Source organism: Ovis canadensis, chromosome X (assembly GCF_042477335.2).
Source record: "Ovis canadensis isolate MfBH-ARS-UI-01 breed Bighorn chromosome X, ARS-UI_OviCan_v2, whole genome shotgun sequence".
Classification (NCBI taxonomy): Eukaryota; Metazoa; Chordata; class Mammalia; order Artiodactyla; family Bovidae; genus Ovis; species Ovis canadensis.
Genome location: NC_091727.1, coordinates 68455236 through 68743593, shown reverse-complemented (window position 1 = coordinate 68743593; position 288358 = coordinate 68455236). Strand labels below are relative to the sequence as shown.

The 288358-nt window shown below is 38.3% G+C and overlaps 2 protein-coding genes, 1 non-coding gene and 3 pseudogenes across 3 annotated transcripts in view; 2 read left to right on the top strand and 4 right to left on the bottom strand.

Annotated features, from left to right (window-relative positions):
- Positions 1-19715, bottom strand: part of UPRT (uracil phosphoribosyltransferase homolog) — a 21616-nt gene extending 1901 nt beyond the window's left edge. Inside the window, exons 1-6 of the mRNA XM_070291848.1 lie at positions 18606-19715; positions 10317-10359; positions 6443-6512; positions 5334-5396; positions 3196-3357; positions 2418-2516 (exon numbers count right to left, since the gene is read on the bottom strand). Coding sequence (XP_070147949.1) covers positions 2418-2516; positions 3196-3357; positions 5334-5396; positions 6443-6512; positions 10317-10359; positions 18606-18982 — 814 coding nt within the window. The 5' untranslated portion in view covers positions 18983-19715. The remainder of the gene's footprint in view (positions 1-2417; positions 2517-3195; positions 3358-5333; positions 5397-6442; positions 6513-10316; positions 10360-18605) is intronic.
- Positions 19716-38848: 19133 nt separating this feature from the next.
- LOC138930741 (importin subunit alpha-1 pseudogene) lies at positions 38849-56640 on the bottom strand (annotated as a pseudogene).
- Positions 56641-62225: 5585 nt separating this feature from the next.
- LOC138929948 (craniofacial development protein 2-like) lies at positions 62226-63016 on the top strand (annotated as a pseudogene).
- A 66129-nt stretch (positions 63017-129145) lies between these two features.
- ABCB7 (ATP binding cassette subfamily B member 7) lies at positions 129146-286164 on the top strand. The gene is made up of 16 exons (XM_070291847.1): positions 129146-130136; positions 227301-227378; positions 229409-229495; positions 242307-242426; positions 259281-259413; positions 260485-260753; positions 261314-261402; positions 261495-261582; positions 262337-262511; positions 263428-263585; positions 264147-264310; positions 264469-264598; positions 267190-267361; positions 269508-269611; positions 278305-278412; positions 285784-286164. Exons 1-16 carry the CDS (start codon positions 129969-129971, stop codon positions 285997-285999), a joined length of 2259 nt encoding a protein of 752 aa, XP_070147948.1. The 5' UTR covers positions 129146-129968; the 3' UTR covers positions 286000-286164.
- Positions 188093-188197, bottom strand: LOC138931283 (small nucleolar RNA U13). The gene has a single exon (XR_011446529.1). It is a non-coding gene; the product is annotated as a small nucleolar RNA U13 (small nucleolar RNA).
- Positions 279100-279524, bottom strand: LOC138930089 (guanine nucleotide-binding protein G(s) subunit alpha pseudogene; annotated as a pseudogene).
- Positions 286165-288358: the final 2194 nt, after the last annotated feature.

Sequence of the window (288358 nt, the reverse complement as noted above, 5' to 3'; positions counted from 1 at the left end):
TAACAATAACCCTGTATGCGAGACAGCAAAAGAGACACAGATGTATAGAACAGTCTTTTGGACTCTGTGGGAGAGGGCGAGGGCGGGATGATTTGGGAGAGTGGCATTGAAACATATAAATTATCATATGTGAAACGAATCGCCAGTCCAGGTTCGTTGCATGATACAGGGTGCTCGGGGCTGGTGTACTGGGATGACTCAGAGGGATGGGACGGAGAGGGAGGTGGGAGGGGGTTCAGGATGAGGAACACATGTACACCCATGGTGGATTCATGTCAATGGATTCATGTCAATGTAGGGCAAAACCAATACAATATTGTAAAGTAAAAAATAAAAATAAAAAATAAAAGAACTAACACAGTTACTTTTCTACTCCCAAAGACAGAAAACCCAATAATTATTTGGTGATCTCAAAATTTACAATGCTACCTCTGTTATATAGACAGATGACCAAGCAAAACAGCCTTTGTAACCATCAACATTTGAACTACAGGTAAGTTTTCATTATGAAACAGCAAAATAATCAATGGCCTACTAAGTGTGACTCTCTCAAGTGGTTTCTCTGTAGCCTCTTCATGGTTGACTGAGATACGGAACCTTTGGAAATGATGAAATGCTCTAACTAGAAGCAACACATTTCTCTTTCTTATGAAACAAATACAAATTCATTGTAGAACATTTGGAAAATACAAAAAAAAAGGTTAAAAACTAACATAAGTCACTTAGAATTCCATCACCCTAAGATAACCACTATTAATTTAAAATAAAAATTGAATTAGTATTGTGCATCTGTCTAGCCTGTCATGTTGAGGAAAGACTTACTAGGTTTCATGTTAAACCCAAGTCTGATTTTGGTAGTCGTAATAATTTGTATTCAGTTCAGTTCAGTCGCTCAGTCGTGTCCGACTCTTTGTGACCCCATGAATCAGACCACGCCAGGCCTCCGTGTCCGTCACCATCTCCCAGAGTTCACTCAGACTCACATCCATCGAGTCAGTGATGCCATCCAGCCATCTCATCCTCTGTCGTCCCATTCCCCTCCTGCCCCCAGTCCCTCCCAGCATCAGAGTCTTTTCCAATGAGTCAACTTTTCACATGAGGTGGCCAAAGTACTGGATTAGTCATCTCTAAAATTGGTGATGACATTTTATCCTATTCTAATGCTGTTGTGTTTCTGTTATTTTGATAGACCAAAATTTTTATTGTTGCAATGATGTCAAAACATATCAAATTTTACATTTTAAATATGTGATATATTATATGCCTATTATATCTCAATAAAGTTGCTAAAAATAGATTGATCAAACGTGACAAAAACTGTAAGCAGGTCCTGGATATGATCTTCCTATATGTAAAGCTAAAGTCAGTCTTTTTCTGACTCTTAAAAAATTTCTGCAGCCTAACTCATAGTTCTGAAAGTCAATAGAAAACTGTGGTGATGCCTGAGTGGTCAGTCTCACTAAAGCTATTGTTCATTCTGCTCTTACATTTAGATTTTCTGACATCATTAAATATTTTTTTCAAAAACATGACTTAACAGTTTTTAATATTACATACAGTTGATCCTTGAACAACATTGGAGGCTAATCCACATATAACTTATAGTCAGCCTTCTGTATCTGTAGTTCCTCTACATACATGAATTCAACCAACCATGGATTGTGTTGTACTATAGTATTTACTACTGAAAAATATCCACATATAAGTTGATCCACACAGTTCAAACTCACATTGTTCAAGGGTCAACTGTATATTTAACTATTTCCAAGTAAGTCACTTATATACTTTCAAATTTTTTCTTACATGAAAATGATAGTCTCTCCAATGACTATCCTAAACACTGAATTTCTACATGCCTTTATGATTATTTTTTTAGGATACTTTCATAATTGTCTTAGCTTATATGGCAAAGAAACCCAGTGTCTTAAATTAGGCTTACCTCTCTCAGGAAATGGAGAACACAAATTCTTTCATCATGCCCTTTGAGCAAAAGTCTAAGTTTAAAAACTTCTGCTCTTTGCTTCATACTACAAAGCTTACTTCAGAAAGACCACAGGGTTAGCTAGAACCTTGATTTTCTTGTTGTTTGAGAGCATTTCTCAGGCTCAGGTGGGGAGCCAGGAGAAATAGGGACCTTTCAGCCACCGGCAAGCTCTGCTCAAACAGGGTAACTATGAAAACAATTGCAAATCCCTTCAGTGTGGTTAATTTATACTTTTCCATTTGAATTTGAACATTAGAATGGTTGAATGGTGTAAAGTATCATAACTAAGCTTAGAGATGACAAACACAAAATTCAGTTAGGAATTAATGTGAAAGCAAATGAACTTTTCTTCAGGATGAATGGTTGGAGAGATGAACACTTAACCACTCCATGACTATCCAGAGCCCCAGTTGCTGCCTCTTGTTAAACTCACCATGAGGAGTGGAGAACAGACTGAGTAGGATAATAACACTAGGTTGAACTCCATGTTCTATGAGAACTTTTACAGCTTCAATTACAGTATTTCCAGTACCTGAAATCAAATGAAAATCAAATGCATTGGCAACTTTAACAATCATCTCAAAATATCTTTGAAGTTGTTTCAAAGGAAAAGCAGTTTAATAATCTAACATAAGATACTCCTAGATAAAGCTTCATTTGAAGATGCCCGTTTTTTATAAATGATGTTATTTTCAACAACAGACATAACCCATGTACTTTTCAGCTTTCAAATGCACAAGCCCTAAATTCATTCAGTATTTGAGATATCAAATGTAATACCCACCTGCTACCCCCAACTCTAGGATCTGAGCAAGCATAGGAAAAGACTAGAATAGGAGAAAAAAATATTACCTCCAAAGAGAATAAATCCTTGAGAAAATCATTGCTATACTCTGAGCTAGAAAAGGGACATATTTCAATATATATTCTGTGTTCTATATATTTTGCCTCATTAAATCTTTTGCTTCAATCTGTTATCTTAAAATAGAAGCTTTTTGGAGCTAATAAAGTTTGACTAATGCATATTTTCTTATTACACAATAAAAATTCCCCAGAGAACTGCCCAGGGCAACTCCAAATCCAACTGAGAAAAACAAAAAAAGAACACATTTAGAAACAGTTTCATTTTTAAAGAAGGGTACCTAGCAGGTAGGCACTAAACTGAATTTTAACCCTAATCAAAGGTTACAAATTAAATGCAAGCAACTCACTGAGAATTGGATACATCAGAAGGACTTTTCTTCTGTAAATGTCTGGGGGGAACTTGGCATAATATACTTTGGCTCTTTGTGTCTCCTCATCACTCTGAATCAGGATCTTTCCAATTCGTATGGATCGACAGCAGTCTCGTAAACCTTGTTCCATCGCCTCACCTTGAAGTAGGAAATAAAAAAGAAAGAGTGATTAAGAGTAGATAGAGTGAAAGTCTGAGAATAAGCCAAAGTAGAGCTTGTGATTATTATTAACACAATAAAGACACTATCAAAATGGAAGCGATTCTTCTTAAGCTAACAGCTTTCACTTCTGATAAAATATGATTTTATACTTAGTTCAGGTCAATGAAACTAGATTAAGGGCTGGTCAATGAAACTAGGATAAGCTAATTTTACTTCTGGCTTACAAGTTTTAGAGTTGTCATGCTTCCATGATTACAGGTAATAAAGCATTTAAGCTGTTCTCTGAACTTTTCTATATCAGGAACATTTTAATTATATTATTTTAAGGACACTGTATTACTTTCATCAGACAAAAATATAAAATATTATGGAAGAATGAGGGCTGTAGATCAAAGGCTCTACATTTAGATCAAGCTGACATCAAGAGATATCATGTAGCCCCAGCAATGACTTCAGTGGCAGAGGCTTGGCTGGCAAACAGTGAAAAAGTAATATGCTGTTCCCTCCTCCCCAGAAATCCAGACCAAAACCACCATCATCCCCTTGGTTTCTGAAGGTAAAGGTATTTTTGAGTCTGAATTCATTTAAGGAAGTGTTTGCTAAAAGTCAATCATTCTCACATCATCTTCAAGATTTTAGGCCACATCAAAATTCTTCTTGTACAGTTATTTACTTAATATTTTTCTTTAAATAAATTATTTTCGTTTATATTTAAGAGGAAACTGTACATCACTAGTGAAAATATAGAAAGTTTCTTTCTAATAGATATGGAAATAAACCAAGAGCTACTAAAGTTAAAAACATCCTCTCTATGCATCACTCCGAGGTCATCAGGTATACACTAGGGGTGCGAGGACCATGCTGTTGCCTTTAGGGCAGAAGCTGGACTAAAACAGAAGAAATTGTGCCTTAAAAGTCCATCTCCATTGTCTTTACCAGTTTTAAAAGGTTGAACAGCATTGTTCTGAAAATCCTATCATTACTTAAGAGCTACTTTCTATTTAAAAAAAAAAAAGGAGCATAAAGCTCCTATTTTATTTGAAATACCCAGTTGTTCACAAACAGAACTTCATAGCCAGAGGAGCAATAGAAATGTTTATATGTGAAAAAAAAAGTCCAGGGACTTTCTTGGTGGTCCAGAGATTAAGACTCCACACTCCCAGTGCAGGGGGCATGGGTTCAGTCCCTGGCAGGGCAACTAAGATCCCACATGCACAAGGTTCAGCCAAAGGGAAAAAAATCCATCTGTTTCCAATGCAAGCAAGTGGGGATTCTACCATACCCTGGATCTTGTACAAAGAATAATTAATGAATTAAGTTGCTGAATGGAAATAATCATCCCCACGTAACAGGTAGTTACAGACATGTTATTTTGCTGCACAAAGGTTAATTTACAAGGGCAATTGGTTGGACTCAAACACAAACACATTAGACTAGCAATTGGAAATACCTAGAGTTAATCACAGTTCAGTTCTTTTGCCTACATAATCACATACTCATCAAACATAAAACTAAAAATATTAAACAAGCCATTCAGTCCAGCTCCTGACAGGGTACGACTGTTCCTCACAAAAGAAATTTAAAAATCAGAACAAAGATTTTCTCTAGTTGAGTGCTCAAAGTTCTACAGGTCTGAATTTGTGCTATTACATACTCCATCCATCTTCAAGCTTCCCTATTCTCTCCAAGATAGTATCATTATATCCTCCTATTCTTCCACTCTCCTCTGAATTTTTCAAAGCTGGCTTGCCCATGGGGACACACCACTAGGGAAGATGCGCTGCAGTTAAAATTAGCCAAACTCGGCAACACATGGGCCATAATTCAAAGGCACTATGAGGATAGACAACACAGGTGGTGAGATGTAAGCTCAGGAGACAAGCCTACCTCTCAGAAAACAGCAACTGTATCTAAGAATGCAAAGAGACAAAGTCACACATATACAAACCTACCGCTTCTCATTATGCTGACCCCACAATTTCCCTTTTCAAATTTCACTCCTTCATACTTGTACCCTGTTGGGGAATAAAACCAAATAATTTATCTTTCATCATTGGAGCAACTATTTATTTAATAAAGTATCTATGGTTTAAAGTAGATGGGCACAGAACAACTCTTATCCAAACATACTGTATAACATCTTAGGTTCCCTGTGAAAGCAATAAGAAGAGTCATGATTTTTCAGTTACTTCTTCATAAGAAGCCTGTGGGAATAATTGGGTGAGGTAGACTTCATCGAGCAGGAATAAGCCTTATGATAGCATGATATTCACATACACGTTTCTTAAATTGAATTCAGAGGAGAATTGTTGCATTCCAAGAATGCTAGAAACCCCATAAATTCAAACTAAGAGCCCACTGCGAGCCACAGCAGAGAGCCTCCTTATTCCTGTCCACTTTTATTAACCTGCATTCTGTGTTTAAAAGCAGAAGAGAAAGACTGAAGTAATTATCAAGACACATTCATGCCTTGGTCTCAGACCAAATTTGTATCAATTTTGATGCAGCAAGATTAGTCCCTAATTTTCACAAAATCAACCTTTGGATATAACAGTTTCCATTATTTAATAAAGAACCATATCAGAATTTTAAATCCCTAAAATAGGGATCCTTGACTGCTCTCTGTTAGAGCAGAACAAATTTAAATCCTCTTCTCCAATCCTCATCGTTTCTCTTTTTTACTTTTCTTTCTTTTACCTGGAGTTTCTATTGCTAAACCACCCCAATCATTTGTTAACACATGTATCTTCCTCACAAAGGTGAAGTTAAGTTGACAGCAATTCTTAGCTCTGGTCCCAATGTGCCATCATCAAAGGTAACATCCGAATGCTGAAGAATATTTATTAACCTTTAACTTAAACTGACAAGCAAACTATTAACAAAAGTCATTCACATTAATTTCTTTACTAAATGTCCCCAAACTTAATAAGTTGTTTAGAAGAACAGCTCCATGCAGATGCCTCATTTTGCACACTGATTTACTCCGACTGCTTTCTTCTCATTTTCCCCCAATTCCACCCGAGAATTTTTATGAGAATATGTGAGTAACAGCCCTGATTACCTGTTGGAGTGGTCACCATGCATTCTTTATACGGCAACTGATTCAATCCCTCTTCCACAACAAGTCTGATCTAGAGAGTCAAAGGAAGAATAATTTGAAAACTTGTTAAGAATCTCCTGTTATCTGTTAGCCTCAGGAGTTTAACACCAGGCAAAAAGTCAGCAACATACTAGGCAAGGATTTAACTTATAGTAGTAGGAAGGGAGACCCTATCATGTGTTAGATTCAGTTCAGTTCAGTTCAGTCTCTCAGTCGTGTCCTACTCTTCGTGACCCCATGGACTGCAGCACACCAGTCCTCTCTATCACCAGCTCCCGGAGTTTACTCAAACTCACGTCCATTGAGTTGATGATGCCATCCAACCATCTCATCCTCTGTTCTCTTCTTCAATCTTTCCCAGCATCAAGGTCTTTTCAAATGAGTCAGCTCTTCGCATCAGGTGGCCAAAGTATTAGAATTTTTGCCTTAGCATCAGTCCTTCCAATGAATATTCAGGACTGATTTCCTTTAGGATGGACTGGTTAGATCTCCTTGCCGTCCAGGGGACTCTCAAGAGTCTTCTCCAACACCACAGTTCAAAAGCATCAATTCTTCAGCACTCAGCCTTCTTTATAGTCCAACTCTTACATCCACACATGACTACTAGAAAAACCGTAGCTTTGACTAGACGGAGCTTTGTTGGCAAAGTAATGTCTCTGCTTTCTAATATGCTGTCTAGGTTGGTCATAACTTTCCTTCCAAGGAGTAAGCGTCTCTTAATTTCATGGCTGCAGTCACCATCTGCAGTGATTTTGGAGCCCAAAAAATTAAAGTCTGTCACTGTTTCCAGTTTCCCTATCTATTTGCCATGAAGTGATGGGACCGGATGCCATGATCTTAGCTTTCTGAATGTTGAGTTTTAAGTCAACTTTTTCACTCTCCTCTTTCACTTTCATCAAGAGGCTCTTTAGTTTCTCTTTGCTTTCTACCATAACGGCGGTGTCATCTGCATATCTGAGGTTATTGATATTTCTCCCAGCAATCTTGATTCCCACTTATGCTTCATCCAGCACAGAATTTTGCATGATGTACTCCGCATATAAGTTAAATAAGCAGGGTGACAATATACAGCCCTGACATAGTCCTTTCTCAATTTGGAACCAGTCTGGTGTTCCATGTCCAGTTCTAATTGTTGCTTCTTGATTTGGATACAGATTTCTTAGGAGGCAGGTCAAGTGGTCTGGTATTCCCATCTCTTGAAGAATTTTTCACATTTTTTTGTGATCCACACAGTCAAAGGCTTTGGCATAGTCAATAAAGCAGAAGTAGATGTTTTTCTGGAACCGTTAGATTTTCTGTTAGATTCAGAGATAGAACCAAATGTCAAGCTGCTTGCTGCTAGGTATCCAACCTTGGTGAGGCATGTGATTGTCACTAAAAGGCTCAAGTATGCCTTTTGATTCTCATTCAGTTAGTCCAGTCTATATTATGAGAAATGCAAAACCACAGCAAGTGCAAGAATCATGGCAGGAACACTTGGACATAATACACTTCTGGTAACTCTGGAAATAGTGCCAACCGGGAACTGCTTTGCCTTGTTTAGTACTTTGAAATTATTAAGTTGGATGCTTTTTAACAAAGGCCCACCATGATGCAGAATAAATCCTGAATTTCTTAGGAGGAAATAAATGAGTGGATGGAACTGAACCAATTTACTGAGCTTGAAGTAGGATACAGTTGAATGTATTAGGACTTCCCAGCTTAAAAAAAAAAAGGCTCCTAATGATCTTAATGTGCACAGAGCAAAGAATCCATCAGAACTACAAGGAATATCCTCCAAAACCCATCAGATATTCCTATGAACATCCAGAGGCCACTACAAAAAGGCAGTGCTGAGTCTGTAGAGCACATTTTCTCCAATCAGTATTACATTACTGATTAAGAACAGCAGGGAGAAATGTCATGCCCTATGCTCTGTTTTCACAACAAAACACCCTGCTGCCGTTAAAATGATAAATGTTAAATGGGCTGCATTGTGTCAACCTGGAGTACCAGAGGGTCCAGGAACCTCATGAATACTGTGTGTGTGTGTGTGTGCATACTCACCTCTAGCCACCATCATCTGTGGAGATTAATGTTTCTTATGAGCAAAGTACAAAGAAAGAAGATCATTTTCTTTGAAGAGCCTTGTTTTCCTTCTAGCAATACTCCTCTAAAGAGTCTTACCACCTGCCCATCGCCTCCAACTTTGGGACAAGAATTAGTGTGTCCAAGCTTTACAGGAGAACATAAACCAGAAGAAGGGTATAACCTCTTATCAAGAGTTAAAATTCAAAACCTGAGTGCCAGGAAGCCAATCCTGACAAATTCAGGACAGAATTAATGTCAACTTATAACAGGACCCTTGCGCTAGAAGAAACAGTATACTAGAAATTCCCATCATCAGAAACCTCAACAGCTCCAGTCCCTACCACAACCACAACTGACCTTCCACACTTTGCACCCCCAATATCAGGACCTTCAAACCAACTGCAGAGAACAGAGAGGTCCAAAATTACCATCCACTCAGGTGAATTTTGCCCTGGGTCCTTATTATCTCATTAGACTAAGACATAATGCCTGCCCTTTCAAGCAAGCATTTTATAATAACCATGATCTTAATTCCTATGTTCTATAGGAAAATAGCACATGGAGAGCAAAAGAAAGAAAGAGAGAGAAATCATTTTCTACAGTGAACACTAAGGTCTCTGTTTTCCCCCACAGCAGCCACTGGCAAAACTGTCTTGAACCCTTTGGTTTGATAAAAGCAAAAAGAATAACCTATCACTCCAAGAATGTCAATTACATTTATCTTGATGCAATCCAAGGATTTTTACTGCCCCTGGAAGCTCAAATAGAAGTGGCCTTTGAACCAAGAATACATAAAAGTCAAAAGTGGAATATGTGCTGTCTACACTCTTTTGGAATAAAGATTTCCCTAGGAAAAATGCAAATGAAGAGTTTTATACCTCCCCCCACCCAACATCATCACATTTCCTTTAATAATCTATCTTCTACTATCTGGTTATAACTATAAGCTTAATAAGTCACTTTTCTTTCTTTCCCAGACTAAACAACGAGAACAGTATTTATACTGTAAACCACACAAGATCAGGGACCATGTCTTTTTGCTTTACCACTGAATCTCCTCCTACCTACAACACAGTCTGGCACAGTGTCTGACTCATATGAGTTCAATGTATATTTCACAAAGTGATGAATATTAGGAACCACAGTAGAACATGTGTCAACCTCATTCCAGGCACTAAACAAACATAGATACACACACAAGAAATAAACAGGGCTTACCTAAGACAGCCCAATTTGGCCTGAGATCCTCTCAGATGACACTAGCTAAACAGAATTGGGCTTGGTCAATTCTTAACAGGAATTCCCTAAGTGTAGACAGTATACACAGGTGAAGATACTACAGAAAATAAGAGGCAAAATAGATATCCATCCCCATGTAAACTATAAGATAGCTATTAGCTTTTGTGCATTTTATGGACACTACTAGCTCTCTTTACATCTTTGGTTTCCTTTTAATTTACATCACTTCACTGACCTAAGAAGAGGTATTTAAGACTCAGGATCAAGTTACCAAGATCCACTTGAAAAGCAGTGGTACATCAGAACTATAGACAGCGAGTTTGTAGACAATGATTTGAGGTGAATGGGATTGAGGCAGAGTTTTAATGCAAAAGTAGAAACAACACTTGCAAAGTCTAGCAAGATGTTACTTGGTACCATCTCTCTCAACCCCAGAATGTTCTCAAACAAAAAGCCCCTTGGGCTACTATGATTATAACACTAGGAACAACAATGAAATGAAGATTGAAAGCCTCCATCCACCTACCAAACGATCCGCAGAAAACATGAAGTCCCCTCTACTGGCTGTCCTAAAAAAAAAAAAGGACAAGTTTTAGTCTAGATTAGAGCTTTAAAGTGAAATATTACTTAACATATATACAGTAACATGGATATTAAAATCTATTACATGATAAAAGCTTACCTATAACAGACTATTATTGAGACATGATATTTTTTACTAGGATACAGGAACTTAAATGGAATGACTTCATAAATATTATTGAAAATGCTCATATGATATCATTAGAGACAGAAATTGAAAAGATCATGTAGTCTCCCACTGAACTGCTCAAGTATATACTTTTCAACCAGGAGATGAACAAGTTTCTCCTGGAAAATGGCAGCATATCCAGAGCTCAAGTTAAGAAAAAAAAAATTACAGTAAGAAAACCAGGTTCTCCCCATTCTCATGCACCACTCACCCCAATTTAAAATCCTTATTACCAACATAAGTAACGGTCTACTTTGCCTCCAATTCTTTTTGAAATGAGAACTGTACAAACAAGTTAATCCTCTATTTTTGTTATTGCTTCCAAGAACACATAACCTAATTAACAAGATCTCTTTCTCAAACTATTGATAAATTGTTCCATTTTTCAATCAAATAGCTTATTCCATAGATCTTTCTACCAATTTCCTGTACAATTCCTTCTGGTCAGTATTTTCAGATCCTGAGGTACCCAAGTAATAATAATCCAGGGTTGCACCTACCCACAAACTGTTAAACAGCTTAAAGGGAAATGTTATAAGGCTGACATTTTTTTCTTTTGTAAAAAGCTGTTATTGTTCCTCCTCCTTGTCTCATGTAACTTAAATGATCTGACTGATTTACAGTTTCTATACTTAAAAATCCCCATCTGCCTGCCCATTGCATACCTAAAATATTCCCCAACATAGCATCAAAATGGCATATGTGAGCATATATTATCTCAGTATACCATTAATCACAGCTCTTTTTCAAGCTGTATTTACTTTCTCTGACAGGAGAAAGCAATGAAATATCCCTTACACAAATGGAGTTAGGTTTCTTATAGTAACCACAGTTCTTTCATTAATACAGATACTAACTCTCTAAAATAATTGCAAGAATATAGGTCTAGGTCTGTATTCTTTATATATAAATACTCCCTAAACTCAGAAAACTCTATCCACATGACTACACACAGAGAGCTCATTTAAAACAGGCTTTATTGGCTCCCCTGGTGGCCCAGTGGTAAAGAACTGCCTGCCAGTGCAGGAAACACCAGTTCAATCCCTGATCCGGGAAGATCCCACATGCAGCGGAGCAACTAAGCCCATGTGCCACAACTATTGAGCCTGTGCTCCCAGGCCTAGCAGCCACTACTGAGCCAGTGTGACACAACTACTGAAGCCCATACACCCTAAAGCTCATGCTCTCATGCTCCACAACAAGAGAAGCCACTGTAATGAGAAACCCCCGCACAGCAGCTACAGAGTGGCCTCCACTCACTGCAACTAGAAAAAAGCCTACACAGCAATGAAGACCCAGCACAACCAAAATAAATAAATAAATAAAACAGGCTTTATTTTATGTATTGTGGTTTTCAAATGAAAATATACTATTATATCAGCACCTTTCATTTCTATAAGTCTTCACAACATGCTTGTCAAAGAAGTAAAAGTCAGTGAACTACAAAAAAAAATGCTGAAGACTACTACCCTGTTTGGTAGACCTACACAAACTTGTCTAAGCAGCCAGAACACAGTTTTTCAATAGGGTAGAAAAGTCTGGATTCTTTAAGAAAAGTCTTAAAAAAATATCCAGTAATATATTTTGAGAACACACCTGAAATACTTGTCTTTAATTTCTGATCAGTTACACATAAATATATTACAAAGAAAAGTTATATTAGGTTAAGTGATTGGAGTTACTCAAATTCACTATTTTACTTTAGAATGAAACATTTTAACATCTTCACACTCTCCTTAAAAATATCAGCTTCAGTTGACAACTTCTGCATGATAAACATTTCTCTACATTCCAAAAAAAGTACACAATGTGAGAACCTAATAAGAACTATCATCTCCTGATAGTTATTTAACTTCCAGTAAAACTCAAAGTCATGCCACTATAAACAGTAATTACTAACCTAGACACTGCTGTTTTTGACAGACGTCAGACTCATTCCATTTACTTTGAATCAATTTAGAAGTTAAAGTGAAGCTAGAATACAGTAAGTTGGTTGCATTTTGAACAAAACCCAGTGATCTTCAATATCCACATCTAAATCCTTTACATTCTTAACACCAGAGTTTCATTAAGCAGATATTTCCTGTTAGATCAATCAAGTTGCATATAATCTCTAGGCCCCTATTTTAGACCCAACACTGGACTAAAACATGTGTTAATAAAGATGTTTTAATGTAAACCAGATCCCAGGTCTTATTCACTCCATATACTTGGTTTCAAATCACAACTCTATTGACCTCTGTCTCAAAACCATTCTTTAAAAAAAAATCTATCATACTGTAAACAAAGTTTTGAGAGACATTTTAATCATTTTGTATCTGATAACTTTCCCAAATAAAATCTAACACAAGATCATCACAAAACAACAAACACACTGACACACACCCCTGGATTATTGTATAATATATTCAAATATTTAAACAGTGCTATCCAGGTGCTCATAATTCAAAGCACAGAAATCTAATTAATATTGAGAACCTTTTAAGTTCTGTGAACTCCAAATAGGATTAATAATGCAGACCTAACCATATCTGAGAAAAGTGTCAGCTTATCTTGACACTTTGCCAACAAATGTGCCACACACCTGTAGTAACAAAATGAAAGCCAAAGATACCATTAAAAAAAAAAATAGTTCACAGTGAAACAACAAAAGAATGAGGATCACACCAGAAACCATATCCTCACTTCAATGTGGATTTAGTAAATTGGACTCTTCCCTACTTAAGACAGTGTATAAAGCACTTTAAAGTTTCCAGAGAAGCTACAGCAATTGTACATAGTTTAAAAATGGACATCTCAAAGCAGACCCAAACCAAGATGAAATCAGGAGAAATCTCTGACCTTTCTTTCAAAATGGGCCAATAGGTATTTACTTATCATACACAACATATGGAACTATGAGACGAATGTTTTATAATATGAAAAAATTAAGACTTCAAGTAGAGATCTCCTCTCTTCTTACTAGACCTCACTACTACTACTAACTACTTTGCTGTTGCTGCTACTACTACTACTACCACCACTAGAGGAATTCTCTAGTATTTTGAAGACATCCTTTCCTGGGGCAATTACTTCAATTTCTACAGCAGAAACTGCCATTTGATCATTATCTGCTACATTTTTTCTTTTTTTAAATTTATTTATTTTAATTGGAGGTTACTTTACAATATTGTATTGGTTTTGCCATACATCAACCTGCTACTTATCTATTCAAAATAAACGTGAAAACCTTGCCTCTTTATAAGAAAAATCATTTTAATAACTGTACACACACACACAAGCATTCAGAGTTATTTAGAAGGATTTACTTAAATGGTCCAAAAGTAACAACAGCTAACAGTTCAAAAGCATCAATTCTTCCGCACTCAACTTTCTTTATAGTCCAACTCTCACATCCCTACATGACTAATGGGAAAACCATAGCCTTAACTAGACGGACTTTTGTTGGCAAAGTAATGTCTCTGCTTTTGAATATGCTGTCTAGGTTGGTCAGAACTTTTCTTCCAAGGAGCAAGCGTCTTTTAATTTCATAGCTGCAATCACCATCTGCAGTAATACTGGAACTCAAAAAAATAGTCTGCCACAGTTTCCACTGTTTCTCCATCTATTGGCCATGAAGTGATGGGACCAGATGCCATGATCTTTGTTTTCAGAAAGTTGAGCTTTAACCCAACTTTTTCACTCTCCTCTTTCACTTTCATCAAGAGGCTTTTTAGTTCTTACTTTCTGCCATAAGGGTGGTGTCATCTGAATATCTGAGGTTATTGATATTTCTCCCGGAAATCTTGATTTCAGCTTGTGCTTCATCCAGCCCAGTATTTCGTGTGATATACTCTGTATGTAAGTTAAATAAGCACAGTGACAATATACAGCTTTGACGTACTCTTTTATTTGGAACCAGTCTGTTGTTCCATGTTCAGTTCTAACTGTTGCTTCCTGACCTGCACACAGGTTCCTCAAGAGGCAGGTCAGATGGTCTGGTATTCCAATCTCTTCCAGAATTTTCCACAGTTTATTGTGATCCACACAGTCAAAGGCTTTGGCATAGTCAATAAAGCAGAAATAGATGTTTTTTCTGGAACTCTCTTGCTTTTTCCATGATCCAGCGGATGTTGGCAATTTGATCTCTGGTTCCTCTGCCTTTTTTAAAACCAGCTTGAACATCAGGAAGTTCACGGTTCATGCACTGTTCAAGCCTGGCTTGGAGAATTTTGAGCATTACTTTACTAGCGTGTGAGATGAGTGCAATTGTGCAGTAGTGTGAGCATTCTTTGGCATTGCCTTTCTTAGGGAATGGAGTGAAAACTGACCTTTTCCAGTCCTGTGGCCACTGCTGAGTTTTCCAAATTTGCTGGCATATTGAGTGCAGCACTTTCACAGCATCATCTTTAGGATTTGAAATAACTCAATTGAGATTCCATCACTTCCACTAGCTTTGTTCGTAGTGATGCTTTCTAAGGCCCACTTGACTTTGCATCCCAGGATGTCTGGCTCTAGGTGAGTGATCACACCATCGTGATTATCTGGGCCATGAAGACCTTTTTTGTACAGTTCTTCTGTGTATTCTTGCCACCTCTTCTTAATATCTTCTGCTTCTGTTAGGTCCATACCATTTCTGTCCTTTATTGAGCCCATATAACCCATCAACCCACTCCTAGGCATATACTCTGAGGAAACCAAAATTGAAAAAGACACATGTACCTCAATGTTCACTGCAGCACTATTTACAATACCTAGAACATAGAAGCAACTTAGATGTCCATTGACAGATGAATGGATAAAGAAGCTGTGGTACATATATACAATGGAATATTACTCAGCCATAAAAAGGTATGCATTTGAGTCAGTTCTAATGAGGTAGATGAACCTATAGCCTATTATACAGAGTGAAGTAAGTCAGAAGGAAAAAGATAAATATCATATTAATGCATATATATGGAATGTAGAAAGATGATACTAATGAAAGTATTTGCAGGGCAGCAGTATAAACACAGACATAGTGGGTTTTTTTTAAATTCTTTTAACTGAAGGAAAATTGCTTTACAGACGTGCAAAGCTTTCAAATTCAATTAAGTCTCATTTGTTTATTTTTGTTTTTATTTTCATTACTTGAGATGGGTCAAAAAAGATCTTGCTACGTAACTTAGAGTGTTCTGCCTATAGTTTCCTATAACAGTTTCACGGCGTCCAGCCTTACATTTAGGTCTTTATTCTATTTATTTTTGTGCATGGTGTTATGGAGTATTCTAATTTCATTCTTTTACATGGAGCAGTAGAGTTTTCCTAGCACCACTTACTGAAAAAACTGTCTTTTCTCCACTGTATAATCTTGCCTCCTTTGTCATAGGTTATTTGACCATTGGTGCATGAGTTTATCTCTGTACTTTCTATTCTGTTCCATTGATCTATATTTCTGTTTTTGTACCAGTACCATAGTGCCTTGATTACTGCAGCTTTGATTATGCAAAGCAGAAATAGAAACACAGATGTCGAGAACAAACTTATCAATACCAAGTGGGGAAGGGAGGGTGGGAGAAAGTGGGAGACTGGGATTGACATTTATACACTACTATGTACAAAATAGATAATTAATGAGAACCTACTATATAGCACAGGGAACTCTACTCAGTGCTCTGTGGTAACCTAAATAGGAAGAAAAACTAAAAAAGGGGGATATAAGTATATGTATAACTGACTCATTTTGTGGTACAGTAGAAACTAGCACAACATTATAAGGCAATTATACTCCAACAAAACGTTTTTAAAAAGAATGTGAATTCTACATACAGTTAAATTCCCTTTACTGTCTCCCAATAGCTGAAAAAACCAGCACTCATGCAATCTGAACCATGCATAAATCTAAACATGAAGGCTTAAAATGCCTCAAATGCACATAGCTCTTCAGAATTTATAGCAAATGTTCACAGACAGTATCTTGCTCTAGCCTCCTTGGAGTTTCATGAGATATTATGAACTTACTCATTTTACAAATAATAAAGCTGTAGCACAGAGATGCTAAGCATCTTTCCCTAAGATCACTCTGGATCCTGCTGTCTCCTTCCAAATTTCAGAAGAAGAAAAAAAGATTTTGCTTAGGCCCAGGTTTACTATACCACCCAGGCTTTTCTGAGTAATGAAGTAAAATCAGGTATTGATACTGTCATATAGTCATATATGAATACTGAATGCCATTCCCTCTCCAAGTTTTATAAAAATTGTGAAATGTGATGAGAGCAAAGGAATCCTCATCCCATAAAAAGACATGTGAAAATGTTCATAGTAGCATTATTGATATTAGCCAAAAAATGGAAACCAAACCACCCAAATGTCCATCACCTGATGAATGGATAAACAAAATGTGGTATATCCATAACAGTGAAATATTACTTAGCCAAAAAAGAAATAGTGTACTGATAGAAGATGGGTAAAGCTTGAAAACACCAGGCTAAATAAAATAAAAGAAACTAGTCACAAAAGGCCACATGTTGTATGATTCCATTTACATGAAATGTCCAGAATAGGCACACCAATAGAGACAGAAAGTAGTTTAGTGATTGTCTAGGGCTCTTGGTAGGTTGGAAGGAAATGGGGAGTGACTGCTCATGGGTATGGGCTTTCTTACTGAGGTGATAAAAACAATCTAAAATTTAATGTGGTGATGGTTACAAAGTAATGAACATATTTTAAACCCATTGGATTGTACACTTTAAAAGGTGTACTGTAAGTACATAAATATAGCTCAATAAAGATGTTATTTTAAAAAAATTACAAACAGACATACAAATAACATTTGCCAGACAATTTCTGAAGGTTTGCTAAAGCCCTGAGGCTCATCTACAGGTGCAACACAAGGTCCAAGACAGCACAGGTCCAAAACACAAGGTCAGTAACTCTTGCTGTATAGAAACAAGAATCATCCTATTTTCTTTTTTACAGATAAGTTTTATTTCAGTTCCCACTACCACAACTGCCAAATCTATGCCTCCTACTTTTTAAGATCACTGCTTTATTAGTTCACAAGACCACAGTTTTCAACACTGATTAATTAAAAACCCTTAAACAGTACTTTCACAAATATAATTTTAAGAGCTACAAAGAACTTTTAGTAATTGAGTGACAATTGCTTGAAGACATAGCTGGAATTCAAACATGTAAAAGATAAAATTTCTACCCTCAAGGAGCTTAAAATTGAATAAGTGAGATAAAAGTAAAACAACAACATACAAAACAGATGGTGAATCTTGCATTAAAAAGGCCAGGAAAGATTAGCAAGGAAGAATGATTGAAGGAAAGCTTCTTGGCAGAGGTAGACATTTAATGTTGAAGAATAGGTAGGATATGAACACACAGAGGAATAGTAAAGAGAATTCCAGGTGCGAGCAGAAGTTGGGATGTTTCAGAACTGTTCCTAGGAACCATGAAGAAGGGCCTTAATGTCCATCTAAGTATCCTGACTTTATTTGGTAGGCTCAGAGAAACCAAAGAAGGCTGCTGAGTAGGGCAGTTAGCTAATCAAAGCAGTATATTAAGAAGATTAATTGTTCAGTAATTCGGGGGAACGTGTAGAAGAAAGAAAAACTGGAGACAAGGAAACAATTTGGGAGTCTGTTAATCGTCATGAAGTGAAAGAGCTACGCTATCTGCCCTGTATCTGTTCAACGTGGTTAAACCCATAACCCAGAAATTAGTTGCTGCCCACGTGAAGAGGCACAGAGCAGATAGCACGTTTACCTGATTCGAATGACTGAGGAATTAGTCATTCAGTCATTCGAACGAATGAATGAGGAATCAGTCATTCGAATGACTGAGGAATGACTCGAGATAAAGAGGAAACCGGAGGTTACCTAAAATGCTTCCTCCCTACACAAAGCGACGTTAAGCACCGGTACTGGGAAAGAGAGTAGAAGGCCTGTGTCATGTGACACCGCCCCTCAAAGAAAAGGCCCTGCCCACATCCCAACAGACTCGCTTCCCAACGCCAAGAACCTTAGCCAATTTCACTTCCAATCCCTGCCCACCCCCGCGAGACCCTCCACCTCCCCTACCCCTTCCGCTCTGGCTTACTTGTCCCTGATGATAGTCTGCAGCTCCCGGATCTGATCATTCATTGGCAGGAGCTTAAGCTGTGCCCCGATCTGCCGGGAGACTTCGCAGTCCCCTAGGAGGGAATCGCTGGGTGGAGCGTCATAGTTGCCAGCGCCACCGATGTTTTCTGAGTTGAAGGTGGCGCCACCGGAGGCCTGAGGGTCCCGCTCAGCCGGTACGCTAGAATGCGCGTGCCCGCTGAGAAGAGTCAGCTTGGCCGCGGAATCGCTGTTTCCCCCAGCGTGGGCCGGGATCAGGTCTCCAGCTTGCTGCGGCTCAGGGTTTTGGGTCGAGGCAGAGTTTACTTGCTGATTGTGACAGGGCATGGAGTCCGGACACCGTAACTCCGTGGCCATACACCAGGCCCCGGGCTGTCCCCGCAGCTACCGATCCCTACGGATAAAGAGCAGGGAGAAACGGCCAAAGCTCCTGTGCTCTCCCAGTCGTCCCGCCTCCTCGCAACCTCTAACCCCCTCTGCCCTCTCACCGCCTGGCTTCCACCTCTTCCCTTCTGCACTCTACGTGCAGGCCCCGCCACACCAGACGTACGGGCCCGCTTAAACACATGATTGGCTTTGCTCCCTGCCGCTCTGCAGCTCACCGCTCGTTAACCCTTTTCGTCACTGTGGCTGCTTAACCGAACCTGACAGACGGGTGAGGCTAGGGATGTCTGGTTCTCGCGTCTTCCGGGAGCCCATAGGGATTCCATGCAGAATTTGAGTGAGTGATAGAACCAGGAAAAAACTAGGAGTGGAGGATTATAAAATGGTGATACACAGAGGCCCACGTTTTCAGAATTTGTGTCCTGCCAGAAAAGTTAAACTTAAGGAACTACTGTAATCTACTGGGCTTCCCTGGTGGCTCAGACCGTAAAGCGTCTGCCCGCAATGCGGGAGACCAGGGTTCGATTCATGGGTCGGGAAGATTCCCCTGGAGAAGGAAATGGCAATCCACTCCAGCACTCTTGCCTGGAAAATCCCGTAGACGGAGGAGCCTGATAGGCTACAGTCCATGGGGTCCCAAAGAGTCGGACACGACTGAGCGACTTCACTTTCACTTTCAATCTACTGTAAGCTTGCCTGTGTAACACAAAAAGGACATTAGAAGCCTAGCAGCCAGCTGGCAAGCGTGCTTGGCTGCTGGAGCTTTCCTTATCTCTATTGGTTGAGCCCTACACTGTACAGTTACTATGGGAATTCTAACAGCATTTCAGGTCCACTACCGCTTTGTTTCTTTTAAATATCTGGAAAGACTTTTTTTAGTGTGCAGTCTCAGTATAAAGGCTTGAGGTAACGTCTAGGGCAGTACTTTTCAACACCTTTGTGTATTAGAGCAATTGTAAAGTTTGTTCAAATGCAGGTTGTTATGACTTACCTTTAAAATTCTGATTCAGTAGATCTGAGGTGGGACCCAAGAATCTTTATTTTTCACAGGTAACCCAGAAATTCTGATTTTTTTTAAAGCAGTACTTTTTGAGAGCAAGTGACTTACTGGCTCCCTTTTTGAGGAGCTACAACCTGAAAGTCAGTAACCTACTAATTCTACTAAAAAATTACTGAGCAGTATTTAACAAGTTCCCTTCGGTCTCTGGAGTTGACTTTGCCCATCTATAAGTGAGACGCATTAACTATTTGATCCCTAAATGTTCTTCCAATTTTGACATTCTATAGTTCTATTTTGCCCACCAAAAACCAATTCTTAAAATTCATTGTTCCACACAGTAGCCTAACCAACATGTACAGAGATTCAAACAAATATGATTAATGGTTAACAGGAATATCGAGGCCTTTGATAAGACTTGAGTCTTGATCTGGCTCTCTTTTCCATTTTTTCTTTGTTTGGTTGTTCTTTCCCTATTGGTATTAATGGTATTTTTCACCTTTTTTGTCTCCCATATTCTCTGCTTTGTGTCTGACCCTCTAAGTCAGTACACTATTGGTTGTAATTATAGACAGCTTAAGTTTGATTGGATGAAAAAACTCGCAGCCCTGTACTATAATCCCATTCCTTTTTGAAAGTCTGTGCATCTTTTTTCCTAGCACAGAGTATGACTCAAAGGATCTCTGGGTTTAAAAACTGAATCTGCTAACTTGAAGTGGGTAGGAGCAATTAAATGGCTACCTTGCCAGTGAGTACTCTAAAGGGAAACATGGAAATATACTGTTTTTTATTACTGATAATTTAAACAGAGTACAGTGAGACATCGACCAAAACTGTATTGAAGTCATTTTGTTTAGTGTCGCATTAGGCAAATGACTTCATTCTCAGTGCCACAGAATATGAATTAGAGCAATACAACCACCAGTGTTCTTGTGTTTTCACTCTTAAGAGATAGCCATTCGTATACTTAACTGTACTAAGCAATAATCATTAGCAAATTTATTTACCTAGTCAGTTTAATTATTCAAGATGCTATTGAAGTAAAATTCACTAATGATTTATGAGAACACCTTAAATTTGGTGGTTTATAATCAATAAAGAGCTTCTATACATTCTTTTTTTTTTTAATTTTAAAATCTTTAATTCTTACATGCGTTCCCAAACATGAACCCCCCTCCCACCTCCCTCCCCATAACATCTCTCTGGGTCATAGAGACAAACAGAGATCATTCTGTCATTTTTGAGGTTGCATCCAAGTACTGCATTTCGGACTCTTTTGTTGACCGTGATGGCTACTCCATTCAAGGCAAGAATAGTGAAGTGCCTTGCCATTCCCTTCTCCAGTGGACCACATTCTGTCAGGCTTCTCCACCATGACCCGCCGATCTTGGGTTTCCCCGAAGGCATGGCTTGGTTTCATTGAGTTAGACAAGTCTGTGGTCCTAGTGTGATTAGATTGACTAGTTTTCTGTGAGTATGGTTTCAGTGTGTCTGCCCTCTGATGCCCTCTTGCAACACCTACCATCTTACTAGGGTTTCTCTTACCTTGGGCATGGGGTATCTCTTCACGGCTGCTCCAGCAAAGCACAGCCACTGCTCCTTACCTTGGACGAGGGGTATCTCCTTACCACCGCCGTTCCTGCCCTTCAACTTGAGATAGCTCCTCTAGGACCTCCTGTGCCTGCTCAGCCGTTGCTCCTCGGGTTACTCCTCCCAGCTGCTGGCCCTGGCCTCGGGCTCTGGGTGGCTCCTCAAGGTCACCGCCCCTGGCCTTGGGCACGAGGTGGCTTCTCCTGACTGCCCCTGACCTCGGACATGGGGTTTTAGAAAGGCAGAGGAACCAGAGATCAAATTGCCAACATCCGCTGGATCATGGAAAAAGCAAGAGAGTTCCAGAAAAAACATCTATTTCTCTTTTATTGACTATGCCAACGCCTTTGACTGTGTGGATCACAATAAACTGGAAAATTCTGAAAGAGATGGGAATACCAGACCACCTAACCTGCCTCTTGAAAAATCTGTATGCAGGTCAGGAAGCAACAGTTAGAACTGTACATGGAACAACAGAATGGTTCCAAATAGGAAAAGGCTGTATATTGTCACCCTGCTTATTTAACTTATATGCAGAGTACATCATGAGAAACGCTGGGCTGGAAGAAACACAAGCTGGAATCAAGATTGCCGGGAGAAATATCAATAACCTCAGATATTCAGATGACACCAACCTTATGGCAGAAAGTGAAGAGGAGCTAAAAAGCCTCTTGATGATAGTGAAAGAGGAAAGTGAAAAAGTTGACTTAAAGCTCAACATTCAGAAAATGAAGATCATGGCATCTAGTCCCATCACTTCATGGGAAATAAATGGGGAAACAATGGAAACAGTGTCAGACTTTATTTTGGGGGGCTCCAAAATCACTGCAGATGGTGATTGCAGCCATGAAATTAAAAGACGCTTGCTCCTTGAAAGAAAAGTTATGACCAACCTAGATAGCATATTCAAAAGCAGAGACATTACTTTGCTGACTAAGGTCCATCTAGTCAAGGCTATGGTTTTTCCTGTGGTCATGTATGGATGTGAGAGTTGGACTGTGAAGAAGGCTGAGCGCTGAAGAATTGATGCGTTTGAACTGTGGTGTTGGAGAAGACTCTTGAGAGTCCCTTGGACTGCAAGGAGATCCAACCAGTCCATTCTGAAGGAGATCAACCCTGGGATTTCTTTGGAATGAATGATGCTAAAGCTGAAGCTCCAGTACTTTGGACACCTCATGCGAAGAATTGACTCATTGGAAAAGACTCTGATGCTGGGAGAGATTGGGGGCAGGAGGAGACGGGGATGACCCAGGATGAGATGGCTGGATGGCATCATGGACTCGATGGACATGAGTCTGAGTGAACTCCGGGAGATGGTGATGGACAGGGAGGCCTGGCATGCTGCGATTCATGGGGTCGCAAAGAGTAGGACACCACTGAGCGACTGAACTGAACTGAACTGATACATTCTCTTTTAATTCTCAAAAAAAGGTTTGAGGATTATCAAGCCTCATTTATAGATGATGTCTATGTAATTCTCTTTCCTAAAGTGATTTCTCCAAAGTCACACAAAATAGAGTAGAGCCAAGACAGGAACCCCAGTCTTTTCAACTTAAATCCAGTCTTTTTTTAACACACACCTACAGATTCATGAAATCATTCTGTTAACAAATAGTGGTTGAGTCCTTACTATTTTCCAGGAATCTTTCTAGGTGCTGGAACAGATACAAAGAAAAATGGATGAAGATCTTACAATTCTCTGTGGTTGTAGAGGTCATAGATGTAGTGGGTAGTATGGATCTTTGAAAACCAAAGGATAATAATAAGCAGCAAAGAAGCCACACCAAAGATACTAACAGCAAAATTGACAGATGTGAACACAGTGCTTTTGTTTCCCACTTTTTGATGGAAATACAAAGCCAGATAAAGAAAAAGTGGGGAAAGTCTCCTGTAATAATTGAGATGACTGTAAACTTCATTTTAGGTTTTGAGTTATAAATTTGAGATGAGCCCTAAAAAGTTGCTTATTGGGAAGCAATAAACCAACTGCATGTATCAGTAGACATCCTTCACATGCATATACATAGTGTTGTTCAGTCACCCAGTTATGTCCGACTCTTTGAAACTGCATGGACTGCAGCATACCAGGCCTCCCTGTTCCTCACCATCTCCTGAACTTTGCCCAAGGTCATGTCCAATGCATCAGTGATGCCATCCAACCATCTCATCCTCTGATGCCCTCTTCTCCTTCTGCCCTCAATCCTTCCCAGCATCAGGGATTTTTCCAACGTGTCTGCTGTTCACATCAGATGACCAAAACACTGGAGTTTCAGCTTCAGCATCAGTCCTTCCAACAAGTATTCAGGGTTGATTTCCCTTAAGATTGACTCATTTGATCTCCCTGCTGTCCAAGGGACTTTCAGGAGTCTTCTCCAGCACCACAGTTCAAAGGCATCAATTCTTCTGGCACTCCACTTAACGGTCCAGCTCTCACAACCATACATGACCACTGGGAAGACCATAGCCTTGACTATATGCACCTTTGTCAGCACAGTAATGTCTCTGTTCTGTCTAGGTTTGTCATAGCTTTCCTGCCAAGAAACAAACATCTTCTGATTTCACAGCTGCAGTCACCATCTGCAGTGATTTTAGAGCCCAAGAAGAGGAAATCTGTCACTATTTCACCTTGTTCCCCCTCTATTTGCCATGAAGTAATGGAGCAGGATGCCATGATCTCAGTTTTTTTTTAATATTTAATTTTAAGCCAGCTTTTTCACTCTCCTCCTTCACCCTCATCAAGAAGTTCTTTAGTTCCTTCTGCCATTAGAGTGGTATCATCCACATATCTGTGACTGTTGATGTTTCTACCACCTATCTTGATCCCAGCTTGTAGCATCCAGCCCAGCATTTCTCATGATGTTCTCAGCATATAGATTAAACACAGTGACAGCAGACAGCCCAGTCACACTCCTTTCTCAATCTTGAACCAATCAGTTGTTCCATACAGGGTTCTTACTGTTCCTTCTTGACTGGTTTCTCAGGGGACAGGTAAGATGGTTTGATATTCCCATCTCTTTAAGAGCTTTCCACAGTTTATTATGATCCACAGTCAAAGGCTTTGGCATAGTCAATGAAACAGAGGTAGATATTTTTTTCTAGAATTCCCTAACTTTCTCTATAATCCAGCAAATGTTGGCAATTTGATCTCTGGTTCTTCTTCCTTTTCTAAACTCACCTTAGACATCTGGATGTTCTTGGTTCACATAATGCTGAAGCCTAGCATGCAAGTTTTTAAACATGACCTCACTAACATGGGAGATGAATGCAATTGGTCCAATGGTTAGCACATTCTTTAGTACTACCTTTCTTGGCAATTGGGATGAGGATTGACCTTTTCCAGTCCTGTGGCTACTGCTGGGTCTTCCGTATTTGCTGACATATTGAATGCAACACCTTGATGGCATTATCCTTTAGGATTTTGAATAGTTCTACTGGAATCCCATTGCATCCACTAGCTTTATTAACAGCAGTGCTTCCTAATGCCTAGTTGACTTCTCTCTCCAGAATGTCCGGCTCTGGGTGGCTGACCACACCATTGTAGTAATCTAGTTCATTTAGATCTTTTTTGTACAGTTCTTTCGTGTATTCTTTCCATCTCTTCTTGATCTCTTCAGCGTTGACTAGTCTCTACCATATTTGTCCTTTATTGTGCCCATCTTTAAGCAAAATATTCCCTTGATATTTCCAATTTTCCTGAAGAGATCTCTAGTCTTTCCCCTTCTGTTGTTTTCTTCTAGTTTTATACACTGTTCTTTGTAGAAGTCCTTCTTGTCTCTCTATGCTGTTCTTTGGCAATCTGCATTTAGTTGAGCATACCTTTTCCTTTCTCCCTTGCTTTTTGCTTCTCTTCTTTTTTAGCTATTTGTAAGGCTTCTTCAGGTAACCACTTTGTCTTCTTTTCTTCATTTTCTTTGGGATGGTTTTGTTCGCAGCCTCCTGTACAAAATTATGAACCTCAGTTCATAGTTCTTTGGGCACACTGTTTACAACTTCTAGTCCTGTGAATCTATTCATTACCTCTACTACATATTCATAGGGGATTTGATTAAAGTCATACCTAGCTGGCCTAGTGGTTTCCATGTTTTCTTTTGTTTAAGCGTGAATTTTGCAATGAGAAGCTGATGATCTGAGCCACAGTCAACTCCAGGTCTTGTTTTTTTTGCTTACTGTATACAACTTCTCCATCTTCAGCTACAAAGAATGTAATCAATTTGATTTTGGTATTGACTGTTTGGTGATGTCCATGTATAAAAGTCATCTCTTGTGTTGCTGGAAAAGGGTATTTGATATGACCAGTGCATTCTCTTGGCGGAATTCAGTTAGCCATTGCCCTGCTTCATTTTGTTCTCCAAGGCCAAACTTGCCTGTTATTCCAAGTATCTCTTGACTTCCTATTTTTGCAGTCCAATTCCCAATGATAAATAGAACATCTCTTTTTGATGTTAGTTCTAGGAGGTCTTCTAGGTCTTTATAAAACTGATCAACTTCTGCTTCTTTGGCATTGATGGTAGGATCATAGGCTTGGATTCCTATGATGTTGAATGGCTTTCCTTGGAAATGAACCGAGATCATTCTGACATTTTTGAGGTTGCACCCAAGTACTGCATTTCAGACTCTTGCTGATTATGAGGGCTACTCCATTTCTTCTATGGGATTCTTGCCCACAGTAGTAGATATAATGGTCATCCAGATTAAATTCGCCCATTCCCGTCCATTTTAGTTCACTGATTCCTAAGATATTGATGTTTATTCTTTTGAATTATAAATTTGAGATGAGCCCTAAGTGTGCTTCTCCTGTGGCTCAGCTGGTAAAGAATCTGCCTGCAATGTGGGAGAACTGGGTTCAATCCCTGGGTTGGGACGATCCCCTGGAGAAGGGAAAGGCCACCCACTCCAGTATTCTGGCCTGGAGAATTCCATGGACGGCATAGTCCATGGGGTTGCAAAGAGTCAGACATGTCTGAGCGACTTTCACTTTAACTAAAAAGTACAGGAAGCAGTTAACCAATTGCATGTGTCAGTGAATATCCTTCACATGCATATACATAATACCTGTTCAGAACACTTTTATATAGGTTATCTCATTCAGCATTGTGAAGCAGTTAGACTCCGTATTATAATTCCTGTTTTATAGGTGAGAAAATTGAAACTTAGGAACCTAATTTATAGCCACATGAAAGTAGTAGAGTTGAGAGAAGGCAGAAGAGTTAATTTATTATTAAATTATTAACTCTACTTTCCATGCAATATGCTTCAGTTATCTCATTTAAGCCTTTCAACAACCTTAGGAAGCAGACTCTATTTTGTTAACCCTGCTTTATAGATAGAAAAACAGATGTAATGAAATTAACTTGATAATGTCACACAGGTGATGGATAAAGTGCAGGAGCCAAGATTGGAACCTAAGTGAGATCAAGTCAATTTTTTCTATAGCCCAGGTCCTTAGATTAATCCAGATTGTAGTCATCTCTTATAGTAGAGACTCATCCAGATTATATTCCTCTGTCTCACCTGCAATACCAGATTTAACCTGTGGACCAAAAATCATACTTTATGACTGAGCTGGGTAACTCTGATACAATTTTCTATTAATGCTTAATACTCTGATGAACTCTTTGACAATCCTTTTGTGCCATGAACTCAACAGTTCTCTAATTCAAGTTGAATTGATTATGCTTATTAACATTGCATTGTAATTTTAAATTTCTTGTGAAAAAAAATCTATTAATTAAAAGGATAACCAGTGTTCTAAACAAATAGTGTGATTCACTTTTCTTTCCAACTGAATAACTGTATCACCTTTCAGATGTACACCTTGACTTCATTCTGTTGTTTCTAATGATCTCAAAATGTCTACTTGGATATTTTTCAGATCTATATCTTATCATATTTACTATTTACTCCCCATTCTTCCAATATTTTTGAATGACTTTTCAAATACATATTGCCAGCCTTATGAAGTTAGTTTACTTCTGAGTATAAAACCTCTCCTGTAAATCTTAAACAATTCCTGGTAGATGTATGGGTCAGGAAAGGCAGGTCTTGCATTAAAAAATTATACCATCTTGTATAAAAAAGTATACCTTGTATAGAAAGTGTAAAAGAGAACCTATAAAAATGATATATTAAGAACTGTGATGTCTCCTTTAGTGTTTTGCTAATTTTTTTTATTGGCATGCTTTGATTCAATTCTATTTTTCTTTCATGTAAATTCTAGAGATATTTATGTTTTGTGGTTACCTTGGGAGTTACATAAGATATACCAGCCTAACTTATTAATAACTTAAGTTCAATCATAGACAAAAACCATTTGCTTTAACTTCTCTCCCACTGTATTGTTGTCACAATTTACATTCGTTCCTATGTGTATCTTTAAACATATTTTATAGCTATTTTAAATAATTTTTTAGATTCCACTTTTAACTGACAACATACAGTATTTGTTTTTCTCTGTCTGACTTACTTCACTAAGCATAATACCCTCCAGGTCCATCCATGTTGTTACAAATGGCAAAATTTCATCCTCTTTTATGGCTGAGTAACATTCCATTGTATGTATACCACATCTTTACACATTCCTCTCTTTTGATGGATACTTAGGTTGGTTCTATATCTTGTCAATAGCATTTTTTTATAAGGTAGGTTGAGTGGTGATGAATTTCCTCAGCTTAGGTTTGGGAAAATATCTCTCCTTTATTTTGAGGAACAGTTTTACTGGGAATAGTATTCTTGGCTTTTTTTTTTTTTTTCTTTCAGTACTTAGAACGGGTCATCCTTCTCCATTCTTGTCTTCCTGGTTTCTGCGGAAAAAATCCACTGATTGTTTCATGGAGATTCCATTGTATGTTGCCAGTGACTTTGCTCTTGATACTTCCAAAAAATTCTCTTTTTTTCCTTCTTTTTTAAATATAAATTTATTTATTTTAATTGGAGGCTAATTACTTTACATTATTCTAATGGTTTTGCCATACATTGACATGAATCTGCCACAAGTGTACATGTGTTCTTCATGCTGAACACCCTCCCCACCTTTCTCCCCATCCTATCCTTCTGGGTCAACCCAGTGCACCAGCCCGAAGCACCCTGTCTCATGAATTGAACCTGGACTGGCAATCCGTTTCACATATGATAATATACATGTTTCAATGCCATTCTCTCAAATCATCCCACACTAGCCCTCTCCCACAGAGTTCAAAAGATTGTTCTGTACATCTGTGACTCTTTTGCTGTCTCTCATATAGGGTTATCGTTACCATCTTTCTAAATTCCATATATATGTGTTAGTATACTGTATTGGTATTTTTCTTTCTGGCTGACTTCACTCTGTATAATAGGCTCCAGTTTCATCCACCTCATTAGAACTGATTCAAATGTATTCTTTTTAATACCTGAGTAATATTCCATTGTGTATCTTTACCACAGCTTTCTTATCCATTCATCTGCCGATGGTCATCTAGGTTGCTTCCATGTCCTGGCTATTATAAACAGTGCTGCGATGAACATTGGGGTACACGTGTCTCTTTCAATTCTGGTTTCCTCAGTGTGTATGTCCAGCAGTGGGATTGCTGGATCATATGAAAGTTCTATTTCCACTTTTTTAAGGAATCTCCACACTGTTCTCCATAGTGGCTATACTAGTTTGCATTCCCACCAACAGTGTAAGAGGGTTCCTTTTTCTCCACATCCTCTAGCAGCCATTCTGACTGGCATGAAATGGTACCTCATTGTGGTTTTGATTTCCATTTCTCTGATAATGAGTGATGTTGAGCATCCTTTCATGTGTTTGTGAGCCATCTGTATGTCTTCTTTGGAGAAATGTCTGTTTAAGTCTTTGGCCCATTTTTTGATTGGGTCTTTTATTTTCCTGGAATTGAGCTGCAGGAGTTGCTTGTATATTTTTGAGATTAATTCTTTGTCAGTTGCTTCATTTGCTATTATTTTCTCCCATTCTGAAGGCTGTCTTTTCACTTTGCTTATAGTTTCCTTCGTTGTGCAAAAGCTTTTAAGTTTAATTAGATCCCATTTGTTTATTTTTGCTTTTATTTCCAGTATTCTGGGAGGTGGGTCATAGAGGATCCTGCTGTGATTTAGGTCGGAGAGTGTTTGCCTATGTTTTCCTCTAGGAGTTTTATAGTTTCTGGTGTTATGTTTAGATCTTCAACCCATTTTGAGTTTATTTTTGTGTATGGTGTTAGAAAGTGATCTAGTTTCATTCTTTTACAAGTGGTTGACCAGTTTTCCCAGCACCACTTGTTAAAGAGATGGTCTTTTCTCCATTGTATATTCTTGCCTCCTTTGTTGAAGATAAGGTGTCCATAGGTGCGTGGATTTATCTCTGGGCTTTTTATTTTGTTCCATTGATCTATATTTCTGTCTTTGTGCCAGTACCATACTATCTTGATGACTATTGCTCTGTAATAGAGCCTGAAGTCAGGCAGGTTCATTCCTTTAGTTCCATTCTTCTTCCTCAAGATTGCTTGGGCTATTCGAGGTTTTTTGTATGTCCATAAAAATTGTGAAATTATTTGTTCTAGTTCTGTGAAAAATCCTGCGTGTAGCTTGATAGGGATTGCATTGAATCTATAGATTGCTTTGGGTAGTATACTCTTTTTCACTATATTTATTCTTCCAATCCATGAACATGGTATATTTCTCCATATATTGGTGTCCTCTTTGATTTCTTTCACCAGTGTTTTATAGTTTTCTATATATAAGTCTTTTGTTTCTTTAGGTAGTTATATTCCAAAATATTTTATTCTTTTCATTGCAATGGTGAATGGAATTGTTTCATTAATTTCTCTTTCTGTTTTCTCATTGTTAGTTTATAGGAATGCAAGGGATTTCTGTGTGTTGATTTTATATACTGCAACCTTACCATATTCAATGATTGGCTCTAGTATTTTTCTGGTGGCATCTTTAGGGTTTTCTATGTAGAGGATCATGTCATCTGCAAACAGTGAGAGTTTTACTTCTTCTTTTCCAATATGGATTCCTTTTATTTCTTTTTCTGCTCTGATTGCTGTGGCCAAAACTTCCAAAACTATGTTGAATAGTAGTGTTGAGAGTGGGCACCCTTGTCTTGTTCCTGTTAGGGGAAATGCTTTCAATTTTTCACCATTGAGGATAATGTTTCCTCTTGGTTTGTCATATATAGCTTTTATTATGTTAAGGTGTGTTCCTTATTTTCCTGCTTTCTGGAGGACTTTTTATCATAAATAAATGTTGAGTTTTGTCAAAGGCTTTCTCTGCATCTATTGAGATAATCATATGGTTTTTATCTTTCAATGTGTTCATGCTGATTGACTTGCAGATATTGAAGAATCCTGCATGTTGTTGGATTCTGATTGCTAGAATTTTGTTGAGGATTTTTGCATCTATGTTCATCAGTGATATTGGCCTGTAGTTTTCTTTTTTGTGCCATTTTTGTCTGTTTTGGGTATTAGGGTGATGGTGGCCGCTTAGAATGAGTTTGGAAGTTTACCTTCCTCTGCCATTTTCTGGAAGAGTTTGAGTAGGATAGGTGTTAGCTCTTCTCTAAATTTTTGGTAGAATTCAGCTGTGAAGCCGTCTGGTCCTGGGTTTTGTTTGTTGGAAGATTTCTGATTACTGTTTCAATTTCCTTTCTTGTGATGGGTCTTTTAAGATTTTCTATTTCTTCCTGATTCAGTTTTGGAAACTTGTACTTTTCTAAGAATTGGTCCATTTCTTCCATGTTGTCCATTTTATTGGCATATAGTTGCTCAGAGTAGTCTCTTATGATTCTTTGTATTTCTGTGTTGTCTGTTATGATCTCTCCATTTTCATTTCTAATTTTGTTGATTTTGTTCTTCTCCCTTTGTTTCTTCATGAGGCTGGCTAATGGTTTGTCAATTTTATTTATCTTCTCAAAGAACCAGCTTTTAGCTTTGTTGATTTTTGCTATGGTCTGTTTTGTTTCTTTTGCATTTATTTCTGCCCGAATTTTTATTTCTTTCCTTCTACTAACCCTGGGGTTCTTTATTTCTTCCTTTTCTAGTTGCTCTAGGTGTAGAGTTAGGTTATTTATTTGACTTCTTACTTGTTTTGTGAGGTAAGTCTGTATTGCTATGAACCTTCCCCTTAGCACTGCTTTTACAGTGTGCCATAGGTTTTGGGTTGTTGTGTTTTCATTTTCGTTCGTTTTTATGCATATTTTGATTTCTTCTTTTATTTCTTCTGTGGTTTGTTGGTTATTCAGCAGTGTGTTTTTCAGCCCCCATACGTTGGCATTTTTAATAGTTTTTCTCCTGTAATTGAGATCTAATCTTACTGCCTTGTGGTCAGAAAAAATGCTTGGAATGATTTCAGGTTTTTTGAATTTACCAAGGCTAGATTTATGGCCCAGGATGTGATCTATCCTGGAGAAGGTTCCGTGTGCATTTGAGAAAAAGGAAAATTCATTGTTTTGGGGTGAAATGTCCTATAAATATCAATTAAGTCTAACTGGTACATTGTATCATTTAAAGTGTGTGTCTCCTTGCTAATTTTCTGTTTGGTTGATTTATCCATAGGCATGAGTGGGGTATTAAAGTCTCCCACTATTACTGTGCTACTGTTATTTCCCCTTTAATACATGTTAGCATTTGCCTTACATATTGTGGTGCTCCTATGTTGGGTGCATATATATTTATAATTGTTATATATTCTTGGATTGATCCTTTGATCATTATGTAGTGTCCTTCTTTGTCTCTTTTCACAGCCTTTATTTCAAAGTCTATATTATCTGATATGAGTATTGCTACTCCTGCTTTCTTTTGGTCTCCATTTGCATGAAATGTCTTTTCCAACTCTTCAATTTCAGTTTATATGTGTCCCTTGTTTTGAGGTGGGTCTCCTATAGACAACATATGTAGGGGTCTTGTTTTTTTATCCATTCACCCAGTTTTTGTCTTTTGGTTGGGGCATTCAACCCATTTATGTTTAAGGTAATTATTGATAAGTATGATCCCATTGTCATTTACATTATTGTTTTGGGTTCGAGTTTATACACCCTTTCTGTGTTTCCTGTCTAGAGAAGATCCTTTAGCATTTGTTGGAGAGCTGGTTTGGTGGTGCTGAATTCTCTCAGCTTTTGCTTGTCTATAAAGCTTTTGAATTCTCCTTCATATTTGAATGAGATCCTTGCTGGGTACAGTACTCTGGGTTGTAGGTTTTTCCCTTTCATCACTTTAAGTATGTCCTGCCATTCCCTTCCGGCCTGAAGAGTTTCTATTGAAAGATCAGCTGTTATCCTTATGGGAATCCCCTTGTGTATTATTTGTTGTTTTTCCCTTGCTGCTTTTAATATTTGTTCTTTGTGTTTGATCTTTGTTAATTTGATTAATATGTGTCTTGGGGTGTTTCACCTTGGGTTTATCCTGATTGGGACTCTCTGGGTTTCTTGGACTTGGGTGACTATTTCCTTCCCCATTTTAGGGAAGTTTTCAACTATTATCTCCTCAAGTATTTTCTCATGGTCTTTCTTTTTGTCTTCTGAGAGTCCTATGATTCAAATGTTGGGGCTATTAACATTGGCCCAGATGTCTCTGAGGTTGTCCTCATGTCTTTTAATTCTTTTTTTTTTTCTTTTTTCCTCTCTGCTTCATTTGTTTCTACCATTCTATCTTCTACCTCATTTATCCTATCTTATGCCTCCATTATTCTACTGTTGGTTCCCTCCTGAGTGTTTTTGATCTCATTTATTGCATTACTCATTAGATATTGCCTTTTTTTATTTCTTCTAGGTTCTTGTTAAACCTTTCTTGCATCTTCTCAATCCTTGTCTCCAGGATATTTATCTGTAACTCCATTTTGTTTTCAAGATTTTGGATCATTTTCACTATCATTATTCTGAATTCTTTATCAGGTTGATTCCCTAACTCTTCCTCATTTATTTGGTTTGGTGGGCATTTGTTCTGTTCACTTACCTGCTGAGTATTTCTCTGCCTTTTCATCTTGTTTATATTGCTGTGTTTGGGGGTGGCCTTTCGGTATTCTGGCATTTTGTGGTTCCTTTTTATTTTGGAGGTTCCTCACTGTGGGTGGGTTTGGATGGGTGACTCTTCAAGGTTTCCTGGTTAGGGAAGCTTGTGTTGGTGTTTTGAGGGGTGAAGCTGGATTTCTTCTCTCTGGGTGCAATGAAGTGTCCAGTAGTGAGTTTTGAGATGTCAGTGGGTTTGGTGTGACTTTGAGCAGCCTGTATATTAAAGCTCAGGGCTATGTTCCTGTGTTGATGGAGAATTTGCATGGTATGTCTTGCTCTGGAACTTTTTGGCTCTTGGGTGGTGCTTGGTTTCAGTGTAGATATAGAGGCTTTTGATGAGCTCTTATCGATTAATATTCCCTGGAGTCAGGAGTACTCTGGTGTTCTCAGGTTTGGGACTTAAGCCTCCTGCCTCTGGTTTTCAGTCTTATTCTTACAGTAGCCTCAAGACTTCTCCATCTATACAGCACCGATGATAAAATACCTTGGTTAATGATGAAAAGTTTCTCCACAGTGAGGGACACCCAGAGAGGTTCACAGTGTTACATGGAGAAGAGAAGAGGGAGGACAGAGATAGAAGTGACCAGGAGGAGAAGAGGGGGTATCAAACAGGGAGAAAGCCAGCTAGCCAGTAATCACTTCCCTATGTGCTCTCCACAGTCTGGATCCCTCAGAGATGTTCAGAGTTACACAGAGAAGAGAAGAGGGAGAAAGGAGACAGAGGTGGCAAGAAGGGGAAAAAGGGGAATCAAAAGGAGCAAGAGAGATCCAGTCAGTAATCAGTTCCCTAAGCATTCTCCACAGCCCAGAACACACAAAGAGATTCACAGAGTTGGGTAGAGAACAGAAGGGGGAGGGAGGAGATAGAGGTGACCTGGTGGAGAAAAAGGAGAGTCCAAAGGGGGAAGAACAATCAAGCCAGTAATCTCACTCTCAAATAAAAATGGGTACTGAAGATTGGGTTCTTAAAGGTACAAAATTGATAACAAATACCAAAAATCAAAGATTAAAAATCTAGAGTAGAGGTTGCTGCTGCTGCTAAGTCACTTCAGTCATGTCCAACTCTGTGCGACCCCATAGATGGCAGCCCACCAGGCTCTGCCATCCCTGGAATTCTCCAGGCAAGAGTACTGGACTGGGTTGCCATTGTCTTCTCCAAGAGTGCAGGTTAGAGTCTCAAAAATACAATATTAAAAAAAAAAGTCACAAAAATTATAATATATATATGTAGTTTGCTTTAAAAATAAGGTTTTTTGTGGGGAAGGTAATTGTAGGTTATAAAAATGAAAATTAAAAGAGTAATAGAGGACTTAAAATTTAAAAAAAATTAATTTAAAAATGATAATAGTAAAAATACATCTAGGACTTTCTCTGGAGCTGTTGTGGACAGTATGGGTTCAGTTCATTTTCAGATAATTCCTTGATCCAGCTTATACTTCTCAAGATCTATAGGCCCCTTCCTATGTAGTCAGTGCTAACTACAGGGTTTTAATGTGTTGCACCTGTCACTTCCAATGTGGTTCCCTCTGTTTATTTTAGCTTCTGTTTGCTGGTCTCTTCAGTGTCTAATTTCCGCCCTGACACAAGGGGGCGATGGTGGTCACTTTTTTAGGCTCACTTGTTCAGTCGTGCTGTGAGGAAGAACACCGCAAACAAGTATCACTGGCATGTGTGGGGAGTGCTCGCAGTGTTTCAGCTGCGCTGGGTTTGCCCCCGCTTGCTCATGGTGTGTGTGCTTTCAAGGTCTACACTTCTCAAGCTCTAGGTTGCTCTGCTGGGAACTGTCTGAGGTGGGCCCTGGGTTTCGTGCACTTCCCAGGTCTAAGCTGCTGAGGTTGAGGTTTTTGGGTACTCTACAAAGGCATATACTCGGTTGGGCCTGCGTTTTGTGCCCTTCCCAAGTCTGAGCAGCTCAGGTGCCTAGGTGTTTGGTGAACACAGTCACCTCAGGTGGGGGAGGCATCTTATTGCCTCCCCCATCCTAGCCACTTGGTTTTCTGGGTGTACAACTGGTGCACCTTCTCAGGTGTGCCATGTGTCTCTTCTGGGGAGCTGATCTCTGGCTGTGACCTGCCCAGAGAATGTCAACCGTCCAGAATTCCAAAAAGTCTTTGCAATGAAGCCTGCTTGCAGTTTGGTAGAGGTTACCTCTCTGGGACCACAATTGCTGCCTTCTGGCTCTGTCTGCCCTTGCCTGCCTGTCTCCAGTGGGGGATGGGCCAGTCTGCAGCTAGCTAGCTCTGCTGAGTCCTTTGTTCTGTGAGTGGGCCTGGCATTGTCTTAGGGCTTTTCTCAGGATTGTTCTCTCTCTCTCTCTCTTTTTTTTTTTCTCTCTCTCTGGCTATCCCACAGTTTGGGTTGCTGTCTCAAGTTAGTTCCCTCAGATTGCCCTCAGGGCATTCAGGCCCAGTCCTTACCCTAAGCAATGCAGCCCGCGCCTCCCTGTCCAGCCTCCGCTTGCAAGTGGTGGATGTGAGCATCTGGGCTGCTTCTCCCCTGGGAGTTGCCAGTAGGTGCATAATGTGTGGGGGGGTTATTATTTATTTATTTATTTTTCCTCCCAGTTATGTTGCCCTTTGAGATTCCAAGACTCACCACAGACCCACTAGTGAGCGTTTTCTGGTGTTTGGAAACTTCTCTTTTTTAACACTCCCTTCCCGGGATGGATCTCCGTTCCTACCTCTTTTGTCTCTCTTTTTATCTTTTACATTTTGTCCTACCTCTGTTTGAAGACAATGGGCTGCCTTTCTGGGTGCCTGATGTCTTCTGCCAGCAATCAGGAGTTATTTTGTGGAATTGCTCAGCATTTAAATGTTCTTTTGATGAATTTGTGGGGGAGAAAGTGGTCTCCCCGTCCTATTCCTCTGCCATCTTAGGACCGCCCCTTTCTCTTTGTTTTGACTTTTGACAACTTGATTATTAAGTGTCTCGTTGTGGATTTTAGGGGATTTATCTTATTTGATGATTTGGCTACTTTTACATCTGGATATCTGTTTCCTTCTCAAGATATGGGGCTTTTTTCACTCATTATTTCTTTGAGTAAGGTTTCTGGTCCTTTCTCTTTTCTCCTTTTGGAACTTCCATAGTGTTTATATTGGATGTCTTAATGGTTTTCCATAAGTCCCTTTACTTTTTTTGTTTTTATTCTTGTTACTCTGATTGGGTTATTTCTAATGAATTGTCTTGAAGTTTACTGATCCTTTTTTTGTTTGGTCTAGTTTGTTGTTGAAACCCTATAATGATTTTTTTCACCTAATTATTACAATCCTTAGCTCCTTAATTTGTATTTGGCTTTAAAAAAATATTTTCTATCTCTTTGTTGCAATTCTCACTTACAATTCTCTTGACCTCAGTGAGCATTTTAATGACACCTATTTTGAATTTTCTGTCAGGTAAGTCATATCATGTCCTTTCATTTGGGTTGATTTTTATTGATTGATCTTGTTCCTTTGCTTGGAACGTCTTTGATTGAGTTTTCATTTTTATTGTCTCTCTCTGCATGTTCATATCTTTGCATTGGACAAAGTAGACACCTCTCCTGGTCTTCACACTAACTTGTACAGGAGACAACTCCTACCAATCAACCCAGCCAGATTCTGGGATTCTCTATCAACCCTATGACTCCCCAAGGAGAAGGTGGCACCTGTGGTTTTGTCAGGTCAATTTGTGGTGAGTCAGCAGAGTGACCTACGGTGTCTGCCAGCCCAAGCTTCCATTTCCATTCTCCCCCAGGCTGCTTACTGTGGTGGACCCAGCTGAGACTGTCAGGACAGAGGTAAGTACTCTGGATGGGGGTCTTGGGGAAGTTGGGGGCATTGTACATACAGCTTGACTGTTTCCCTATCCAGGGGGAAACAGAGAGTTTGGCTTTTTTGTCCACATGTTCTATAGTGGATAGGAGTGGGAGCTATGATGTCTGCAATCTAAAAGGTTCATATACCATGACCAAGTGGGATTTATCCCTGGAATATGAGGGTGGTTCCATGTAATAAACTCAAATAATACATCAATATCCAAAGAACAGAAGATAACACCACAAGACCGTATCAATAGATGGAGAAAAAGCAGTTGTCAAAATTCAACAGTTTCATCTTAAAAACTTCCAGCAAACTAGGAGCAAATGGAAGATACCTCTACATAATAAAGATTACATATGAAAAACGTACAGATAACATCATACACAATGGTAAAAAGCTGAACGTTTTTCCTTTAAAAGCAGGATTAAGACAAGGATGCTCACCTCTCACTACCTCCATTTAACACAGTATTGGAAGTCCTAGCCACAGTAATTAGGCAAAAAAGAAATACAAGTTATCCAAATTGGAAAGTAAGAAGCAAAACTAACTCTTTTTGCAAAATGGCATGATCTTATGTATATATATATATATATATATATATATATAACCCCCAAAACATCATTTAAAAAAACTATTAGAACTAAAAATGAATTAACTAAAGTTATAGGATGCAAAGGGGCTTCCCCAGTGATTCTTTGGTAAAGAATCTGCCTGCAATGTAGGAGATGTGGGTTCAATCCCTGGGTAAGGAAGATGCCCTTAAGGAGGGCGTGGCAGCCCATTCCAGTATTTTTGCCTGGAGAATCCAATGGATAGAGGAGCCTGGTGGGCTGTAGTCCATAGGGTCGCAAAGAGTCAGACATGACTGAACCAACTGAGCATCCACACAAGCACAGAGTACAAAATCAACAAACAAAAGTCATTTGTATTTATATACATTAGTGAAAAACTATCTGAAAAGGAAATTAGGAAAATAATCATTTTGTGTCATAGTACCACTAAGAAAAAAATTTTTAGAAATAAATTTAACCAAAGAGGTGAAAGACTCATATACTGAAAACAACAAAATATTGCTGAAAGTGATTAAACAGGACTCAAGCAAATGGAAAGATGAATTGTGTTCATGGATTGCAAGTTAATATTGTTAAAATGTTTCTCCCCAAAGAAATCTGCAGACTTGATGCAATATCAAAAATCCAAAGACATTTTATTTATTTATTTTTTGAAAAGGGTGGAATTTAATTTTTATTTACAGGACACTGCAAAATATGAAATTCCACATAGAAATAAGAAACCCATTGAGAGGAGAAGCTTCATACAGTATGTACAGTTTGGAACTGTTCAAGTATAGTTTTGTTGTAAAAAGTGCTACAATAACAAACCACATTTAAAAAGAGTCCTTAGTAGAGAAACAGTAAGACAAACTTACACCAAACATAGTACACAACGAACAACTTTAAGCCTCAGATGTACATCTAAAAGTTGAACGTCCCAGCAGAGCCATCCTGCACTTGGAATGTATAGCCTTCAGAGGTAGTTTCTGACACAACATTTTGATCTTCCTCTTCCTCTACAGAGAAATACTTCTTGATCAAGTTTAATGAAGCTTTGTACACAGACTCATTTTCATGGTTTTGTAGAGCTCCAATTTTGTCCAAACCTCCACATTCTTCAATCATTATACTAAGTTTCTCAGTTTCACCTAGTTTCTCAGCAGCCCAAAATATATTTGAAATGGCATCCAGAATAACCAGAACAATTTTGGTATCTTTTGCAGTTAGGAGGTTCATCAATGGTCCTATTATGCCACAATGAACAAGGTACACGATCTGCTCGACAGTTCTACCACTTGTATAGTTGTTCACAGCCCATGCGGCTTCTTTTTTTAAAGTATTTTTTTAAAGTCTGCCTTTGAGAGAAGGCCAACAAGGAAAGGGACTAATCCATGATTCATAACTTGTTGTATCTGGTCCTGGCGGCCAGCTGTGATGTTTGACATTGTCCATGTAGCTTCCTTCTGAATATTAGTTTTGGAGTTTGTCAGCAGGCTTGGAAACACGGCAAATACTCCTGCATCTATTACAACCTGTGTTTGTTCATCTGTCCCAGTGACAATATTTCCTATGGCTCTGAGCGCAGGAGTCACAGTTGGCAATTCAGTAGCCCAGAAAAGCTTCACAAGTTGGGGTACAACGCCAGTTTTCACAACCATTTCAATCCACTCATTTGGACCATCAGCAAGGTAGGAAATAGCCTAGCAGGTATCAGCTAATATTTCTGGATCATCGTGATGCAAGAGATGAACTAAAGTAGGAAGAATCTGCTCAATAGCCTTTAAGGGGGGTGCAGGATTCTTATTGCGACACAGATTTGAAAGCATCCAAGTAAGATTACGTAAGTAACCACATGCTAGAGATGATATATCAGGGACAGCTAGAAGTGCCAATAGCGGATCTACTGCACCATACTTGATAACCAAGTCTCAGAAAACTGAACCATCACCTGCAATGTTTCTTAGAGCCCATACAGCTTGTTCACTGATGTGAGCATGGGGAGATGCCAACAGAGAAATGAATGATGGGATAGCACCTCCATCTACCACAGCCTTGGTCTGATCTGATGTCCCAGAAGCTATGTTAGTGAGGGCCCAAGCAGATTCGAACTGAATGGGACTACAATCAGTTCTTCCCAAGAAGGACACAAATTTTGGAATCAAAGCAGCCCAGATTATGTTGTCAATAGGGGGCTGTTTTTCCCCCAGAAAGCAGTTTCATAGCAGCTTGAGTAGCTTGGAGCTGGCTTTTCAAATTGTTGCTGTTTATGCCTTTGACAATATCATCAACAGACCAATTTACAGTGCCCTGGTTGTTGCAGTTTTCCTGCAGTGGAGAAGTAGCATCATCAGGAAAGGAGCTGACATTTCTCCTTTTCAGCATCTGGTCATCCTTCTTAGCTTTCCTTAGCTCCACATTAACTTCTATTCGGTGACACCTCATTTCTGTACTGTCTTTTGCTTTGTTCTTGAATCTGTTGAGGCGGGGAGCCAGTGAGTTAGCATTCTCATTGTGGACATGATTATGAGACAAAGGGAGAAAGCTACACAGCAGGCTCAAGCATCCACTGGAGGTGGCGCACAAGCTGCAGGGTCTGCTGCCTCTAAAAGTCCACCACCCAAAGACATTTTTAGAGAAATAGAAAAAACAATTTTACAATTCATATGGAGCCAAAAAGGAACATAAATAGCCAAGCCAATGCTAGAAAGAAAAAAGCTCTGAAGGCATCACTCTTCTTGATTTCAAAATTCATTATGAAGGTACAAAAAAAAAAAAGTATGGTACTGTCATAAAGACAGAAATATAGATGAGTGGAACAGAAGAGTGGAGAAATAAACCCAAACTTACATGGAGAACAACTCATTGAGAAAGATGCCAAGGATATATAATGGAGAAAGGATTGTCTCTTCAGCAGATAGTGTTGGGAAGTCTAGATATTCACATGGAACAGAATTAAAGTGTCGGGAAGTCTAGATATTCCCATGGAACAGAATTAAATGGGAGCATTATCTTACACCACACACAAAAGTCAACTCAAAATGGGATTAAAAACTTAAATATTTTCATTAAAAAAATACAAGGATATATTGTGCAACACGGGGAATATCAGTTCAGTTCAGTTCAGTTCAGTCACTCAGTCGTGTTTGACTCCTTGCGACCCGATGAATCGCAGCATGCCAGGTCTCCTTGTGCATCACCAGCTCCTGGAGTTCACTCAAACACGTCCATTGAATCAGGTATGTCATCAAGTCATCTCATCCTCTGTGGTCCCCTTCTCCTCCTGACCTCAATCCCTCCCAGCATCAGAGTCTTTTCCAATGAGTCAACTCTTCGCATGAGGTGGCCAAAGTACTGGAGTTTCAGCTTTAGCATCATTCCTTCCAAAGAACACCCAGGATCAATCTCTTTTAGAATGGACTGGTTGGATCTCCTTGCAGTCCAAGGGACTCTCAAGAGTCTTCTCCAACACCACAGTTCAAAAGCATCAATTCTTCGGCGCTCAGCTTTCTTCACAGTCCAACTCTCACATCCATACATGACTACTGGAAAAACCATAGCCTTGAGTAGACGGACCTTTGTTGGCAAAGTAATGTCTCTGTTTTTCAATATACTATCTAGGTTGGTCATAACTTTCCTTCCAAGGAGTAAGCATCTTTTACTTTCATGGCTGCAGTCGCCATCTGCAGTGATTTTGGAGCCCCCCAAAATAAAGTGGGACACTATTTCCACTGTTTCTCCATCTATTTCCCATGAAGTCATGGGGCCAGATGCCATGACCTTAGTTTTCTGAATGTTGAGCTTTAAGCCAACTTTTTCACTCTCCTCTTTCACTTTCATCAAGAGACTATTTAGGTCCTCTTCACTTTCTGCTGTAAGGGTGGTGTCATCTGCATATCTGAGGTTATTGATATTTCTCGCAGAAATCTTGATTCCAGCTTGTGCTACTTCCAGCCCAGCCTTTTTCATGATGTACTCTGCATAGAAGTTAAATAAGCAAGGTGATAATATACAGCCTTGACGTACTCCTTTTCCTATTTGGAACCAGTCTGTTGTTCCATGTCCAATTCTAACTGTTGCTTCCTGGCCTGCATACAAATATCTCAAGAGGCAGATCAGGTGGTCTGGTATTCCCATCTCTTTCAGAATTTTCCACAATTTGTTGTGATCCACACAGTCAAAGTCTTTGGCATAGTCAATAAAGCAGAAATAGATGTTTATCTAGAACTCTCTTGCTCTTTTGATGATCCAGCAGATGTTGGCAATTTGATCTCTGGTTCCTCTGCCTTTTCTAAATCCAGCTTGAACATTTGAAAGTTCACAGTTCATGTATTGCTGAAGCCTGGCTTGGAGAATTTTGAGCATTACTTTACTAGCGTGTGAGATGAGTGCAGTTGTGCGGTAGTTTGAGCATTCTTTGGCATTGCCTTTCTTGGGATTGGAATGAAAACTGAATCTTTCCAGTCCTGTGGCCACTGCTGAGTTTCCCAAATTTGCTGGCATATTGAGTGCAGCACTTTCACAGAGTCATTTTTCAGGATTTGAAATATTTCAACTGGAATTCCATCACTTCCACTAGCTTTGTTCATAGTGATGCTTCCTATACTGCATACCTGTAACATATAAGGCAAACCAAGCAATATCACAGTAATCCAAGCCTATGTCCCAATCACTAATGTGAAAAAAGCTGAAGTTGAACAGTTCTATGAGGCTCTACAAGACCTTCTAGAACTAACACCAAAAAAAAAGATGTCCTTTTCATTATAGGTGACTGGAATGCAAAAGCAGTAAGTCAAGAGATACCTGGAGTAACAGGAAAGTTTGGCCTTGGAGTACAAAGTGAAGCAGAGCAAAGGCTAACAGAGTTTTTCCAAGAGAACGCGCGGGTCACAGAAAACACCCCCTTCCAACAACACAAGACTCTACACATGGACATCACTAGATGGTCAACACCAAAAACAGATTGATTATATTCTTTGCAGCCAAAGATGGAGAAGCTCTACACAGTCAGCAAAAACAAGACCAGGAGCTGACTGTGGCTCAGATCATGAACTGCTTATTGCCAAATTCAGACTTAAATTGAAGAAAGTAGGGAAAACCACTTTACCCTTGTACAGGAGGAAGTGATCAAGATCATCCCCCAAAAAAACAAATGGAAAAGTTCAACATGGTTGTCTGAGGGTCTTACAAATAGCTGAGAAAAGAAGAGAAGTGAAAGGCAAAGTAGAAAAGGAAAGATATAAGCATCTGAATGCAGAGTTCCAAAGAATAGCAAGGAGAGAAAGAAAGCCTTCCTTAGCAATCAATGCAAAGAAATTGAGGGAAAAAACAGAATGGGAAAGACTAGAGATCTCTTCAAGAAAATTAGAGATAATAAGGGAACATTTAATGCAAAGATGGGCTCGGTAAAGGACATAAATGGTATGGACCTAACAGAAGCAGAAGATATTAAGAAGAGGTGGCAAGAATACACAGAAGAACTATACAAAAAAGATCTTATTTACCCAGATAACCACGATGGTATGATCATTCACCTAGAGCTAGATATCTTGGAGGGTGAAATCAAGTAGGCCTCAGGAAGCATCACTAGGAACAAAGCTAGTGGAGGTGATGGAATTCCAGCTAAGCTAATTCAAACCCTAAAAGATGCTGCTGCTAAAGTGCAGTACTCAATATGCCAGCAAATTTGGGAAACTCAGCAGTAGCCACAGGACTGGAAAAGGTCAGTTTTCATTCCAATCTCTAACAAAAGCAATACCAAAGAATGTTCAAACTACCTCACAATTGCCCTCATCTCACACGCTAGGAAAGTAATGCTCAAATTCTCCATGCTAAGCTTCAACAGTCATGAACCGAGAACTTCTAGATGTTCATGCTGCATTTAGAAAAGGCAGAGGAATCAGACACCAAATTGCCAACATCCGTTGCATCATAGAAAAAGCAAGATAATTCCAGAAAAACATCTATTTCTGCTTCATTGACTATGCTAAAACTTTGACTAGTGGATCACAACAAACTGTGGAACATTCTTAAAGAGATGGAAGTACCAGAGCACCTTACCTGCCTCCTGAAAAATCTGTATGCAGGTCAAGAATCAACAGTTAGAACCAGACATGGAAAAATAAACTGGTCCAAAATTGGGAAAGGAGTATATCAAGGCTGTATATTGTTACCCTTCCTATATAACTTCTATACAGAGTACATTATGTGAAATGCCAGGCTGAATGAAGCCCAAGCTGGAAGCAAGATTGTTGGGAGAAATATCAGTAACCTCAGATATACAGATGACACCACCCTTATGATAGATAGGCAAATGAAGAGGAACTCAAGAGCCTCTTGATGAAAGTGAAAGAGAATAATGAAAAAGTTGGCTTAAAGCTCAACATTCAGAAAACTAAGATCGTGGCATCCAGTCCCATCACCTCATAGCAAATATATGGGGAAACAATAGAAACAGTGGCATACTTTATTTTCTTGGGCTCCAAAATCACTGTGGACAGTGACTGCATCCATGAAATTAAAAGACACCTGCTCCTTGGAAGGAAAGCTATGACGAACCTAGACAGTATATTGAAAAGCAAAGACATGAATTTGATTACAAAGATCTGTATAGTCAAAGCTATGATTTTTCCAGTAGTCATGGATGGATTTGAGAGTTGGACCATGAATAAGGCTGAGTGCCAAAGAACTGATGCTTTTGAACTGTGCTGCTGGAGAAGACTCTTGAGGGTCCCTTGGACTGCAAGAAGATCAAACCAGTCAATCCTGAAGTAAATCAGTCCTTAATATTCACTGGAAGGACTGATGCTGAAGCTGAAGCTCTATTACTTGGCCCTCCTCATGCAAAGAACGGACTCATTTGAAAAGATCCTGATGATGGGAAAGATTAACACAGGAGGAGAAGGGGACAACAGAGGATGAGATGGTTGGATGGCATCACCGACTTAGTGGACATGAGTTCGAGCAAGCCCTGGGAGATGTGAAGGACAGGGAACCCTGGCGTGCTAGTCTTCGGGTTAGCAAAGAGTCAGACACGACTGAGCAACTGAACAACAGTTTACTGGGGATATTCCCAGTCTCTTGGTAGTGATGACATCTCCTGGGTTTTGGTATTAGGGTGATGGTGGCCTCATAGAATGAGTTTGGAAGTTTACCTACCTCTGCCATTTTCTGGAAGAGTTTGAGTAGGATAGGTGTTAGCGCTTCTTGAAATTTTTGAATTCAGCTGTGAAGCCATCTGGACCTGGGCTTTTGTTTGCTGGAAGATTTCTGATTACAGTTTAAATGTCTGTGCTTATGATGGGTCTGTTAAGATTTTGTATTTCTTCCTGGTTCAGTATTAGAAACATGCTTTTCTAAGAATTTGTCAATTTCTGCTGGAAGATTTCTGATTACAGTTTAAATTTCTGTTCTTGTGATGGGTCTGTTAAGATTTTGTATTTCTTCCTGGTTCAGTATTGGAAACTTATGCTTTTCTAAGAATTTGTCAATTTCTTCCACGTTGTCCATTTTATTGGCATATAATTGCTGATAGTAGTCTCTTATGATCCTTTGTATTTGTGTTGTCTGTTGTGATCTCTCCATTTTCGTTTCTAATTTTATTGATTTGATTTTTCTCCCTTTGTTTCTTGATGAGTCTGGCTAATGGTTTGTCAATTTTATTTATCCTTTCAAAGAACCAGCTTTTGGCTTTGTTGATTTTTGCTATGGTCTCTTTTTTTCCTTTTGCATTTATTTCTTCCCTAATTTTTAAGATTTCTTTCCTTCTATTAACACTGGGGTTCTCCATTTCTTCCTTTCCTAGTTGCTTTAGGTGTAGAGTAGGTTATTTATTTGACCTTTGTCTTGTTTCTTGAGGTATGCCTGTATTGCTATGAACTTTCCCCTTAGCATTGCTTTTACAGTATCCCACAGGTTTTGGGTTGTTGAGTTTTCATTTTCGTTCATTTCTATGCATATGTCTATTATCTTTAAAAGCATGAGTTCATACTGACATCTCTGATTCCAGTCCCTCATATTTTGTTCATTCTTACCTCCCCTCTATCTATGTTTGTCGGCAAAGTAATGTCTCTGCTTTTGAATATGCTATCTAGGTTGGTCATAAATGGTTTTTCCAGTAGTCATGTATGGATGTGAGAGTTGGACTGTGAAGAAGGCTGAGTGCCAAAGAATTGATGCTTTTGAACTGTGGTGTTGGAGAAGACTCTTGAGAGTCCCTTGGACTGCAAGGAGATCCAACCAGTCCATTCTGAGGGAGATCAGCCCTGGGATTTCTTTGGAAGGACTGATGCTAAAGCTGAAACTCCAGTACTCTGGCCACCTCATGCGAAGAGTTGACTCATTGGAAAAGACTCTGATGCTGGGAGGGATTGGGGGCAGGAGGAGAAGGGGACGACAGAGGATGAGATGGCTGGATGGCATCACTGACTCGATGGATGCGAATCTGAGTCAACTCCGGGAGTTGGTGATGGACAGGGAGGCCTGGCATGCTGCGACTCATGGGGTTGCAAAGAGTCGGACACGACTGAGTGACTAAACTGAACTGAATTGAACTGAATCTATGTTTGTAACTCCTTCTAGCTGTAAGAATTCTAACTATAATTATCTCTTTCTTCTCTGTAAGAAACAAAGTTGCAAAGTAGATTACAGTATTTTCATATAACTTTTTTTGTATTTAGTCTTACAGTGTCTAATTTCCAAAGTTACTTGCTGTATTAGTTTCCTAGGGCTTCTGTAACAATGTACAAAAACTGGCTTAAAATTGAAATGTATTATTTTATAGTTCTACAGTCTAGAGGTCCAAAATAACAGTGTCAACAAAGCTGGTTCCTTCTTAGAGTTGTGAAGTATAATCTTTTCCATAGCTTTCTCCTAGCTTCTGACACTTTCCTAGCAATCTTTGACTTTTAGATGCATTACTCCAATCTCTGCCTTTATCTTCACATAGTACTCTTCCTTTGTCTTTATCTCTTCATATTGTCTTCCTTCTGTGTGTATTTGTCTCTATGTCCAAATTTCCCCTTTTTATAAGGGCATCAGTCATATTGCATTAGAGTTCAAATGAATGACCTCATTTTAATTTGATTATCTGTTTAAAGAAACTGTTTCCAAATAAAGTTATGTTCTAAGATACTGGGGGTTAGTCCTTCAACATAGCTTTTTGGAGAGACATAATTCAATCCATAATACTTATGTTAGTTCTTTTCTTTCCCACCTGTTTCAGTTATATTGTGATTTTATAATGCATTTTAATATAGTCATGTACACTTATTGTTTTTATTCAACTTACTTATTTTTTAGGTATGTGAAACATTACTATACAAAAAGGCATACTCAGATAAGAATCACTCCTCCCTCAGTCTTACTATTTGATTCCAACTTTCCCATTCTGTCCCCTTTTCACAACCACCCCATGTTGATAACTCTGTTTAGTTTCTGGTTTATTCTCCCTGCATTTCTTTTTTACAGATGAGCAAATACACATGGATTTTCTTCCATTTCCTTTTTTTCACATAGGGTAATATAGATACTCTTTTATACATTGCTTTATTCACTTGAATCATGCCAAGTCAGTTCATAGATTGGAAATCATGCCAAATCAGTTCATAAATTTCTCATACTTTCTTTTTTTCTCTTTCTTTTTCATTTTTTAAATTATGAAAGTATGATAACACATTTACAGGAGACTTGAAAAATACAGAACAAGGTTACATATAGTTCCACTATAATAGTAGTAGTGCTCAGTCATGTCCAGCTCTTTGTAACCTCAGTGACTGTAGCCCACCAAGCTCTTCAGCCCATGGAATTTTCCAGGCAAGAATACTGGAGTTGGGGCCAATTTCCTACTCTAGGGGATCTACCCAACCCAGCTATTGAAGACATGTCATGTATCTCCTGCATTGGCAGATAAATTCTTTACTACTAGCTCCACCTGGTAAGCCCCATAGTTCCACTATATATTCCAATTATATTTTTAAGTAGGTAAATTAAGATTTTCAGTTCGAGTTTCAATACCAAACTCTCAATAATTAATAGAATGATTACAGAGAAGTAGAAGGATATAGTAGACTGAAAAAGCAAAACGCTGGGCTGGATGAAGCACAAGCTGGAATCAAGATTGCCGGGAGAAATATCAATAACCTCAAATATGCAGATGACACCACCCTTATGGCAGAAAGTGAAGAACTAAAAAGCCTCTTGATGAAAGTGAAAGAGGAGAGTGAAAAAGTTGGCTTAAAACTCAACATTCAGAAAACGAAGATCATGGCATCTGGTCCCATCACTGCATGGCAAATAGATGGAGAAACAATGGAAACAGTGACAGACTTTATTTTGGGGGGCTCCAAAATCACTGGTGACTGCAGATGGTGCCTGCAGCCATGAAATTAGAAGACGCTTACTCCTTGGAAGAAAACTTATGATGAATCTAGACAGCACATTTAAAAGCAGAGACATTACTTTGCCAATAAAGGACTCTCTAGTCAAGGCTATGGTTTTTCCAGTAGTCGTGTATGGATGTGAGAGTGGACTATAAAGAAAGCTAAGCGCTGAAGAATTGATGCTTTTGAACTGTGATGTTGGAGAAGACTCTTGAGAGTCCCTTGGACTACAAGGAGATCCAACCAGTCCATCCTAAAGGAAATCAGTCCTGAATATTCATTGGAAGGACTGATGCTAAAGCTGAAGCTCGATATGTTGGCCATCTGATGTCACGAGCCAACTCATTGGAAAAGATCATGATACTAGGAAAGATTGAAGGCAAAAGGAGAAGGGGGTGGCAGAGAATGAGATTTTTGTATAGCATCACTGACTCAATGACGTAAATTTCAGGAAAATCTGGGAGACAGTAAAGGACAGAGGAGCCTGGCATGCTGCAGTCCATTGGGCTGCAAAAGAGTCAGACATGATTTAGCCACTGAACAACAGTTGCAAGCCATAATGGAGACATGATTAACCTAACAATATAAAATAATTACATACAGTTTGGAGGGTTAAGTAGAGTGATGTGGTAAGTGGAAGCGCATACACGCACCTTTCCATCCAGCCAGCCAGTCTATGTCTTTTGGTTGGTGCGTTTCACCCATTTACATATAAGGTAATTACCGATATGTATGATCCTATTACCATATTCTTAATTGTTTGGGGTTTATTTTGTGTAGGTCTTTTCCTTCTATTGTGTTTCCTGCCCAGAGAAATTCCTTTAGCGTTTGTCGTTAAACTAGTTTGGTAGATTCTCTCCACATTTACTTGTCTGGAAAGTATTTTATTTTTCTGTCAAATCTGAAGGGGAGTCTTGCTGGGTAGAGTATTCTTGGTTGTAGTTTCTTCTGTTTCAGCACTTTAACCATATCATGTCATTCCCTTCTCTCTTGTAGAGTTTCTGTTGAGAAATCAGCTGATAACCTTATGGGAGTTCCCTTGAATGTTATTTGTCCTTTTCTCCTTATTTCTTTAAATATTTTATCTTTGTCTTTTATTTTCATCATTTTGATTACTATGTGTCTCCGTGTGTTCCTCCTTGGGTTTATCCTGCCTGGGACTCTGTGCTTCCTGGACTTGGTTGATTATTTCTTTTCCCATGTTTGGGAAGTTTTCAGCTATTATCTCTTCAAGTATTTTCTCAGGTCCTTTCTCTTTCTTTTCCTTCTAGGATCCCTATAATGCAAATGTTGGTGTGTTTAATGTTGTCCCAGAAGTTTCTGAGGCTGTCTTCTGTTATTTTTTTTCTTTTTCTTTTTCTCTATTCTGTTCTGCAGCAGTGATTTCCATCATTCTGTCCTCCAGGTCACTTCCATTCTTTGGCCTCAGTTATTCTGCTATTGATTCCTTCTAGTGTATTATTCATCTCTGTTTGTTCTTTACTTCTTAGTCTTTGGTAGACATTTCTTGCATCTTCTCCATTCTGTTTCTGAAATCCTGGATAATCCTCACAATCATTATTCTGAATTCTTTTCCTGGATGGTTGCCTATCTCCACTTCATTTAGTTGTTTTTCTACAGTTTTATCTTATCCCTTTATCTGGGACATAACCCTCTGTTGTTTCATTCTGATTAATGTTCTGTAATGTGGTTTTCATTCTAGCCACTGCGAGTTGTTGTTCTTTTTGCTGCTTCTGTCTCCCCTCTGATGGAGGAGGCTAAGAGGCTTGTCTAAGCTTCCTAATGGGAGGGACAGGCAGTGGGAAAAATTGGGTCTTTCTCTGGTGGGCAGGGCCATGCTCAATAAAACTTTAATCCAAGTATCTGCTGATGGGGGAGTTGCACTCCCTCCCTGTTAGTTGTTTTACCTGAGACCAACCAGCCCTGGGGTCTTTGAACTCTAAGATAGGGTTAACATCAACCTCCAAGAGAACTTATGCCAAGGGGCCCCTTCCAGAACTGCTTATTGTTAGTGCCAATGGTCCCTGCAGTGAGTCACTGATTACTCACACCTCCACAGGAGATTCTCCAACACTAGCAGGTAGATCTGGTTCAGTCTTCCATGAGGTCACTGCTCCTTTCTCCTGGGCCTTGGTGTGCACAAGAGTTTTTTGTGTCCTCCAAGAATGGAGTCTCTGTTTTCCCCCAGTCCTGTAAAAATCCTGTAATCAAATCCTATTGGCCTTCAACGTCAGATTCGCTGGTGAGTCCCAGTCTCTTTGCCAGATCTCAAAGCTGAGAAGCCTGATGTGAGGCTCAGGATTTTCACAACAGTGGGAGATCTTCTTTGGTATTCTTGTTCTCCAGTTTGTGGGTCACCCACCTGGGTGGTATAGGATTAGATTTTATTGTGTTTGCATGCCTCTTACTGTCTCACTGCAGCTTAATCTTTGTCTTTGGATGTGGGATATCTATTTTCGGTAGGTTCCAGAATCCTTCTGTTGATGGTTGTTCAATAGCTAGTTGTAATTTTGGTGCTCTCACAAGAGATGTGTGCACGTCCTTCTACTCTGCCATCTTGAACAAGAAGTGCTCTCATACTTTTTTTTACAACTACATAGTACTTCTAACAAGATAGACTCCGAAGGTACTCCATGATCTCTGTCTCCTAATGCTCATGCCCTTGCATAATTCCCTTCTCTCGAATGTGGACATTATTTATGACTTGCCTCTAACCAATGGAATATGGCAAAAGTGATAGGATGTTACATCTATGATTATGTTGAATAAGATTGTAATGACTATCTTTCAGAAGACTACATTGAGTCTCTACCTTGTTGGCTTTAATGAAGGAAGCCACTGTATGGAGAGGCCCACATAGCAAAAATCTATGGTAACCCTATAGTTGCTAAGGACAAATTCCAGTTGACAATTAGCGAAAAGCTGAATCCAGAAGGGTCTGAGTCCTTCCAACAATCATATAAGCTTAGAGGTGGATCTTTCCCCAGTTTAGCTTCAAATAAGTCCCAGTCCTGGCCAACACCTTGATTGCATCTTATGAGAATCTCTAAAGCAGAAGACTCAGCTAAAACATGCCAAGATTGCTGGCTCAGAGAAAACTTGAAGCAATAAACATGTGGTTTTAAAGCCACAAAAATTGTGGTTATTTATTTCACTGAAATGTATAACTAATGCAGTTCTTCATTGTTTAGGTATACCACAGTTTATTTGACCACTCTCCTATGTGTGAATATTTAGGTTGTTTCCCAGTATTTTGCCATTGCAAAAGGATGTTGGAATAAACAACCTGGCACATACATATTTTTATGTTGTTGGAAGTTTATCTTCAGATTACATTCTTAGGAGTAAGGTTGATCAGTCAAATTAAAAGTCGTGTATGGTTTTCTAAGATATTGTCAGATTTCATTCCAGAAAAGTTGTACCAATTGGAATTCCCATCAGTGATATATCAGAGTACTTATTTTCCTACAACCTAAGAAACAGAATCTGTTGTCATACCTTAAAATTTTTGTCAGTCTGAGAGTTGAGAAATAGTATCTCAGTGTGGTTTTAATTTGATTTTATCAAATTATGAGTGATTTTATGTTCCCTCTAGGTTTGAGAGCCATTTGAATTCTCTCTCTCTCTCTGTTTTTTTTTTTTTTGACTGCACTGCATGGCTTGTGGGATTTTAGTTCCCCAGCCAGGAATCAAACCTGGGCCCCTGCAGTGGAAGCATGGAGTCCTAACCACCAGACCACCAGGGAATTCTCCATTTTAATTTTTCTTTTGTGATGTATAAATAATATTGGGAGAACTTGGAGAATGAATCTGTTCTGTATAAAAGGATCTTCAGAGCTCAAGATGAGGTTCAGGTAGTACACTGAAGGTACCAAAGGTTTTGAATACAGCTTATTGAACAAAAGTTCTATGTGAATGAGTCCCTAAACTCTAAAATCTTATCTGAGAATTCTTCTTGTTATTCACATTGAAATAATGTGAGAAGACTGTCTTCAGAAAGCATGCTAACTCGAAGTGGCATAGTAGTGGAAGGAGTAAGGGTTTTGGAGTTAATAAGATCTAGGTTTTATTTCTGGATCTGTTTTTATACTACGAAAATGAACTCTGGGAATTTACCAGACCTCTCTGTGGCTTTTTTTTTTAATATGTTAAAAATAGGAATAATAATACTGACTTACACACTTCTGGTGATTGTTGTGAAGGTTAAATATGATAGTATATATGTGCTTCTTACCATATGGAAGGCTCTTCATAAATGTAAGTTATATTTCTTCCTTTCCCTTTCCCTTATCTCTCTTACCAATCAAGTATAAAAATATCAAGAATAAAAAAATCACAAAAATAAGTAATACAATTAATGACCCTTCTTTAAGGGCTTTGGGAACCATCTCAAAAATTTATCCCAAAACTCAAAGTTGAACACAGAAATTATATTCTTAGTATTCCAACCCTTTACTTTCTGTTTCTGCAAACCTTCTATCTGAATTTCTTCAGCATTTACAGCCTATGCCACAAACTCAAACACTTAATAAATTTTACCTAATGTGTATAAGAGTTTGTTGAGCATCTACTACTTTGATGGGTGCATTACCATTGTCATATCCTACACAATGTCAAAGCATGAAAGGATTTTACACATGACCTGGTCAAACTTCATCTTTTTAGAGATTTTGCATGTTGGCTCCTCTAATCCTGAATGATGCACATGCTAATTTTCCTCAGCTCTAATTCATTTAAAAGGCATGCTTAACTACTGTGGGAGAAAATAAATTTAAAATCTTTAATTAAATCATATTTATCAAAAGTTTTTTCTTGCACTTTAATTTATGCTTTTGGTGTTGTTGATCTTTAAAAATTAAATGGTCTTTCCCTGAATAGCCAAAGGAATCTTGAGGAAAAACCAAAAGCTAGCAGCATCATGTTCTGTGATGGGTTTTTTTCTGGGCAACTATTCTGCTCTATTTCAAACTGATACTTTGAAATTTCAAATTGACACACAGATCAGTTGAATAGATTAGGTAGCCCAGAAATAAACCCAGGCATATATGGTCAATTAATTTACAACATAGGAGCCAATAATATACAATGGAGGAGGGACAGTCTCTTAAATAAATGATGTTGCAAAAACTGGACAACCACATGCAAAATAATGAAACTGGACCATTATTTTACACATACACAAAAGTTAACTCAAAATAGATTAAAGACTTGAATGTGAGACCTGAAACCATAAACTCCTAGAAGAAAACAGAGGTAGTAAGGTCCTTGACATAGGTCTTGGTGATGAGTTTTTGGATTTGTCACCAAAAACTTCAGTGACAAAAACTTCAGCAATAGTTTTGTTTTTGTTTTGTTTTGTTTTCTTTATCTGTGTCCTCAGACAAAGCAACAAAAGCAAAGTAAACAAATGGGACTACATCAAACTAAAAAGCTTCTGCACATCAAAGGAAACCACCAACAAAATGAAAAGCCAGTCTACTGAATGGGAGATATTGCAAATGATATATCTGAAAAATAATTTATATACCTTAATAACAAAACCCCACAAACAATCTGATTAAACAATGGACAGAAGCTCTGAATAGACATTTTCTACAGAAGACATACAAATGGCCAAGGGGTACATAAAAAGATGCTCAATATCACTAATAATCAGGGAAATGCAAACAAAACCAACAATAATATCACTTCACACATTTGAGAATGACTATTATGAAAAATACAAAAAATAACAAGTGTTAGCAAGGATGTGGAGAAAAGGGAACTCTTGTGCCTGTTGATGAAAATGTAAACTGGTTTAGCCACTATGGAGATTCCTCAAAAAATTAAAAATAAAAGTACCATATAATCCAGTAATTCTACTTCTAGGTATTTATCCAAAGGAAATGAAAACACCAACTCAAAATGGATATATGCACCCCTCGGTTCATTGCAGAATTATTTATAATAACCAAAATATAGGAAAAAAAACCTAAGTGTTCATCAGCAGATGAATGGATAAAGGAAATACATCTCCAGCATTTATTGCTTGCAGACTTTTTGATGGCAGCCATTCTGACCAGCGTGAGATGGTACTTCATTGTGGTTTTTATTTGCACTGAAACATGTATATTACCATATGTAAAATAGATGACCAGTGCAAGTTTGATGCATGAAAAAGGACACTCAAAGCCGGTGCTCTGGGACAGCCCAGAGCAATAGGGTGGAGAGGGAGGTGGGAGGGGGGTTCAGGATGGGGGGGACACATGTACACCCGTGGCTGATTCGTGTCAATGTATGGGGAAAACAACCATAATATTGTAAAGTACTTAGCCTAAAATAAATGAATTAATTTTTTAAAAAAAGAAAATACATCTCACATAATGTAATGTTATTCAGTCATAAACAGACTACAAGCATACAGTGGAAGGTTATTTAGCCATAAAAAGAATGAAATCTTGCCATTCATGACAACATGGATGGAACTTAAGAGCATTATGCTAAGTGTAGTAAATCAGACAGGGAAAGACAAATACTTAAGAACTATGTTACTTAACGGAGAAGGCAATGGCACCCCACTCCAGTACTCTTGCCTGGAAAGTCCCATGGATGGAGGAGCCTGGTAGGCTGCAGTCCATGGGGTCGCTAAGAGTCGGCATGACTAAGCGACTTCACTTTCGCTTTTCACTTTCATACATTGGAGAAGGAAATGGCAACCCACTCAAGTGTTCTTGCCTGGAGAATTCCAGGGACGGGGGAACCTAGTGGGCTGCTGTCTATGGGATCGCACAGAGTCGGACATGACTGAAGCGACTTAGCAGTAGCATCTTACTTAAACATGGAATCTTAAAAAGATCAAACAAGCTCATAGATACAGAGAACAGATTTGTAGTTGCCAGAGTCAGGGTGTGGAGGTGGGCAAAATGGGTGAAAGCAGTCAAAAGGTACAAACTTCCAGTTATCATGGGACATTATGGACATCATGGTAGCTATGGTAAATAATACTGTTGCATATTTGAAAGTTGTTGAGAGTAAATCTTAAAAGTTTTCATCTCAAGCAAAGAATTATGTTACTATGTATGGTGACAGATGTTAACTAGACTTACTGAGTTGATTATTTCACAACATATACAAATACTGAATCATTGTGTTGTACTGCTGCTGCTGCTGCTAAGTCACTTCAGTCGTGTCTGACTCTGTGCTACCACATAGATGGCAGCCCATCAGGGTCCCCCATCCCTGGGATTCTCCAGGCAAGAACACTGGAGTGGGTTGCCATTTCCTTCTCCAATGCATGAAAGTGAAAAGTGAAAGTGAAGTCCCTCAGTCATGTCCAACTCTTAGCGACCCCATGGACTGAAGCCTACCAGGCTTCTCCGTCCATGGGATTTTCCAGGCAAGAGTACTGGAGTGGGTTGCCATTGCCTTCTCCTTATGTTGTACATATGAAGCCAAATTAATGTTGTATCATACCTCAATTAAATGATCTTTGATAATGGATCGATTTTGTACTGCTTTATGAAGACAAAATACTTCTTGTCATCCCATTATTTTTTTTTAATTTTATTTTATATTGGTTTGTAGCTGATTAACAATGTTACGATAGTTTCAGGTGAACAGAGAAGGGATTCAGCCATACATATACATGTATCCATACTCCCCCAAACCCCCTTTCATCCAAGCTGCCACACATCGACCAGAGTTCCATGTGCTATACAGTAGGTCTTTATAGGGTTATCCATTTTAAACATAGCAGTGTGTACCTTACCTTCCCAAAGTCCCTAGCTATCCCTTCCCCCAGCAACCATAAGTTCATTCTCTTAGTCTGTGAGTCTCCTTCTGATTTGTAAGTTTATTTGTATTTATTCCTTTTTAGATTCCACATATAAGGAATAGCTTATGATATTTCTCCTCTGTCTGACTTAGTTCATGCAGTATGACAATCCCTAGGTCCATCCATGTTGCTGCAAACAGTGTTATTTCATTATTAATGGCTGTGTAATATTCCAGTATATATACATATATACTGGAATATTACAATCTTGTTTATCCACTCCTCTGTCGATGGACATTTAGGTTGCTTCCATATCTTGGCTATTTTAAACAGTGCTACAGTGAATATTGGGGTGCATGTATACTTTCAGATCATGTTTTTCTCTGGATTTAAGTGGGATTGTAGGGTTGTATGTTAGCTGTATTTTTAGTTTTTTAAGGAACCTCCATACTGTTCTCCATAGTGATTAGATCAACTTACATTTCTCCAACAGTGTAGGAGGATTCCTGTCCCTCCACACCCTCTCCAGCATTTACTGTTTGTGGATTTTTTTGATGATGGCAGTTCTGGCTGGTGTAAGTCATCTCATTCTTTATCCTCTCCTTTTATGGAGTTGCTATCTTTACTTAAAACTGTTTTACACATTTTAAAAGGTTGAAAATTAGATTACAGGTTAAAAAGAAAAAGACTTTTTAATGATTGCAGATTAGAGAAACTCAGAGAAAGGAAGTCAGTTACCCAATATTTGATAGCAAGTTAGTAGCAGAATCATGATTAAGATCCAGGTTTTCTGACACAAGTCAATGTTAATCCCACAATTTGTGGTGGTTTTTCTGATTCTTTTTATATAGTCAATAAATTAACCCAAGAACCTTTCAGAGAAAAGGAAAATGAGTTAAAATTAGTAAGTAGCTAACAGCAGGCTGGCTGCCCAGGACAACGTACTGCTGATGAATGGTGAGATTTCAGCAGATGGATCTCTCAATTCCTTCCCAAACTCCAGCTAGTTGATAAATGAATCATGTATTTCTCACTACTCTGACAAGATTGTTTCTGCTGGCCTTTGTGTGCTAAGGCTAGGCTTATTAGTGGAAAGAAGGAACAGTTAGAGATTTGGGCCTAGGACATGGCTATTTAACTTGTTTCCAGGTCAGAGGAAAACAGAATACATTCTGGTTAAGAACAGCTCTCTGATATACAAGTTTCTGTATAACCAAACTGTATCCTGAGTCCTGTAGTTGTTGCGAGAAGAGGCAAGGAGGGACAAATCTTCATCAGTCTCAGGTCACAGATTCAGTTTAATTCAATTCAAAACAGTATCTTCAATGTTCTAGGCACTGTGATATCTTCAGGGATAAGCAATCAGTGCAATACTATTTCTGTCTTCAAGCAACTTGCAGTCTAGTAAAGTTCACTGTCATGACACAAATCATTATGATGCAAGGAAGTTTGAAATAGGTGCTATAAAAGAAGCTCAGGTAGTGTTCAGTGAGAATAAAAAGGGAAAAATAGCTGCTTTCCAGTGAGGCACATAACATTGACTTCATGAAAAGGGTGATATTTGAGTTAGGCTCTGAAATTTAGGATTTTAGCGACTAGAAAACAAGTGCAAGGGCAGGGGACAAAGACCAGGAAGTGTTCCAAAAAGGAGCTACAGGAGTTTAGGATGAGTGGAGAGATTTACTATACAAGTTGACTGTCAGGGCCAGATCTTGAAATACTTGAAAAGCCATGTTAAGTGCTTAGATTTTTTAAAGTTAGGCAAATATTTGAGAAAAATTATGTGAGTCAAACTCTGTTCCAAAGGAATAATTCTGACATAAATGTGGAGCTTACAGTAAAGGGGTAACAATACTAGAAGCAGGGAGAAGCTATTAATATAGGTCAAGTGAGAGATGATGATGGTCTGGGATAGGACAATTGCAGAGGAGAGAGAAGAAGTAAACTAGATCAAAAAGATACTCTAAAAGTGGAATGGATGAAATAGGCAAATTAATTTAGTGTTGCTGGTGAGGGAAAGGAAGGAGCCAAGGAATTTCATCTGTAAAACTATTTGAACCATGATTATTTAAAGTAGGGAATAAAGAAGAGAAGCAAGTTTGGAAGGTGCAGAGATGATAGAATTTTAGAATATGAGAGGCCTATGATATGTTGGTGGTTTAGTCGCTAAGTCATGTCCAACTTTACAACTCCATGGACTGTACCCCACCAGGCTCCTCCATCTATGGGACTCTCCAGGCAGGAATATTGGAGTGGGTTGACATTTCCTTCTCCTTCTTGTGGTATATCCAGGTGGAAATTGTGTGATTAGTTGATGGCTATAGAAGTCTGAAGTTCAGGAAAGAAAGCTAGGCTAGAAGTCAAGATTTGAATTGAAACATGTATAATATCATATATGAAACAAGTCGCCAGTCCAGGTTCAATGCGTGATACTGGGAGCTTGGGGCTAGTGCACTGAGACGAGCCAGAGGGATGGTATGGGGAGGGAGGAGGGAGGGGGTTCAGGATGGGAAATACATGTATACTGTGGTGGATACCTGTTGATGTATGGCAAAACCAATACAATATTGTAAAGTAATTAACCTCCAATTAAAATAAATTTTTAAAAGATACAAAGGGAATATTTCATGCAAAAATGGGCTCGATAAAGGACAGAAATAGTATAGACCTAACAGAAGCAGAAGATATTAATAAGAGGTGGCAAGAATACACAGAAGAACTGTACAAAAAGGATCTTCACGACCAAGATAATCACGATGATGTGATCACTCACCTAGAGCCAGACATCCTGGAATGTGAAGTCAAGTGGGCCTTAGAAAGCATCACTATGAACAAAGCTAGTGGAGGTGATGGCATTCCAGTTGAGATATTTCAAATCCTGAAAGATGATGCGGTGAAAGTGCTGCACTCAATATGCCAGCAAATTTGGAAAACTCAGCAGTGGCCACAGGACTGGAAAAGGTCAGTTTTCATTCCAATCCCAAAGAAAGGCAATGCCAAAGAATGCTCAAACTACCACACAATGGCACTCATCTTACATGTTAGTAAAGTAATGCTCAAAATTCTGCAAGCAAGGCTTCAGCAATGCGTGAACCGGGAACTTCCTGATGTTCAAGCTGGTCTTAGAAAAGGCAGAGGAACCAGAGATCAAATTGCCAACATCCGTTGGATCATGGAAAAAGCAAGAGAGTTCCAGAAAAACATCTATTTCTGCTTTATTGACTATGCCAAAGCCTTCGACTGTGTGGATCACAATAAACTGTGGAAAATTCTGAAAGAGATGGGAATACCAGACCACCTGACCTGCCTCTTGAGAAACCTATATGCAGGTCAGGAAGCAACAGTTAGAACTGGACATGGAACAACACACTGGTTCCAAATAGGAAAAGGAGTACATCAAGGCTGTACATTGTCACCCTGCTTATTTAACTTATATGCAGAGTACATCATGAGAAAGGCTGGGCTTGAAGAAGCACAAGCTGGAATCAAGATTTCTGGGAGAAATATCAATAACCTCAGATATGCAGATGACACCACCGTTATGGCAGAAAGTGAAGAGGAATTAAAAAACCTCTTCAGGAAAGTGAAAGTGGAGAGTGAAAAAGTTGGCTTAAAGCTCAACATTCAGAAAACGAAGATCGTGGCCTCTGGTCCCATCACTTCATGGCAAATATATGGAGAAACAGTGGAAACAGTGTCAGACTTTATTTGTTTGGGCTCCAAAATCACTGCAGATGGTGACTTCAGCCATGAAATTAAAAGACGCTTACTCCTTGGAAGAGAAGTTATGACCAACCTAGATAGCATATTCAAAAGCAGAGACATTACTTTGCCAACAAAGGTCCATCTAGTCAAGGCTATGGTTTTTCCAGTGGTCTTGTATGGATGTGACAGTTGGACTGTGAAGAAAGCTGAGCACCGAAGAATAGATGCTTTTGAACTGTGGTGTTGGAGAAGACTCTTGAGAGTCCCTTGGACTGCAAGGAGATCCAACCAGTCCATTCTGAAGGAGATCAACCCTGGGATTTCTTTGGAAGGAATGATGCTAAAGCTGAAACTCCAGTACTTTGGCCACCTCATGCGAAGAGTTGACTCATTGGAAAAGACCTGATGCTGGGAGGGATTGGGGGCAGGAGGAGAAGGGGACGACAGAGGATGAGATGGCTGGATGGCATCACTGACTCGATGGACGTGAGTCTGAGTGGACTCCGGGAGCTGGTGAAGGACAGGAAGGCCTGGCGTGCTGTGATTCATGGGGTCGCAAAGAGACAGACAGACACGACTGAGCGACTGAACTGAACTGAACTGAAAACGTGGTAGTTGAAGTCATTGAATGACATCATCCAGAAAGGAAGAATGGAATAAGAAAGGAAACAATATTGGAACCTTCAGTGATCCCCTAATTGTCTTAAACTGGGATCTGGGTTCATCTTACTATTACATGGAGAAATATATGTACATTCATGTGACTGAAAACTGAATTTGAGAACTTTTCATTTTTCCTATCCATAATTATTTACTCCCTTAACTTTTTTGTCACAAGCATTAATTACTCTTGAAGAGCAAAAACAAAAAGAGAAAAGCATCATATTAAAGGAATATATCATAAAATTTGAAAGAGAAAAGATTCTATCTCTATGAATATAACAAAGTTATTTTTATTTCTCTGTGTTTCATTCCAGTTTCTACTCCTATATTTTATTTTTTTAAAAATGTGCTCACATAGATATAATTGGAGATCATACAAGATTTTTGGCCCTTTATTACAATTTGCTTTTCATTTAAATTTGGTTTCCATGTATATCCATTTTCATGTTGTATGGAATTCCATAAGATTAATGTACCATAATTTACTTAGTTCCTTATTGTACCAAATATAAATTCAAAAATCATCAATAAGAACTTGACTGATGCTTCCCTTCATTCCCTCCTAAGGACAGTGATGAGAATGATGTAGAATTCAGTTCTGCATAATATAGGCCTCAGTTCAGTTCAGTTCAGTCCCTCAGTCGTGTCCGACTCTTTGCGACCTCATGAATCGCAGCACGCCAGGCCTCACTGTCCATCACCAACTCCCAGAGTTCACTCAGATTCACATCCATCGACTCAGTGATGCCATGCAGCCATCTCATCCTCTGTCGTCCCCTTCTCCTCCTGCCCCCAATCCCTCCCAGCATCAGAGTCTTTTCCAATGAGTCAACTCTTCGCATGAGCTGGCCAAAGTATTGGAGTTTCAGCTTTAGCATCATTTCTTCCAAAGAAATCCCAGGGTTGATCTCCTTCAGAATGGACTGGTTGGATCTCCTTGCAGTCCAAGGGACTCTCAAGAGTCTTCTCCAACACCACAGTTCAAAAGCATCTATTCTTTGTCACTCAGCTTTCTTTACAGTTCAACTCTCAAATGCATACATGACCACTGGAAAAACCATAGCCTTGACTAGATGGACCTTTGTTGGCAAAGTAATTTCTCAGTTTTTTAACATGCTGTCTAGTTTGGTCATAACTTTCCTTCCAAGGAGTACGCGTCTTTTAATTTCATGGCTGCAATCACCATCTGCAGTGATTTTGGAGCCCCCCAAAATAAAGTCTGACGCTGTTTCCACTGTTTCCCCATCTATTTCCCATGAAGTTATGGGACCGGATGCCCTACTAGTGTATAAATATAGGCCTGCTAGTGTATAAATCCGGAGAAGGCAACGGCAACCCACTCCAGTACTCTTGCCTGGAAAATCCCATGGATGAAGGAGCCTGGTAGGCTGCAGTCCATGGGGTCGCTAAGAGTCGGGCACGACTGAGCGGCTTTACTTTCACTTTTCACTTTAATGCATTGGAGAAGGAAATGGCAACCCACTCCAGTGTTCTTGCTTGGAGAATCCCAGGGATGGGGGAGCCTGGTGGGCTGCCATCTATGGGGCCACACAGAGTCAGACACGACTGAAATGACTTAGCAGCAGCAGCAGCAGCAGTGTATAAATAGTGTTCGAGAACAGCATGAAATAGTGTATAAATACTGTTCATGAACAGTATGAAAAGACAAAATGATAAGATACTTTAAGAGGAACTCCCGGGGTCAGTAGGTGACGAATATGCTACTGGAGATCAGTGGAGAAATAACTCCAGAAATAATGAAGGGATGGAGCCAAGGCAGAAACAATACCCAGTTGTGGATGTAACTGGTGATAGAAGCAAGGTCCAATGCTGTAAAGAGCAATATACTGCATAGGAACCTGGAATGTCAGGCCCATGAATCAAGACAAATTGGAAGTGGTCAAACAGGAGATGGCAAGAGTGAATGTTGACATTCTAGGAATCAGTGAAATAAAATGGACTGGAATGGGTGAATTTAACTAAGATGACCATTATATCTACTACTGTGGGCAGGAATCCCTTAGAAAAAATGGAGTAGCCATCATGGTCAACAATGCAGTACTTGGATGCAATCTCGAAAATGACAGAATGATCTCTGTTCATTTCCAAGGCAAACCATTCAATATCAGAGTAATCTAAGCCTATGCCCTGAGTAACACTGAAGAAGCTGAAGTTGAATGGTTCTATGAAGACCTACAATACCTTTTAGAACCAACACCCCAAAAAGATGTCCTTTTCATTATAGGGAACTGGAATGCAAAAGTAGGAAGTCAAGAAACACCTGGAGTAACAGGCAAATTTGGCCATGGAATGCGGAATGAAGCAGGGCAAAGACTAATAGAGTTTTGCCAAGAAAATGCACTGGTCATAGCAAACACCCTCTTCCAACAACACAAGAGAAGACTCTACACATGGACATCACCAGATGGTCAACACCGAAATCAGATTGATTATATTCTTTGCAGCCAAAGATGGAGAAGCTCTATACAGTCAACAAAAACAAGACTGGGAGCTGACTGTGGCTCAGATCATGAACTCCTTATTGCCAAATTCAGACTTAAATTGAAGAAAGTAGGGAAAACCACTAGATCATTCAGGTATGACCTAAATCAAATCGCTTATGATTATACAGTGGAAGTGCGAAATAGATTTAAGAGACTAGATCTGATAGACAGAGTGCCTGACTGGTTCCAAATATGAAAAGGAGTACATCAAGGCTGTATATTGTCACCTTGCTTATTTTACTTATATGCAGAGTACGTCATGAGAAACGCTGGGCTGGAAGAAGCACAAGCTGGAACCAAGATTGCTGGGAGAAATATCAATAACCTCAGATATGCAGATTATACCACTCTTATGGCAGAAAGTGAAGAGGACCTAAAAAGCCTCTTGGTGAAAGTGAAAGAGGAGAGTGAAAAAGTTGGCTTAAAGCTCAACATTCAGAAAACTAAGATCATGGTGTCCAGTCCCATCACTTCATGGCAAATAGATGGGGAAACAGTGGAAACAGTGTCAGGCTTTATTTTGGGGGGTTCCAAAATCACTGCAGATGGTGATTGCAGCCATGAAATTAAAAGACGCGTACTCCTTGGAAGGAAAGTTATGACCAAACTAGACAGCATATTAAAAAACTGAGAAATTACTTTGCCAACAAAGGTCCGTCTAGTCAAGGCTATGGTTTTTCCAGTGGTCATGTATGCATTTGAGAGTTGAACTGTAAAGAAAGCTGAGTGACAAAGAATTGATGCTTTTGAACTGTGGTGCTGGAGAAGACTCTTGAGAGTCCCTTGGACTGCAAGGAAATCCAACCAGTCCATTCTAAAGGAGATCAGTCCTGGGTGTTCATGGAAGGACTGGTGCTAAAGCTGAAACTCCAATACTTTGGCCAGCTCATGCAAAGAGTTGACTCATTGGAAAAGACCCTGATGCTGGGAGGGATTGGGGAAGGAGGAGAAGGGAACGACAGAGGGTGAGATGGCTGGGTGGTTCACTGACTCGATGGACATGAGTTTGAGTGAACTCCAGGAGCTGGTGATGGACAGGGAGGCCTGGCATGCTGCCATTCATGGGGTCGCAAGGAGTTGGACACGACTGAGCAACTGAACTGAACTGAACAGCGTATAAATAATTTCATGGCATAAAAAAGTAATTGTTCTCAAAGGAAACAGTTTCCATTTGATAATTGCCTATGAACTAAAATTCTTCCTTCTATAAGTTTCACAGTTCAAGTTTGATGCCATGACTTTAATTTCTATCATTTCACGGTTTATTCAGGGCTCATAAACAGCCTCCCACTCACCTTCTTCAATATGTTCTGAGACAGGACTTCAGATAAGCCCTTGGTTCATAGCATCCTAATCCAAACTCACGTTGCCTAACTCTCCCCTTTAGCTTCTGGGGACTCTGCTGTGAAAATCTTAGCTATTTACCTATTTACTACTCTGACTTTCAACACACTACTTCATCCTTCTGTTTATCGTTCATTTCTTCCCTCCTCTCTCCACTTCCTCTTCTCTCCTGGCTTAGTGTTTCTCAGAATCACCAGTTTGGGACCTCTCTACTTTGACCAAAAAACCATTCCAAGAACGACCCTGAAATCTTCTCTGGCATTTGAGGCCCAACATTCCTGTGCCCTGAGGATCAAGTGAATGCATGCTAAGTTGTTTCAGTCATGTCTGACTCTGTGTGAAACCATGGACTGTAGCCTGCCAGGATCCGTTGTCCATGGGATTCTCCAGGCAAGAATATTGGAGTGGTTTTCCATGCCCTCCTCTAGAGGATCTTCCCATCCCAGGCATCAAACCCAAGTCTCCTACATCTCCTGCATTGGCAGCTGTGTTTTTTTGTTTTTTTGTTTGTTTGTTTAGTTTTTTATTTTTTAAATTTTAAAATCTTTAATTCTTACATGCGTTCCCAAACATGAACCCCCCTCCCACCTCCCTCCCCATAACATCTCTCTGGGTCATCCCCATGCACCAGCCCCAAGCATGCTGCATCCTGCGTCAGACATAGACTGGCGATTCAATTCTTACATGATAGTATACATGTTAGACTGTCATTCTCCCAAATCATCCCACCCTCTCCCTCTCCCTCTGAGTCCAAAAGTCCATTATACACATCTGTGTCTCTTTCCCTGTCTTGCATACAGGGTCGTCATTGCCATCTTCCTAAATTCCATATATATGTGTTAGTATACTGTATTGGTGTTTTTCTTTCTGGCTTACTTCACTCTGTATAATCGGCTCCACGAGTGCCACTTGGGAATGAGCGGCAAATTCATAGCTTTCTTTTAAGAAATCATCTTTCCCTCCAAGCACTACATTTATTTCAGAAGGAAATGGCAGCCCACTCCAGTATTCTTGCCTGGAGAATCCCATGGACAGACAAGCCTGGCAGGCTACAGTCCATGGGGTCGCAAAGAGTTGGACACGACTTAGCAACGAAACCACCACCACTACATTTATTTTCCTTTTATTCCTCTGCATTGTCTAATTCTGGGGAACAATTTAGAATTTTAGAGTAACAGGGCAAATTATTCTATAATTGTAGATTCACAATCAGGTCTAATAGGACTTTTAAGTTTCAATAAAAGTATAAAACTGAAATGCAAATTATTACTATACTAGTAATTATATAACAATGATCATAAGCAAAGACTACAATGAGACAAATAGATCGAAGGGATTAGATCTGACAGTGTGCCTGAAGAACTATGGATGGAGGTTTGTGACATTGTACAGGAGGCAGTGATCAAGACCATCCCCAAGAAAAAGAAATGAAAAAAGGCAAAATGGTTGTCTGAGGAGGGCTTACAAATAGCTGAGAAAAGAAGAGAAGCTAAAGGCACAGGAGAAAAGGAAAGATACACCCATTTGAATGCAGAATTCCAAAGAATAGCAAGGAGAGATAAAGCCTTCTTCAGTGATCAATGCAAAGAAATAGAGGAAAACAATAGAATGGCAAAGACTAGAGATCTCTTCAAGAAAATTAGTGATACCAAGGGAACATTTCATGCAAAGATGGACACAGTAAAGGAGAGAAATGGTATGAACCTAACAGAAGCAAAAGATACTAAGAAGAGGTGGCAAGAATACACAGAAGAACTATACAAAAAAGATCTTCATGACCCCAGATAACCACGATGATGTGATCACTCACTGAGAGCCAGAAATCCTGGAATGTGAAGTCAAATGGGCCTTAGGAAACATTATGAACAAAGCTAGTGGTGGTGATTAAATTCCAGCTAAGCTATTTCAAACCCTAAAAGACGATGCTGTGGAAGTGCTGCACTCAATATGCCAGCAAATTTGGAAAACTCAGCAGTAGCCACAGGACTGGAAAAGGTCAGTTTTCATTCCAATCCCAAGGAAAGGTAATGCCAAAGAATGTTCAAACTACCACACAATTGCACTCATCTCACACGCTAGCAAAGTAATGCTCAAAATTCTCCAAGCCAGGCTTCAGCAATATGTGAACTGTGAACTTCCAGATGTTCAAGCTGGATTTAGAAAAGGCAGAGGAACCAGAGATCAAATTGCCAACATCTATTGGATCATTGGAACAGCAAGAGAGTTCCAGAAAAACGTCTACTTCTGCTTTTTTGACTATGCCAAAGCTTTTGAATGTCTAGATTGCAACAAACTGTGGAAAATTCTTCAAGAGATGGGAATACCAGACCACCTTACCTGCCTCCTGAAAAATCTGTATGCAGGTCAATAAGCAACAGTTAGAACCGGACGTGGAACAACAGACTGGTTCTAAATTGGGAACAGAGTACTTCAAGGCTATGTATTGTCACACTGCTTATTTAAATTATATGCAGAGTACATCATGAGAAATGCCAGACTGAATGAAGCACAAGCTGGAATCAAGATTGCCAGGAGAAATATCAATAACCTCAGATATGCAGATGACACCACCTTTATGGCAGAAAGTAAAGAAGAACTAAACAGCCTCTTGATGAAAGTGAAAGAGGAGAGTGAAAAAGTTGGCTTAAAACTCAACATTCAGAAAACTAAGATCATGGCATCCAGTCCCACCATTTCATGGCAAATAGATGGAAAAACAATGGAAACAGTGACAGACTTTATTTTGGGGGGCGTCAAAATCACTGCAGATGGTGACTGCAGCCATGAAATTAAAAGATGCTTCCTCCTTGGAAGGAAAGCTATGACCAACCTAGACAGCATATTAGAAAGCAGAGACATTACTTCAGCAACAAAAGTCTGTCTATTAAAAAAGGTATGGTTTTTCCAGTAGTCATGTATGTATGTGAGAGTTGGACTATAGAGAAAGCTGAGTACCAAAAAATTGATGCTTTTGAATTGTTATGTTGGAGAAGACTCTTGAGAGTCCCTTGGACTGCAAGGAGATCCGACCAGTCCATCCTAAAGGAAATCAGTCCTGAATATTCATTGGAAGGACTGATGCTGAAGCAGAAATTCCAATACTTTGGCCACCTGATGCAATGAACTGACTCATTGGAAAAGACCCTCATGCTGGGAAAGATAGACAGTGGGAGGAGAAGGGGCCAACAGAGGATGAGATGGTTGGAAGCCATCATCGATCTGATGGACATGAGTTTGAACAAGCTCTGGGAGTTGGTGATGGACAGGGCAACCTGGCATGCTGCAATCCATGGGGTCGCAAAGAGTCGGACACCACTGAACAACTGAACTGAACTGACAATGAGTTTGGACAGACATGATAATGCTCACAGTTGTGGCTTCAGTCTGTCAATGAATTGATTTAGTTTTCCATTTAAAAACCGACACATCTTTCTGAGACTATATTTGATGGTATTTGGACTTACCTGATCATAAGCCTTCCGTGCCTCCCCAGTGACTATAAAATAAATCCGAACTCTTTAGCATGACATTCTCGGCCTTCCTATGACCCATAGTGAATTTTTTCTAGTCTTATTTGTTGTTATTCGTCCTTGTATACCTAATGTACTATGCTGTGCTGTGCTTAGTTGCTCAGTCATGTCGGACTCTTTATGACCCCATGGACTGTAGCCTGCCAGGCTCCTCTGTCCATTGGATTCTTCAGGCAAGAATACTGGAATGGGTTGCCATGCCCTTCTCCAGGGTAGCTTCCCAACCCAGGGATCAAACCCAGGTCTCCCACATTGCAGGCAGATTCTTTACCATCTGAGCCACCAGGGAAGCCCTGTATACCTAATACCAGACCCCTATTTGTTTTATTCTTCTACCTGGAATGTCACTTGCTAATAATGACCTTTGGGGTGTTTACCAGGTGTGAGACACTGGGTTGAACAATCCTCTCAACAGTTTGATGTGACAGAAACTACTAATATTATTACCTGCCCCTACCCTCCATAATTATAGATGAGGAAACTGTTTCACAAAAACATGAAACAATTTAGCAAAGGATATAGAGGTACTTAGTGATGGCACTGGAATTGTAATCTAATTTAGTCCTAAACTGGAACTCATATACTTAGATACGTTATTTTACTGGCCAGCATCTTACAATGCCCAAATTAAATGAGAATCTATGCTTTAGAGATGACCCAGTTTTCCTCCATAAATCTCATAATTAGTGACCCAGTAGGTTAGGTTCAGCCTCCTGCTTGAATAGTGAGCTTGTGGGAAATAGACTGTGGTATTTGCCTTTTCCTTCCTTCCTTCTTTATCCTATAATTTTGTGTGTTCAAGTTTGAAAAAGCAAGCACTTGGTGTGGCTGCTAATTTCTTCTTATATACTTAGCCTCTAATTGGTTATATATTGTCACCAGGTAAGGGGCTTCTCAGGTGGTGCTAGTGGTAAAGAACCTGCCTGCCAGTGGGAGACATAAGAGACAGGGTTTGACCTCTGGGTTGGGAAGATCCCCTGGAGGAGGGCATGGCAACCCACTTCAGCATTCTTGCCTGGAGAATTCCATGGACAGAGAAGCCTGGTTGTCTACAGCCCATAGGGTTCCAAAGAGTCAGACTTAGCATGCATGCACATCATCAAGTAAATTGTGATAATTTCTTTGTAGTCATGTGGTCTCAACAACTAGGCATGATTAAGTGAGGGAAAGAGAGGAGTATGTTTTTCTAGGAAAAGAGACTTTTTAAACTTTCTCTAGCATACATTTTAATGTAAAGAGGCTTTACTCTAAGAAACAGAAATAACTTCTCTGTACCTTGGTTTACTCATCTTTAAAATAGGCTAATAATACTACATGCATCATAGAGTTATCGTTACAATTAAATTTGTAAATACATGTAAAGTGACAAGAATATAGTAAGGGCTAGTATTTTTTCTGACAAGATATCAAATTTATATTGTAAATATTATTTGACAGATTGCAAGACTATATTTAAGTATACCTAGGTATACTTGGGCACATAACTCATAAATTCATATGATTTTCTGAGCTATGGCACCACAGTGAATCTTCCAAGGTGGCTCCAAACTGAAAAGACCCCTCTTCCTCAATTCTTCAAGTTCCAGACAAGCAGCCACAGAGCAATACTAGAACCTCTTAAGACTATATTTATGGACAAGGGTTCCAATGACCTGCTGGGCATGATTGCATTAATAAATATTTACTAAACATTTGCTGTGATATATTTATACTGTGACACTGCCTTTTGCAATCCCTTGACCCGTGAGCTGATAATCAGCTTTCTAGGGAACAGTGCAGAAGAAAATCCTTCTTTTAAGTTGCTACAAAGCCCAAGTTTTAATTAGTACAAACAAAGGAGCAGTGGTTCTTATTTTCATGCTACTGTTGTTTTTAAAGACATTGAAATTACTTATTCATGTAATACACTCCAAGGCATTTTTTTTTAAACCTGATATTTTGAAAATTAACAAGTAAATAAATGCCATTGAAATTCAAAATTTTCTAGTATCTAAAACAGAGGATAAAATGGTTTTATTTATTTATTTAAAATTGCTTTGCTGGCTCACTGTGATCAAGGCAAAACACATTATTTTCAGGGAAACAATCCAGAAATCTAGAACACATCATTATCCTTGAATGGTGTCTTGCGATACCTTCTTTAGTCACTGTTGAGCATTATAACATTTCTGGCAGTCAAATATAAAAACAAATTTCTGAGCTTCATGATTGACTTACATATATTTTTTAAAATTTTATGTTGAATGCATTTTGTGAAAACCACAGCCCCAAGCAACTATAAACTTCAGCAAGGTCTTTTTTTTTTTTTTTTTGTCTGAATGCCACATCTTCTGCTCAATAAAGCAACACAGACCAAAGAAATAACTTTGCAACCTCTCTAACATGGAGTGAAATAAAATGCTGTGTCTTCTGACTATCTGCCACTGTCATAAATGTCAAAAGGATTTGAAGACTTTAAAAGTGGTGACCAGCATCAAATTGCTTTTTTACTGCATGCTTCCTCATTCTAAGCTGGAATGAAACAATCAGCTATTATTTGCCATTAAGTATAAGGCTGCAATCATGCACATTTTTCTATATAATATCATTGAAATAATCATTGCCTTGTAATTCTGAGTACCTTAAGACAGATACAAAGTTGGAAGGTGTGACAGACAAGATTCACTCTGCTGGCATAAAGGTTGTAATGGGCTTCTGCATGTAAGGCTAAAAGCAGAAGTTGGACCTCTGAGATATTTTCCTTCATCAGTGTCTAGTTATGGACATAATGAAAAGCATATAATGTCATGAACAAAATTTATGAGCTGACCACATAAAATAATCCATTAAGTAGTTATTAGACACCTTATATGTATTTAGTCTTGTGCTAGATTCTATCTTTGGGAGATGCAGAAAAAATATAATTCCTGCCATAAAATATTTACATTATTGTAATACAAGTCACATGAAAGAAATAAAAGCAAATAGCATAAAATAAAGGATTAAACTGTGCATTAATACTGTGCATTGTATTGAGAGATGCTAGTCAGAAGAACAGAGAGACTGATGGTCTTGAATTGGACTAGATAAGTTCTTAAGACCAGGAGGGAAGTGGAGGACAGAACATTCTAGGCAAAGAAAATAGAATGGATGCACATAGAAGAAAATAATAAATTAATGGGATTGACAGAATATAAGAAGACTGAAAACTAGGTCAAGTAGAGATAATGGAAGGCAGTGGTTATCAAAGGGTTGTCCCCAAGCCAGCAGCATCAGCATCACCAAGGAACTTGTTAGAAATGCATATATTGAGCCCTACCCAGACTTAACTTAATCAGAAAGTCTAGAGGTGGCCCCCCAAAATCTGCATATTAACAAGCCAGCCCAGTGATTTTAATACCTGCTCAAGTTTGAGAACCACTGATGTAGAGGAGTAGAGAGTCACTGATGTTGAAAAATGGAGAGAAATAAGATTGTAAGGTAGGACAGGTGACTAGAAAGCCAGGAAGAGGGTTGTTCCACTTGATGCAGTAGGAGATGAGTTACAGGGTGTTCTGAAAAAAGGAAATGAGAAGATTATTTTGGCAATGATGGACCAAAGAGGGGAAAGTAGGACTCTCAAGAGTCTTCTCCAACACCACAGTTCAAAAGCATCAATTCTTCAGCACTCAGCTTTCTTTATAGTCCAATTCTCACATCCATACATGATTACTGGAAAAGCCATAGCTTTGACTCCAACTTATACTCGCTCCTAAAGTGCACAGTTGCCCCTAAAGTCCACAGTCTGTTCCCCACCCAGACATGAGGGGGCAAATGCCAAGGCTTATTAGGGCTGGTGTTCACTTGGGCTGGAGAGAGCGAAGAATATGGCAGTCACAGCTGGGATGTGCCAGGGTGAGCCTGCAGCAACAGAGACCTGCTGGATGTTGCTATAGTCTGAGGGGTGTCTTGTGCTCTCCCAAAGGACTTGGTCTCAGATCGTGGATCGCTAGGAGGAACCAAACTGTTTAAGCTCCTACCAAGGTTTGGGCAGTAACCTAGGCCTATTCACAGCCTGGTGGTAGCTGCTACCTCTGGGGTTGGGACCACATCGGTGGCATTTTGTCCACTGCTTCAGGTAGTATCCCCTGCTTTGGCAGTGGTATGCGTGTGTGCTAAGTCTCTTCAGTTGTGTCCGACTCTTTGCAACCCAATGAACTATAGCTTGCCAGGTTCCTCTGGCCGTGGGATTCTACAGGCAACAGTACTGGAGTGGATGGCCATGGCCTCCTCAAGGGGCTCTTCCCAACCCAGGGATTAAACCCACATCTCTATGTCTTCTGCATTGGCAGGCTGGCTCTTTACCCCTAGTGCCACCTGGGAAGTGCTTACTTTTCTTTAGGCCAATTAAATTAGAGGTCATTTACAAACTAAACTCAGCAATCAGCAATATTACCCAAAGACAAAAACACATACCGAGACATACATATATCCAAATAGACACAAGATATCTCATAGCTTTGTTTTCCAAACTTAGTTATGAATCGGATATCACAATATAAAGCTCACTAATTATAAATAATGATTGGGATAAGACAATTTTATTAAGCTATTCTCCCTTTTGTTTCATTTCAGACTCAGGAATTAGAGATGGTCTAGGTAAGTGATTCAGAGAGCTCTGGTCTCAAGGCCAAAGCACTGGAGGAATTATTCCCTCAGGGCAAGAATTCTTAATATTTAATTTTTTTAATTTTTTACTTTACAATATTGTATTGGTTTTGTCATACACTGACACGAATCTGCCATGAGTGCACATGTGTTCCCCATCCTAAAACCTCTTCCCACCTCCCCCCTCTCCATCCCATCACTCTGGGTGATCCCAGTGCACCAGCCACGAACACCCTGTATCATGCAACGAACCTGGACTGGCAATTCGTTTCACATATGCTAATTTACATGTTTCAATGCCATTCTCCCAAATGATCCCACACTTGCCCTCTCCCACAGAGTCGAAAAGACTGTCCTATACATCTGTGTCTCTTTTGCTGTCTCGCATACAGAGTTATCATTACCATCTTTCTAAATTCCATATATATGTGTTAGTATACTGTATTGGTGTTTTTCTTTCTGGCTTACTTCACTCTGTATAATCAGCTCCAGTTTCATCCACTTCATTAGAACTGATTTAAATGTATTCTTTTTAATACCTGAGTAATTCCATTGTGTATCTGTACCACAACTTTCTTATCCATTTGTCTGCTGATGGACAACTAGGTTGCTTCCATGTCCTGGCTATTATAAGCAGGGCTGTGGTGAACATTGGGGTACATGTGTCTCTTTCAATTTTGGTTTCCTCAGTGTGTATGCCCAGCAGTGGGATTGCTGGGTCATATGGCAGTTCTGTTTCCAGTTTTTTAAGGAATCTCCACACTGTTCTCCATAGTAGCTGTACTAGTTTGCATTCCCACCAACAGTGTAAGAGGGTTCCCTTTTCTCCACACCCTCTCCAGCATTTATTGCTTGTAGACTTTTGGATAGCAGCCATTCTGACTGGTGTGAAATGGTACCTCATTGTGGTCTTGATTTGCATTTCTCTGATAATGAGTGATGTTGAGCATCTTTTCATATGTTTGTTAGCCAAGTGTATGTCTTCTTTGGAGAAATGTCTGTTTAGTTCTTTGGCCCATTTTTTGATTGGGTTGTTTATTTTTCTGGAATTGAGCTTCACGAGTTGCTTGTGTATTTTTGAGATTAATTCTTTGTCAGTTGCTTCATTTGCTATTATTTTCTGCAATTCTGAAGGCTGTCTTTTCACCTTGCTTATAGTTTCCTTTATTGTTCAGAAGCTTCTAATTTTAATTAGGTCCCATTTGTTTATTATTGCTTTTATTTCCAATATTCTGGGAAGTGGGTCATTCATATGGGTTCCTGTTGTGGTTTATGTCAGAGAGTGTTTTGCCTATGCTTTCCTCTAGGAGTTTTATAGTTTTTGGTCTTTTAGATCTTTAATCCATTTTGAGTTTATTTTGGGGTATGGTGTCAGAAAGTGTTCTGCTGCTGCTGCTGCTGCTAAGTCGCTTCAGTCGTGTCCAACTCTGTGCGACTCCATAGACAGCAGCCCACCAGGCTTCCCTGTACCTGGGATTCTCCAGGCAAGAACACTGGAGTTGGGTTGCCATTTCCTTCTCCAATGCATGAAAGTAAAAAGTGAAAGTGAAGTCACTCAGTCGTGTCTCTTAGCAACCCCATGGATTGCAGCCCACCAGGCTCCTCCGTCCATGGATTTTCCAGGTAAAAGTGCTGGAGTGGGGTGCCATTGCCTTCTAGTTTCATTCTTTTACAAGTGGTTGACCAGTTTTCCCAGCACCACTTGTTAAAGAGACTGTCTTTCCTCCATTGTATATTCTTGCCTCCTTTGTCAAAGATAAGGCGTCCATAGGTGCGTGGATTTATCTCTGGGCTTTCTTTTTTGTTCTGTTGATCTATATTTCTGTCTTCGTGCCAGTACCATACTGTCCTGATGACTGTGGCTTTGTAGTAGAGCCTGAAGTCAGGCAGGTTGAGTCCTCCAGTTCCATTCTTCCTTCTCAAGATTGCTTCGGCTATTCACGGTTTTTTGTTTTTTTTTCCATACAAATTGTGAAATTATTTGTTCTACTTCTCTGAAAAATCCCATGTGTAGCTTGATAGGGATTGCATTGAATCCATAAATTGCTTTGGGTAGTATACTCATTTTCACTATATTGATTCTTCTGACCCACGAACTTGGTGTATTTCTCCATCTATTTGTGTCCTCTGATTTCTTTCACCAGTGTTTTATAGTTTTTTATATGTAAGTCTTTTGTTTCTTTAGGTAGATATATTCCTAAGTATTTCATTCTTTTCATTGTAATGGTGAATGGAATTGTTTCCTTAATTTCTCTTTCTGTTTTCTCATTGTTAGTGTATAGGAATGCAAGGGATTTCTGTGTGTTGATTTTATATCCTGCAACTTTACTATATTCATTGATTAGCTCTAGTAATTTTCTGGTGGAGTCTTTAGTGTTTTCTATGTAGAGGATCATGTCACCTGCAAACAATGAGAGTTTTACTTCTTTTCCAATATGAATTCCTTTTATTTCTTTTTCTGCTCTGATTGCTGTGGCCAAAACTTCCAAAACTATGTTGAATAGTAGTGGTAAGAGTGGGCACCCTTGTCTTGTTCCTGACTTTAGGGGAAATGCTTTCAATTTTTCACCACTGAGATTATGTTTGCTGTGAGTTTGTCATATATACCTTTTATTATGTTGAGTTATGTTCCTTCTATACCTGCTTTCTGGAGGGTTTTTATCATAAACGGATGTTGAGTTTTTTCAAAGGCTTTCTCTGCATCTATTGAGATAATCATATCATTTTTATCTTTCCATTTGTTAATGTGGTGTATTACATTGATTGATTTGCAGATACTGAAGAATCCTTGCATACCTGGGATAAAGCCCACTTGGTTATGATGTATGATCTTTTTAATATGTTGATGGATTCTGTTTGCTAGTGTTTTGTTAAGGATTTTTGCATCTATGTTCATCAGTGATATTGGCCTGTAGTTTTCTTTTTTTGTGGCATCTTGGTCTGGTTTTGGTATTAGGGTGATGGTGGCCTCATAGAATGAGTTTGGAAGTTTACCTTCCTCTGCCATTTTCTGGAAGAGTTTGAGTAGGATAGGTGTTAGCTCTTCTCCAAATTTTTGGTAGAATTCAGCTGTGAAGCCATGTGGTCCTAGGTTTCTGTTTGTTGGGAGATTTCTAATTACAGTTTCAATTTCCGTGCTTGTGATGGATCTGTTAAGATTTTGTATTTCTTCCTGGTTCAGTTTTGGAAACTTGTGCTTTTCTAAGAATTTGTCCATTTCTTCCAAGTTGTCCACTTTATTGGCATATAGTTGCTGATAATAGTCTCTTATGATCTTTTGTATTTCTGTGTTGTCTGTTGTGATCTCTCCATTTTCATTTCTAATTTTGTTTTTATTCTTCTCCCTTTGTTTCTTGATGAGTCTGGATAGTGGTTTGTGAATTTTATTTAACTTCTCAAAGAACCAGCTTTTGGCTTTGTTGATTTTTGCTATGGTCTATTTTGTTTCTTTTGCATTTATTTCTTCCAGAATTTTTAAGATTTCTTTCCTTCTACTAACCCTGGGGTTCTTCATTTCTTCCTTTTCAGTTGCTTTAGGTATAGAGTTAGGTTATTTATATGACTTTTTTCTTGTTTCTGGAGGTAAGCCTCTATTCTATGAACCTTCCCCTTAGCTTTTACAGTGTGCCATAGGTTTTGGGTTGTTGTGTTTTCATTTTCATTCGTTTCTATGCATATTTTAATTTCTTCTGTGATTCATTGGTTATTCAGCAGCATGTTGTTCAGCCTCCATATGTTGGATTTTTTAATTGTTTTTCTCCTGTAATTGAGATCTAATCTTACTGCATTGTGGTCAGAAAAGATGCTTGGAATGATTCTGTTTCAGGAAGGCAGACCCCTTCCAGGGCCTGAAACTGGGCTCTTGTCTAACACTCGGAAATGAATTGTCTGAGGAGACACATGTGCTGAGAAAGCAAGAGATTTTTTTAGGAAAGGGCACCCGGGTGGAGAACCCAGGAGAACTGTTCTGCTGCGTGTCTTGCAGTCTCAGGTTTATGGCGATGGGATTAGTTTCCAGGTGGTCTTTGTCCAATCATTCTAATTCAGAGTCTTTCCTGGTGGCACACGCATCACTCAGCCAAGATGGATGCTAGCGAGAGGGATTCTAGGAAGTGGACGGACACACGATGTCTGCTTTCGAACTTTCCCAAACTCTTCTGGTTGATGGTGGCTTATTGGTTCCATATTCCTTATCAGGATCTCCTGTCATAAAACAACTCATGCAAATGGTTACTATGGTGCCTGGCCAGGGTGGGCAGTTTCAATCACTGTGCTTCCCCTAACAACTCCCCCCTGAGAGACTTCATACTCAAGATACTTCCTGGGAATTGGGCGGAGGTCTGTTTCTTCTATAACTTCTTCCTGCTGTGCATGGGCATAGGCCTGCCAAGCAGAGCAGAAGTCTCTCTCTACCAGATCTAACTCAAGGTATTTTTTGCCTGAAACCAGGATTCACCCTTATAAAAATAGCAATTTAGTTTGAAACTGTTGGCCCCTCTCAGAGATGAAATAGATAGGGGCTAAACAGGAGACCTAACAGGATGGTCATCTCTGGTCCCCAGAAACAGAAGGCAATATGTGGGGTGAGGGTTGAGGGTTTGTGACCCTTTTTGATTGGTTGGTGGTATGGCAACAAAGCTGTGCTTCAGGAATCTTGTGTTCAGTCTGAAGTTACCATCCTCCACCTGGGTGGGGGCTCCAGTTCTGTAGAAGAACTCAAAGACATTGTTATGCATATTTCTTTGAGTAGGAACCAGGACTCTGTCTGGAGGCTGTACCAACCTATGATTGTTACTCCTGTTTCTGTATCCCCTCCCTTCCCTGATTAGCAATTGTTTGAATCCACCCTTTGGAACCCAGGGAAGGTCAAGGAGGCTGAATGAAGCTTATATCCTACAGACAAGAAATGGAGAACACAGAACAGATCTCTACTCCAGAGCCCTACAGAGTTCTATTCAGTTTTAATTTAGGGAACTAGGCAACTATGACTGTGATAACTTCCTGTCAAAATGGAGCATAGGACTGCCTCAACTTGTAGTGTAGACACTGAATTGGAAGTATTTTTGAGTTCCAAGTTCTAGAGCTTAGTCTTGTATGATTAAAATCTCAATCCCTTGGTCTGCCATTTGGGTGTAACAGACCCAATTAGAAGTAGTGGTGCACTAAGCCCAGGCAGCGGCAGCGGGCCGGCACACTAAGCGCAGCTGAGAGCTACCCCACGTCTGAAGTCAGGGACAGCAGCCCAGAGTGCCAGGCTGCGACGTCACAGGAATGGCTGGGAGGAGCCACCTTGCATCTGAGGTCAGGGGTGGTGACCCTGAGGAGCCACCCCAAGCCCCAGGCCAGGGGCGGAGGCTGGGAGGAGCCACCCACGCCCGAGGCCAGGGCCAGCAGCTGGGAGGAGTAACCCGAGGAGCAATGGCTGAGCAGGCACAGGAGGGCCTAGAGGAGCTATCCCAAGTTGAAGGGCAGGAACGGCAGTGGTAAGGAGATACCCCTCGTCCAAGGTAAGGAGCAGTGGCTGTGCTTTGCTGGAGCAGCCGTGAAGAGATACCCCACGCCCAAGGTAAGAGAAACCCTAGTAAGATGGTAGGTGTTGCAAGAGGGCATCAGAGGGCAGACACACTGAAACCATACTCACAGAAAACTAGTCAATCTAATCACACTAGGACCACAGACTTGTCTAACTCAATGAAACGAAGCCATGCCTGCGGGAAAACCCAAGACGGGCGGGTCATGGTGGAGAGGTCTGACAGAATGTGGTCCACTGGAGAAGGGAATGGCAAGCCACTTCAGTATTCTTGCCATGAGAACCCCATGAACAGTAGGAAAAGGCAAAAAGATAGGATACCGAAAGAGGAACTCCCCAGGTCGGTAGGTGCCCAATATGCTACTGGAGATAAATGGAGAAATAACTCCAGAAAGAATGAAGGGATGGAGCCAAAGCAAAAACAATACCCAGTTGTGGATATGACTGGTGATAGAAGCAAGATTTGATGCTGTAAAGAGCAATATTGCATAGGAACCTGGAATGTCAAGTCCATGAATCAAGGCAAATTGGAAGTGGTCAAACAGAAGATGGCAAGAGTGAACGTCGACATTCTAGGAATCAGCGAACTAAAATGGACTGGAATGGGTGAATTCAACTCAGATGACCATTACATCTACTACTGCGGGCAGGAATCCCTCAGAAGAAATGGAGTAGCCATCATGGTCAACAAGAGTCTGAAATGCAGTACTTGGATGCAATCTCAAAAACAACAGAATGATCTCTGTTCGTCTCCAAGGCAAACCATTCACTATCACAGCAATCCAAGTCTATGCCCCAACAGGTAACGCTGAAGAAGCTGAAGTTGAATGGTTCTACGAAGACCTACAAGACCTTTTAGAACTAACACCCAAAAAAGATGTCCTTTTCATTATAGGGGACTGGAATACAAAAGTAGGAAGTCAAGAAACACCTGGAGTAACAGGCAAATTTGGCCATGGAATGCGGAATGAAGCAGGGCAAAGACTAATAGAATTTTGCCAAGAAAATGCACTGGTCATAGCAAACACCCTCTTCCAACAACACAAGAGAAGACTCTACACATGGACATCACCAGATGGTCAACACCGAAATCAGATTGATTATATTCTTTGCGGCCAAAGATGGAGAAGCTCTATACAGTCAACAAAAACAAGACGAGGAGCTGAATGTGGCTCAGATCATGAACTCCTTATTACCAAATTCAGACTCAAATTGAAGAAAATAGGGAAAACTGCTAGATCATTCAGGTATGACCTAAATCAAAAATCCCTTATGATTATACAGTGGAAGTGAGAAATAGATTTAAGGGACTAGATCTGATAGATAGAGTGCCTGATGAACTATGGAATGAGGTTCGTGACATTGTACAGGAGACAGGGATCAAGACCATCCCTATGGAAAAGAAATGCAAAAAAGCAAATTGGCTGTCTGGGGAGGCCTTACAAATAGCTGTGAAAAGAAGAGAGGCGAAAAGCAAAGGAGAAAAGGAAAGATACAAGCATCTGAATGCAGAGTTCCAAAGAATAGCAAGAAGAGATAAGAAAGCCTTCTTCAGGAATCAATGCAAAGAAATAGAGGAAAACAACAGAATGGGAAAGACTAACGATCTCTTCAAGAAAATTAGAGATACTAAGGGAACATTTCATGCAAAGCTGGGCTCGATAAAGGACAGAAATGGTTTAGACCTAACAGAATCAGAAGATATTAAGAAGAGGTGGCAAGAATACACGGAAGAACTGTACAAGAAAAGACTTCACGACCCAGATAATCATGATGATGTGATCACTAATCTAGAGCCAGACATCTTGGAATGTTAAGTCAAGTGAGCCTTAGGAAGCATCATTACACACAAAGCTAGTGGAGGTGATGGAATTCCAGTTGAGCTGTTTCAAATCATGAAAGATGATGCTATGAAAGTGCTGCACTCAATATGCCAGCAAATTTGGAAAACTCAACAGTGGCCACAGGACTGGAAAAGGTCAGTTTTCATTCCAATTCCGAAGAAAGGCAATGTTAAAGAATGCTCAAACTACCACACAATGGCACTCATCTCACATGCTAGCAAAGTAATGCTCAAAATTCTCCAAGCCAGGCTTCAGCAAGACGTGAACCATGAACTCCTTGATGTTCAAGCTGGTTTTAGAAAAGGCAGAGGAACCAGAGATCAATTTGCCAACATCTGCTGGATCACGAAAAAGCAAAAGAGTTCCAGAAAAACATCTATTTCTGCTTTATTGACTATGCCAAAGACTTTGACTGTGTGGATCACAAGAAACTGTGGAAAATTCTGAAAGAAATGGGAATACCAGACCACCTGGCCTGCCTCTTGAGAAATCTGTATGCAGGTCAGGAAGCAAGAGTTAGAACTGGACATGGAAAAAAAGACTGGTTCCAAATAGGAAAAGGAGTATGTCAAGGCTGTATATTGTCCCCCTGCTTATTTAACTTATATGCAGAGTACATCATGAGAAACGCTGGACTGGAAGAAACACAAGCTGGAATCAAGATTGCCGGGAGAAATATCAATAACCTCAGATATGCAGATGACACCACCCTTATGGCAGAAAGTGAAGAGGAACTAAAAAGCCTCTTGATTAAAGTGAAAGAGGAGAGCGAAAAAGTTGACTTAAAGCTCAACATTCAGAAAATGAATATCATGGCATCTAGTCCCATCACTTCATGGGAAATAGATGGGGAAACAGTGGAAACAGTGTCAGACTTTATTTTTGGGGCTCCAAAATCACTGCAGATGGTGATTGCAGCCATGAAATTAAAAAACGCTTACTCCTTGGAAGAGAAATTATGACCAGCCTAGATAGTATATTCAAAAGTGGAGACATTACTTTGCCGACTAAGGTCCGTCTAGTCAAGGCTATGGTTTTTCCTGTGGTCATGTATGGATGTGAGGGTTGAACTGTGAAGAAGGCTGAGTGCCGAAGAATTGATGCTTTTGAGCTGTGGTGTTGGAGAAGATTCTTGAGGGTCCCTTGGACTGCAAGGAGATCCAACCTGTCCATTCTGAAGGAGATCAACCCTGGGATTTCTTTGGAAGGAATGATGCTAAAGCTGAAACTCCAGTACTTTGGCCACCTCATGCGAGGAGTTGACTCATTGGAAAAGACTCTGATGCTGGGAGGGATTGGGGGCAGGAGGAGAAGGGGACGACAGAGGATGAGATGGCTGGATGGCATCACTGACTCGATGGACTTGAGTCTGAGTGAACTCCGGGAGTTGGTGATAGACAGGAAGGCCTGGTGTGCTGCGATTCATGGAGTTGCAAAGAGTCGGACACGACTGAGCGACTGAACTGAACTGAACTGGGGGAGTGATAACTGGAATTTAGTAGACATAATAAATCTCATTTCTTTTTAGAAGAATAGGCCTGAAACCCAGTCTGGACCTGGTACTTCAGGGAAACTTGTAGCCAGGTAGCCAGTTGCCTGGTTTTATAAAACGTAAGGTTGCAGTTAATAGCTTCCAGCAGACATTGTTTTGAGAATGGTGGCATCCAAGCCTGACATGACGCAGAAAACTCAAGTGTTTAGCAATACAAGGTCTAATCTGAAAGTACACCCATAGCATCACCTAGTTATTTCCCAAGATATCTGAATCATAGCTACTCTATTTTGACTTTTAATTGTAAACTTTTCCTTAATAGCCAAAGCAGATTTCACTGTTAGTGACTTCAGTGTTTCTCTAGGTATGAGAAGATGCAAGAATTGGGACTCATAAAAATCTCCTGAAAAGATTTAACTATCTGAAGGCCTGTTCTGCCAGTTTTTCCCAGAGCACAGAGTGCCACATTCCAGATTTTCACCGTGAACTCCTTTCAGGGGTGTTGAAAGTCAGCAGTTTCAGCTGCCATGATTTAATCTTTGTAGCTGTACATGGCAAGTGTCAGTCTTGACAGAGCCCCTTTTTTCTCATAAACTTGACCATGATTTTGAGGGGGGTATTTCATGACCATTTTATCCCATGGGGCTGAGAATGTTCATTCTCAGGTATGGCAAAATTTTGTTGACAGGCCATTCAATGTGCTGTTACTGGACTAGGCCATAAAACAGTATCCAAAATTCTCTGGACCACCTGTCTTACTAGCCTCTTGGTCCAGGAAAATATTCCCTCTTGTTGCTTCTTCCCATATCTAGAGTTACACTGTTACCATCATCTATCTCATATGGGACTATATATTACTCTATTAGAGGCCTCAGACACACATTTGACAGTGTAAGAAACAGCAATTTTGTAAAACAAGTGAAATACAAATAACATAGCCAGCAGTATTAGTAAAGTTACAAGTAAGACTTAAGTTAAGAGCTCCCATTAGATGTATCTCAGGTCATCTGACTTACTCTGCTCTGTAGAATCTTTATCTTCCAGGGAAATTATATATTGGCACCATTTATAAGGCACATAGCTCAGTTTTCTAGTGTTACTAGATTGATTGTCCTTCAGTTCAGTTCAGTTCAGTCGCTCAGTCATGTCCAACTTTTTGCGACCCCGTGAATCGCAGCATGCCAGGCCTCCCTGTCCATCACCAACTCCCAGAGTTCACTCAGACTCACGTCCATTGAGTCAGTGATGCCATCCAGCCATCTCATCCTCTGTCGTCCCCTTCTCCTCCTGCCCCCATTCCCTCCCAGCATCAGGGTCTTTTCCAATGAGTCAACTCCTCGCATGAGGTGGCCAAAGTACTGGAGTTTCAGCTTCAGCATCATTTCTTCCAATGAAATCCCAGGGTTGATCTCCTTCAGAATGGACAGGTTGGATCTCCTTGCAGTCCAAGGGACCCTCAAGAATCTTCTCCAACACCACAGTTCAAAAGCATCAATTCTTCGGCGCTCAGCCTTCTTCACAGTCCAACTCTCACATCCATACATAACCACAGGAAAAACCATAGCCTTGACTAGATGGACCTTAGTCGACAAAGTAATGTCTCTGCTTTTGAATATGCTATCTAGGTTGGTCATAACTTCTCTTCCAAGGAGTAAGCGTCTTTTAATTTCATGGCTGCAATCACCATCTTCAGTGATTTTGAAGGCCCCAAAAATAAAGTCTGACACTGCTTCCACTGTTTCCCCATCTATTTCCCATGAAGTGATGGGACCAGATGCTATGATCCTCATTTTCTGAATGTTGAGCTTTAAGCCAACTTTTTCACTCTCCACTTTCACTTTCATCAAGAGGCTTTTTAGTTCCTCTTCACTTTCTGCTATAAGCGTGGTGTCATCTGCATATCTGAGGTTATTGATATTTCTCCAGGCAATCTTGATTCCAGCTTGTGATTGTCCTTAGTACGATTTAATTTTTTCCAACACAGAGGAGACTTTAAGCCTAAATTACCCCGGCCTAGTGTTATCTATATAAATCCACCCCATAATTGTGGGAGATTTTTCCTCCTTTGCTGAAACTTTTCTTGTCGCTCTGATTGAGCTTGAGTAATAGAAAAAAAACTCACATTTATGGCCAGAGTCAGAGCAGGCATTATTAATTTGCTTGGTGTGGGGATCCCATCCAGTAATATCACAGTGACCTGAATATGGCTATAATTTTTTAAAGTAAATTTTATCTGGGCCAACCAGTTAGAGTCTTGTAGTAGAGAAATTTACCAAGGTAACCCAGAACTAGACACAGGTAATTGGCCACAAAGCCAACAATTGAATTGATTTCTAAAACTAGCATAGAATCAGGCCTATGATAGAAAAGCATTTGATTAATATGTAAAGGTATAAGATGTCAAGAAAACATAAATGATCATATGAATCAGGCCCAGCATCTTGGGCAAGCTGTCTACCTCTGATGTCGTTGTCTTCTCATCCTGGTGTAGTGTAGTGTCTCCTGCTTGAGCATCATTTTAAGGTGAGATCAGGTCAGCTGTCTTCTCTATAGACCAATCCAGTGTAGGGGCCTTTGGAAGTGGGAATTAATCTCAGAGTTAATTTCCCTTCAGTTTCATTGTGCATGAGCTAGTTAAGAGTACCTGATTAAAAAAAAAAAAAGTTCTTCCATCCAGGTTGGAGACTGTCCCTTAAATTATGTCTTTTTCCAGTCCTGGTTGCAGGTCATGAGGCATCTGATCTTCATCCAAAGACAGATTACTAAGATAAGCTTCAGAAACAAACTTAGGGTGTTCTTTAATAATTAAATTAAATTTTACATTAATATCACATAACTGAACTGAACTGATCACATAACAGCAAAGATGAGCCTTACTAGATGCAAACCTCCATTAACAAACTGGGATTTACCATTTTTTGAAATATCTTTTTCTCCCTAAAGTTACCCTCATTTTTATCAAATATAACCAAATTAAGGCTAGTTTGTTTGCAAAATACATCTGTTCTCACTAATTTTGGTCTGATGATTTATATAACCATAATTGAGTATAGACTTCTTATTTTGCTGAAACATTTATAGAGTCTCAGACTGAACTTTTAAAATAAAACAGGGCTGAGAAACTCACACCAAAAGCTTATCACAGATTTTGCCTAACAAATCTAGGTGAATTCTTCCCTTTTTAAGGTCTAAAAAATTTCTTGAGATTTTTGTACCCATGAGATAACCTTCCTAACTCATTTGATAAACTTACTGGAAACCTAAGAATTTCCAATTTTTGGAGGAGTCAGATAGAAAAAAAAATATAATTGTTTTGTTTATAACATTTAATTTTACCAAAGTATTGTCATAATTAGGTTGAGAGGAAGGTTTTTTCTACTCCCTGAAAACATAAGATTCAAACCTGTAATTTTTCAGATAGAAACCATAAAAGTTATAAGCATATTTGCTGGTTCATTCAGTCCTTTTGTTAACTTTTGTGAAGTCATCAGGTTTTCCATTAGAATACCAGAATACCAGACATATCAGAATGTTAAGAACTCCATATAATTTCTAGGATATCTGTATTAGTAATTTTACCATACATTATAACATGAGTGGATTTATTACTCATTTGATAGTCTTTTTCATGTAATTTAACCAACCAAATAAACACAGTTTAATATCTCTCTTTGGGATGTTTCAGGGGCTCTCTGAAGAACCCAAATTTCGCTAGAGGTCAAAAGAACTTCAAAAGAATTCTATTTAGGAAGTTTTATCGAAAAGATCAATTAAAAGGGTTTAGAACATTTGGTCAGATTTAGTCAATGTTGATGGGTGTATCATTTAGCTTGTTAATATGTCACAATAGGCCTAAATACCAAGGCTCAAGTTCTAGTGAAAGTCAGCTCCGCCGTCTTGGACCTGGTTGACTCTTACCACTTTTCTTATGGCTGCGTCATTTCTAACAAAAAATCCTGATCATGCATAACTCTTTTTAGTATTTTTTCATACCTTTTTCTTTTTCTTTTTTTTTTAACTGAAAACACACTTCCTACTTTCCTTTAGCAACCAAGAACTAACTTTTATATCAGCATTTTATAGACTGGTGAGCATAAATACCAGTGATAATTTCTAAAACCCTTGTTTTCTTAGAACATTTTAGGATGGCACTGAACATTATTCATTTATAGTCCCAAATCTCTTTACTTTCTCTGTAAAAGGAAATTAGTGTTTAGTAGTAAATGTTTCAAAATCTTATTTTATTTGAAAATGACCTAACTATTCAATAGACTTCCAACACTTAGCACACTTAGCACAACCCTTAGAAATTTAAGTTACACCGATCTGGAGAGACTATTTTAGACAGATATTTCTAGAGAATAATTATTATTAATAGAGTTTATATAAAAGCTCATATCTCATTTACATTTTTTAGAGGTTTCTTCACTCGAGATAATTTCCTTGTTGATAAAATGGTAACAGATATAGTATTTAACTTATATTAAACCTAGGTACAATGAAAATATTCTACTTAATGTTAGTTACTTTAAGACATGTCTATATTAGATAGGTCAACAAACAAACATTAATATCAGATATTTAATACTGAATATTTACCAGTTCACATGAACCTGGAACTTACTGTTTAATTTTGAATTATTTGATTTGTAAGTGCTTACCTTCCTTTAAGCCAATTAAATAGAGCTCATTTACAAATTAACCTCAAAAATATTACCCAGAGACAAAGACATACCAAGATATATTTAGACAGACACAGTGCAAGATCTAGCTTCATTTTCTAAGTTTAGTCATGAATTAGATATTACAATATAAAATTTACTAGTTTATTTAAAAAAACAGTTGAATAAAATTTTTAAAGTCTTTTTCCCCTTTTCCCTCAGTCTCAGGAGTTAGAGATAGTCTAGATAAGTGTTCCTGAGAGCCCTGGTCTCAAGGCACAGGGAAAGAAAATCAAGTTCTAACAGAATGGCGGCAGGTCTCACAACACAGAACAGAGTTAAAACACACACATATAAACCTGGCAGTCCTCATCAGACACTCCCTTAAATCAAAGGGAGGAAAGGAAGCCAGGTTGCAAGGAGAAGGGGGAGGAAGCGGAAGAGGGGAGTGAAAGGCGTGGCCTTACAGACGTCTCCTGCCACCTACAGATACTCAGGCGTTATGGGACTTTACCCTGGGCCTCCAGAGAAGGGAAGACTGGAACTCGGCCCTACCAGAAATCAGACCAGACCAGAACCAGAATTCGAGTTCTCTGCCAAGAGGAGGTGATCAGTCTCCAATCCTCAGTTCAGGCTGAGGGCCCTTCGACCAGATTCCTGTGCCTAGGACCGGGGGACTAGAAAAACAGGGAAGGATAGGAAGGGTTAAGGAGAGGAAAGAGAGAGGGAAGGGGAGAGAGGTTAATAAAGTCTCTTGTTCTTTACTGGTCGGGGCACTCTGGCCTGTTGTCAAAGTCAGGAGGAGACCAGGGACAAAAGGGTCCCAGTTGGGGCCACTGGGTCTGGTCCATTGGCAGGTAAGCTGGCCCCTGAGTACCAAGAGTGGCCAGGATGTCATTCTTAGTGAAGAAAAGTCCCTGCCAGATATGCCACTTGTTGCAGGAAGGCAGACCCCTTCCAGGGCCCGAAACTAGGCTCTTGTCTAACACTCAGAAATGAATTGTCCAAGGAGACACATGTGCTGACACACAAGCAAGAGATTTTATTGGGAAAGGGCACCCGGGTGGCGAGCAGTAGGGTAAGGGAACCCAGGAGAACTGCTCTGCTGCGTGGCTCGAAGTCTCGGGTTTTATGGTGATGGGATTAGTTTCTGGGTGGTCTTTGGCCAATCATTCTAATTCAGAGTCTTTCCTGGTGGCACACACATTGCTCAGCCAAGATGGATACTAGCGAGAGCGATTCTGGGAAGTGGACAGACATGGGGTGTCTCCTTTTGACCTTTCCCGAACTCTTCCGGTTATTGGTGGCTTATTAGTTCTGTATTCCTTATCAGGATCTCCTGTCATAAAACAACTCATGCAAATGGTTACTATGGTGCCTGGCCAGGGTGGGCAGTTTCAATCAGTGTGCTTCCCCTAACAATTTCCATTTTTTTGAATTTACCAAGGCTAGATTTATGGCCCACAATGTGATCTATCCTGGAGAAGGTTCTGTGTGCACTTAAGAAAAAGGAGGAATTCATTGTTTTGGGGTGAAATGTCCTATAGATATCAATTAGGTCTAACTGGTCTATTGTATCATTTAAAGTTTGTGTTTCCTTGTTAATTTTCTGTTTAGTTGATCTATCCATAGGTGTGAGTGGGCTACTAACGTCTCCCACTATTATTGTGTTATTGTTAATTTCCCCTTTCATACTTGTGAGCATTTGTCTTGCATATTGCAGTGCTCCTATGTTCAGTTCAGTTCAGTTCAGTCGCTCAGTCATGTCCGACTCTTTGCGACCCCATGAATCACAGCATGCCAGGCCTCCCTGTCCATCACCAACCCCCGGAGTTCACTCAAACTCATGTCCATCGAGTCAGTGATGCCATTCAGCCATCTCACCCTCTGTCGTCCCCTACTCCTACTGACCCCAATCCCTCTCAGCATCAGAGTCTTTTCCAATGAGTCAACTCTTCGCATGAGGTGGCCAAAGTACTGGAGTTTCAACTTTAGCATCATTCCTTCCAAAGAACACCCAGGGCTGATCTCCTTCAGAATGGACTGGTTGGATCTCCTTGTAGTCCAAGGGACTCTCAAGAGTCTTCTCCAATACCACAGTTCAAAATCATCAATTCTTTGGCACTCAGCTTTCATCACAGTCCAACTCTCACATCAATACATGACCACTGGAAAAACCATAGCCTTGACTAGACGGACCTTTGTTGGCAAAGTAATGTCTCTGCTTTTCAATATGCTATTATGTTAAGTGCATATATATTTATAATTATTATATCTTCTTGTATTGATCCTTTGATCATCATGTAGTGTCCTTCTTTGTCTCTTTTCACAGCCTTTGTTTTAAAGTCTATTTTATCTGAAATGAGTATTGCTACTCCTGCTTTCTTTTGGTCTCCATGTGCATGGAATATCTTTTTCCAGCCCTTCACTTTCAGTCTGTATGTGTCCCTTGTTTGGAGGTGGGTCTCTTGTAGACAACATATATACGGGTCTTGTTTTTGTATCCATTCAGCCGGTCTTTGTCTTTTGGTTAGGGCATTCAACCCCTTTACATTTAAGGTAATTATTTGTTGAGGTCCTTTAATGGACCGGAACCTGGTGGTCCAGAGTTAACCGATAAGAATATAAAGGAGAAAGAGGCTGATATTCCTTGGTTACACACAAAGCCAATAAAGCCCCTGCACGGGGCTTGCTCTGTTCATGAAGGCCTCAGGCGCCCTCTAGAGGGGGTGAAGGAGCAGAGTGCCTTCTCAAGAGGGTCTTAGAAGCCTGGACAGGAAAGTGAACTCAGAAGAACTCTGTGCTCCAAAGAAATAGCCTGAGAAAGAGAGAGAGGCATGGGGGGAGCGAGAGACAGAGAGAGAGAGAGAGAGAGAGAGAGAGAGAGAGAGCAAGACACGGAGACCAAAGCTCTGATGGAGCAAAAGTGTTTTATTCAACATTGTGTAGGTATTTATAATGTCTTACAAGATAGCTATTTTCAGCAAAGATAAAATAAAAACTTACAAGTTATCAAGGAAACATGAGGTCATGCAGATGAAAGAGAATGAGTTGTAAATAACCACTTTTACCATATGGTTCATAAAAAGGAAGAAGGTACTTATCACCGTATAGAAAAACTAAAAAAGGAAATACCTGGACTCCTCAGCCCCCGGGAGAGGCTTGCCTTTCCTAATTAATAAGGAACAGAGAATTCCTGACAGATCCAAAACAGCACACAGGAAGCCTCCTGTTAAGTGCTTCCTGACAATTATTGATAAGTATGATCCCATTGCCATTCACTTTATTGTTTTGGGTTTGAGTTTATACACCCTTTCTGTGTTTCCTGTCTAGAGAAAATCCTTTAGCATTTGTTGGAGAGCTGTTTTGGTGGTACTGAATTCTCTCAGCTTTTGCTTGTCTGTAAAGCTTTTGACTTATCCTTCGGGCTCAGACGGTAAAGCGTCTGTCTACAATGTGGGAGATCTGGGTTCGATCCCTGGGTTGGGAAGACTCTCTGGAGAAGGAAATGCCAACCCACTCTGGTACTCTTGCCTAGAAAATCCCATGGACAGAGGAGCCTGGTGTCCATGGGGTCGCAAAGAGTCAGATACGACTGAGCAACTTCACTTTCACTTTCATATTTGAATGAGACCTTTGCTGGGTACAGTAATCTGGGCTGTAGGTTTTTCTCTTTCATCACTTTAAGTATGTCCTGCCATTCCCTTCTGGCCTGAAGAATTTCTATGGAAAGATCAGCTGTTATCCTATGGGCATCCCCTTGAGTGTTATTTGTTGTTTTTCCCTTGCTGCTTTGAATATTTGTTCTTTGTGTTTGATCTTTGTTAATCGGATTAATATGTGTCTAGGGGTGTTTCACCTTGGGTTTATCCTGTTTGGGACTCTCTGGGTTTCTTGGACTTGGGTGACTATTTCCTTCCCCATTTTAAGGAAGTTTTCAACTATTATCTCCTCCCATATTTTCTCATGGTTTTTCTTTTTGTCTTCTTCTGGGACTCCTATGATTCAAATGTTTGGGAATTTGACATTGTCCCAGAGGTCTCTGAGATTGTCCTCATTTCAATTCTTTTTTCCTCTCTGTTTCATTTATTTCTACCATTCTATCCTCTACCTCACTAATCCTATCTTCTGCCTCCGTTATTCTACTGTTGGTTCCCTCTGAGTGTTTTTTATCTCACATATTGCATTATTCATTACATATTGACTCTTTTTTATTTCTTCTAGGTCCTTGTTAAACCTTTCTTGCATCCTCTCCATCCTTGTCTTCAGGCTATTTATCTGTAACTCCATTTTGTTTTCAAGATTTTGGATCATTTTCACTATCACTATTCTGAATTCTTTATCAGGTAGATTCCCTATCTCTTCCTCTTTTGTTTGGTTTGGTGGGCATTTATCCTGTTCCTTTACCTGTTGGGTATTTTTCCTTTTCAACTTGTTTACATTGCTGTGTTTGGGGTGGCCTTTCTGTATTCTTGCAGTTTGTGGTTCCTCTTTATTGTGGAGTTTCCTCACTGTGGGTGGGTTTGGACAGGTGGCTTGTCAAGTTTTCCTGGTTAGAGAAGCTTGTGTCGGTATTCTGGTGGTGGAGTTGGATTTCTTTTCTCTGGAGTGCAATGAAGTGTACAGTAATGAGTTTTGAGATGTCAATGGGTTTGCTGTGACTTTGGGAAGCCTATATATTGAAGCTCAGGGCTATGTTCCTGTGTTGATGGAGGATTTGCATGGTATGTCTTGCTCTGGAACTTGTTTGCCCTTGGGTGGTGCTTGGTTTCAGTGTAGGTATGGAGGCTTTTTATGAGCTCCTATTGATTAATGTTCCCTGGAGTCAGTTCTCTGGTGTTCTCAGGATTTAGACTTAAGCCTCCTGCCTCTGGTTTTCAGTCTTATTCTTACAGTAGCCCCAAGAGTTCTCCATCTATACAACACTGATGATAAAACATCTAGGTCAATGATGAAAAGTTGCTCCACAGTGAGGGACACCCGGAGAGGTGCACAGAGTTACATGGAGAAGAGAAGAGAGAGGAGGGAGACAGAGGTGACCAAGAGGAGAAGAGGGGGAATCAAAAGGTGCGAGAGCAAGCTAGCCAGTAATCACTTTCCTATGTGCTCTCCACAGTCTGGATCCCACAGATATGTTCACAGAGTTACACAGAGAAGAGAAGAGGGAGGAAGGAGACAGAGGTGGCCAGGAGGATAAAAGGGGAATCAAAAGGAGAGAGACAGATCCAGTCAGTAATCAGTTCCCTAAGCATTCTCCACAGCCCAGAACACACAAAGAGATTCACAGAGTTGGGTAGAGAAGAGAAAGGGGAGGGAGGAGATAGAGGTGACCTGGTGGAGAAAAAGGAGAGTCCAAAGGGGAAGAGAGCATCAAGCCAGTAATCTCACTCCCAAGTAAATATGGGTACTGAAGATTGGGTTCTTCTAAATTCCATATATATGTGTTAGTTTACTGTATTGGTGTTTTTCTTCCTGGCTTACTTCACTCTGTATAATTGGCAGCATTCCAGAAAATTAAATGACTCAATTAAAAAATGGGCCAAAGAACTAAACAGACATTTCTCCAAAGAAGACATACAGATGGCTAACAAACACATGAAAAGATGCTCAACAGCACTCATTATCAGAGAAATGCAAATCAAAACCACAATGAGGTACCATTTCACGCCAGTCAGAATGGCTGCTATCCGAAAGTCTACAGGCAATATATGCTGGAGAGGGTGTGGAGAAAAGGGAACCCTCTTACACTGTTGGTGGGAATGCAAACTAGTACAGCCACTATGGAGAACAGTGTGGAGATTCCTTAAAAAAATAAAAAAAACTGCAAATAGAACTGCCTTATGACCCAGAAACCCCACTGCTGGGCATACACACCGAGGAAACCAGAATTGAAAGAGACACGTGTACCCCAATGTTCATCGCAGCACTGTTTATAATAGTCAGGACATGGAAGCAACCTAGATGTCCATCACTAGACTAATGGATAAGAAAGCTGTGGTACATATACACAATGGAGTATTATTCAGCCATTAGAAAGAATACACTTGAAACAGTTCTAATGAGGTGGATGAAACTGGAGCCAATTACACAGAGTGAAGTAAGCCAGGAAGAAAAACACCAATACAGTAAACTAACACATATATATAGAATTTAGAAAGATGGTAATGATAACCCTGTATGCGAGACAGTAAAAGAGACACAGATGTAAAGAACAGATTTTTGGACTCTGTGGGAGAGGGAAAGGGTGGGATGATTTGGGAGAATGGCATTGAAACATGTATACTCTCATGTAAGAAACGAATTGCTAGTCTAGGTTCGATACAGGATACAAGATGCTTGGGGCTGGTGCACCGGGATGACCCAGAGAGATGATATGGGGAGGGAGGTGGGAGGGAGGTTCAGGGTTGGGAACTCATGTACACCTGTGGTGGATTCATGTCAAGGTATGGCAAAACCAATACAGTATTGTAAAGTAAGAAAAATAAAATAAAATAAAAGAATGTTATGTTATGTTGACATGACAGTCAAGAAGATCATAATAAAAGAGTTTACTAGAAAAAAAATTAGGGCAGAAATAAATGCAAAAGAAACCATAGCAAAAATCAACAAAGCCAAAAGCTAGTTCTTTGAGAAGATAAATAAAATTGACAAACCATTATCCAGACTCATCAAGAAACAAAGGGAGAAAAGTCAAACTAACAAAATTAGAAATGAAAATGGAGAGATCAAAACAGACAACACAGAAATACAAAGGATCATAAGAGACTACTCTGAGCAACTATATGCGAATAAAATGGACAACATGGAAGAAATGGACAAATTCTTAGAAAAGTACGATTTTCCAAAACTGAACCAGGAAGAAATACAAAATCTTAACAGACCCATCACAAGCACAGAAATTGAAACTGTAATCAGAAATCTTCCAGCAAACAAAAGCCCAGGACCACATGATTTCACAGCTGAATTCTACCAAAAATTTAGGAAGAGCTAACACCTATCCTACTCAAACTCTTCCAGAAAATTGCAGAGAAGGAAAACTTCCAAACTCAGATTCTATGAGGACAGCATCACCCTAATAATAAAACCAGACCAAAATGCCACAAAAAACAAGAAAAGAAAACTACAGGCCAATATCACTGATGAACATAGATGCAAAAATCCTTAACAAAGTCTAGAAAACAGAATTCAACAACATATTAAAAAGATTATACATCATGACCAAGTGGGCTTTATCCCAGGGATGCAAGGATTCTTTAATATCTGCAAATCAATCAATGTAATACACCACATTAACAAATTGAAAGATAAAAACCATATGATTATCTCAATAGATACAGAGAAAGCCTTTGACAAAATTCAACATCCATTTATGATTTTAAAAAAAACCCTCCAGAAAGCAGGCATAGAAGGAACATACCCCAACATAACAAAAGCTATGTATGACAAACCCACAGCAAACATTATCCTCAATGGTGAAAAATTGAAAGCATTTCCCCTAAAGTCAGGAATAAGACAAGGGTGCTCACTCTCACCACTACTATTCAACATAGTTTTGGAAGTTTTGGTTACAGCCATTAGAGCAGAAAAAGAAATAAAAGGAATCCAGATTGGAAAAGAAGAAGTAAAACTCTCACTGTCTGCAGATGACATGATCCTCTACATAGAAAACCCTAAAGACACTGCCAGAAAAATACTAGAGCTAATCAATGAATATAGTAAAGTTGCAGGATATAAAATCAACACACAGAAATCCCTTGCATTCCTATACACTAACAATGAGAAAACAGAAAGAGAAATTAAGGAAACAATTCCATTCACCATTGCAATGAAAAGAATAAAATACTTAGGAATATATCTACCTAAAGAAACAAAATACCTATATATAGAAAACTATAAAACACTGGTGAAAGAAATCAAAGAGGCCACAAATAGATGGAAAAATATACCGTGTTCATGGATCAGAAGATTCAATATAGTGAATATGAGTATACTACCCAAAGCAATCTGTAGATTCAATGCAATCCCTATCAAGCTACACACGGGATTTTTTCAGAGAACTAGAACAAATAATTTCACAATTTGAATGGATATACAGAAAACTTCAAATAGCCAAAGCAATCTTGAGAAAGAAGAATGGAACTGGAGGAATCAACCTGCCTGACTTTGGGCTCTACTACAAAGCCACAGTCATCAAGACGGTATGGTACTGGCACAAAGACAGAAATATAGATCAATGGAACAAAATAAAAAGCCCAGAGATAAATCCACACACCTATGGACACCTTATCTTCGACAAAAGAGGCAAGAATATACAATGGAGAAAAGACAATCTCTTTAACAAGTGGTGCTGGGAAAACTGGTCACCTACTTGTAAAAGAATGAAACTAGAACACATTCTGACACCATACACAAAAATAAACTCAAAATGGATTAAAGATCTAAACATAGACCAGAAACTATAAAACTCCTAGAGGAAAACATAGGCAAAACACTCTCCGACCTAAATCACAGCAGGATCCTCTATGACCCACCTCCCAGAGTAATAGAAATAAAAGCAAAAATAAACAAATGGGACTTAACTAAACTTAAAAGCTTCCACACAACAAAGGAAACTATAAGCAAGGTAAAAGACAGCCTTCAGAATTGCAGAAAATAATAGCAAATGAAGCAACTGCCAAAGAATTAATCTCAAAAATATACAAGCAACTCCTGCAGCTCAATTCCAGAAAATTAAATGACCCAATCAAAAAATGGGCCAAATAACTAAACAGACATTTCTCCAAAGAAGACATACACATGGCTAACAAACACATGAAAAGATGCTCAACAGCACTCATTATCAGAGAAATACAAATCAAAACCACAATGAGGTACCATTTCATGTCAGTCAGAATGGCTGCTATCCAAAAGTCTACAAGCAATAAATGCTGGAGAGGGTGTGGAGAAAAGGGAACCCTTTTACACTGTTGATGGGAATGCAACTAGTTCAGCCACTATGGAGAACAGTGTGGAGATTCCTTAAAAAACTGAAAATAGACCTGCCATATGACCCAGCAATCCCATTGCTGGACATACACACTGAGGAAACCAGAATTGAAAGAGACACATGTACCCCAATGTTCATCGCAGCACTGTTAATAATAGTCAGGACATGGAAGCAACCTAGATGTCCATCAGCAGACAAATGGATAATAAATTTGTGGTACATATACACAATGGAATATTACCCAGCCATTAAAAAGAATGCATTTGAATCAGTTCTAATGAGGTGGATGAAACTGGAAGCAGAGTGAAGTAAGCCAGGAAGAAAAACACCAATACAGTATACTAACACATATATATAGAATATAAAAAGATGGTAACGATAACCCTGTATGCAAGACAGCAAAAGAGACACAGATGTATACAACAATCTTTTGGACTCTGTGGGAGATAGCAAGGGTGGGATGATTTGGCAGAATGACATTGAAACATGTATATTATCATATGTGGAATGAATCGCCAGTCCAGGTTCAATGCATGAGACAGTTCCTTGGGGCTGGTGCACTGGGATGACTCAGAGTGATGGGAGGAGGAGGGAGGAGGGAGGGGGTCCAGGATGGGGAACACTTGTATACCCGTGGCGGATTCATGTCAATATGGCAAAACCAATACAATATTGTAAAGTAATTAGCCTCCAATTAAAATAAATAAATTTATATTAAACAAATTTTAAAAAAGAAAAATCTTTTTTACTAAATCATGTCAATGTTATTTCATTTCTTTTTTAAATTAATTTTTATTGGAGTATAGTTTAAATACAATATTGTGTTAGTTTCTTCTGTACAGCCAAGTGAGTCAGTTATACATATATATATATATATTTCGCTTTTTTAGATTCTTTTCCTATATAGGTCATTACAAAGTGTTGAATAGAGTTCCCTGTGTTATACTGTAGGTTCTTGTTAGTTTCTATTTTATATACAGTAGTGTCCATATGTCAATCTCAATGTCCCAATTTATCCCTCTCCCCATCCCTTTTGGTAACTGTAAATCTGTTTTCTACATGTGTGACTCTATTTATGTTTTGTAAATAGGTCCTATTTTGTAAATAGGTCCATCCATGTTGTTGCAAATGGCATTATTTCATTCTTTTTTATGGATGAGTAATATTTCATTGTATATATGTACTGTATCTTCTTTATCCATTCTTCCATCAATGGACATTTAATTGCTTCCATGTTCTGCCTATTGAAAATAGTGCTGGAATGAACATAGAGGTGCATATATCCTTTCAGATTGTGGTTTTCTCTGGATATGTGCCCAGCAGTGGAATTGCTGGATCGTATGGTAGGTCTATTTTTAGTTTTTTAAAGGAATCTCCATACTGTTCTCCATAGTGGTTGTACCAATTTATGTTCCCATCAACAGTGTAGAATTGTCTTTTTGTCGACATTCTCCCCAGCCTTTATTGTTTGACGACTTTGATGCTGGCCATTCTAACTGTTGTGAAGTGATATCCCATTGTAGTTTTTATTTTCATTTCTCTGATTAGTGACATTGACCATCTTTCATGTGCTTCTTGGCCATCTATAGGTCATCTTTGGAAAAATGTCTACTTAGATCTTATTTTTTATATCAAGCTACATGAGCTGTTTGTATCATTTCTTTCTTTATCATTAAAATTCTCCACAGACTTAATCTACCTGTCATGTCTTATCTCAGTAATAGCCACTTCATTTTCTCAAAATTGTTGTATGTTATTTTATTAAGGTGGTCTGCCTTTATGTTTATTTAATAAAACACACACATCTTCAATAGCAATGAAAAGGTTCCCTACACAAGGCATTGTAGTAAGTACTGTGGGAGAACAGTTCTCAAGTGATATTTTGTTTTCCTAATTACCAAATATTTTAAGAAAAGCTTCTAGAAGAAGCCATGGAAATATTGAAATAGAAACTTGACATTATCAATATCATCACCCACATTTGAGGAGTTGTATCAGGCACTAAATTTTTTTACTTTGGATTGTATCAATTCAGTTCATTACAGTCGCTCAGTCATGTCCGACTCTTTCTGACACCATGGACTGCAGCACCCTAGGCTTCCCTATCCATCACCAACTCCCGGAGTTTATTCAAACTCATGTCCACTGAGTCAGTGATGCAATCCGACCATCTCATCCTCTATCGGCCCCTTCTCTTCCTACCTTCTATCTTTCCCAGCATCAGAGTCTTTTCCAGTGAGTCAGTTCTTTGCATCAGGTGGCCAAAGTATTGGAGTTTCAGCTTCAGCATCAGTCCTTCCAGTGAATATTCAGGACTGATTTCCTTTAGGATGGACTGGTTGGATCTCCTTGCAGTCCAAGGGACTCTCAAGAGTCTTCTCCAACACCACAGTTCAAAAGCATCAATTCTTTGGCGGTCAGTTTTCTTTATAGTCCAACTCTAATATCCAAACATGACTACTGGAGAAAGCATAGCCTTGACTAGATGAACCTTTGCTGGCAAAGTAATGTCTCTTCTTTTTAATATGCTATCTAGGTTGGTCATAGTTTTTCTTCCAATGAGCAAGCATCTTTTAATTCCATGGGTGCAGTCACTCTCTGCAGTGATTTTGGAGCCTTCCCCCCAAAACTAAAGTCTCTCACTGTTTCCATTGTTTCCCCATCTATTTGCCATGATATGATGGGACCAGATACCATGATTTTAGCTTTCTGAATGTTGAGCTTTAAGTCAACTTTTTCACTCTCCTCTTTCACTTTCATCAAGAGGCTCTTTAGTTCTTCAGCCCTTTCTGTCATGAGGGTGACAATAATCTGCCTATCTGAGATTATTGAAATTTCCCCTGGCAATCTTGATTCCAGCTTGTGCTTCATCCAGCCCGGCATTTCCCATGATGTACTCTCCATATAAGTTAAATAAGCAGGGTGACAATATATAGCTTTGACGTACTCCTTTCGCAACTTGGAACCTGTCTGTTGTTCCATGTGCAGTTCTAACTGTTGCTTCTTGACCTGCACATAGATTTCTCAGGAAGCAGATAAAGTGGTATGATATTCCCATCTCTTTAAGAATTTTCCACAGTTTGTCATGATCCACACAGTCAAACGGTTTGGCATAGTCAATAAAGTAGTAGATGATTTTCTGGAACTCTCTTGCTTTTTTGATAATTTAGCAGATGTTGGCAACTTGATCTCTGGTTCCTCTGCCTTTTCTAAAACCAGCTTGAACATCTGGAAGTTCACAGTTCATGTATTGTTGAAGCCTAGTGGAGAATTTTGAGCATTGCTAGTGTGTAAGATGAGTGCAATTGTGCAGTAGTTTGAACATTCTTTGGTATTGCCTCTCTTTGTGATTGGAATGAAAACTGACCTTTTCCAGTCCTGTGTCCAATGCTGCGTTTTCCAAATTTACTGGCATATTGAGTGCAGCACTTTCACAGCATCATCTTTTAGGATTTGAAATAGCTCAGCTGGAATTCCATCACCTCCACTAGCTTTGTTCGTAGTGATGCTTCCTAAGGCCCACTTGACTTCACATTCCAGGATGTCTGGCTCTAGGTGAGTGATCATACCATCATGATTATCTGGGTCTTAAAGATCTCTTTTTTATATAGTTCTTCTGTGTATTCCTCCACCTCTTCTTAATATCTTCTGCTTCTGTTAGGTCCATACCATTAACCATTTGTGTCCTTTATTGTGCCCATATTTGCATGAAATGTTCCCTTGATAGCTCTAATTTTCTTGAAGAGCTCTCTAGTCTTTTCCATTCTATTGTTTTCCTCTAATTCTTTACATTGATCATTGAGGAAGGCTTTCTTATCCCTCCATGCTATTCTTTGGAACTCTGCATTCAAATGGATATATCTTTCCTTTTCTCTTTTGCCTTTAGCTTCTCTTCTTTTCTCACATATTTGTAAGGCCTCCTCAGACAACCTTTTTGCAGTTTTTCATTTCTTTTTCTTGGGGATGGTCTTGATCACTGCCTCCTGTACAATGCTGTAATACTCTGTCCATAATTATTCAGGCACTCTGTCTATCAGATCTAGCCCTTTAAATCTATTAGTCACTTTCACTGTATAATCATAAGGGATTTGATTTAGGTCATACCTGAATGGTCTAGTGGTTTTCCCTACTTTCTTCAATTTAAGTCTGAATTTTGAAATAAGGAGTTCATGATCTGAGCCATAGTCAGCTCCCAGTCTTGTTTTTGCTAACTGTATAGAGCTTCTCCATGTTTGGCTGCAATAAATATAATCAATCTGATTTCAGCATTGACCATCTGTTGATGTCCATGGACTGAGTCTTCTCTCATGTTGTTGGAAGAGGGTGTTTGCTATGACCAGTGTATTCTCTTGACAAAACTCTATTAACTTTTCCCCTGCTTCATTTTGTACTCCAAGGCCAAGTTTGCCTGCTACTCCAGGTATCTCTTGACTTCCTACTATTGCATTCCAGTCCCCTATAATGAAAAAGACATCTTTTGAGGGTGTTAGTTCTAGAAGGTCTTGTAGGTCTTCATAGAACCATTCACCTTCAGCTTCTTCAGCATTACTGGTTGGGGCATAGACTTGGATTACTGTGATACTGAATGGTTTGCCTTGGAAATAGACAGAGATCATTTTGTCTTTTTTGAGACTGCATCCAGGTACTGCATTTCAGACTCTTTTGTTGACTATCAGGGATAATCCATTTATTCTAACAGATTCTTGCCCACAGTAGTAGATATAGTGATCATCTGATTTAAATTCACCCATTCCAGTCCATTTTAGTTCACTGATTCCTAAGATGTTGATGTTCACTCTTGCCATCTCCTGTTTGACACTTCCAGTTTTCTTGATTCATGGACCTAACATTCTAGGTTCCTATGCAATATTGTTCTTTACATCATCGGACTTTACTTCCATCATAGGTCACACCCACAACTGGGTGTTGTTTTTGCTTTGGCTCTGTCTCTTCACTCTTTCTGGAGTTATATCTCCACTCTTCTCGAGTAGCATACTGGTCACCTACCGACCTGGGGAGTTTATCTTTCAGTGTCATATCTTTTTGTCTTTTTATGGATTGTATACACTGAATTAAACCACTTGGACTTAACTTGCAACTTTATAGTGGTAGTTATAACAATAGCTCTTCATGACTTAAAATGCTATGTAAATGAATGAATTGCTACCCTGACTTAAATGGAGACATTTATAATTGAAATTTGCAGTCTCATATGTTTATGGTAAAAGAGCTTTGGAATATTTATTCACTTTACTTCAGATGCCAATTTCTTTCTTTGTTCTCTTCTAAGACCTCAGATGCAACATGTTTCAGACCAGACTCATTACTGTCTTCCATCTCACTCTTCACAGTGCACCCCAAGACCTATGATACTTTCTTTGTTTCCCCTTGCTTAAATGGACCATTATCTTCCCAATCATCATAATTAAAAATCCTCTTGTTTTTTTCTTTTTTCACAGTTATTATCTGCCCACATACTAAGTCACTTCAGTAGTATCCAACTCTATTTGACTCTATGGACTATATAGCTTGCCAGGCTGCTCTGTCCATGGGATTCTCCAGGAAGAATACTGGAGTGGGTTTCCATGCCCTAGGGCTTCCAGGGGTTTCCCTGGTGGCAAAGAATCTGCCTGCAATGCAGGAGTCACAGGAGATATGGGTTCAGTCCCTGGGTTGAGAAGATATCTTTGGCATGGCATGGCAACCCACTCATATTCTTGCCTGGAGAATCCCAGGGACAGAGGAGCCTGGCAGGCTACAGTGGTCCATAGGGTCACAAAGAGTTTGACACAACTAAAGCGACTTAGCATGCACAGGGCCTCCAGGGGGATCTTCATGACCCAAGGATCAAACCCGTGTCTCTTATGCCTCCTACATTGGCAGGTGGGTTCTTTACCACTAGTGCCACATGGGAAGCCTGTTCCTATCTGAGCAGTCACCAAATGCTATCCACTATACTCTCACAATATTAAATCTGTTCCTTCTCACTTCCTCTGTCAATACCTATTTCAATCCCTCATCATCTTTCAACTTAATTGTTGCTATATCCTACTAACTTGTTTCCTTGTCTCTAGTCTCTCTCCCTTCCAATCCATCCTTTCACTGTTGTCAGTTGGCTTCCTAACACAAGTTGAATCATATTCAGTCCCCTCCTCAAATGACCTCCCACTGCTTACAAAATAAATTCCCAAATCTTTAAGTTGTACAGCCTAGTGGTTAAGATCATAGGCCTATAAATAAAGTAGATTTGGGCTTGAATCTTTGCAGACCAAGTTGTTAAACTTGAAGATGTTTACTTAATGCTCTGAACTTAAATTTCTTCATAAATGAAATGGGACTAAAAATTAGTACCTATCCTATAGAGCTGATTAAATCATACTGTTTGCTTAGCATAACACAAAAGTTCAGCAAATGTTAGCTTTTATTATTATTAGACTTCCATAATCTTACCTGTCCTACTTCTGTAGCTTCATCTGCTACATTCCTCTGACTATATTGTAGTACATAATGTATACTCTCACCTGTGTCAGTTCATTAACCTGAAATACTCTCCCCTCTACTTTTCCTTCTGTTGAAATCCTATCTTTCAAAACTCAGTTCAAATACTTTTTTGTGTGACATTTTCTCTGGTCAGTGTCCCTTCTCTGTCAAAATTATTTTTCCCTTTTTCACCAACATCATTTGGCTCTTCTTACTATTGGTAATTCTACTTTCCATGTTACTTCTTTATATTTCTATGTCCTTTACTGGATTTTTGTATGAGCTCCTTCAACTAAAGGACAAAGACCTATTATTGTGGCACTTAATTTTTGCACCTATTACAGTGCTTTTGTAATGTCACCATGCTTTGTTATAGAAATGTTGAGAGTTAAAGAATGCATAATGTACATTAAGGAAAAAATGAGTATTTTAATTTCCCTGTTCTTTCCTTGTTTTGAGATATATGCCACCTTTTATGATACCAGATGTTTAAAAACCACTCTGCAACACCTTCAGTCAACCTCCAAGAGGTGTGTGTGTGTGTGGTATAATCACTAGGCATGAAGGTTGCACACACAAAAAAAGAGTCTGGTATGGAAAAGAATAACAGGGCAAACTTTTACTGTATTTGGTAAACAAGGAGGGGGGAGGGAGAAAATGTACAAAATATAAAGGAGTTGAAAGACAGGGTTTAAAATATTCATATTAATTTTAATTATAGTACATCATAAGTACAAAAGAAAAAAGATAAGAAGCTCATTCTGGGCAAAATCATTTTAAGGCTAGAGGTTAAAGTGTCTGCCTCCAATGCAGGAAACCCAGGTTCGATCCCTGGGTCAGGAAGATCCCCTGGAGAAGGAAATGGCAACCCACTCCAGTATTCTTGCCTGGAGAATCCCATGGACAGAGGAGCTTGGTAGGCTACAGTCCATGGGGTCACAAAGAGTCGGACACGACTGAGTGACTTCACTTTCACTTTACTATTAAAAGGACTTACTATTTAAAGCCCACAACTTAGACAACTGTTGTGGCAGTGGTTTAGTTGCTAAGTCATGTACAACTCTTGCAACCCCACGGACTGTAGCCCACCAGGCTCTTCTGTCCATGGAATTCTCCAGGCAAGAATACTGGAGTGGGTTGCCATTTCCTTTTCCAGGGGATCTTCCTGACTCAGGAATCGAACCCAGGTCTCCTGCACTGCAGGCAGATGTTTTTACCAACTGAACTACAAGGGAACTGTTAGTTTTGTTCAAACCAGGAGGCTGATCACCTGAGAACTTCTATTGCTTTAATATCATGGACAGAAAAGCCTTGCAGGCTACATGAGTCCTTTATTGGCTTGTTAGATTTATGTAGTTCTTGGTAGAAATGATATTTTATTTCATCTGTATTGTTTCTTCTTGTCCTTTCAGCTAAGGACCCAATCTTTCCAAACCCAGAGCCATTGTGTATCTGAAGACTTAGACAATTCCTTTTTCAATGCTAGTGGAAACAATTTGTTGCATAGTAATATTTGAAAACTGTCTTTGAAATTATAATATTACATGTATATGAAAGGTCAAGAATAGCATTTAAAAATTATGCAAAAATAAATTTACCATATTCTTCATCTATTTAATTAAAATATCACTTGAACCCATGTTATAGGTAAAATAGAGAGACATATATAGTCCAGACAATGAGTCTGTTAAAGAGCAATACTAAAGTTGTGTTGGGCTTCCCAGGTGGCTCAGTGGTAAAGAATCTGCCTGCCAATGCAGGAGACATGGGTTGATCCCAGGTTTAGGAAGATCCCCTGGAGAGAGAAATGGCAACCCACTCCAGTATTCTTGCCTGGAGAACCCCATGGACAGAGAAGCCTGGCAGGCTACAGTCCTTGGGGTTGCAAAGAGTCGGGCACAACTTAGCAACTGAACAACAACAACAACAAAAGTTGTATGTTGAGAGCTGTTACTATAATTTTAAAAGACTCAATGTGAGAGAAGTTTTTGTAAAACATATAACCAATGAAGAACTTATAGCAGAATACATAAAGATGCTTACAAATAAAAAATACATTAATCAGTATATTCACAGCAGAAATACAAGCACCAAAGGATGTATAAGAATGTCTATAGCAGCATTATTCATAATGACCCCAATAATACAAATATTTGTATAAATAATAATACAAATATCCTTCAACAAGAGAGTAGATGACCACATTGTGGCATAGTCATAGAAAGGAATATTATGCACTAATAAAATAAATTTTACAGTTACATGCAATAACATGAATGTATCTTACAAACAATTGTTGACTAAAAATACCAGTTGCAGAAATCACTGTATGATTCCATTAAATAAAATTGAAAACAAGGCAAAACTAGCTAAAGTAAGGATTTTGTTAGTTTCCTTTTGAGGGGAAGGGAAAGTTTGTGACTGGGAGCTTCTAGGAATTTGGCAATGCTCTATTTTTTCACATGAATAGTAGCTACTTCCACTTTAAAATGTATTCACCTTTAAAAGAATTCATAAAACTAGTCATTTACATTTTTCACATTTTATTTAATTTATTATCTTTCATAAAACAAAACATATGACTAGATAGAAAACTATTTGGTTAGCAGAGAATCTGAGCAGAGGAATTTTAATGGTCTTAAGGAATACAAGTACCAAGATATCATAGTCTCCCCAGATAAACAACCTAAGTCCATGCCTTGTGGAAAAGAAGAAGGATCTAACTTCATGCCTTAAGGAGAAAGAAAAACAAATTAAGCCCAAAGTTAGAAGAAGGAAGGAAATAACAAAATGAGAGCAGAAATAATGAAATAGAAAAGAGAAAAACAATAGAAAAGATTAATTAAGCTAACAGTTGGCTCTTTGAAAAGATGAGCTAGCTAGACTAACCAAGAAAAAAGAGAGGGCACTCAAATCAACAAAATTATAAAAGAAAAAGAAGATATTACATCTGGTACCACAGAAATACAAGGGATCATAAAGGGCTACTATGAACAATTATATGCCAACAAACTGGACAATTTAGAGTAAATGGAAAAATTATTTAAAACATACAATCTAACAAGACTGAAACAGGAAGAAAGTCAAAAAAGAACAATTATTAGGAGATTGAATCAGTGATAAAAAAATTTCTCAATTAAATAAAGCTCATGACCAGATGACTTCGGTGGTGGATTTTACCAGATATTTAAAGAACTAGCACCAATACTTCTCAAACTATTAAAAAAAAACAAACAAACAAAGAGAAAGGAACACTTTTGCATTCATTTTATGAGACCAGAATTATCATAATCCCGAAGTCAGAGAAGGACATGACTAGAAAAGAAAACTACAGATCAATATCCCTAATGAATATAGATGAAAAAATTCTTTACAAAATTCAGCAGAATATTAAAAGGATTATTCATCATCAAGTGGAATTTTTATCTGAGATGCAAAGATGCAAGAATGGTTCAACATATGCAAGTCAATCAATAAAATATATCCCATTAACAAAATTAAAGAAAAGAATATGATCATCTCAATATGTGTGGGAAATCACATGACAAAATTCAACATCTATTCATGATAAAAACCACTTAACAAATTAGACATAAAAGGAACATATCTCAACACAATGAAGGCTGTATATGACAGACCGACAACTAACATCATACTCAATTGTGAAAGGTTGAAATCTTTCCCTCTAAGATCATATATATTCTTTTAAAGGAGATATCACCTCACTCCTATTAGAATGGCCATCATCAAAAAGACAAGAGACACCATGGCCAAAAAGCACATAAAAAGATGCTCAACATCATTAATTATCAGAAGTGCAAATCAAAACTACAATGAGGTATTACTTCACACTGGTTAGTATGGCCATCACCTAAAAGTCTACAAACAATAAAGGCTGGAGAGGGTGTGGAGAAAAGGGAACACTCCTACATGTTTGTGGGAATGTAAACTTGTACAACCAGTTTGGATGTTCCTTAAAAAACTAAAACAAAACTAATATATGATCTAGCAATCCCACTCTTGAGCATATATCTGGAGAAAGCCACAATCCAAAAAGATACACGCACCCGAATGTTCATTGCAGCACTATTTATAATATCCAAGACATGGAAGCAACCCAAATGGCCATCAACAGAAGAATGGATAGAGAAAATGTAATACATATATACAATGGAATATTACTCATCATAAAAAAGAATGAAATTATACCATTTACATCAACATGGATGGACCTAGAGATTGTCATACTAAATAAAGTAAATCAGACAAAGACAATACCATATGATATCATTTATATGTGGAATCAAATTTTTTTAAATGATACATTTTTAAAATGTACTTGCAAAAAACAAAAACAGACTTACAAATGTAGAAAACAAACTTATGGTTACCAAAGGGGAAAGGTAGGTTGAGGAATAAATCAGGAGTTTGGGATGAACCTACATGTACTACAATACATAAGATAGAAAACCAACAAGGACTACTGTATAACACAGGACTCTACTCAATATTCTATGATAACCTATATGAGAAAAGAATCTAAAAAAAGAATGAATATATGTATGTGTATAACTAAATCACTTTGCTGTACACTGAAACTAACACAACATTGTAAATCAACTATATTCTAATAAAATTAAAATTACATAAATAAAGGAAAATAAATGCTGACAAAGATGTGGAGATAAGGTAACCCTTGTGCATTGGTGATGGGATTGTATATTAGTACAGTCACTATGGAAAACAGTCTGGCGGTTTCCAAAAAATTTAAAATAGACTTCTACGGAATTCATTGGCAGTCCAATGGTTAGATTTCTGTGCTCTCACTGCAAGAGCCAGGGTTCAATCCCTGGAACCGAGATCCCACAAGCTGCATGGCTCAGCCAAAAAAAATAAGGACTCTTGTATCATCAAGCAATTCCATTTCCAGGAATGTATACAAAGGAAATGTAAACACTAAATCTAAAAATATCTGCACTCACATGTTCATAGCAGCACTATTTACAATAGCCAAGACATGGAAACAATCTAAGTGTCCATCAGTGGATGAATGGATAAAGTTATGAGATCACGCATGTATGCATGCTAAGTTGCTTTAGTCATATCCGACTCTCTGCGACCCTATGGACTGTAGCCTGCCAGGTTTCTCTGTTCATGAAATTCTCCAGGCAGGAATACTGGAGTGGGCTGTCATGCTCTCCTCCAGGAGATAATTCCCAACTCAGGAATTAAACCCACCTCTCTTATATCTCCTTCATTGGCAGGCGTGTTCTTTATCACTAGTGCCACCTGGGAAGCTCTGTGAGATCATTATATATATACACACACATACACATATGTGTGTGTGTATATATATAATTTCAAAATTTCTTTATCTATTTTCCTTGTTTTTTGATAATTGAGTATATATTCAACCTTCAAGGAACAAGGAAATTCTGCTATTTGTGACAACAGTAGATAGACCTCAAAGGCATTATGCAGAGTGAAATAAATCAAAGAAAGATAAATACTGTATGATCTCACCTATAGGTGGAACCTAATAAACACTAAAGTCATAGAAAAAGAAAGCTGATGTGTAATTATCAGAGGCAGGGGGTGAGGCAAGGGGAATTTGAAGAAGGTGGTCAAAAGAAACAAGTTTCCATTTATAAAATAAATAAACACTTCACTGCTGCAAAATATGTAGGAAAGTTTTTAAGACAGTAGATCCTGAGGTTCCATCACAAGGAGAATTTTTTTTTCTTTTCTTTTTATCTAATCGATTTGAGATAATGGTTGTTATTTAAACTTATTGTGGTACTAATTTCACAGTATATGTAAATCAAACCATCATGCTGCACACCTTAAACTTACACAGTGATGTATGTCAATTATTTATCAAAAAAACTTGGAAAATAAGATATCATATTCTCATGTACCCACATGCATTATGGAGTTAGAATTGTGGAAGAGGCTACAATACTCTGTCCAGGCTTCCTCTTCTTTAGAAAACCTTGGACATTCTACCAAATTCTAGCTTTCCAGCTCTATTCCTACCGAGCGGAAAATGTGACACTTCTATTTTTATTTGTTATTGCAAAATCATTCTCAAATGCAATTTCTTTTTGCAATAGGTTGGTAATTGGTAAATAGGGAGAAGGTAGGGGGAAATGCCTAAAATACAGAGAAGAAAGTTGAAAGACATAGGTTTTTTTTTTTTAAACCACATTAGTCTTAATTATTATACATTATAAACAGTGGAGGTCACAAATAGATTCAAGGGATTAGATCTGATAGACAGAATACCTGAAGAACTATGGACACAGGTTCCTAGCATTGTACAGGAGGCCGTGATCAAAACCATCTTCAAGAAAAAGAAATGCAAAAAGGAAAAAATGGTTGTCTGAGGAGGCCTTAGAAATTGCTGAGAAAAGAAGAGAAGTTAAAGGCAAAGGAGGAAAGGACAGATATACCTATCTGAATGCAGAGTTCCAAAGAATAGCAAGGAGAGATAAGTGATGAGTACAAAGAAAGAGGTGGAAAGAATACACAGAAGTATATAAAAAAAGATCTTAATGACCAGATAAGCACAATGGTGTGATCACTCACCTAAAGCTAGACATCCTGGAGTCCAAAGTTAAGTGGGCCTTAGAAAGCATCACTACGAACAAAGCTAGTGGAGATGATGGAATTCCAGCTGAGCTATTTCAAATCTTAAAAGATGATGCTGTGAAAGAGCTGCACTCAATAGGCCAGCAAATGTGGAGAACTCATCGGTGGCCACAGGACTGGAAAAGGTTAGTTTTCATTCCAATCCCAAAGAAGGGCAATGCCAAAGAATGTTCAAACTACTGCACAATTGCACTCATTTCATATGCTAGCAAAGTAATGCTCAAAATTCTCCAGGCCAGGTTTCAACAGTACACAAATCAAGAACATCCAGATGCTTGAGCTGAATTTAGAAAAGGCAAAGGAACCAGAGACCAAATTGCCAACATCTATTGGATCACAGAAAAAGCAAGAGAATTCCAGGAAAACATCTACTTCTGCTTTTTTGACTACACTAAAGCCTTTGACTGTGTGGATCATGACAAACTGTGGAAAATTCTTTAAGAGATGGAAATACCAGACCACCTTACCTGCCTCCTGGGAAATCTGTATGGGGGTCAAGAACAGTTAGAACTGGACATGGAACAATGGACTGGTTCCTAATTGGGAAAGGAGTATGTCAAGTCTGTATACTGTCACCCTGCTTATTTAACTTATATGCAGAGAACATCATGGGAAATCTGGGGCTGCATGAAGCACAAGCTGGAGTCAAGATTGCTGGGAGAAATATCAATACCCTCAGATATGCAAATCACACCACCCTTATGGCAGATAGCAAAGAGGAACTAAAAATCCTCTTGATGTAGGTAAAAGAGGAGAGTGAAAAAGCTTAAAACTTTAAAAACTCAACATTCAAAAAACTAAGATCATGGCACCTGGTCCCATCACTTCATGACATATAGATGGAGAAACAATGAAAACAATGACAGACTTTATTTTCTTGAGTTCTCAAATCACTGCAGATGGTGACTGCAGCCAGAAATTTTAAAACACTTGCTCCTTAGAAGGAAAGCTATGACAAACCTATACAGCATATTAAAAAAGCAGAGACATTGTCAACAAATGTCCATCTTGTCAAAGCTACAGTTTTTCCAGTAGTCATGTATGGATGTGTGAAGGTGAAGGTGAAGTTGCTCAGTCGTGTCCGACTCTTTGCGACCCCGTGGGCTGTAACCTACTAGACTTCTCTGTCCGTGGGATTCTCCAGGCAAGAATACTGGAGTTGATTGCCATTTCCTTCTCCAGGGGATCTTCCCGACCCAGGGATTGAACCCAGGTCTCCCGCATTGGAGGCAGACGCTTTAACCTCTGAGCCACCAGAGAAGCCCAAGTTGGACCATAAAGAAAGCTGAGTGCCAAAGAATTGATGCTTTTGAACTGTGGTGTTGGAGAAGACTCTAGAGAGTCCCTTGGACTGCAAGGAGATCCAACCAGTTAATCCTAAAGGAAATCAGTCCTGAGTAATCGTTGGGAGGACTGATGCTGAGACTGAAGCTCCAATACTTTGGCCACCTGATGCAAACAACTCACTCATTGGAAAAGACTCTGATGCTGGGGAAGATTGAAGGCAGGAGCAGAAGGGGATGACAGAGGATGAGATGGTTAGATGGCATCACTGACTCGATAGACACAAATTTGAGCAAGCTCCGGGAGTTGGTGATGGACAGGGAGGTCTGGCGTTCTGCAGTCCATGGGGTCACAAAGAGCTGGACATGACTGAACAACTGAACTGACTGAATGAGGGCCAGTTAAAGAAATAGTATAATTTTGAATAAATTAAATTTGATAGTGAGCAATATTGTGAACTACTGATCAGGAAAATAAAGTTTAAAAAGTAAGATTAATCCATCACGAAGTAGTTTTCAAGGCTAAGAAACTGTTTTCAAATCAAACTTGGATTCGCTCATCAGAGGTGTAGGAAAGCTCATCAGACGTATATTGACACCAGCAAGGAAAGTACACCATTTATTGCCAGATGCCCAATGTCAGGCCAGGCAGGAAAAATGGGCAGGTCATGCTCAAAAGACCCAAACTCCCCAGTGGCTTTCAGGAAACGGGTTTAAAGTCAGTGTTAGGTAGAGAATTTCAAGGTTCATGATCTGCTCAAGTACATCCTTCTAATTTGTTGGTGGTGAGGTAACAAGGTGATGTTTTGGGAGTTAACATCATTAACCTTCCAGTTTTAACATGTCTGAGGTCTCTGTCTGGGGTCTCCATACTTGTGGTCAGCTTGCAATTAACTTCTTTTCCCTGGTGGGGGTTATTAGTATCTGCAAAACAATTCAAGGATATGGCTCAGGATATTATCAATTGCCCTGGGGAGGAACTAAAGGTCACTGACTTTGTTTTATGGCTAAACTATTATTATTTTGTCTTGCTTGATACTTTTCCTTTGTTTCTGCTTTTTCTCACTTCTCTGATTAAATTTGTTCTTTGGAAATTTGGGGAAAGCCTAAGAAGCTAAGCTTTTCTACAAACAAGAAGCAAAGGAAGGTGGAGGATGTTGGGGATAGGCTCTGTCCCTGGGAATGCCCTGCAGGGTCCTGTCCATGTCTGTGCTAAGTCATTTCAGTCATGTCTGACTCTGTGTGACCTTATGGACTGTAGCCCACTGGGCGCCTCTGTCCATGGGATTCTCCAGGCAAGAATACTGGCGTGGATTGCCATGCCCTCCTCTGGGGATCTTCCCGACCCAGGGATCAAACTCATGGGGACATATTCTGTAAATATGATCATTTAATTTTTTAAATTTTTAATTGTAGCAGGAGAAGCTCAGAAATTTATTATTTTTAAATAATCATAGATACATTAGTTGTTTAATATTTGTTTTGGTAGAAGATCATAGTATTATTATTTTTAAATAATCATGGACAAGGCAAAAGTTTCACAGATTCCACAGATAAGTTAGGATTTGGTAATTTCTCTATAATGATTTATGATACTTAAACCTTTTATTGGGTGTCACAAGAGATATTAGGATAATGACTTGAAAGTTCTCCTTTGATATGATCTCTTAAAGTTTCTAAGAAAAACCTCATTATGCTTGCCCTCCTTGCACCATTTTTATGAGTATGTGTCATGTCCACTGGGAATGCAGTTGAAATTCAGTGACGTTACAATGTACTTGATATCATGTTTAAATGCTAAATTTAAGATGTCTTTTATTGGTTATATGCTCAGTTGATAATTTTTCACTTTCATCTTACTCATAATGTATCTCCAGAATCACACTATAGAATGACTTATATTTTAGGAACTTTCTAGGATATGAGAATACTTCCTTTACATTATATTGATTATTTTAAAACAGAAAATAATATTAGAAAACTTTAAAATTTTTGACTAATCAAAAAATTAACCAACTAGCTGTTAATCACTTTTCTTTCAATTTTTATCCACATGAATATACTTTATCTACAATTTTTTTTTAAATTTAGCCTTTCCTTTCAGTATTATATTGCAAGCATTTTAACATGTCACTGACATGCCTGTCAATCTTTTCCTCTGTGATTTCATCTGCTACTTCAAACAATAGAATTGTAATCTCTGGATTCATTATAGTTTCAACCAAATAACATGTTGCCTGCAGTCCCTGATCTCTTATCCTTTCTATGACCTTTGCTTTCAACATTGTTTGTTATAGCTAGACCTCAAGGAAGATCTTACTTTAAAGCCTGCAGCCCTTATTTGTCTTCCACATATAAAAGGATCAGAAGAGGGGCAATAGTATTTTAATTTACGAAGATTCATTAGTGAAGGTTATAGAACTTGTGCCTATTTAGCTTTGAATCTGAATTAGCTTGCTGGTATGGGTGAGATTAAGGAATTTACATATAAGACTTCAAGTAGATGAAAGGATAGATAGTATTGAGCAACTGTTTTCCATTTTTGTTGAGAATAAAAGGAACTGTACATACTAGGGCAAGAAGGATTTATTTCTGTAAATATACAATGGTGAAACCCAGCTGTGGGGCCCCAAGGACGAATGAGCAGATAAAACCAAAGAGGGTCTTGGAATGCAGGAACAGAAAAACCAGACCCTTATCGTCCTTCCCTCATTCATGCTGTAACTATTAATGGATTTCAGGTCCTCCTGAGCAGTATAACTTGTCTCCCCTCCTACCCCATAAGGAAAAGACATTTGCCTTACTCTTCCTCCCCCACTCAGTACATGTGCCTCATCCAATCTGCAAATGACCCACAAGACCTCTATCCCACTCCTTATACCCCAAGTATAAAAGTGGACTAAGGACCCCTGTTCAATGTCAGTTCTCCCTTGGGCTGGCCTGCTATTCTAACAGTGTCTCCTGCTCTAATAAACTTTATTTCCCCTCTCATTCTGTCTCATGTCTGAAAATTCTGTTCTAACCCATGCCCAGACCATGACATTTTTGGCGGCCTATATGGGGACTTGGGGTCTCTTCCCTACCTCCTCACTTCTCCTTTCTCATAGGGACCCTCTGCAAACAGGCAAGTGCTGTGAAAGCAACTGAAGAACTCTGGCCAGGGTTACCCTCTGGTGTGTTCCAAAGGCCCCACTGCTCACTGAGCCCCAGTAGCTGCTGCCCAAATGGGTGAGGATCTCCCCTTTGTCTTCTTTCCAACTGAGAACTAGGCCAACCAATATTGTGTGGGCACAGGTCAGGTACTTAAAAGCCATTAGGGCACCTGCTACATGAAGACCCCCATGTGAAGATAAGGGGGACATGGAACGGATCAGGCCACAAGGGCATCTGCCCCCAGCAAGACAACTTCCTTGCGCCATATCAGGCACATAATTGTTGAAGCAAAACAGAGACCATCATCCCCTGGCCACTGCCTCCCCAATAGGATTATAAGGCAGATTCCTCAGCCTTCTTCCCTGTCACTTTCATTTCTTTCCCTTTTCAATCTGGATTGATTTACAGGAGCCTAGGTGTTGCCTCTGAGCCATCCCAAGAGTAACTTCCATGTTTCAGGAAATCACCAAAAGGTGAGTCACCTGGCTGCTCCCAGGAATCTCTGTCTTTCTCTGCCCAGGTCACATGGTGCCTTAGCTCTGTATTTCTTTGCCTGGATCACGTGGTGCCTTAGCCACATGGTTCGCAGAGGTCACCTTTCACTGTCCGATATGACTGTTGGGGCGGTTGGCCATTTTTGTGCCATTAGTTGCACGGAGACGTCACTGAGACAAAAAGGGACTCCTTTTTGCCAGTCGGTGACTCTCAGTGCCCCCATTCTATGGCATATAGGTTAAGGATGGGTTCTGGTACGTCTCGGGAGCCTCTCTCAGGCTCACCCTTTGGTACATTCTCAGAAACTAGAAAATTTTGACCCTGCAAAAGGCCTGGCCACAGTACAAACTGGGAGACCCAAAAAAAAAAAAAATGGCCTCTGAATGGCACACTAGCTTTTGCCAAAAGCAGGGAAAGGACTCAGAATTTCCTTACATTCAGTTCTTCATGGCCCTTGGTCAGAATCCAGACTTGAGGAACACATGCTGCATGTGTCTTTCTGTTCCCTGCCTCTCTCCTGTCCCTCTCTGTTTCTCTCCATCAGATTTCCTAGATGACCCCCACTCGACCTTTCATATCCACATGATCTCTAGGAAAGGATTCTGAGGTTCCCTTTCGGTCCAGGTCTTTTTCCTATATTAAAAGCCTGAAGCATCAAAAATTTCCCTTTATGCTTCAAAACCAGTTCTTTTTGCATATACAGTTAAAAACAACTAGCTTGTTAAAAAGCCTGCCTAAGGAAACACTTGAAGTTAACCCTTTCCATGTCCCTGAAATACACAACCCACTTTGCCTGAGACATCAGCCTTGGGCAAATTAGAACTTCAAAAAAAAGGGGGGGGCATGTCAAAGAGACATTTTAAATATCAAGCAGAAAACTAGGAGATTTCTGTCTGTCTGTCTGGATTTATGTATGTCTCAGTGTGTGTCTTTTTTTTTTTTTTAATATTGCTGAAGTTGTAAATGAGTTCTAATTTAATTGGCCTAAAGAAAAGTAAGCGCTTACAAATCAGACTATTCTAAATACAAGAGAAATTAACCTAAATGAATGTCAGATTCACATGAACTGGGAAATGGTCATTAAATATCTAGTATTAATGTTGGTTTGCTAATCTCAGTTCAGTTCAGTCGCTCAGTCGTGTCTGACTCTTTGCGACCTCATGAATCACAGCACACCAGGCCTCCCTGTCCATCACCAACTCCCGGAGATCACTCAGATTCACGTTCATCGAGTCAGTGATGCCATCCAGCCATCTCATCCTCTGTCGTCCCCTTCCCCTCCTGCCCCCAATCCCTCCCAGCATCAGGGTCTTTTCCAATGAGTCAACTCTTCACATGAGGTGGCCAAAGTACTGGAGTTTCAGCTTTAGCATCATTCCTTCCAAAGAAATCCCAGGGCTGATCTCCTTCAGAATGGACTGGTTGGATCTCCTTGCAGTCCAAAGGACTCTAAAGAGTCTTCTCCAACACCACAGTTCAAAAGCATCAATTCTTCGGCGCTCAGCCTTCTTCACAGTCCAACTCTCACATCCATACATGACCACAGGAAAAACCATAGCCTTGACTAGATGGACCTTAGTCGGCAAAGTAATGTCTCTGCTTTTGAATATGCTATCTAGGTTGGTCATAACTTTTCTTCCAAGGAGTAAGTGTCTTTTAATTTCATGGCTGCAGTCACCATCTGCAGTGATTTTGGAGCCCCCAAAAATAAAGTCTGACACTGTTTCCACTGTTTCTCCATCTATTTCCCATGAAGACATGTCTAACGGTCATTAACATTAAGCATAATATTTTCATTTTGCCTAGGTTTATTATGTTAGGTATTGTTATACTGTTATATATGTTACAAGTTTGTCAGCAAGTAAAGTACCTCGAGTGAAGAAACTTCAAAAAAATGTAAATGAGATATGAGCTTTTGGATAAACTCTATTAAAAATAATTATACTTTAGAAATGTCTGTCTAAAACAGTCTCTGTAGATTTTGGTAACCTGAATTTCTAGGGTAGTGCTTAACTAAGTGATGGAACTTTATTGAATAGCTAGGTCATTTCCAAATAAAATAAGATTCTGAAACATTTGCTACTTAACACTAATTTCCTTTTACACAGAAACTAAAGAGATTTTGGACTACCAATGAATAATGTTTGAAGCCATCCTGAGATGTTCTCTAGAATTTTTTTTAGAAATTGTCACTGGTATCTATGTTCACCAATCTATAGAATGCTAATATAAAGGTCAGTTCTTGGTTGCTTAAGGAAAGTATGATGTGTGTTTTCAGTAAAGAAGGTATAAGGAATGAAATTACATTTTATGAAGGGAAAAGGAAGTAGGTCTGACTTACAGGTGGCTGTTTCAGGATGGGAGAACAAAGTAATGGGTACAGAAAGTGATAAGAAAGTTTGATGGAAAGTACACCCCAAGGGAAGAGTTTTGTGCATAAATACAAGCTTTCTTGAGATACTGAACTGCCTTTGATAATGGATTTTATGTTTCTTTACCTCTGAAGTAATCTGTTCTATGCTTACCTTTAAAATCTTCTTTGTTATTTTGGCTAAGTGAATATATAGTTTCATAGTGATCTATATGATTCTATCTGACTGAGTGTTATAAACCCTTTTGATATTTATCGACAAAACTTCCTAAATAACCTGACTTCTAGCTAACTTTGGGATGCTCAGAGGGCCCCTGAGACATCCCAAAGAGCTATTAAGCTACCTGGGTTCATTGGACATGTTAAGTTATATGGGAAGTACTGTTGAAGGGGTGATAAATCTCAGGTTATACTGTATGGTTGATGTTATTAATATAGATATCCTAAAATTATGTGGAATTCATATAGATCTGATATGCCCTGATAAAATGTTGTCAGTTATAATTCTAGTTATCATGTTAAAGTGTTACAAGTCACAGCAATGACCAAGTTACTTTGTCAGTTGCATTTTCAGTTCAGTTCAGTCGTTCAGCTGTGTCTGACTCTTTGCGACCCCATGGACTGCAGAACGCCAGGCCTCCCTGTCCATCACCAACTCCTGGAGTCCACCTAAACCCATGTCCATTGAGTTGGTGATGCCATCCAACCATCTCATCCTCTGTCATCCCCTTCTCCTCTTCCCCTCAATCTTTCTCAGCATCAAGGTCTTTTCAAATGAGTCAGCTCTTCACATCAGGTGGCCAAAGTATTAGTGTTTCAGCTTCAGCATCAGTCCTTCCAATGAATATTCAGGACTGATTTCCTTTAGGATGGACTGGTTGGATCTCCTTGCAGTCCAAGGGATTCTCAAGAGTCTTCTCCAACACCACAGTTCAAAAGCATCAATTCTTCGGCACTCAGCTTTCTTTATAGTCCAACTGTCACATCCATACATGACCACTGGAAAAACCATAGCCTTGACTGGATGAACCTTTGTTGGCAAAGTAATGTCTCTGCTTTTTAACATGCTGTCTAGGTGGGTCATAACTTTCCTTCCAAGGGGTAACTGTCTTTTAATCAGATTTTAAACATGCATTCTATGGTTTCACCCTGATGCCTTTGCAAGAATACTGCTACTTCAAGATTTATGGAAAAGACTTTTCTAACATTAAGCAATAAACAAATTTTGTTTGTTTGTTATCTGGTAAACTTGTAACAGACTGGAATTTAGTCTACTCGCTATGTTGAGAACAAAGTTTTCTTAGAATGAAGCTTTCGACAACAGATTATGAATTTCTTTGCCTTTAAATTATTTGTATTTGTTTTAAAAAATCTTTTGTTACTTCGATAAAGAAGCACTATTTAAGATTATAGTACATATAGACAAAGATCATTCTGCTTCTACAAAAAATAAGCCCTCATGGTTAGACTTTTGCTATCCTGATGTCCTTAAAACATGGCAACAGTCTACTCCTAAATTGGGGAATTAAAAATAGGTGAACAATAGCTATAAATCAGAGTCAGGGCTATGGGAAATCCAGGATGGCTGATTGGCTTTTCCTGGCTCCCTGACAAACCTCATTTTTATTTGATGGGTTAAAGCCTTCCCTGGCTACAGGGTTAATGCCCTAATAATGAAAAAAATCATGTTTCATTGAATATTAAGTTTTATTAATTGTTAAACTAAGTTTCTAGTATTGTTAGTTAAGGTCTAGTGTTTACTAAGACTCACTTATGAGATAGTTCCCTGTTGTTATGTTATATTGCTAAAAGATTTAATTAAGTTATTAAAAAGGACACTCTAAGTTTGTTTATGGGCTTCCCTGGTGGCTCAGACAGTAAAGCGTCTGCCTGCAACGCGGGAGACCCGGCTTCAATTCCTGGTTGGGAAGATCCTCTGCAGAAGGAAATGGCAGCCCACTCCAGTACTCTTGCCTGGAAAATTCCATGGATGGAGGACACTGGTAGGCTACAGTCCATGGGGTCACAAAGAGTCGGACATGACTGAGCGACTTCACTTCACTTCACTTACGTTTGTTTATAAAGCTCATCTCAGTAACCAGTCTTTGGATAAAGATCAGATGCTCCATGATGTACAACCAGGAGATTAACACCAGGCTATAGTTATTTAACAAATGAAGTCAGATGACCTAGGGTATACTGGGCTCTACCTAATGAAAGTTCTTGACTTATAATTCTTACTTGGACCTTATTAATAACTGCTAGCCATATTGTTTTCTATGTCGCTTGTTTCAGAAGATTGTTTCTTATGCTATCAAATGTGTGACTGAGTCTGTGATAAGATGCTGATATGCAGTTCCATATGAGATCAATGATTGTAATAATGTAACTCTAGATATGGGAAGAAGCAACAAGAGGGAATATTTTCCTGGACCAAGAGGCTAGTAAGACAGGTCTGGTCCAGAGACTTTTGCTACTCACAAGGTCTGACCCAATAACTAAACACTGAGTGGCCTGTTAATGGAATCTTTGTTAAACCTGGGAATGAGCCTTTCCAGCACCATGGGACACAACGGCCATGTAATGCCCGCAAAGCATGGTCAAATATGTGGTTATGAAGGGACCCTGCTGACTGGAAGTTGGCACTTGCCAGCTGCCTCTACAAGGATTACCTCATGACCACTGCAAGCTGCTGAGCTTCAATATCCCCTGAAAAGAGTTCAGGGTGATGAGAAATAAGGCACTCTGTGCTCTGGGAAAAACCTACAAGAACCAGCCTTCAGATAGTCATGTTTTCAGGTAAAGATTTTATGAGCCCAAATTCTTGCATCTTCTTATATGTAGAGAAACACTAATGTCACAAACCAATGTCTGGTCCTGGTTCTCCTGGCTAGCCCCTGAGCAACTTTTCTACTTCTATTAATCTTTGGGCCACGTACCTTTAACTTTCTTGTTAAGTTTGTGTCTTCTAGAATACAACAAATCTCCAAGTGGTAGTATGACAAGAATATTCCCTGACCAACAAACACCTAGACAATGCTGAAACAAGTCACCTTAACATTCCATGGACTCTCATCTCTCTCCATAAATGCACCCTGACAGAGAGCAGGCAAAGGGAACCCAGAGCCACATGACGGTCCTGTGCAGCATGAAGAAGCCAGAGTGGTCATCGCCCCTTTTCCCCTGAGACTGGGTTCGCAAATGCCTGAGAAGGAAATAGGTAGATAGTTAGACACGAGCAGGGTATCAAAAGGGACCAAAGAACTGGCCCTAAAAATAAAGAGAGGGAGGAATGTGGTGATCCAAGGACGAAAGAGTAGACAAAACCAAAGAGGGTCTTGGAACGCAGAAATAGAAAAAACAGACCCTTATCATCCTTCCCTCATTCATGTTGTAACTATTAATGGATTTCAGGTCCTCCTGAGCAGTATAACCTGTCTTCCCTTCTACCCCATAGGAAGAAGATATTTGCCTTACTCTTCCTCCCCTCCAACTCAGTATATGTGCCTCATCCAATCAGCAAATGACCCACAAGACCTCTATCCCACTCCTTGTACCTTGGGTATAAAGGTGGACTAAGGACCCCTGGAATGTGAAGTCAAGTGGGCCTTAGGAAGCATCACTACAAACAAAGCTAGTGGAAGTGATAGATTTCTAGTTGAGCTATTTCAAATCTTAAAAGATGATGCTGTGAATGTGCTGCACTCAACATGCCAGCAAATTTGGAAAACTCAGCAGTGGTCACAGGACTGGAAAAGGTGAGTTTACATTCCAATTACAAAAGAAGAGGCAATATCAAAGAATTCTCAAACTACTGCACACTTGCACTCATCTCACATGCTAGTAAAGTAATGCTCAAAATTCTCCAAGCCAGGTTTCAAAAATATGTGAACCGTGAACTTCCAGATATTCAAGCTGGATTTAGAAAACGCAGAGGAACCAGAGATCAAATTGCCAACATCTAATGGATTATCAAAAAAGCAAGAGTTCCAGTAAAACATCTATTTCTGCTTTATTGACTATGCCTAAGCCTTTGACTGTGTGGATCACAATAAACTGTGGAAAATTCTTCAAGAGATGGAAATACCAGACCACCTGACCTGCCTCCTGAGAAATCTGTATGCAGGTCAGGAAGCAACAGTTAGAACTGGACATGAAACAACAGACTGGTTCCAAATAGGAAAAGGAGTACGTCAAGGCTGTTTATTATCGATGTGCTTATTTAACTTATATGCAGAGTACATCATGAGAAATGCTGGGCTGGAAGAAGCACAAGCTGGAATCAAGATTTCTGGGAGAAATATCAATAACCTCAGATATGCATATGACACCATCCTTATGGCAGAAAAAGTGAAGAGGAACTAAAGAGCCTCTTGATTAAAGTGAAAGAGGAGAGTGAAAAAGTTGGCTTAAAGCTCAACATTCAGAAAACGAAGATCATGGCCTCCGGTCCCATCACTTCATGGGAGATAGATGGGGAAACAATGGAAACGGTGTCAGACTTTATTTTGGGGGGCTCCAAAATCACTGCAGATGGTGACTGCAGCCATGAAATTAAAAGACACTTACTCCTTGGAAGGAAAATTATGACCAACTTAAACAGCATATTCAAAAGCAGAGACATTACTTTGCCAACAAAGGTCTGTCTAGTCAAGGCTATGGTTTTTCCAGTAGTCATGTGGTTATGAAGGGACCCTGCTGACTGGAAGTCGGCACTTGCCAGCTGCCTCTACAAGGATTACTTCATGACCACTGCAAGCTGCTGAGCTTCAATATCCAGATCATCTTTAAATGTGTAGAAGATTTCCCCCCTGGAAGTAAAGCAGTAAAATTGAATAAAATCTCTAAACTTTTATTAGGCTAAAAAATAACTAAAATTTTGCATGAGTTTTAAATGGGGGGGGGGGCCTCCCCAATGGCTCAGTGGTAAAGAATCTGCCTGCAGTGCAGGAAACACAGCAGATGTGGGTTCAATTGCCGGGTCAGGAAGATTCCCCTGGAGGAGGAAATGGCAACCCACCCCAGTATTCTTGCCTGAAAAATCCCATGGATAGAGAAGTTAAAAACTTTTTTTAATACAAACAACTATGATTAAAACATTCTAGTACTTCTCTGGTGGTCTAGTAGTTAAGAATCCACCTGCCAATGCAAGGAACACAGATTCAATCCCTGATCTGGGAAGATTCCACATGCTGTGGAGCAACTAAGTCCTTGTGGCACAACTACTGAATCCATGTGCCACAAATACTGAAGCGTACATGCCCCCAAATCTGTGCTCTGCAACGAGAAGTTACTGCAATGAGAAGCCCTGGTACCACAATAAAGACTAGCTCCTGCTAGCTGTAACTAGAGAAAGTCTGCACACAGCAACAAAGACCCAGCATAGCCAAAAATAAATAAATAAATGAAAGGAAATTAAAAAAAAAAACACTCTAATGGTATAGTGGTAAGGAGCATGGGCTTTGGAATAAGACCCTCTGGGTTTAGAAGTATCAACTGGATATTTCTGGAAATATCAACTATTTCCAAGCTATGTGTCCCTGAGCAACCCCTAAGCTTCCTTTTCCTCATTTGAAAAGTGGAGGTTATAATAGAACCTACTTTATATGGGCTTATAAGAGGACACAATTAGATGATACCAGTTAAAGCAGAGTACTTAGAAGAGAATAAATGCTCAATAAATGTTCCCCTCACAAAGAGGGGAAGGGACTTCCCTTGGGGTCCGTGGTTAGGACTTCACCTTCCAATGCAGGGAGTACCAGTTTGATCTGTGGTCAGGGAGTCACAAGCCTCATGGCCAAAAAAAAAAAAATCATAAAACAGAAACAATATTGTGACAAATTTAACGAAGACTTTTGAAAAATGGTCCACATTAAAACAAAATCTTAAAAAAAAGAAGGGGAGTGATAAACATAACTTTAAAACATCAATTATTTATTTTGTACTGTGTCCTTTGAAAAATGTTATATCAATGGTCTGATATATCCTAATAATAATAAACGTGGATATGTGTACATGTATATGTACATATGGGCTTCTCAGGTGGCGCTAGGGATAAAGAACTTGCCTGCCAATGCAGGAGACATAAGACGCTGGCTCAATCCCCGGGTCAGGAAAATCCCCTGGAGGAGGGCATGGCAATCCACTCCAGTATTCTTGCCTAGAGAATCCCCATGGACAGAGGAGTCTGGCGGGCTACAGTCCATAGGGTTGCAAAGAGTCGGACAAGACTAAAGTGATTTAGTATGTATGCACATACATATATACACACACATATATATATATATGTTTATGTGCACATATATATGTGTTTGTCTATATATATATATCTTTGTGTTCTGTCTTATTCAACATTATTTTATGTACACTCTTCCATATACCAACACAAGTCATATACTTTTCATATAACTGTCATTGAAGTTTTCCATTGAACTGCTTATGTAAGAGCTGGGATTGTTTTCAAAAGTTGTCATTATGACTCACACTGATATAAGCATCTCTGTGCAGTTTCCCTTATTTTTTTTCTTTTGGAGTAATTTTTGGGCTGTATTTCCTTAAAGTATGAGTGTCAAGTGATCAAGAGCTATTTAATGGAGTCAACAGGATTAACTGACAAGATGTGAGAAACACTTTTCTACACCCTCCAAATACATAGACAAGTTGGATAAAATTACACCCCTCCTAGTTTTAAAAAATGCGTAATTGAGTTTCAAAACAAAGAAACTCTCTATGTGTCAGAATTGAAGAGGAAATGCAGTCAGAAGAGTAAACAAGAATTGAAGCTCAATGCCCCTAAGAGGAGTCAGACACAGTTGTAATACAAAGTCTGGGGTGTTATTTTTCCTTTTTAAAATTTAGATACAAAATAAAATCACCCTTTTGGTTTATAGTTCTGCAAGTTTTAATACACACATAAAGTAGTATAACAACTACCACAGTCATGATATGAAAGTCTCACCAAATTCTTCCATGTTTCTTTGTAGTGAAATTGTTCCTCCACCCTCACGTGACTGGAGTTTTAATGCCTTGCCGAAATGCATGGTAAGCCACAGACCCAGTGCGTGGGTAGTGAGCTGGAATTGAGCTTCCTGCAATAGGAAATACTGCTAAAACTTTGACCCTTAGCCTGTGAATGTGGATTTGTAAGCAGGAAATCCATTCTCAGCTATAGGTCCTCCATGAAAAATCTCCACTATGCATGGGTGTGGGGTCCACATGCATACTTCATATATGGTATAGAAAACAAAAGCTAAAAGAATAAACTGTAAAAACTGGCCCCAAACTTTTATAGGGACACTGTGGAAACAAACACAAAACTGCTCCATAATGACACCTCTACAACCCAGTGTATGTGCAGAACTCTTACAGGAGACAACTCTCTCTGAAAAAAGAGAGCATAACTAAAAATTACAAAGTATACAAAGACTCTTACCACCAAAAGAGAAAACCAAAGTATGTAATAATGGAAAAACTTAGGCCCACGGAAATCTAATCAAGTAATCTGTCAACTTAGAACTTGATAATCAGTGAAATAAAGATATTTCAGGACTCAAGACTCAAAGTATACTACAACAGAACTTCAGTGAAAGAACTGCTAAAGGATGCATGGTGATGGTGTTGGGTGATGGACAGGGAAGCCTGGCATGCTGAAGTCCATGGAGTCACAAAGAGTCAGACATGACTGAATGACTTAACTGAACTGAAAGGATGCATTCCAGCAAGACTGAAAATGAAATCAGAAGAAAGAAGTGTGATGGAATTAGGCAATGTTAAACAAAAACATCAGTGAATCATGTTGAAATACCTAAATTAGTATTGACTATAAAAAATCATAATAATAATTAATTCAAAGAGGCAGATAGAATAAAAATCTAGACTACTGTAACTTGGAAGATAGAAGGGGAAACTTGAGAGTTCCAAAATTCTTCTATTTTTTTGGTAGAAGGCTAGAAATGTTACTTTTAGACTGTGTTAGAAAAATGTATAGTAACATAAGTATCTTTAAAAAGTAATAATTGAAAGAAATGTAAATAACATAAATAACTTTCAAACCAGTAGGGGGGAAAATTTCAGTAAATTCATGTGAAGGAAGAAAAGAAGGGAAAAAGAAGTAAACAAAACCTATGACAAAAATAAAATACAAAATAATATAAAAGAAACCAGCCCAAATATGTTTATAGTTAATATATAAATGTAAATTAATCATCAGTTCAGTTCAGTTCAGTGCCTCAGTCGTGACCAACTCTTTGCAACCTCATGAATCACAGCACGCCAGGCCTCCCTGTCCATCACCAACTCCTGGAGTTTACCCAAACTCATCTCCATTGAGTCGGTGATGTGATCCAGCCATCTCATCCTCTGTCGTCCCCTTCTCCTCCTGCCCTCAATCCCTCCCAGCATCAGGGTCTTTTCCAATGAGTCAACTCTTTGCATGAGGTGGCCAAAGTACTGGAGTTTCAGCTTTAGCATCAGTCCTTCCAATGAACACCCAGGACTGATCTCCTTTAGGATGGACTGGTTGGATATCCTTGCAGTCCAAGGGACTCTCAAGAGTCTTCTCCAGCACCACAGTTCAAAAGCATCAATTCTTCGGCTCTCAGCTTTCTTTATAGTCCAATTCTCACATCGATACATGACCACTGGAAAAACCATAGCCTTGACTAGATGGACCTTTATGGCAAAGTAATGTCTCTGCTTTTGAATATGCTATCTAGGTGGGTCATAACTTTCCTTTCAAGGAGTAAGCGTCTTTTAACTTCATGGCTGCAGTCACCATCTGCAGTGATTTTGGAGCCCCCCAAAATAAAGTCTGACACTGTTTCCACTGTTTCCCCATCTATTTCCCATGAAGTGATGGGACCAGATGCCATGATCTTCGTTTTCTGAATGTTGAGCTTTAAGCCAACTTTTTCACTCTCCTCTTTCACTTTCATCAAGAGGCTCTTTAGTTCCTCTTCACTTTCTGCCATAAGGGTGGTGTCATATACATATCTGAGGTTATTGATATTTCTCCCAGCAATCTTGATTCCAGCTTGTGCTTCTTCCAGCCCAGCATTTCTCATGATGTACTCTGCATGTAAGTTAAATAAGCAGGGTGACAATATACAGCCTTGACGTACTCCTTTTCCTATTTGGGACCAGTCTGTTGTTACATGTCTGGTTCTAACTGTTGCTTCCTGACCTGCATATAGGTTTCTCAAGAGGCAGGTCAGGTGGTCTGGTATTCTCATCTCTTTCAGAATTTTCCACTAATCATAGGTATCTATTAAAAGAGACTCTAAGAATGGATACAAAAACACATTCATGTGTGTGTTTCTACAAAGGCATACCAAAACCATAAAACCATCAAACAAGAGGGGCTAACAATAAAGGGGTAGAAAAAATACACTAGGCAATGATATGGTGATATTAGTATCAGACAGAAGAGAACTCATGGTGAAAATTATTAATATTAATAAAAAGGAAATGACTTAAAAAATTTTTCAGCCACCATGAAGATAAAACAGTCATTAACCTGTATGCACCTTATATTAAAAATATCAACTTAACATATACATTAGGTGACCAAATTACAAGAAGAAATTGACAAATCCACATCCATGGTGCTACATTTTAGTACTGATATTAGTAGAATAAAGCACACAAATAAGTAGCAAAGGTGTAGAAAATTCGGACAAGTTAAAAAATTGTTATATCCTCTACAGGGTACTGATTACTTTTTAACCTTCTACTTATCAACCTTGTATAACTATATTGTTTTTTATTAGTTTATCAATAGATTATTTTTTTAAACTGGAAAAATAATCTATAATTTACTGCTATTTTCTCTCTTTCAATCCTTACACCTTTTCTGTTTCTCATTTATTGCATTGACCATTACTTCCATCCAATATAATGTCAAATATTAATGGGTAAGTGAGCACATTTGACATAGTCCCATCTTTAAGGAAAACACTACTAAATTGTCATCATTAAGTTAAATGCTTGAAATATATTTTCATTTATGGGAGAGATACCCTTTACCAATTTAGAGAAGACTAAAGAGTTTTAAAATCTTGGGTAAATGTTGAATTTTATTAAATATATTTTCTGATGTTTTCATATATCTTGTTTCTATATACTATCTATCTTTTAAAATTTGTCTATCAAGGAATTCCCTGGTGGTCCAGTGGTCAGGACTCTGCACTCCACTGCAGGGATGTGTGTGCTTAGCTGCTCAGTCATGTCTGACTCTGTGTGACCCCACAGACTGCAGACTGCCAGGTTCCTCTGTCCATGGGATTCTCCAGGCAAGAGTACTGGAGGGGTTGCCATTTCCTCCTCCAGGGGATATTCTGGACCCAGGGATCGACCTGTATCTGCTGTGTATCCTGCATTGCAGACGGATTCTTTATGCACTGAGCCATCAGGGAAGCCACTGCAGGGGGCTCACGTTCACTCTCTGGTGGGGGAACTAAGATCTAGTCTTAAAACTGACATATAATTTTCTTGTACAATCCTTGTCCATGGTAAAGGGGCCTGTATTTCATTCTAAGAAGTTAATGCTTGATCCTATAGCAAGTGAATGGTTTTAATCAGGAAAGAAACATGATTAGATTTGTATGTTCATTAAACCACTCTGTATTAAGTATATACACACTTCATAAAAACCTGTAAGACATCATGATAATCATGGTGAATTATTCAAATCTATTTGTCTCCTTCTTTCCAAACTCCACCAAAGTAACATAAAGGAATAAAACAGGAATAAATCTACATGGACAAAGAGACTAGGGCTAGAGAGGGCTAACACAAGTGTCTTCACTATTCTTTTCAAAATATAAAGCAAATATAGTAAAATGTTAGTATATGACTAAGCCAGGTTACAGGTACATGGGTGTCCATTATCTTTTCCTTCACAATCTTCAGTTATGATGAAATATTTCTTAACATTAAAAATGTACAAAATCAAGTTAGTTTCAGAAAGTGATATGTGCTTCTCAAATTTTAATGTGTATATGAATAAACTGGGGAATTCTTATTAAAATGCAGATTCTGAATCATTAGTCTGCGGGGGGAGGGCTGAGATTCTGCATTTCTTACTGGCACCCTGGGTGATGCCAATGCTAGCGGTCTGTGGAACACTCTTAGAATAGCAAGATTTTAGGGCAAAAAAAAAAAAAAAAAGCAATGATAGAGTGTGGTAGGATCAGGGGGTGACTTCTTTAGATAGGATGCTTTTGAAAAGCTTCTCTAAACAGGTGGTATTTGAGTCATTAAAAAGCCTCCAGGAAGGAAGAAGTTCCAGGTAGAGGGGAAAGTTCCAGGTAGAGGGGAAAGCAAATGCAAAGGCACTGAGGTAGGAATAAGTTTTGGCATTTTCTAGAACTAGAAAAGACTACTGTGGCATTCTTGAAGTACTCAAGTGTTTCTTCCACATTTCAGGTGTAATTAAGTGAAAACAGCACCATATTCAGAGTCATGAAACCTAGGTTTGGTCTTTGACCCATTAGGTCTGTGACCTCTATCAAATTACAACCTGACCCAGCCTGTTTCCTCATAAATATGGGAATATGAATAAAAAATACATATTCTGCAGGCTTGATGTGAAGATTAACAAGGTATGAATTTCAACAGCTATTTATAGTGACTTTCATTGTGTGTTCCTCTCTAGTTTATTTCCAACACATATGTGTCAAGTTGCTGTAGGCCAAGTTGGCCTATTGCTACAGTTCTCCCCAGTGCACAACTCTTGTTATGCTTCATGTTCTATTTCTGGGTGCACTGGAAATTTTCTTTGGTTTATTTGGCTCATATTTAATTCACTTCAGCTCATCAGAGAGTAACTACTTTGTTATTTCAACGTTATTTACATTTCTTAATCACAGGAGTTGACTTACAATAAAACTACTTTGGTAAAAATGTTGTGACTCCAGTCAAAAACCTTACAACTGTTGCTCCATGACAATAATGCCTGTAGGTGATTATAATGAAACATCTCAAAACTCCTAAGAAATCATCTGTAGGATCAGATGTTTCAGACTTCTGAGATTATGCCTTATTTAAAATCTGAGAATTCTATATGGCCCATAGAGACTTTCAATTAAATCTTGCATTTGAGTGTGGGTAACATCTTTAGCATAAACAACAGTGGAATAGTAGCTTGAATACCACGGTTCTAGTTCTGACTCTAACACAACATGGTCCTGGTCTTTATCTACTAGCAACAAGAAATACCCACAAAAATGTTACTAAGATCCAGCAAGATAATGTGTGTGAGTGTTTCCAAAAGTACATAAATTTAAGATATTATCTTGTCACATTATATCTGACAGGCTATCACAAAATATATATTGTATAGGTTCCCACAGTTTTAATTTTTTTTGGCTCCACCCCGAAGCATGCCTGATCTTAATTCCCTGACCAGGGTTCAAACCCATGCCCCTTGAAGTAGAAGCACAGAGCCATAACAACTGGACCGCTAGGGAATCCCTAGGTTCCTGAATTTTTTTTTTGTAAATTAGAGCATTACTGGACAAAACTTTACTTGGGTAGAAAGATTCAGTAGCAATACTCAGCTATTATAGAAATCATTGGTAGAATCTAGGGCTTCTCTAGTGTAAAGTATTGTTAACACAGAATAGATGCTGAATAAATGTTTATTAATGATGATTCTGGTAGACATTAATGAAAGAAGCCACTGTTGATTGTCAACTAGACAATGAGAAGCCAGAAATATCAAATTAGTCACTAAGTTCTGTCAATTCTATCTCCATAGTATCTCTGGAATTGACCTACTGCCCTTGCTACTGCCAGGTTCAGGCCTTCATTTTATGACTATTGCCTTAAATTCATAACTCCAGTCTGAACTCCCTCCAGTACAAACTTACTAAGCCAGAGTGGTTTAATGAACATACAAATCTAATCATGTTACATTTCCAATTAAGGGCTTCCCTTATGGCTCAGCTGGTAAAGAATCTGCCTGCGATGTTGGAAACCTGGGTTCAATCCCTGGGTTGGGAAGATCCCCTGGAGAAGGGAAAGGCTACCCACTCCAGTATTCTGGCCCGGAGAATTCCATGGGCTACATAGTCCATGGAGTTGGAGTCAGACAGGACTGAGCAACTTTCACTTTCTTACTAATTAAAACCATTCACTCATATAGAATCAAGCATTAACTCTCAGAATGAAATACAAGCCCCTTTACCATCTCTGCTCACTCAGGCCCATCTCTTACTACTCTGCCACACACTCCCTAGACTCCCAAACCTGGAGATGTTTTCTCCTGCCTTCTTGCTGTTAAACATGCCACTTCCTTCACATGGAATTCCCTTCAACTGGAAACTTCAGTCTTAAACAATACCTTTAGTCTGTAAATAATTCCTTTCAAGCATCTTCTTCTCTGGAAACGTGGAGTGTGATATGAATCCTGAAACAAAGTAAAGCTAACTGCCTTGGTCATGCATATCCTTTGTCTTTATCAGACTTATCATTAGTCCACGGTGCCTCTACATAGCTAGTTCATAATTATTTTCCTGTCTTGTGTGAAAGTTTGAGAATGCAGCAGTGAATAGAATATTGCACACCACACTACCATCTCCAGGGTTTCAGGTAGCATTTATGCTTAGAAATATAGTTTCCTAGATAACCATAAACATATTTCAACATCGTTTTGTTGGGTGATAGTGGTGACAAAAGAATATAAATACGTCTTTAAACATGGACTTCTCTGCATACATTTTCATTTTACCATCCTTCAGCAAATCTAGCTGTTTCACAATAATTAGATACTGCAGAAACCAAAAGGAAGAGGTACAGAGGCAAATTAGCGGACTAAAGGGGTGTGTGTGTTTGTGCGTATAAAACCCTTCCAAGAGCAACAGAAAACCAACGGAAAACTGCTCCAAAGTTTGTGCGAAGAACAATCAGCCAAATGAAAGCGCTTACAACACAGCAGGGAGAAGGAAACAGCAACCCACTCCAGTATTCTTGCTTGGAAAATCCCATGGACAGAGGAGCCTGGCAGACTACAGTCCATGGGGTCACAAAAGAGTTGGACACGATTTAGCGACTAAACAACAACACAGCAAGTGAATCTCACAGTGGATCTCACGGATGAAGCTTCCTCCCTGGGGACATCAATATCTGCAGTTTAATCTGCCCTAAGCAGTAGTACACTGGAGAGTGATGAGAATATTCAGAGGGAAAATGGAGAGAGGGGATCTTGGCACCAAGTTGGAGTCGGCGGAAGAGTGAGATGACTGACAGGATAGGGTTGCTGGATTTAGCAAATACGTTTTGGGGACATTACTAAGAAATGATTCACCGTTTATCTGAAACTCAAATTTAACTGCGCATCCTGTTTTATCTGACAAATCGAAGCTAAGAAAGACAGTGTTATTCCGATATTACCGGCTGCGTAAGAAAAACACTCGAAAACCAGCTGCGGGGCGCGAGGGGAAGCAGTTACGCTAAAGTGGCTGAATCTTCACAGAGAAGCTATTTCCGGTCTCCGCCTGAGAGGGAGAGGGGGCGGGGGAGAAGGATTAAGGCAGCGAGTTCCGACCGCCAGAGTCCCACAATCCTCTACTTCGGTTCCTCTTTCCTCGCTCAAGATGGCGCTGCTCGCGATACATTCCTGGCGCTGGGCAGCTGCGGCGGTTGCTTTCGAAAAGCGCCGGCACGCCGTGATTCTGATTCGGCCTCTAGTCTCTTTCCGGGGCCCAGGTCCGAGGTGGAGGTCACATCAGCTCCGCGGCTCGGGAACTGCTGGAATCTCTCAGGTGAGATGCCCTTCACTTGGAATGTGTAGGGTGAAGGACGAGGGGACCTATAGGGAAAAGATTGCTCTTGTTTTTTTGAGTCAGAGACAGTGCAAAGAAGAAAGGTTGTCAGGGCTGACTTGGAGCAGCATTAGTGAAGGAAATTAGGGTTAGAAATGTGAGGAGAGGGTGAAGAAAATCCTTAGGGTACAGTAAGTGGGAACGGGATATAAGGTTTCAGGCAGAGGGCACCTGGAGCACTAGTGACGCTCATAATTGCCAGTTTTTTCTCTGAATTAAAGAGGCAGCGTAGACACCACCATAGTCTTCCCTAGTGCCTCAGACGGTAAAGAGTCTACCTGCAATGCGGGAGAACAGGGTTTAATTCCTGGGTGGGGAAGATACCCTGGAGAAGTGAAATGGCTACCCGCTCCAGTATTCTTGCCTGGACAATCCCACGGACGGAGGAGCCTGGCGGGCCCCAATCCATGGGGTCGCGAAGAGTCGGACACGACTGAGCGACTAACACACACTCAGACACCATTCCCAGGCAGCTTACTTTTCTAAATGCAAGGAAAACTGGGCTACTTTCCAAAGTTAGTAATAGAGCTTGGGACCAATTTGCCAATGGTTGAGATTTTATTCAGCGGGAAGTAGCAATTTGGAGGGCGCTGGAAGATTACAAGCTACCTATAAAAAAGCGGCAAATTGAATTAGCTCCAGTTAGCTCCCTTGCTGACAGGGCTCCTTGATAGGCTCAAACCGTAATTATCTCTGTCTCCAAAACATAGACCGCCCTAAATTTATATGTAAACACCTTTATCCTTTGATTTGAAAATAGTGTTCCTGTATGTACACAGGTCATTTTGGAAGCCATAATCTTATCTTTAATGAATGTAGCTGTGGCTACAGTGCATCTTAATATTTGTATTCATTATTATCTCTCATTTTAGAATAGATTTTTAAATTGTTATTTTTATAATGTTTGTACTTCAGTATATCTTTTTATTGCCTATAATTGACAAAAAGCTTAATTGGCACCCCTTGTTCATCTGGATCATTAAAATGTTGTTAGCTTTATATGATAAACAACCTCTTAAGTTTTTATTCTTTGTCAATAAATATTTAAAGCAATTATAATACAGTAGTGCAGTGATGGAGGAGGTACAAAGTACTGGAAGAATATACACGAGAGGCATCAAACTAATCTTGAGGTGGAGAAAATTGCGTTGAGTAACTGATACCTAAGCCAAGATCTGAAAAATTAGAAGTTAGTTAATGAGGGAATAGCATGTGCAAAGGCCCACAGGTGAGAGAGCAAGAACCAGAGTTCATGATAGGAGATGGCAGACTGGGCTAGAGAAGCAAATCAGATCCTTTTATTAAAGTTTTTTTTAAAGCATTTTGTAGTTGAAATTTGTAACATGTGATCTCTTGGGAACCAGTCTTGTTCTCTAGTCCTCTAATAAGCCAGATGAAGTTAAGATAAAATTTGTAGGACTTTCAGGCTCCAAGAATGAGGTGGAAGGAGAAGTCATTAAGAGTTTCAGAGGAAGTAATGGCAATAAAAAAGTTAGCTTTCTCTTTACATGAACACTATCCCCACAGTTTCCTCCACTCTCTCCTCTATATCCTGCCATTTCCTTTGGTTACCATTTCTGAAGTGTAAAAAGCAAGGAAAAGATGTTACCATTGTTTTCTACTTAAAGGCATGCAACTCTTGCCTCTTTTTTGAAAATGTCAGTTTAACAGGGAGATGAATGATTATAAGGCTTTTAAAGTGGACCCTGATAGAACCTGAGGCAAATTTTCAGATTAATTAGTTGCTTGTGGTTAAGATTACAAAATAAACACTGAGTGCAGAATTTTAGAACAAATCATTAGTATGTATAGTATATTTCAGAGCTGAAAGGAACCTTAGTGCTGTGTTATGAAATCATATTAGTGGTTGGATCAGCACTGTTTTTAAATGAAATTTAGTAGAACAGGAAAGAAAATATCAATGCTTTATACATATTTAGGGAAGTATTGTTTTATGAGTGTATGTGTGTCATTCATTCCTGGGGCTTAGTAGGTGGTGCTAGTGGTAGAACCCACCTGCCAGTGCAGAAGACTTAAGAGATGTGGGTTTGATCCTTGGGTGGGGAAGATCCCCTGGAGGAGTGCACGGCAACCCACTCCAGTGTTCTTGCCTGGAGAATCCCATGGACAGAGGAACCTGGCAGGCTGCAGTCCATAGGGTCACAAAGCTTCAGACATGACTGAAGTAACTTAGCACACATGCATACATGATCGATCTCATAGATTTGTCTATTCATCCATCGATGGACACTTAGGTTGTTTCCATGTCTTGGCTATTGTAAGTGATGCTACTGTGAACATGGGGGTGCAGATATTTTTAGAGTTAGTGTTTACATTTCCTTTGTATATATTCCCAGAAATGGAATTGCTAGATCATATGGGAGTTCTTTTTTTTTTTTTGAAGCCGAGCTGTATGTGGTTACAGTGATGTATTGGGAAATGTGTTTTTCACATAGGATTATGCCCTAGAGCTGTGCTGTATAGTGTGGTAGTTGCTAGCTTTAAATTAACTAATTCCTCAGTTGCATTAGTTACATTTTAAAGGCTGAGTGAAAAAAAAAAAAGGCTGAGTAGCCATATAGATATGGAATGTTTCCATTATTATAGAAATTTCTGTTGAATGGTACTACTTTAGAAAAGATCATATCCAGGCCTTCTAATTTTGCAGATGAGGAGACTAAGTTCTAATATGGATAAATGACAAACATTAAGGCCATTCATGTGTTTATTGCCTTTTGTGTGTTAGATATTTATATAAGGGTAATTAAAACTGTGACAGACACTAATCACATAGTGAGTATGTGATAATTGTTTAGTCACTGAGTTGTGTCCAACTCTTTCAGTCCCATGGACTGTAGCCCACGAAGCTCCTCTGTCCATGGAATTCTCCAGGCAAGAATACTGGAGTGGGTTGCCATTTCCTTTACCAGGGTATCTTTCTGAACAAGGGATTGAACCTGCATCTCCTGCTTGGCAGGCAGATTCTTTACCACTGAGCCACCTGGGAAACCCATTATCTAATAATTATACTAGACCACTATTCATAGAAGGAAATGCTTAAAAGTTTTTTCTTAAAATGGGAAGATTTCATATGATAAGACCTAAATTATAATGATTATTATACACTTGCCTCTCTACTATACTAATATTAAAGAACTTAAGAATTTTGAATGATAGAATTTTATATTTATTTCATTAATATTGATATGTTAGAAATTGCATCATATACTTAATCCATAGTGCCTTTTTTTCTGTTTAACGAGTCCTTGACTCTCGATCCTGACACTGATACTTTCTTCATTTTTTAAAAATAATTTTTTATTGAAGTATAGTTGATTTTACAATGTTGTGTTAGTTTCTGCTGTACAACAAAGTGAATCAGTTATACATATCTATTATTTTTAGATTCTATTCCCATATAGGTCATTACAATATTGAGTAGAGTTCCCTGTACTATATAATAGGTTATTAGTTGTCTATTTTTTTAAGCTTTTTATTTTATATTGGAGTATAGCTGATTAACAATGTTGTGATAGTTTCAAGCGGACAGCAAAGGGATTCAGCCATGCATATATGTATCCATTCTTCCCCAAATTCCCTTCCTATCTGGGCCGCAATATAACATTGAGCAGAGTTCCCTGTGCTATACAGTAGGTCCTTGTTGGTTATCCATTTTAAATATAGCAGTTTGTACATGTCAGTTCCAATCTCCCAGTTTATGCCTACCTCCTTCTCCCTTAGTAACCATAAATTTGCTTTCTACATCTGTGACTATTTCCTTTTCGTAAATAGGTTCATTTGTATCATTTTTTTAGATTCCACATATAAGCAGTATCACATGATATTTGTCTTTCTCTGACTTCCTTCACTCAGTATGACAGTGTCTAGGTCTGTCCATGTTGCTGCAAATGGTATTATTTTGTTCTTTTTTATGGATGAGTAATAGTCCCTTGTATATATGTACCAATCTTCCTTATTCATTCCTTTGTTGATGGACCTTTAGGTTGTTTCCATGTCCTGGCTGTTGTAAATAGTGCTGCAGTGAATATTGGGGTACATGTATCTTTTTGAATTATGTTTTTTCCTGAATATTTGCCCAGGAGCAGGATTGAAGGGTCATATAGTAGCTCTATTTTTAGTTAAGGAACCTCCGTACTGTTCTCCACAGCAGCTGCAATAATTTACATTCCCAGTTAATTAAAATTAATTAATTTTTGGTTGAGCTGGGTCTTTTTGCTGCGTGCAGGCTTTCTCTAGTTGTGGCGAGTGGGGGCTACTCTTTGTTGCAGTGGCTTCTCACTGCAGTGGCTTCTCTTGCTGCAGAGCACGGACTCTACATGCAAGGGCTTCAGCAGTTGTGGCATGTGGACTCAGTAGTTGTGGCTTGTGGACCCCAGGGCATACAGGCTTCAGTAGTTGTGGTGCTGGCTTGCAGGCTCTAGTGCATGGGCTCAGTAGTTGTGGTGCATGGGCTTGGTTGCTCCACCGCATGTGGAATCTTCCCATACGAGGGATTGAACTCGTGTCTCCTGCATTGGCAGGCAGACTCCCATCCACTGTACCACAAGGGAAGTCCTCTCCAGCATTTATTGTTTGTAGATCTTTTGATGATGGCCATTCTGACTGATGTGAGGTGATACCTCATTGTAGTTTTGATTCTCATTTCTGTAATAATTAGTGATGTTGAATATTTTTTCATGTGCCCCTTGGCCACCTGTATGTCTTCTTGGTCTTCCACCCATATTTTCATTTTTTTTTTTCTATTGAGCTGCGTGAGCGGCTTGTATATTTTGGAGATTAATTCCTTGTCTGTCACATCTCATTCTGTGAGTTGTCTTTTTGTTTTGTTCATGGTTTCTGTTCCTGTGCAAAAAGCTTTTAACTAGGTCCCGTTTGTTAATTTTTATTTTCATTACTCTAGGAAGTGTATCAAAAAAGATCTTGCTGTGATTTATGTCAGAGTGTTCTGGCTATCCTGTCCTCTAAGATAAGAGTTTGAGTGTCTGGCCTTACATTTAGGTATTTAATCCATTTTGAGTTTATTATTATTTATTTGAGTTTATTTATTAAGAAAAAGTTTTTTCTTAAAATGGAAAGATTTCATATGATAAGACCTAAATTATAATGATTATCATACAGTTGCCAGTCTGTTATACTAATTCATATTAAAAAGACAAGTTTTGAAAGAATTTTGGATTTATTTCATTAATATTGATATGGTAGAAACTGAGGCATCATATACATAATCCATAGTGCTTTTAAAATCTTTGTTTAATAAGTTCTTAACTCTTGATCCTGACAATGATAATGTACTTTCTTCATTTTTTAAAACATCTTTATTGGGATTAGTTCACATATCTAAAAGTCACCCACTTAAAGTGTACAATTCAATGGATTTATTGTATTCAATGGGTTTTAGTATATTCAGCAGTACATACCACCATCACCATAGTCAGTATTACATTTCCATTACCTCAAAAAGAAACCTTTTGGCCATCACCCTCATTCCCCCTTCCCCACCAGGCCTATACAACCATTAATCTATGTTCAGTCTCTATAGATTTGTCATTCTGGACATTTCACATAAATGGAGTCTTTTAATATTTGATCTTGAGACTGGCTTCTTAGCATTTTGTTTTCAAGGTTCATCCATGTTATGGCATGCATTAAATACTTCATTTATTTTTATAGCTGAATAATATTTGATGATACGGATGTAAGATTATTCATTCATCAGTTGATAGTCATTCAGGTTGTTTCCATCTTTTGTCTATTATGAATAATGGTGCTTAATATTCATGTACAAGTTTTATATGGACATAATATTTTCATTTCTCTTGGGTGTATACATAAGAGTAGAATTGTTGGGTCATATGGTAATTCTATGTTTAATTCTTTATGAAACTGCCAAACTTGTTTTCAGAGTGACTACAGCATTTTACATTATTGTCAGAAGTGTCTGGGGGTACCAATTTTTCTATATCCTAGCTATTAGTTGTTATCTGACTTTTTTAGTTTAGCCATTTTGGTGGGTGTGAAGTCATGTCTCCTTGTGGTTTTAATTTATATTTCTTTGATAACTAAAGATATTGAGCAACTATCCATGTGCTTATTGGCCATTTGTATGTATTCTTTGGAGAAATGTCAATTCAGGTCCTTTACCCAATGTTTAATTGGATTATTCTTTTTATTATTGAGATATGAGAGTCCTTATTCTAGGTTCAAGTCCGTTATCAGATATATGCCTTGCAAATATTTTCTCTCATTGTATGGATTGTCTTGTTCTTCCTTGATAGTGTCCTTTGAAGCACAGAAGTTTTTCATTTTGTTGAAGTCAAATTTATCTATTTTTTTCTTTTATTGCTCATACTTTTCGTGTTATAGCTAAAAATCCATTGCCAAATCTGAGGTAATGAAGATTTACCCTTATGTTTTCTTCTAAGTATTTTATAACTTAATTCTAGTGAGTTACAGAAACATTACTTTTGCGTAGCTCTGGTTCCTTCCCCCACTTTGTTGGTTTACTTCTCTATATATTACATCCTATAAATGTTACAGTCCTAACAATATATTGTGATAATTATAACTTTATATAATTTTATGACTTTTAAAGAAGTTGAGATAAGAAAGGAAGGTAAATAAATATTTATGGCTTTTGTTATTTTAACCTTCATATTTATCATTTCTGGGTCCTTTCATTTGTTCTCTTGTGTTTGAGTTATCATCTGGATTCATTCCTTAGCCCAATACAGCTGTGCTGCCATCCATTTCCTTTGTGCTGTTATTGGCAAGTGTATTGCATCTCTCTATGTTATAGGCTCAACCATACATTATGAAAATATTTTTATATGATTGCTTTTTAAATCAGTACAAAGAAGAAAATAGAAAAAAATGTACATTTATATAGTGTAATGATACAATGAGCCATGCCATGTAGGGCCACCCAAGAAGGACAGGGCATGGTGGAGAGTTCTGACAAAATGTGGTCAACTGGAGAAGGGAATGGCAAACCACTTCAGTATTCTTGCCTTGAGAACCCTATGAACAGTATGAAAAGGCAAAATGATAGGATACTGAAAGAGGAACTCCTCAGGTCAGTAAGTGCCCAGTATGCTACTGGAGATCAGTGGAGAACTAACTCCAGAAAGAATGAAGAGACAGACCCAAAGCAAAAACAACACCCAGTTGTGGATGTGACTGGTGATGGAAGCAAGGTCCGATGCTGCAAAGAGCAGTATTGCGTAGGAACCTGGAATGTTAGGTCCGTGAATCAAGGCAAATTGGAAGTGGTCAAACAGGAGACGGCAAGAGTGAACATCCACATTCTAGGAATCAGCGAACTAAGATGGACTGGAATGGGTGAATTTAACTCAGATGACCATTATATCTACTACAGTGGGCAATAATCCCTTAGAAGAAATGGAGAAGCCATCATAGTCAACGAAGAGTCCAAAATGCAGTACTTGGCTGCAATCTCAAAAACGACAGAATGATCTCTGTTTGTTTCCAAGGCAAACCATTCAATATCATGGTTATCCAGGTCTGTCCCCCGACCAGTAATGCTGAAGAAGCTGAAGTTGAATGGTTCTTGAAGACCTACAAGATCTTCTAGAACTAACACCCCAAAAAGATGTCCTTTTCATTATAAGGGACTGGAATGCAAAAGTAGAAAGTCAAGAAACACCTGGAGTAACATGCAAATTTGGCCTTGGAAAACAGAATGAAGCAGGGCAAAGGCTAATAGAGTTTTGCCAAGAAAATGTACTGGTCATAGAAAACACCCTCTTCCAACAACACAAGAGAAGACTCTACACACGGACATCACCAGATGTTCAACACCAAAATCAGACTGATTATATTCTTTGCAGCCAAAGAGGGAGAAGCTATATACAGTCAGCAAAAACAGGACCGGGAGCTGACTGTGGCTCAGATCATGAACTGCTTATTGCCAAATTCAGACTGAAATTGAAGAAAGTGGGGAAAACCACTAGACCATTCAGGTATGACCTAAATCAAATCGCTTATGATTATACAGTGGAAGTGAGAAATAGATTTAAGGGACTAGATCTGATAGAGTGCCTGATGAACTATGAACGGAGGTTCATGACATTGTACAGGAGACAGGGATCAAGACCATCCCCAAGAAAAAGAAATGCATAAAAGCAAAATGGCTGTCTGAGGAAGCCTTACAAATAGCTGTGTAAAGAAGAGAAGAAAAAAGCAAAGGAGAAAAGGAAAGATATACCCATTGAATGCAGAGTTCCAAAGAATAGCAAGGAAAGACAAAAAAGCCTTCCTCAGTGATCAATGCAAAGAAATAGAGAAAAACAACAGAATAGGAAAGACTAGAGATCTCTTCAAGAAAATTAGAGATACCAAGGGAACATTTCATGCAAAGGTGGGCTCAATAAAGGACAGAAATGGTATGGACCTAACAGAAGCAGAAGATATTAAGAGGTGGCAAGAACACACAGAACAAAAAAGATCTTCATGACCAAGATAATCACGATGGTGTGATCACTCACCTAGAGCCAGACATCCTAGAATGTGAAGTCAAGTGGGCCTTAGGAAGCATTACTACAAACAAAGCTAGTGGAGGTGATGGAATCCCAGTTGATCTATTTCAAATCCTGGAAGATGATGCTGTGGAAGTACTGCACTCAATATGCCAGCAAATTTGGAAAACTCAGCAGTGGCCACAGGACTGGAAAAGGTCAGTTTTTATTCCAATTCCAAAGAAAGGCAATGCCAAAGAATGCTCAAACTACCGCACAGTTGCACTCATCTCACACACTAGTAAAGTAATGCTCAAAATTCTCCAAGCCAGGCTTCAACAATGCATGAACTGTGAACTTGCAGTTGTTTAAGCTGGATTTAGAAAAGGCAGAGGAACCAGAGATCAAATTGCCAACATCCACTGGATCATTGAGAAAGCAGGAGAGTTCCAGAAAAACATCTATTTCTGCTTTATTGACTATGCCAAAGCCTTTGACTGTGTGGATCACAATAAACTGTGGAAAATTCTGAAAGAGATGGGAATACCAGACCACCTGACCTACCTCTTTAGAAAACTATATGCAGGTCAGGGAGCAACAGTTAGAATTGGACATGGAACAACAGACTGGTTCCAAATAGGAAAAGGAGTACGTCAAGGCTGTATGTTGTCACACCCTGTTTATTTAACTTTTATGCAGAGTACATCATGAGAAACGCTGGGCTGGAGGAAGCACAAGCTGGAATCAAGATTGCTGGGAGAAATATCAATAACTTCAGATATGCAGATGACACCACCCTTATGGCAGAAAGTGAAGAGGAACTAAAGAGCCTCTTAATGAAAGTGAAAGAGGAGAGTAAAAAAGTTGGCTTAAAGCTCAACATTCAGAAAACGAAGATCATGGCATCCGGTCCCATCACTTCATGGGAAATAGGTGGGGAAACAGTGTCAGACTTTATTTTGGGGGGCTCCAAAATCACTGCAAATGGTGACTGCAGCCATGAAATTAAAAGGCACTCCTTGGAAGAAAAATTATGACCAACCTATACAGCATATTAAACAGCAGAGACATTACTTTGCCAACAAAGGTCCGTCTAGTCAAGGCTATGGTTTTTCCAGTGGTCATGTATGGATGTGAGAGTTGGACTATAAAGAAGGTTGAGTGCCGAAGAATTGATGCTTTTGAACTGTGGTGTTGGAGAAGACTCTTCAGAGTCCCTTGGACTGCAAAGAGATCCAACCAGTCCATCCTAAAGGAGATCAGTCCTGGGTATTCATTGGAAGGACTGGTATTGAGGCTGAAACTCCAATACTTTGGCCACCTGATGAAAAGAACTGGCTCATTTGAAAAGACCCTGATACTGCGAAAGATTGAGGACAGGAGGAGAAGGGGACAACAGAAGATAAGATAGTTTTATGGCATCACTGACTCAATGGACATGAATTTGAGTAAACTCTGGGAATTGCTGATGGACAGGGACTCCTGGTATGCTGCAGTTCATTGGGTCCCAAAAGTCAGACTCAACTGAGCGACTGTACTGAACTGAACTTTCAAGATTTTCCCCCTTTTTTTGACTTTCATTGTTTTTACTGTAATGTGTCTATGGATCTCTTTGCAGGTTTCTGTTGACTAAAAAAGATACAGTCGTGAAAATTGCCAGTTAAGTTTTATTTGGGGCAAAATGAGGACTGCAGATGGGGAGTCAACACCTCAGATAGCTCTGAGAGACTTCTCCAGTGAGGCAGAGAGGGAAGGTAAATATATAAGATTTTGCTGAAGGGGGGAGTTCTGTGCAATCAAGCACTCATTTTGCAAAAGGTTTTCTGCTAGTCACAAGGAGCTGATGTCATCCTGAAGGGATTTAGTGCTTTTCTAGATATGAGGAGATGTAAAGATTGGGGTCTTAAAACCAGTTCCTAAAAATATCTATCTATAGAGACTTGTTCCATCAGTTTTCCTGGAGGACAGAGTGCCTCACTTTCCACTCTGAATTCCCTTCAGGGAGTGTCAAAGGTCAGCAGCTGCAGCAGCACAGGCAGATGGCAAATGTCCTTCTTGTTCAGTTGATGGTGAATGCAATTGGCAAGTGCCAATTTGTAGTTGACAGGCAAATGCTAATTTGTAGTTGGCAAGGCCTCCTGATGGTAATAAATTCGACCATACTTTGGGAGGCATTTCATGACCATTTTGTCCCACATTGCTAGAAGGCTCATTCCTAGTTCTCGAGAAGATTTTGCTGATAGGTCACTCAATGGGCTATTACTGGACCAAGTTTTAATAGTCAAAGATCTCTGGACACCTGTCTTCTAGTTGTGGTTCAGGAAAATATTCCCTCTCATTACATCCTCCCATATCTAAATCTACACTGTTACAGTCATTGATCACATATTGGGCTAAACATTTGATCAACTGCTTCAAGTCTAGTCATCATCATTTTTGTTGGAGGCTCAATCATACACTTGGTAATACAAGAATCAGTGTATGTATTATCTTGTAAAACAGTCAAGATACAAATAATATAATTAATAACATTAATGGAATTATAAGTAAATGTTTCAGTCATGAGCCTCCCACACCAAACCAGTTTTTTAAAAAGATGATCAAGACTAGGGAATGGGTCACTCAAGGCAGAAATCTGATTTTTCATGCAGTTCATCAAATGTGTTACATTAGAGGATTCATCAGGTATGAAAACACAGCATTCAGTTTGAATTATGGCACAGGTGCCTCCCTAAGATGCTGTAAGGATGTCAAGGGCCATGCAGTTTTGTAGCATTGCCTTCCTTATCATAGAGAGCTCAGAGTTCAGTAGGCTAATAGCCTGGTTACTATTGTTTAAAGCTTGTTGAGTGAAAGTTGTTAAGGCTTCAGTGTGGTCAACTACATTTCCCAGTCCTGTTGAAGGCACAAAAAATAGCTGCTAAATGGTCATACTGGTAGAATACAGATCTCTTGACTCATCAGACTCGTATCAATGGTAGATTATCTGGGGTTACCTCTAATTTGTTTTGTATATAACCTTGAGTTCAGGGGAATCCCAGACTACACCTTCTTATCCATCCCAGTAGATGCCAAGGCCATAAATTAGTACCACAATCTGTCAAGTTCCATTAGATGCAATCCAGTGAATCCCTGATTGTCTGACCTTATCAGTTCCATACCAATCACTGTCTCTAAGGTAATAAGGCACCAGCCTAGTTTCATAATGTTACTAACTTGATCATTCTTAGTATGATTTCATTGTTGCCAACATAGAAGAGCTTTTAAACTTAAATGACCATAGCCTGGTGTTAACTATGTAGATTCATCCCATAATTGTGAGTGTTTTCCTTTTAGTAGGTGAGAGGTTACAGTTTTTGATTGAGACTTAGCTTGTTGCTCTGATTGAGACTCTTGGGAGTCCTTGGACTGCAAGGAGATCCAACCAGTCCATTCTGAAGGAGATCAACCTTGGGATTTCTTCAGAAGGAATAATGCTAAAGCTGAAACTCCAGTACTTTGGCCACCTCATGCGAAGAGTTGACTCATTGGAAAAGACTTTGATGCTGGGAGGGACTGGGGGCAGGAGGAGAAGGGGACGACAGGATGAGATGGCTGGATGGCATCACTGACTCGATGGACGTGAGTTTGAGTGAACTCCAGGAGTTGGTGATGGACAGGGAGGCCTGTCGTTCTGCGATTCATGGGGTCACAAAGAGTCGGACACGACTGAGCGACTGAACTGAACTGAAGAGAAAACTTAAATCTATGGCCAGGGTCAGAACAGATATTATTAATTGGCCAGGTGACAGGATGCCATCTAGTAATATCATGAGTAGACAGAACAGGACTGAACTGTCTTCTAAAATAAATTTCCTAGGGGCAGTCCAGTCAGAGCTTTGGAGGGGGAAATCCACCAAGGTAACCCAGAAGTACTAGACATATATAATTGGCCATAAACTCAGTAATTGGATTGAGTTTTAAAACTAGCATAGTCTCATGTCCAGGAGAAGGTAATGGCACCCCACGCCAGTACTCTCGCCTGGAAAATCCCATGAACGGAGGAGCCTGGTAGGCTGCAGTCCATGGGGTCGCTAAGAGTTGGACACGAGTGAGCGACTTCACTTTCACTTTTCACTTTCATGCATTGGAGAAGGAAATGGCAACCCACTCCAGGGTTCTTGCCTGGAGAATCCCAGGGACGGGGGAGCCTGGTGGGCTGTCGTCTATGGGGTCACACAGAGTTGGACACGACTGAAGCAACTTAGCAGCAGCAGCAGTCTCATGTCCATGATAGAAAAGATTTGGTTTATAAGCAAAGGTCCAAGAAGTCAAAAAAACATTATAAATGATCATATGAATCAGGGCGAACATTTTGGGCAAGCTCTCTACCTCTGATGTCATTGTTTTCTCGTCCTGGTGTGAGTGTAGCTCCTCCTCTATTCAAGTGTGATTTTAAAGTGAGTTTGAGATCAGCAGTCCTCTCTACAGTTCAGTTTTGTGTCTGGACCCTTTTTAAGTGTGAAATATGAACCCAAGAATCAGTTTTCCTTCAGTTTCACTGTGCATGAGATAGTTAAGAGTACTTGATAAAAAGTCTTTCCATCCGGGTTGGAGACAGTCCCTTAAATTACGTCATTTTCTAGTCCTAGTTGCAGGTTGTGAGGCATTTGATCTTCATCCAAAGATAGATTGCTGAGATGAGCTTCAAAAACAAACTTAGGATGTCCTTTAATAAGTCAATTAAGTTTTATGTTAATATACCATAACAGCAAAGAACTATCCAGGAAATGAGTTTTAGCAGATACAGACCTCCATTAACTGGAATTTAATGTTAATTGAAACAGCTTTTTCTCCCTAAAATTATCATTGTTTTTACCAGATATAACCAAATTAAAACTAGTTTGTTTGTGAAATAAATCTGGATTCAGTAAACTTTGCCTAATGATTTTATAACCATAATTGATCACGGACTTCCTTTTTTTGCCTTGCTAAAACTTTTATAAAGTCTGTGGATACCTTATCTTTGACAAAGGAGGCAAAAATATACAATGGAGATGCTAGGAAAACTGGTCAACCATGTGTAAGAGTGAAACTAGAACACTTTCTAACGCCATACACAAAAACAAACTCAAAATGGTTTAAAGATCTAAATGTAGGACCAGAAACTATAAAACTCTTAGGGGAAAACATAGACAGAACACTCTCTGACATAAATCACAGCAAGATCCTCTATGACTCTCCTCCCAGAGTAATGAAAATAAAAACAAAAATGAACAAATTAAACTTAAAAGCTTTTACACAACAAAGGAAACTATAAGCAAGGTGAAAAGGTAGCCTTACAGGATGGGACAAGATAATAGCAAACAAAGCAACTGACAAAGACTTAGTATCCAAAATATTCAGGCACCTCATGCAGCTCAATACCAGAAAAATGAACAGCCCAATCAAAAATTGTGCCAAAGAAGGAAACAAACATTTCTCCAAAAAAGACATAATAATAAACACATAAGATGCTCAAAAACACTCATTATTAGAGAAATGCAAATCAGACCACAATGAAGTATCATCTCATGCTGATCAGAATGGCTGCCATCGAAAAGTCTACAAACAATAAATGCTGAAGAGGGTGTGGAGAAAAGGGAACCCTCTACACTGCTGGTGGGAATGCAAACTGGCACTGCCATAAGGGAGTACATTGTGGAGATTCTTTAAAAAACTGGAAATAGAACTGCCATACAACTCAGCAATCCGGCTGCTGAGCATACATACCAAGAAAACCAGAATTGAAAAAGACACATGTACCCCAATGTTCATTGCAACACCATTTACAATACCTAGGAGATGGAAGCAACCTAGATGTCCACGGGCCAATGAATAAATAAGGAAGTTGTGGTATATATACACAATGGAATATTACTCAGCTATAAAAAGAAACGCATTTGAGTGTGTTCTAATGAGGTGGATGAAACGAGCCTATTATATACAGCCAGAGAAACACCAATACAGTATATTAATGCATATATATGGAATTAGAAAAATGGCAATGATGATCCTATATACAAGGCAGCAAAAGAGACAGATGTAAAGAACAGACTTTTGGACTCTGTGGGAGAAGGCGAGGGTGGGATGATTTCAAGAGAGTAGCATTGAAACGTGTATTACCATATGTAAAATAGATGACCAGTGCAAGCATGAAACAGGGTACTCAAAGCTGGTGTTCTAGGACAACCCAGAGGGATGGGGTGGGGAGGGAGATGGGAGGAGCGTTCAGGATGGGGGGGACACATATGCACCCATGGTTGATTCATGTTGGTCATGTATGGTAAAAACCATCACAATATTGTAATTATCCTCCAATTAAAATAAGTTAATTAAGAAAAAGAATCTCAGACTGAACTTGTTTTTTTCTTTTTTTAAAATCCTCTCAGGGCTAGGAAAGTCACACCAAAGGCTTATCACAGATTTTGCTTGACAGATCTAGGTGAATTCCTCCCTTCTCAAGGTCTCCAAAGCTTCTTGAGCTTTCTGTACCTGTTAGTGAGATAGCCTTCCTAAGTTATCTGATAAAGGTACTGGAAACCTAAGAGTTTCCAATCTCTGGAGGGATCAGATAGAAAAGATAATGTTTCAATTTTGCTTACAAAAATATCATTTTACCAAATTGCTGTAAGTAATAATCAGTTTGAGGGGAAGGTTTCCTTATAGCTGGAAAACACAGATTCAAACCAGTAATTTTTCAGGTAGAAGCCATAAAAGTTATAAGCATATTCACCAGTTCATTCAGTCCTTTTGTTAATCTTTGTGAAGCCATCAGGTTTCCCTTGAGAATCCTTTAATGTCTTACCCAGTTCAGAAACTTGAATTTATCCAAAAGTCCTTTCTGTAAATCTTCTTGAAAAGGAAGCAATATTTTGAAAGCTGTGACAAAACTTTAAGATATAACTAGAATTATGACTGATAATATTTTACCAGGACATATCAGAATTTTAGGAACTCCATATAATTTCTAGGATATCAGTAACATTTACCATCTAATATAACCTGAGGTTTATTACTCATTTGACAATCAGTTCAGTTCAGTCACTCAGTCGTGTCTGACTCTCTGCGACCCCATGAATCACAGCACACCAGGCCTCCCTGTCCATCACAATCTCCCAGAGTTTACTCAGACTCACGTCCATCAAGTCCGTGATGCCATCCAGCCATCTCATCCTCAGTCATCCCCTTCTCCTCCTGCCCCCAATCCCTCCCAGCATCAGAGTCTTTTCCAATGACTCAACTCTTCACATGAGGTGGCCAAAGTACTGGAGCTTCAGCTTCAGCATCATTCCTTCCAAAGAAATCCCAGGGCTGATCTCCTTCAGAATGGACTGGTTGGATCTCCTTGCAGTCCAAGGGACTCTGAAGAGTCTTCTCCAACACCACAGTTCAAAAGCATCAATTCTTCAGCACTCAGCCTTCTTCACAGTCCAACTCTCACATCCATACATGACCACAGGAAAAACCATAGCCTTGACTAGACGGACCTTAGTTGGCAAAGTAATGTCTCTGCTTTTGAATATGCTATCTAGGTTGGTCATAACTTTTCTTCCAGGGAGTAAGCGTCTTTTAATTTCACGACTGCAGTCACCATCTGCAGTGATTTTGGAGCCCCAAAATAAAGTCTGACACTGTTTCCACTGTTTCCCCATCTATTTCCCATGAAGTGATGGGACCAGATGCCATCATCTTCGATTTCTGAATGTTGAGCTTTAAGCCAACTTTTTCACTCTCCTCTTTCACTTTCATCAAGAGGCTTTTTAGCTCCTCTTCACTTTCTGCCATAAGGGTGGTGTCATCTGCATATCTGAGGTTATTGATATTTCTCCTGGCAATCTTGATTCCAGCTTGTGTTTCTTCCAGTTCAACGTTTCTCATGACGTAACCTGCATATAAGTTAAATAAGCAGGGGGACAATATACAGTCTTGACGTACTCCTTTTCCTATTTGGAACCAATGTGTTGTTCCATGTCCAGTTCTAACTGTTGCTTCCTGACCTGCATATAGATTTCTCAAGAGGCAAGTTAGGTGGTCTGGTATTCCCATCTCTCTCAGAATTTTCCACAGTTTCTTGTGATCCACACAGTCAAAGGCTTTGGCATAGTCAATAAAGCAGAAATAAATGTTTTTCTGGAACTCTTGCTTTTTCCATGATCCAGCGGATGTTGGCAATTTGATCTCTGGTTCCTCTGCCTTTTCTAAAACTAGCTTGAACATAAAGGAGTTCATGGTTCACGTCTTGCTGAAGCCTGGCTTGGAGAATTTTAAGCATTACTAGCGTGTGAGATGAGTGCCATTGTGCGGTAGTTTGAGCATTCTTTGGCATTGCCTTTCTTTGGAATCGGAATGAAAATTGACCTTTTCCAGTCCTGTGGCCACTGCTGAGTTTTCCAAATTTGCTGGCATATTGACAATACTTCCCATGTAATTCAACATACCAAATGAACCTAATTGGTTTAATCTCTCTGGGATGTTTCAGGAGCCCTCTGAAATATCCCAAAGTTAGCGAGAATTCAAATGTGCTTCATTAGAATTTGATTTAGGAAGTTTTGTCAATAAATATTCAAAGCGTTTAGAACACTCAGTCAGATAGGACCATAGGTCATTCTGAAACAATAGCTATTCACTTAGTCAAAGTAACAATAAAGAATTGCAAAAGTAAATACAGAACAGATCATTTAAGTGGAAATGAAACGTAAATCTATTATCAAAGGCAGTTAACCATCTGAAGAAAGCGTGTACTCTTAACAGGTAGAAAAGCCAAATTCAAGTTTTTACACGTTTACTTTTTTTTTAAATTTTAAAATCTTTAATTCTTTTTTTTTTTTCACTTTCTTTTTTTTTTATTTTATTTTATTTTTTTTTTTAGTTTTTTATTTTTTACATTTTAAAATCTTTAATTCTTACATGCATTCCCAAACATGAACCCCCCTCCCACCTCCCTCCCCATAACATCTTTCTGGGTCATCCCCATGCACCAGCCCCAAGCATGCTGCATCCTGCGTCAGACATAGACTGGCTATTCAATTCACATGATAGTATACATGTTAGAATGTCATTCTCCCAAATCATCCCACCCTCTCCCTCTCCCTCTGAGTCCAAAAGTCCGTTATACACATCTGTGTCTTTTTTCCTGTCTTGCATACAGGGTCGTCATTGCCATCTTCCTAAATTCCATATATATGTGTTAGTATACTGTATTGGTGTTTTTCTTTCTGGCTTACTTCACTCTGTATAATTGGCTCCAGTTTCATCCATCTCATCAGAACTGATTCAAATGAATTCTTTTTAACGGCTGAGTAATACTCCATTGTGTATATGTACCACAGCTTTCTTATCCATTCATCTGGTGATGGACATCTAGGTTGTTTCCATGTCCTGGCTATTATAAACAGTGCTGCGATGAACATTGGGGTACATGTGTCTCTTTCAATTCTGGTTTCCTCGGTGTGTATGCCCAGCAGAGGGATTGCTGGGTCATAAGGTAGTTCTATTTGCAATTTTTTAAGGAATCTCCACACTGTTCTCCATAGTGGCTGTACTAGTTTGCATTCCCACCAACAGTGTAGGAGGGTTCCCTTTTCTCCACACCCTCTCCAGCATTTATTGCTTGCAGATTTTTGGATCGCAGCCATTCTGACTGGTGTGAAGTGGTACCTCATTGTGGTTTTGATTTGCATTTCTCTAATAATGAGTGATGTTGAGCATCTTTTCATGTGTTTGTTAGCCATCCGTATGTCTTCTTTGGAGAAATGTCTATTTAGTTCTTTGGCCCATTTTTTGATTGGGTCGTTTATTTTTCTGGAATTGAGCTGCAGAAGTTGCTTGTATATTTTTGAGATGAGTTGTTTGTCAGTTGCTTCATTTGCTATTATTTTCTCCCATTCAGAAGGCTGTCTTTTCACCTTGCTTATATTTTCCTTTGTTGTGCAGAAGCTTTTAATTTTAATTAGATCCCATTTGTTTATTTTTGCTTTTATTTCCAGAATTCTGGGAGGTGGATCATAGAGGATCCTGCTGTGATTCATGTCGGAGAGTGTTTTGCCTATGTTCTTCTCTAGGAGTTTTATAGTTTCTGGTCTTACATTTAGATCTTTAATCCATTTTGAGTTTATTTTTGTGTGTGGTGTTAGAAAGTGATCTAGTTTCATTCTTTTACAAGTGGTTGACCAGTTTTCCCAGCACCACTTGTTAAAGAGATTGTCTTTACTCCATTGTATATTCTTGCCTCCTTTGTCAAAGATAAGGTGTCCATATGTGTGTGGATTTATCTCTGGGCTTTCTATTTTGTTCCATTGATCTATGTGTCTGTCTTTGTGCCAGTACCATACTGTCTTGATGACTGTGGCTTTGTAGTAGAGCCTGAAGTCAGGCAAGTTGATTCCTCCAGTTCCATTCTTCTTTCTCAAGATTGCTTTGGCTATTCGAGGTTTTTTGCATTTCCATACAAATCTTGAAATTATTTGTTCTAGTTCTGTGAAAAATGTGGCTGGTAGCTTGACAGGGATTGCATTGAATTTGTAAATTGCTTTGGGTAGTATACTCATTTTCACTATATTGATTCTTCCGATCCATGAACATGGTATATTTCTCCATCTATTAGTGTCCTCTTTGATTTCTTTCATCAGTGTTTTATAGTTTTCTATGTATAGGTCTTTAGTTTCTTTAGGTAGATCTATTCCTAAGTATTTTATTCTTTTCGTTGCAATGGTGAATGAAATTGTTTCCTTAATTTCTTTTTCTACTTTCTCATTATTAGTGTATAGGAATGCAAGGGATTTCTGTGTGTTGATTTTATATCCTGCAACTTTACTATATTCATTGATGAGCTCTAGTAATTTTCTGGTGGAGTCTTTAGGGTTTTCCATGTAGAGGATCATGTCATCTGCAAACAGTGAGAGTTTTACTTCTTCTTTTCCAATTTGGAATCCTTTTATTTCTTTTTCTGCTCTGATTGCTGTGGCCAAAACTTCCAGAACTATGTTGAATAGTAGCGGTGAAAGTGGACACCCTTGTCTTGTTCCTGACTTTAGGGGAAATGCTTTCAATTTTTCACCATTGAGGATAATGTTTGCTGTGGGTTTGTCATATATAGCTTTTATTATGTTGAGGTATGTTCCTTCTATTCCTGCTTTCTGGAGAGTTTTTATCATAAATGGATGTTGCATTTTGTCAAAGGCCTTCTCTGCATCTATTGACATAATCATATGGTTTTTATTTTTCAATTTGTTAATGTGGTGAATTACATTGATTGATTTGTGGATACTGAAGAATCCTTGCATCCCTGGGATAAAGCCCACTTGGTCATGGTGTATGATCTTTTTAATGTGTTGTTGGATTCTGATTGCTAGAATTTTGTTGAGGATTTTTGCATCTATGTTCATCAGTGATATTGGCCTGTAGTTTTCTTTTTTTGTGACATCTTTGTCAGGTTTTGGTATTAGGGTGATGGTGGCCTCATAGAATGAGTTTGGAAGTTTACCTTCCTCTGCAATTTTCTAGAAGAGTTTGAGGAGGATAGGTGTTAGCTCTTCTCGAAATTTTTGGTAGAATTCAGCTGTGAAGCCGTCTGGACCTGGGCTTTTGTTTGCTGGAAGATTTCTGATTACCGTTTCAATTTCCGTGCTTGTGATGGGTCTGTTAAGATTTTCTATTTCTTCCTGGTTCAGTTTTGGAAAATTGTACTTTTCTAAGAATTTGTCCATTTCTTCCACGTTGTCCATTTTATTGGCATACAACTGCTGATAGTAGTCTCTTATGATCCTTTGTATTTCTGTGTTGTCTGTTGTGATCTCTCCATTTTCATTTCTAATTTTATTGATTTGATTTTTCTCTCTTTGCTTCTTGATGAGTCTGGCTAATGGTTTGTCAATTTTATTTATCCTTTCAAAGAACCAGCTTTTGGCTTTGTTGATTTTTGCTATGGTCTCTTTTGTTTCTTTTGCATTTATTTCTGCCCTAATTTTTAAGATTTCTTTCCTTCTGCTAACTCTGGGGTTCTCCAACTCTTCCTTTTCTAGTTGCTTTAGTTGCAGAGTTAGGTTATTTATTTGACTTTTTTCTTGTTTCTTGAGGTATGCCTGTATTGCTATGAACTTTCCTCTTAGCACTGCTTTTATAGTGTCCCACAGGTTTTGGGTTGTTGTGTTTTCATTTTCATTAGTTTCTATGCATATTTTGATTTCTTTTTTGATTTCTTCTGTGATTTGTTGGTTATTCAGAAGTGTGTTGTTCAACCTCCATATGTTGGAATTTTTAATAGTTTTTCTTCTGTAATTGAGATCTAATCTTAATGCATTATGGTCAGAAAAGATGCTTGGAATGATTTCGATTTTTTTGAATTTATCAAGTTTAGATTTATGGCCCAGGATGTGATCTATCCTGGAGAAGGTTCCATGAGCACTTGAAAAAAAGGTGAAATTCATTGTTTTGGGGTGAAATGTCCTATAGATATCAATTAGGTCTAACTGATCTAATGTATCATTTAAAGTTTGCGTTTCTTTGTTAATTTTCTGTTTAGTTGATCTGTCCATAGCTGTGAGTGGGGTATTAAAGTCTCCCACTATTATTGTGTTATTGTTAATTTCCCCTTTCATACTTGTTAGCATTTGTCTTACATATTGCGGTGCTCCTATATTGGGTGCATATATATTTATAATTGTTATATCTTCTTCTTGGATTGTTCCTTTGATCATTATGTAGTGGCCTTCTTTGTCTCTTTTCACAGCCTTTGTTTTAAAGTCTATTTTATCGGATATGAGTATTGCCACTCCTGCTTTCTTTTGGTCTCTATTTGCATGGTATATCTTTTTCCAGCCCTTCACTTTCAGTCTGTATGTGTCCCTTGTTTTGAGGTGGGTCTCTTGTAAGCAGCATATAGAGGGGTCTTGTTTTTGTATCCATTCGGCCAGTCTTTGCCTTTTGGTTGGGGCGTTCAACCCTTTTACGTTTAAGGTAATTATTGATGAGTATGATCCCGTTACCATTTACTTTATTGTTTTGGGTTTGGGTTTATACACCCTTTCGTGTTTCCTGTCTAGAGAATATCCTTTAGAATTTGTTGGAGCGCTGGTTTGGTGGTGCTGAATTCTCTCAGCTTTTGCTTGTCTGTAAAGCTTTTGATTTCTCCTTCGTATTTGAATGAGATCCTTGCTGGGTACAGTAATCTGGGCTGTAGGTTATTGTCTTTCATCACTTTAAGTATGTCTTGCCATTCCCTCCTGGCCTGAAGAGTTTCTATTGAAAGATCAGCTGTTATCCTTATGGGAATCCCCTTGTGTGTTATTTGTTGTTTTTCCCTTGCTGCTTTTAATATTTGTTCTTTGTGTTTGATCTTTGTTAATTTGATTAATATGTGTCTTGGGGTGTTTCGCCTTGGGTTTATCCTATGTGGAACTCTCTGTGTTTCTTGGACTTGGGTGATTATTTCCTTCCCCATTTTAGGGAAGTTTTCAACTATTATCTCCTCAAGGATTTTCTCATGATCTTTCTTTCTGTCTTCTTCTTCTGGGACTCCTATAATTCGAATGTTGGAGCGTTTCATATTGTCCTGGAGGTCTCTGAGATTGTCCTCATTTCTTTTAATTTGTTTTTCTTGTTTCCTCTCTGATTCATTTATTTCTACCATTCTATCTTCTATTTCACTAATCCTATCTTCTGCCTCCGTTATTCTACTAATTGTTGCCTCCAGAGTGTTTCTGATCTCATTTATTGCGTTATTCATTATATTTTGACTCTTTTTTATTTCTTCTAGGTCCTTGTTAAACCTTTCTTGCATCTTCTCAATCTTTGTCTCTAGCCTATTTATCTGTGATTCCATTTTGATTTCAAGATTTTGGATCATTTTCACTATCAATATTCGGAATTCCTTCTCAGGTAGATTCCCTACTTCTTCCTTTTTTGTTTGGTTTGGTGGGCAACTCTCCTGTTCCTTTACCTGCTGAGTATTCCTCTGTCTCTTCATTTTGGTTATATTGCTGCGTTTGGGGTGGCCTTTTTATATTCTGGTAATTTGTGGAATTCTCTTTATTATGGAGCTTCCTCACTGTGCCTGGGGTTCTATCAGTGGCTTGTCAAGGTTTCCTGGTTAGGGAGGCTTGTGTTGGAGTTTTGGTGGGTGGAGCTGGGTTTCTTCTCTCTGGAGTGCAGTGGAGTAACCCGTAATGGGTTATGAGACATCAAAGGTTTTGGGATAATTTTGAGCTGCCTGTATATTGAAGCTCAGGGGAGTGTTCCTGTGTTGCTGGAGAATTTGCGTGGTATGTCTTGTTTTGGAACTTGTTGGCCCTTGGGTGGAGCTTGGTTTCGGTGTAGGTATGAAGGCATTAGATGGGCTCCTATTGCTTAATGTTCCCTGAATTCAAGAGTTCTCTAATGTTTTCAGGCTTTGGATTTAAGCCTCCTGCTTCTGGTTTTCAGTTTTATTTTTACAGTAGCCTCTAGACTTCTCCATCTATATAGCACCGATGATAAAACATCTAGGTTAAAGATGAAAAGTTTCTCCACATTGAAGGACACTCAGAGAGGTTCACTGGGTTATAAGGAGAAGAGAAGATGGAGGAGGTAGTTAGAGGTAACTGGAATGAGATGCGGTGAGATCAAAAGAGAAGAGAGCAAGCTAGCCAGTAGTCACTTCCTTATGTGCGCTCTATAGTCTGGACCGCTCAGAGGTATTTACAGAGTTATACGGGGAAGAGGAGCGGGAGGAAGTAGACAGAGGTGACCAGGAGGATCAGAGAGAGGAATGAGTAGGAGAGAGACAAATCCTGCCAGTAACCTGTTCCTTAGGTGTTCCCCACCGTCTTGAACACACAGAGATTCACAGAGTTGGATAGAGGAGAGATGGGGGAGAAAAGAGACAGAGGCCACCTGGTGGAGAAAAAGGAGAGTCCAGAGGAGGAGAGAGTGGTCAAACCAGTAATCTTGCTCTCAGGTAACCTGGGGTAGTGAAGTTTGGGTTTTTAAATGTACAAAATTGGCAACAAACACCTAAGAGCAAAGATTAAAAATCTAGAGTAAGAGGTTGGATTTTCAAAGATACAATATTAAAGAGAAGCAGAAGGAAAAAGGAAGAAAGAAAAAAAAAGAAAGCAACAGAATTATTAAAAACAAACAAACAATCAAAAAAAAAAACCATCAACAACCATCCAAAGACTATATATGGTGTTTGCCTTAAAAAAAAAAAAAAGAAAGTCTTTAAAAAAAAATAGTAATAATAGGTTATAGAAATAAAAATTAGAGGAGAAATAGAAGACTTACCAATTAAAAAAAAGTTAGAAAAAGCAAAAAAAAAGGAATGATTTTAAAAATATTAAAAATATATTTGGCCCTTTCTGGTGTTATGGGCCGTGTGGGATCACTTCCAAGGTGGTTCCCTCTGTTTAACTTCTTCTGTTTGCTGGTTTTTTAGGCTCACTAGTTCAGTCGCGCTGTGGGGAGGGGGGATGCTGCAAACAAATAGCACTGTCGTGTGCACACAGTATCTCTGCCCCGCTTGACCTGTCCTTTCTCATGGCGCACAAACCGCTCCGGTTCTAGGATGCTCAGCCGGGAACCGTCTGGGGCCGGCCCTAGGCTGCGTGCACTTCCCTGGTCCAAGCCGCTCAGGTTCGGCGCTCAGGCAGCCCTCAGAGGCACAGATTCGGCTGGAACTGCGCTTTGTGCCCTTCCCTGGTCCGAGTAGCTCAGGAGTTTGGCGAGTGCGATCGCCGCGGCTTGTCACCTTTTCTGCCGCTGCTGCTCAGCTTTCTGGGTGGACCGCTGGCGCACCCCGTGAGGCAGATTGTGACTGTCCAGCACCCCCAGAAGTCTTAGCAAAGGAGCCTGCTTGCAGTTAGGTAAGTAAAGTCTCTCCGGGTCTGCAATTGCCCCTTTCCAGACCTTACGGCTCTGGCTGCCTGTCCCCGGTGGGGGATGGTCTGCAGCGGGCTTTTTCCTTTCCATCCTTTGTTCTGTGCTCGGTCCTGGCGGTGTCTTATGTTCGAGCTTTTCGCGTGGTAGCTATCCCACAGTCTGATTTGCTAGCCCAAGTTAGATCGTTCTGGTTGCGTGTGGGGCGTTCCTGCCCGATTCTTACAAAGCTCTGCAGCCCGCGCCTCCCGCGCGTCCCTGCCCTGCCCCCACTTCCCAATGGCAGATGCAGGCGTCTGTGCTGCTTTTCCGCTGGGGGAGTTACTGTTGGGCTTGTAATCTGTTGGTTTTAATTATTTATCTATTTTTCCTTCCTGTTATGTTGCCCTCTGTGTTTCCAAGGCTCGCCACAGACTCAGCAGGGAGAGTGTTTCCTGGTGTTTGGATACCTCTCTTCTTAAAATTCCCTTCCCGGGATGGGCTTCCCTTCCCGGGATGGAGCTCCCTCCCCACCTCCTTTGTCTCCTTTTTCGTCTTTTATATTTTATCCTACCTGTTTTTGAAGACAATGGTCTGCTTTTCTGGTTGCCAGATGTCCTCCTGCAGCCTACAGATGTTGTTTTGTGAAGTTTGCTCAGCGTTGAAATGTTCTTTTGAGGAATTTGTGAGGGAGAAAGTGGTCTTCCCTTCCTATTCCTCCGCCATCTTTCCCTCCGTCCCCAGTTTACTTTTAAATTCATTTAAAAGTAGACTTAATTACATTTATTTTTTCAGAGTTTTAAATTTTCATTCATTTTTTAGAACAACAGAGGTCAACCACAGATGGGGACCTCCAGCAATAAAAACAGTATTTCAAGTGCCAGATACTCAGCATATTAGGTGTCCTACATAAGTCACAGGATCATAGTTCTAAATATCTATAATGTGATCCAAAACCCTAAAAACAGCTGGCACAAAACCATCATGAATAACCTCCTCTCTGGATATAAATTTTAAAAAATATTATTACAGTATCATAGCCCCAACTAACAATAACTGGGGTATATATTACCATGTATTGTTAAATTAAGTGTATTTATTCTCTTGACCAGTAGCAAATGCTATTAAACTTAGTACTGAAATAATAAATAAATAAAATAAACTTAGTACTGACCATGCACGGAACTCTTTTTCAGGGTCCACTTTCCACAAAAATTATTACTTTCTGTACCCATTACTCCATTGCTTTGCTTTCCCATCCTGAAACAGCCGAGTGTAAGTCATACCTCCTTCCTTTTCCCTTCATAAAATGCAATTCCATTCCTCATACCATACTGAAAAGACACATCCTACTTTCCTTAAGCAACCATGAATTATCATTCATATTAGCATTCTGTAGATTGGTGAACATAAATACCAGTGATAATTTCTTTTTAGAAAAAAATATTTAATTGGAGGATAATTGCTTTACAATATTGTAAAGCATAGGTTTTTGTTGTTCATCAATATGGTTGATGTTGGTGCCAACTTTCTAGATTCTGTATATATGCATTAATATATGGTATTTGTTTTTGTCTTACTTCACTCTGTATAATAGGCTCTAGTTCATCCACCTCATTAGAGCTGACTCAAATGCATCCCCTTTTATAGCTGAGTAATATTCCATTGTGTATAGGTATAAAAACTTCCTTATCCATTCATTGGCCGATGGACATCTAGGTTGCTTCCATGTCCTAGCTATCGATAGAGCTGCAATAAACTTTGGGGTGCATGTGTCTTTCTCAGTTCTGGTTTCCTCAGGTTATATGCCCAGTAGTGAGATTGCTGGGTCATAAGATTTATTTTATTCCTAGTGTTTTAAGGAATCTCTGTACTGTTCTCCATAGTGGCTGTATCAATTTGCATTCTCACCAGCAATGCTAAAGGGTTCCCTTTTCTCCACACCCTCTCCAGAATTTATTGTTTGTAGACTTTGTGATGATGACCGTTCTTACCAGTGTGAGATGATACCTCATTGTGGTTTTGATTTCCATTTCTCTAATAATAAGTGGTTTTGAGCATCTTTTCATGTGATTTTTAGCCATCTGTATGTCATCTTTAGTGAAATGTCTGTTTAGGTCTTCTGGCCCCTTTTTGATTGGGTTCTTTATTTTACTGGTATTGAGCTGCATGAGCTGCATGAATATTTTGGAGATGATTCTCAGTTGTGCTCTGGAGACGGAGGGACACTGCAAACACCACTGGCGTATGTGTTGAGCACCTGCAGTGGCTGAAGCACATGGGCGTTGCCACAGCCCAAGGTGAGCATGCATCTCCCAGTTAAAAGCCACTTGGGCTCCCTGGTGAGCTGCAAGGGCATAGTCCCAGGTGAACCATGTGTCTCCTCAGAGGAGCTGGTCTTAGATTGTGACACTCCTGACTTCTGGTAGATCTGAGCTGTCCAAGATACCGGGAAGACATGGGTAGCAACTAGCGATCTGCTTACAGCTTGGTGGCAGATGCCATCTCTGGGGCTGAGATTGCAGCCACCCCTTGCCTTCTGCCTCTGGCTGTTGCACGCCTGCCTCTCTGCCTCTGAGGCCATAAATGGCAGCCAGCTTCCCCCCTTCAGTATTCACTAGGGTGTGATCCTTTGTTCTGTGAGCATGCCAGGAGTCAGAGTGTGGTGTTAGAGCCTTCCTTTGGTAATGGTCCTTTGTTTTTCTGGCGATCCCACAGTTTTCCCCTTTCTCTCTGTGGTATGTCACATTAGCCCCGTCTGAATGTTCTCGTGGCATTGAACCCTGGTCCTTTCCCTGAGGACTGACGATGCAGCCCACGCCTCCACACGCAGCCCCCACTTGATATGGGTAGACATGAGTGTGTGAGCCACTTCTCAACTGTTAATTGCCATTTGGCACAATTTCTGTGGTGAAGTTTCTCAGTTATGCTTCCCTCTTTGGTTCCTAAGCTCCCCACTGACCCTGCCTGTGAAAGGGTTTCCTGTTGTTTGGAAACTTCTCCTTCATGACTCCCTCCCCAGGATGGACCTGCGCCCTGAAATCCTTTGTCTCCCTTTTTGTCTTTATCCTTTGCCCTACCTCATTCTGAGGAGATTGGTTTGCCTTTCTGGGATCCTCTGCCAGCATTTAGAAGTTGTCCTGTGGGAGTTGCTGCACATGCAATGATCTTTTTGATGTATTTGTGGGGTAAAAAGTGGTCTCCTTGTCCTGTTCCTCTGCCTTCTTGGGACTGCCCTGCCAGTGATAATTTCTTAAAAAAAATTCATTTGCTTTCTTATAGGAAACATCTCAGGATGGTACCAAACATTATTCATTAATAGTCCAAAATCTCTTTAGTTTCTCTGTAAGAGGAAATTAGTTTTCAGTAGTCACTGTTTCAGAATCTTATTTTGTTTGGAAATAACCTATCTATTCAATAAACTTTCATCACTTAGTGTAGCACACCACTAGAAATTCAGGCCACCAAAATCTGGACAGAGTATTTTAGACAAACATTCCTAAAGTGTAATTATTCTTAATAGAGTTTATCTCAAAGCTCCTATATCATTTACATTTTCTTTCCTTAAAAGTTTCTTCACTTGAGTTTCTTTCCTTGCTGACATATTTTTATTTGTATATTAAACCTGCTGCTGCTAAGTCGCTTTAGTCGTGTCCGACTCTGTGTGACCCCATAGACGACAGCCCACCAGGCTCCCTCATACCTGGGATTCTCCAGGCAAGAATACTGGAGTGGGTTGCCATTTCCTTCTCCAAGGCATGAAAGTGAAAAGTCAAAGTGAAGTCACTCAGTCATGTCAGACTCTTAGCAACCCCATGGACTGCATCCCACCAGGCTCCTGCGTCCATGGATTTTCCAGGCAAGAGTACTGGAGTGGGGTGCCATTGCCTTCTCCAATATTAAACCTAGACACAATGAAAATATTGGGCTTAATGTTAATAATTCCTAGATCTGTCTATATTAGTTAGATCAACAAACAAACATTAGTAACAGTTATTCGTTTAATACTGAATATTTCCCAGTTCATGTGAACCTAAAACTCATTTAGGTTAGTTTCTCTTGTATTTAGAGTTGTTTGGTTTGTAACTGCTTACTTTTCTTTAGGCCAATAAGATTATTAGAACTCATTTACAAATTAACCTCAGCAATATTATCCAAAGACCAAAACACATGCTGAGACATACACATATCCTTTAGACAAACATTCCTCGCAGGCGCAATGCGAGATCGAGCGTCATCTTCTAAACTTAGTCATAAATCAGGTATCACAATATAAAACCCACTAATTGTAAATAATGAGGTGGTTGGATGGCATCATTGACTCGATGGACTTGAGTTTGAGCAAGCTCTGGGAGTTGGTGATGGACAGGGAAGCCTGGCATGCTGTAGTCCATGGGGTCGCAAAGAGTTGGCCATGACTGATCAACTGAACTGAATTGTAAATAAGAGCTGGAATAGGAAAATTTTAAAAAGGCTTTTTCCCTTTTTTTTCTTCAGTTTAAGGAATTTGGAGATGGTCTAAATAAGATAAGTGATTCAGAGAGCTCTGGTCCTCAAGGTATAGTAGGAGTGATGGTAAAGCGTCTGCCTACAATGCGGGAGACCCAGGTTCGATCCCTGGGTTGGGAAGATCCTCTGGAGAAGGAAATGGCAACCAACTCCAGTACTCTTGCCTGGAAAATCCCATGGATGGAGGAGCATGGTAGGCTACAGTCCATGGGGTTGCAAAGAGTCAGACACGACTGAGTGACTTTACTTACTTACTTACTTATTCTCTTAGCGCAGGAGTTTTAAAGAGATAATTTCTCCTTTAAGCTTTCTCTGGAGTCTAAAGGATATTGTGACCACACTGTCAAAAATCATCTTTATTGTTCTGTGGTCATTGTTTCATAACCAAAATTTAGGCCAGATAGTGCTCAAATTGTCCTTGAGAGTAAAGGTGGACTGGTCCCAGCAGGGATTGCCCCTATGGGCAAGTGGAAGTCTTAGTTTGAGCAGCCCTAGACTGTTGATTATAGGAGAAGAGTCCTGGACATAAGGGAACTTTAGTCCACTTTCCCATCCTGTGGCAATAAAGATCTAATAATTTTAGGTGATTTTTCTTTGTCATGGAATCACAGCTATAGGTTGACCAGTCATTTAAAATTTTTCCCAAAGAGGTCCCGGGTGTGGTGTGGAACCCTACAGGAAGTGCTTCCCATTTTATCTCAAGCAATTTGTACCTGATATCTGTACACTCAAACGAAAGTAACCAAACCAAACCAGAACCTTACCACCGGAAGTCACACTCTGTCGAGACCAGCTTGACAAGCAGGATTTCCAAAAGCAGGATACTGTGAGAGAATGAGAAACGAGACACAAGAATTCAGAGAAAAGCGAGGATCAGGGGACCAACACTGCTCCAAGGTGAAGGTGCCGAAACTGAATCCAAGCCAGCTTTATCATACTTTGAGCCGTGAATGAAAGAATATGTGGGGAGTTAAACTATAACTCATGTGGCCTTCAGGGCCAAAGAACAAAATGATCATTAACCATTGAGTAATTAGGAAACAGTAACAAATCAGTAACTAAGATTAATATTCTTATCTATAGAATTTCCACCAGATACGTAAAACATGTGACTCTGAGACCCCAGTTGAGAAACAGTCTGGGATCGGTTTTCCGACTCCAGGATCTTTTCCAACTCCAGAATCTTTTCCGACTCCAGAATCATCTTTTTTCAAGATTATGAACTGTTTCCTCTGGACTTGTTCCAAGAGTCTCATGCCGTATAACATCCAGTTTATCAATAATTATAATTCCTTTTGCGGCCCTTGCTGTGGCCTGCTTTTCTTTTATTCTTCCTGTCTCCTACATCACTCCAAATAAAACAAAAGACAAAGAGATGCCCCAAAGTCAAAAGCCTAACAGAACAAACAGCAAAGTGATGCCCAGAAACCAAAAGCCAAATGACAATTCCTCAAGAGGATGGCAAAGAGATGCCCAGAAATCAAAAACCAAATGGCATAAATTCCCCAAATGTGAGTTCCCAGTCCCACTACACCTGTGACCTGGCAGAGTTAGTGATAGCGGCCTTTTTTAGCTCCAGTGTAGTTTTAAGCAATTTCTTGGTTTCCTGAAAAGAAGTTACTCTGTTGTTTCCTCTTTTAGAACCTTCTAGATAGCAAAGTAAGCAATCCATTCAGTCTGTTTGATCTTACACCTGGCTTTTTCTAATGGTGCCTGTAAAAATAGCAGTTTTGGAATATCATGCTGCTGCTGCTAAGTCGCTTCAGTTGTGTCCGACTCTGTGCGACCCCATAGATGGCAGCCCACCAGGCTCCTCTGTCCCTGGGATTCTCCAGGCAAGAACACTGGAGTGGGTTGCCGTTTTCTTCTCCTTGGAATACGATAAGAATAACAATTTGGACATTTTAGGTTGAGATTTCCTTTAATATAATTTCCCCAATTAACTAGGTACTAGCAAGTATAAGTTTTGTATGTACATAATGCTGGGATTCCCTGATAGCTCAGTTGGTAAAGAATCTGCCTTCAATGCAGGAGACCCCGGTTTGATTCCTGGGTCAGGAAGATCCCCTGGAGAAGGGAAAGGCTACCCACTCCAGTATTCTGGCCTGGAGAACTCCATGGACTTAGAACCAAGTTCTAAGTCTGTGGGGGTCGCAAAGAGTCGGACACGACTGAGCAGCTTTCACTTCACTAACCGTGGCTGGAGTGTTAAAAGCTGCTTTCTGATGCTCCTTGTTTCTGTATTTGAGAGGATCTATTTCCCATTTTAAATTGAATTTGTCATGGATAAAATTCACCTTTCACTTTTATCCTGACGAATTCTATTAATGCAGCCAAATTGAGGAAAAGCATTACATCAGGCTCTTACCTGGTGTCCAAACTACTTAGCACAGACCATTCAGTCTCCTCCAACTGAGCAACCTTGGTATCTTTCAACTAGCGCCTCCCCCTCAGTACCTTTCCACTGGGTAGGTATTCCCTGGTATCTTTAAACCAGCACCACCCCTCCTCCACGGTGTCTTTCATCCAGACCCTCCCCACCAAGTATCTTTCAGCTACATAGGTATTTCTCAGTATATTTCAACTGATCCCCACTCCAAGCCCCACTTTACATGTAGACCTTGAGTAGTTATGCCCTGGTATATTTCAACTGCCCCTCCCTTGCAAGTATCTTTTGCCTGGGAGGGGACAGGTAACCTGCTCCACCACCAAGTAAAATTAAGGATCTCAACCAATATGGGAGATCTGAGAACCAGTCAAGTCTTACCCAAATTTGTCTGCACTCCCTGGGGCATCAGATGGGTACAGGAGGCTGCTGCTGGTACCAAAGCTCTGATCCCTCATGGAGTTCAGGTGAAAGAGAAAAGTCCACTCTGGGTCCTTTCATCAGTCACCATAACTGTCAACTAAAAAGATGCACAAATGAGGACAACAGCTTGGGAGATAGCACCTCAGATAGCTCTGAGAAACTGCTCCAAAGAGGCAATGGAGGAAGGTCAATATGTAAGATATTGGTGAAGAGGGAGTTTAATACAATCAAACACTCATTTTACAAAAGGTTTTCTGCTGGTGACAAGGAGCTGATGAGCAACTGAACTGATTGACTGATCCCTTTGAATATATACTACCTCTACTTTGTGATCCTAGTTTATTACTGGTAGTAGTTTTCTAGGAACAACATAGGCTACATTGAAGTTCACATGAATTTTTAATAGGGTAAAACTGTATTCTATTTCTTCTGATACTACTTATTGATCTAAGTGTAGGAGTAGGAGAACTGAGATTGATGCTGAGTGTAGTATTTTCCAGTCTTGGGGAGATGGAATTAGAGTGGAGGAAAAGTAAGCTACGTTCTAAAATCATCTGGAAAAGTAGAAAAGGTTCTAAGGAAGTGGTGGAGAATAGCAGCATTACTATAAAATTTTTTATAAAATAAAATGAACCTTAAACATTGGCTGTGAATGATAGGAGTGGATATAAAAAGGTCTTAAAACCTTTCTAGGTCTAAAGGTCTTCTGCCACTTGCAGAAGTGGCACTGGGGATTGAGAAGAGGAATTCAGAGGACCCCTCATTCTGAAATAGTTGAATAACATTCTCTAAACCATTGACATAATTTGAATTGGTAATTAATAGTAGGGGGGATAAAAGTTCATAATAGTGATTCTAAACTTTTATTTAGAACAATAGGTCCTTTGAGAATCTAATAAAGGCTATGAACTTCCCCTCTAGAAAAATGCACAGGTGCATAAAAACCTGTTTTTATTAAGTGGAAGATACAGTAATACATTGCTATTCAGTGTTGTGATCTTAAAGTTGTTGGTTTTTCAAGGGAGTGTGGAGTGTGTTCTTGCCATGTTATAAAATAGACTGTATAATAGAGGCAAAGTTGTTTGTTCTGTATGTGATTCTTATAATTTTCCTTTTTTATTTTTTTTACACATTTCTCTTTTTAACTGTATAAAATCACATCTAATAGAAACATGAGAAAAATACCCACAGTCTCACTTCTTATTTTCCATTTTCCCCTTGAATTCCAGTTCTTAAATGTACATAATTTTTATATTGCTGAGACAACAAATTTTAGATCCTGTTTCTTTTTACTTATAGGCATTATTTTCCTTAGTACTCAGTCTTTCTTTTTTTTTTAACTCAGTCTTTACCAAAATTAGGTCTTTTAATCATTTTTTTCCTCCTTCTTTTTCTAAAATCTCCCTAAAGTCTTCTTTTCTGCTCTCCACACCATTTTAAGGTTTGTCACTAGTGAGTAAATAAACTTTTCAAATATTTTATTATATCCTTTGATCTTCACAGTAGCCCTGTGAGGTAGGTGAATACTTCATTGTAGTAGCAATGGCCTATTCTATCCTTTTCAGTCTCTCAACTTCTGCCCTAGTTTTAGGTCTGTGTAGGTTTATGCATGACTTTTCTCACTACCTTTAGGCATTCATCCTTTCATCCCATCCTACACAAAAAACATCCAGATTATTCTTTCTGGAACATGACTCTGTTAAGTATCACTTCCCTGCTTGTGGACTTCAGTGGACTCTACACCTTAGCCTGCTGTTCAAGGCCCTAAAGAATTTTCACCTAACTAGCTTGCTGGCCATATTATTAACTATTTCCCTATAAATACCCTGCCCCTCCAACCACCCTGGATTGTTCACTGTTCCTTGAACCTTGTGCTTTTTTGCTTTTGTTCCTTTATTTATATCATACCCTCTGTCTGAAATGTCTTCTCTAACTCCTTTGTTTTCTTCAAATCTTAGCTCAAGGGCCAATTTATGCCAATAGAACCATTCCTTATAAGCTTGTAAGACATTGATTTCTTCCTTCTCTGAATTCCTATAACACCTTTTTCTACTGATACAATTATCATGTGTGTCTTGTGGAGAAGATAAGATTTTATGCACCTAAAAGACAGGTACATTCCAATCACCTTGTTTTATCTTCCAGAATAGGGCATAGTGTCTCACATGTAGCAAGCACTCAGAGAATACTAATGAAATGAGTGATTAAACCCTATAACCAAATCAAAACAAAGTCTAACGTGGAATAAATAATGTTTGCTTTAGTACCATACATTGGAATAGAAGGCTCATTTCTATGTAAAGGGTATATTTCAGGACCATGCGTCAGAATAGAAGGCTCATTTCTACGTAAAGTGTATATTTCAGCAAAATCATAATCAGATTGTGGAATTATTAAACTTGAGGGCAACCTATTAAGTTTGTCCATTGCGTTTCTGTCACTAGGTGGTACTGTGGTACGGTAGTCTCACTGAATGTTAGTGTTTGCTTGATAACCAAAGCATATATGCTTTTTACATTTTTGAGTTACTTTATTAGTAGGCATCTTTTGCTTAAAAAATGACTTACAAGATGGAGTTCTTTGAGGGATAAGATATATAAAATTTTACTGCTTGTAGCAATTTTAACTGCAGGCTGTTTATTAGTTTATTGGTTCTCTAAGTTTTCTTTACCACATCCAGGGGTGAGAGATGTTAGAGTGGAGAAACTATATCCTAAGAGTGTAGGCTTTTTTAAATTAACTTATCATGCTTTTAAAAGCATACTGGAAAAGAGAAGTTGAAGCTTCTATTGGTTTACTTATCAAATTATTTTTAACTGATCGTGAGTAACTTGTCATTGTAATATATACATATTTTTAAGTATACAAATATCTGCCAAGTGTGAACTCTTTCTTCAGCTGTTCTTAACTGTGGTGGCTTAACAGCTGTCTGTACATATGTGTTTGCTAGGGCTGCTGTAACAAAGTGATCTTGGGTGGCTTCAGCCTGCCATGGCTTGGAGTGGGGCTGGGTCACTAGCCAGAGATTGGACTGGGTCAAGGCAGTGAAAGCACCAGATCCTAGCCACAAGACTGGTGGTCAGTGACAAGGGCCCTGCATCTTCGGCTTTGCAGAAAATAATTCCCACAAAGATGGAAAGCAGTGAAGCAAGTTAAGTATTTACTAAGAGGAAAAAGAGTACAATCTGTGTGGATAGGCACATGGGCAGACTAGAGGAGGAGGCCCTGAATTGTGCCCCGATGGCAGTTTGAATTACTTTTATGGGGTATTTTTTCCAGGTTTCCTTTGGCCAGTCATTTTGATTTGCCTGGTTCACAGTCCATATGTGGTATATCTCAGGATCCTGTGTGGTTGGGATCACATCTCTTAGCCAAGAGGGATTTTACTGAAAACGTGTATGGGTAGGGAACATCCCTTGACATAACTCCCCTTTGGCCTCCAAGGAACTTTTCTGTGCATGTGTGACTGGGGAGGTCTCCTGACTTTGAGAATGAGAAATACGTGGACTGGGCAGGGCCCAGCCTTCTCCCTTAATTGTCCTGCTATTGTCTTGGAGTTTTGATCCATAGGGAATGAATCTCCAGTTGCTTTATTCTAGGGCGATCCATGTGCCTCCTGCCTCAAAAGTACCATAGACTAGGTGGCTTAAACAATAGAAATTTATTTTCTCACAGTTCTGGAGGCTAGAAATCTGAGATAAGGTGTTGGCAGGGTTGATTTCTTCTGAGATGTTTCTCCTTGGCTTGTTAGATGGCTGCCTTCTGTTTCCTCACAAGGTCTTTTCTCTGTGCATGTCTGTGTCTTAATCTCGTCTCATAAGTATACCAGTCATATATTAGGGTCCACCCTAATGACCCTGTTTTATCTTAATTAACCTCTTTAAAGGTCCTATCTCCATATACAGTCACATTTGAGATACTGGGAGTTAGAACTTGAACAGGAATTTGGAGGAGACACAATTCAGTCCATGATAGCATGTGTGTATATAAATACATAAAAAGCTGGAATAGTATACTGCAAACATACTTCTGGAGAGGAGATGGATTGGGAGGCCAAAGGACAGCAAAATGGAACTTTCACTTGTTATTCTAGTTTGGCATTTAGTAAACTTGTTTTTATAATGACAAAATTTTCATATTAAAATTTTTCAGTTGGTGCTCTGATCTTTTTGATAGGTTGTATTAATATCTTCATATGAACTGTTTTGTCTACTAGTAATGCATTTTATTTTAGCATTCTTGCATATGACTTAATGATTAATTTTTAACATGTAAAACAGTCTTTAACAAGTTTAAGAAGCTTTCCTGGAAATATTCTGTAGCCAGTTTTGGTTATCACTTTACTAGGCAATTGGAGGTTTATTGAATATTGTTTCCCAGTATTTCCTCTTCATTTCAGCAGTTTCTTCAATTTTTGTAACAGGTATTCTACATATTCGATGCTGCCTAATAAAGATCTATAACTTCCCTGGTAGCTCAGATGGTAAAGTGTCTACCTACAATGTGGCAGACTCAGGTTCAATCCCTGGGCTGAGAATGTCCTCTGGAGAAGGAAATGGCAACCCACTCTAGTACTCTTGCCTAGAAAATACCATGGACAGAGGAGCGTGGTAGGCTACAGTCCATGGGGTCACAAAGAGTTGGACACGACTGAGCGACTTCACTTCACTTCACTTCAATAAAGATCTATACTCATGCTTCTTTTTTCAAAATAAAGTGCTTGCATTTACAAAAAGATTTACCAAAATAGTACATACCAGCTACTAAAAGATTAGAAAACATAGAAAATTAAAGAAGAAAAAACAAAAAGGCAGCTATTCTCTAATACTTCGGTATAACCTATTTATTTATTCATCGGTCTTCACCAGGATCAAAAAAAAAAAAAGGGATTCCTAATTGCTTAGAGCTGTACTTTCAATACAGTAGACATTAGCCGCATGTGGCTATTTAAATTTCAATTAAACCTAAATAAAATTTAAAACTTGGTAGCTTAGTCACATAAGACATATCTTAAGTGTTCAATGGCCACATGTCCGGGTGGCTATTTGACCACATAGATACAGAACATCTTCATAATCACAGAAAGTTCTGCTGGACATGGCTGGCCTAGAAAATAATTTGAAGTAGGGATGATATTATCAAATTTGTTTTAGGAATATGATTCTGCTTGTTGTTTGAAGGACAGATTGGAAATAGACAGGGATTGGGGATAGGGACATCAGTTAGGAGGATATTGAAGTAATATACAAGAGAAGTGATAAGGGCCTGCACTGCCTATCATGAGGAAGAGTTGTCAGGATTTATCACCAAGCAGTCTAATGTCATGAAATGATTTTGAAAGGTTTTGAAGGATTATGAAAGATTTTGAAGCATGAGAGTATTACTTTGTCTTAGCTACTTTACCTTAGTCTCAATGTTTTTAGGCTATATGATGGACATTTGAATAAAACTTACCTATCACCCACTATTCTGGGGAGAAATCAAGTGAATTGATAGATATGAAAGCAGTTTATGAATTGTAAAGTGCTGTAAATTTTGCTGTTGCAATTTTGACTTATGGTTCTGTAATAAAACATGATTTTTGGTAATGGATTTTGTGAGGACTGCCTATACAGCTCGTGTGGTTAGGCTACTATCACTGTTTCTGTTTTGAGTACTGCTTAAAGTCCAGCTAATTAGTGACACTACGAGCCAAGTCCTTTCACTCATCTCTTTCCCCTTCATCTTGCTAGCTCTATTTTCCACAACTCAAACTGATAAATTTCACTTCTTATTTAGGACCTTTTGTGTAACTATAATCTATTGCTTTAATGAATAGCATTTAAATGAGCCCACTGTAAAACTATCTTTTAAATGAATTCTTATATGTTAGTATTACTAGCTTAGAATGTTATCAGACATACAAAAGTAGCAAAATCATACTAATGTTTCTAGAGTTTACTACTGCCTATTTCAGCTTTACATTTACAAAAAGAACATTATACCATCTTCAGCCAGTCTTAACAAACATTTATTGGTTACCTGCCATTTGTCAGACATTGTACTAGGTACTGGAGCTACAACTATGAACAAGGCATAGCCTTTGCCCTCCAGGAAATTACAATTTGGAGGAGAAAACAGGTAACTAGCTGTTCAAAATAAAGCATGTTAAGTGCTTTAGTAGAGGTGTGTGTAGGGTTTTTGACAGGAACCACTCTCAGTCTAGAGAAGTCAGGGAAAACTTTGTAAATAAAGAATTATGAATGAGTATTGAAGGCTGTGTAGGTAGATACTGGTCTGGTTGATGAAAGAGAAGAGGATATTTCAGGGCAAAAGATATTAAACAACATGTCTTCTTTGTAAAAGCTGTAGTTTGGAGTGTGGATTGAAAATGGACAAGATTGAAGGTAGGGAGACACTTGACTTGATGGAGCTTCGGAGAATTTAATGTTAATATTGGAGAGAAGGGATGAGAATCTCAAGGGAGATTATGACAGTGTTTATAGAGATATTTAGGAGGTAAAATGGGCAGGAGTTACTGTGTGATTCAATACAGAGAGTAAAGAAAAAATAGAATATAATTCCTGGGTATCTGGCTTAGGCAGCGAGATGGATAGTGATGCTATTAACTAAGATGTGGAGAAGCAAATTTGAGAAGTTGGAGAAAATGGTGATTTCAGCTTGGGGTATGTGGAGTTGAAGCTATCTAGGAGACATCATTATGAAAATGTCTAACAAACAGTTGTATATATGGGGTAGGTACTCTAGAAAGAGATTTAGACTTGCAGTAAAGTTTGAGAATCATCACGGAGATAATTTTTTTATAGTGGCCGAGGATAACTTCTGCAGACTATGTAGAAGGAGAAAAAAATAAAGGGCTAAGGAAGACACTCATGAGACTGCCAAAATTTAAATGAAAGAATAGTCCAACAAGGAGAATATGCAGTGGCCAGAAACTTTAAAGGAATAGGGATAGATTGGTATGCTAGAAACCAAGAAGTGAGAGGGTTTTATCGATAGAAAGGAGGGGGGACTTCCCTGGCAGTCCGGTGGTGAAGAATTTGCCTTCCACTGCAGAGGGTTGTATGTTGGATCCCTGGTTGGGGAGCTAAGAAACCACATGCCTAGCAGCCGAAAAACCAGAACATAGTCAACAGAAGCAATATTGTAACAAATTCAGTAAAGACTTTAAAAATGGTCCACATGAAAGAAAATCTAAAAAAAAAAAAAAAAAACAGAAAGGAGGGAATGGTCAATAGTATTATATGACAGGATATGTAAGATGAATATGCAAAATGTTACTGAATATAGCAATTAGTAGCTCATTTAGTATTCATGGTGATATGGTGGTAGAAGCCATATTACAGTGTCTTAAGCAGTAAAACATTATGCTATGTCTTTTTCACTGCATCATATTAGGTCAGTTTTCATTCCAGTCCCAAAGAAGGGCAATGCCAAAGAATGTTCAAACTACCCCACAATTGCATTCATTTCACATGCTAGCAAAGTAATGCTCAAAATTCCCCAAGTTAGGCTTCAACAGTACATGAACTGAGAACTCCCAGATGTTCAAGCTGGATTTAGAAAAGGCAGAGGAACCAGAGATCAAATTGCCAACATCCATTGGATCATAGAAAAAGCAAGAGAGTTCCAGAAAAACATCTATTTCTGCTTCATTGACTACACTAAAGCCTTTGACTGTGTGGATCATAACAAACTATGGAAAATTCTTAAAGAGATGGGAATACCTGACCACCTGACCTGCCTCCTGAGAAACCTGTATGTAGGTCAAGAAGCAACAGTTATAAGTGGACATGGAACAACCATAAAGAAGACTGAGGGCCGAAGAATTGATGCTTTTGAACCGTGTTGTTTGAGAAGACTTTTGAGAATTCCTTGGACTGCAAGGAGATCAAACCAGTCAATCCTAAAGGAAATCATTAGAATGGTTCCTAATTGGGAAAGGCGTACATCTAGGCTATATATTGTCACCCTGCTTATTTAACTTATATGCAGAGTACATCATGAGAAACGCTGGACTGGAAGAAACACAAGCTGGAATCAAGATTGGTGGGAGAAATATCAATAACCTCAGATATGCAGATGACAACACCCTTATGGCAGAAAGTGAAGAGGAACTAAAAAGTCTCTTGATGAGGGTGAAAGAGGAGAGTGAAAAAGCTGGCTTAAAGCTCAACATTCAGAAAACAAAGATCATGGCATCCAGTCCCATCATTTCATGGCAAATAAATGGAGAAACAATGGAAACAAAAATGACATACTTTATTTTCCTGGGTTCTCAAATCACTGTGGATGGTGACTGCAGCCGTGAAATTAAAAGACACTTGCTCCTTTGGAAGAAAAGCCATGACAAATTGCTTAGACAGCATATTAAAAAGCCGGGACATTACTTTGCTGACAGATGTCTGACTAGTCAAAGCTATGGTTTTTCCAGTAGTCATGTATGGATGTGAGAGTTGGACCATAAAGAAGACTGAGGGCCAAAGAATTGATGCTTTTTAACCGTGGTGTTTGAGAAGACTTTTGAGAATCCCTTGGACTGAAAGGAGATGAAACCAGTCAATCCTAAAGGAAATCAACCCTCAATATTCATTAGAGGGACTGATGCTGAAGCCAAATCTCCAGTACTTTGGCCACCTGATGTGAAGAGCCTACTGATTAGAAAAGACCCTGATGCTGGGAAGGATTGAAGGCAGGAGGAGAAGGGGACAACAAGACAAGATAATGGGATTGTATCACTGACTCAATGGACATGAGTTTGAGCAAGCTCTGGGAGATGGTGAAGGACAGGGAAGCCTGGCGTGCTGCAGTCCATGGGGTTTGCGAAGAGTCAGACACGACTGAGCGACTGAACAACGAGAATATCAGAGGATACATGGTATTGATATATCTTATTACTGGTGATGTTAACCTCCGTTGCATGATTAAGGTGATGTCTACTGGGCTTCTCCAGTGAGAAGTACTATTTTCTCCTTTGTAATTAAAAAACACCTTGAGGTAGATTCTTTGAGAATATGCAAATACCATGTTTCTTCTTAAACTTTCACCAGCTACTGTTAGTGTACCTACAACAGTTATTACTGTGATGTTCAGCTAATAAATACATTGTTTTTTTGTTTCCTCATTTTACAGTTGTTAATGGGACATCTTTTGTAAAGAAGAGCTGTTCCCTTCTCCCTCATTTAGTTATTCACTTATTTATATTAGGGTGAACTCACAGATGTTAATAAAATATATTCTATGGATTATAATTTAATAATCTCAACTTTTATTTTGTTGCTCTAGTTGTCCTAGCTCTGGGCCACTAGAAGCTCCTTTAGATTGGCTCTTGTTTGTCCTTTGGACCAACCTCCATCCTTTTTCGTTGCTTCCTTACTTTCTGACACCACACAGTGTCCAAATTCATCTTATAATTTCCCTGACCTGGTGTTGAAATCATCCATTTCCACCAGGAATCTTGTGCCTTTTATTGGAAAATGGTATGTAGAAATGAAGATCTAGATGCTAGATGACTGTGTATTTTAAAAAACTAATCAGTTCTCAGTCCTAGGGACTGCCAGGATCCACAAATAAATGTATTTACTGGTTTTGATAACAAAGCTAGGAATGCTAATTAATTTCATGTAAGACTGGGAAAACCATTTAATTGTGATTATTATTTTATTTGATAAACTATTCAGAAATGCATGTCCAGCTTTTCATTTGTTACTTCTGATTAAATGCCCTTGATATAATTCCATATTCAATTACTTTTAAAAAATTACTAGATGAAATTTGTATATGAAAATAACCCTTTTAAATTCAATAATTCAGTGACATTTAATATGTTTACAATGTAGTACAGCCATCACCTTTAACGCTTTAAGCATTTCCATTGCTCCAAAGTGAAACTCCTTATCTCCTAAGTAGTTTTCCCCATTCTTACCACGCCCCCCCCAGGCCCCATCAGTCTGCATCCTGTCTCTTGATTTATCTGTTCTAGATATTTCATATGAATAGGATCATACAATATGTGACTTTCTAGGTCTGGCTTCTTTCACTTAGCATAATAGTTCAGATATTCATCTATGTTGTAGAATGTGTCAGTATTTCATCCTTTTAATGGCTGGATATTATTTCTTTGTATATGCATGCATATACCACACTTTTAATCCATTCATTTGTTGAGGACCTTTGGGCCATTTCTACCTGTTCACTATTGTGAATTGTGCTATTATAGACAAGCATGTACATGTATTATACTTGTTTGAGTTCTTGTTTTCAATTTTTTCTTCTTCAGATTTATTGAGATATAATTGACATATAACAGTGTTAATTTAAGATATAAAACAATTATTTGATATATGTATATATTGTGAAATGATTAGCACAATTAGTTAGCATCCATCACCTCACATAGTGTTTTTTTCTTGTGATAAACACTTCAAATTTACTCTCTTAGCAACTTTCAAATATACACTTGACCCTTGAACAATGTAGGAGTTGGAGGAACCAACCATTTTCACAGTTCAAAATCTGCAGGTAACATACAGTAGGGTTTCTGTATAGGCAGTTCCTCCATATCCATGGTTTGGCATCTGTGGATTCAACCAACCACAGATTGTGTAAGTGTACCCTCACAGTTCAGACCCTTGTTGTTTAAGTTAATATTATAAAATACAATATTATTATCTATAGTCACTATGCTCTGTTTTTTGTTTCTTCCTGATCAGTCTTGGTAGATTTAATGTTTCTAGGCGTTTATCCATTTTTCTAGGTTGTCCAGTTGGAATGGTTTGTGTATAACTATTATGATCTTTTGTATTTTGTGATATCAGCGATAATGTCTCTTCATTTCTGGTTTTGTTTATTTGGAGTCTCTTTTTCTTGGCTAGTTTAGCTGAAGGTTTATCAATTTTGTTTTGGATTCAAAGAACCAATTTTTAATTTTGTTAATCTTTCATATTGTTCTCTTCTTCTCTATTTATTTTTGCTCTAATTTGTATTGTTTGCTTCTTTCTGCTAAGTTTGGTCTGAGTTTCTGATTTTTTAGTTCCTTGAGGTGTACAGTTAGGTTTATTATTTCAGTTGTTTCTTTTCCCCCAATGTGTATTACTGTAAACTTGCCTTAGAACTACTTTCACTACAGCCCATAAGTTTTAGTATGTTGTGTTTTCACTTTTGTCTCAAAGTATTTTTTAATTTTTAAAATTGAAATATATTTGCTTTACACTGCTGTGTTAGTTTGTGCTGTACAGCAAAGTAAATCAGCCATATATATACATATATCCCTTCTTTTTTGGATTTCCTTCCCATTTAGATCACCATAGAGTATCAAGTAGAGTTCTCTGTGCCATACAGTAGGTTCTAATTAGCTATCTGTTTTATGCAGTGTACTGTATATATGTCAATCCCAGTCTTCCAATTCATCTGATTTATGCCCTCCCCCATCCCCGTTTGCCCTTGGTATTTGTATGTTTGTTCTCTATGTCTGTGTCCCTAGTTCTCCTTTGCAAATAAGATAAGCTATACCATCTTTCTGTATACAACATGCATTAATCTATGATATTTTTCTTTTTCTGACTTGCTTCACTTTGTATGTCAGTGTCTAGGTCTATCCACATCTCTGCAGATGACACAGTTTCATTCCTTTTTATGGCTGAATGATATTCCATTGTATATATGTACCACACGTTCTTTATCCCATTCCTCTGTTGATGGACATTCAAATTGCTTACAAGTCCTGGCTATTGTAAATAGTGCTGCAGTGAACATTGGGATGCATATATATTTTTGAATTATGATTTTCTTCGATATATGCCCAATAGTGGGATTACTGGATCATATGGTAGTTCTATCCATACTGTTCTCCATAGTGTTCTGCATAAGGTTCTCCATAGTGGCTGTATCAGTTTACATTCCCATCAGCAGCATAAGAGATTTCTCTTTTCTCTATACCCTCTCCAATTTTTATTATTTGATGATGGTCACTCAGACCACCATGAAATAATTCATTGTAGTTTTGATTTGTTTTTCTCTGGTAGTTAGTGATGTTGAGCATTTTTTCATGTGTTTGTTGGCCATCCATATGTCTTCTCTGGAGAAGTGTCTATAGGTCCTGGGCCCATTTTTTGATTGGGCTGTTTTTTTTTTTTTTTTATATATTGAGCTGCATGACCTGTTTGTATATTTTGGAGGTTAATCCTTTGTCAGTTGCTTCATTTGCAGATATTTTCTCTCATTTTGAAGGTTGCCTTTTCATTCTTCTTTGTGGTTTCCTTTGCTGTACAAAAGCTTTTAAGTTTAACTAGGTCCCATTTATTTATTTTTGTTTTTATATTCATTACTGTAGGAGGTGGGTCAAAAAAGATCTTGCTGCGATTTATGTCAGAGAGTCTTTTGCCTATGTTTTCCTCTAAGAGTTTTATAGTGTCTGGCATTACATTTAGGTCTTTAATCCCATTTGAGTTCATTTTTGTGTATGGTGTTAGGGAGTGTTCTAATTCCATTCTTTTACATGTAGCTGTTGAGTTTTCCCAGCACCACTTGTTGAAGAGACTGTCTTTTCTCCATTTTATATTCTTGCCTCCTTTGTCATAGATTAGGTGACCTGGGTGTTATCAGTTTATCTCTGGGCTTTCCATCGTGTTCCATTAATCTATATTTCTGTTTGTGTCAGTACCATACTGTTTTGATGCCTATGGCTTTGTCATATAGTCTGAAGTCAGGAAAGTTGATTGCTCCAGTTTCATTTTTCTTTCTCAGGATTGCTTTGGCTATTTTGGGTCTCTTGTGTTTCCATACAAATTATAAAATTTTTTGTTCTAATTCTGTGAAAAATGCTATTGGTAATTTGATAGAGATTGCATTGAATCTATAAATTGCTTAGGGTACTATAGTCATTTTCACCATTTGATTCTTCCAATCCGAGAACATGGTATATCTCTCCATTTGTATCGTCTTTGATTTCCTTCATCAGTATCTTAATTTTTCTGCTTACAGGTCTTTTGCTTCCTTAGGAAGGTTAATTTTTAGGTATTTTTGTTGTTGCAGTGGTAAATGGGATTGTTTCCTTAATTTCTCTTTCTAAACATTCATTTTTAGTGTTCAGGAATTCAAGGTATTTATATGTATTAATTTTGTATCCTTCAGCTTTGCTAAATTCATTGATTAGCTCTAGTAGTTTTCTGATGGGATCTTCAAGATTTTGTTTACAGAGAATCATGTCATCTGCAAACAGTGAGAGTTTTACTACTTCTTTCCCTTTCTAGATTCCTTTTATTTCTTTTTCTTCTCTGAGTGTTGTGGTTAGGACTTCCAAAACTACATTGAATAATAGTGGTGAGAGTGGGCACCTTTGTCTCGTTCTGATCTTAGAGGGAATGCTTTCAGTTTTTCACCATTGATGATGTTTGCTGTGAGTTTGTTATATATGACTTTTATTGTGTTGAGGTCAGGTCCCTTTATGCCCACTTTCTGGGATTTTTTTAAATCACAAATAGGGGTTGAATTTTGTCAGAAGTTTTTTCTGCATCTATTGAGATGATCATATGGTTTTTCTTTAATTTGTTAATATAGTGTATCACATTGATTGGTTTGCATATATTGAAGAATCCTTGCATCCCTGGGATACACCCCACTTAATCAGGGTGTATGGTCCTTTTAATGTGTTGTTGGATTCGGTTTTGCTAGTATTTTGTTGAGGCTTTTTGCATCTATGTTCATCAGTGATACTGTCCTGTAATCTTTTTTGTGATGTGTGTCAGGTTTTGGCATCAGGGTGATGGTGGCTTCATGGAATGAATTTGGGAGTGTTCCATCTCCTGCAATTTTTTGGAAGAGTTTGAGAAGAGTAGGTGTTAACTCTTTGAATATTTGATAAAATTCACCAGTGATGCCATCTGGTCATGAACTTGTGTTGGTGGAAGATTTTAATCACAGTTTCAATTTCAGTGCTTGTGGTTGATCTGTTCATAATTTATATTTCTTCCTGGTTCGGTCTGGGAAGGTTGTACTTTTCTAAGAATTTGTCCATTTCTTCCAGGTTGTCTGTTTTATTGACATATAGTTGCTTGTAGTAGTAGTCTCTTATGATCCTTTGTATTTCTGTGGTGTCTGTTGTAACTTTTTTTTCATTTGTAATTTTATTGATTCACGTCTCCTCTCTTTTCCTTTTCTTAATGAGTCTGTCTAAAGATTTATCAATTTTGTTCTCCTCAAAAAACTAACTTTTAGTTTCATTGATCTTTTATTATTGTTTTATTTCTATTTCATTTATTTCTGCTCTGGTCTTTTTTATTTCTTCTGCTAACTTTTTTTTTGGTTCTTCATTGTCTAGGTTGCTTTAGGTGTGAAGTTAGTTTGAGATTTTTCTTGTTTATTGAGGTAGTATTGTTATAAATGTACCTCTTAAAAGTGCTTTTGCTGTATTGCATTGATTTTGCATCATCAAAAGTGACCTTTTGTTTCCAGGTATTTTTTGATTTCTTCTTTGGTTTCTTCAGTGACTTTTGGTTATTTAGTGTCATACTGTTTGGCCTCTATATGTCTGTATTTTTCTTACAGTTTTTTTTTTTTCTTGTAACTTCTAATTTTACAGTGTTGTGGTCAGAAACTATGTTTAATATGATTTTAATTTTCTTAAATTTATGGAGGCTGGATTTGTGTTCTAAGATGTGATCTATCCTGGAGAATATTTCTTGTGAAATTGAGAAGAAAGTTTATTTTGCTGTTTTTGCATAGAATGTCCTATAAATATCAGTTAAATCTACCTGTTCTAATATGTCATTTAACACTTGTGTTTCCTTAATTTTCTGTCTAATTTATCAGTTGGTATAAGTGGAGTGTCTATGTCCTCCACTGTTATTGTGTTACTGTAGATTTCCTCTTTTTTGACTGTTAGTATTTGCCTTACATATTGATATACTTCTATTGTGGGTACGTAAATATTTAAATTTGTTCTATTTCTTCTTGGAGTGGTACCTTGATCATTATATAGTGTCCTTCCTTGTCTCTTGTCATAGTCTTCATTTTAAAGTCTATTTTATCATGCAAATTGCTACTCCAGCTTTCTTTTGATTTTCATTTGCATGAAAAGATCTTTTTTCTGTACCCTTACTTTCCATCTGTATTGTCCCTATGTCTGAAATGGTTCTCTTGTAGACAGTGTATAAAGTTTTTTTTGTGTGTGTGTGAGCATTCAGCCAGTCTGTGTCTTTCTGTTAGAACATTTAATCCATTTATATTTAAGATGATTAATGATAATGTATGTTCCTGTTGTTGTTGTTCACTTGCTAAGTCGTGTCCAACAGTTCAAGACATGTCAGGATCCTCAGTCCTCCATTATCTCAGAGTTTGCTCAAATTCATGTCTATTGAGTTGGTAATGCTATCTAACCATCTCATTCTCTGTTGCCCTCTTCTCTGTCACCTTTAGTCTTTCCAAGCATCAGGGTCTTTCCCAGTGAGCTGACAGTTTGCATCAGGTGGCTGAAGTAATAGAGCTTCAGCTTCAGCAGCAGACCTTCCAATGAATATTCAGGGTTGATATCCTTTAGGGTTGACTGGTTTAATCTCCTTGCAGTCCAACGGGACTCTCAAGCACAATTTGAAAGCATCAGTTCTTTGGCATTCACCCTTCTTTATGGTCCAACTGTCACATCCGTACATGATTACTGGAAAAACCATAGCTTTGACTATACGGACCCTTACTGGCAAAGTGTCTCTGCTTTTTTAATACACTGTCTAGGTTTGTCATAGCTTTTGTTCCAAGGAGCAAGCATCTTTTAATTTCATGCCTGTAGTCACTGTCCACACTGATTCTGGAGCCAAAGAAAAATAAAACCTGTCTCTGCTTCCGCTTCCCCCCCCCCCCTTCTATTTGCCATGAAGTGATGGGACAGGATGCCATGGTCTTAGTTTTTTTAATATTGAGTTTCAAGCCAGCTTTTTCAATCTCCTTTTTACTCTCATCAAGAGGCTCTTTAGTTTCTCTTCACATTCTGTCATTAGAGTAGTATCATCTGTTGATACTTCTGGCAATCTTGATTCCAGCTTTTGATTCATCCAGCCCTGCATCTCAAATGATGTACTCTGCATATAGGGTTTCCCTGGTGGCGCTAGTTGTAAAGAATCTGCTTGCAAATAAAGGAGACGTAAGAGACATGGGTTTGATCCCTGGGTCAGGAAGATCCTCTGAAAGAGGGCATGGCAACCCACTCCAGTATTCTTGCCTGGAGAATCCCCAAGGACAGAGGAGCCTGGTGGGCTACAGTCCATAGGGTTTTAAAGAATTGGACATGACTGAAGCAACTTAGCATGCACTCTGCATATAAATTAAATAAGCAAGGTGACAATATACAGCATTGTTGTACTCATTTACAAATTTTGAACCAGTCAGTTTTTCCAAGCTCATTTCTATTGCTTTTTGACCCCTATACATGTTACTCAGGGACTGGTAACATGTTCTGGATAACTCCCATCTCTTTATGAATGTTCCCCAGTTTCTTGAGATCCACACAGTAAAAGGCTTTAGCATAGTCAATGAAACAGAAGTAGATGTTTTTCTGCAACTCCTTTGTTTTCTTCATGATCCAGCAAATGTTGGCAATGTAGTCTCTGGTTCCTCCATCTCTTTAATACCCAGCTTGTACATCTGTAAGTTCTTGGTTCATGTATTGCCGAAATGTAGCTTGAAGGATTTTCCTGTTACAATTTTCTTTTTTTTTTAAATTTATTTTAATTGGAGCCTAATTACTTTACAATATTGTATTGGTTTTGCCATACATCAGCATGACCCCTCCATGGGTGTACACGTGTTCCCCATCCTGAACCCCCCTCCCACCTCCCTCCACATCCCATCCCTCTGGGTCATCCCAGTGCACCAGCCTCAAGCATCCTGTATGATGCATTGAACCTGGACTGGCAATTTGTTTCACATATGATATTATACACCTTTCAATGCCATTCTCCCAAATCATTCCACACTCGCCCTCTCCCACAGAGTCCATAAGACTGTTCTATACATCTGTGTCTCTTTTGCTGTCTCACATACAGGGTTATTGTTACCATCTTTCTAAATTCCATATATATGCATTAGTATACTGTATTGGTGTTTTTCTTTCTGGCTTACTTCACTCTGTATAATAGGCTCCAGTTTCATCCATCTCATTTGAATTGATCGAAATGCATTCTTTTTAATACTTGAGTAATCAATTGTGTATATGTACCACAACTTTCTTATCTAGGTTGGATATCTAGGTTGCTTCCATGTCCTAGCTATTGTAAACAGTGCTATGATGAACATTGGGGTACACGTGTCTCTTTCAATTCTGGTTTCCTCAGTTTGTATGCCCAAAGTGGGATTGCTGGGTTTTATGGCAGTTCTATTTTCAGTTTTTTTAACAAATCTCCACACTGTTCTCCATAGTGTCTGTACTATGCTGGATTCCCACCAACAGTGTAAGAGGATTCCCTTCTTTCCACACCCTCTCCAACATTTATTGTTTGTAGACTTTTTGATAGCAGCCATTCTGACCGGCATGAGGTGGTACTTCATTGTGGTTTTGATTTGCATCTCTCTGATAATAAATTATGTTGATCATTCTTTCATGTGTTTGTTAGCCATCTGTCCAACCTCTTTGGAAAAATGTCTGTTTAGTTCTTTGGCCCATTTTTTGATTGGGTCATTTATTTTTTTTGGTATTGAGCAGCATGACCTGTTTTTATATATTTGAGATTAATTCCTTGTCAGTTGCTTGATTTGCTATTATTTTTTCCAACTCTGAAGACTGTCTTCACCTTGCTTATAGTTTCCTTTGTTGGGCAAAAGCTTTTAAGTTTAATTTGTTCCCATGTGTTTATTTTTGTTTTTATTTCCATTACTCTGAGAGGTGGGTCATAGAGGATCTTGTGCTTTATGTCACGGAGGGTTCTACCTATGTTTTTCTTTAGCAGTTTTATAGTTTCTAGTCTTACATAGAGATCTTTAATCCATTTTATTTTTGTGTATAATGTTAGAAAGTGTTCTAGTTTTATTCTTTTACAAGTGGTTGACCAGTTTTCCCAGCACCATTTGTTAAAGAGATTGTCTTTTCTCCATTGTGTATTTTTGCCTTCTTTGTCAAAGATAAGGTGTCCATAGGTGTGTAGATTTATCTCTAGCCTTTGTATTTTGTCCCATTGATCTATATTTCTGTCTTTGTGCCAGTACCATACTGTCTTGATGACTGTGGCTTTGTAGTAGAGCCTGAAGTCAGGCAGGTTGATTCCTCCAGTTCCATTCTTCTTTGTCAAGATTGCTTTGGCTATTCGAGGTTTTTTGTATTTCCATACAAATTGTGAAATTATTTGTTCTAGCTCTGTGAAAAATACCGTTGGTAGCTTGATAGGGATTGCATTGAATCTGTAGACTGCTTTGTGTAGTTTACTCATTTTTACCATATTGATTCTTGCGATCCATGAACATGGTACATTTCTCCATGTATTTGTGTCATCTGATTTTTTTCATTAGTGTTTTATAGTTTTCTATATAGGTCTTTTGTTCCTTTAGGTAGATTTTACTCCTAAGTATTTTATTCTTATCATTACAATGGTGAATGGAATTGTTTCCTTAATTTTTCTTTCTGTTTTCTCACTGTTAGTGTATATGTAAGGGATTTCTGTTTATTAATTTTATATACTTAACTTTAGTATAGTCATTGTTTTGAGGTGAAATGTCCTGTAGATATCAATTAAGTCTGACTGGTCCATTGTATCATTTAAAGTTTGTGTTTCTTTGCTAACTTTCTGTTTGGTTGATCTATCCATAGGTGTGAGGGGGTATTAAAGTCTCCCGCTATTACTGTGTAACTGTTAATTTCCCCTTTAATACGTGTTAGCAGTTGCCTGACATATTGCGGTGCTCCTATGTTGGGTGCGTATATATTTATAATTGTTATATCTTCTTGGATTGATCTTTGATCACTATGTAGTATCCTTCTTTGTCTCTTTTCATGGCCTTTATTTCAAAGTCTATTTTATCTGATATGAGTATTGCTAATCCTGCTGTCTTTCTTTTCATCTCCGTTTGCATGAAATACCTTTTTCCAGCCCTTCACTTTCAGTCTTTATGTGTCCCTTGGTTTGAGATGGGTCTCTTGTAGACAGCATATATAGGGGTCTTGTTTTTGTATCCATTCAGCCAGTCTTTGTCTTTTGGTTGGGGCATTCAACCCATTTACATTTAAGGTAATTATTGATAAGTATGATCCCATTGCCATTTACTTTGTTGTTTTGTGTTCGAGTTTATAAAGCTTTTTTGTGCTTCCTGTCTAGAGAAGATCCTTTAGCATTGATTGAAGAGCTAGTTGGGTGGTGCTGAATTCTCTCAGCTTTTGCTTGTCTGTAAAGCTTTTGATTTCTCCTTCATATTTGAATGAGATCCTTGCTGAGTATACTAATCTGGGTTGTAGGTTTTTCTCTTCCATCACTTTCTAAGTATATCCTGCCATTCCCTTTTGGTCTGAAGAGTTTCTATTGAAAGATCAGCTGTTATCCTTATGGGGATATCCTTATGGTTGTATCAGGTGGTGTGTTTTCAGGTGTCTGCGAGCCTAGTGTGACTTCAGGCAGCCTGTCTGCTGATGAGTGCTTGTTTTGAATGAGGTGTGCAGTGGTAGAATATGCAGGGTTTTGGTGGAACTGAATCTTTGTGTTGAGATGAACACTTCCAGAAGACTGTTAGCTAATTAATATTTCCTGGGTGTGGGAATCGTTTGTTGGTACAGTGTCCTGGACTTGGCAGCCCTCTTCCAGAGGACCAGACCCCATGCCTGGGCAGGGAATGAAGACTGCAGAATTGCATTGTGACTACAGGAAAAAAGAAAGAAAAGGAAAATGTAATACAAACAAAACCCATGACAGATAGCAAGAAGAAAAAGAAACAATAGTACACACACAAAGAAAAGAATAAAAATAAGATAAACCCAACCCAAGACAAATGATAAAAACAAAACCAAAGAGGAACAAAGAAGCGGACAGAAAGGAAAAAAGAACAAACAAATGAAAGGGCTTAAAAATGAAAACAAGGACTAAAGTAACAAAAACAAAGCATGAAAAAACAAAAACATAAAGCAGACTAAGGAGAAACACAAAGAAAACCTAAAACAAACAAAAAAAATGAAGAACAGAAACAGTAAAAACACTAAACAGAAAAACAGTCAAAATGGAAGAAAAGATTTTAATTAAAAAAAGTGAAGCAGTACCAACAAACTCTGCTTCTTCCAGGGATACTGATTTCTTCTTTGATTCAGTTTTTCTTTTTTTCATACTACCTGGTTGCAAGGAGATTTTTCTTGTCTTTTTAAGTGTGTCTTACACTAATATTAAGCAGGTGCTCTGTGAGAATGGTTTTGTTTGTAGACATATTCTTTATGTGCTTGTGAGAAGAGATGAATTCTGCATCCTCCTGTTCTGCCAACTTGACTGTGGTATTTTATAATTTCACTTTTAATATTTTTCTTTGCATCCATTGGTTGTGTAGGAATATTTTAGTTTCTATGTATTTTTGAGTTTTCCATGTCTTCTTGTTACTGATTTCTAGTGTTATACCATTGTTGTATGAGAAGATACTTGATATGATTTCAGTGTTCTTAACATTTGCTAATATTAATTTTGTGGCCTAATGTATGATTTATCCTAGAAAGTGTTCCATGTGCGCTTGTAAAGTATATCTGGCTGCTACAGCTATTATTGTATCACTGTTTCTTTCTCCTTCTAGTTCCGTTTTTTTTTTGCCTTATATATTTCAGTGCTCCTGTTTTCAGTTCTTTTGTGTACATATTGAGGGGTGTAATTACAGGGTCATATGGTAATTCTGTGTTTAAATATTTTTAAGACCTGCAAAACTGTTATCTGCAGCAGTTGAATCATTGTGTATTTCTATTAGCAGTGTGAGAAGGTTTCAGTTTCTTCATTATTTCTTTTAACATGTCTTATTTTCTGGCATTTTGGGGGGGGGGAGATTTTTAGTATAGCAATCCTAATGAATGTGAAGTCATAATGAATTGTGGTTTTGATTTGCCTTTCTTTAAATGACTAATGAGGTTAAGAACCTTTTCATGTGTTTCTATTGCCTAATCTGAAGTAATGAAGATTTCCCTCTATATTTTCTTCTGAGTTTTATGGTTTCAGGTCTTCTTTTTCTATATGATTGAGGTAGGAGTTGAGCTTCATCCTTTTACATGTGGATATTCAGTTGTTACAGTATCATTTCTTGAGACTTTTTTTCCCTCATGAAATGCACTTGACTCCCTTTTAAAAATTAGTTGCCATCAGTGTATGGGTATATCTCTGGACTCTGAGTTCTATTCCACTAGTGTGTATGTCTATCCTTATGTCAGTCCTGCACTTTCAATTATTATAAGTTTACAGTTGGTGTTACAGTGTGTGTCCTTAACTTTCTCCATCCTCAACCACCTTCTTTATCTTTCCTAAATTGCTTTGGTTAGAACTTCCTGTACAGTATTGAGTAGCAGTAGTTAAAAGCTGTCATCCATGTTTAAGGAGAACACTCAGTTTTTCACCACAAAGGATGATGTTAGCTGTCATTTTTACATGGTTTATCATGATGAAGCAGTTTCCTTCTGTTTACAGTTCTCTGAATGTTTTTATCACAAAAAGGTGTTGGGTATGTTAGCTGTTTTTCTGTATCAGTTGTGATGATCAAGTGTTTCTTTCCCCTTTATTGTATTAACGTGGTATAGTATGTTTGTTGATTTTCTTGTGTTGAACCACTGGCTTTTCTGGGGTAAATCCTGCTTGAATATTGTATGTAATCCTTTTAACATACTTTTTGACTCAGTTTGCTAGTATTTTGTTTAGACTATTTACCTCTATATTAATAAGGGATTTTGGTATTTAGTTTTCTTCTAATGGGCTTCCCAGATTGCTCAGTGGAAAAGAATCTGCCTGCCAATGCAGGAAACAGAGAAGACGCAGGTTTGATTCCTGGGATGGGAAGATGTCCTGGAGGAGAAATTGGCAATCCACTCCAGTATTCTTGCCTGGGAGATCCCATGAACAGTGGAGCCTGGTGTACTATGGTCTGTGGGGTCATAAAGTGTCAGATGCAACTGAGCACACACGCATCTGAGTAATGTTAGTTTTAAGAATGAGATCAAAAGAGTTCCTTCCCTTTCAGTTTTTTGGGGAAGAGGAGTTTGAGGAGGATTTAAATTATTTCTTTTTAAAGTGCTTGGTGGAAGTCACCAGCAAAGCGATGTAGTCTAGTATTTTCTTTGTTGGAAATTTTTGTATTACTGATTCAGTGTTTTTATTTGTTGTGAATCTTCTCATGTTTTGTGTTTCTTCTTGGAGTAATTTATGTTTGGTAATTTTTATTATGAGAGGAGTTTGTCCTCATTATCCAGGTTGTCTAATTTGTTGGCATACAATGATTTATCCTTGTTATTTCTGTAAGGCCTATAGTAATGTTTTGACTTTCATTTCTAATTTTAGTTACTTGTCTCTCTCCTTGTCATTCTGACTAAAAGTTTGTCAATTTCATTGCTATTTTCAAAGAATCTACTTTTGCTTTTGTTGATTCCCTCTATTGTTTTTTCTTTATTTATCTCCACTTCAATTTTTAATATTTCCTTCTGGTATCCTTAGGTTTTTACTCTTCTTTTTATAGTTACTTAAGATGTAAAGTTAGGTTATTTATTTGATACCTTTTTTCATTTTTTAAAATAATTTTACTTAATTTAGTTGCATTGGTTCTTTGTAGCTGTGTGGCAGGCTTTCTCTGTTTGCAGTGAGCAGGGGCTACTCTTTATTGTGGTGCACAGGCTTCTCATTATGTTAGCTTTTCTGGTTGTGGAGAGTGGGCTCAGTAGCAGCTCACAGGCTCTAGAGAGCGGGCTCAGTAGTTGTGATGCACGATCTTAGTTGCTCAGCAGTACGTGGAATTTTCCCAGACCTGGGATCAAATCTGTGTCCTGTGCATTGGCAAGCCGATTCTTATTTATTGTATCACATGGGAAGTCTTTCTTCATTTTTAATGTGTACTTAGTGCTATAGCTTTCTTTCTGAGCACTGTTTTCACTCTATCCTATAAAAAATTTTTAAAACATTTGGTTCTTTTGTATTTTCCTGATGGTCCAGCATTTAAGACTCCACAGTTCCACTGCAGGGGCACAAGTTCGATTCCTGGTCAGAGAACTAAGATCCCACGTGTTGCACGGTGTAGCTCCCCCCTCCAGTTGTTTTTGGTTATTTTTTGTGGTTAAATATACATAACATTAAGTTTACCACTGTGACCATATTGAAATGTACACAGTTCTGTTCCATTTAATATATTCATATTGTTGTGCAGTAATTACCACCATCCATCTCCAGAACTTTTTCATGTTCCCCAACTGATACTCTGTACCCACTAACTACAAACTAACCCCCTATTCGCCCTGTTTTCCTGCCTCTGAAAGTGAAAGTTGTTCAGTCATGTTCAACTCTTTGCAACCCCATGGATTATAGAGTTCATGGAATTCTCCAGGCCAGAATACTGGAATGGGTAGCCGTCCCCTTCTCCAGGGGATCTTCACAACCCAGGGATTGAACCTAGGTCATCTGCATTGCAGGCAGATCTTTACCAACTGAGCCACCAGGGAAGCCCTTTCCTACCTCTGGCAAGTACCATTCTATCAGCATACCTTGAAGATACTGCAGGTTTGGTTCCAGATCACCACAATAAGGCAAATATCAAAAAAGCAAGTCACATGAATTTTTTATTTTCTCAAGGCATATAAAAGTTACTGTTTACACTGTAGTCTGTTAAGTGTGTAACTTCCCTGGTGGCTCAGAGGTTAAAGCATCTGCCTCCAATGCAAGAGACCCGGGTTCGATCCCTGGGTTGGGAAGATCCCCTGGAGAAGGAAATGGCAATCCACTCCAGTATTCTGGCCTGGAGAATCCCATGGATCCCTGTAATCCCAGTAGGTTACAGTCCACGGGGTCACAAAGAGTCAGACACAACTGAGCGACTTCACCTCTGTTAAGTGTGCAATAGCATTAAGTGTTAAAAACGTATATGTCTTAATTTTAGAAATAATTTATTGCCCCAAATCCTAACCATCATCTGTGCCTTCAGAGTGTCATAACCTTTTGGTTGGTGGAGGGTTTGAAGTGTTGTGAGAATTACCAATGTGTGACACAGACAAACAAAGTGAGCAAATGCTGTTGGAAAAATGGTGCCAGTAAGAGTTGCTCAATGCTGGATTGCCACAAACCTTCAATTTGTTTGTTTGTTTCTTTTAATTCTGTGAAGTGCAACAAAACAACATGTGTTTGTGCTTTCTGTCTCTGAATTTGACTACTCTAGGTACCTCATATAAGTAGAATCATAGACTATTTATATTGTCTTATTGTGACTGGTGTTTTTTTACTTGGTATAATGTCTATGGTTCATTCATGTTGTAACATGTGTCAGAATTTCCTTCCTGTTTAAGGCTGAGTAACACTCTATTTTATGCACATACTACATTTTGTTTATCCATTCGTCAGTAAGTGGACACTTAGGTTGTTTCCACCGTTTGGCTGTTGTGAGTAATAATGCTATAAAAATGGATGTACAAATACCTGAATCCCTGCTTTGAATTGTTATAGTTGTATACCCAGAAATGGAACAGCTGCATTATATAGGAACCCTGTTTTTAATTTCTTGAGAAATTGCCATAGCATTTTCATCAGTGACTGCACCATTTGACACTCTCAGCAATAATGCACAAGGATTTCAATTTCTCATTGTCCTTCCAACACTGGTTATTTTCTGGGTTTTGTTTGTTTGGTTTCTATTTCCTTGGTTTATGATAGTAGCCACCCTAAGGGGTATGAAGTGGTATCTAATGGTGATTTTCATTTACATTCCTCTAATATTCCCTGATGTTGAGCATCTGTTCATATGCTTATTGCCCATTTGTGTATCTTCTTTGAATAAATGTCCATTGATGTCTTTTACTCAGGTTTTGATTGAAGTGTTTGGTTTTGTTGTTGTTGCTAACTTGTAGGATTTCTTTATTCGGGATATTAAACCTCATCACATATATGATTTACAAATATTTTCTCAGTTTGTTTATTTTTTCTAATAAAAAATTCTTTGTCCACCCCATGTGGCATGTAGAATCTTAGTTTCCCAACCAGGGATTGAATCTGAGCCCCTGGCAGTGAGAGACCTGAGTCCTAACCACTGGACTGCCAGGGAATTCCCTCTATTTTTTTTTAAGTTCTCTATTTGATTTATTTCTGCTCAAGTCTTCATTATTTCCTTCTTTCTGCTATTTTTGGATTTATTTTTTTCTTTGTCAACCCTTGAAGTGAAAATTAAGGTTGTTTATTTGAGGTTGTCTGAGTTGAGGCAGCTCTAATAAAATACCATATATTAATGGCTTATAAGGAACAGAAATTTATTTTTCACACTTCTGAAGTCTGGAAAGTCTAAGATCAAGGTACCCAGAAATTCAGTGTTTGTTGAGAGCCCACTTCCGGATTCATAAATAGCTGTCTTCTCATTGTATCCTTATATGGTAGATAGGCCTAAGGAACTCTCTGGAGTCTTTTTCATAAGGGTATTAATTCCATTAATGAGCATCTATATCTGAGTAATCACCATATCAGTGTTTATTAATCCCTTAACATTAAATTTGATATTTTAGTTTAAGTTGGCACATATGATAGAAAAGCTCTGAATAGCAAGTGATAATGTTTTTTTTAGAGCGAGTGTGATTTTTAAATGATTATTCAGAGCACATACTATCTTAATACGTTTTATTTCATTATATGATACAAAAATATGTGTAACTATGTAACGTAGTAGTAGTTCAGTTGCTAAGTTGTGTCCAGCTTTTTCCGACCCGTGGACTACAGCATGCCAGGCTTCCCTGTCCACCACCAATACCCAGAGCTTACTCAAATGCATGTCCATCATGTCAGTGATGCCATCCAACCATCTAATCCTCTATCATCCCCTTCTCCTCCTGCCTTCAGTCTTCTTCAGCAGCAGGGTCTTTCCCAAAGAGTTGGTTCTTCACATCAGGTGGCCAAACATTTGGAGTTTCAGCTTCAGCATGAGCCCTTCCAATGAATACTCATGACTGATTTCCTTTAGGATGTACTGGTTGGATTTCCTTGCAGTCCAAAAGAACTATCAAGTCTTCTCCAACACCACAGCTCAAAAGCATCAATTCTTCGGTGCTCAGCTTTCTTTTTTTTTTTTTTTTTTTTACACGTCAGACGGGTAATGTGCCGGTGTCGTAACAAGGTTTGCGGGGAGGCACATGTCACACAGCAGCGTGAACACCCAATCATCACGCTCATGAACTACAAAAGGATCATGCTCAGCTTTCTTTATAGTCCAACTCTCACACACATGTGTGACTACTAGAAAAACCATCAGTTCAGTTTCAGTTCAGTCGCTCAGTCGTGTCTGACTCTTTGCGACCCCATGAATCGCAGCACGCCAGGCCTCCCTGTTCATCACCAACTCCCGGAGTTCACTCAGACTCATGTCCATGGAGTCAGTGATGCCATCCAGCCATCTCATCCTCTGTCGTCCCGTTCTCCTCCTGCCCCCAATCCCTCCCAGCATCAGTCTTTTTCAATGAGTCAGCTCTTCGCATGAGGTGGCCAAAGTACTGAAGTTTCAGCTTTAGCATCACTCCTTCCAAAGAAATCCCAGGGCTGATCTCCTTGCAGTCAAAGGAACTCTTAAGAGTCTTCTCCAACACCACAGTTCAAATGCATCAGTTCTTTGGCGCTGAGCCTTCTTCACAGTCCAACTCTCACATCCATACATGACTACTGGAAAAACCATAGCCTTGACTAGACGGACCTTAGTCGGCAAAGTAATATCTCTGCTTTTGAATATGCTATCTAGATTGGTCATAACTTTTCTTCCAAGGAGTAAGCGTCTTTTAATTTCATGGCTGCAGTCACCATCTGCAGTGATTTTGGAGCCCAAACAAATAAAGTCTGACACTGTTTCCACTGTTTCCCGATCTATTTCCCATGAAGTGATGGGACCGGATGCCATGATCTTCATTTTCTGAATGTTGAGCGTTAAGCCAACTTTTTCACTCTCCTCTTTCACTTTCATCAAGAGGCTTTTGAGTTCCTCTTCACTTTCTGCCATAAGGGTGGTGTCATCTGCATATTTGAAGTTATTAATATTTCTCCCAGCAATCTTGATTTCAGCTTGGGCTTCTTCCAGCCCAGCATTTCTCATGATGTACTCTGCATATAAGTTGAATAAGCAGGGTGACAATATACAGCCTTGATGTACTCCGTTTCCTATTTGGAACCAGTCTGTTGTTCCATGTTCAGTTCTAACTGTTCCTTTCTGACCTGCATATAGGTTTCTCAAGAGGCAGGTGAGGTGGTCTGGTATTCCCATCTCTCTAAGAATTTTCCACATTATTGTGATCCACACAGTCAAAGGCTTTGGCATAGTCAGTAAAGCAGAAATAGATGCTTTTCTGGAACTCTCTTGCTTTCTCCATGATCCAGCGGATGTGGGCAATTTGATCTCTGGTTCCTCTGCCTTTTCTAAAACCAGCTTGAACATCAGGAAGTTCACGGTTCACGTATTGCTGAAGCCTGGCTTGGAGAACTTTGAGCATTATTTTACTAGCATGTGAGATGAGTGCAATGGTGTGGTAGTTCGAGCATTCTTTGGCATTGCCTTTCTTTGGGATTGGAATGAAAACTGACCTTTTCTAGTCCTGTGGCCACTGCTGAGTTTTCCATATTTGCTGGCATATTGAGTGCAGCACTTTCACAGCATCATCTTTCAGGATTTGAAATAGCTCAACTGGAATTCCATCACCTCCACTAGCTTTGTTTGTAGTGATGCTTCCTAAGGCCCAGTTGACTTCCCATCCCATGATGTCTGGCTCTAGATGAATGCTCACACCATTGTGATTATCCGGGTCATGAAGATCGTTTTGTACAGTTCTTCTGGGTATTCTTGCCACCTCTTCTTAATATCTTCTGCTTCTGTTAGGTCTATACCATTTCTGTCCTTTTTTGAGCCCATCTTTGCATGAAATGTTCCCTTGGTATCTCTAATTTTCTTGAAGTGATCTCTTCCTTGACTAAATGGACCTTTGTTGGGAAAGTAATATGTCTGCTTTTTTAATATGCTATCTACGTTGGTCATAACTTTTCTGCTAAGGAGCAAGCATCTTTTAATTTCATGGCTGTACTCACCATCTTCAGTGATTTTAGAGCCCCCCAAAATAAAGCCTGTCACTGTTTCCACTGTTTCCCCATCTATTTGCCATGAAGTTTTGGGACTGGATACCATGATCTAGTTTTCTAGTTTTCTGAATGTTGCGTTATAAGCCAACCTTTTCTCTCTCCTCTTTCACTTTCGTCAAGAGGCCCTTTAGTTGTTCTTTGCTTTCTACCATAAGTGTGATGGTATCTGCGTATCTGAGATTATTGATATTTCTCCCAGCAATTTTGATTCCAGCTTGTGCTTCATCCAGCCCAGCATTTCTCATGATGTACTCTCCACATCGTGGCTCAGATGGTAAAGCGTCTGCCTACAATGTGGGAGACCAAGATTCCATCCCTGGGTTGGGAAGATCCTCTGGAGAAGGAAATGGCAACCCACTCCAGTATTCTTGCCTGGAAAATCCTATGGACAGAGGAGCCTGGTAGGCTACCACAGGGTGGCAAAGAGTAGGACACGACTGAGTGACTTCACTTTCACTTTCACTCTGCATATAAGTTAAATAAGCAGGGTGATAATATACACCCTTGATGCACTCCTTTCCTGATTTGGAACCAGTCTGTAATTCCATATCCAATTCTAACTGTTGCTTCTTGACTGTTGTCCATAATGGCTGAATCAGTTTGCACTCCCACCAACACTGTAGGAGGGTTCCCTTTTCTCCAGATCCTTTCCAGCATTTATTGTTTGTAGAATTTTGATGATGGTCATTCTGACTGGTGTGAGGTGATACCTCATTCTAGTTTTGATTTGTATTTCTCTAATAATCAATGATGTTGAACATCTTTTTATGTGTTTATTGGCTTTCTTTATATCTTCTTTGGAGAAATGTCTCTTTAGGTATTCTGCCCATTTTTTGATTGGGGTGGTTTTTTTTTTTTTTTCTGGTTTTGAGCTGCATGATCTGCTTATATATTCTGGAGATTAATCCTGTTACTTGTTTCATTTCTAGTGATTTTCTCTCATTCTGAGGGTTGTCTTTTAATCTTAGTTACTGTTTGCTTTGCTTTGCAAAAGCTTTTAAGTTTAATTAGGTCCCATTTGTTTATTTTTCTATTTTCATTACTCTAGGAGGTGAGTCACAGAGGGTCTTGGTATGATTTATGTCATGGAGCATACTGCCTGTGTTATCCTCTAAGAGCCTTGTGGTTCTGACCTGATATTTAATTCTTTAATCCATCTTGAGTTTATTTTTGTGTATGGTGTTAGGAAGTGTTCTAGTTTCATTCTTTTGCACATGGCTGTCCAGTTTCCCGCAACATTTATTGCAGAGGCTATCTTCTCCATGGTGTATTCTTGCCTCCTTTGTCAAACATAAGGTGCCCATAGGTGAATGGGTTTATCTCTGGGCTTTCTATGTTGTTCAGTTCAGTTAAGTTGCTCAGTCGTGTCCGACTCTTTGTGACCCCATGAATTGCAGCACGCCAGGCCTCCCTGTTCATCACCAATTCCCGGAGTTCATTCAGACTCACGTCCATCAAGTTGGTGATGCCATCCAGCCATCTCATCCTCTGTCGTCCCCTTCTCCTCCTGCCCCAATCCCTCACAGCATCAGAGTCTTTTCCAATGAGTCAACTCTTCGCATGAGGTGGCCAAAGTACTGGAGTTTCAGCTTTAGCATCATTCCTTCCAAAGAAATCCCAGGGTTGATCTCCTTCAGAATGGACTGGTTGGATCTCCTTGCAGTCCAAGGGACTCTCAAGAGTCTTCTCCAATACCACAGTTCAAAAGCATGAGTTTTTCGGCACTCAGCTTTCTTCAGAGTCCAACTCTCACATCCACACATGACCACTGGAAAAACCGTAGCCTTGACTAGACGGACCTTAGTCGGCAAAGTAATGTCTCTGCTTTTGAATATGCTATCTAGGTTGGTCACAGCTTTTCTTCCAAGGAGTAAAGAAAGCATCTTTTAGTTTCATGGCTGCAGTCACCATCTGCAGTGATTTTGGGAGCCCCCCAAAATAAAGTCTGACACTGTTTCCCCATCTATTTGCCATGAAGTGATGGGACTAGATGCCATGATCTTCATTTTCTGAATGTGGAGCTTTAAGGCAACTTTTTCACTCTCCTCTTTCACTTTCATCAAGAGGCTTTTTAGTTCTTCTTCACTTTCTGCCGTAAGGGTGGTATCATCTTCATATCTGAGGTTATTGATATTTTTCCCAGCAATCTTGATTCCAGCTTGTGCTACTTCCAGCCCAGTGTTTCTCATGATGTACTCTGCATATAAGTTAAATAAGCAGCCTTGACGTACTCCTTTTCCTATTTGGAACCAGTGTGTTGTTCCATGTCCAGTTCTAACTGTTGCTTCCTGACCTGCATACAGATTTCTCAAGAGGCAGGTTAGGTGGTCTGGTATTCCCATCTCTCTCAGAATTTTCCACAGTTTATTGTGATCCACACAGTCAAAGTCTTTGGCATAGTCAATAAAGCAGAAATAGATGTTTTTCTGGAACTCTCTTGCTTTTTCCATGATCCAGCAGATGTTGGCAATTTGATCTCTGGTTCCTCTGCCTTTTTGTAAAACCAGCTCAAACATCTGGAAATGCATAGTTCCCATATTGCTGAAGCCTGGGTTGGAGAATTTTGAGCATTACTTTACTAGTGTGTGAGATGAGTGTAATTGTGCGGTAGTTTGAGTATTCTATAGTCTATATTTCTGTTTTAGTGCCAGTACCATATTGTCTTTTTTTTTAAATTTGTTTTATTTAGGCAATGATTTCTTTACAATATTCTAATGGCCTCTGCCATACATCAACATGAATTGGCCATAGAGATACATGTGTCCCCTTTCTCCTGGATCCCCTCTCACCTCCCACCCCACCCTATCCCCCAAGATTGTCACAGAGTACCAGCTTTGGGTTCCCTGTGTCATATATCCAACTCCTACTATATATCAAACTCCAACTGGCTATCTGTTTTAGATATGTTAATGTATATGTTTCAATGCTATTCTCCGAAATCATCCCACCCTTTCCTTCTCCCAGTGTGTGCAGATGTCTATTCTGTATGTCTGTGTGTATTTGCTGCCCTGCACAGAGGGTCATTGGTACTATCTATCTAGATTCCATATATATGTGTTAATATATGATATTTGTCTTTCTCTTTCTGACTTAACTTCATTCTGTATAATAGGCTCTAGGTTTGTCGACCTCATTAGAACTGACTCAAATGCATTCCTTTTTATAGCTGAGTAATAGTCTATTGTGTATAAGTAATACTTACCACAGCTTCCTTATCCATTTATCTGCCGATGGACATCTAGGTTGCTTCAATGTCCTAGGTATTGTAAACAGTGCTACAATGGACACTGCGGTACATGTGTCTTTTTTCAGTTATGGTTTCTTCAGGGTATATGCCCAGTAGTGCAATTGCTGAGTCATATGGTAGTTTTATTCCTAGTGTTTTAAGGAATTTTCATACTATTCTCCATAGTGTTTGTATCAGTTTGCATTCGCAGCAACAGTGTAAGAGAGTTCCCTTTCTTCCACACCCTTGCCAGTATTTACTGTTTGTAGACTTTGATGATGGCCATTCTAACTAGTGTGAGGCGATACCTCATTGTGCTTTTGGTTTGCATTTCTCTAATAGTCAAGGCTATGGTTTTTCCAGTAGTCATGTATGGATGTGAGGGTTGGACTGTGAAGAAGGCTCAACGCCGAAGAATTGATGCTTTTGAACTGTGGTGTTGGAGAAGACTCTTGAGAGTCCCTTGGACTGCAAGGAGATCCAACCAGTCCATTCTGAAGGAGATCAACCCTGGGATTTCTTTGGAAGGAATGATGCTAAAGCTGAAACTCCAGTACTTTGGCCACCTCATGTGAAGAGTTGACTCATTGGAAAAGACTCTGATGCTGGGAGGGATTGGGGCAGGAGGAGAGGGGGATGACAGAGGATGCAATGGCTGGATGGCATCACCAACTCGATGGATGTGAGTTTGAATGAACTCCAGGAGTTGGTGATGGACCGGGTGGCCTGGCATGCTGCGATTCATGGGGTCGCAAAGAGTTGGACACGACTGAGTGACTGAACTGAACTGAATATTGAACAATGTTGCACATCTTTTCATGTGTTTATTAGCCATCTGTATGTCTTCTTTGGAGAAATGTCTGTTTAAGTCATTACCCACTTGTTAATTTTTTCTTTTTTTCTGGTTTTGGGCTGCATGAGCTATTTGCCTATTTTGGAGATTAATCCTTTGTTAGTTGTTTCACTTTCTACTATTGTCTCCCATTCTGACAGTTGTCTTTTAATGTGGTTTATAGTTTCCTTTGTTGTGCAAAAGCTTTTAAGTTTAATTAGGTACCATTTGTTTCTTTTTGTTCTTATTTATGTTACTCCTAGAGGTGGGTCATAGAGTATCTTGCTATGATTTGTGTCAGAAAGTCTTCTGCCTCTGTTTTCCTCCGAGGGTTTTTATAGTTTCTGGTCTTAGTTTAGGTCTTTAATTCATTTTGAGTTTATTTTTCTGTATGGTGTTAGGAAGTGTCCTAATTTCATTCTTTTACATGTGGTTGACCAGTTTTCTGAGCGCCATTTGTTGAAGAGAATGTCTTTTCTCCATTGTGTATTTTTGCCTCCTTTGTCAAAGATAAGGTGTCCATAGTGAAAGTGAAAGTCACTCAGTTGTTTCCAACCCTTTGTGACCCCATGGACTAGACAGTCCAGAATACTGGAGTGGGTAGCCGTTCCCTTCTCCAGGGGATCTTCCCAACCCAGGGATTGAACCCAGGTCTCCCACATTGCAGGCAGATTCTTTACCAGCTAAGCCACAAGGGAAGCCCAAGAATACTGGAGTGGGTAGCCTATCCCTTCTCCAGTGGATCTTCCCAACCCAGGAATTGAACTGGTATCTCTTGCATTGAAGGCGGATTCTTTACCACCTGAGCTATGAGGGAAGCCCCCAAGGTGTCCATAGGTGTGTGTATTTATCTCTGGGTTTTGTATCTTGTTCCACTGCCCCATATTTTTGTTTTTGTGCCAGTACCATACTGTCTTGATAACTGTGGCTTTGTACTAGTCTGAAGTCAGGAATTTACTTCCATCAGCAGTCACATCCACAACTGGGTGTTGTTTTTGCTTTGGCTCTGTCTCTTCATTCTTTCTGGACTTATTTCTTCACTGATCTTCAGTAGCATATTGGGCACCTACCAACCTGGGGAGTTCATCTTTCAGTATCCTGTCTTTTTGCCTTTTCATACTGTTCATGGGGTTCTCAAGGCAAGAATACTGAAGTGGTTTGCCGTTGCCTTCTCCAGTGGACCACGTTTTGTCAGAACTCTCCACCTTGACCCGACCATCTTGGGTGGCCATACACGGAGTGGCTCATAGTTTCATTGAGTTAGATAAGGCTGTGGTCCTAGTGTGATTAGATTGGTTAGTTTTCTGTGATTGTGGTTACATTCTGTCTGCCCTCTGATAGAGAAGGAGAACAGGCTTATGGAAGTTTCCTGATGAGAGAGACTGACTGAGGGGAAAACTGGGTCTTATTCTGATAGGCGGGGCCATGCTCAGTAAATCTTGAATCCAATTTTCTGCTGATGGGTGGGACTGTGTTCCCTCCCTGTTGTTTGACCTGAGGCCAAAATATGGTGGACATAATGAAGATTCAAAAGGTCCCATGCAGGCACTGGTACACTCAGTGCCCCCAACCCTGCAGCAGGCCACCACCAACCCATGCCTCTGCCAGAGACTCCTTGACACCCACAGGCAAGTCTGGGTCAGTCTCTTGTGGGGTCACTGCTCCCTTCTGAGTCCTGGTGTGCACAAGGTTTTGTTTGTGCCCTGCAAGAGCGTGTTTCCCCAGCTCTGGCAGGGGAGTTCTAATGGTTCTATGGTGGGGTTAATGGCAACCTCTTCCAAGAGGGCTTATCCCATACCCAGGTCTAATTCATCCAGAGGCCCTGCCACTGCAGCAGTCCACTGCTGTCCGGTACCTCCATAGGAGACATGCAAACAGTTCTGGCTCAGTCTCTGTGGGGTCTGTGGGTCCTGGTGCACACATGGTTTGTTTGAGCCCTCTTAGCATCTTTGGTGGGTTTGGGGTTTGATTCTAAACATGATTTTGCCCCTCCTACCATCTTACTGGGTCTTCTCCTTTGCCCTTGGACACGGGGTATAGTTTTTTCGTGGGATCCAACTTTCTTCTGTCAACGGTTGTTCAGCAGCGAGTTTTATTTTTGGAGTTCTTGCAGGAGAAGATGAGCACATGTCCTTCTGCTCCATCATTTTGAAATACATATTTACCACCTACCAGACCACCTGACCTGCCTCTTGAGAAATCCGTATGCAGGTCAAGAAGCAACAGTTAGAACTGGACATGGAATAACAGACTGGTTCCAGGTTGGGAAAGGAGTATGTCAAGGCTGTATATTGTTACCCTGTTTATTTAACTTATATGCAGAGTACATCAGGAGAAATGCCAGGCTGGATGAAGTACAAGCTGGAATCAAAATTGCCAGGAGAAATATCAATAACCTCAGATATGCAGATGACACCACCCTTATGACAGAAAGCAAAGAACTAAAGAACCTCTTGATGAAAGTGAAAGAGGAGAGTGAAAAAGTTGGCTTAAAACTCAACATTCAGAAAACTAAGATCATAGCGTCCAGTCCCATCGCTTCATGGTAAATAGATGGGGAAACAATGGAAACAATGACAGACTTTATTTACTTGGGCTCCAAAATCACTGCATATGGTGACTGCAGCCATGAAACTAAAAGACACTTGTTCCTTGGCAGAAATGTTATGACCAACCTAGACAGCATATTAAAAAGCAGAGACACTACTTTGCCAACAGAGGTCTGTCTAGTCAAAGCTATGGTTTTTCCAGTAGTTATATATGGATGTGACAGTTAGACTATAAAGAAAGCTGAGCACTGAAGAATTGATGGTTTTGATCTGTGGTGATTGAGAAGACACTTGAGAGTCCCTTGGACTGCAGGAAGATCAAATCAGTTAATCCTAAAGGAAATCAGTCCTAAATATTCATTGGAAGGACCGATGCTGAAGCTGAAATTCCAATACTTTGGCTACCTGATGTGAAGAACTGACTTATTGGAAAAGACCCTATTGCTGAGAACAGTTGAAGGCGGGAGAAGGGAACAACAGAGGATGGTTGGATGATATCACTGACTCAGTGGACATAACTTTGAGTAAGCTCCGGGAGTCAGTGATGGACAGGGAAGCCTGGCGTGCTGCAGTCCATGGGGCTGCAAAGAGTTGGACGTGACTGAGCAACTGAACTGAACTGAAGTCAGGAAGGTTGATTCTTCCAATTCCATTCTTTCGCTCAAGATTGTTTTGGCTATTCATGGTATTTTTTGTTTCCATACAAATTGTGAAATTCTTTGTTCTAGTTCTGTGAAAAATACCACTGATAGTTTGATAGGGATTGCATTGAATCTGTACATTGTTTTAAATAGTATAGTCATTTTCACTATATTGATTGTTCCAGTCCAGAAATAAGGTGTATCTCTCCATCTGTTTGTGTTTTATAGTTTTCTATATACTGGTCTTCTGTCTCTTTAGGTAGGTCTATGCCTAGCTATTTTATTCTTTTTGTTGCAGTGGTGAATGGAATTGTTTAACTTTTCTTTTTGTTCTTTATATGTTTTTGTATAAAAATGCAATGGATTTCTGTGTATTAATTTTATATCCTGTAGGTTTAGTACATTCATTAACTAGTAATTTTCCAGTGGATTGTTTAGGGTTTTTATGTCATCTGCAAACAGTGATTGAGTTTTACTAATTTTCCAATCTGGATTCCTTTTATTTCTTTGTTTTTTTTTTTCCTCTGATTGCCGTAGCTAGGACTTCCAAAACCATGCTAAATAATAGTGGTGAGTGTGGACACCATTGTCTTGTTCCTGATCTTAGAGGACATGCTTTCAGTTTTTCACCATTGAGAATGATGTTTGCTGTGGGTTTGTTTTATATGGCCTTTATTATATTGCGGTAAGTTCCTTCTAGGGCTACTTTCTGGAGCATTTTTATCATAAATGAGTGTTGAGTTTTGTAGAAAGTCTTCTCTGCATCTGTTGAGATGACCATTTGTTTTTCTTTTAATATAAATTTATTTATTTTAATTGGAGGTTAATTACAGTATTGTATTTATTTTGCCATACATCAACATGAATCCGCCACAGGTATACAATTGTAGACCATTTGTTTTTTATCTTTCAATTTGTTGACATGGTGTATCACATTGATTGATTTATGGATATTGACGAATCCTTGCATCCTTGGGAAAATCCCACTTGAGCATGGTGTAAGATCATCTTAATGTGCTGTTGGATTCTGTTTGCTCAGATTTCTTGAGGATTTTTGCAGCTATGTTCATCAGTGATAGTGGCCCATAATTTTTTTTTTTGGTGGTATCTTTGTCTGGTTTTGGTATCAGGGTGATGATGCTCTCCTAGGATGAGTGGGACTTTTTCTTCCTGTTTAATTTTCTGGAAGAATTTGAACAGGATAAGTTTTAGTTCTTTATACTTTTTGTAAAATTCACCTGTAAAACCGTCAGGCCCTGGGCTTTTTTTTTTATTGGAAGATTTTTAATCCCAGTTTTGATATCAGTGCTTGTGATTGGTCCATTCATGATTTCTGTTTTTTTTCCTGGTTCAGTTTTGGAAGGTTGTACTTTTCTAGGAACTTGTGCATTTCTTCCAGTTTGTCCATTTTGTTGGAGTATATTTGCTCACATTAGTCTCTCATGATCCTTTGTATCTACATCGTCTGTTGTTACTTCTCCTTTTTCATTTATAATTTTTTTTTTTTAATTTAAGTCCTCTCCCTTATTTTCTTGAGTCTGGCTGTGGTTTGCCAATTTTGGTTGTCTCTTCAAAGAGCCAGCTTTTAGGTTTATGTAACTTTGCTGTTATTTCCTTAATTTCTTTTTCATTTATTTGTGCTCTAGTCTTAACAATTTCTTTCCTTTCACTAATTTTGGAGGGGTTTTTTTGTAGTTGCTCTTTTTCTAGTTGCTTTAGGTGTAAAGACAGATTCTTTATTTGATGTTTGTCTGGTTTATTGAGGTAGGATTGTATTGCTAAACTTCCCTCTTAGAACTGCTTTTGCTGTATCCTATAGTTTTGGGTCACCGTGTTTTCACTCTCATTTGTTTTCAGGTATTTTTGATTCCATCAGTGACCTCTTGTTATGTAGAAGTGTGTTGTTTAAGCTCCATGTGTTTTTTTGCAATTTTTCCATGTAATTCATATTTTTCCTCATATCATTGTGTTCAGAAAAGATGCTTGATACAATTTCAGTTTTCTTTAATTTACTAAAGCTTGATTTGTGACCCAAGATGTGATCTACCTGGAGAAAGTTCCACGTGCACTTGAGAAGAAAGTGTATTCTTCTTCATTTGGATGGAATGTCTTGAATATACCAGTTGGGTTCATCTGGTCTAATGTATCATTTAGTGCTTGCATTTCCTTATTAATTTTCTGTTTTGATGATCTGCCACTGGTATGAGGTGTTAAAGTCCCCTGCAATTGTGTTACTGTTGATTTCCCCTTCAATGTCTGTTAGTGTTTTTCTTATGTATTGAGGTATTCCCATGTTGGGTGCATAAATATCTATAATTGCTTTTCTTCTTGGTTTGATACCTTGATCATTGTGTAGTGTCCTTCCTTATCTCTTGTAATAGTTTTTATTTTAAAATCTATTTTTTCTGATATAAGTATTGCTGCTCCCACCTTCTTTTGGTGTCCATTTGCATAAAATATCTTTTTCCATCCCCTGACTTTCAGTTTGTATGTGTCGTTACATCTTGAAGTGGATCTCTTGGAGGCAGCATGTACACAGATCTTGTTTTTGTATACATTCAGGCAGTCAGTGTCTTTTGGTTGGAGCATTTATTTATTTACATTTAATGTTATTGATATGTGTGTTCCTATTGCCATTTTTCTTAACTGTTTAGGTTTTGTGGATCTGTTTCTTCTCTTGTGTTTCCTGCTAGAGAATTACCTTTAGCATTTGTTGTAAGACTGATTTGATGGTGCTGAATTCTTTTTCTTTTTTTTGTGATGAATTCTTTTACATTTTGTTATTCTATAAAGCTTTTTATTTCACCTTCAAATCTGAATAAGTTCCTTGCTGGGTAGAGTAATCTTAGCTGTAGGTTTTCTCTTTCATCACTTTAAATATATCCTGCCTTCTGGCCTGCAGAGGTTCTGCTGAAAAATCAGTTGTTGGCCTTTTGAGGACTCCTTTGTATGTTACTTTTTGCTTTTCCATGTGTGGAGGGGAGTCCTGGATGGCGGAGGGCCAGTCCAGCAGGCAGACAGGGCCTCTGGAAGGGTGAAGGGACCTGAAGAGGATGGAGACCTAGGAGGCGGGAAGAAACCAGAGAATAGAGGGGGACCTTGGGGCTGGGGCTCCCAAATGGCAAAGGACTGGGCCTGGAGGAGGGCCCTGGAGGGGGGAGGTGGTCCAGAGGGCAGAGGGCTCAGCCTGGGGCCCTTAGGAGTCTCCCCAGGGCTGAGTTGGGAGAGTGACACTAGGCAGTTCCCTGTTCCTGAAACCCTGCAGGTGACTTCCCAAGCCAGCAGGCATTTTTCTCTCCTTGCAGGAGCCTCCCCTGGTGGAGAGGTCCCTGAAGAGTATAGTATGCCCCAGAGGGCAAAGGGCTATGCAGGTGAATAGAGAGGGCCCTGGAGGGCAGATGTTCAAGCCCCTGGGCTCTAGAATGCATCCCAGGGCCAAATGAAAGGGGAACCCCATGGGCTTGCCCAGTGGAGCTTTCTATTCCCTCAGAGATCTCTCTCTCTCCCAGTGGAGCAGATACATCTCTCTCAGTACCTAGAAGCTTCCACACTGCTTCTGGTGCCAGAACTTCTCCCCCTTCCCCAGCAGCCACTCAGTCACAGCAAAGTTAAAGGGGAACCCAGGAGCTTTTCCCAGTGGATCCTCCAATCCCCAAGGATCCCAACCTCTCCCAGGCGAGCAGGCATACTGCTCCTAGTGTCCAAAGGTGCCCAAACTGCCTCTGGCACCCAAACCACTTATGGCATCAAAACTACTCCCCTTCCCCAGCAGCCTCTCACTCTTGCAAAGTGAAAGGGGGAACCCCTTGGGCTTTTCCCAGTAGATCTTCCAATCCCCAAGGATACAACCCTTCCCAGGCAAGCAGACAGCCTGCTCCCAGGGCCCAAAGGTGCCCATACTGCCCCAGGCTCCCAGATTTCTTTCAGCACCAAAACTGCTCTGCCTCCTCCAACAGCTCCTCAGTCGCTGGTCCCCAGGCCTCGAGCTTCTACACTTCCTCCTACCTGGTACCTGTTCTCTCCGGGTCTCTTCTGGTTCACTTGTCTGCAGGAAGTTCCCCACTGGCGCCTGTTAGGTATCCTAGGTGTGGCACAGATTCCGTGTCTTCCCTCACTGACATCTTGGCTCCACCCATCTGTTGATTTTCATATGAAATTACTTTGGCTGAGATTTTTTTTTAATTTATTTATTTTAATTGGAGGCTAATTGCTTTACAGTATTGTAGTGGTTTTTGCCATACATTGACATGAATCAGCCATGGGTGTACATGTGTTCCCCATCCTGAAACTCCCTCCCCATCCCATCTCTCAGGGTCATCCCAGTGCACAAGCCCTGAGCACCCTGTCTCATGCATCAAACCTGGACTGGCGATCTGTTTCACATATGATAATATACATGTTTCAGTGCTATTCTTTCAGATCATCCCACCCTCGCCTTCTCTCACAGAGTCCAAAAGACTGTTCTATACATTGTCTCTTTTGCTGTCTCGCATATAGGGTTATCGTTACCATCTCTCTAAATTCCATATATATGCATTAGTATACTGTATTGGTGTTTTTCTAACTTCCTTCACTCTGTATAATACATCCACCTCATTAGAACTGATTCAAATAAATCCTTTTTAATGGTTGAGTAATATTCCATTGTGTATATGTACCACAGCTTTCTTATCCATTCGTCTGCTGATGGACATCTAGGTAGCTTCCATGTCCTGGCTATTATAAACAGTGCTGTGATGAACATTGGGGTACACGTGTCTCTTTCAATTCTAGTTTCCTCAGGGTGTATGCCCAGCAGTGGGATTGCTGGTTCATATAGCAGTTCTATTTCCAGTTTTTTAAGGAATCTCCACACTGTTCTGGCTGAGATTTTAGAAGGAAGTTTGGTTCAGCTAGCTTTTCTAACTTTGTGGAGCTTTTTCACCTCTTTTTTTTTTTTTTTTGGTGATATTTGGTCTCTCTTTCCCATTGTTACCTTTGTCTGGGTCTTCTTTTCCTTTCTTCCCTAGTCCTGTTCAATTTTAATTCCACTTCATGCAGTTTGTCCTCAATGTGTCTTTTTTAAAATTTATTTTTTATTTATTTTTGACTGGACTGGGTCTTTGTTGCTGCATGCAGCCTTTCTCTAATTGTGGTGAACAGGGACTGCTCTCTAGCTATGGTGTGCAGGCTTCTCATTGTAATGGCTACTCTTGTTTCAGAGGGCATGTAGGGCATGCCAGCTACAGTAGTTGTAGGCACATGGGCTCAGTAATTGTGCCTTGTGGGCTCTAGAGTGTGGGCTCAGTAGTTGTGGCACACAGCTTAGTTCTCTTGCAGCATGGGAAATCTTTCTGGACCAGGAATAAAACGTGGGTCCCCTGTATTTGCAGGCGGATTCTTAACCACTGGACCACCAGGGTAGTCCCTCATGTGTCTTCAAAAGGAGCCTTTGTTGGTCAGTTTTTAGCATTCATGGGATTAGGCTGTTCCACCTCCTTTAGAACTTATTATCGGATACTCTTTGCTTTCATCCACTAGTGGAATGGACCAAAGCCCTTCCAGTTTCACCTATTGTTCCTTATTTGGCCGATGTGTTTTCTGGTGAGTACTGTATGGGTATTTTCCTGGTCTCAGGTCTGCATATGGTATTAGCTTATTGCTATAGAATTGCCATTACCATTCAGATCATGTTGCTGAACCAAACTCTCCTTGTGGTTGTGTTATGAGGTGCAAGGGGATTTTACTGTGTCCTAGTTTTGTTGTGTATTTTGTTCATAAGATCTGTTCTTTGTTTGTATAGTTATCTGTTTGTAATATGAGAATTCAAGATGAAAATATTATGCTTCTACTGCCTTGTCATCTCCTCCGTAAGTTTTTAAACTATTTTTTCCTCTATCGTGATTTTAAAAAAAAGACATGTAGACTGTGATCTACCCTCTTAAAAAATTTTTAGGTGTGTAGTAAAGTACTGTTAATTTTAATCACACTGTTTTATGAGAGATCTCTAGGACTTTTTCATTTTGTGTAACTGAAACTATGTGTATTGAGCATCAACTTTCCATTTCCCACTTCTCCCTGTCCATGGTAACCACATTACTTTCTGCTTTTGTGAGTTTGACTACTTTAGATACCTCATATAAGGAGTATTATGCAGTATTAGTCATTCTGCAACTGGCTTATTTTACTTAGTATGATATCTTCCAGGTTCATTCATGTCATCACATATGACAAGATGTCTTTTCCATTTTTTTTGGCCATGCTACATGGCTTCTGTGATCTTAGTACCACAACCGTGGATTGAACCCAGGCACAAGGCAGTGAAAACATGGATTCCTAATGAATGGACTGCTAGGGAATTCCCAGTTTCTTTTTTAATGGTGAAAAATATTATACCGTTTGGATATATCATATTTTCTTTATCTAGTTATCTATCTATGAATATTTAGATAGCTTCCAGAATTTTGGCAATACTGAAAATGCTGAAGTGAATATGGGCATGCAAATATAATTTCAAGTACCTGATTTAAACTTTTATGGATAAATACTCAGATCTGGGATTGGTGGATCATATGGTGGTTTAATTTTGAATTTTTTGAGAAACCTCCATATAGTGTTCTGTAGCAGCTGAACCATTTTACATTCCTGTCAGAAGTCCACAGAGTTCCAGTTTCTGTACATCTTCACCAACACTTGTTTTTTGTTTTGTTTTTCTATAATGACCATTCCTAACAGGTGTAAAGTGATTTTACTGTGGTTTCTATTTGTATTTTCCTTCTCCTATTAATTTCTAATTTCAGTTTATTTAGAACAGAGAAGATACTTCGTATGATTTTAATATTCTTAAATTTGTTAAGATCTGTTTTTTGACCTAATATGTGGTTATCCTGGAGAATGTTCTTTGTGCAGTTGAGAAGAATGTCTATTCTGGTACTGTTAGGTGGAATAATTTCATTTGTCAGTCAGGTCCATCTGGTCTGTGGTAGTGTTCACATTCCTTCATTTCATGTTGAATATATGTATGTTTATCAGTTATTGAAAGTGTGATATTAAAATCTACTGTTAATGTGTTACTATGTATTTCTCCCTTTGTTTCTGTGAAAGTTTGCTTTATGTATTTAGGTGCTCTAATGTTGGGTATATATATATATTTATAACTGTTACATGTTCCTGGTGAATTGAAACTTTTATTATTATTATATTATGTCCTGCTTTGTCACCCGTGACAGTTTTGGGGTAAAAATTTATTTGGTCTGATACAGTTACCATTTTCATAGAATATTTTTTTTTCTGTCCTTTCACTTTTAGCCTAAATGTGTCTGTAAGTCTAAAGTGAGTTTCTAGTAAGACAGTATATAGTTAGATACTGATTTTTTAATCCATTTAGCCATTTTATGTCTTTTGGTTGGAGAATGTCCATTAAAATTTAAAGTAGTTACTGATAGATAAGAACTTAACCATTCCATTTTTGTTAATTGTGTTCTGTCTTAAAGCTCATTTGTCCCACTTTCCTTGTTTCCTTTGTGTTTGGTTGGTTGCTTTGTTTTTTGTAGTAATATTTTTTGATCCTTGTTTTCTTTTATGTATATTCTGTAGGCATTTTCTTTGTAGTTATCATGAACTTTCATTAAACATAGTAGTATATTTTATGCTAATAACAACAACTTCACATTGATCATTTATAAAAGCTAGTTTTACCATCTCCCACATACTTTATATTTTTGATAGCAGAATTATATCTTTTTATAGTTACCATTTATGTTTTTTTTTTAACTCAAGTACGAGAAAAAGCGATCTTTGTACAACTTTTACATTGTTGCATCATTTCCTTGTCTATGTCTTTACTTTTCCAAGCTGGCTTCATAGTTTTACATGTTTTTGTGTTGTTGTTTAGTGTCCTTTTGTTTCAACTTGAAGAACTCCCTTTATGATAACTTATATCAGGTCTAGCATTGACAAATGATCTCAGTTTTTGTTTATCTATAACTCTTTATCTCTCATTTTTTGAAGTAGAGTTTTACTGGATATAGTATTCTTGGTAGGCTTTTTTTTTTTTCTTTTCATCAATTTGAATACATCATTCCACTCCCTTCTGATCTGTGAAGTTTCTGATGAGAAGTCTGCTATAAGTCCTGTTGGGGCTCCCTTTTATGTGATGAGTCACTTTAATCTTTCTGTGTTTAAAATTCTCACTGTGGAAAAAATTCTCTTTGTCCTTGATTTTTGATAGTTTGACTATAATGTCTTGATGTGAACTTCTTTGGATTCTTCTTTTATTCTTTGGATTCATCTTTAGTGGTTCTTTTCAGGCTTCTTGAGTCTGGTTGTCCATTTCCCTTTCCAGATTTGGGAAGTTTTCAGCTTTTATCCTTTAAATAATCCCTTTATATATCTTTCTCTCTCTCTCTTCTAGTTCTGAGATTCCCATAATATGAAGGGTGATTCATTTTATGTGGTCATTTAAGTTCCTTAATCCTTCTGTGTTCTTTTTCATTTTTAATCTGACTGGATAATTTCAAATGACCTTTCTTCATATTGGCTGATGCTTCTATATGGCCAAATCTGATCATATATATTGCATATTGCATATATTGTTGAACCCAGGCATTGAATTTTTTAGTTCAGTTTTTGTATTAAATATCTCCAATTTTGTTTTCTTTTTTATATTTTCTCTCTCTTGATATTCTCATTCATCCGTAATTTTCCCAACCTCATTGAGCATTTTTTTCCCATTGAGCATTTTTATGACAGTTATCTTGAACTTTTTGTCAGGATAGTCATACACCTTGATTTCATTAGTATCAGTTTCTGGAGCTTTATTTTGTCCCTTTGCTCAGACCTTATTCTCCTCTTTTTGTGTTCCTTTTAGCTTTGTATTGATATCTGCACCTTTGAAGAAATAGCCATGTCATCTAGTCTTTATGTGCTGGCACTGACAGGGAAAGACCTACACCAATCGTCCCAGCTCAGAATTCTGGCAACCTGTGTTTGCAGATTTCTAATTAGAGTGATTTGTTGGTTTCTCTTTTCAGAACCTCATAGTCTCTTGCTTGCTCTGGTATCTGTATGCCGTATTGCTGGTTCTCTGAAACAGTTGTACATCATCAAGGGAGTTTTTTTGTACCAGGTATCTATTATATGCCAGGTCTAATCTACACTTTGAGTTGGTCAAGACAGAAACCAGTCTCTAGGACAGCCCCCTGAAAAATCAGAATATTGGATGCAGGGTCCACTCCTTTCTCTCCCTTCAAAAGTAGAAGCCTTGAGTTGTGAACCTTCTTATCAAGCTGAATATGCCACCCACAGCACACTGCTTTTCCACTTTCCATCATTCTCAGCATTTGCCAGGAATCCAAACTATGCTGTTTCTGTCAGAGCTTCAAGTGAGGGGAGATAGAAACTAGTCTCTTGGGCAGCACTCTGAAAGTTGTATATTGAACACATGTTTATTACACTCCTCTCTTTCACTGTCAGAAGGGAAGCCTCAGGGTGCATGCCTCCTTCCAATTACACAAAGCCATGCCAGGTTTCCTATGTTCATAGCTGCCTGCAAGCACCTAAACTGTTCTGGTCCATCAGCATTCTGAGTAAGCTGAGAGAGAATCCAATACCTTGGGCAGCACTCTGTAGTTCTGAGATGTGAGTGACATATTGCACTCGCTCTTTTCCCCTGAAGGAGAAGTTGCAAGTCTGAGTAATCTGTCTTGGCACTGAGCTCTGCTGGGTTAGGGGAGGGGCTCATGTAGATAAAGTAAATTTGGTCATTTTATTTCATTGCATTGTTCTTGACTTTGTCCTTGTTGGGGGTTACTTCAGCTTCTTCATTGTAATATGGAATTCTCATAAAAGTGTTTTGGTCAGTGTTGTTGTTCAGTCGCTCAGTTGTGTCTGACTCTCTGCAACCCCATGGACTGCAGGCTTCCCTGTCCTCCACTATCTCCTGGAGGATGCTCAGACTCATGTCCATTGAGTTGATCATGCCATCCAACCATTGCATCCTCTGTCGTCCCCTTCTCTTCCTGTGTTTAATCTTTCCCAGCGACAGGGATTTTTCCCATGAGTCAGCTCTTTGCATCAGGTGGCCAAAGTATTGGAGCTTCAGCTTCAGCATCAGTCCTTCAGTGAACATTCAGGGTTGATTTCCTTTAGGATTGATTGGTTTGATCTCCTCGTAGTCCAGGGGACTCTCAAGAGTCTTTTCCAGCACCACAGTTCAAAAGCATCAATTCTTTAGCAATCAGCTTTCTACATGTGATCTTAGCCAAAAGGCCGAGAAACAATCAGCCTTCTTTTTGGTCCAGCTCTCACGTCCGTACATGACCACTGGAAAAGCCATAGCTTTGACTATATGGACCTTTGTTGGCAAAGTAATGTCTCTGCTGTTTAATGTGCTGTCTAGGTTTGTCATAGCATTTCTTCCAAGGAGCAAGCATCTTTTAATTTCATGGCTGCAGTCACCATCCACATCATATTAAGTAATGTTGATATACTTTTGTGTTCCTTTATCTTTCATTACTTTTTTAAAAATATAACATTTCTACTCTTAAGAAGTCCTTATTTTCCCATGTACCTCCTGCTCCAGACTCTCTTCCTAGACTTATATTCTTTCTCCTGCTTGCCCCATTATCTCTTGCTCCAGGCGTCTGCAGCTAGTATGTGTACTTTATATACTTTACAACAAACAACATTAAACACTTCCAACTTGAAGAGAGTTCTGAAGGATGCACAACAAGGTAAGCCCCTGAGCAAGGTGTTTAGGAAGCTACCAGACAGTTTAAAAAATACAACCACAATTATTTGAGCAAGGAGCCTCATATTTCCACCTCTGGTAGCAGCCAGTCACAAGAGGAATGAGAGATACCTCTGATCTGCAGAATGGGATATGGTCGGTGGGTATGCACAAATGTCATAATGCTCTCTGCTGTAATTTAGCAATTTCTTTCCTTATTATGCAATTCCCTACTTGCTGTACATTTTTTGGTTGATTTCAGAAGTTTTAGAAAAATTGTTTTTGTCAGTTTTTGACAGCTTAATCATTGTTTTAGTGGAGGTACACTTTTTTGAAGCTTCATATTCTGCCACTTTTGGTGATGTTGCCCTTTGTGTTTAACACAGTAGCGTTGATATTTTTTACTGAAAAAAAAAAAAGCAAACAAACAATGGAACGTCCTCCTTGTTAACCACAGGAAAATTAACCTAGGCATTTCAGGGTTATCCATCAGGAAGAGTAAATTCAGTTCAGTTCAGTTCAGCCGCTCATTCATGTCTGACTCTGCGACACTATGGACTGCAGCATGCCAGGCATCCCTGTCCATCACCAACTCCCAGAGCTTACTCAAACTCATGTCCACTGAGTTGGTGGTGCTATCCAACCATCTCACCCTCTATCGTCCCCTTCTCTTCTGCCTTCAGTCTTTCCCAGCCTCAGGATCTTTGCCAATGAGTCAGCTTTTTGCATCAGGTGGCCAAAGTATTGGAGCTTCAGCTTCAGCATGAGACCTTCCAATGAATATTCAGGACTGATCTCCTTTAGGATGGACTGGTTGGATCTCCTTGCAGTCCAAGGGACTCTCAAGAGTCTTCTCTAACACCAAAGTTCAAACACATCAGTTCTTCAGCACTCAGCTTTCTTTATACTAAAACTCTCACATCGATACATGACTACTGGTAAAACCATAGCTTTGACTAGACAGACATTTGTCAGGAAAGTAATATGTCTGCTTTTTAATATGCTGTCTAGGTTGGTCATAACTTTTCTTCCAAGGAGTAAGTGTCTTTTAATTTCATGGCTGCAGTCAGCATCTGCAGTGATTTTGGAGCCCAAGTAAATAAAGTCTGTCATTGTTTCCATTGTTTGCCCATCTATTTGCCATGAAGCAATGGGGCTGGATGCCATGATCTTTGTTTTTTCACTGTTAAGTTTTAAGCCAGCTTTCTCACATTCCTCTTTCATTTTCATCAAGAGGCTCTTTAGTTTTTCTTCAGTTTCTGCCATAAGGGTGGTGTCATCTGCATATCTAAGGTTATTGATATCTCTCCCGGCAATCTTGATTCCACCTTGTGCTTCATCCAGCCCAGGATTTCTCATGATGTACTCTGTATATAAGTTAAATAAGCAGGATGACAATATACAGCCTTGATGTACTCCTTTCACAATTTGGAACCAATCTGTAGTTCAATGTACAGTCTAACTGTTGCTTCTTGACCTGCGTACAGATTTCTCAGGAGTCAGGTAAGGTGCTCTGGTATGTTCATCTCTCTAAGAATTTTCCAGTTTGTTGTGATTCACACAAAGGCATTGGCGTAGTCAATAAAGTAAAAGTAGAGGCTTTTCTGGAATTCTCTTGCTTTTTCCAAAATCTAGAGTAAACTCAATAGATCCAATGACAATGTTGATATTGTTAGTACTGATAATGTTAGAAATGTCCATCTCCATTCCACCACTTACTAGCTGTATGGATTTGAGCATGGTAGTCTTTCAGAGCCTCAGTATCAAGTTTCTATAATGGGAATAGTAATAATAGTAGATACCCTGTACGATTATCAGTTCACTTCATTTCATTCGCTCAGTTGTGTCCAACACTTTGTGACCCCATGAATTGCCGCACACCAGGCCTCCCTGTCCATTACCAACTCCCGGAGTTCATCCAAACTCATGTCCATTGAGTCGGTGATGCCATCAAGCCATCTCATCCTCTGTCGTCCCCTTCTCCTCCTGCCCCCAATCCCTCCCAGCAAGAGTCTTTTCCAATGAGTCAACTCTTCGTATGAGGTGGCCAAAGTACTGGAGTTTCATCTTTAGCATCAGACTTTCCAATAAACACCCAAGACTGATCTCCTTTAGAATGGACTGGTTGAATCTCCTTGCAGTCTAAGGGACTCTCAAGAGTCTTCTTCAACACCACAGTTCAAAAACATCAATTCTTCTGTGCTCAGCTTTCATCACAGTCCAACTCTCACATCAATACATGACCACTGGAAAAACCATAGCCTTGACTAGATGGACTTTGTTGGCAAAGTAATGTCTCTGCTTTTGAATATGCTATCTAGGTTGGTCATAACTTTCCTTCCAAGGAGGAAGCATCTTTTAATTTCATGGCTGCAATCACCATCTGCAGTGATTTTGGAGCCCCAAAAAATAAAGTCTGACACTGTTTCCACTGTTTTCTCATCTATTTGCCATGAAGTGATGGGACCAGATGCCATTATCTTCGTTTTCTGAACGCTGAACTTTAAGGCAACTTTTTCACTCTTCTCTTTCACTTTCATCAAGAGGCTTTTGAGTTCCTCTTCACTTTCTGCCATAAGGGTGGTGTCATCTGCATATCTGAGGTTATTGGTATTTCTCCTGGCAATCTTGATTCCAGCTTGTGCTTCCTCCAGCCCAGTGTTTCTCATGATGTACTCTGCATAGAAGTTAAATAAACAGGTTGACAATATACAGCCTTGACATACTCCTTTTCCTATTTGGAACCAGTCTGTTGTTCCATGTCCAGTTCTAACTGTTGCTTCCTGACCTGCATACATGTTTCTCAAGAGGCAGGTCAGGTGGTCTGGTATTCCCATCTCTTTCAGAGTTTTCCACAGTTTATTGTGACCCACACAGTTAAAGGCTTTGGCATAGTCAATAAAGCAGAAATAGATGTTTTTCTGGAACTCTCTTGCTTTTTCAGTGATCCAGCAGATGTTGGCAATTTGATCTCTGGTTCCTCTGCCTTTTCTAAAACCAGCTTAAACATCAGGGAGTTCATGGTTCACGTATTGCTGAAGCTTGGCTTGGAGAATTTTGAGCATTACTTTACTAGCGTGTGAGATAAGTGCAATTGTGTGGCAGTTTGAGCATTGTTTGGGATTGGAATGAAAACTGACCTTTTCCAGGCCTGTGGCCTCTGCTGAATTTTCCAAATTTGCTGGCATATTGAGTGCAGCACTTCCACAGCATCATCTTCCAGGATTTGAAATAGCTCAACTGGAATTCCATCACCTCCACTAGCTTTGTTTGTAGTGATACTTCCTAAGGCCCACTTGACTTCACATTCTAGGATGTCTGGCTCTAGATGAGTGATCACACCATTGTGATTATCTGGGTCGTGAAGATCTTTTTTGTACAGTTCTTCTGTGTATTCTTGCCACCTCTTGTTAATATCTTCTGCTTCTTTTAGGTCCATACCATTTCTGTCCTTTATCGAGCCCATCTTTGCATGAAATGTTCCCTTGGTATCTCTAATTTTCTTGAAGAAATCTCTAGTCTTTCCCATTCTGTTGTTTTCCTCTATTTCTTTGCATTGATCACTGAGGAAGGGTTTCTTATCTCTCCTTGCTATTCTTTGGAACTCTGCATTCACATGCTCATATCTTTCCTTTTCTCTTTGCTTTTCACTTCTCTTCTTTTCACAGCTATTTTTAAGGCCTCCTTAGACAGCCATTTTGCTTGTTTGTATTTCTTTTCCATGGGGATGGTCTTGATCCCTTTCTCCTGTACAATGACACGAACCCTCCGTTCATAGTTCATCAGGCACTCTGTCTATCAGATCTAGTCCCTTAAATCTATTTCTCACTTCCACTGTATAATCATAAGGAATTTGATTTTTGTCTAGTGGTTTTCCCTACTTTCTTCAGTTTAAGTCTGAATTTGGCAATAAGGAGTTCATGATCTGAGCCACAGTCAGCTCCCAGTCTTGTTTTTGCTGACTGTATAGAGCTTCTCTGTCTTTGGCTGCAAAGAATATAATCAATCTGATTTTGGTGTTGACCATCTGGTGATGTCCATGTAGTGAGAATTAAATGAGATAATGTAGTATTAGGCAAAAGGTCAGCCAAATAATGATTGTTTAGTGAATGGTAGCTGCTGTGGTTCTTATTTAAAATGGTTGTAGTAAAGCTGCTTCTCCCATCCAAGTACTATCCAGGCAGACCCTGATTAGCTTCCAATATCAGACAAGATCAGGTGAAGTCAGGGTGGTATGGCTCTAGACTGTATAGTTGCTTATAATCCATGTTGCTTCATAATGCTAAAGTATCTCAGCAAACAAATTCAAATTAAAATACAAAAATGGGATAAAATGCTAACTACTCTGGCCTTCAGCTAATCTGCTGTCCTTTTCTGGGCTAAGCATCTCAAGGAATGAACTAAAATTTAAGGGTGTTTTTCGATAGATGATAGTGGAAAGGTGATCTAGATATATCCTACCTTTGCATTGGTCTTTCTGTGATATTTTTGCCCGCATATGTTAGCTTTAGCTTATAAACTTCAAAAACGTAATGAACACTTATTTAAATTTGTTGTGTACAGTGTGTAAGAGAAAAACCTTTTTGTATTGCAACTGTGTATCCAATTTAAGAACATTAATATGGCAATTTAGAGCAAGGTTTGTTTACTCTTGAAACAGTTTTAGAGTGACTTTAAGGCTCTAGGTTGCTTCTCTTGAAGACATTTGGAAAAATATACAACCCATAAAATACTTGTAAGAGATCTGTTTGTTTTCTTCCTGACATTATATGAAAACAAGTGTTCTAGCCATTGTATGAATTATGGTCACCTTATGAATTTTCAAAATGCAATTGAGAAGAAGAGTGGATAGTTTTAGAAAAAAACTCTTAACAGTTTTCATCGCTTAAAGAGAGAAATGAGAGACAGCAAAATTAAATTTTTGCGTATATATTTTTGAAGGGGTGCAGTATCTTTTGAAAAGATTCATTTTTTTTTCTTTTGTGGAACTAAGTTGTTTTGGACAATAATTTTGTTATCAGAAATATTACGGTTGTATTCTCCGTCTTGTCTCTGTTCAATAAGACCATGAGGAGATAGTGGAGTAGAGGTTAGCAACCTTAGCTTTGAGTGCCACAAGAAAAATTAAACTAACAGTTAACAAGATAGGCAGATAGAAGAGAAAGAAAAATCTACTAGCACATTATAAGAGAGAAAAAAGAGGTAGCAAAACGATAAAGAGGAGACACCTATGTTGAAGGGAATGGCAGATTGCTCTCAGCCCCAACTGTGTGTTTTTACCAACCTCTATAGTAGAACTTAACTTTTAGCATGCAAGAAAGAAACTAAATATGAATAAGTCTAAAGGGATTTAGCGCACATAAGGAAGTGACTACTGGCTAGCTTACTCTCTCCTCTTTTGATCTCACCGCATCTCATTCCAGTTACCTCTAACTACCTCCTCCGTCTTCTCTTCTCCTTGTAACTCAGTGAACCTCTCTGAGTGTCCCTCAATGTGGAGAAACTTTTCATCTTTAACCTAGATGTTTTATCATCGGTGCTGTATAGATGGAGAAGTCTAGAGGCTACTGTAAAAATAAAACTGAAAACCAGAAGCAGGAGGCTTAAATCCAAAGCCTGAAAACATTAGAGAACTCTTGAATTCAGGGAACATTAAGCAATAGGAGCTCATCAAATGGCCTTCATACCTACACTGAAACCAAGCTCCACCCAAGGGCCAACAAGTTCCAAAACAAGACATACCACTCAAATTCTCCAGCAACACAGGAACACTCCCCTGAGCTTCAATATACAGGCAGCTCAAAATTATTCCAAAACCTTTGATGTCTCATAACCCATTACTGGTCACTCCACTGCACTCCAGAGAGAAGAAACCCAGCTCCACCCACCAGAACTCCAACACAAGCCTCCCTAACCAGGAAACCTTGACAAGCCACTGATAGAACCCCAGGCACAGTGAGGAAGCTCCATAATAAAAAGAACTCCACAAATTACCAGAATATAAAAAGGCCACCCCAAACGCAGCAATATAACCAAGATGAAGAGACAGAGGAATACACAGCAGGCAAAGGAACAGGAGAGTTGCCCACCAAACCAAACAAAAGAGGAAGAAGTAGGGAATCTACTGGAGAAGGAATTCCGAATATTGATAGTGAAAATGATCCAAAATCTTGAAATCAAAATGGAATCACAGATAAATAGCCTAGAGACAAGGATTGAGAAGATGCAAGAAAGGTTTAACAAGGACCTAGAAGAAATCAAAAAGAGTCAAAATATAATGAATAACGCAATAAATGAGATCAGAAACACTCTGGAGGCAACAAATAGTAGAATAACGGAGGCAGAAGATAGGATTAGTGAAATAGAAGATAGAATGGTAGAAATAAATGAATCAGAGAGGAAACAAGAAAAACAAATTAAAAGAAATGAGGACAATCTCAGAGACCTCCAGGACAATATGAAACGCTCCAACATTCGAACTATAGGAGTGCCAGAAGAAGAAGACAGAAAGAAAGATCATGAGAAAATCCTTGAGATAATAGTTGAAAACTTCCCTAAAATGGGGAAGGAAATAATCACCCAAGTCCAAGAAACACAGAGAGTTCCACATAGGATAAACCCAAGGCGAAACACCCCAAGACACATATTAATCAAATTAACAAAGATCAAACACAAAGAACAAATATTAAAAGCAGCAAGGGAAAAACAACAAATAACACACAAGGGGATTCCCATAAGGATAACAGCTGATCTTTCAATAGAAACTCTTCAGGCCAGGAGGGAATGGCAAGACATACTTAAAGTGATGAAAGACAATAACCTACAGCCCAGATTACTGTACCCAGCAAGGATCTCATTCAAATACGAAGGAGAAATCAAAAGCTTTACAGACAAGCAAAAGCTGAGAGAATTCAGCACCACCAAACCAGCTCTCCAACAAATTCTAAAGGATATTCTCTAGACAGGAAACACGAAAGGGTGTATAAACCCAAACCCAAAACAATAAAGTAAATGGTAACGGGATCATACTTATCAATAATTACCTTAAACGTGAATGGGTTGAACGCCCCAACCAAAAGGCAAAGACTGGCCGAATGGATACAAAAACAAGACCCCTCTATATGCTGCTTACAAGAGACCCACCTCAAAACAAGGGACACATACAGACTGAAAGTGAAGGGCTGGAAAAAGATATACCATGCAAATAGAGACCAAAAGAAAGCAGGAGTGGCAATACTCATATCCGATAAAATAGACTTTAAAACAAAGGCTGTGAAAAGAGACAAGGCCACTACATAATGGTCAAAGGATCAATCCAAGAAGAAGATTTAACAATTATAAATATATATGCACCCAATATAGGAGCACCACAATATGTAAGACAAATGCTAACAAGTATGAAAGGGGAAATCAACAATAATACAATAATAGTGGGAGACTTTAATACCCCACTCACAGCTATGGACAGATCAACTAAACAGAAAATTAACAAACGCAAACTTTAAATGATACATTAGATCAGTTAGACCTAATTGATATCTATAGGACATTTCACCCCAAAACAATGAATTTCACCTTTTTTTCAAGTGCTCATGGAACCTTCTCCAGGATAGATCACATCCTGGGCCATAAATCTAAACTTGATAAATTCAAAAAAATCGAAATCATTCCAAGCATCTTTTCTGACCATAATGCATTAAGATTAGATCTCAATTACAGAAGATAAACTATTAAAAATTCCAACATATGGAGGTTGAACAACACACTTCTGAATAACCAACAAATCACAGAAGAAATCAAAAAGGAAATCAAAATATGCATAGAAACTAATGAAAATGAAAACACAACAACCCAAAACCTGTGGGACACTATAAAAGCAGTGCTAAGAGGAAAGTTCATAGCAATACAGGCATACCTCAAGAAACAAGAAAAAAGTCAAGTAAATAACCTAACTCTACAACTAAAGCAACTAGAAAAGGAAGAGTTGTAGAACCCCAGAGTTAGTAGAAGGAAAGAAATCTTAAAAATTAGGGCAGAAATAAATGCAAAAGAAACAAAAGAGACCATAGCAAAAATCAACAAAGCCAAAAGCTGGTTCTTTGAAAGGATAAATAAAATTGACAAACCATTAGCCAGACTCATCAAGAAGCAAAGAGAGAAAAATCAAATCAATAAAATTAGAAATGAAAATGGAGAGATCACAACAGACAACACAGAAATACAAAGGATCATAAGAGACTACTATCAGCAGTTGTATGCCAATAAAATGGACAACGTGGAAGAAATGGACAAATTCTTAGAAAAGTACAATTTTCCAAAACTGAACCAGGAAGAAATAGAAAATCTTAACAGACCCATCACAAGCACGGAAATTGAAACGGTAATCAGAAATCTTCCAGCAAACAAAAGCCCAGGTCCAGACGGCTTCACAGCTGAATTCTACCAAAAATTTCGAGAAGAGCTAACACCTATCCTCCTCAAACTCTTCTAGAAAATTGCAGAGGAAGGTAAACTTCCAAACTCATTCTATGAGGCCACCATCACCCTAATACCAAAACCTGACAAAGATGTCACAAAAAAAGAAAACTACAGGCCAATATCACTGATGAACATAGATGCAAAAATCCTCAACAAAATTCTAGCAATCAGAATCCAACAACACATTAAAAAGATCATACACCATGACCAAGTGGGCTTTATCCCAGGGATGCAAGGATTCTTCAGTATCCACAAATCAATCAATGTAATTCACCACATTAACAAATTGAAAAATAAAAACCATATGATTATGTCAATAGATGCAGAGAAGGCCTTTGACAAAATGCAACATCCATTTATGATAAAAACTCTCCAGAAAGCAGGAATAGAAGGAACATACCTCAACATAATAAAAGCTATATATGACAAACCCACAGCAAACATTATCCTCAATGGTGAAAAATTGAAAGCATTTCCCCTAAAGTCAGGAACAAGACAAGGGTGTCCACTTTCACCGCTACTATTCAACATAGTTCTGGAAGTTTTGGCCACAGCAATCAGAGCAGAAAAAGAAATAAAAGGATTCCAAATTGGAAAAGAAGAAGTAAAACTCTCACTGTTTGCAGATGACATGATCCTCTACATGGAAAACCCTAAAGACTCCACCAGAAAATTACTAGAGCTCATCAATGAATATAGTAAAGTTGCAGGATATAAAATCAACACACAGAAATCCCTTGCATTCCTATACACTAATAATGAGAAAGTAGAAAAAGAAATTAAGGAAACAATTTCATTCACCATTGCAACGAAAAGAATAAAATACTTAGGAATAGATCTACCTAAAGAAACTAAAGACCTATACATAGAAAACTATAAAACACTGATGAAAGAAATCAAAGAGGACACTAATAGATGGAGAAATATACCATGTTCATGGATCGGAAGAATCAATATAGTGAAAATTAGTATACTACCCAAAGCAATTTACAAATTCAATGCAATCCCTGTCAAGCTACCAGCCACATTTTTCACAGAAGTAGAACAAATAATTTCAAGATTTGTATGGAAATACAAAAAACCTCGAATAGCCAAAGCAATCTTGAGAAAGAAGAATGGAACTGGAGGAATCAACTTGCCTGACTTCAGGCTCTACTACAAAGCCACAGTCATCAAAACAGTATGGTACTGGCACAAAGACAGACATTATAGATCAATGGAACAATATAGAAAGCCCAGAGATAAATCCACACACATATGGACACCTTATCTTTGACAAAGGAGGCAAGAATATACAATGGAGTAAAGACAATCTCTTTAACAAGTGGTGCTGGGAAAACTGGTCAACCACTTGTAAAAAAATGAAACTAGATCACTTTCTAACACCGCACACAAAAATAAACTCAAAATGGATTAAAGATCTAAATGTAAGACCAGAAACTATAAAACTCCTAGAGGAGAACATAGGCAAAACACTCTCCGACATAAATCACAGCAGGATCCTCTATGATCCACCTCCCAGGATTCTGGAAATAAAAGCAAAAATAAACAAATGGGATCTAATTAAAATTAAAAGCTTCTGCACAACAAAGGAAAATATCAGCAAGGTGAAAAGACAGCCTTCTGAATGGGAGAAAATAATAGCAAATGAAGCAACTGACAAACAACTCATCTCAAAAATATACAAGAAACTTCTGCAGCTCAATTCCAGAAAAATAAACGACCCAATCAAAAAATGGGCCAAAGAACTAAATAGACATTTCTCCAAAGAAGACATACGGATGGCTAACAAACACATGAAAAGATGCTCAACATCACTTATTATCAGAGAAATGTAAATCAAAACCACAATGAGGTACCACTTCACACCAGTCAGAATGGCTGCGATCCAAAAATCTGCAAGCAATAAATGCTGGAGAGGGTGTGGAGAAAAGGGAACCCTCCTACACTGTTGGTGGGAATGCAAACTAGTACAGCCACTATGGAGAACAGTGTGGAGATTCCTTAAAAAATTGCAAATAGAACTACCTTATGACCCAGCAATCCCTCTGCAAGGCATACACACTGAGGAAACCAGAATTGAAAGAGACGCATGTACCCCAATGTTCATCGCAGCACTGTTTATAATAGCCAGGACATGGAAACAACCTAGATGTCCATCACCAGATGAATGGATAAGAAAGCTGTGGTACATATACACAATGGAGTATTACTCAGCCGTTAAAAAGAATTCATTTGAATCAGTTCTGATGAGATGGATGAAACTGGAGCCAATTATACAGAGTGAAGTAAGCCAGAAAGAAAAACACCAATACAGTATACTAACACATATATATGGAATTTAGGAAGATGGCAATGACGACCCTGTATGCAAGACAGGAAAAAAGACACAGATGTGTATAACGGACTTTTGGACTCAGAGGGAGAGGGAGAGGGTGGGATGATTTGGGAGAGTGGCATTCTATCATACTATCATGTAAGAATTGAATCGCCAGTCTATGTCTGACGCAGGATGCAGCATGCTTGGGGCTGGTGCGTGGGGATGACCCAGAGAGATGTTATGGGGAGGGAGGTGGGAGGGGGGTGCATGTGTGGGAACACATGTAAGAATTAAAGATTTTAAAATTAAAACAATTAAAAAATAAAAAAAAATAAAGGGATTTAAAATTCACAAAACCAAATACCTTCCTTAAAATACCTTTTTCATCTAGTGGTCATCTGAAGCTTTTTAGGTATCATTTATATGTCTTGGAGTTGGTTTTATGTATATATCAATATTTTAAATCTTTACCTGTGTTATAGGCAAAGATTATGTCTTTTCTACCAAAGGACTGCCTGTCATTAGATTTTTTTGGAATGCATATAAAGAAAACTATTTTGGATACAACCTGCATAAGTGAGCCTTGCAGAATGATGCAAGTAAATGAAAACCCTATCCTGTATGAGTTTAGTGTAATTTCTCCAGGTAATTTGCCAACCAGTCACAATCTGATATATCAGTAAAAGCAGCAAACATAATGAGAACATTTATAGAAAAATATTACTAAACAAAAGTGTCAGATTTGCTACTGATTCAGATTGTCTGCAATGAAACTTAGAGTTAAGAAATGTACTTCAGAATTTTCTCCAAAGTCCGTATTAATAAATACAAAAAATGGAAGTTGAAACTGTAAAGTAGCAAAAAAAAAAAAAAGGTCCAATTCTACTTTCTCAACTTCTTTCATATCATCTCCGCATTCCAGCTGCACTGTGTGTAGTAATGTCTCCATTCTGTGCACAAACACAATAGGGCTAGGAATCTTAGAAGCACAGAGATTTATACCAGTTTCCTAAAGTTCTTGGACGTCAGCCCAGTGAAATAATCCATTAATTAAATGTCTCTAAAATATGCCCTCGGTGAATTACTTTTAATATGATAAGTTTCTCTTCGTGTATTTTCTCCCTAATTTCATGATTTAAAAATGAACCGGTTCTGAAGTTCTGTGTGTTTTTTTTGTTGTTGTTGTTTGTGTTTTTTTTACCTTTTAACACTGAGTCATTAGTTTTTATTGCCCTGAATTTGGCAAATGCCTTGTAATTCTTTATTACTTTATTAGTAAACAGCATGGAATTTCCCATCACTTAGATGAAACATATGAAAGAGTTAACAGGTTTCGTGATGACAGAGTTTCTTATATGAATGGGGAATGAAGTCTAAACTTTCTTCACAGAAGTTGCCTAAACAAATATATGAAGAATTTTTGTGCAAACTACTAAGTAGGCCTGCTGCTGATGTTATGCCCTCAGAGACGTAAAACTTGGTAGATAAAAAGGAAAATTGATTAAAGAAAAGGGGAATTCTGTGGATAATTTTTGTTCATGAGTTTATTTTTTGTGATAATGATTTTTTTGTAGAAGTATTTTGTTTTGCTGTGTCATTATGAGAATCCTTAGAAGCTGCAGGGATTTTAGAAATCATTCAGAGCAGGAGGCAGCTGAAGGGAATTTTAGAAATTGTCAAGAGCAGGTTATCAGCAGGTAATGGCCATTGGGCCAAGTCCAATATGCCATCTATGTTTGCAAGGCCTCTGTGCTAAGAATTTTTTTTAACATTTGTTACTAGATAGCATATTAAAAAGCAGAGACATTACTTTGCCAACAAAGGTCCGTCTAGTCAAGGCTATGGTTTTCCCAGTGGTCATATATGGATGTGAGAGTTGGACTGTGAAGAAAGCTGAGTGCCGAAGAATTGATGCTTTTGAACTGTGGTATTGGAGAAAACTCTTGAGAGTCCCTTGGACTGCAAGGAGATCCAACCCGTCCGTTCTGAAGGAGATCAGCCCTGGGATTTCTTTGGAAGGAATGATGCTAAAGGTGAAACTCCAGTACTTTGGCCACTTCATGCGAAAAGTTGACTCATTGGAAAAGACCCTGATGCTGGGAGGGATTAGGGGCAGGAGGAGAAGGGGACATCAGAGGATACGATGGCTGGATGGCATCACTGACTCGATGGACGTGAGTCTGAGTGATCTCCGGGAGTTGGTGATGGACAGGGAGGCCTGGCGTGTTCAATTCATGGGGTCGCAAAGAGTCGGACATGACTGAACGGCTGAACCGAACCGAACCGAATGGTTGGAAATACCAGACCACGTGACCTGCCTCTTGAGAAACCTATATTCAGGTCAGGAAGCAACAGTTAGAACTGGACATGGAACAACAGACTGATTCCAAATAGGAAAAGGAGTACGCGAAGGCTGTATATTATCACCCTGCTTTTTAACTTATATGCAGAGTACATCATGAGAAACACTGGGCTGGAAGAAGCACAAACTGGAATCAAGATTGCTGGGAGAAATACCAATAACCTCAGATACGCAGATGACACCACCTTTATGGCACAAAGTGAAGAGGAACTAAAAAGCCTCTTGATGAAAGTGAAAGAGGAGAGTGAAAAAGTTACCTTAAAGGTCAACATTCAGAAAACTAATGGCATCTGGTCCCATCACTTCATGAGAAATAGATGGGGAAACTGGAAACAGTGTCAGACTTTATTTTTGGGGGAGCTCCAAAATCACTGCAGATGGTGATTGCAGCCCTATGAAATTAAAAGACGCTTACTACTTGGAAGGAAAGTTATGAGCAAACTAGATGGCATATTCAAAAGCAGAGACATTACTTTGCCAACTAAGGTCTATCTAGTCAAGGCTATGGTTTTCCATTAGTCATGTATGGATGTGAGAGGTGGACTGTGAAGAAAGCTGAGTGCCGAAGAATTGATGCTTTTGAACTGTGGTGTTGGAGAAGACTCTTGAGAGTCCCTTGGACTGCAAGGAGATCCAACCAGTCCGTTCTAAAGGAGATCAGCCCTGTGTGTTCTTTGGAAGAAATGATGCTAAAGCTGAAACTCCAGAACTTTGGCCACCTGATGCAGAGAGTTAACTCATTGGAAAAGACTCTGATGCTGGGAGGGATTGGGGGCAGGAGAAGAAGGGGACAACAGAGGATGAGATGGCTGGATGGCATCACTGACTCGATGGACGTGAGTCTGAGTGAACTCCAGGTTTTGGTGATGGACAGGGAGGCCTCACATGTTGCGATTCATGGGGTCGCAAAGAGTGGGACACACCTGAGTGACTGATCTGAACTGAATGGTTGGGAAAACAATCAAAAGAAGAATAACTTTTTTTTGACAGATGACAATGATTTGAAATTCACATTTCAGTGTCCATAAGTAAAGTTTTATTTGAACATAGCCAGACGTTTATCTATGTATTATTTGTGGCTGTTTTTATGCTACAGTGACAGAGTTGAGTAGTTATGACACAGATGGTATGCCTGCAAACCCCAAAATATTTGCTCTCTGGCCCTTTATAGAGAAAACAATAATGGACAACCCCTGTTCTAGAGTCATCAAATTTTACAGTGATGTAGTTCGATGATTTTGTGGTTTAATGATTGAATACTTAGGTGAATGAGCTGCCCATGATCCTTGAGCTATGTTGCCATTTATTCATTCATTTAGCACACATTTATTGAATATCTACCATAATGAAGGAAATTCTTTATCCTTCAACTTACAATTAAGAAATACAGCTACAAAATCTAAAAAGTCAGTCTAACATTTTCTTTCCTCTTCTTCTTCCATTCTTACCCCTCAAGTCCTTCACCCACCTCTCTACTACCTTCTCTCCTTTTCTTCATCCACCCCTGCCCCCTGCCACTCCCAGCTAGTTTTGAAGAAATTGGGAAGAAAACCAAGTTCAAATAGCATTTATCTCAGACTTTTAAACTTTTAAAGTGAGATAAATGTAATTTTGAATTATGATAGTTTCTCCTTAAAATATATTGAGTTTAATTTTAAATGTTTGATATTTTTTAATGATCAAATGATAATAATATTCATGCATGACTATTTGATATTGTTAAGCAGTACATGCATCATGGATGGATAGTTGTAAACTTTGTTTTGTTTCCAATTGACAATTTATACACTGCTCTTTAACCTATTATTAGGTAATTCTTAAAGTGTCATAAACACTGAACATTACTTGTATCATGAAAAATAACTATTCTAAAAAGGATACATTTGGGCTTTCCTGGGGACTCATTGATAAAGAATCCTCCTGTCAGTGCAGGAGACGTGGGTATGATCCCTGATTGGGATAGATATCACATGCTGTGGAGCAGTTTAACCTGTGCACCACAACTATTGAACCTGTGCTCTAGAACTCAGGAGCCACAACTGCTGAGCCCAATTGCTGCAACTACTGAAGCCTGAGCATTCTAGAGCCCATGCTCCACAACAAAAAAAGCCACTGCAAGGAAAAATCTGCATACGAAAACTAGAGAGTAACCCCCACTCACTGCAACTAAAGACTGTGCAGCAAATAAATAAAAAGGATACAATCATATTTAATAATCACTAAAACATTATATAATAAGATTATTTTTAATCTAATTAATTAGTTTATTTTTTCACTGTGGTGGGTCTCCATTGCTGCGTTGGCTTTTTTCTGGTTGCAGTGAACAGGGGATATTCTCTGGTTGTGGTTCACAAGCTTCTCATTGAAGTGGCTTTTCTCATGTAGAGCTTGGTCTCTAGGGCAAGTGGGTTTCAGTAGTTGTGGCACGGTGACTTCTAGAGCAGGGGCTCAGTACTTGTGGCTCTCAGGCTCTAGAGCACAGGCTCAGTAGTTGTGGTGCGTGGGCTTAGATGCTTCACGGCTGTGGTATCTTTCCAGATCAGGGACTGAACCTGTGTCTCCTACATTGGCAGGGGGATTCTTTACCACTGAGCCACCAGGGAAGCCCAATAGGATTATTTTTTAGTAAAATGTAATTTTTATCTTAAAGGAAAAATGTAATTGGAATAGGTTTGCTTGCTTGAGTCTTAGTCTCATCATGTGGAGGTTCTGTCTACTAGGTTGATGGTTTTAGTGTTGATAATATTTTCGTAAGTAATAACTGAATGTCTACACATAGTAAAATATTGTGCCTATGCAACTATCAAAGATTAATATTTATATTAATTAGTGGACAAATAGTGTTGATAAAAATGAGAGCATACATTATTATGCTTGGATGCCACAAAATCTTTGACTTTTAGGCTCTGCCAGAATTTCTTCTCTTTTAGGTAAAATAAACATGACTCTCCAGTGTTTTAACCTGTCTGCCTCTTCAAACAGACTGGCAGATTGTTATTTCCAGTAGACTGCATTTGTATAGTATTTGTGTACATTGGTCATGTCTATTATTTTCAATAATATATGGTTTATTTCTGTGTGTGTCTTTTGAGGGGTGGGGTTATAAATAAAATCAGATGCTAGATTTGTTGAAGAAATAAGTATAATCCCAGTTAAGCTTTTTAAAATCCAGTTAATAACTGCAGCATTATCATTTTATTCCATAAAAATCACAGAATTTTAGAGTTAAAAGGGACCTTAGAGCATCTAGTTCAACCCTCTAATTTTCTAATCAAATTTTAAAGAATTAATCATCTTGTTTTCTCTTGTTGCCCTCCTTCATTTTTTGACTTCTTAAAAGATTTAATTTTTATTTGAAGTATAACTGCTTTACAGAATTATGTTGATTTCTGCCAAACATCAACCTGAATCAGCCATAGGTATACATATGTCCCCTCTCTCGCCTTCTCCATTTTTAAGTAATTTTTTTGCTATAAACTCTTTTCTCCAGCGTTTTAATAGTAGAAAGTGAAAGTGAAGTCGCTCAGTCGTGTCCGACTCTTTGAGACCCCATGGACTGTAGCCCACCAGGCTCCTCTGTCCATGGGATTTTCCAAATAATAGTACTGGAGTGGATTGCCATTTCCTTCTCCAGGGGATCGTCTTGATTCAAGGATCGAACCCAGGTCTCCCACATTGTAGACAGACGTTTAACCATCTGAGCCACCAGGGAAGTCCTTTTAATAGTAGAGGTAATCCCTAACGGACAGATACATTGTGTTTCAGAATTGTTTTTAAGTCTGTTGTTTGGAAATCAGAGCATTTTTTTTGTAGAAATTATATTTTAAATAGTGATGGGACTAGCCCTCAAAAGGAATTAACACATTATGTGACTGTTGTTTTTGCTTTTGCAGTGAACGATGTTTTAAATGATTTTCTCTGGGAATCAGGAAAGAGATGACATTGTAGAGGAGCATGTCAAGGTCTTTTTATCTGTTATTTCTTAGGTAGGGTAGTGAATACATATTGTATTCATTATTTTCTGAGCTTTTTATATGCCTGAAATAGTTCATAATTTTACAATGCTATCTTAGTATGAAGTTCTTTGTGAATATGGACATTTAAAAAGTATTTACATTGAATCCTGATGCATAAGGGAAATATGGACTGATTAGAGAAGGATAGATAGCCAGAAAATTTGAAGGGATTTTATGGATACTTTCAGGGGCTTACTTAAATTTTACAGTAAATTTTCTTTATTTTGACTAATGTCACTTTAGAAAGTATGTTTTTGTTGTTAATTTGAGTGTATCAGCAACATGTATCTTTTACTTATTGACAATATAGAGGCAGTGTTTTGAGAGAGAATAAAGAAGATAGATAGTCATCATGAGATAACGGGGCGGATTTTGAAAGGCAAAGAAGATTAAATTGTATATGCATGTGTAAACATGTGCAATATCTTACTTGATTTATAGTTACTTGAACTGGGGAGTTATGAAAAATAGGACAGTGAGGGAGTAAAGCTTGTTTGAGGTCTTAGCATGGTGAAAAGCTGTAAGGAGAACAATTGACATAAGCACCAGAAAGGCATCATTGACAATAGAAGTCTTGTACAGATTTGAGGGTACATCGCATGTTGTAGGAGCTTGGGCTTGGCAAGACAGTGCAAATAGCTATTAGTATTTTTGAAATTTTTATAATTTAGGGAATGCCTATATATTTACAAGTATGTGCTCAGCTGTGTCCGACTCTTTGCGACCCCCTGGACTGTAGCCTCCCAGGCTGCTCTGTCTGTGGATTTTCCAGGCAAGAATACTGGAGTGGGTAGCCATGCCCTCCTCCAGGGGATCTTCCTGACCCAGGGGTTGAACCTTTTCTTTTGCATCTCCTGCATTAGCAGGCAGATTCTTTACCACTGCACCACCTGGGAAGCCCCTATTTACAAGTATACATAAACAGAAACTGCTCCCACTGGTTACATTCTAGAAAGCAACTGAGTTAATTTTCTCAGTAATTTGATTAGCTTTTGTGTGTGTGTATGGAGGTTGTTGTTTTTTTGGTTGTTTTTGCTCTTTTGCAGTGTACAGCATTGACTTTTATATGAAAACATTAATCATTTCTACAACTCATTTGTAGCTTAGGGAAAGCCCATGTATTACCTGCTTTTTGGGAGATTCTTAACCTAAGATGCAAATTTTTCTTCACTAAATTGATGGTGCATTTTAGAAGGTTGTATGTCCATTTTGGGCTTCCCTGGTGGCTCAGACAGTAAAGTGTCTGCCTGCAATGCAGGGGACCCGGGTTTGATTCCTGGGTCGGGAAGATCCTCTGGAGAAGGAAATGGCAATCCACTCCAGCACTCTTGCCTGGAAAATCCCATGGACGGAGGAGCCTGATAGGCTACAGTCCATGGGGTCGCAAAGAGTTGGACACGTCTGAGCGACTTCACTTTCTTTTCACTTTCACTTTCATGTCCATTTTAGAGATGTTTATTTTTTTTTCTGCTTTCTTTCAACTTCACTTTTGGAATATTATCAACACAACAGATTGGCCCAAGAGTCTATCACCTGGTTATAAACCTTGACAAAACTGATCTTATGACCATTATCTAAATTTAGCATTCAGAATTAAGACTAAAGAAGGAGCACATAAGAAAGTTCAGTAAAGGGAAGAGTGTTTGATAAGAGCAGAGAAACCATTTAAGAAAGAAATGGGGTTGAAGACTTCAGAGGCTTTCAGAAACAAAGAGAAACCTAGGGAGAAAGAGGGTAAATGGAAAGTACAATTTGATACTTTCAATGGGTAAAATAATTTATATCTGGACCACATATTTTTTGCCATTTTAGATATGTGTTAGAAGCATCTTTTTCATATTGGCTATGGTTTTAGTTTATGCATGTTTATGAACAGTACTCCGCATGGACAGAGGAGCCTGGTAGGCTACAGTCCTTGGGGTTATAAAGATTTTGACATGACTAAGCGACTAAGTACAGCACAACACCTGGACTGTAAAAGAAATATTTGAATATTAACTGTCCACTCTGAAATTTCTGACCTCTTTTTTTATTCTCTTCTGCAGATCTCAGAGTTATTAAGACATACTACATGGCAGAGACTAGGAAAAGACTATTCAAGAGAGTTATTAGATGCTACAAGGGTAAGATGAAGCAGACATTTCTTCTACATACAGCTAGGAAAAATGTGTAACCCTTTGAGCATTTTCTAATTTATATTACATATTTTTCAAATAATTTTCCTTTTCATTTTTTTTTCTAAATACTGGCAAGATGAATAACAAGATATATTTCTGCTACTGGAAATGGAAAAAGAAATCTTGATATTTTTCTACCCCTGGAGAGATATATTTGAATCTTTCGAGATCAGTGCCAACAGGAGTAACACTTTTAGAAAACTTTTATAAATGTAATGGCAGCTTGTTGATGCTTAAATTTATCATGGTAATTTGTATGTGATGTATGGAATGCTGTATATTTTTTAAGTGAGTAAAGTTTCTTTTTACCTTAGAAGATGTTCACATAGCAGAATATCAAGGGACTCTAAGCTTATTAGAGTCCGTGGGATACGTAATGCTTAGTTTACATGTTAATGAAGGTTGATTTTCATTGCTAATGTAAGTGAAAGACACCTTTAAAAATTCTCAGTGCTTTAAAATGAGACAAATAAATCTCTTAAGATAGAAAGACAAGAAAATTAGAAGACAGTCTAGCTCCTGAGTAGTACTTCCTTTATTTTTCTTTCTGTTTAACAGTTATTTCCCATTAAGGTACAAGCCATTGTTCTAGTTTATGCAGAAGCTGTACATATGAATTAGGTTTTCCATTATTAAAGTTTTAAGAGAGAATGTGCTCCATCTTCTCATTGTTTATGATACCACTGTTTATTTTTATTTTATAAATATATAAAATATTTTGCTTTGTTGATGACCTCATTATCTTGTGAGTTATTTACCAGATCCCTTGATATAGCTTATTAGTCTTTTAAAGGGAAAAAAATGTCATAAAATGACATTGTCACAGTAAATATTCCTTTTTGATGTTTTTCCTTTAAAAATGCTTTACGATTGTTGATCCAAAAATTAATGACCCATTTATGGCAATTACTTTTTGGGTCTCAACTGATGAGAACAAGAAGGTACTTTTGATTTCTGTAATTCCACTTTCATAGCTTGGCCCTGAGCTGATACTCTTAGGATTCAGTATTGATACACAATTGTGATTGTAAAGAACTATGCCCTTGTTCACTAATTATTATTATGGCTACTGAAGAAGCATTATTATATCCATGTACTTTATTAAGTATTTTTTTGAGGAAACACTTTCAAATTAGCAAGCCTAAAATTTTAAAAAGCTTAATCTTTACTATCTTTTCAACTATTATATATTTTCCAAGTGATTAAAATTTTTTTTAAACTGATCAGTAATCTAGGGCTTTTTAAAAAATTATAAAAGGTAAGATGTTCAGATATCTTCTAGACTAGTTGAAAAATTTGTAGATAGCTTTGTTTTATAAACTAATTCAACAAGCCCATCTGCAAGACATGGTGGTATGGGCCATAGGAGATACAAGAATATGAGAGAATGTCCCAAATCTTAAGAAATTTACCATGTAGGAGTAAAAACAAAAGATTTATACAAATTACTGTAACATAAGATAGACTGTGATGTAGTTAAAGACACTTTGTTTCTATATATATATATATGCAAGTCAGAATAATAAGAATGAGTTATATAAAATCAACTATATTGAATTATAAAGCAAACATGTTATACACATGGAAAGCAAGTGGGATATAGTTAATTAACTGTATTATATACTTGCCAGTGATGAGAGTTAAGGATTACACAGTACTTAGTAGCAAATGACAATAAGAAAGCTTGTATAAATCAAATAGAAGTACATTACAAGTTAAATCTTTTAAATATTAATTTCAAAAACTATTTAGAGAAAGTAACTTCTGTATGAGTAATTTGTTATATCTCAATATTCTTTGTGTAAGTGTATCTGTAAGCTTATTATGAAGGTATTTTACTTAGCTATGCTAGGCTCAAAGCTATGCCTCTGAATTTGTTGGGGGAACATTCATCAGATTAGACTGCCTAAGTCAAATTTTTAAAGATGTGAGATTCTTTAATGGCTAATGGATGGCTTGGTATTATCTTCAACTAGGCTCTCCAGACATGGCCACTGATAGAAAAGAGGACATGTTGGCATGGTCATGCAGGAGGAGGACTCCACACAGACCCGAAAGAAGGGGTAAGAGACAATAACAAGTACCTGAAAATTCTTATAGCTGATTGGAAGATAGCTATAATTATATAAAAAATATATATAATTATTATATTCCAGAATATTTTGATTGACTCATGTAACTGCAGATTTTCTAATACAAAACCATATGGTTATGTAGATGAGTTTTTCTCAGGCTTAAGACAAAAAAATGTCATGATTGACTAAAAAATAAAAAGCTTAGTTACCAACCTAAACATTTTAGTTCTTTATTTTAAGTAGTATTTGTTGAGGTTATTTGTTATTATCATCTATCCTTATAAGATAAATTATGTTTAGTTCTTACAAGTTGTGTGTGTGTGTATGTATGTGTTAATGATAACATTTTCCCTTCTATATTCTTGGTTTAGAAAGATTCTAGAATGTCCCCTAGCTTCAAGGTAAATACTCCATTTACAGGATCCATTTATTTAATTATCCATATTCTTTATCATTATACAGACAAAATTAAACAGTAGGGTCACTGAAATCAAAAGATTGAAAGTGCACTACACTTTTTTGTGAGTGGAACTGTCACTGGAATACTCTTATACAGTTCTCCATCTGACCTTCTTTCTCTAAGTTTGCCTTTATTTTCTTCCTCTTAACTTCACCCAACCAGTATATACATGGTATCTCTAAGTAGAAATGATATTTTCAAGGTTAGTGGCAAGTGAACAAATTTTATGTAAAAGCGCTCTCTAAATTTCAGACAGGTAAATAAATTTTAGTATTTTATTGGTGGGAGGTGATTGGTAAGAAAACCTTTCCAGTGCTTTTCTCCCTGTTTCTTTAATCCCCCATGTAGCTTCTCTCACAGAATTTAAAACACATCACATTCATGTTTCTTTCCCATTTTTACATATTAACATTTGTCCTGATTGTCTTTTTTTAATATGAATTTATTTAATTGGAGGCTAATTACTTTACAGTATTGTATTGGTTTTGCCATATATCAACATGAATCTGCCACAGGTGTACCCCATCCTGAACCCCTCTCCCACCTCCCTCCCCATATCGTCCCTCTGGGTCATCCCAGTGCACCAGCCCCGAGCATCCTGTATCATGCATCGAACCTGGACTGGTGATTCGTTTCGCATATGATATTATACATGTTTCAATGCCATTTAGGATTTTAAAAAAGAATATAAATACTGAAATTTGTTCAACATATATTATTGATATATGGATATGGCATGACACCATATTGTTTGCATCAGTCTGTCAGCTTTCAGGATGGTCAGCAAGGCCTCTTAAAGATCGTTTATAAGTAATGCTCTAAAAGTACCAAAAATATGTTGAATAATGCAGGAAAAGCAGTCATGTCTCTTAAACTCAAGCAATGTAGACTTCAAGATAATCTTTATTCTCCAATAAAATAAAAGCAAAGCAAAACTCATTGTAAATCTTTATATTTGGTCTCTTTTTCCTTTGTTCCCTGCCATCTTTGTGTTACTTTAGCCTCATTAGCCAGAAGTAATGAGAGAACAATAAAGCATGAAGGCACACCAGAAAAGAGGCAGTGTTGTTGTTGTTGTTGATCAGTCACTAGGTTGTGTCTGACTCTGCAACCCCATAGACTACAGCTCGCCAGGCTCCCCTGTCCTTCACTATCTCCCAGAGTTTGTTCAAACTCATGTCGAAAGAGGTGGCATGGAGTTTTACTTAACATCCTGAGCTGTGGAGACTGACTGCCTAGATTTGAATCTTGGCTCCATCACTTCCTACTGGAAAGACTTTGAGCAAGTTACTTAAACTCTGTATGTATCAGTTTCTTCATCTTTAAAATGGGGATGATAAGCACAGCAAAGGGAATTTGAATGATTCATACCATTCAAAGCTCTTGAATAGTGCCTGTCACAGGAAATGTTCAGTAAATATTACCTGCTGTTACTACAATGTGAGATTATTATAAGTCCTATACTCTACTATTACCCATTCATTTTAGATGTATGTATTATTGAATACCTGCCTTGTGCATAACTATCTTAAGTAACTGGAGATACAATAATGAAGAAGACATAGTCCCTGCTATTGAGAAACTCAACAGTTTATTTTTTAATTTATTATGTATTTATTTTTGTCTCTGCTGGGTCTTCATTGTGGTACATGGGCTCTTCATTGCTGCTTGCTGGCTTTCTCTGGTTCCAACAAGGAGTGGCTACTCTCTAGTTGTGGTGTGTAGGCTTCTTGTTGCAATGGCTTCTCTTGTTGCGGAGCATGGGCTGTAGGGTGTGAGGGCTTCAGTAGTTGTTGCACATGGGCTCAGCTACGCCATAGCTTGTGGAACCAGGGATTGAACCTGTATCCCCTGCATTGGCAGATGGATTCTTAATCACTGGACCACCAGGGAAGTCCCCAGAAACTTAACAGTTAAGATGGCAGAATATCTAAAGTACCATATAGAAATTTTATCACTCTACAAATTACAGATTTTACCTTATAACCAACTGAAATTTTTATCACTTTACTTTCTGTGCATTTGTACTTGTATGTTCCAAACTTTTAATAAGCATTAATAATTCTTCTCAGAAGGCATTTAAATCATTTGTTTACCCATTGTGGTTATAGTAAAGGGGTTGTGAAAAAAAGAGTGCCAGTTTTACTATTTGGAAGCTCCTCTTTTTAAAATAGGTGAATTAAAGAATTGCTTGTTTTATAATAGAATCTTCAAATTTTTAAAGGATTTTTGGGACTTTACATTTAAATTTTTTTATGTCCCTCTTTTAAAGAAGCATCTATTAGTATATTTAGATAATCTTATTAGTATATTTAGATAATTAGTGTATTTAGATAGTATTTAGATTATTAGTATATTTAGATAATCCTATACTAATTTAGGGGCTTCCCTCATAGCTTAGTCGGTAATAATCTGCCTGCAATGCAGGAGACCTGGATTCAATTCCTGAGTCAGGAAGATCCCCTGGAGAAGGAAATGGGAATCCACTCCATTTCCAGTATTCTTGCCTGGAAAATCCCATGGACAGAGGAGCCTGGTAAGCTGCAGTCATGGTCAGACATGTATGACGCTTTGCGGCCCTGTGGACTATAGCCTGCCAGGGTCCTCTGTCCATGGGATTCCCCAGGCAAGAATACTGGAGTGGTTTGCCATTTCTACTCCAGGAAGATAATCCTGTACTAATACATACATCCTCAAGAAAAAGAAATGCAGAAAAGCAAAATAGCTGTCTGAGGAGGCCTTACAAAAAGCTGTGAAAAGAAGAGAAACGAAAAGCAAAGGAGAAAAGGAAAGATATACCCATTTGAATGCAGAGTTCCAAAGAATAGCAAGGAGAGATAAGAAAGTTTTGCTCAGTGATCATTGCAAAGAAATAGAGGAAAACAACAGAATGGGAAAGACTAGAGATATTTTTAAGAAAATTAGAGATACCAAGGGAACATTTCATGCAAAGATGGGCTCAATAAAGGACAGAAATGGTATGGACCTAACAGAAGCTGAAGATACTAAGAAGAGGTGTCAAGAATACAGAGAATAACTGTACAAAAAAGATCTTCATGACCCAGATTGCTCCAGCAACCAGGGATTCAACCTGAAGGGGAAGGGATGGTGTCAGCGAATAACGACGCAGCCTCTCAATTTTCTTGGACTGCAAATTTATTTCAAGTTTAAGATTTTCTTTTATACTTTTACAAAAGCATTAGGTCAGAGGTTTGACATTTTCAGTTCCCCCTCACCCAGATTTATTATCTCCATAAATCATTGTTGCCCCTCAAACAGACTTTCTGCTTCAGTGATTCTCTCAGAATCAGCTTTACCATCTATTACCTACTTCCTCTTATGTGTCCTATAGTTAACTTGTGATTACATTTTAATTCATGCTACATTCCTCAGTTTATTTCTTATCTTTCTAAATCCTGTTTGCCCCTAACATCCTGAGCTCACTATCTCTTAAAAAGGCTTCTAGCTATTAGTATCTCTAAAATTCCTAACCTCTATAAGCTATAGTAAAATATGCTAACATTACAACATTCTTTAAATCTTTAACTTCTAACTATTTTAATTATTTCTAAGCCCTAAATTCAGTAAACTCCTTTGCCATAAACATTTTCCTCACAAATCGGCTTCAGGTAGCAATTACTCCTATGGCCTCAAGCTGCAGCTTATGTGCTCCTCCTGGAACACTCTTTTGTAAAAGTCCTTGAACAAATGTCAATGATTAACTTTATGAATTATTCTCTGAACACAGCTGCAGAAGGCTTTATGCCTTCTCATGCTCCTCTCAAGAACAATAAGCACCTTAATATTCCTTTTCAGTCACCTCAGCCGAGGAGAGGAAGAAATAAGTCAGAATCACAGGGCCTACTCCTTCATCCTGGGTCCTTGCCTACGGGACAGAGAGGGGGTTGGGGCCGTGCCTCCATTTTGTCAGTAATGCCTAACACGGCTCCCAACACCAGATAATCATGATGGTGTGAATACTCACCTAGAGCCAGACATCCGAGAATGTGAAGTCAAGTGGGCCTTAGGAAGCATCCCTACAAACAAAGCTAGTGGAGGTGATGGAATTCCAGTTGAGCTATTTCAAATCCTGAAAGATGGTGCTGTGAAAGTGCAGCACTCAATATGCCAGCAAATTTGGAAAACTCAGCAGTGGCCATAGGACTGGAAAAAGTCAGTTTTCATTCCAATCCCAAAGAAAGGCAATGCCAAAGAATGCTCAAACTACCGCACAATTGCACTCATCTCACATGCTAGTAAAGTAATACTCAAAAGCTTCCAAGCCAGGCTTCAGCAATATGTAAACTGTGAACTTCCAGATCGTCAAGCTGATTTTAGAAAAGGCAGAGGAACCAGAGATCGAATTGCCAACATCTGCTGGATCATGGAAAAAGCAAGAGAGTTCCAGAAAAACATCTATTTCTGTTTTATTGACTATGCCAAAGCCTTTGACTGTGTGGATCACAATAAAGTGGACAATTCTGAAAGAGATGGGAATACCAGACCACCTGACCTGCCTCTTGAGAAATCTGTATGCTGGTCAGAAAGGAACAGTTAGAACTGGACATGGAACAACAGACTGGTTCCAAATAGGAAAAGGAGTATGTCAAGCTGTATATTGTCACCCTGCTTATTTAACTTATATATGCAAAGTACATCATGAGAAACACTGGGCTGGAAGAAGCACAAGCTGGAATCAGGATTGCCAGGAGAAATATCAATAACCTCAGGTATGCAGATGACACCACCCTTATGGCAGAAAGTGAAGAAGAACTAAAGAGCCTCTTGATAAAAGTGAAAGAGGACAGTGAAAAAGTTGGCTTAAAGCTCAACATTCAGAAAACAAAGATCGTGGCATCTGGTCCCATCACTTCATGGCAGATAGATGTGGAAACAGTGGCTGCCTTTATTTTTGGGAGCTCCAAAATCACTGCAGATGGTGATTGCAGTCATGAAATTAAAAGACGCTTACTCCTTAGAAGGAAAGTTATGACCAACCTAGACAACATATTAAAAAGCAGAGATATTACTTTGCCAACAAAGTCCATCTAGTCAAGGCTATGGTTTTTCCAGTGGTCATGTATGGATGTGAGAGTTGGACTATAAAGAAAGCTGAGTGCTGAAGAATTGATGCTTTTGAACTGTGGTGTTGGAGAAGACTCTTGTGAGTCCCTTGAACTGCAAGGAGATCCAACCAGTCCATCCTAAAGGAGATTAGACCTGGGCATTCATTGGAAAAACTGATGTTGAAGCTGAAAACGCCAAAACTTTGGCCACCTGATGCGAAGAGCTGATTCATTTGAAAAGACCCTGATGCTGGGAAAGATTGAGGGCAGGAGGAGAAGGGGATGACAGAGGTTGAGATGGTTGGATGGCATCACCAACTCAATGGACATGAGTTTGGATGGACTCTGGGAGTTGGTGATGGACAGGGAGGCCTGGCATGCTGCAGTTCATGGGGTCGCAAAGGTCAGACACAACTGAGCAACTAAACTGAACTGAACTGAATAAATACATGAATAATGCAGAACTTAATATAAAGGCTACTTCCCAGATTTTCCTTGACATTTTATCCCCAATAATGTGGGAAAAGTCTTCCAGTTACTTTGTAAATTTTTCCATTTGATATCTGCTCAGCATTTTCTTATCTTCTGACCTAGTTTTTATCAAGCTACTGTTATCCCTACAGTGAAAGCATTATCTTATTTTTAAGTGTAAAGATATCTTCATTGATTGAATACTGTCAGAAGCTAGTAGTATTAAGAGAGAGATGAGCATTTACTAGAGCAATCAGAGGCTTTGATATAAATATTGGTATAATCAAGTGAAATAGCAACTTAGGATATTTAAAAATTGAATATTGGGGAGAGACTGAAATAGTAAGCCCTCAAACTTGTTAAAATGAGTTGACACACAGACCAGTGTACAGGAATACCTAGATGACATGGAGAGGCTGTTTTGCAGCTCTGATAGCAGCCATCATCAAGCAGCCTTGTGATTTTTGATTTCTCAAATTGACCTCCTTTGGGGATAGAGTTTTCACTGACTGGCCATTGTGAATATAATTCAACTTCATAGATTTTTTTTTTAATTAAAACTATTAAATTGACTTGGGTACAACTCTATCTCATAGAATAAGCCATTTTTTTCCTAAGGCCTTTTCACTGCCAGATAAGTTCTTCATTGCAGCTTCAGACCAACAGAACCTAGAAAGCAAACCTTGAGATGTAGAGGAAGTAACATTAATGCAGAGCTTTTACTGACAATTAATATATCTTCCACCCATAAATTCATTATACTTATATCTCCAATAATGTGGGGAAAGTTTTCCATGTACTTTGTAGTTTTTTCTGTTTAATATCTACTCAAGTTTCTTATCTTTTGCCTGACTTTTATCAAGCTACTGTTATCCCTGAGATTATTGAAATAGTGGTTAAAATTGTTCCTTTAATTGCAGTTAGTTATCTTTAGCTTGGATTGAAAAGAGTTCTTTGGACAGTTTGCTTATCCTTAAAATTGTGGGCATTTCCAAATTCTCTGCTTAATTAGTTTTTAGGGAGAAAACATCCAGCCTATGACTCACATTTATACAAAACAAGAAGCATCCAGAATTTTTTGGTATATTTTTCTTCCTTTCCATAAATTTTACCCTAACTAGTATCCTTCTAAACAAATGCCCTTGATTCTGTAAGAACATTTCTTGCTATTGAAATTTAGGAATATCTCTAAAACTAGAATTCGTATATATCAGCTGAAGAAAAAGTGATTCTGCTGTCTTTATCAACAGATCATTTTCTCTTTTCTTACTCTTTCATTTTCCTATCAAAGACCAGATTGCTCCACTCCCTTTAAATGAATGGAATTTTGGTAGGAAAAAATGCTCTTGCTTCGGTGCTGTACAACCTTATCTGGTGAGAAATAAGAAGTTACTGACTTGAGAAGCAAAATGTATTCAATTTATCAACATACAGTTATCTTTAATATCTGAAAATTCTTCCAGGTGAGCTACTCCAGGTGTGTTTTAATTTTTTTAATTGTCCTTTTTGTAACCTGTCTATATGGTTGTTAGCTGTAGGTATTCACTTACAAGAGCTTCCCTGATAGCTCAGTTGGTAAAGAATCCTCCTGCAATCCAGGAGAGCCCGGTTCAGTTCCTGGGTCAGGAAGATCTGCTGGAGAAGGGATAGTCTACTCACTGGAGTATTCTTGGGCTTCCCTTGTGGCTCAGCTGGTAAACAATCTGCCTGCATTGCAGGAGACCTGGGTTTGATCCCTGGGTTGGGAAGATTCCCTAGAGAAGGGAAAGGCTGCCCACTCCAGTATTCTGGCCTGGAGATTTCCATGGACTGTGTAGTCCATGGGGTCGCAAAGAGTTGGACACGACTGAGCGACTTTCACACATGAACATTCACTTACAACACTTTTGACTGTGAGCAACTGTATCTTTCTCTCAGGTCATCCTGCTGAATTAAGCACTGCTGTATATAAGCAGTACAGTTTGTGGCTTTCTAGTTATACCCTATTGGGTCAGGTGCTTCTGATGTTATGTTCATGTTTGTTTTTGGCTTACCATGCTATGATTGCAGTTTCAGCTCCCTCTGTACAAGTAGATATTCCTTTTATTATTTTTCTTATCTGTTCAGCCACATAAAGCTTATTAAACTGTATATTAATACCAAATAAGTAAATATTTATAAATCTGTGCAAAGATGTGATAATAAATCAAGCATTTAGGTATTCAGAATTTTCAGATATTAAAGATAACTATATTGATAAATTGAATACATTTAGGTATTCCTCTTAGAACTTGTCCTCATGTGTTTAAGAACAGTTAATTCATTAGTTAAATAAATATTTATAGACATTGTTTCTATTATGGATTAAGCTTCTTTCTCTGAGACCTGCTGTTTTCTTTTTGTCCAGCTTGTTTTCACTTACTTTCATCTCTTCTTTGACAGCTTTTTGATGTCTCCAAACCTTTTCTTCCAAAAACGCTTTCTAGGGAAAAAAATAGGTACAATTTTGTTGCCATTCAGAGATCTTAGTGAGCCAGTTTGAATTCCTTCTTTAGTTACTCTTGTGGTTTTATTCTGAATCTAATTGTTTCCCTCTATCATGGCTAGCTAATTCCAGTATATAGTTGCTGCTGCAGTCACTTCAGTCGTGTCTGACTCTGTGCTACCCCACAGACGGCAGCCCACCAGGCTCCCCCATCCCTGGGATTCTCCAGGCAAGAATACTGGAGTGGGTTGCCATTTCCTTCTCCAATGCATGAAAATGAAAAGTGAAAGTGAAGTTGCTCAGTTGTGTCTGACTCTTCGCGACCCCATGGACTGCAGCCTACTAGGCTCCTCCATCCATGGGATTTTCCAGGCAAGAGTACTGGAGTGGGTTGCCATTGCCTTCTCCGAGTATATAGTTTAGTAAGACCTTTCTAAAAACTTTTATTCCTCATACTAATATAGTAGTAGTTTTCTAGTTTAATGGGACTTAAAATATCAGGTTTGTGTTTTGAATTTGAGGCTATCTAGCTATGGCAGGAAGGCCATGTTGCATATATTAGCAGGGTAGGAAAGCAGATTGACTGCTACTTTTACAGGCCTTTTTAATATTTCTATAGCTTTCATTTTAGAGAACTTTTGTTGTCTGATATGTAGTTATCATGGTTATGTTTTTTAAATGACTTTTAAATTGTATTTATTGTGAAAACTATAAACAGAAAAGGTAAAGAATTTCATACAATTTCATATTTTCTGTTTATGTGTAAACAAGGCTTAAAGAAAAACTACGTTGATTACTTCAGGAATTTTTACCCTGAGAAAGAATTTTCTTTTCTTAAGAAAATTGGAGTTTTTCCCCCATACTATAATTACTCCTCATATGGTGTGTTTTCAGATAATTCAATTTCTTGTCATTCTTCTTGACCATTTCCTACATTTTTCACCTTTCTTTAATAATGTGATCTTAAAATGGTGTATATGCTGTTTGTGTTGCTCAGTCTGAAAAGAAAAGATTAGTTGATGTGAAGATTATATCTGATTCAGTCTCTAAGCTCTGACTAATCTTTTTTTAGCTTAGATAATTTTTTGTCTTTCAAGATTACCATTGGGTGTCCAGTGTGAATTAACTGTGGTAATTTTGAAAGGTTTGACATTTTCAGGATCTATATTGAGGCCTTCAGTTTTATTTTATTCTTGTGCAGCAGTAGTAAGTTGGTTTAAAATACTTTAAAAATGTGCCTCAGCCTCTGAAATGGCTGTTTGAATTGGCCTGTCCTGAAAAAAAGACATTATTTTCCAAACTTTGTAGTTGATTATATGTACTGCAACTGAAAGGCATGTACTTATAGCCTAATGGACTCATAATGCATGATTACACAACTTTAGAACCCATTTTGTTGAATGAAGTGGTGACATTTAATGCACTATTAAGCCAACTAGGATAATTTTCTTGCTCTTAGCCATAACTTCTCTGTGTCCTTATTGAAGAAATTTTGGGGTGTGTTGTAGAAGGTTTTTGACAGGAAAGAGTATTTCTAAATATATGTGGAAACAAGGCCTTTTTTCCATTATTCCAGCAAGAAAAATACAACAGATGAAACTTGTGAAATGGGAAAGTGGTTGAAATGTCCCAGTTTGTGTTATAAGACATTAAATTATTTTTATTTAGTAATAGTTCAATTCGAAACATGAATTTTGAAATTAAAGCCTTATTCCATTTTTAAAATACCCTACCAGTTATGAAAGCTCATGTGTGATTATATGTGTGTATAAAATAAAGCATTAAGAATTATACTCTCAGCATTTTCTGTCTTTGTAATCCAGTTTATTTAAACCAGCTCAAGAAGGTAGTCTTGTTTTCAATAAATATGGACAGTTTTGTTTCTTTTACTATTTACTCCATAAATGAATAAAAGAGACTAGAAAAATAGTATACTGAACCTTGGATAAAATAACCATAATATAAAAACTGCCCTGTATAATATGTTCTCCTGGGTTTATGTTGACAGTTTCCCCTGATTCTTTGCTGTGCAGATCTACTTGAAATTATCTAACTCTTCCCTCTCAAAATGAATTACATTTTCTTCTTATTGTATGTGATCTACAGAAAACAAGAAAGCAAAAAGAATATAAAAAAATCAATGATTCCATCTACTCAAGCTACTAATGTTAACACTTTAAGGGTATTGCTTTCCAGACCCACTTGTATGCATGTATAAAACTCATACACATACAACATTTTTTCCACTGAAAATACATTTCGTACTCTGATTTTTTCACTTAACATGTTTGTGTGTCACTGTATATATTTCTGAATGGCTATATTTTGCTGTATGCATTCACTGTGACTTATTTACATAATTCCCCATTGTGATCATTTGGTTTAAACCCAATTTTTTCCCTATCAAGGCAGCACGGAAATAAACATCCTTATAGCTAAATTTTCATGTCTTTATTCAATAAATATTCACTGACTGCCTACTGTGTGTCAGCCATTGTATATAGTATTGAGTTACAACACTGAGCAGGAGGAGAAGAGGGTGACAGATGATGAGATGGTTGGGTGGCATCATCGAGTCAATGGACATGAGTTTGAGCAAACTCTGGGAGATAGTGAAGGACAGGGAAGCCTGCTGTGCTGTGGTCCATGGGGTCACAAAAAGTCGGACACAACTGAGCGACTGAACAACAACAACAGTGAGCACAAAACACAAAGTTACTACTCATGTGGAATTTATATTCTAGCAGGAGAGCAGTTAATCAAGTAATCACATTGCTATATATATAGTTTATAACTGAAATGGATTCTCTGAAAGAAAAGGAATACTATTCTGTGAGAGAATAGAGCCAAGGATCCTGACTGGGATTAAGGAAGAAGACCTCCTTGAGGAAGTGCTGCGTGAGCTGGCAGTTTTCACTAGTTGGAAGGAGTTGAGGGTGAGTTGGTATTACAGAGAGAGAGAAAGAGATTATTCTAGACAAAGTGAAAGGTATTGTGCAAATGCCCCATGGCAGGACAGATTATAGTCTATTTTGGGAGCTGAAAGAAAGGTATAATGTGGCATGAACACTGAAATCAGTTGTATAAGATATGACTAAAGAGGTAGCTAGGGGCCAGGCCAAAGCCATGTTATGGACTTTGATCTTAATCCTAAGAGTGATAGGATGCCATTGAAGAGTTTTAAACTGAAAATATTTCTTTGCAGGCTGAACTAATTGGACAAGGAGCAGAGTGGATGGGAGGAGATCAATTAGGAGATTGTTGTAGTGGTTTGTGTAAGAAATGGTGATAGATTACATTTGTGGTAGAAATAGAAAGAACTAGACAAATCAAGAGATTTTCAGGAAGTAAGATTGATTCAACTTGGAGAACATTCATATATTTTTTTAAAGCATTAAGTTCCCAAAATTCTTGACATAAAGGGCAGAATTATTTTCAAAGCATAATGACAGATATCAAATTACTTTGCAGGAAGATTATTTCAGTGCACTCTCCCATTAACAGTTATTAGAGTACCTATTTCCATACACTTTCACCAACAATGTGCATTAACTTACTTTTCTTTTTTAATATGTTTTTGAGAAATTGAGTAGATACCTCAAGTTTTAAAATGGGGATTATTTCACCAACTAAACACTGATCTTATTTTGGCTTTGGAAAGTGTGATTTTGATTCTTATTCTGTTTCCAAATGCTGAAACTAAAATAAAAAGATTTATTAATGGGAATGTTGCCTTGGGAACTTGGGAAAAAGAAAATGTACAATAGGAAGTCAGATTAAGTATGACTGGAAAAATATGGTTTTGTTAAATTTTTTAAATAACCCTAACCCAACTTCTGTTCTGTATAGTCAATCCCAAGACTTGTACTTTACTAAACACTGTATTGTAACTCTGCTCTGTCATGAGTTTGGACTTAGGGTTCCAAAATATTTTATATAAACATATAAAGAGTATGTGTATCTGTGTATATATATGTGTGTGTGTGTGTATACATAAGGTTTTGACCATGAAGATGAAAATATAGAAATGTTTCTTAAATTTTATATAATATTTTGATAGCTTAGTAGATAAGAAATAAATGTACAGTACATGAATAACTTTCTGGCAATATGAGGATGGCTATAGCTGAAAGTAAGAAATAAAGAGAAATAAGTAGTTTTTTAAAAATCTATTGAATTAGTTTCAGTTTAAAGGATATTGACCTTAGATTCAAAATAAAAGTATATTTGTAATATTTTTTGTATTTTCCTCAAATATTTATATAATTCTACATTACTAAACTATACTTATATTTGAAGGACATGTTAAACTCTCTTCTTTGTTCTCTCTTCCAACAGTTAAAAGATGTTGATACTCGGAAAATCATAAAAGCAATGCTCTCTTATGTATGGCCCAAAGACAGACCAGATCTACGAGCTAGAGTTGCCATTTCCTTGGGATTTTTAGGTGGAGCAAAGGTAAGAAGAATTATGTTTTGTTTATTGCTATAGCTATGAAATACCATGACATTTTCTAATAATGAAACTCAGGCTGATATAAGCCACTTTTAGAGTAGTATTTTCAACGTTTAGTACCCTAATTTATGTAACTCTTTTGTGCAGTTGGCAGAAAATTATAATATCTGATTTATCTATGGATCAGACTTATAACAGCCTCATCTTAATGGAATTCACTCCTAAAACCAGTGTAAGATGCAGGATCATTGGATGTAACAAAGCAAAATAAACTATAAAAGAAGCTCATCAGAGTCCTTTGGCTCTTACTGATACATATTTCTGGTAAGCTTAGTTCTCAGTTCCTAGTAAATTGAAAAGAGGATGAAGACATTTTAGGTACATTGATAGTCATAAGTGATAAACAGCAGTGTGATGTGAAGTGGGGAAAAGGAAAAAAAATAGGAGAACTTTGGTACAAGACATTGATGCAAGGAATGATCGAGGGCAGGAGGAGAAGGGGAAAACAGAGGATGAGATGGTTGCATGGCATCACCAGCTCAATGGACATAAGTTTGAGCAAGCTCCACGAGATGGTGAAGGACAGGGAACCCTGGCGTGCTACAGTCCATGGGGTCGCAAAGAGCTGGACACGACTTAGTGAATGAACAACAACAAGCCACCTCAGTTCATCACTGTACAGTAAAACACTTTAATTAGGCAAAGTTAGGATCAAGTTAGGATAATGACTGGGTTTTTAAGAAAAACTCTTTTCAATTAATTCAGATTTTAAACTCAGTGAAGTTTATTATCTTTAGGTACAATAATAGTCATTTGTTGTTCAGTCTCTGATTCGTGTCTGACTCTTTACAACCCCGTGACTGCAGCATGCCAGGCTTCCACGTCCTTTGCTATCTCCCAGAGTTTTGCTCAAACTCATGTCCACTGAGTCGGTGGTGCCATCCAACCATCTCATCCTCTGTGGTCCTCTTCTCCTGCCTTCAATCTTTTCCAATTTCAGGGTCTTTTCTAATGAGTCAGCTCTTCGCAGTAGGTGGTCAAAGTATTGGAGCTTCAGCATCAGTCCTTTTCTATGAATATTCAAGGTTGATTTCCTTTAAGATAGACCGGTTTGATCACCTCGCAGTCCATGGAATCCAAGTCTTCTCTAGCACAGTAGTTCAAAAGCATCAGTTCTTTGGCCCTCAGCCTTCTTCATAGTTCAACTCTCTCAACCATACATGACTCCTGGAAATACCATAGCTTTGACTAGATGGACCTATGTCAGCAAAGTAGTGTCTCTGCTGTTTTATACACTGTCTAGGTTTTCACACAGCTTTTCCTCCAAGGAGCAAGCGTCTTTTAATTTCATGGCTGCAATCACCATCTGCGGTGATTTTGGGGCCCCCCCAAAATAAAGTCTCTCACTGTTTCCATTGTTTCCCCATCTATTTGCCATGAAATGATAGGACCAGCGGCCATAATCTTGGTTTTTTGAATGTTGAGTTTTAAACCAACTTTTTCACTCTGCTCTTTGACTTTCATCAAGAGGCTCTTTAGGTCTTCACTTTCTGACATAAGGGTGGTATCATCTGCATATCTGAAGTTACTGGTATTTCTCCCGGCAATCTTGATTCCAGCTTGTGCTTCATCCAGCCTGGCATTTTGCATGATGTACTCTGCGTATAAGTTAAATAAGCATGGTGACAACATACAGCCTTGATGTACTCCTTTCCCAATTTTGAACCAGTCTATGGTTCCAGGTACAGTTCTAACTGTTGCTTCTTGACCTGCATATCAGTTTCTCAGGAGGGAGTTAAGGTGGTCTGGTATTCTCATCTCTTTAAGAATTTTCCACCGTTTGTTCTGATCCACAGAGTCAAAGGCTTTAGTGTAGTCAGTGAAGCAGAAGTCAATGTTTTTCTAGAATTCCCCTGCTTTTTCTATAATCCAGTGGATGTTGGCAATTTGATCTCTGGTTCCTCTGCCACTTATAAATCCACCTTGAGCATATGGGAATTCTCGGTTCATGCACTGTTGAAGCCTCACTTGGAGAGTTTTGAGCATTACTTTGCTAGCGTGTGAAATGACTGCAGTTGTGTGGTAGTTTGAACATTCTTTGGTATTGCCTCTCTTTGGGATTGGATGAATACTGACTTCTTCCAGCCCTATGGCCGCTGCTGCGTTTTCCAAATTTGCTGGCGTATTGAGTGTTGCAGTTTCCACAGCATCATCTTTTTGGATTTTAAATAGCTCAGCTTGAATTCCATCACCTCACTAGCTTTGTTCGTAGTGTGATGCTTCCTAAGACCCACTTGATTTTGTACTCCAGGATATCTGGCTCTAGATGAGTGATCACACCATCATGGTTATCTGGGTCAGTAAGATCTTTTTTGTATAGTTCTTCTATGTAATCTTGCCACCTCTTAATGCCTTCTGCTTCTGTTAGGTTCATACTATTTCTGTCCTTTATTGTCCCCATCTTTGCATGAAATGTTCTCTTGTTATCTCTAATTTTCTTGAGGCGATCTCTAGTCTTTCCCATTCTATTGTTTTCCTCTATTTCTTTGCATTGATCACTTAAGAAGACTTTCTCATCTCTCCTTGCTATTCTTTGAAAGTCTGCATTCAGATAGGTATTATCTTTCCTTTTCTCCTTTGCCCTTTGCTTCTCTTTTCTCAGGTATTTGTAAGGCCTCCTCAGACAACCATTTTGCCTATTTGCATTTCTTTTTCTTGGGAATGGTTTTGATAACCACCTTCTGTACAATGCCATGAATCTCTATCCATAGTTCTTCAGGCACTCTGAATCAGATCTAATCATTTGTCACTTCTACTATATAATTGTAAGGGATTTGATTTAGGACATATCTGAATGGTCTGGTGGTTTTCCCTACTTTCTTCAATTTAGGTCTGAATTTGGCAATAAGGAGCTTATGATCTGAGCCACAGTCAGCTCCTGGTCTTGTTTTTGCTGACTGTATAGAGCTTCTCCATCTTTGGCTGCAAAGAATATAATCAGTCTGATTTGGGTATTCACCATCTAATGATGCCCATGTGTAGTAGAGTTGTCTCTTGTGTTGTTGGAAGAGGTTGTTTGAAGTGTTTTGTGTTCTCTTGGCAAAACTCTGTTAGTTTTTGCCCTGCTTTGTTTTGTACTCCAAGGCTAAGTTTGCCTGTTATTCCAAGTATCTCTTGACTTTCTGCTTTTGCATTCCAGTCCCTGTGATGAAAAGGACATCTTTTTTGGGTGTAGTTCTAGAAGATGCTGTCGGTCTTCATAGAACTGTTCAACTTCAGCTTCTTTGCCATTAGTAGTTTGGGAATAGACTTGGATTACCGTGATATTGAATGGTTTGCCTTGGAAATGAACAGAGATCATCTGTCATCTTTGACATTGCACCTTTGACCATTGTTTATGGTGATTTTACTTTTTTCTTAACTTTGTTCTTCCATGTCCCAAATTGTACCTTCGGATGTTAAAATTAAATGATTTCAATTCCCTATGATATACCAGTCTCTGTGAAAATTCAGGAGTTTAGCAGATTATTTATATATATATATATAACTTCAAGTTTTTCATCTAGGAAAGAAAAAAGTTTTATGAGAATAAGTTCCTTTATTTCTCTTGAACTTAAATTCATGGGGACTTTGTAGTTATTCCATATTCATTTGTCATATGGTTATAATTTAGTAAAAATAACCAGTTTCTTAATATGAAAGTTCATATTTAGTCACTTTTTATGAAATACAATATCATCTAGCATTATTTTTAGATAATTCCAGCCCCTAAGGGAGCTGGATGTAGTGTGACCTGTGATAACTGGCTTTATTTTCAGTATACATGCAATAAAATATACTCACTGTTTGATTTATAGATCTATGATTTTTAACAGGTGTATATCTGTATAATTACTGTCACAGTATGGCCCAGAAAAGTGTTATCATTTCAAAAAAGCTCCTTTTTGCAACCCATTGGTAGATATATCCTCTCTAGACCCCTTACTGCCAGTTATCACTCATTTGTTCTCTGTCACTGTAGTTTTGTCATTTTGAGAATACCATAAAAATGGAATGATAAAATATATAAGCTTTTGAGCTGGCTTCTCTAATTCAATGTAATATCTTTGTCATTCATGCAAGTTGCTGATTCTATCACTAGTTCATTACCTTTTATTAATGAACAGTATTCCATAGTATGGACATACTGGAGTTTGTTGATCCATTTATCCACTAATGGACATTTTGTTTCTTTCCACACTCTTTGGCAATTATAACTAGAGTTGCTGTAAACACTCAAGTACAGGTGTTTGAGTGAATGTGAGTTTTCATTTTTCCAGGATAGATACCTAGGAGTGGAATTGCTGGGTTATGGTAAGTGTATTTTTAACTCTATAAGAAACTGCCAGGTTATTTTCTAAAATGGCTGTGTTTGTCTTTCCACTTGCAATATATGAGGAGTTTCAGTTGCTTCACTTCTTTTTATTGTCTGTGCATGCTAAGTCGCTTCAGTCGTGTTCGACTCTTTGCATCCCTATGGACTATAGCCCCCCAGGCTGTTCTGTCGCTTCAGTTCTCTAAGCAAGAAAACTAGACTTGGTTGCCATGCCCTCCTCCAGGGCATCCTTCAGAACCAGGGATTGAAAGACTCGTCTCCTGCACTGGCAGGGATTTTGTTACCACTGGCACCACCTGGGATATCGTTCATTAGGTTGGTGCAAAAGTAACTGCAGTTTTTGCATTGTTGAAATTTACCTTTGATATTGGAATACATTCTTAATGTGGTTATGTTATACATAATATTAATGCACATCTCTCACTTTATATTTTTTGCTGATAACTTATTCAGTTCAGTTCAGTCACTCAGTCATGTCCAACTCTTTGCAACCCCATTAATCACAGCACGCCAGGACTCCCTGTCCATCACCAACTCCCAAAATTCACTCAAACTCATATCCATCAAGTCAGTGTTGCCATCCAGCCATCTCATCCTCTGTTGTCCCCTTCTCCTCCTGCCCCCAATCCCTCCCAGCATCAGGGTCTTTTCCAGTGAGTCAGCTCTTTGCATGAGGTGGCCAAAGTATTGGAGTTTCAGCTTCAACATTAGTCCTTCCAATGAACATCCAGGACTGATCTCCTTTAGGATGGACTGGTTGGATCTCCTTGCAGTCCAAGGGACTGTCAAGCATCTTCTCCAACACCACAGTTCAAAAGCATCAATTCTTCGGCACTCAGCTTTCTTCACAGTCCAACTCTCACATCCATACATGACCACTGGAAAAACCATAGCCTTGACTAGATGGACCTTTGTTGGCAACGTAACATCTCTGCTTTTTAATATGCTATCTAGGTTGGTCATAACTTTCCTTCCAAGGAGCATGCGTCTTTTAATTTCATGGCTGCAGTCACCATCTGCAGTGAGTTTGGAGCCCCAAAAAATAAAGTCTGACACTGTTTCCCCATCTATTTGCCGTGAAGTGATGGGACTAGATGCCATGATCTTCGTTTTCTGAATGTTGAGCTTTAAGCCAACTTTTTCACTCTCCACTTTCACTTTCATCAGGAGGCTTTTTAGTTCCTCTTCACTTTCTGCCATAAGGATGGTGTCATCTGCATATCTGAGGTTATTGATATTTCTCCCAACAATCTTGATTGCAGCTAGTGCTTCCTCCAGCCCAGCATTTCTCATGATGTACTCTGCATATAAGTTAAATAAGCAGGGTGACAATGTACAGCCTTGACATTCTCTTTTCCTACTTGGAACCAGTCTGTTGTTCCATGTCCAGTTCTAACTGTTGCTTCCTGACCTGCATATAGGTTTCTCAAGAGGCAGGTCAGGTGGTCTGGTATTCCCATCTCTTTCAGAATTTTCCACAGTTTCTTGTGACCCACACAGTCAAAAGCTTTGGCATAGTCAATAAAGCAGAAATAGATGTTTTTCTGGAACTCTCTTGCTTTTTTGATGATCCAGTAGATGTTGGCAATTTGATCTCTGGTTTCTCTGCCTTTTCTAAAACCAGCTTGAAGATCTGAAAGTTCACAGTTCACATATTGCTGAAGCCTGGCTTGGAGAATTTTGAACATTACTTTACTAGCGTGTGAGATGAGTGCAATTATGTGGTAGTTTGAGCATTCTTTGGCATTGCCTTTCTTTGGAATTGGAATGAAAACTGACCTTTTCCAGTCCTGTGGCCACTGCTGAGTTTTCCAAATTTGCTGGCATATTGAGTGCAGCACTTTCACAGCATCATCTTTCAGGATTTGAAATAGCTCAACTGGAATTCCATCACCTCCACTAGCTTTGTTTGTAGTGATACTTCCTAAGGCCCACTTGACTTCACATCCAGGATGTCTGGCTTTAGGTGAGTTATCACACCATCATGATTATCTGGGTCGTGAAGTTTTGTACAGTTCTGTGTATTCTTGCCACTTCTTAATATCTCCTGCTTCCGTTAAGTCCATACCATTTCTCTCCTTTATTGAGCCCATCTTTGCATGAAATGTTCCCTTGGTATCTCTAATTTTCTTGGAGAGATCTCTAGTCTTTCCCATTCTGTTCTTTTCCTCTATTTCTTTGCATTGATGGCTGAGGAAGCCTTTCTTATCTCTTCTTGCTAGTCTTTGGAACTCTGCATTCAGATGCTTATATCTTTCCTTTTCTCCTTTGCTTTTCGCTTCTCTTCTTTTCACAGCTATTTGTAAGGCCTCCTCAGACAGCCATTTTGCTCTTTTGCATTTCTTTTTCATGAGGATGGTCTTGATCCTTGTCTCCTGTACCATGTCACAAACATCCCTCCATAATTCATCAGGCACTCTGTCTATCAGACCTAGTCCCTTAAATCTATTTCTCACTTCCACTGTATAATCATAAGGGATTTTATTTAGTTCATACCTGAATGATCTAGTGTTTTTCCCCACTTTCTTCAATTTAAGTCTGAATTTGGCAATAAGGGGTTCATGATCTGAGCCGCAGTCAGCTCCCATCTTGTTTTTGCTGACTGTATAGAGCTTCTCCATCTTTGGCTGCAAAGAATATAATGAATCTGATTTCGATGTTGACCATCTGGTGATGTCCATTTGTAGAGTCTTCTCTTCCGATAACGTATTACTTCCTGTCTATTTTGTATTTACTTTAAACTCTGGAAATGATGTTAGACAAAAATCAAATTCAAGTGATTTTCTTATTCAAGTTCAAAATGAGTTGTAAAGCAGCAGAGAGAACTCAAAACATCAGCAATGCATTTGGCTCACGAACTCTTAATGAATGTACAGTGCAGTGGTGGTTCAAGAAGTTTTTGCAAAGGAAACAAGTCTTGAAGATGAGGAGCATAGTTGGTGGCCATTGAAAATTGACAATGGCCAGTTGAGAACAGTCATTGAAGCTGATCCTCTTACAACTACATGAGAAGTTGCTGAAGAACTCAGTTTCTACCATTCTGCACTCATTTGGCATTTGAAGCAAATTGGAAAGGTGAGAAAGCTCAGTAAGTGGATGCCTCATGAGCTGACCAAAAAATCAAAAAAAGTTGTCATTTTGCAGTGTCGTCTTCTGTTATTCTGTGTAACAACAATGAACCATATCTTGATCAGATTGTGACACGTGATGAAAAGTGGATTTTATATGACAACTGATAATGACCAGCTCAGCGTTTGAACCAAGAAGCAGCTCCAAAGCATTTCCCAATGTCAAACTTGCACCAAAATGAGGTCATGGTCACTGTTTGGTGTTCTGCTGCTATTCTGATCCACTACAGCTTTCTGAATCCTGACAAAACTATTACATCTGAGAAATATGCTCAGCAAATCAGTGAGATGCACCAAAAACTGCAATGCCTGCAGCCAGCTTTGGTCAACAGATAGAGCCCAAGTCTTCTCCATGACAATGTCCGACTGTACATTGCACAACCAGTGCTTCAAAGGTTGAATGAATTTGGTTACAAAGTTTTGCCTCATCCATCATATTCACCTGACCTCTCATCAACTGATTACCACTCCTTCAAGTATTTTGAAACCATTTTTTCAGGGAAAATGATTCCACAACCAGCAGGTGCAGAAAATACTTTACAAAAAGTTTGTTGAATCCTGAAGCACAGATTTGTTATGGTATAAGAATAAACAAACTAATTTCTCTTTGGCAAAAATGTATTGATTGTAATGGTTCTTATTTTGATTAATAAAGATGTATTTGAGCCTAGTTATAATGATTTAAAGTTCATGGTCTAAAACCGTGATTACGTTTGCACAAACCTAGTACTACCCTTGGTATCATCAGGCATAGTGCTTTCTTGTGGCTTTAATATACATTTCTCTAATGGCTAATGATGTTGAATATCTTTGCTTGTACTTTGTTGCCATCCCTATGTCCACTTTGATGAAGTGTCTGTGCAAATGTTTTGTATATTTTTTATTTGAACTGTTGTTTCTACTGTTGAGTTTAGTGAATTGTTTATATATTCTGTATGAGACCTTTCCCAGATATATAATTTGCAAATATTTTCTCCCAGTTCCCTTAATAATATCTTATATAGAATAAATGTTTTAAATTTTAATAGATTTCAGTTCATCGTTTTTTTCTTTATGGATTATGCTTTCGTTGTTATGTCTAAGAATTATTTGCCTAACTTAAGGTCATTAAGATTTTCCCCTGTGTTTTCATCTAAAAGTTATATTTACATTTAGATCTGTGCTCCATTTTGCATTAATTATTGTTTTGCATTTAAATGACATTTCATGATTTTGTCTGATTGTTCCTACATGAAGGCTCTCTTCTTCCCATTGAATTTTCTTTGTTTCCTATTGCTGCTATAACAACTTTTAAAAAATTTAGTACTTAGACAACACAAATTTATTTTCTTATGTTTCTAAAGGTCAGGAGTCCAAAATTAGATTTCACTGGATCAAAATAAAGCCATTTAGCAGGATTGTGCTCCCTCCAGTGTCTCTTGGGAGAGGATCGGTTTCCTTGCCTTTTTTAGCTTCTGGGCTTCTCTGGTAGTTCAGTTGGTAAAGAATCCACCTGTAATGCAAAAAATCCCCATTCAGTTCCTGGGCTGGGAAGATCTGCTAGAGGAGGAATAGGCTACCCACTCAAGTATTCTTGGGGCTTCCCTTAGGGCTCAGCTGGTAAAGAATCCACTGCAGTGTGGGAGACTCAGTTTTGATCCTTGGGTTGGGAAGATCCCCTGGAGAAGGGAAAGGCTACCCACTCCAGTATTCTGGCCTGGAGAATTCCATGAACTGTATAGTCCATTGGGTCCCAGAGTCGGACAGAACTGAACGACTTTCAGTTTCACTTCCAGCTTCTAGAAGTCACCTGCATTGTTTGGCTTGAGGCCCCTTCCTCCATCTTGAAGCTAACAGCATCTTCAGTCTTCTTGACTCTTTAACTCTTGGATTCTATAGTCATACCATTTTTTCCTTTACTTTGGCCCTCCTACTTCGCACTTATAAGGAACTTTTTGATTTTATGTGTCCCACCTAGATAATACAGAATACTCTCCCCAGCTCATATTCTCTAGTTTAATCACATCTGCAAAGTCCATTTTACCATGTAAGGTATCATCTAGGTTCTGGATATTAGTACATGGAAATATTTAGGGAGCCATTATTCTTTCTCAGATAGATAGTTGAATGTCATCATTTTCTGAATTCTGTTTCTTTGATCTATGTGTCTCTCCATTCATCAACACCACAATGCCTTCCGTATTGTAGGTTTATAGTATGTCTTAAAGAGAGGTAGTATGGTTCGTCTCATTTTTTTTCCGAAATTATTTTGGCTTTTCTAGTTTCTTTTCTTCAATCATTGCTACAAACAAGCTGGATGGGACTCTTAAATGGATTTTTAATAAATCTCTAGACCAGTTTGGGGAAAATTGATGCCCCCTACTATGTTGATTCTTACAGTTGATGAACACAGTATGTCTCCCCATTTATTTAGATCTTCTGTAACTTATTTCATATGTATTTGTAGCTTTCAGCATATAGATACTGTACATATTTGATTAGATCAGTGGTTCCCAATTAAAATCAGTGGTTCTCCTGATTTTGCTCTTAAGGGGACATGTGGCAGTATCTAGGGCTTCCCTGGTAGCTCAGACAATAAAGAATCTGCCTGCAGTGCAGGAGACCCAGGTTCAATCCCTGGGTCAGGAAGATCCCCTGGAGAAGGGAATGGCAACCCACACCAGTGTTCTTGCCTGGAGAATCCCATGAACAGAGGAGCCTGGTGGGTACAGTCCATGGGTCACAAAGAGTTGGACACAACTAAGTGACTGACACTTTAACACTTTAGAGGCATTTTATTGGTCACATTTGCGCAGTGCTGGGGAGTGCTGCTAACTTGTGGTCAGTAGAGGTTAGACACTAAACATCCTGAAGTACACAGAACAGCCCCTCCTATAGGAAAAAATTATCTAAATGTTAGTAGTAAAGGTTGAGAAACCCTGGGTTTATACTTAAGGATTTGTTTTTGTGGGGAGGGGTGTTGTAAATTTTTAAAAATTTTGGTTTCCAGTTGTTAATTGCTTGTTTATTGATACACTAATAATTGTTTATATTGCTCATTATAATGATAATTGTATTGGTAATTACTGATGTATTCGAAGTTTGGGCTACCATTTTATTTTTGAGAGCTGACCTGAGTTGAGTTTATCTTAATTTATTTATTTTTAATTGGAGAATAATTGCTTTACAATATTACATTGGTTACTTCCATATATCAACATGAATCAACCATAGGTGTACATATGCCCCCTTCCTCTGAAACCTCCCTCTCACATCCCACTCCATCCTCCCTCCACCCACCCCCCACCCCACCCCCCACAAGTAGTCAGAGAGCACCAGATTTGAACTGCTTCCTTGGGAACAGGGAATTCCCTACAGCTACCTGTTTTACATGTGGTAATGCATGTTTCAATGTTGCTCTCTCTATTTGTCTCACTCTCTCCTTCCTCCAGTGTCCACAAATATGTTCTCTATGTCTGCATCTCTATTACTCCCTTGCAAATAGGTTCATCAGTACCATTTTTCTAGATTCCATATATATGCATTAATACATGATATTTGTTTTTCTCTTTCTGAATTACTTCATTCTGTAAAATAGGCTGTAGGTTCATCCACCTCGTTAGGACTGACTCAAATGTGTTCCTTTTTATGGCTGAGTAATATTCCATTGCATATATGTACAATGACTTCTTTATCCATTCATCTGTTGATGAATAACTAGGTTCCTTCCATGTCCTAGCTATTGAAAATAGTGGTCTTCGATTTTATTATTTGTTTTCTGCTAATTGTCTCTTTATTTCTCTTTATTGTTGCTTTGTTTCACCTTTCCTACCATATTTTCCATTATTTGAACAGGTTTTACTATCCCATTTTATCTCTTGTGCCTTTTGGTCTATCTCTTTGTATAAGTTTTTAGTAGTTGCTCTAGGAATTATAATATACTTTTCACGGTCTACTTAGAATCAGTACATTATCGCTTCAAGTGAAATGTAAAAACCTTACCACCCTCTAAGACCCCCTTTATGTTTACAAATCATTATATGTGTTACACCTGCATACACTGAAAACCCCATTAGTCAGTGTTTTAATTTTTGCTTTAAACCATCAAATATATTTTTAGAACTTAAGAATATGCTACTGTATTTGCTTAGATATTTACCATTTCTGTTACTTTTCCTTCAGTCCTAATGTTCTGGGATTCAGACTGCTTCTATTAGCATTTCCTTGAATATGAAGAATTTCCTTTAGCATTTCTTTTAGAGCAGGTCTGCTGTTAATTAATTCTTATTAGTTTTCTTTACTCTGAGAATGTGTTGCTATTACCTTCATTTCTGAAGGCTAATTTGCAGTGATAGGATTTTGGTTGACAGTTCTTTTACCACTTGAAAAATGCCACTTCCTGCTAGCCTCCCTGGAAATCTGTCTTCAAATTGTTTTTCTCTTATACTTAATGTATTATTTGTGTCTAGCTCTTTTAGTAGTTTTTTGTCTTTAGCTTTCAGAAGTTTAATTTTGATGTGTCTAAGTGTGGATTTCTTTGGATTCATCCCTATTTATGGTTGCTCAGTTTCTTGAATTCTTGGGTTTGTCTTTGCCAAATTAGAGGAGTGTCTATTTTCTCTCTGTTGTTCATATTCAGTAATTTCTATTGTTCTGTCTTCAAGTTTACATATTCTTTCCTTTGTCCTCTTCATTCTGCCATGGATCCCATCCATTCAGGCTTTTTTACGTCAGTTATATTTTTCAGTTTCAGATTTTTTCATTTTCTTCTTTTATCTCTATTTGCTGAGACTTTTTATTTTTGTTGATTTAAGCATGTTTATAAATGTTCCTTGAAGTACTTTTATGATAGCTACTCTGAAATTCTAGTCAGGTAGTTCTAATATTTCTGTCTATGCATTTTCTTATTCAAGTTGCTATCTTAGGCATTCTTGGGATGATGAGTGACTTTTTTATCGAAACCTGGGCATTTGGGGTACCATGAGACTGGATGTCATTTAAATCTTTCTATTTAGCAGGCCTCTCATGGCACTGCTCTGCAAATGGGTTTGAAAGTCCTGGTTCTTACCTTGGCCTCCATTGTTTCCTAGGGAAAGGGACTCATGACTCTAGGTGAGGTAGGAATTCAGGTGCCTCAGTAAGATGAAAGACAAGCTATGTATTGGAAGGAAATATTTATAAATCACATAACCAACAGAGGGCTATATTTAGAATATAAAGAATTCCTAAAATTCAATAGCAAAAAACAATCCGAATATAGAATGCACAAAAGACACCAACATATTTTATCAGAGAGGATATATGAATCACAGAGAGTACCTGCAAAGATATTCAACATCTTTGCTGTTATGGAAACGCAAATTAAAACCACAATGAAATACCACTATACACCTATTAAAATAGTTTCAAAATTTAAAAACACTGTGACGACCAAATGTTGGTGAGGATGCACAGGAATTGGATCATTCATACTTTACTGGTAGTAATATAAAGTGGTACCAGCCACTTTGAAAGAATATGGCAGTTTGTTAAAAAGTTCAGTGTAGGCTTACCATATGACTTAGCAATTACCCACTTGGGCATTTATCACAGAGAAATGAAAACATATGACCACCTGTATGAAAATGTTCATAACATCTTTATTAATAATAGCCCCAAACTAGAAACAACCATAATGTCCTTCAGATATGAATGAGTGGTTGAATAAATTCTGCTATATCCACAGACTAGTACTCAGCAGTAAAAAGAGATGAGCTACTGATAGATACATCATCTTTGATGAAGGAATATAAATAAGTAGCATAAGGAAGTTCTTTTGTGGTGATGGTACAGTTCTGTGTCTTGATTGTTGTGATGATTACATGGATCTGAACATGGGACAAAATTGCATAGAACCATATAGAAAACACATACAAACCACACACACACTAATACACATTTAAAAATGATGAAAACTGAATGAGTTCTATAGCCTAGTTAACAGCAATGTGCCAATGTACATTTTTGGTTTTGATATTGAACTAAAGCTATATAATAGATGCCATCATTAGGAGATGCTGGGTGAAGGGTTATGAGTCTCTGTACTACTTCTGCAACTTCCTGTCAGCCTATAATTATTTCAAAATGAAAAGTTAAAAAATCACAGTTGTCTGAGATGATTTAAGTCTAGTTCTGCTGAAGGCAGAATATTAGGGAGAAATCAGTATTTGCCACCACTACCACCCCCAGTCCCAGAATCCACCCACCAAAGAAGGAGACCTGAGACATGGATTTGATCCCTGGGTCAGGAAAACCCCCAGAGTAGGGAATGGCAATCCACTCCAGTATTCCTGCCTGGAAAATTCCATGGACTGAGGAGCCTGGCAAGCTACAGTCCATGTGGCCACAAAGAGTCAGACATGACTGAGCAACTGAACACATCCTCAAAATATCACAAGATCAGTGGAAACCACATGTAATGGTATACTAATGGTCTACATGTAGATAACATCTACATGTAATCTTTTCCATTTCTTTAGTGTTTTTCCTTTTCTTTTAAAAATTACTTTTATGGGGAAACTGACAGTAATCAACAAATATCATTACAGGTAGTGTATGTTCTTAACACTGTGCTAACTACAGACAGATGACATTCAAGTTCTTTATATGCTTATAAGGATGCTCTCAATTTGACCAAATGTAAATACATTTTCAAAAAAAAATAAAATTGCACAGTTTTCTTGGTGATACATTAGTTTCGGTGACAATTCACTCTAAGTATGGCAAAGATATAATAGGCTATGCATTGTGAGAATTGCATGCTAGCTGTAACTATTACTTTTTCTTGCACTCAAAAGTGTTGTGGTGTTTTAGTTGCTAAGTTGTGACTGATTCTTACAACCCCATGAATTGTAGCCTTCTAGGCTTCTCTGTCCATTTGATTTCTCAGGCAAGAATGCTGGAGTAGGTTGCCATTTTCTTCTCCAGGGGAAGTTCCTGACCCAGGGATTGAACCCATGTCTCCTGCATTGCAGGCAGATTCTTTATCATTAAGCCACCAAAGAGTCCCTGGTATACTGGAATGCAAGTGAGGGGATTTAGCCTTATTATACAGAAAACCTGGAATCTGTATCAAATTTATTTAAATTACTTGTGCAAATTTATTTAAATACTTTTCAGCTGTTACCAGATGTAACTGGTTTAAGTATTGCACTTAAGAGTATCCATTTAGGGTGGTGGTGGTAGTGGTGGTTTTGTCACTAAGTCATGTCTGACTCTTGCGACCCCATGGACTGTAGCCTGCCAGGCTCCTCTGTCCATGGGATTCTTCAGGCAAGAATACTGGAGTAGGTTGCCATTTCCTTCTCTAGCCATTTTAAGGTACAAAAGTAATTAAATACTATTGGCCCTGCCTTATAAGCTGCTGATACAGTTATGGTATACTGGAAAAAAATCTGAATTTCAAAGTAGACCTGGATTTTAATTCCAGCCCCACTGCTTACTAAGTAAGTAAGTAAAGTCACTCAGTCGTGTCCGACTCTTTGTGACCCCGTGGACTACAGCCCACCAGGCTCCTCAGTCCATGGGATTCTCCAGGCAAGAATACTGGAGTGGGTTACCATTTCCTTCTCCAGGGGATCTTCCCGACCCAGGGATCGAACCCGGGTCTCCCGCATTGAAGGCAGACACTTTAACCTGTGAGCCAGCAGGGAAGCTGCTTACTAAACAACTCATTAAAAATCATAGAACCTGAGTTTTCTCAGTTTTAGAGGTAATACCCATTTCATTCAGCTCTCACATTTGTGATAGGTACCTAGGCACCATTGCTACTCCTATAGCTATTTTTACAAAATGTTTGTTTGTTGCAGAAGGTTTCCACTGAGTTATCCATACACATGCACCTGGAGATAAAGTGAGTGATAAATATATGATAAAAATTACAAATGCTGTGCTTTAAACTATAAAAAAAGAAAGGTTAGAAAATAGAAAGTGCCAAAAGAGCTACAGATTTTAGAGAAGGCATCATGATGGGAATGCGATTCAAAGTGGGTTTTGAAGAACAAAGTGGAGAGGTAAATTGAGCAGGGAGACCATTTCAAGTAGAAGCAAAATGCATAAGAATATATGATTATATGGGAATCAGAATTTAGAAATTTTTATGTCACTTGAAACCAACTATTTATTAGATTATATTTGGGAAGTTATAAATCTTAAAGTTTTAAGCAATTTTTTCCATAGCATTGAGTCTTAAAAATATTCCAACATCTGCTATCTGTTTTAATGATATTAAATGTTACAGTACCTAATTGGATGCTAAGACATTTTTATACATTTGAAATCTTGATTGGTAAGGTTTACGTAGTTCCTGTCAGTTGTAGCTAATCTTAGATTTATTGACCATATTCTTTCTGTTTATCAAAGATTAATGATATAATAATGGAACTAACGAGAACTGGGATTTCATTGTTTTTGTTAAGTCTTATGAAATTGTTTTCACATTATTAATGTATATGAATTTAATTTCTTCAAAGAAAACGGCCAGCTTTACCAACTTCCTTTTTCTAAATGATGGTTAGTGTTTTTAACAGTATAACTTTGTAGAAAATGTGAAATGTGAGTGAGTGACTAACTTATCTTGAATATATGAAAGCATTGTACCCCCAATTTTTTTTTTTGATGTATTCTCATGGAGAAATAGGTTGGTGTTTGAAAGCTTAGTTTGGTATTCATTGGGTTTTGTTTTATATGGTATTGGAGCAAAGGGATTTTTTTTTCTGGGGCAAATGTATCTATCAATGTTGTTTCTTTTTCCCTTGCCAGTGGTGTATGAATCAGCCACAGATACTTATAATTTATCTGCTTTTGAGATCCTTTCTGCAGTGTAATTTCGGTTTTACCATTGTTTTGGTGAATAAATAATTTTACACATGTTTATTGAATATCTTCTACCTACAAAGCATTGTACTCAATATAAGTGGGACAGAAAGAGGAATATGATACAGATTGTCAAGAATCTGGTAGAAAAGAAAAATATATACACAAGTAACTATAACATAAGGCAATTTGCTGTATGTGTCATGAGCTCTGTAGGATTTTAGATAACAAAGAAAGAATTTTTGAGTGGATGATGGGATGATTTCATGGAGGCAGGAGCATTTGACTAATGCACATAGCTTGTAAATGAATATTAACATGACAGTCAGTGTGAAGTAGGAATCCTGAAATGACGGCTCTCCCACTGCCAAAGATTTTATCTTTATAAACTAGGAATAATGATTCCGTGGTAAATGGTTAATATCTAAACATTCCCATAAATGCTAGTTTAAGGTAAATATTTGTACTTTTGTAAAAAAATAATTTGTATATGATGGATAATTGCTACTTTTATGTTTTTAGGCCATGAATATTGTGGTTCCCTTCATGTTTAAATATGCTGTAGACAGCCTCAACCAGATGTCGGGAAACATGCTGAACCTGAGTGATGCACCAAATACAGTTGCAACCATGGCAACAGCAGTTCTGATTGGCTGTATGTGTGGTTCTTTAATCTGTCTACAGGTGTTGACTTTTTTCAAGAGGGTTTTATCATACTTGAGCATATGACCTTTTACCACAAACATAACTTAGCATTTTGGATATTTGTATTATGTGCAATTTTTTTTGATATGTGATTTTTAAATGTTCTTTATACTATATACTTTCAAAAAATTATATAATAAAAGTTTCTAAGTTCTAGAGAGCAATAACATGAAATAAGACATTAAATTCATAACAGCCACTTCTAATAGACTCCTTATAAGGTATCTTTTTAGTAAGACTATAGTTATATTCTTGCTGTTGTTGTTAGCTGTTAAATAGGAAATGGCTAAATAATGATATATGTGTATTAAATGTTTTTAAATTATATTCAGTAGCCATGACACAGATCTGCAATTTATAAAGAATATAATGCTTTGTGTCCCCATGCCATAGAAAGAATACTCTGTGAGATTCAGACCTGAGTTGGGGCATGCTTAGTCAAAGCACTTGGATTTTCCAGGATATCAATTTTATCATTTGTTTCTTGGGGGAATTGAATTAGATCACAAAACCTCAACAGATACTTTGCATTTATCTATAATAAGACCTTATGGGCTCAGTTCAGTTCAGTTGCTCAGTCATGTCCGATTCTCTGCAACCCCATGGACTGCAGCACACTAGGCCTCCCTGTTCATCACCAACTCCCGGAGTTCACTCAAACTCATGTCCATTGAGTCGGTGATGCCATCCAACCATCTCATCCTCTTTTGTCCCCTTCTCCTCCTTCCTTCAATCTTTCCCAGCATCAGGGTCTTTTGGGTTGCTATTTAGTAAAAGTATTTACTTGGAAAAAAATCTTTCAACATCTGGGACCTTATGGGGATAAATAACAATGAAGGATTTTCATAGTGGTGGAAAAATTAATACTCAACTAGGCTAGATGTTTTCTAGGTTTCTTTTAGTGTAAGTATTCTGTGATATGCTCATTCATTGTACAAATATTTTCTGAGCCCTTGCTGTTTTTTGCACTGCAACAATTCTAATGTTTTTCCACCCCATTTTTTCTTGAATGTATTGTTAGATGGTGTATCAAGAGCGGGAGCTGCCTTTTTTAATGAAGTTCGAAATGCAGTATTTGGCAAGGTAGCCCAAAATTCAATCAGAAGAATCGCCAAAAATGTCTTTCTGCATCTTCACAACCTGGATCTGGCTTTCCACCTGAGCAGACAGACAGGAGCTTTATCAAAGGCTATTGACAGAGGGACAAGGGGTATCAGTTTTGTCCTGAGTGCTTTAGTATTTAATCTTCTTCCCATCATGTTTGAGGTGACTCTTGTCAGTGGAGTTTTGGTAGGTAAAACTTTTTTCATGACAGCCTTTTATCATACATTCTTGTTAGTAGATGTTTAGTACTTGAAGCTTTTGTACTGTTGCATGCTGATGATTTTAAAGCAAAATTCCATGATGCCAGAAGGATTATGCAGTTTAATTATTTTGCCACAAGCTTCAAGGGACTGTATCTAAAGTCTTTTATCATGTTGTTATTGTAAAGAGTTGTTCAGTTCTACACATAGATCAGTCATTTAGCTAATGCTTGCAGTTTTTTTGTTGTTAGCAGACATTATGGTATATGACTTGGGACTGGTATGCTCAGATTATCTAGGTTTCTTGCTATTCACCATTCATAGCATTTTAGGCATAATGATTCACCATTTCATATTTTATAATTAAAAGTATGTGTATAACTTAAAGTTGGTTTTCTAAGGTATTTGTTTTCTTACTTAGTTTTTCATATATATAACTTTATACCAACATATTTTTAATTAGACTCTTTGAGGTTTGCTATTATATATTATAAACTATTTGACAGGAATAATGACTAAGCTCATTTCTTTTTTTGTCTTTTCCAGTATTATAGATGTGGTGCCCAGTTTGCATTGGTGACCCTTGGAACACTTGGTGCATACACAGCATTCACAGTTGCCATCACACAGTGGAGGTAAGGTATTCCTCAGAGGTCAGTCAAGGTGAAGAAATTAGTTACGCTTCTATAGCAGACATTCCATACCTATGCACATCTTTGTCTTACAGAACTAAATTTAGGATAGAAATGAACAAAGCAGATAATGATGCAGGCAATGCTGCCATAGACTCGCTGCTGAATTATGAAACTGTGAAGGTAATATGTTTAATTTGACTTTTTCTTCCTTTCACACTGTACTAAGATTTGTTCTGCCATTTAATATTATAGGTGCTGTAAGTTAGAGCTGCAGATTAGGATAGGATATCTTGGTATGGTGAAATAATAGTACTTTATTGTTTATTTAATTAATTTATAAGTGGTGGTGACAGTATAGTTAGCATTTGATTCAGAATGCACACTGAGTTTTGACTCTATCCTTCATAGTGCCTAGCATAGTGCTTTTCACTAATTCTTTCATTTATTTGTTCATTTTTCCATTTAACAAATATTACTGAATGCCTCTTGTGTGCAAAGCACTATGCTAAGTCCAATAATGAGGAGGGAAGTAAAATCAATGATTGCTGTTTAATCCTTGCCCTCCCAGAATTTGCTAAGCATTGGGAGAGTTAAAGTATGCAAGTGATGACACAAGAAGGCATAATGTGGTGGGGGCAATGAAATTGTGAATTTAGAGAGTCTCAGGGGATCAAAGGAAGGCTTTGTGAAGGAAGTCCCTTGCCAGCTTTTATAGATCTAGATCTAAATTAACTAGGCATTCTTTAACTATTTCGGGGATGAATTTTATGGACTTTTAAAAATACTGTCCATAGTGGAAAACTGCAGGTGTACCATAGTCCAATGTATTGAAAGTTACTTTTTAAAATTTCCTGTGCAGTACAAAATTGTATCCATAGATGAAGTCTGATTCCAATTATACTTATATATAATTACTATTTTATGTATTTTATAGTATTTTAATAATGAAAATTATGAAGCACAAAGATATGATGGATTTTTGAAGACATATGAAGCTGCTTCATTAAAAAGTACCTCTACTCTGGCTATGCTGAACTTTGGTCAAAGTGCTATTTTCAGTGTTGGCTTAACAGCCATAATGGTGCTCGCCAGTCAGGGAATTGTGGCAGGTAATAGATCTGTGGTTTTCACGTTTGTCAGTGTTTTACTTAACCTTTATAAATAAATATTAATGAAAGGAATATGTGTCTTAGTCACATAAATAAATAAAGCATATTTATTAAGGTACTATAACATCCTTGGAGTACTTTCATTTTTGTATCACAATATGTTTTCTTGATGGTATGTTGTTTTCTTTTGTTTAACACTACAAATTTAGCACTAATTTTCTGATTGATTGGGATTGCTGTTTGTGGGGCTACAATCTGATTCTTTTAGGAGTAACATACATTTTAGCATCTGATATTTCTAATTTCTCTTGTGGACCTAGAAGGAAGTATAATTAACTTAGTGTTTAGTCCTAAGGACTAAAGTGGGAGCAGTCTTATTACTAGTAACCTTTTGTCTATTAGCTGTTCATTTGTAAAACATTTCAAAAATAAATAATATCCTTACCTCTTTTCTGTTACTTGCTTGCTCAGCTAGGATTCTTTCATTCACTGTGACCTTAATATATGGTTTATCATTCCCAATCATGATATCTATTTGCTCCAATGTTTTAATTTATACTTTTTAAAAAATTCTACTTTATATTATGCTAGTATCTTAGAAAGAAAGCAAAGATTTTCAGCCTTCCATTTCTGTCTGCATTTTTAAACCATTCTTTCTGCTTTTTAAACCATTCTTTTTTCATATATATATCATGTGTATTGTATGGGTAGGCTTTTCCCATTCCACTTAGTGCATATCTAGTTCCCTATATTCCTAAATCATGGGTTAAAATGCTTTGGAATTAGAGTAGGCCTTACAGTTGCTGATTATGTATGTTTTCAACTGTATTCCACAGTAATAAACTGTAAACTTTTCTTAAACTGAAAAGTTCATGACATCTAAAGTATTTTTTTTCTCTACCAACTGCATATTAAGGTACCCTTACTGTTGGAGATTTAGTAATGGTGAATGGACTGCTTTTTCAGCTTTCATTACCTCTTAACTTTCTGGGAACTGTATACAGAGAGACTAGACAAGCACTTATAGATATGAACACCTTGTTTACTCTACTCAAGGTAGACACCCGAATTAAAGTAAGTAATGTATTTAATACCTTTTTAAAAGCATATAAGCATCATCCCATAATGGTATTATTCTGGGATAACAGTCTTATATCACCATGTTAGCAAACTAATTTTGTCTTTTGTGGGAATTGGGACTATAATGTGTATTAAAAGGCTATTACAGCTTATTTCTATGTTTAGAAACCTTACAACATTAGCAAAGAATATTATACCTAGACACTAAATTTTGTTAACTTCAATTATTTGTACTTGCACTTGATTTACTTTTGCTAATAATGATACAATATGTTACTGCCTCTCCTTATATTCTCAACCTCCTTTCTCCCCTGCCCACCATCTCTCTTCCTCCCCAAAACAAATTGATCAGAAATCAGAGCATTCAAGATTTTTGCCCTTAGCAATGAGGGAAAAAACAGATCTTTAAAAGCATGCATAGAAGTGGTCTAACTCCACTTATAAACTTTCTCCTTTCCCATTATTTTCCTTTTTATCTCTGTGAATTAGAAAATTATCTGCATAGCAATACTCTAGGCGGTATATAAAGTGGCTTTTTTTTTTCTTCCCTGCTAGGACAAAGCGATGGCATCTCCCCTTCAGATCACACCACAGACAGCTACGGTGGCCTTTGATAATGTGCATTTTGAATACATTGAGGGGCAGAAAGTCCTTAATGGAATATCTTTTGAAGTCCCTGCAGGAAAGAAAGTTGCCATTGTAGGAGGTAGTGGGTCAGGGTGGGTAATTTAGTTGTTTATAAAATTTTGCATCATTGATTGATGATTCCCAATGTAATATTTTTTCTTTGTCATAATAAAATGATTACTGTAGTTTAAAATAGGGATTCCTTAATGCCAGTTGGAGCTATATAACCTTTCCTTGTTTTCTATTTCAGGAAAAGCACAATAGTGAGGCTATTATTTCGCTTCTATGAGCCTCAAAAGGGTAACATTTACCTTGCTGGTCAAAATATACAAGATGTGAGCCTGGAAAGCCTTCGGAGGGCAGTGGGAGTGGTACCTCAGGTATTTAAAAAAGGAAAAAACCTATTTGGGGGAAGATTTGTTGGGTTGCTGAATCTTTTACTAGAATAATTTGGATCCAAGGACTCAGTATATGTTAATTAAGTTGGAAGCATTAGGCCCTACAGGCCATATTCTGTTACCAAAAAAGCATGAATTTAAAAATCTTCATGATGGGAAGATTTTTTTTAAGCCTTAGGAAGAAAACATAACATAGAGGAAAGAGCTCAGACTGGAGTCAGACAGAACTGGATTCTAAGCCCAGCTTTAACCCTTATATGTTGTATAGTTGTGAGCCTCAGTTTCCATATCTGTAAAATAAGGATACCATTTTTCTTATAGGACAGAATTAATATCGATTAGAAATACATGTGTAAAGCACCAAGTACAGTGTCCCTCATGTAACTGTTCATTAAATGAAAACTATTATTTGAGCAGTTTTTGACATAGTAAATCTATAAAAATTATAAAACAGTTTGGCTGCCAACTTCAAGTTGGTATGCCTTGTCCCCAAGTACCAAGCACAGTGCCTGACCCATAGTGAGCATTTACAAGTATTTGCTGAGTGACTGTAGGGGGAAACAAATTCAGAGTAAGCTCTGAGAAGATAAGGAGATAGCCTTATAGGTTATAAGTTTTTCTTATGCTGAAAGCCAATAGAGAGACCTGGGACTTAGTTGCAGCATAGGTGGTTTAGTTGCTAAGTCATGTTGAACTCTTTGCGACCCCATGGACTGTAGCCTGCCAGACTTCTCTGTCCATGTTATATAGCTTGTAAAAGGTCCTCAACTGATCTGATGCATGCCACTCTGCCCTGTCCTCCCTTTCACTGAGAATCCCAAATTTGGAGTGCATGAGTCACCTAGGGAGATTATTGAAATTCCAACTCCCTTTCACACACTATTTATGGACCCCAGAAACCTGCATTTGTGAATATGCCTCCTAGGTGATTTTGATTTAGGTGATTTGTAGACTATATGTTGAATTATTTTGAAAAATAAAGCATTTTATTCACTAAGGAAAAATGTACATCATCAATAAATGAAAGAAAAGATGCTCGTCCTCATTAGAAATCTTAGTAATTAAATCAACAATGGTATACCACTTTTCACCTATCAGACCGGTAAAGATTTAAAAATTCATGATGTCTAGGCTATGTGAAATGGCCAGTCTCTTGCTGGAGGAAGCATACAGCTTTCCTGATGAGCAAATTGGCAGTATATAACAAGAGTCTGAAAAATATTTAGTCTTTATTACAGTAATTCTGCCTCTAGGAAGTTTTAGTAAGGAAATAAACAGAGAAGTGAACAGATTTTTATATGCTAAGCTGTTCATTATAGTTTGTTTATAATAGCAGAAGTTAGGAACAATATAAATATCATATTTATAAAGAGTATTGAGTATCATGGAAAAATACTCAGATACAAAGTTTGTTGAAAAAGAATTTCCAAACAAATTGTAATATCTCCATTTTATAATATTAAATAAATACATGTAACAGAAAAAAATTGGAGAAAATGCACCAACATGTTAATAGTAGTTATTGCTGGTTGGTGGGATTATGGATTATTTAATTAACTTTTATTTTACTATACATTTTGTATTTCTAACATTTCCAGTTAGCATTTATTTTCATTTTTTTCTAAATAGAAAATATTTAAAAATAAGTATTTTCTCTTTGCAGAACTTTAAACTCATTGGATTGAACTATCACCTCCATACAAGAAAAGTTTATATTAGTGTTAGGTGTAAAAGTTATTAAAATATGATTTGAAATAATATCTGTAACTCTAAGGCTGATTATGATATTAAAGAAGATCTTAATTAATTGAGTGTACTGGTTAATGTTAATCAAAAGAATCACTTTGTTTCATCTTACTATTGCCTTACAACCATTGGATACTGAAAGAAAAGTGGGAGGTAGATACTCACATAAAGTAAGTTAGCTTTAGTGTGCCATGTCAGAATAAATTGAAATATCAAATGAATGCTTGCAGTGAACTTTCTCCCCCCAAAAATCTATAATGCATAAATTCTTTGCTTTCAAGACAGTTGGGCCATACTATCCAAGGGTAAATGTATGCTTGTAACCCAACAGTCTGCTTCTAGGAATCCTTCTTACAGAAGGGTGTGTATAAGTCATTATACAATGATATTTTATTTCAACATTGTTTACAGTAGCAAAAGTTTTAATTAATATCCATCAGTATAGGAATAGATAAGATAAATATGATAACATCCTTAGTATCACAAAACTGTTAAAAAGAATGAGGTAGGTTTCTGTTATTGACATGAACAATCCCCAGAATGTGTTAAGTGAAAAAAGCAACTTATATAGTATGGCCCCACTTTTGTTGGGAAAAAAGAAAGGTGTATGTTTAAGCATATAAATGTATCAGAAAAAGTTTGGAATGATATACAACAAATGGTTCATGATGATTAGCTCTGGGAAGGGAAATGAAGCAGGTATGAGGGATGATATTAATAAAAGACCCCTTTTATCACATTTTACTCTTTATGTCTTTACTATTGTTTGAATTTGTAAAATATGAAACATGCATATCTATGTGTGTATATATATAAATCTGGTCCAGGATGCTGTCCTCTTCCATAATACCATTTACTACAACCTCTTATATGGAAACATCAGTGCTTCACCTGAGGAAGTATATGCAGTGGCAAAATTAGCTGGACTCCATGATGCAATTCTTCGAATGCCACATGGATATGACACCCAAGTAGGGGAACGAGGACTCAAGCTTTCAGGTAATCAAAGATTTTAGACCTGGCCCCCACTTATATTCACCCTTCAAACTTTAATTTGTCAGAACCATTTACTAGAAAATGTAATGACAGAGTACAAACCTAATGCTTATCTAGTCTCTTTTGGCAAAGTTCCCAGTTTCCTATCTATCACTATAAACAATTCAACATGCTAGAAGTAACTGTTCCAAAATCATGCAGGTCTCTCTCTCTCTCTCTTTTTTTTTTTTTTTTTCACTCACAGCTGCAAACACTGTAAGTGCTTAATAGTAAGTTACTGATACATGGTGAGATCAGTGTTAACTTATTATCTTAAAGGAAAGCCAAGATCACTCTTCACATGGGAAAGAAGAGTAGAGACAAGTAATTTGATAGTAAATAGTATATCTTCTCATAGCTCAGCTGGTAAAGAATCTTCCTGCAATGCAGGAGACCCCAGTTCAGTTCCTTGCCCACTCCAGTGTTCATGGGCTTCCCTGGTGGCTCAGATGGTAAAGCATCCGCCTGCAGTGGGAGACCTGGATTTGATCCCTGGGTTGGGAAGATCATGGAGGAGGGCATGGGAACCCACTCCAGTATTCTTGCCTGGAGAATCCCCATGGACAGAGGAGCCTGGCGTGCTACAGCCCATAGGGTTGCAAAGAGTTGGACACGACTGAGCAACTAAGCACAGCACAGTGTATCTCCTCATAATTTCTTAGATTATTATGGAATGTTTTCAGTAACTTTAGATTTCCTGATACTTGGTATATTTCCTTATAGCCAGCTTCATATTCCTGTCTTTTGGTTCAGTGACCAAGTAAATTTTAGGGCTTCTGAATTTTAAGTGTTTAATTATGAGATGATTATTAAGTTTTATAGTGGATTATCCTATAACGACTGAATTTTCTTGAGGATTCAGAAAAATGTTTCTTTGCCCTGAATTATTTGAATTCTGAAAGTATGGTGATAACTAGTGCCTGAAAGTATTAATGTAACTTATATAAACATGCTACACTCTTTGCATTTACTCTTCATTCTAGTTTAGTTTGGGGGGAGCTTTATAGATTAGGAATGAGGGTAAGAAAAAGAGAATGAAGACTATCTACATGAATTTTAATGAATCTTATTTCTCATTATAAACTGGTATCACAGCATTGACTAGGTACATACTGTGTGCAAGCACCTTGCAAGAATACTGGAGTGGGTAGCCATTCACTTCTCCAGGGGATCTTCCCAACTCAGGGATCAAACCCTGGTCTCCTGCATTGCAGGCAAATTCTTTACTGTCTGAGCCACCAGGGAATCTTTTATACTTCCAACCAAAGTTTTATGTAAGATTGATGGCCTTAGACCTATGAGAGTCCCAACGAAGAAATAAAGGTTGCTTTATTTTCTTTAGAGTATATTTAGGAATAATTGTGGGTTCATACATTGTGAAAGAAAAAGCATTGGACTGGGAATTAGTCGAGTCTTGTTCAGATTCTGCCAGAACTTGCTCTGTGATCTCGAGCAAATCACTTAACTTTTCTGGGCCTCTGTAGTCTTTCTGTTTTAAAATTCTGCTGTGCTAGAGCCCTATAGCAAAGAGCTAAGGTGAAATAAGAGGTCCTAGGATACAGCCTTAACATTGAAGAGTGCTGTGAAAATAATAGCTTTCTGTAAAAAAAAAAAAAATCTTTCAGAATACTGGCTAAATGGTACTTTGTTATATTAAGAAATAAATTTAGATATTCATAGTTTCATGTCTTTAAGTTTTCAGACTTCATATATTGAATTTGTTTTTGGCTTTGTGGATTCTGTCATATTGGGATTTTTCTACCTGAAGTCATTGTTCATTGGGAAGTAATGTAAAGTACATATACAATAATGTATGTCATGAGCATATTTTTGGTGAGAGAAGTAATTCTAGAATCAAAATTGTCACCTCCCCTCTTTGTTCTTTTCACCTGCCATGAAGTCAGAACCAGAATTACATTAATGTTCCAGGGAATATAGTTTGTCAAGGGATATTATATATGAACATAGACTCTTAAATCTGGGTAAAATGAACAATAATCAAGAGTGAAACTAAATATTGAAGGTATTACTTGGTGGTTGTGATTAATGGAAATACTAGAAATATAAAATATGTCTTTATGTTATACTATCTTAAAATTCTCTTTACCAGGAGGAGAAAAGCAAAGAGTAGCAATTGCAAGAGCCATTTTGAAGAACCCCCCAGTCATTCTCTATGATGAAGCTACTTCATCATTAGATTCAATTACTGAAGAGGTAAATGATGGTGAAAACATAAAACTCTTCAATTCTCATTGCTTAACTTTTTTCCATGAAAATTTCAGTAAGTAGCTACATTCTTTCATATTTTGAATGAGCTTCAAAAGGAGGTGCTTAGCCTTTTTCTCCGATAAAGGAAGTATTGATAGTAAGAATGCCAGGTTGCATTACATTATCACATATTTTACGTCTGTTTGCAAATATATCTCCTTTTGAAACTATGTGGCACCTTTTGTTCTTATTGTATAATGTTTGCATCTTGCAAAGCTCTGGGAATCACCTAATCTGCCACATAACACACATTGAAATAAGTCATGTAAATGGTTCTGACACAGTACATACCAGAAAAACTTTCACTTATCATGCAGCAACTCACTAAGGTGCAAACTTGGCACACACAGCCTACAGTGCTGGTACCAATTTATGTTCATTTTACAAGTGTTGTGAAGCTCTAAGATGTTATGAAATCGGTGTCATGGTACTACCGAGAAACCATAGTAGACTTCATAACATCTTTGTATTAGACTAAAGACTTGACAGCAATCATATCATAAATGAATCCCCTTAATCTAGAACTGAAGACTGTGTCCATGGGATTTCCCAGGGAAGAATATTGGAGTGGGTTGCCATTTCCTTCTCCAAGTACTGAAGATAAGAGAGATGTAATTTGTCAGTTGCCTCCATTCACTACATTTTACTTGAATATATAGTAAAATCATGTTGTTGAAGGATAGGGCTGAATTCAGCTTCACAACATGTATGACATATATTGATATTTGCATATGGAGTTAAGGTTCAGGGGATACTAGTTGTTCTGCCATATGTTTAAAACAGCTTAGTTTCTAAGTCAGTTGTTTAGCATGAGGATTTGTTCCATTTATTTTAAAAATTTGAAATTTTACTTATATATTTTTTAATGGAATGACTTTTCTAAAAATTAGTTACTTATTTTTGGCTGCACTGGGTCTTTGTTGTGATGTGCAGGCTTTCACTAGTTGTGGCAAGCAGGGGCTGCTCTTCAGTGTGGTGCTTGGGCTTCTCTTATTGTGGAGCATAGGCTCTAGGCACATGGGCTCTGTAATTGCAGCTCACAGGCCCTAGAGCTCAGTATTTGTGGCATGCAGGCTCAGTAGTTGTAGTTGCCCCATGGCATGTGAAATCTTCCTGGACCAGGAATCAAACCAATGTCTCCTGCATTGGTAGGCAAATTCCTATCCACTGTACCACCAGGGACGTCTGACATTTTATTTTAAATATAGCATTGTGTACATGTCAATCCCAAACTCCCAATCTAACCCTCCCCCCATTCTGCATATAAATATCATATGATGTTTATCTTTCTCTGACTTATTTCGCTTAGTATGATAATCTTCAGGTTCACCCACGTTGCTGAAAATGGCATTATTTCATTCTTTTTAGTGGCTGAATGATATTCCATTGTATATATATACCATATCTTCTTTATCCATTCATCTGTCAATAGACATTTAGGCTGCTTCAGGCCATGACTATTGTGTAAACAGTGCCATAATGAACACTGGGGTGCATATATCCTTTTGAACCATTTTATGGTTCAAAGGAGTGAGATGGCTGGATCATATTGCAGCTCTGTTTTTAGGTTTTGAGGGAACCTCTATACTGTTGACCATAGTGGCTGTACTCTTTTACATTCCTACCAGCAGTGTAGGAAGATTCTCCTTTCACCACACCCTCTCCAGCATTTATTGTTTCTAGACTTTTTGATGATCATTCTAACTATTGTGAGGTGATACCTCATTGTAGTTTTGATTTGCGTAATTAGTGATGTCAAGAATCTTTTCATGTGCCTCTTGGCCATCAGTGTGTCTCCTTTGTAGAAATGTCTCTTTATGTCTTCTGTCCATTTTTTTATTCAGTTTGTTTTTTTATATTGAGCTGCATGAGCTGTTTGTAAATTTTGGAGACTAATCCCTTGTCAGTAACATCATTTGCAAATATGTTCTGTGGGTTGTCTTTTCATTTTGTTTATGGTTTCCTTTGTTGTGCAAAAGCTTTTGTGTTTAGTTAGGTTTCATTTACTTTTGTTTTTATTTCTATTACTCTGTGAGATGAATCAAAAGAGAGATTGCTGCAATTTGTGTCAGCATGTTCTGCTTATGTTTTCCTCTAAGAGTTTTATAGTATCTGATCTTAAATTTGGGTCTTTAATCCATTTTGAGTTTATTTTTATGTATGGTATTAAAGAATGTTCTAATTTCATTTTTTTACATATAGCTGTCCAATTTTCCCAGCACCATTTATTGAAGAGGCTATCTTTGCCCCATTGTATATTCTTGCCTCCTTTGTCAAAAATAAGGTATCCATAGATGCGTGGGTTTATCTCTGGGCTCTCTGTCTTGTTCCATTGGTCTATATTTCTGTTTTTGTGCCAGTACCGTAACTGTTTTGATGACTGTAGCTTTGTAGTATAGTCTGAAGCCAGGGAGCCCAGTTCCTCCAGCTCCATTTTTCTTTCTCAAGTTAGCTTAGTCTATTCAGGGTTTTTTGTGGCTCTATACAAATTTTAAGATTTTTTTTGTCTAATTCTATGAAAAATGCCTTTGATAATTTGATAGGGCTTGCACAGAATCTCTAGATTGCCTTGGGTAGTATAATCATTTTGAAAATATTCTTTCAATCCAAGAACTTGATCTCTCTCCATCTGTTTTTGTCATCTTTTATTTCCTTCATCATTATAGTTTTCTGCGTATAGGTCTTTTGCCTTCTTAGGTATGTTTATTCCTAGGTATTCTTTTTTTACAGTGGCAAATGGGATTGTTACCTTAATTTCTTTTTCTGATCTTTCATTGTTAGTATATAGGAATGCAAGAGATTTCTATATCCTGCAACTTGACTAAATTCTTTGATTAGCTCTAGTAGTTTTCTAATTGCATCTTTAGGATTTTCAATGTATAGAATCATGTTATCTGCAAACAGTGACAGTTTTACTTCTTTTTCCATTTGGATTCCTTTTATTTATTTTTCTTCTCTGATTGCCATGGCTTGGACTTCCAAATAATGGAATAATTCAGTAATTATTGAATAATAATGGTGAATGTGGACACCTTTGTCTTGTTCCTGATCTTAACAGAAATGCTTTCAGTTTTTCACCATTGAGAATGATGTTTGCTCTGGGTTTGTCATATATGGCCTTTATTGTGTTGAGGAAATGTTCTCCTATGCTCATTTTCTGGAGAGTTTTTTTTTTTTAATCATAAATGGGTATTGAATTTTGTGAAAATCTTTATCTGCATCTATTGAGATGACCATATGGCTTTTATTCTTCAGTTTGTTAATATGGTGTATCACAGTGATTGATTTGCATATATTGAAGAATCCTTAAATCACTGAGATAAATTCAACTTAATCATGTTATATGGTCCTTTCAATATGTTGTTGGATTAGGTTTGCTAGTATTTTGTTGGGAATTTATGGATGTATTTTCATCAGTGATATTGGCCTGTAATTTTCTTTTTTTGTGATATGTTTGTCTGGTTTTGGTATCAGGATGATGGTGCCTTGTAGAATGAGCTTGAGGGTGTACCTCCCTCTGCAATTTTTTGAAAGATTTTGAGAAGGATAGATGTTAGCTTTTCTCTAAATATTTCATAGAATTCGCCTGTGAAGCCATCTGGCCCTGGGCTTTTGTTTGTTAGAATATGTTTAATCACAGTTTAAATTTCAGTGCTTGTGATTGGTCTGTTCATATTTTCTGTTTTTTTCCTGGTTCAGTCTTGGAAGGTTATACTTTTCTAAGAATTTGTCCATTTCTTCCATGTTGTCCATTTTATTGGCATATAGTTGCTTATAGTAGTTTCTTATGATCTTTTGTGTTTCTGTAGTGTTGTAACTTCCTTTTCATTTCTATTGTTATTGATTCGAATCTTCTCCCTTTTTTTCCTGATGAGTCTTGCTAAAGGTTTATCAATTTTGTTGATCACTCAAAGAACTAACTAACTTTTAGTTTCATTGATCTTTGTTACTGTTTTCTTCATTTCAATTTCATTTATTTCTGCTCTGATCTTTATGATTTCTTTCCTTCTACTACTTAAGAGTTTTTTTGTTATTCTTTCTCTAGTTGCTTTAGGTGTAAGGTTATTTGATATTGTTTTGTTTATTTGATATTTTTCTTGTGTCTTGAGGTAGGATTGAATTGCTGTGTAAACTTCTCTCTCTGAACTGCTTTTACTGTATCCCAAAGGTTTGGGGTCATCATGTCTTCATTGTCATTTGTTTCTAGATATTGTTTGGTTTCCTTTTGTATTTGAAGAGTGACCTCATGGTTATTTAATAACATGTATTTTAGCCTCTGGGTGTTTTCATTTTTTACAGGTTTTTTTTTTCTTTTTGTAATTGATTTCTAATCTCATAGTATGGTCAGAAAAGATGCTTGATATGATTTCAGTTTTCTCAAATTTACTGAGGCTTGATTTGTGGCCCAAAATGTGATCTATCCTGAAAAATGTTCCTTGTGCACTTAAGAGGAAAGTATTTTCTGCTGCTTTCAGGTGGAATGTCATGTAAATCTCAGTTAAGTCTGTCTTGAAGCTTGTATTTTCTTATTAATTTTCTGGATGTTCTGCCCACTGATGAAAGTGGGGTGTTAAAGTCCCCCCACTATTATTGTGTTCTGTTGATTTGTCCTTTTTATGGCTCTTAGTATTTACCTTATATATTGTGGTGCTCCTATATTGGATGCATATATATTTACAATTATTATATATTCTTCTTGGATTGATTCCTTGATCACTATTAGTATCCTTCTTTGTCTCTTGTAACAGTCTTTATTTTACAGTCTGCTTCTTCTGATAGGAGTATCGCTACTCCAGCTTTCTTTTGATTTTTATTTGCATGGAATACCTTTTTCCATCCCCTTACTTTCAGTCTGTATGTGTTCCTAGGTCTGAAATTGGTCTCTCACAAACAGCATATGGAGTGGTCTTATTTTTGTATCTGTTCAGCCAGTCTGTGTCTTTTGGTTGGAGCATTTAATCCATTCATATTTGAGGTTATTATCTATATATATATCCTTAATTGCCATTTGTTCACTGTTTTGATTGTTTCAGATTTTTTTTGTAGGTCTTTTTTCTTTTCTTCCTCTTTTGTTCTCTTGTGAGTTGATGACTAACTTTAGTGTTGTGTTTGGATTCCTTTTTGTATGTGTATCTGTTAATATTTTAGATTTGTGGTATGCAGTTACCATGAGGTTTTGGTATATGTGTCATGCTCAGTGCTTCAGTCGTATACAACTTTTTGTGATCCCATGGACTGTAGTCCACTAGACTCCTCTGTCCATGGGATTCTCCAGACAGAAATACTGGAGTGGGTTGCCATTTCCTTCTCCAGGGGATCTTTCCAACCCAGGGACTGAGCCCAAGTCTCTTGTGTCTCCTGCATTGTAGATGGATTCTTTACTGTTGTGCCACCAGGGAAGCCCGGTTTTGATAAAGCAGTCTTTATATTAGCAAGATTGTTTTAAGTTGTGGGTCTTTTAATTTCAAATTTATTCCCAATACCCTGCATTTATGCTCTCCTCACAGTTGCTGGCTTTGATATCATATTTTTGTGTATATTGTTTCCTTCCTTTAATGTATATTTGCCTTTACAAGTGAGTTTTTCCATTCATAATTTTCCTGTTTCTATTTGTGGCCTTTTCTTTTCTGTTTAGAGAAGTAACTTAAGTAATTGTTGCAAAGCCAGTCTAGTGATATTGAATTCTCTTAGCTTTAACTTTTCTGCAAAGCTTTTGATTTCTCCATCAAATGTGAATGAGAACCTTGCTGGGTCGAGTAGTCTTGGTTGTAGGTTATTCCCTTTCATCGCTTTAAATATATTGTGCCAATCCCTTCTGACCTGCAGAGTTTCTGTTGAGAAATAAGCTGATAACCTTAAAGAGTTTCCTTGTATGTTATTTGTTGCTTTTAGTATTTTTTTGTCTTTAATTTTTGTCAAGTTGAATACTATGTGTCTCGGTATATCCCTCCTTGGTTTATCCTGCCTGGGACTCCCTGTGCTTCCTGGACTTGGATGACTGTTTCCTTTCCCATGTCAGGAAAGTTTTCAGCTATTGTCTCTTGAAAATGTTTTCTCACGTCCTTTTTCTCTCTTGTCCTTCTGGGACTCCTATAATGTGAATATTTACATTTAATATTGGCCCAGAAGTCTCTTAGACTGACTTCATTTCTTTACATTTTTTTTTCTTTATTCTGTTCCACATCAGTGATTTCTACCATTCTGTCTTTCTGGTCACTTATCTCTTCTTCTGCCTCAGTTATTCTGCTGTTGATTCTTTCCAATGTATTTTTTCATTTCAGTTATTGTATTATTCATCTCTGTTCTTTAGTTCCTTTAGGTCTTTGTTAAATCTTTCTTGCATTTTCTCAATCTTTGCTCTTTTTTTTTTCTCAAGATCTTGGATCATCTTCACTATCATTTCTGAGTTATTTTTCCAATAGGTGTCTATCTCCACTTAGTTTTTCTTCTGGGGTTTTATCTTGTTCTCTCATCTAGGACATATTCCTCTGCCATCTCATTTTATCTAACTTTCTGTGATTGTGGTTTCTGTTCTGCAAGCTGCAGGATTGTAGTTCATCTTGCTTCTGCTCTCTGGTGGATACGGCTGTCTAAGGAGCTTGTGTAGGCTTCCTGATGGGAGGGGCTGGTTCCTACCCTGTGGTGAGTGGATCTGGGTCTTGTCCCTCTGGTGGGCAGGGCCATGCTCATGGAGACTTGAAGCCACTTGTCTGTGGTGGGATGGGGTTAATGGTGGCCTCCCGATAGGCTCATGTCAGTGAGTACTCCACAGATCTGCCACTGCCAGTGTCTTTATCCCCATAGTGAACCACAGCTGCCACCTGCCTCTGCAGGAGACCCTCTAGAATTAGCAGATAGGTCTTGCATAGTATCTTATGAAGTCACTGCTTTTTTATCCCGGGTCCTGGTGCACACACAACTTTGTGTCTGTCTTCCAAGAGTGGCATTTCTGCTTTCCCCATCTCTTTGGAACTAGGCTGGGAAGCCTGGTGTGAAACTTAGGACTTTCACTCCTGTGGAAGAACTTCTGTTGTGTAATTTTTATCATGTTGTGCCCCTCCTACCATCTTGTTGTGTTCTTTGCCTTTAGATGTAGGGTATCTTTTTTGCTAGGTTCAAACTTTTTTTTTCTTTTTGCCTTTGGTTGTTCAGCAGTTGGTTGTGATTTTGGTGTTTATGTAAGAGTGAGCTCATGTCTTTCTACTCTGCCATCTTGAGCTAATCTGACAATTTGTTATATTTAAAGAGAACCTTAAGCTGCATTAGACCCCATTCATGAGCAGACTAGGAATCTGCTTACAAGAATTTTAAATCTAAAAATATGTCATCCACATTTATTGCAAATTCGGAGTCCCCCCAACAGTCATTATTTGAGTCACATACCTTTATTATCTCAAGGAGCATAATCTACTAATTGCCAGCAGAGAAGAGGGATTGAATTATCAGAAGATTTAGTAAATTTGAATCGACCTTTTAAAAAGGTCCAGAGCATCATTAGGATAGCAGTTTAAGTTCTTGAGTGTAAGATAGAGGAGTTGCCTCAAGCATAATAGTTTTTCTTAGATTTTCAGTCTGTACTTGATTTTCAGTCTGCCATAATAAAGCTTAAGGTCTTCTTTTCCTGGGTAACCATCTACTCAGGTAATTCTATTCCTTTAATAAATATAGTGATTAGAGATACCTATAGGAAGACATTGGTCCTGTCCCCATCCCCCATGTTGCTATTTCCATCTAGCTAGTTGTACTTAGACCCAGGTTTCCAAGTATAGCTGAATATATATATACAGCTGCCTTACTTTTTTGTTATTTTTGTTTTGTGGCTAAGTCATGTCTCTTTTGTGACGCCATGGATTGTAGCCCACCAGGCTCTTCTGTCTGAGGGATTTCCCAGGCAAGAATTCTGGAGTGGGTTACCATTTACTTCTTCAGGAAATTGTGCCAACCCAGGTGTCAAACCTGTGTCTCCTGCCTTGCAGGTGGATTCTTTACCACTGAGCCACCAGGGAAGCCCTCTCTTACATTTTACAGACAGTAAGCAAAAAAAAAAAAAGTGTATTTTCCAGAATACCTTAAGAAGTCAGAATACTTCTGAAAAAGAAGTTTCTTCAACTTAAACATGAACTGTTGTCCTTGTCAATCTTTCTGTCCTCTGAGTTAGAACTAAGGAAAAGCAAATGCTTCTTGCTCTTTGAGTCTTCTTTCTTTTCTTGATTTTTTTTTCAATTTCTCTGCATCCTATCACTTGGTTGCCTCCTTATTTTGTTTTTGCTCTCATTGGTCAGATAAACATCATATTTGGCTATGCTCCTGCCATCAGTGGATTCATTTTTTTTTTATTTGTTTTTAAGTATGGGAAATATCCACCTTATCCCAAACTAATTTAAAGAAGTGGTTGCCTATCTTAAATTAACTTTTTCCATGATAATGTGGTCATATTTGCATTCCCTCTTTGATTGATTTATTCTCTTCTTTGTAACTATTAGACTGGGTAGAATGTTTGGTAGTGGTATAAAGTTTATATAACAAAATTAACTGGCATTTTATATGTTCTTTTAAGAAATACATGGTTCTTTTATTTTACATTTACCTAATAGATAAATCTCCCCCCCACCTTACTGTTCTTGTTGTCAAACTTGCAGACTATTCTTGGTGCCATGAGGGATGCAGTGAAACATAGAACTTCTATTTTCATTGCACATAGATTGTCAACAGTGGTTGATGCAGATGAAATTATTGTCTTGAACCAGGTAAGATATTTAACTTCAAAGTTCAGTGTTTGAAGTACATTAGAAATTGTTACAAACACAAGCAACTTACATTGTTTCTAAAGAAATTTTTAGAATTTGTGTTCTTTGAATAAGATTGAATCCTGATAGGATTCCATTTTTACCTCCATTGATAGGAACAACCTATGCCACTTAAAAAAATGAATAAAATGTATTAATTCACTCTTTTTTTTTTGCTGAGACATGCAGAGAACTTTTATTTATCAAATTTGTTAATACTTAAGTTTTACTTGTAGAACAGAGTCACCAATAGAAGAGCAGGCTGTTAGTAGGTATTAGTAGGGTTCAGTCAGGGATATAGCATAGCATCTAGGAAGTACACAGGAGATGGTTCAATAGGGAGGTGCTTCAATAGAGAGGGGTCATAGCTCTCAAATGCCAACTTTTGGTACAATAAGCTGTCAGTCACTGTTTATTTAGAAGTTTTGGTTGGTTGATACACTACATATTTTTCAATTAAGGATTACTTCTGTTGTTGTTTTTTATTTGTTTTTAAAAATTTTTTTCAGGTATCTTTAGAGGTTAGGTGTTGGGGCCCATCCCCCAACAACAGAATAGTATTCTTATTAGAAGTTCCTAAGACCAGCAATTCCAGCATGTGAAGTGTGATAGGACATAGCCAGGAAGATGAGAAATTGAAGCCAAAATCTATGGGTTATATAGTCCATCCCTGTTGCTCCTTGCAGCCTGCAGGTCCTCTTAGCTGCCCTCTCCATTAAACCCATTAACATGCAGAATCCTCATTTGCTTCACAATGGTGCTTTTACCAGATTCACCAGCAGCAGCAGATGGTGGTGCATGGTCTGGTAGACCTGCTTGTCCTTCTGCAGCTGCTTCTTGATCTTGTTGGCCTCACGCTGCTCCTTCTCCTCGTTGTGGTGGTCCTCAGTCTTTCTGTTTTCAAGACAGCCTGTGGCAGTGGGGCCGGGCACAGGCTGCCTCACACGGGCTGAGAGGGCTGGGGCAGCACCAGGCGGGCAGCCATGCCGGAAGCAAACTCGGCTCCTCTGGGAGGAGCACCAAGGGAGGGCGGTGTCACTGTGGCCTAGTAGAGCTAGTGGCCCCCAGCCCATCGAGCTGGGGTGCAGGGGTCTAATGGCTGCCACAGAGTGAGATGGACCTGAGCTGGAGCTGCGGGCGCTGCTGCCACCACCGCCACCACTCTTATTGCCAGAGCTCTTCAGCAGGTGCAGGGAGGAGGAGGCGGGGGCTGCAAAGGGGGTGGAAGGAGGAGAAAGAGGGATGAGGAGCTTAATTCACACTTTATTAACATTTTAAAAGCAAAGTTAGATGAGGAAAGCATTAAATCCTAATATGTTAGAAACAGTTTTAAAGGTTTTGTATTTAAAACAATTTTCTGCATTCATTTTTGCTCTGTACAGAATATTTGCTTAATGTCTTCAGTGTAGTTCATATTTTCATTTTCCTAATATTTGCACACACCCTTGATGTTTAAAAGAAAATTACCATAAAATAAAGTGGTCATTTTCAAACATGGCCATTTTTATTTTGTATTTTTCCTCATAAGGAAAGTAAGAAAAATGACAGCCTACTTTATTTCTGAGGGAATTACTATAAGAATGCACTCTCTAAATATTCTGAACAGATCAGAGTGCCACTATTGCAATTAGTAGATTTGAAAATTTTAATAATTTTACTTTTTTCCTCTCTGTAGGGATATTTTATCTCCACCCACCTTTGTACTTGATTATTTCTAATGATGTTCTCTATGTTTATTTTTACTGTCTAACAAGTAAACCTTCACTTCTTTATCACTTTGAAAGCATAAGTACTGGGAATTGAGAGCAGAAGCATTCTCCTCTACATTCTATACTGAGAGAAAATTTTTTCCTTCACTAAAATTTCTTATAGGATGTTTACTTCCATGATATGTATATTGTTTCTTTTTTATGTTACCACTTGCTCAAAAATGCTAATATTCACTAAAGAGTAAACTGATTTTTTTCAGTATGATTGTCCAGAATGTCTCAAATGGGAAGTTTTATAAATATACTTTATTATTAATCATTGATGTTTAAGTATCTGAAGTAAAATCTGCTCTTGTGCTTTTTAGTAAACTTTTCAATTGTATGCCGTCATGTGCATAGAGCCTTTTCTTATAAATATAAAACATTAAAAGTACCTTAACAAGTATAAGCCATAGGACTGGAAAATATAAGTTTTCATTCCAATGCCAAAGACTTAAAATACTGTACAGTTGAGCTCATTTCACGTGCTAGTGAGGTTATACTCAACATCTTTCAAGCTAGGTCTCAGCAGTATGTGAACCGAGAACTTCCAGATGTACAAGCTTCATTTAGAAAAGGCAGAGGAACCAGAGATCAAATTGCCAACATTCACTGAATCATGCAGAAAGCGAGGGAGTTATAGAAAAACATTGACCTCTGCTTCATTGACTACACTAAAGTCTTTGACTATGTGGATCACAGCAAACTGGAAAATTCTTAAAGTGATAGGAATACCAGACCACCTTACCTGTCTCCTGAGAAACCTGTATGTGGGTCAAGAAGCATACAAGACATGGGACAACTGACTGGTTCAAAATTGGGAAAGGAGTACAACAGGCTTTATATTGTTACCCTGTTTATTTAAATTATGTGCAGAGTACATCAGGAGAAATGACAGGCTGGATAAATCACAAGCTGGAATATATCAACACCCTCAGATATGCATGATACCACTCTAATGGCAAAAAGTGAAGAGGGACTAAAGAGCCTCTTGATGAGGGTGAAAGAGGACAGTGAAAAAAACTGAATTTAAAAAAAATATATGAATTTAAAGCAAACAGAAAGAAGTAAAACTGTCTGCATAAAGAATTGATAACATAACCATGCAGAAGAAAAATAGCATGCAGAACTAACCCAAATAATAACTTTTGGACATGTCACTCTTATTTTTTAGCCTTAGTAGCATATAAGGATAAAGATAACTCAGATTTGAACTTAGTAAGTTTGTTGTTGGTAGTATGGGAGTAGCTATTTTGAAACTATTTTCTGTATATTGTAAGACTGAGCATATGAGTTAATATATTGATGTTGTTGAGAAATAAAGGTCTTATTTGGGAGAAGAAAGAGATATGGAATAGAATGGGAGGAAGAACCTTGTGATGTTATATTGGAACCGAATTATCAATATTAGTTTATGATGAAAAAAAAGTTCCTAACTCTGTTCAGGGAAAAGGTCTAGAAGCAATGAAATCCCAGGAGTAATGAGTATAACTAGCACCTAGATCTTACACAAAATGCTATTCCTCAACAAAAAGAATCAAGGAGCATTTTGAGTGGATTCCCACTGGCCAAATGTGGGATAATTTGAACATTAAAAAAATACTTGTGAATTACAACACACTGAATAAAAAGAAAACCTATAATTCTATAGTAATACTTAGAGAAAGCTCTACTTTAAAAATGAAATCTTGCCACTTACAGCAACATTAATGGACCTGGAGTGTATTATGCCAAGCCAAATGAAAATATATCAGAGAAAAATATATACCATATGATTTTACTCATATGTGGAGTCTAAAAAAAAACTGAGCAAATGAACAAACAACAGAAGCAGACCCATAGATACAGAGAACACACTGGTGATTGCCAGTGGGGAGATAGATGTAACAGGTGAAGGGTATTAAGAGGTACAAACTAAGTCGTAGGGATGTAATTTACACATAAGGAATATAGTCAATAATAACTCTGTATGGTGACAGATGGTAACTTAGGTGATCATTTCATAATATATAAAAACAATCACTGTGTTATACATCTGAAACTTATATTGTATGCTTTCTTTTGTTTTAATTGGGGTGTAGTTGCTTTGCAAAGTTGTACAACAAAGTGAATTAGCTGTATGTATACATATATCCTCTCCTTCATGGCCCTCCATCTCACCCAATATTGTATCGTAATTGTAACTCAGTTAAAAAAAAATGTTAACACACATATAAGGAATGATACATTTAGAAAATAATTTTACAGCCACTGTTGTAGTAGAAGATTTAGATAAATATCATCATTTGCTAAAACCATATGGTGAAAATCTATTGGGGAATAGAATAGTCACTTAACCCATAGATTACTTTTCTATTACAAAGAAAAAAATACCTTTAAAATAGAGAAATCTGGTAGACACTGCCTTAACCAAATGATCAAACTTAATATCATTAATTATGAAGGAAACTGACATCATTTATCTCCTAATATGATACACTGAGGACATATCATCACCTATATTGTATTTCAGCAAAAATGTTTAGCCTAGATGTAACAATCAGGAAAAACTAGAGAAATACAACTTGAAGTGTGTTCTTAAGAACATAAGCCTGGATATTTTAGAAATGTTATTGTCACTCACACAGACTAGAAAACTTATAAATTCAACATGTTGATCCTGATTGGATCCTGGATGGAAATATATATATATATATATATATATATATATATATATATATATATGTAAAGAATATTATTGGGATCATTGGTAAAATCTGAATATGGACTATAAATTAGATTAATTTCTTGGGTGTGATATAGCTGTATTCCAGTCATATAGGAGAATGTCCTTGTTTTCAGGTATGTGTGTGTACATGCTCAGTCGTGTCCAACTCTTTGCGACCCCATGGACTGCAGCCCGCCAGGCTTCTCTGTCCATGGAATTTTCCAGGCAAGAATACTGGAGAAGGTTGCCATTTCCTTCTTCAGGGGATCTTCCCAACCCAAGGATCAAACCTTTCATTTCCTGCATTGGCAGGCGGATTCTTTACCACTAGTGCCACCTGGGAAGCCCTTTCAGGAGATACATGCTAATGAAATACTTTGGGATGAAATGTTTATGATGTCCACAATTCATTCTTAAATAATTTAGCAAAAAGTAGTATAAATTTAGAGATAGGATCAAGTGAGGGAAAGCAAATGTAGAAAAATTAACAGTTGCTAACCCAGGAGAAGCATATATAAGTGTTTATTTTTACCATTCTTGCATCATTTCAAATTTGAAATGGGGTGGTAAATAAGAAACAATTGGAGAACAAGAGATTTTGGAAATCAAAACTGTCATTGCTGAAATAGTCAAGGAAATCTCTAAAGAGTAAAACAAAAAGAGAAAATAGAGGGAAGATTTAAAAACAAGAAAATTAGTCTAAGAGGTCCAACGTTTGACTAACGGTGGTTCTAGAAAAAGGGAGTCAGAAAAGGAAGGATATAACCAAAGATTAATATCCCTCAAATGTCCAGAACTTCAGAGCATGAGTTTTCAGATTAAAAGGGCCTAGCAAGTACCCACCACAATAAACGGAGGGAGGAAAAAAGAATACACAAATTATCATAAAATTTAAGAATTGAGGATAAGGAAAACAGCTTAAAAGCTGCGAGGGAAATATCTTCCAGTGGGGGGTGCTAAATAATAAATTACATAACATAATTGATAATGAGAAAAACACTGTTCAGACAAAGTTTAGAGTGAATTAGTGACATAGAGAACTAAGCAAATGAAAAAAACAAGGCAATTACTAAGTCCAGGAAGACTAAGAAATTAGGAGAAAATATATATAAAGTGCTAGTACCTGACAACAGGTAATACTTGCATAGTTATGATAAAGCAAACATTGTATATTAAATAACATGATATAACCAATATTATTAGAGTGAATTTGAGGCATGGGAAAGTGGAATAGTTGAAAGTGCTGGATCTCATTAATATGTATCTGTGTGTGTAAATGCCAGAATAAATAGCTAAAATTGGGGGATAAGAAGGAGGTATTCAAGTGTAGAGAAGGAGGAGACAAAAGAATGTACTTTTTATCAGCTTTGTAATTATTTTTAAGCTATGTACATTTATGCTTTAATACAAGTAAAAATAATTTACACAATTTTACTACAGGATAAATTTTTGCAATTTATTTCATTAGTTTTCTGCAATAATAGTTCCCATTCTTTCTAATACTTTTTGATGCAGCTTTCATAGAAGATTTTTTTAATTGATGTATAATTGATGTACAATGTTGTGTTAGTGATTCAGGTTTTTTTTTTCAGATTATATTCCATTGTAAGTTACTATAAGATATTGAATACAATTCACTATGAGTGAAAGGAAAGTGTTAGTCGCTCAATCATGTCTGACTCTTTGCAACCCCATGGAATGTAGCCTGCCAGGCTCCTCTGTCCATGGGATTCTCCAGGCAAGAATACTGGAATGGGTAGCCATTCCATTCTCCAGGGGATCTTCTCAACCCAGGGAGTGAACCTGGGTCTCGTGCACTACTGGTGGATTCTTTACTGTCTGAGCCACTAGGGAAGTCCCTGTGCTATTAAGTAAATCCTTTTTGCTTATCTATTTTATATATAGTAGTTTGTATCTATTAACTCCGTACTCCTACTGTCCTTTTCCCCTCCATGTCCCCTTTAGTAAACATAAATTTGTTTTCTGTATCTGTGCATTGAGAATTTTGTTGTTTTTTTTTTACAGTGGTAAATAAAAAATTATAAAATATGTAACCATGGGGACTTTTATGCCAATGAAGTTGTCCACACACCTTGGGGTTGAGGACTACACGCAGGATCCAGAGGAATTCGAATAGCAGAGCAAAATAATTCTTAGACTCTCCAGCCAGAAATCAAGGAGATGCTTAAATTAACCACTCAGAAGTGGGCACATACAAATTTCAGTTATTTAGCTTAAGGTTATATTTTTAAAGGTCGTTATCACCAGGACCACCACTGAACGTGACAAAATTACTTTTGTCTTCCAGTATGTTTAACAGTAGCTTTCAAGAGACAAATTAATTGTAGATATAAGAGTTTGGCATCAATAGCAAATCTATGCAATGTTAAGTTTAATAGCTATTGTTAAGAAAAATAGCTACTGGAAAAAATAAACATCATGGAGAAATCTTGTTTATTTCAAAGTACACATAGGGTTTTGGCATATTATTTTTACATCCTTTAAATTTCTGTATAACAGTGCTTTTGATTTAAATTTGATTTATTGATTACAAATACCACCTTTAGAAAATCTTCACCTTCCTTTTCTGCTCTTCAAAATGAAAAATAAAACATTCAGACTTTATTTTCTTTAAGCGAAATACTTTATGTTATATAGAATTTAATAGGTTTTTGGTTTTTTATCATACTGGTAGCTCAACAGTAATAAAGGCATTCCTGCCTTGATTTTTCCCACATATACTGTAATTAAAAAATTGGGGAAAGTATTTTAATGAATACAGTCTTTCAAAATTCTTACTTGGAAAGTATTATGTGTTTTCAATTATTATGCTAGTTATATGACTTTGTCTATGTTTCTCTTATTTTTGCTTATTAGGGTAAGGTAGCTGAACGTGGTACCCACCATGATTTGCTTGCTAACCCTAGCAGTATCTATTCAGAAATGTGGCATACACAGAGCAGCCGTGTGCAGAACCATGATAACCCCAAATGGGATGCAAAGAAAGAAAATGTGTCCAAAGAGGAAGAAAGGAAGAGACTACAAGAAGAAATTGTCAACAGTGTCAAAGGCTGTGGAAACTGTTCCTGCTAAATCACATGAAACATTTTCTTTTCTTCCTTTCTTCCTTCGTCCTTCCCTTACTTACTCACCCCCTCCCTCTCTCCTTTCTTTCCTTCCTTCCTTCCTCTTTTTACCTTGACTACACATTTGCACTGAAGCAGAATTGTTTTATTAAAAAAAAATCAGACATTCCCATTTTCTATAGTCCTTCTTTTAGATAAGATTTATTTGAAAAGGGAATTGAGTTTTATATCTTTCACAATCTATTTGATGTGGCATCTATATTTATCTCCTAATTTTTTTCTTGTTACTGCCTTAGTTGTGGTCAAAGCATAATTGTTACTATTTGACTTTACGCCATTTCCATTTTGAGGCCTGACAGTCATTTGATATCCATAACCAGGTAAATCAAATTGGCTTCCTAAATTTTTGTAGTTTTTCAAACCTCCTTTATGCTGACAATTTAGATGAAAAGTATCTATTTCTTTTTTTAAAAATGTAGATTTTCTTTCTCCATTGAAATACTTGAATGATAGATAACAGTGCTTAAATTTTTAGAAATATTTGCCGCCATATATCTTTAAGAGGAAAAACCTTGATTCTCATGTTGGTATATAGAATCTTCATCATTAACCAGCATTGTAACTGTCATGTAGTGCTGGGAATTTTATTTTTCCACCAAATGAGATGTAGCTTTTGTTTTGGACAAAAATTCATAATTTGTCTTTAAAGACTCACAAACCTTGATATAATTTGAGACTTACTATACTGGGAGTGATCTAAAAAGCTTAGGATGTTAATTGGGGTTTCTGTTTCCATCTTAAATGCACTGCTTTTGCTATCTGAAGTTATACAAAGAAACAACTGAATGGGATGTGTGCACACACACACATATAAAGCAAAATCTATTTAACAATTATTAATAACCTTTAGACAAATAGGAGATGATTACAAAAATATTTAGATGATCAAGCTTCTAATCTGTGTTGATACTTCAGAATTACTTTACTACCAGATCTTCCCTTCCTTTTTCAGTAGTTTAATGAGTTTAAGCTTGAAATAATAAGGAGGAGCCCAAGCAAGATAATTAAGTTTTACTGGCTAGAAATAATTAATAAAATGTTGGTATGTATTCACTTAGAAAGTTCCTTTCCTTTTCCAACTTGAATTTGCTTTAATTTGTTTGGTAGTAATCATTCAGCTTGAAAAACTTGTATATCTCATGAACAACCGCATAATGGTATATAATGAGGCTTTGTTTCTCAGAAAAGGTGTTAAAATATTTATTTTATTGGTCTGTGGTTTTATTGTATTTTAAATGATAATTTGGTATGAAAGAGACTGATTTTTTTTCCAATTTATATTGTTGTCATTTAGATATCTAAGCTTATCTAAGTCTAGTCTCCAGTTTTGTTATATAAAAGTGATTAGATAAGTAGCTTGAAGCTAGTATTTTATGGTTAGTCTTTGATATCAGAGCAAGTGGTAGGATCTTGCTTTTGGAGTTGAAATTAACACTGAGATGCTTAATCAGCTGCAATATGAGGGGAGGTTTGGGACATTTCTTACTCTAAAACCACAGATGTGATTGCTTTTCTGAGGAACAACAACCAAAAAAAAAAAACATGCCCTTTGAATAACCCAGCTGCATTACTAGAAATAATGGTTAGTCTAGATAGAAATTTTGCTTCTGTTAATTCCTTCTGTACATTTTAATGTTGCTGATAGAAAATATTTCACTTTGTTGCATAATCAAGCAGGTAAAATTGAAATAATCATTAGTAATATTCATTTTGAATGTGAATAGTGGTATTCAAAGTAAGTTGTTCTGTGATATGGGAAACATATAGTCAAAGAAGGACAGGAGTGTTTTTAGGGTGGGGATAATTTCCCCACTAAGAAATTTGAAAGTACTTTCATATGATTGGAGGTGGTCTCTAGACCATTGGGTCACTGTGGTCATTAACCAGTATTTTCAGCTAATAAAAACTTAAATTACCTGAAAAACACAGTTACTATAGGGGCTACAACTAAGTCTTAAACTTTTTTCTCTTAACTCCATCTTGTTAAGGTGGTTCTATACACTGACATAATAGACAAATTAAAATGAAAGAAAAATTTCCTAGGATGATTCACTCAGAGGAAGTTCCAAGAAAAGGACATTTATCATAATGTGCTAATTTTACATTAAAATATTCCACACAAAAGTAAGAATTTCTAAGTTAATGTCACAAAATAATATATTTTTTTAATGTCTTGGGATGAATAAGCTACAATTTTGGCATATGGGCTTTGAAAATGGAGCAGGGGATAGGGTTTTGTTTCTTAATATCCCTTTATTTTTAAGATTGAAATTTTTACTTTCTTCCTAAGGGAATCCCAGTTTACA

Bases quoted from the DNA above. Each gene is read 5' to 3' on its own strand.
- ABCB7 (XM_070291847.1), top strand. From the start codon at position 129,969: ATGGCGCTGCTCGCGATACATTCCTGGCGCTGGGCAGCTGCGGCGGTT. The intron at 260,754-261,313 runs GTAGGTAAAACT...TGTCTTTTCCAG, and splicing joins CTCTTGTCAGTGGAGTTTTG to TATTATAGATGTGGTGCCCA. The intron at 263,586-264,146 runs GTAAGTAATGTA...CTTCCCTGCTAG, and splicing joins AGGTAGACACCCGAATTAAA to GACAAAGCGATGGCATCTCC.